Genomic DNA, 241,100 nt, shown 5'->3' on the forward strand with positions numbered 1-241,100 from the left:
CCAAAGCATTTTACAGTGCCATCGGTGGAACCAGTGTATGGGGCTCAAGTAGTTCTTAATGAAACATCTGCATTTGAAAAGAGTGGCGGGACAACTGAAAAAGCAAAAATGTAAGAAAATGAAGATGTGATCCACTGTGACTCACTCACACTTCATTTATAAAGTGCATTAATAGGGCACTTTAGTTAAAACATACACAGAGTGGTGGTGGTTTGGAGTGAGAGTTTTACAACAGGCTCTGGGTGTCGTCTCATTGTATGCACACAGTGTGCTCCTCTTCTGAAGCTGGACGTGATAAGAGATCCTTTCAATCAATAATGGAAATTTAACAAAAAGGCGATAGTGGTGCAAGCTGACCACAGCCAGTGAATTGCAAACAACACGTCCAAAATAAATCCACTTTTCCCTGATAAGAAAACTGATAGGGTCTGTGTTTATCAAGATAAAAATTAAGAACCAGTAGCAGCCCCCAGAGGCTAAAATGTTTATTACACCCCACAGTACAAACCCTCATCATGATGATGATGATGCTTTGCTCTTGTTGGAGCAAAATCAGTCAGTAGGTCAGTCTGTCCAATTAAGCTCTTTTGCTTTATTCACCCCTTAATAAAGAAGCACAGACTGTACAGATGGAAAATGTTAAATTCAGCTGAATATTTTTTGGAAGATGTGTGCATTATTTAAAGCAGCGTGTATTCTGTGGCAATGCCATGCATGTATTGCCCTCACCACTTATCTTTACTTCTAATGCTTTATACAAGCTGTAACATAACTATAGAGCAGGAGAAATAATAGACATCATAAGGCTGCATGATTGGCTTTCATGGGAGTATTTGGCTCTCCAGCCAATCAGGGCGTTATTCCCCCATATGGCCAGGTGTTCTATAGCCCATCTGAGGCATTTTATGTATCAGCACTTCTCTGTGACTTTCTCTACTTGTCTCCCTCCCATCATCTTCTGTATCGTTGTTTAAATAAAGTGAAAATTGCATGCTTGCAGTGCAGTGTCCTGGTGCATCACTGGGCTAGGACACACGCTGAATACAGTACAGAATAACACCCCCCTCTGTGTCTCAGTAGTGAGCTTCCTGCATATTGCTTGCCTTTTCTCATTGCCACTTCTGTCCTTCACTGCCTCTTTCTTTCCACAACCAAACATTCTTTTGTAAAGGGGACACAAGCCTCCATCAAATTCAGCTGGTTAGGAGCTTTAGTTTTGGGGGGATTGGCCTGTTTGTCAGTTATGAACACATATAATAAAATTATCTGTGCTCTCGGCAGATAAAAAAATCTTCAAGGATAGATATAGGTTGTTGGAAAAATTGCACCCATGGCAAACTAAAGAAAAGATGCAGCTCTTTATACATACGAACCTTCCAAAATTTTGCAAAATGGACTAACGTTCTTCTTTGGCTTTTTTTCAGGTAATATGTACAATCCTGTATACTTTCTTCAACCCACTGTCACTGAGTCATACTCCTTGTATATGTACACATACTTGGCCAAAGAATCTGCATTTTAACTTTAACATGAAATACTCCAAAATGAGGAAATGAAAGCTCATCTTTGGCTCTTGGAAAAAGTAGTTTGACAAAAATGTCCAGAGTCTTCAACCACATCTCATGACCTCAGCAACAACCCCATCTGCTTATGAGACAGTGACATGTGGCTGAATGCTTTGAAAAGGCAAATAAATGAATCTTGAAATAAGAATCTTCTGGTAAATAAATAATTTTGTTTTGAGCTACCAGGGGACCTCAGTATAGCGACACCAGCTACCCTCATGATCATGATATTTCATTGTTACAATGGAAACACCCAAACAGCTGTTGATTACTTAAATGAAAGTCTTAATAATTTGGATCATTGCTCTGTCAACAGAAATTTTGGTATGAAGCAATCAACCATCAAGACCAAAAGTATTTGATAAGTGTGCACCACATGCCATTTGACAACACGCCAATTTTGCAAGACTGGGTAGGCTCTTTTAAGACAAAGGTATTGCATGTGGGTAAAGAAGCACAGATTCGGGGCTGCTGAACTGCAACAATGGAGGTCGTCCCTGTTGGAATTCAGCCATGTGTGGAGCTTTGGGGATTTGATCTAAAGAGCTCTCCTGGTGGACTCTAATCAAACGTTTAGAGGCGCCTTCCCTCCCTGCTTTCCTCTCTGCTGCCTTCCTCCTCCTCCTCTCCCTCTTTCCAACATCTCTGCGTCCTTCCTCTATCCTGACACTGATTAGAAGCGAAGAGACAAATTAATCGGGGGAGCGCCAGGTTGCCAGCTCTCTCTGACGGAGGACATCCACAGAATTTTTAAGGGAAATGCGAAGTCAACTTCCATCAATGCTAAAGGGGCAGGGTGCGTGTATGTGTGTGTGAGTGTGTGTCCAAGCAGGCGGGAGCAGCACACGGCCCATGCATAATCACCTTATCATATCCCTGTGAATGGAATAGTGAATTGATCTGATTAGAGGCTGGATGAGAAGAGAAGGCGAGGGGAGAAGCCTGGCATGTAGAGCAGCTCCCTGTGAAAGAGGAGGAAAGAGAAGGGAGGAAGGAGAACAGGACAACAGAGGAGGAGGAGGAGGAGGGAGGAGAGGAAGGAAGAACAAGCTGAGCACAAGTAAGAGGGGATGACAGAGGACATGAGGAGAATGGAGGCTAAAAGAGGAGATGAGAAAGTGGGTGAGTATTAAAACAGATATTGGCTGAATGAGAAAAGAGAGGAAGGAGCAAGAAGGAGAAGAGGAGAGAAGACATTTTTATCTGTCTGTTTTGTAATTTTACCCATTGGTCGGTAATGTCAGTCTCCATCTTTTCATCTGTTTTTCTAACTGCGACAGCCAAACAGCAACCACCACAGCAAACTGCTGCAGCTGATAAGACAGCGGTGGATACACAGCAGTGAAGTCTGCCTGTCTGAGAGGAAAGGGCTGAAAGAATAAGAAGCCACCAGCTGCATGTGGTGGGGCTCCAGCACACAGACAGAGTCCCTCTAACTTGTATGGCACCCATTGGTGAACTAGTGAACTACACTGCATTTTCTCCACTGGACGGGCACCCCAGTCACGTATGTCATGTTCAAGAAGAAGAAGAAGAAGAAGAACTATATAGAAACAGCCAATCTTGGCTAATTTCTTAAGTAGGTCAAACATAAGCATCAGTATTAAAGTGACACTGTTCCAAAACCACCTTAATCCTCCTTGTAGCTGCTTTGAACTGAAATCATCAAGGAGTCCTCAAAGCGCTCAAAAAAAGGTTAGCATCTACACTTCCATGACAGCAAAGATCACGTGATATCCCTTTCAAGTCATATGCACAGCGCTTTGAATTCCACTGTAGCTGAAAGGTGCATACAAAAAATTTGCCTTGCATTGCCTTGATATGATCGTAAGCTCCAGAACGGCTGCTAAATGCAGCTTGAGGCGAGACTGATTTGTTAACTGCTGTTTCCAAGATGCCATCTTCCAACGGCTGCTGGACACAGGCACAAAAATAGATTCACAGAGAGAGCGGCGGTTTATCCTACCTGACGTATCTCTGGCTGTTTTGGTAGCCATGGTGGTTGCAACTTGTTCGCTCAGTGTGAGCCAAGATCCGAGGTCCCCCTTGTGGCCAGCGTGTGGATTTTCAAAACAGGCTTCGAAACCAACTTTATCCGTGACGACACAGACACAACGTCCATGTTTTTCTATACAGTCTATGGTTTCACACCATTTAACTTTTTTCATCGCACTCAAAGCCAGTGCAATAGGTGTTTCATTACTTAAATTCAGCACCTTGCCTCGTTATGTCTCCCCCTTTCCTCCATGATTGTATCTCTGACAGCGCACAGCTGCAGCCTGCAGCGTCACTGGAAAATGAGTGAGGGAGGGAAAAGAAGCAGTTCCACTTTAAAGTAGGAAAAAATATTATTCCACATTTTATTATACACATTTATATGTCATTTTTTGCATCATTCGATCAAGTGGTAATACTCACTATGTTCTCATTTGATAACATATACACACAATTCAGTCTGACAAATTTAGCGTCTTCACTAGGATTTAATATTAAGGTTTGTGAGTTTGAACAATGTTTAGCAGCGCAGCATGAGTTTGCAATGAGTAATCCATTCTCAGCTTCTGTTTCCAAGGTCAAGATTGACCTTGGAAACAGGTATTGGTCGAGTCATGTAAATGCATGAGCAGGAGGAATCAGATCTCCTTCTGTCTTCATTTACATCCCTGGAATTGTTCATCTTTTGACAATTGTGCATTTGTGAAAAGCATCTCATTCAAAGTGACGAAGTGCTGAAGTATGGAGCAGGAACTTTGCTGAGATGCTTCAGATAGTTGTGTTACCATATGGCCAGTCCTCACGTCAACACAAACTCCTGTTTACCAGCTTAACATCTTAGCTTGTCCTATTTTCCCTCTGAAAACTCTGGATCCGCCACAGACGAGTGTGTGCGCGCACACGTGCAACACACATCACCCAGTCAGCAATTCTCTGGGAGGCACGGCAGTAGATCATAATTAGAGCCAATCAAAAAGAAGCGTACAGCCTGTTACTTCCTGCCAGCCAGCCAGTTAGTCCATCTGGCCATACTTAGGCCTTCTGTGCTCGGCTAACTCTCTCACAACAGCTAATAGATGGCTTTCATTCACGGGGAATAACTTGAATGCATGTCCTGGCAGCAAATTTAACACACACACTTGAGCACAAATTGTGTTTGTGTGTTGGGGGGTCTTTTTTGCTACCAGTTCATCCCCATTCCTTTGGCATTGCTACCATCTGTATGTGTGTTTGTGTGTGTGTGTGTGTGTGTGTGTGTGAGGTGTTTATTGCAGATCAGAATTAAATACATATCTCATACTGTATGTGGATGTACTGTGACTTATGGCAGCGGCTGACGACATATTTCCTCTCACAACACCTCTTATTTCTGGTCTCTCCCTTCTTTCTCTGTATCTGTCCCTCCATTCATCCCTCTCTCTCTCTTTCTTTGTTTTCATCCTCTCTGCGTCTCCCTCTGTCTCTGTCTGTTGTCCTCTCCTTGCCCACTCTTTTCCATCCCATCTCTCCTCCCTTCAGTGTATTCCTCCCCCCAAATAATTGCCTTCCTCACTGAGTCATTGTCCACTCATTTATCTCCCGTCTGCCTATGTTTCTGATTACCGCTCTGCAAATCAGGTTTCTGCATCCTTTCGTGCCTCCCTACAACTTCTTGCTCCTTCCCTGTGCTGATATTGTGCATTTTGACCTCCGGCCATTTTGCCAGGTACATTGGTAATGTGTAACTGTATAAGGACAGCATATCATCTGATAATATATCACTGTGTTGGCCAGGCATGTGAGGGACTTAACACTTATAATATTTTGCTTTTTTAACTGTATGTTGGCATAACAGTGCAAATGGTATCACAAATGCAGTGCATGTACATGTAGCAGTAAAATATCTATCCCTCCTCAGAATAATATCTGTAGACATGCAGACAGCTGATGCCTCCCCCTACTTTAGGTTATCTTTTGACCCACTAATAGTTTTCAGTATAGGCCTAGAGTGTGTCGTTAATCTGTCTTTGTCAAAAGCTGAAACATGACTGTTTTTTCTGCTCATAAAGTAATTGTTGTAATCGTTCTTGAACACTAGTCACGCCTCCACTTACTCACGCAGGTGTTTACACTCCTGTTGCCTGATTTGACTTCTCTGGACTGTGTGGGCGTGTTCACACACACACACACACACACACACACACACACACACACACACACACACACACACACACACACACCGTGCTTGACTGACATCGTCCTCACTGATTTATTGCAGCAGGAAGGGCGGGAACATCGACACCTTCATTGTCTAAACCTTGATCAATCTCAGTCGTTCATGAAGTTTAGAGACCTCAGCACCACTCCTCCACCGCAGCTGAGGTTAAATTAGGCAGGGTAAGTGAGTACACCTGTGTGGATGTCCAAGTCCTTTAAAATGACCAGGTGCTCTCACTTTACTCCCATAGTAGTGGCTTAGCTAGCTCGGACAGAAAGCTTTCCACAATGTTTCTGCTTTTCAGGCGCTTTTATATGGTTCAGCCAATTATAGCGACACTGTGGTCATTAAGGTCTAAATGTACTCGGTGACATTTAGGGCTGCCTGTCTATCGCTCTGCCAACTTGTGAAAAATAAAGGCAATAAATAAGCTCTCTAGTGACCCATTGTTGCTTGATTTGATCAATAATGCGTGGGTTTGCCTTTTCTTGTCTGCTGACAGACACACAAAGTTTAACAGAGTTATGAGAGTCCCTTTGGAAGTTATCCCTCTTAATGGCCATAGTCACACCCTAAAAGTTTCATGACAAATTAGTAAAGACTATTCTCACCACTGCCCCATGACCAACCTTCTGGACAGAGTTTACGCCGTATCATTCGCAAGATAATGAATATGATAAGATACTTTTCTGCCAAACAAGCAGACAGAATGATGTCAAACAACACAAATTCTGTCCAGTTCTATTGGCAAAGTTTCTGAATAAATATAAAGTCTGAGTATGTGCGTGCCTACAGAAGAAGGCTTGGGTATAGAATGAGCGCACTAGGAAACACACAGCTACAGAATATGCCAGAAACAGAGAAACCACATAGCTAACAAAAACAACTGCAGACAATGTGGAGGGCCTCATTTGCATGATGTGACGTGCGTTTTCCCCCCCTGGGCTTGAAAGCTCAGATGTGTGGCTGAAAGTGTAAATGAACATTAATGTACTTGTAGAAAATCCATATCTGTAATTATCAGTCCCAGGTAAATGCCAGACTGCAGTGCCAGCTGTGGTGCTAATGAAGATCTCTTACCATGGACACCATGAGTGCTGCTTACAGCAATGTACTCCCAAAATCCCCAAAAAGCTTCACTTTAAGCAAATGACGCTGATGTAGAAAATGGTGGAAGTAATGGTCTCTTATCTCATTCAGACAAAAGTAAGAGTGAAATGATCTCATATTCAGTCCAGAAGTCTTGAGCGAGCACTTTGAGAGCCTCTGCCTTATCCTGCCTTGACATAACAAAGGTTTTTGTAAGGCCGTTTGTATCTGAATCATACAGGCATGAGCTGTGTCCGTTCCACAGTTCAGCAGCCTGGAGAAGGACAGTGAGGAGCGAAAGTTGGACACTGACAAGATGAAGGCTGAGCAGCAAAATACCAGACGGTCTCTGGAGAGACGCATCCAGACTCTGATGAAAAAGGTCCCTGAGGCAGTTGAGACCTTTTATCACAAAGTGCACGTAAAGTTTCAAAATTCTTTATAATTACACCAACACCTGCAGAAATTGCTCCTGAAGCATGAACCACAGGTTCGCCTCTAAAGTGCTGCAGCACTGTCGGTGCGAGACCACGATGTCTAAAGGACAGAGAGGGAGTTGGAGGCTGACGAGTGTTTGACAATGATTTGCTTTATGTCTCCTTTTCGTGACAGAGAATAGTAATCAAAAATATGCTAATCATGGTGGCTTTAGCCCCACTCTTTTCTCTCAGATGAAGTTGCTTGGGATGCAAGTCATCAGTTTTTCTAAAAGAAAAAAAAATGACTGGAAAGAACGATCTCATCTCATCGGATCATCTCATCATCAATCATATTTGCACAAGCCTTTCTAAATTCTCCATAAAGTCTTCTCCTTGTTTGTGCCCAATGAGCCACAGTCTCATACATCACAGCAGGCAAGGTGACTGAGCTGCAGTCTGGGTCATGAATGATCACACTGAATCAGCAGCACACAAAGACAGACAGAGGCGGAAGCAAATGCATGCACAACATGCCCTATATTCTGTGCACCCTACCACGTTCACTATGGATGTGTAGTAAATGAATTTGTATTCCTTATTTCCTTACTTACTTCTTTATTGGTAAAGCACTGCAAGCAAAAACTTAAGAGAAATAGTATAAAGACTGAAGTGTAGGTTGCCAAATATATTCAAAAACTGTATGCAAAGTGAAAGGATATCTGACTCGAGGGGGAAAAAATGAGGTAAAAAGAGAGAAAGAAAAAAACACTGAAAAGGTTAAAATTGATTCTGGCATCAAGAAGTCTATTTAATCAAACTCTTTCAGCAATGCAACCGTGTTGTTCAGACTCCCTGCTCGATACAGCTCATTAATATTGTCCCAAAACTTCACCCATTCATCACAAGCTTCGTAGAAGTCAGATCCTCTGTAACAAAGCTCACTGCTGTCTGTCTTAGCAGTGTGTGTGACAGTCTGGCATTTGCCCTCCTTGGAAAGAGCAAGTCCATATTTCATCACCGCCACGCGACCGTCCAGCAGACGGACAGAAATTTACATCCCATCTGTGGTCCCTGTGTGTCTGCGGTTTCCTTTGTGCCAGTAAAGGAGGGTAGGTGGAGGCAGGAGGTTGTGAGTGTGTGTGTGTGTGGTGGGGGGGTCATTGATAAGTTGTTTTTTAGTGTAAATGTCACAGATCCTGAGTATATGAAAAGATTAGAGCAACAGTGAGGCTCTGTATCAGAAAATTAATTGGATGAAAAAATAAATTTGACTTTCTGATCTGAATATGAAGAGCAAGAATGTTGGTGTGTGTGTGTGCATGTGAGAGAGAGAGACAGACACACAGAGAGAGTGTTTGTACACTCACCGCCCATTCATGAATAAAGATTTGCTTGGAGTGCAGCAGCTGCTGTTCACATGCTCCGTTGTCAGATTGGTTTGTGGCTGTCTCTAATTATAATCCATTTGAACACCACTGCTTACATTTCAATTGAGCTGCATTTGATCACATCGCTGGATTTGGACCTGCCGAGGGCTGCGTTGGTTAAAATGGAAGAGATATTCATTCTCTTTCATGGCATATCAAAGCCTTGTCTTTGTGGAAGGGGAACCGAAAACACAACTGAACTTTGAAAGGATAGATACACAAAATAGTATGTGGCGTGACTGTTTACATGAAGATGAGCTCATTTTCAGTTGTCGTGCTCTTGATTTGATGCATGTTTCCTCAACTTTTCAGATGTAACACAATGTAGCACAAAACAGAGGACTATATGCATGCACGTTTGCTTTTCTTATTTCAGAACCTCACTTCTCCTGACTGCACAGGACGGAGATGATGTGGCTGATTCCTACGTACAGGAGAGGTGTGATTCTGATTCATTATTAAAGAAACGGGAGCTGGAGTGTTTCGAGGTTGGACTGGTGTACAAGAAGAAGAAAACACAGAGAAAAAAGAAAGAGAAAAAAATATGTTCTGCCCCGAGAGAATTAAATCAAAGAGATAAAACACACACACACACACAGATTTTAAAAAAGCCTTTCAGGTGCATCAATCCCCTCTTTGTGATGGTGAAAGTGAGTTTTGGTGGACATTAAGAGGTTTTTATCAAGTGAAACAAGGCTATCTGCAATGCAGTTTATTGGCCTGCTGACTTTATGAACTCCCAAAATCTTTATTTATTTTTACCCGAAAGCTGAGTTGAGCCTGAAAGCTATTGATTTATGGCCGACCTACGTTCCACTCATCACCACCTCCTGAGACTGGAGACTGTGAATAGGAGCAACTGATATAAGTTTTGTTCGCAGGCTGGCTGGACTCACCTTTAGGCCAGGTTCAGATCAAACCCAACCTCTCTCTTTATGGCTTTGAATGGGACCAGTCCAGCAACACAGCAGACATGCCAACACAGACGACTCCTGCAAAGAACATAGGACCACCTGGCAAAAAAGTTGAACCTGGCTCAACTGTTCCCGACTACAACTGGACATCAGTCGCAGTGACCAGTCAAACATATTAAAGCACACAAAGGAAGAGTTTGAGTCCATAGCTAGGAACAAGGGAGTACAGTACGGGTTGTGAACGTGACCCAGATAACTGGCAAAAAATGGATGGATGGAATATTCAATGTCAAGCTTCCATTTAATTTGCATTCTTTCAGGATATGGCAGTGTTAACTAGATAAAATGCACTAAATGCAGTAATATAACCAAACACTAGCACTGATAAAGTATCCAGCTTCCAGCTCACATCTGTGCCACAGGTTGCACTGCATTGAGGCAAAGTTTTTTGCTGTGTCATCGTCTTCACATACACTATAAGCTACTCGGAATGAGTGTTTTCTTAAAACTCTTAAACGGATAATTATCCAGATTCATAGTGAAAGAATCTTTCTCTCCCACTGCTGAAAAGGGTGCTTATAGATTCTTGGCAAACATCTGTGTGATCGTTGGGTAGAACAAAAACTAACTATTATTGATCAAAAGAGCTCATTTTGCAGCTCTTATTGGGCAAAATCAAGTTTGTGCTCCACTCATCATTGGTGATAGTTTGTATTGTCCTGCCAACTTGGGTACCTTTAATTTAAATGGAAATGAGACACTGGTCTGTATAGATCGAAGATCAGGTGCCCGATCGGTGCTTGATCAGCCTGTGTGTGTGTGTGTGTGTGTGTGTGTGTGTGTGTGTGTGTGTGTGTGCATGCGCTTGTACTTGTCTGGGTTTTGGACCTTTAAAGTAGGGACTGTCCTGGAGGACATTTTGGTGACTTCTCTCTTCAAAGAGTTGTTTGAGGGTTAAATCTTGTTTTTACGGTTAAGAGGAGTGAAGGTCAGGGTTATGGTTGGGGGTCGTACATACAGTGGTGTAGTTTAGTGGATACACTGTATGGTTTTTAGGGCAAGGCCGAATGACATGCCATCTATTGCAGGAAAAATTCAGCTGGGACAGATCAATATAAAAGTCTGCAGCCAATACAGAAAAAAACAACATCAAGAAGGTGCATTTTCAACACACGTCTCTTACCAAATGTGAGTTTAATTTGCGAACAGGGGGTGGAGGTGTGTGTGCAGGTGCGTGGGTGTGGATCTGGGTGTCTGTGCGTTCATGTGTGTGAAAGGAAGAGTAATTGAAGTGACTGTATTTATTCCTGCGTGCATCACTAAGCGCTTTCATACATCAGTGGCAATGTCCCAGGTCATCTCCCATCTTCTGCTCTCTTCTCTCCTTTTAATCACCTGAACAAAGTTAACAGAAACCAAATCACCCTCCAGCGCAGGAATTTCCTTCAGCTGTCTTAAAGTTCAATACCACCATCCACAGCTGCTGCTTGACCATTTTTTGGGGGTGAGAACACATTTTTTCCTAGCATTTCAGGGAGAAAATGTGATGTTTTCATACAGCAGTGTCACCACTATTAACAGATTGCAGTACATCTGTTCAGGACAACACTCCCCTTTTCTCTCAGGTAGCCACATAATAAACACAGATGGAGTTCTGCTGCCACGGGGAGCACCTGGAGAGAAACATGGTGGCTCTGAAGAGGAACATGATGAAAAACAAGTTGACACTCAGAAAATGTCAACCTCTTGGCACTTCTGCACCATGCGGGCGACAGTGAGAAGCTCTACTTGATATACATATGAGTCAGTTTTAATCGTTGCAAAACCTGCCTGCCGTTTCAGTGAATTAACAAGGTTCTACTGAAGGAAGTCCTGATCACATTTGAGTGAAGGGCTTGGAGAGTTGAGGCAGGTTTTCTGTTAATTATAGAGCAAATGAACTTGACTTGTAGTGAGCGAGTGAGCTGACGCTGACAGCTTTGCAGTGCTGGAGGAAACAAGTGTGTGTCGTCTGCAGTCTAACCACTGATCTGTTTGAGAAGCATTTTAAAGAAAACATGACCTTTTTGCAACTTAATGTTACTTTGACTAAAACGCAGCATACTGCTGTGAGAATACATCAGCCTCCCTCTTTGGGGCCATTTGATGGCAGCCACTTTAAATTCATTCATTGTTGATATTTGGTTTAGTTCAGTAGGGGGCCACATAATGTAACTGGAACAATTTCATTTTAATCCAAAAATAAACAAATAAGTCAGATGCTAATGTAGCCAAATGACAGACTGCTTTTGTCAGTCACACCCCACTACAGCCCCCTTTACCTCCCCGAGTGAGTTTGCCGGTTGGATCAACAGAAGCTGCTGCTGTGCTGTGCCCCAGCGAGGTCGAAAGGGGGTGAGCGCATCATCCCGCACCAGCAACTGGAGATGCAATAACATTAACAGTGACATTAACCGATGTTTTGCTGCTAGATCAGAGCAGGAAGCTGCTCTTCAGAGCCTCCTAAAAATCAGACATGCAATCACAACATGCAGCACAAGAGGCAGCGGGCCGTCTGGGACACAGACTGAAACTGAAGGCTGGGGTGTACTCAAGAAGGATTAGTTCGTACAATGTGTTTCTGAGGCCACTTCAGAAGGTAGAAGTGTTTATAGCTGTTCCAAACGGCCACACTCAAAGTCAGAATGAAGAGCCTGCCATCATAGAGAGGGAGAGATGTGACAATCATTTGAGTATGAGGATAATGGTGGACATTTTCAGGCAGTCTCCCCCAGAAATTCATCGCGTTGCACTCGTTAAACACACCGTGCTGTTTGCGGACTACCGTTTTGAAGCCTTGAGTTTGGTGTTATAAGTTATCCTGTATTCATCCTTGTTAGTTAGCCCCTCCTGCGTATCAGCAGCAGTTAGCCTGGGACACTGGCACTGGTATTAGAATTAAGCTAACATACATGTTTTTGATGGCGGGGGGAAACCCGAGCACCTGGAGGCAAACACGGAGAGAACATGCAGACTCCACACAGCAAGGCCCTGCCCTGGCCGCGACTCCAGCCCAGGACCTTCTTGCCGCGAAATGACGCTGCTAACCACTGGGACACTGTGCCAACACGTTCATCTCCATCTTGGTGTTTTGGAGCCAGAAGTGAACCATACTTGGATGAGAGAGTGGAGCTGCCATGGATACACATTCCTGCACCTCTATCCTGATTGGATCTGACTTAGAACCAGGGGATACGTTGTGGTAGCGACTAGCCCTAAACCTGCTGTACAGTGCTTTGTCGTCTATTTTACTCGAGATGGGACCGTAATTCACAAATGAACATCATGCTGTATTATAAAAGACTTGAAACTAGCAACTGAGATCATGAACGCAATGGTAAAGTGTTTACTGAGGTAATAAATTGAGTGAGAAGTAGGGTCATATTCTCATAATCTTTCTTCTTTTTTGCCATAAGTAGAGTCGCCCCCTGCTGGCCATTAGAAAGAATGCAGCTTTAAGGCTCTTCCGCATTGGCTCCACTGACTAGAGGGGGAGGCTCTGTCCACTATTTTCTGTATACGGTCCAGTCTATGGTTTCTACATGCAAAAAATGATGTTTAAAGAATGAAAAAACCCTGCTTACTTTCTTGGCTTCACTTTAAAGCCCTCACCAGGACTGAGAGGATTTGTGCACAGTGCACTGTCAGACAGAATAGACAATGTGTGTGAACGGCTGTTCTTTCAAACATTCATTTTACAGCTATATTTACATATCAAACATTGTGACCTGCATCAAAGACAGACATTATAAAAGGAATATAAAAGTAGGGGATGAGCTGAGGATGGTATAGGGCTAAACTAGAATACTTTCCTCGTATAGCAGATCTAAATACATCCGACAAGTCCATATTCTGAGCATAAGAGGGAGTGATACCCTTCAGCCTGTTAACATTGGAGCTTTGTCCATTTTTAAAATAAAACATATTTAAATATACTCGACAGGTTGATACACTAAAGGTATAAAATGCGACTTTAACATTAGCCCAATATGGTGCCTCTCTAGGCGACAGAGGAGGTAATTGAATGTGAGGTAGTCTTGGCACAGCCAACCCAAATCAATCAGTAACAGCCATTGTGTCACAGATGCCATGTTTGATGTGTTATTCCACATTGAGACTATTTATTAGAAGAAACAATTAACTGTGAAGGCATTTTTTCTCTGAGATGTTGAAATGGTTTCCCTGCTGTGTGTCAGCTACACAGATTGGTCTACAATGTAGGACTAAAACCATATAGAGCTCTGTCAACCAGCTGCAGCTCAGACACGTTCATGCTCTCACATTCTCCCTCACATACACAATATTAAATCCAACACAGCTACACTGATTAGCTTTTGTTCTTTGGTCTATAAATAAGACTTCTCTGTCTGCATTTGCCATTCTGTGGTAGCACCACAATGTGCAAGTGACTAACTGTGAATCAAGCACTTGATCTAATTTTGGATCACGGCCATGGTGAGAATGAAAATATCAAACCTGAAGAAGTGGTGGAGGAGGAAGCAACTCTGAGTACAATCCAGATTCTCAGGAATCAACAGATGACGAGGCACGTGCCAACACAATGGCTCAACAAATCATAAAGCATTTTCCAAACAGCTTCTCAGCTCTGAAGATTTGCTGCTTTTCTTTGTCTCTTATGATGGTAAACAACACATGTCTGGGTCAGTCAGACAAAGCAAGACATTTGATGGCTTCACTTAGGGCTTAAAGGACCAGTGAGTAGGATTTAGTGGCATCTAGTGGTGAGGTTTCAGATTGAAACCAAGTGATTACCCCTCACCATTCCCTTCCAAGTGGTGGCTGCGAAACCCGCAAAAGGCGCCCTTTAGAGCCAGCGTTTGGTTTGTCCATTCTGGGCTACTGTAGAAACATGCTGACGCAACATGGCGGACTCTGTGGAAGAGGACCTGCTCACATACTGACCAGTCAGGTGATTATACACTAATGAAAACATGCTTATAAATATTATATTTCAGTGTTGCCATATTCTTCCAATAGACGTCCCTATATCTTACACACTGGACCTTTAACAAAATCATGAAATGTAAAATAATTGGACTTTTTCATATGAGAAAATTAATTGGTCATGAAAATACTCATTAGTTGTTGCCCTAATCGCATTCTGCAGCTCATGTCCACGAACACCCCACCAGCATCACCATGCATGCATACAAACATCTTTATTCTCCCCATGTCCTCTAAGGATGAAGAATTGTGCTTTCAACAAAATCTCCACTTTGACAACTGGGTAAACTCCATCTGAAGCTGAAGAAGATCAGGATAGAGTGAAAAGCTCCGGCACAGCCACTAAATGGACCTTGTGCTGAGACTGATCCGTCAGCTTCTGCGTTCAAGGTCAAGAATGAACTTTGAGTTTTCTATTCACAAATAAAGTTCACATGACTGTGGAGGGACTAATAGCAGAAAAAACAATAAGGTCACCGCACGTCATGACCTTATCGGTAATCAGTGATGATTCTAGTAATATTACATCACTCAGTCGGTAATGGCTGCAGGCGTTATTGATGAGCTTTGCGCGGAGACAAATTGCGCTTTTCGCTCGGAGACAGGATGGGTTAAACGACTTCTGCTCTGTAGAACAGATGAGCATTCAGCCCCGTCGGCGGATATCATCATCACAGGGTGGCTTTTATTTATTACAGCTGTCATACCCCGTGTCATGCGCTGCGGTTCCCCACGGGGACCCACGGCGGTGCGAAGGTCGATCCACCGTCTCTCTGTCCCCTCCCATCGGCGTCCCCTGCCGCCGTGCGCGGCCACACCTGCATTAAACGGGGGAAGTCCGTCCGGTGGAGAGCGAGAGAGACTGAAGGCAGCGGAGAGCGGAGGCAGGAAGCGGAGCACCTCCAGCGGCCCCCGTCGCCTCAGTGTGGACCCCGGATCCGAGAGGGAGAAGGGGTGAAGGCATGAAGGCGATGACCGGCGGCACCGAGACTTTGCAAGCGTGGACGCAGGCTGGGAGCGGGATTAAAGGCGAAACAGTCCGGCACAGTTCGGAACAGAAGAGACCGAGTCTGAGCAGCTGAGCGCACAGGTAAGATCTGCTGCTGATAAACTAGATACAGAAAGAAAGAAGCCCCGATCCAACTTTTTTATTCATCAAACAGCTTTTCCTCTCATTTCTCTGATTTCTTTATAGTCATTTTAAACTTGTTTGTGAGTGATAAATTATCCCCCTTTCTCTAATTGAAAGCAACAATAATAAACTATCATTTAATAAAACAATTATTACTGAATTATAAGAAATAATTCCTCTACGAATGCATGCAGCCTACATTTGGTAAGCCATAATCTATTGAGTTTACAGTGAATTTATATCACTTGCTGATTTACAAACAGAGCTTCTATATTGCTGATATACATTATTCAAATAACTGTCGCTAAAAACATAATTACCTACAGCTCAATATGCATGGGTGTCTTTGCTTTATTTAAATTTAGTTTTGTTCATGCAGCTTTTATCTATTTTTTATAGCAGACAGATGGTTTGGTTGTATGCATTTGTTCCTGTTTTCAGGTCTTATTATCAGTGTTCTCCCCACTTTTTTGTTTGACCCACATCTACGCCCAACACGATCTTCAAAGTCACCCGAGGTTTCCAGATGAAAAGCAACCTCTGTTATTTGTAAGGACTTGCTGGAAGGCCCAGCTATGACAAATACCGCCAAAAAATTTCAAACACAAAAGCCAGGTTTTGTTCAATAATCATTGTGCCATGTTCTTGCTGCTCTTTCTTACCTGCATCTGAATATTAAATCATTATTAAGCAATACATAAACAGAACAGGCTGCAGATTCATAGGCATGAAGCTTTAAACACATCTATTCTCCAGGAATTTAAATGTGACCCCTGCGAATATCTATGAATGACAGGAATCTGGTTTGTGCTGACACTTTTTCTGCAGCGGTGTAATGCAATGTGTGCTCTGGACCAGTATGAATTGCCTGTTTTACTTTCAATGAAAACACGGAAGTAAAACATGTTGAGCTTGTGTCGCACTCTAACCTTTGCACTGGCAAGTTGGTAAGAGCTCATAATATGAGCTGTAGATCATCAAGACATACTGTCATATACTCTGCGGTCATTGTGGAAAATTCATAAACCACAGAGAGGGGAAATGTTGTGTCGATGCCGATTTCAACAGATCAATACACTGACCAGGCACAACCCCCAGTGCCACTTCCCTGGTCTAGATCTGTTAGCTAATCTAAAGACCATAGATGAATCATGACAGGCCGTCTGAAGTAGGTGACATGCTGCTCCTTTCACTATACCAAATATACTTTTGTTTTAAGATGAGGTCTAACTCTTGAAAACAAGTCAGGGTGAAAACATGTGACAGACCTCGTTAGAAAAGAGCCCGAAGTCAACGCAGCGCTGGATGAAAGAACAGGAGGAGGAAAACCAAGTGAGTCAGTGATTGTGTCTGTGGATGACCGTGCAGCAAAGTGAAGGAGTTATATGAGAGCTCTGAATAAGTGAGGTTTTTGTCTGTGTGTGTGTGTGTGTGTGTGTGACATGGATCCCAGACAAAGAGTGGAGCAGAGAGTAGGCCAGAATCTTAAATATCCCAAAGAGGCCTTTTGTTTCACAGTCAGCAGATACACAGTCAGGTAGCCTATGTAGTGTGTCATCAATAGCAGCTGTGCTGACTGCGTCCACCGCTGTCGCTGGCCATAAAACGTGTCCACCTATCAGCCCCATCAGTCCGCTTCAACCGATCCAGTGTAGCAGCTTTGGAGGCTGCACTGTTTACATTGTCAGGCTAACATTTACAATGCTATGCTGATATTTAGCTGCTATAATGTTTGCCATGTTAGTTTAGCTTGTGAGAAAGCTAACATTTACTAAGTAAGTAGAGTGAAGGCTGATTGGAAAGTCATTAGTTTTGCAGGTATTTGGCTGGTCTATTTCTTGGCCAGAACCAGTTGCTAGGCAACCAGGAAGTTACAGATCTATAGGCCAAGTAATAGTGTGGCACATGACCTCTTGCTAAATGGCGAATGGCTGTTTCTAAACCTCAGGTTTTGTGTTAATTCTGTACCAAATTTCATTTAATCGTTGGCGTAAGAGAAAGGAGCAGGAGACCGCCAAAGTCAACAGGCTTCAATCTCTCAGGAACACGAATGCACAAAGTTTCACGAGTCCTTGTGGCTAGAAATATCAAAGCGCCAGTCTCTCAACCTAAATCACAAGGTGCTGCTGCAGTATAGAGACGTCATATCTGGTAGTCAACAAAATAAGACAGACAGCCAGACATCGAGACAGCCATCTCATTCATTAAAATAATTATCACCAGACAGCCAATATCAAATTAGAATATGCTGAATATCACTTCTGGACCCACAAGAGGAGAAAAAAAAAAAAAGACTGAAGAAAAAAAGAAAAGGTAGCCTCTTTCCCATCGTCAGCAGGAGTGAAGCAGAAGGGGACCAGCATGTTAATTGGTGATTTGATTAGCGCTTTAATATTGCAGCTGTGCACGACAGAGGAAAGCAGCCGGCTGTCCAGAGGTTTTTCTTTCTGAATCAACAGTCACTCCTCCAATGCAGGGACCGACGCAGCTTAGTCATTATGCACGTCATTCAGTTAATTTCCTCTAACTCCCCCCTAAAAAACCCCCTAAACTTAGCTCTTGTTTGGTAATAGAGACTATTTGACGGAAGCACAAATATTCAAGACATTCTGAGTTGGGCCCAGCATTTACGAGCCCCATTTGGCTCCTGCCATAGTAAGGGGGCTGAATGGGGCCCAAAGCTCATGCTAAACTGAACTCGATTGGGCTGGGCTTCGTTTTTGCCAACAGCAGTGTGAGAGGAGGAAGCTCTATTCAAATGCGCTAAATGCCCAATGCCAACAGATGGAAAATGTTTTTTTTGTGCATTTTCATCAATCATATTTTGATTATCTGGGTCTATATTGTGAATGTGTGCTTGTGTCGGTTAACAATACCGAGGAATTTCGCTGAGGATGTTGAATAGGTGGATTTCTGATGCTGGGAATGATGTGGAGTAGATACAAGAGGAAAATGAGGGGGTAATGACACCACCATCTCTCTGAGAACACAGTGTAAACACCACAGCATGAGAACAGGTGCAGCACGCTGTGTATATGTGTGCGCTTGCATGCATTATGCCACACAGGCTTTTGAGTCAGGCAGCATTACCTGGAGCCAGAGGGGAATCTGTGACAAAGACAAGTAATCCCCCCCCCTCCACCCTATACGCACATCTCTCTCTCCGACACCAAAACGCCAGAGCAGACAGCAGACGGGGGAGATAAGAAGTTAGCCAGATAAAGGAGCACTGGTGGTGAGACAGATGAGGAGGGGAGTGAGGTAGAACAAAGTAAGGAAGGTGTGGAAGGCTGGGGAGATAAGGAGGGAAAACAAATGGGGATGAGTGTGTGCGTTTGGATGTGGATAAGGAGTCAGGGGGGCAGGTCTTGGCTGGCCGTGCCAGTTGGGGTGATGCTTTGCCATAAGTGGAGAAATGAGCTCGCTCAGAATGAACCAGGAGCCAGAGAGTAGGAGGGACAACTAAAACAGAAGGGGTTTGTTAAAAACCTCCAGAAATGTCACTGACCGTTCAGAGAGCCAACACGCTCGCATTGACAACAACGATGCAGGTTTAATGTTTACCTTGTTAACTATTTTAGCATCTCCGAGTTGGCACCACGAAAAAAAAGGGGGGCTGATGGGAACATTTAGATTGAGCCATAAACCAAAGTGGGTGCAACCTGATGATGGCGCTCAATGAAGAGCCAGAGGATCATGTCTTTACCAAATTTACATGCAATCATCCCATAGTTGTCCAGGCATTTTACTTAAAACCACCAATGTGAACCTCATGGTGGCACTAAAGGAAACGTCAGGGAATGGCCAAGGTCATTAGGCTACATCCTCTGGGGACCACGAATGCCTCAACAAAATTTCATGGCAATCCATCCAATAGCTGTAGAGAGATTTAGACTAAAGTGGTGTATCAACCAACTGGCCAGCCAGCATTGCCATTTGCAGGGTCATGCTGCTAACATGGCTAAAAACAAATGACTGGCTTGTGACAAAAATGGCAACGGCTGCAACATTTAAATGATTCCAGCTGAGGGCCACATCTGTGCACCCCCTCCCTTCTTAGAATTTAAATGGCTCTCATTTTGATCGGGCTTGAATTCTGACGTTACGATGAAAGACAATAATCGGATATCAGTTTCTGGAGACGAAGCATCTTGGAGATGTGAACAAAGTTGCTGTTGAAGCTGTAATTCACTGGCAGAACAGAGGGAGGACTAAATACATGTATGTAAAGGTCTTTCTTTCTCTCTTTCTGTCTTAGGTTTTCCCTCGTGATCCCTGACAGAGAGGACAGTGCCACTGACTCGGCCATTGTCTCCTCAATGTTTCCGGACAGAGTGAGGCTCCCTCGGTGCCTCTGGTGTCCATTGTGACCGTACAGACGAAAGAAAGATCCAGCTTGTCTACATAAAGACCAATTCAGCATCATTTCTCTTTGCCAGCCACATTTACAACCACAAGAACAGCAATGAAGTCTCAGCACTATCCCTAGCCCGAGCCTGTCCCTCCATCCTCAGCCCCCCTCTCCTCTAACCTCCTTACCCCTATCCCACTCTCTCAGCCCACTCCCTATCCCCAGCCCCAGCTTCAGCCTCAGCCCTCTGCCCCAGTCGGAGTCCCAGATGACAGCTCAGAAACATCCGTTACCCTCCCACTCCACACAAGCCTTCTTTCCTCTCCCTCCAGCCCCCGTGGCGCTTGGCACCAATGCCCATCACATAGACAGATGGAGCCAACCCTGACCCCTCTCCTCGCCCGTGGGGACGCCAAGAGATTCAACGCCTGACTAGAGGAGGGGGTGTGTGTGCGCGAGTGTGTGTTGTGGGGAGACAGGAAGGAGAGCGGAGGAGAGTATTGCTTTGTCACCACGGCAACACATCGCCTACTCTCCCGTGGAGTCCCCTTCAGCCTAACCCAAAGCCCGCGGATGAAAACGCACGCAGCGGGAAATTCAGCAGCAGGACCAGAAGGACCTCGTTTCTTCCCCCCACTAAGTTGCGCCTGACATATTTTTGCTTTGACGCTTTGGCAGAGATATCTTTTTCCGTCTTTGTGTGGAGAGAAGATGTGAACATTGACAAAATCCTAAATACCAGAAACATAATTTGGAAGAAAAAGGAAACCACCAGAAGACTGATCCAAAAAAAAAAAAAAATCGTAAGGAAAGCCTGCTCCTCAGTGTCAAGTGTTGGCTAAGTTTTTCTGAACGGCAACAAAGTTTCACTCTGAGCCTCCCACTTCCTCTTCCCTCTGGCCTCTGTGATCTAAATGAATTACAGTAAGAAGAACTGCAATCGCCTGGCAAAAATATTGCCATTTTTGCTTGCAAATCAACATGTGGGAGGAATTATTTTACAGTAAGAAAGCCATTTTTTTCACTGTGCTCTCCAAACCTGAATAAAGCGGGGAAAACTTTTCCCTGACAGCAGAAAGGAAATACAGGTGGGACTCCAGTCAGAGCCTCCTTGGGTGTGCATGCATGCCTTTATCTAAGCTTTGACATCCAACATTACACCTCTGCTAAATGGTCCAACATCCACTTCATGTGAAGGCATTTGCAGTTTCGTTCTCCTGACTAAAAATCCCACCATAAACCCTGCAATTTTTTACAGGAAGCAAGATATTGGCTGCTCCATTTTCACTGGATGTTGTTGCAGTCTTCTATCCTACTCTGCTGACCGGCATTCTGATTAGCATATAATGCGAGACAACCAATTTTAAAAGAACCCACGAATCAACAATAAAATGAGACACTAATGGCCGGTGAAATGAGTTCAGCGGGCTGACATAACAGAGGGGGGAATACTGGAGTCCCAAAGCTTCCCAGGTAATTGGAGTGCAGTATAGTGTTTTTTACTCCAAAGCACCAGCTCCTCTGGTGACCTTGCGGGCTGAAAACCTAGATGAGGCAGACAAGGGGAGAGGAAGAGAGAGAATGATACTCTATGTGCAAGGTTTCTGATTATCTTTGGGATTTTCATCATTACTCTCCGTGCATTTGCACAACACAGAATGTTTGGACTGTTAGCGTCAAACCAGTCCTTTTAGTTTTCGACTACAGGGCTGTTTGCACAGGACACACTTATTATTCCTGTCACTTAAAAGCAACCCATTTAGGCTTTTCCTCAGGTATACTACCTGTTTCAAATAAATTGTGATAATGACCACTGGTGCATCTTTCTGTAGCCTCTGTGAGATACTTCAGACAGTGAAATATGCTGATCGTACCATCGGTTTTTGATGGGTACTTTACTGTCAGATTCAATTGTGAATCCAAAACGCCCTAATTGAAGGCATGAAAGTGGATCATCAATAATGCTGTTTTTCAGTCAGATACAGAGGCACATCAGTGGATCCATACTTTATGAATATGCAAAGAACACTGAGGGAGTTGTGTGAAAATTCACAGCTGAGGTGTTATGATGCATCGTTAGACATAACGTACAGGAGGTTTTCAGTGCTCAGGTATAGAGGACTGAGATGTTTCATCCGTGACTTTAGATGGTGCGACAACAGCCATCGTACCAGTTTATCGCCTCAGCTCCTAATCAGTCTCACAGTGCAAAGCAGGACCACCATTTCTGATTCACAACCAGGTTTCTCTCACAGCTGCCAATCCAAAATCTAAAGATGCCTTTTAGCGACTTTAATTCCAGATGACCAGAGCGCCGTGAGTCATGGGGAGAAGTGTAAATTGTTCGTCTCTGTACCTGTTTTCTATGACTTAAACGGAAGCAGGTGGAGAGTGAAGCAGTGAGTCAGTAAAGATATTTACGAGGCCAATGTGACACGGATGATATGACGGAGTCTAGAGGTCAAGCAAGCGCTGAAAGAGGAAAGGCAGACACAGTCCGGCGGGTGTGTGTGTGTATGTGTCCGTATGGATCAGAGTGTGAGGTAAACAACATGGATTAAGACATGTGCGTGTTGTTGAGGGTTCAATTTCATCTTCTGGTCTTTGTTGCGTGCCGCCGCCTTTCACTCGATTGCCTGTTTGCGTCCCTGCTTCACTTTGCTGTGAGCTGCCTAATGAAACAGAAAATAATGTTTCGTGAAGTTGTACTGTATGAAGGGAGGTGATATTTCCAAAACCTTAATAAGACAGAGAGGCGGATAGCGGTGGAGTATCGCGTATATTGTTATTGTCGCCTTAACACCTTTTGGCTCAATTTCAGACACCAAAAAAAAACATACAAACACACACCTCAATTACTGTGCTATTTCTGTGGTGCTACCTGTCAGTGACACTGAGCTCAAACCAGCTGGGATTAATTAGTGACTCAACAAGCATAGACACACACACACACAGTCATACGAATGCACCTTCATCTCTGTCTTTCTGTGTGAAACATACACAATCATATCGCAAGTGAATAAACACACATGCCAACACATGCAATTTTCATATCTTCACCTTTTACAACTCATTTACAACTGTTCACTCGTGCAAAACACACACACACACACACACACACGATCTCCCATCAGATACAGGATGTGAAAAGCTTCCAAAACAGCATGTTGCCAATAAACACCCCTCCTGCTCGGCTGTAATTACCTCAGTCTTCATTTCACACCTTGTGTATGCGCCTCATATCTCCCTGTGTCAGTGTTACTGCTCTGCTTCAGCACAAGGCAGCACCAGTCCACACTAATAGGAAATGTGATCTTGCATTTAGCTTGTAGTCTTTTCAGGCGGGAAAACGCCGATAGAAATTTGTGTCTGGTTTCTAGAGGTGCCACAAGTTTAAAAAAAAAACCCCAAGATTTTCTATTCTGAATGTGAGATCATGTTCTGCTTGTTCAGATTGACACTTTTATTTATTTTTTTTCTTTTGCAAAGCAGTGTTTGTGTTAGCAAAATCCACGACCAGCGAGGACAAGCTGTAACTCCTGTCAGCGAGCGTTGGGACGCGTGGGCCTGCGCCGCGCACTGCTGACTTTGATAGAAATAAAGCCGCTGACAGGTTTTAAAAGACAAGCTGTCGACAGCCATAACCTTGAGGATTGTTGTTTGTGTGTGTGCGTGTGCATCTGCTGTATATGTTTACATGAATGCGTTATGGGGATGTGACGTGGTTACAAACAACAGCAGAGAGATTAAATATGCTGAGGTAAGGTAAAGACTGGAGGAGGAGAGGACGGGGAATACAACAGAATAAACTTGAAAAGAGAGAAATTGGCAGGTATAATGAGAGTTTTTAATAGTTATGTGGCAAAACATGTACTGGTACAACAGTGCAGCGTGGACAAAGCACGTATTTGAGAGAAAAGAAAATTAAATGGACTTAAAGCCCGGGAGAGTTCAAATAGGAGAATTCATTGAGAGAGCTAGTGTGGGTGTGTGTTTGGGAGGATGAGAGAAAGAAAATTTACATTTGTGCATTAGCTGTTTGATTGTGTGTGTGTGTGCGTGTGTGTGTCTGCGTGTGGATGAGTATTGTTTATTCTATCGGCAGCTGATGCTTGTTTTACCCTGCCACCTCGGCAGTGGCAACTCATTAGCATAGTGATAATGAGAGATAGAAAAGGTTGCCAGTGTCAGCACACCAAGTTTTTTACACAGTCAAAGCAGCAAGTTTGGATGTTCAGAAAACTGTGTGTGTGTGTGTGTGTGTGTGTGTGTGTGTGTGTGTGTGTGTGTATGTGCGTGCGCCCATCTTTGATTTGATTTTTATCTACAATGTAACTTTAGTGCAAGGATGCACCAACACCAAGCTGAGTAGTACTGTTCCACTGACCTCTGGTGGATGTCTCACCACACCCAGCATCGCTGTAGGGTGTGGTCTGCTGCACCTGTCACCACACCTTGAGGGTCCGGTCACGCATGCACGAACTTAGTTCAACTTTGGTGAACTCTGATTTGAATTTCACCCCGGCGGGCGATGGTCTTTTGCCTGCTCTCATGCATGTGTGACCGTACCCCGATGCCAGGGTGCGCTGAGCGAACCCTCCAGGTGTCACTTCTAACTTCAGCTGAGAAGTTCAAACTCTGGAAATTAGCACAACAGGATTTGTAGCTGGCGTGAAGTTACCCTTTAACTCGTCTTGCACAGAGCAGACCTTTCAAGGTATGCAAAACAAACAGACACTAAAGCTGCACTCTTTGTTCAGAGGGCCTTGAATGGTCAAAACAAAGAGGGTTTAAAGTCCAGATTTTAGAGCTCTTGTGTAAAACCTGTCTCTCTGTAACTTCCTGCTCAGCTAGACAGCAGAGAGCCTGGCTCGTGAAGCAGCGGCGGACTCTGCGTCACAGTTAGCTCAGCCACAGCACATTATAAAAGATCAAGTTATTTTAGCATCATAATATGCATTACGTTCTTTTATTACATTCTTAGCAGCATTTCAAAAAGGCACAAAAACAGCATGTTCATAGCTGGGACATAATAGTATGGATTTGTTAAATTTGTGCAACCCACCTTGGGCATATCTCTTGAGAACTAGTGAAGTTTCACAGCTACCAGTGGCACAAAGGCAAATGAGCAAATAAACCTGCACTACTTTATGTATATGGCAGGAATCACGCACTGTGCGAACCCTGTTACAGCTGCATCTGTCTTCTCTTCCAGACGACCGCTGCCGTCCTGCAAAACCAGACTGGAAATTCTGTGGATGTTTGGATGCTTTGCTTTGGATGTTGAAGCTGTACGGGAGGCCAGGACAGATAAAACTTCAATACACTGAGCTCAGTCAAGTGTTTTAGCACATTTTGTGTATTAGATTCCTTTCCTCTATATATTCGCCACCAACTCCAGCCACCTTTGAGTTTTTCAGGATAATATACGGAGCAACCCCGTAAAACTTTCTGCTGGTTCTGACACACTTGTAATTGTTGATCAATTAAATTTGGACTGAAAGGATTATCACGTGGATTCTGCCTTCTCTGTCGTGATTGCGACCTTATTCAGAAGGGTGGGACTCGAATCAGGATGCCTGAACTGGACAACTTTGCCCCCCTGAGGGCTCCCAGAGACGACGAGCTGGGCCTAAATGGTCCCGCAGACCCACTTCGGATTCAGCACAGCATCCTGGAGGAGCAGGTGGAGCTGTGGTGGTTTAGAGATCCTGGGAAGTCTCTGCTGTGCTACTGCGTGGCCGTACTTCTGATCCTGGGATGCGGGCTGGGAGGCGTCGGCCTTCTGTCCACCACCACCAGCGTCTCGAGCGAATGGCGGCTGGGGGCTGGCACGGCCCTCTGCCTGCTAGCCCTGGGAGTCCTGCTCAAACAGCTGCTCAGCTCGGCTGTGCAGGACATGAATTGCATTCGAAGCCGACGGCGGATCGACATGCTAAAAAGTGGCGGTTTATCAGACCTCCTCGTGGTTCTGATTACTGGGCTGTCACTGCTGATTTGTGGAGGGGTTCTACTTCGTCTGGCCCTGGCTAACCACATGCCGAAGCCTGGCCAAGCCCTTAATGACATGTACATCTCTGGAGTGGTTTTGCTTGCTGGAGGGGGGGCGGCGGTTGCGGGCGTCGGGATTTACTCTGTTGTGGTGGTCCTGCTTGAACGGACAAGGCACGGACGAAGGTTGGTGGACCGGGTTTTGAATATCTTCACCGTTTCTGGACACATGGACCGTCAGGCTCGCAGAGAGACCACCTCCAGTCTGGCTAATCTCATATGAGATGTAACCACACTAGGACTGGGTATTTTGGCCCCTTGCTCTTCATGTCAGAACATTTAGCCTCAACTAAATTAGAGCAGGCTTTGCACCCAAATATGACAAGAAATCGTCCCTTACAAGCCTCAGCTTTGTCACTAGCTGATAAGACTGTGTGTGAGGCACAATGAGTTTGTGATATGTGCTCGGGGAAGATGTCAGCAATAAGCAATCAAATCTAAGGTTGAAAGGACTGATGAGTAACACACTGATGAAGAATTACTGCATGGCTATGCTAACAATACAGAAAATGTTCCGATGCAGATTTTTTCTCAACATGTCACCAGGTGCAAATTCAGATGCTGTGGCATAAAATTAACACGTGAGAGGTATTCGAAAGCTTAAATCAGCATTTCGTGAATGTTCTGTAAATCTTACTCGATTCATGTAGTGCAAATGCCAAAATGCTGGCAGGCAGAGGCAGTGCTACTGTGCAGGACACCAATGCAAAAGCACGGAAAGAAGTAAAAACAAAGGTGTGCTCAAGTGGTATTTAGGGACATTCATTGGGATTAAAAGCACACATAGCAGCTGAAATGCATCTGAAACTCAAGGGATGTGTGTTGGTTCACAAACAGAAATCTTTTGATGTTATTGTCACTGCAAAGGTGCTGCAATCTGGAATCGAATGCAAAGGCCTGTGGTGTGAGCATAGCCTGCAGTGAAATGGATACTTTTATTTGTATACAGCTCTTCTCCACATGTTTAAACTCAAAGTTGTAAGAGGATTATGTCTACACACATACTGTCGAGAGACAGAAACCTGTTTTATCGAAGGTGACACAAGGCAGTCGTTAAAGGGGTCATACAGAAATTGGACTGTCGCACATTCAAGATAATGTATTTGTCAAAGTGTCCTTGGGCCACACATCTGACCACTACCTGCTCAATTACTGTAAGATTTACGGATAAGAGCACCAGCAAAAAGCCTAAAATGTAAATGGAGGATACGAATGACAACATAAATATGACAAGAAAATCATCTTTTTAAATTTTCTTTGCGATTTATGCACCGCCCTCACTCCGCCCACGCTTGAGGGTGTGAAAATATTCAGCTGACAAACAGGAGGATTCTTTGACTGTGGGTCAGACGGAGAGGCTGAACTCCTGCTCACTGGAATGACTCCCTGCGATCTCATGTCCTCATTTTAATAATCTTTTGACATGATACATGAAGTTGGGCTGTGGCGCTTGTGACAGACCCGGTCAAAGCTTCACTAACATTTGTCGACGTGCACTTGAGACAAGACAACATGATTGTCGGAAAATTATATCACAGCACTTTAGAATGTATGAACAATTTGTGTTTTTGTGCGTCAACACGTTTTCGAGCTAAACTGTTAATCTTACAGCGCATCGTTTTCTTTAAATCTGCTTCAATCTATATTTTTGATATTAATACTGAATCAAATCACTCTGTAATGTAAAATGGTCATTCAGTTTTTTAGCCTTTCAGCACATTGTTTTTGTTATACAGAACGTTTGAGTGTCATTGTTCTCATCAAACCTGCTTAGCAAACATTGTCAGCCATAACGCTCTGATAAACGCCACTGTACACCACCTACCCACCAACCACGGGCAAACAAAGCGGCTGATGAACTTGCTAGCATCCTGCTGGCCAATGATCCAAATATTTTCCTCAGGCGTCGGTGGGTGCCACATCAGAGCTGAAGAGACGATTCACCAGAAACAGAACTCTATATAAATGCCAGCGTGTCTGCTAATGGCAGAGGCCCATCAAGGCACTTTATGCCGTCCAGTTTGCTCCCCAGAGCAGCGGATGTCATCGTCAGCTCTTGTTATTTCAGAAAGAGGTGTTTCCTTCCGATGAGTAGCAGATGCACAGGGCTGCACTGGGCTGCGAGACAGTCATAAATTAATGAAAACAAATAAATGTTTCCCAAAGCGTTCAACTATTTCCTTAAAGCTGTGTCATTTTTGAAAGGCAAAAAGTGTTACTCCGAACCAGAACTTGCCTGACGGTAAGTGCAAGCTAGCCGGGGAGCTAATGGCACCCTCTGAAACCGTTAGTGTGCGGCTGTCTTTCTTTTCATGTGTGTTTGGTGTGATTCAAGATTTGGGTCAGAGGGTCCTTTCTCGATGGACACTGTAATTCAGGCATTGTTGGACAGGTTTGGAGGGCCTTAATGAACCTCTGCAAGTGCTGTGTTTGCAAACAAAGTTGCCATAAATAAGATGATATGTTGGTACTGTAGCAATAACTCAGCTGCTCAGTGGCTAAAATGTATCAGTGCAGCTTTAAGATAGCAAGCAAGAGTGAAATGAAGGTTGCAAAGTAGCCATGACAAAGTTTGGACAGTATTTTACCACCAGTTTTGGGAACATGCGACAGAGGCTTACATAAAGAAACTGGAATCCTTCTACTTGATGTTTTTGGGGAAACCTGAAACCAGGGCCAAATTTATAGAAAGCGTAAGATGATGAATCAGCAGCACAATTTCTTTGACTTGGTTATATTGGCATGTTTTTAATGAGAGAAGCTTCAATTTATCTGAATCCCTGAGGCACTTCTTGAAAGAAGGAAGGGTGCTCGTTATTTGATTTCCATAAATCTGATTTATTTCAGGATCAAGTTGAATAATCTCAGTGCGCTTCTCTGAATATGACTCACCGTTCACAAACAATTTGTCTTCAGTTTAAGCATGAGGCTGTAGTTGGGGGTGACAACTGTAGTCCTAGCAGCACTTCTGATTTATTAGATGCATTGCTGGCTCAGATTACAGGTCATTATCATTCCTCACAAAGCAGAAAAGGAGAAATAACTGTTGGAGGAAAAAAACTCAGTGAAATTAAATCCATCACATTAACATGGCCAGTCATAGAATTTCAATGCACTTGCAAAAGTTGGAACTGGGCTGTCAATATGCTTAATCATCTTTCACTCATTTAGGTGACTGTACAGTATTGTGATATTGCTGCATTGATATTACTGAGTCTCATTTGGTTTCAGAAGTGTTAAAACATTCACTTTCAAAGCAAAAAGGTCATTTTTTAAGCATTTCTTCCCTCAGAAAAGGACAAGTTAATGTAATTTGTGTTTGCAAAATACTTCAAAAGCCTCAGAGTCATTCTTCACATTGCCTTACAGAAGGACCTCAGAAAAGGTCCTGCATTGTGTCTCATTTGTGTGTGAGCGTGAGTCAGTCACGCCTCTTTATCTGCCTGCACATACGCCGCAGCCTATTGCCTGGAGACAAAAGGGGTCACACAGTTAAACATTGTTGGAGTGATGACGGACAGCAAACTGAAGGCACAATGCACAAGGCAGCGGTCTGTAGGGGCTGGTATAGACTAGCACCACTCTCTAGCACACACACACACACACACACACGCACACAGAAAACAGCAAGCCTCACACTGTGTTTTTACAACACGTGAAGCAATCCTGTAATCCTTACTTACATTAATCTTTTTTTTTTCTACCTACAGTATTAAAGTAGCAATAGCGGGTTGTGTATTCATGCATGACAGCAAGAGGTGTGCAGGGAGGCAGGTCTGATACTGAGGAGAGAGGAGTGTGTGGGAGGAGACGATTCTGTCAGGCCAAGACTGGGAAAATATTTGAACACAAACAATTTGAACCATACTCATATAATTTACTGTCAGTCCAAATGAAAATGGATATAATTTTAGCAAGTGAAAGAATATTTTTTAGCATCTGGAGTGTGTTTGGAATGTGTACAAATTTTATGTCTACTTGTATCACAGTGTACTTGTGATGGACTTTGACAGCACATGAAAGCACATTAGAAATGCCAAAGTTCAGTTTCAGTTGGGCTGTCCTTAATCTGCTGTCTTAGTAAATGCATGTTCTTAAAGTTATCTGATCTTCTGCTATGACCCTGTCTGACTTGACTACAGTATATCTCTCACAATCGTGGGTGTGAAAGGATTTTGCACAAATTAATTCTGCTCACATTTTAAGGTGTAGTACAGTGTGGAAGAATTGGCCACCTGCTGAAGGTCACTCCAAACTAATGGGGGGCAGCACATCACCAGAGTGTCCACTAACCGCTGCTCACTGTACTCGTTGATGTTGCTATCTTTGGTTTTAGCTATTACCTGCTGTTAGCTAGTTAGCTCAGGTAGCCGTGCAGCTAGTGGCCCTATTGGCTGGCTGGAGGCTGCCTGACTGAGAGCTCGGAGCGCCGATGGTTGGTGTTAACACAAAGGGGGACAGAACCAGTTTCAGCAGCCTCCCAGTGGAAACTGCCACATTGACCGAACACAAACTCTGGAACTGAATATTTCTGACTATGTAAGATTAATTTAATTTAGGTGACTCTCTTTCAGATCCTGCAGTTCCCTCCATCTATTCAGTGACGACCAAGGCTGAATTGTGTTTTTGTGCAGGTTCTATCACTGTCCCTTTTAGTTTTGTAGTTATTTAGTTTTCCCAAACTTTCCTTTAAAGTATTGCACTCATCATACATCTCATAGCTTTCGTTTTTAATTAAACTGTTCCTGTGTGTTCATCTAGGGTTAAATGAGTTCAAAGCAGATCTGTGCACCAAGTAGTCAAAAGGTTGATGTGCTTCATTTCAGAGCTTCAGTTGATATTACTCATCTGTCATAATTTGCTGAAGCAGTCAAGTTGGAAACTATATACAAAAAAATCCTCGTACAAACACAAAGACGATGGTATTCTAAAACAAGGTACAAAACATTGTTTATTTCCAAATATATCCCTTTGCTTCCTATTGACAAACAGTATTTGATAAATTAATGACAACACATGATAACGCACACTTATTAACAATCCTCATTGGTGCCTGAAAAATGTCCCCACACAAGACAATGGAATGATTGTAATCGGAGGTTTTGTACTTAACAGCAGAGATGCAATAAATCGACAGAGGGCTCTTTTTTGCTGGTGGCAGTGCAGCTGAACTGATGTGCTGCAGTGCATGCACAACAGAGGGACTGAATTACACCACAGACTGCTTTGAAGACATATAGGGGCCTGCAGAGGTCGACAAAAAGAGCCACGGAGAAACAATTACCTCAACATATTGTCAATATTCTCAGATTCTGCAAAGAAATCCATTCAGGTTATTTTACCTCTCTCCCCCCAAACCCCCGTTTTGTCCTTCAGACATTTTCCACAGGGGACTAACTAGTACAGTATAAACAACAGATAAAAATATGACAAAAAATTCTGCACCGTGCTCATTCCTTCAGTCTGTGCCTCATAGCTGCAAGCTGATTTCCAGCACAAGGACAAGGTTACAGGCCCCACGGGAATGCGTCGATGGTATTATGTTTCACTGCCAACGCCTCCGACAATATTGTGCCTTATTAATCATTGATCTGGTCGCTGGTGTTAGTTTCAGTGCACTGGGGATTATATTCACAGTGCAAAAGGTGGTGATACACAGGCATTTCTTTAAGGCAATGAACACATAGTATAGAGGTTCAAGCAAATCATGCATGCCTTTGAGAGGGACAAAGATTAACAACTTGTACTGTAAAGTGGAAATTAGGGACAGAACATGAGGAATAAAAACCTGTACAGTAACAGATGCTGACAATGCCAGGATGTGGTGTAGCAGTTAAAATCCTGCAGGGAGCAACATGTAGCCTTCTCTACAGAAAACAAACAACTCTGATGGTTTAGATTGTAAACTGTGTGTGTGCAACGTTATGGCCCTTTGAGAAATAAAAATTAGCAATGAACAATCACAGTTATTGTATATTGGCACTACATAATCTGTTAAATGACATAGAAGAAAGCTACATGTCCAGGAGGACAAGCCAAGCACCCAAAAAAGATAATGCTTCAAATTCATAATAGTTTTAAGTTTCCTCTTTCTGCAGAAAACCTGTTTAAAACTGATGTGTCGTTCCCCAAATTCTGCTCTAAATTAACCTCGAGGGATATGACATTAAAAGCGAGGGAAATGAGAGCTTGCCAGAACCAGACGGTGTCACAAAGTCATCAGTTCATTTTTTCGCATATTATAACGTATTAGTGGAGTCCTGAGGAATCCTTAAAAAAGAAGAAAAAAAAAAATCACAGGTTAGAGGTGATGCAACAGCCTTTCCCATCTGAGTTGAGAGTGTCTTAGAGGAAGAGATGATGTCTTATTTCCGTTCAGACTGAGGAAAAATTTCATGTCCTCCTGCACTTGTCCTCTGCTGTCCATTGCAGACAGGGAGCAAGACATGAACAGAGAGGAAATATCCATTCGTCTAGCAGCATCTGTGCCCTTTAGTTTGTCCGGAGCTGGTAATCTGCCAAGAAATGTAACAGCAGAGTATTAACACAGCTTTCTTCCCCTCATCACCTCTGCACATCACATCACTGCCAATTTAAACCCTATGAAATCCCTAAACAAGAAGAAATACTGGCTGTGGAGGCATTGTACGAAATCACACTACCAACATTTAACACTTTCCTTCCTTAGATCCTTCAATCTTGTTCAGACTTTGAAGAGTCTTGTCAAAAGAAGAAAATGTGAGGCACATTCATTGATATTAATATTAGCAGTATCTCAATCTTCAATGGGCAACATCTGATTTAATGAGTTATTTTGTTGCATGTGCATATTCAGGACTGGCTAATAAGAAGATAACACTACATGGCCAGAGGTATGCGGTCACCCCTGTCCAAATAGTTTTGTGTACTTTTGGTGTGGGTCTTTTTCAACTAAGAGAAATGTTACAGTGCACAATGATATTCAGACAATGGTGGGTTTTCAACTTTATGGTTCTAGGAGAGAACGTTCAGTTCTGGGTTCTGTTCCAGAGGTGAGAAAACCTCATTTGAACTCACTTTGACGTCTCTAATAAAACAAATAGCTAAAAATCCTTAGAACATAACTTTAATCGACAGTGTGTTGTGTATTAACATTTATTCAATGTTTAAATCACAAAGTTTTCAGTTTCTAATAAGAAGTGCTGCAGTGGATGCCAACTTGATTTAGAATATGAACAGTAAACCCCAGGAACACATTTATTTTTTTCAGAAAGACCAATTAAAGTAAGGCTCAGTGGAATATTGGATTGAGTTACAGAGGCTGGTGGAACAGAGGTCAGCCCAGAGATGACGTCAGGACCTCGACTCTCGGTGGAGAAATGGTTTTTGCAGCTTGTGTTGGAAGAACTTGACAAGCCTGCACAGAGCCCTGAACTCAACCCCGTTCAACAGCACACGGATGAACTGGAAGTCCAACTGCAAAGATTTCACCTTCAAAGACTTGTGGTCACTGACTGTGCAGTTTGTTCCCTTTTTTCCTAAGATAAGCGGTCACATCATACGTGATCACATCACCATTCAAATGCACTCGGTGAGTTCGGTCTGTTGCTAGTTCAAGCTACATTCAGTCCGGTGCAAAACTAGCCTATACAAGCACAGCACATAAGGTTTATAGCTCAGCAGCCTCTTATTAACGACTGACTTATCAGTTTATGATGGTTTCGGTGGCTTTCGCAGTCTTAAAATAGGTTTAACAAGGAAGTAACATACTCTGAATCACAGATGAGCTGACAGTAAGAGAGGAGCCTCACTGCTAAAAGCTACTGACTCGTACGTCAGTGATAACGATGATTCAGTATGGTCGGTTCACTTTGAACATTCCTTGATAAGGACTGATTTGAGGGGTGCTGAACACCTCTACAGCCACCCTTTATCACGCAACATCGGCGGCCAACCTCACTGATGCTCTTGTGGATTAATGGGATCAAATACCTGCGGCCAGGGTCCAAAATGTTAGAGAAAGCCTTTCCAGAGGAGAGGAGGCCCCTATAGCAGAGTATCAGTGTCCATGGTTTTAAAATAGTTGTGTAATGTTTGGCTGTTCACATACTTCTGGCCATATACTGGACTGAACAGTTACTTCACTGCAGTACAATACAATGCATAACTTCAAGTTATGTAACACTGATCCAAAATCGCATTTCATACACATTTATGATAAAACTGCAGTGTGACGCTGCCTGGTCACTGACAGTCTGATGTTCTTACTGCCGTACAGTACGGCTGCTAATTGCCTGTTCATCACACATTAATAAGTCAGCACAGTCAGTGGACAGTATCGGGGTATTGTTTAATCAGTGTGAGTGTGTCTGCATGTAGTGCAGAGTGAAATGTGATCGTCACCGTCTTCTCTCCCCCACCCTCCCCGTGTTGCTGATGGTAACGGAGAGAGAAAGGTGATAGCATTCTCTCCAGTGCCCCGAACTTCATCACTCTCCTTTTTCTCACTCTTAACCCATGTCCGGTCCTCGTCCTCCTCTTTCTATCCGCCTCTCTCCTTTGCTTCCTTGCTAATATTACAGCAAGGCAACAGTAACCTTGGCATCCGGTGAGTGCCACCCTGGGAGCTTCCTGGCACTCTGTAGCATCATTCAACCTCTGCAGCTCCTGATTCCTACCTGACACATCCAGGTAATGGATATGATGGATGTTATGAGGCCAGGTTCATTCTTAGGGCGGATGGCAGGTATGAAACTTAAGGATTTCTGGCTGTGGTCCAGTGGAGGTAGTGGGCTTCCATCCCCATGTCATTGAAACTACTGAGCGAGCACAGAGCGTTTTGCTGCAGTCTCATCAACATACTGTGGCTTTAATGATGTAGTGATTTGCGATCTGTCCAAAATCAAGTATATGTTAATGGTAGAGATGTAGCTTCTTATACTTCTCAGCATTATTCCGGGTAAAATCTCTAGTTAGCGGGTTGATAAAAGTTCAAAGCTCAGAACAACTGAAACATCTCTTGAGGCTTGTATTCCTCGAGTGTGACAGATGTGATGCAGAAGGGTTCATTCCCAGGGCAGCGATTGAATCTACAGATCCCAGGTGTCAGCTTTGCAAATCAAGTTTCACTGCATTCTCTCGACTTTACAGTAGCCCCGTTCAAATTTGGACAACCGAGACACAAAGAATTTTACGCCACAAGCTAGCGGGCTTGTAAAGTTTCTATCACTGGCATCCTGTGTGTCAGTCTGAGCCCCTGAGGCCATGGCTCATGGTGATGGAGCCTGGTAATGGATATGATGGATGTTTTACTGCTAGGTTCACTCCTAGGGCACACACTGAATAGTGTTGCAGAGAGACTGATCCTGACACTGCTCTCGCAAGGAAAACATCATATTTAACCTCATGGTAACCTCCGGTTTGCTAATGGGTTTGGACTTTGGACAGAAAAAAGGAACAGCTAAAGTGGAGTTCATAGGTCCTGCACAGTGTGGATCCTGGTTATTCCTCATTAAAAAATCAAATCTTTTATTATGTGCTTCTTTTAAATCAAGGATGAGTTTTTGAGTGTGAATTTTTTTTTCTGAACTCTGACTGTTGCTTTGGAGAGATATTTCTATTTGGAGGCAGGTTTTCAGGGGATTTAAAAGAGTCACAAAAGGCAGCCAACAGTTCTTTAGCACCACAGTCTCTGACCTCATGTTACCTTACATCAAAAACATCTTCTTAAGGAGGTCAACGCGATCAGCTACGCAGAATTTAACTTTGGGAAGAAGAGAGTTGAGCTATCAGAATTGATTGTGTGTGTGTGGTGCGTCTGAGTGTTTGTGTGGATGCATGAGTACATTTCAGTGTGTTTGCTCTTACCTCCACTTTGCGTGATGTAGCGCACCCATGGCAACGCCTGGTAACCACTCTTCTCTATGATCTTAAGGTAACGAACCTAGGGAACACAGACAGGTTAAATATACACACAGTGATATAATGTTAGCTATTTTCAAGATAAGAATTGATAAAGCTAACTCCCCTGATATAGTGATTTTAAAGCTTGATCCATCATAAAATGGAAATAAAACAGACGGTAGGTACTCCTGTCTGTTATGTTTGCTTTTAAATTAACCTGTAATCATGTGTTAGTCAAAAAGGACACAAATTTGAGATGGCAGATTAAGCTAACATACAATAAGACGAGTAATACGTTTTTTTTTTAAATGCTGGAAGCAATATATATAAGTGTTTTTTTTTTTTTCTCCAAGCAATAATAAACAGAATAATCAATTATCGAAGCAGTCGTTAGTTGCAGCCCAACAGGTAAACTGAATCACTTTAAGCTTGTTATACTCAAGTGGAGAAAGGATATATTTCATTGTGTTTGTCAGTATCATTTTATGGCAGATTTGTAAGTGTGATTCCAAACTACAGGAACTTCCCAGATTGAAAGGATTTACAGGTTATTTATTCGGTCTGGCATGACTGACAGTCATTTGCAATGACACTGCAGTACGACCATGTGTGAACGCCAACCAGAGCATTGTTGAAACAGTGAAAAAACAAGGAAGTAGGAAAGAAAGGACCGTGTACTGGATGTTAATAACGGGTCTGACCTGAATCCCAGACACGGTGAAATAGGGGATCTCAAAGTTAACTGTGATTGGTCTCTTCGCATCCAGCTCTTCACTCTCCACACTGGGTAGGCCAAAGTGCGCCCGCATCATGTACTCCTTCCCACCCTACACGAGCAAAAGCATCCAAGAGAAAAGGCCACAAAGCTGTAAAACACTCGTTCAGAGTGGTGTTGTTCAGATAAGACAGGTTAGACTGTTTGATGGGTTCTGCTCATAGCTCTCTGACTCTAATTAATACAAGGTTGTTTTGTCCAAAAACAAATTAAACTTTATATGCGCTGCAACGTGAGACAACTCCCATGTCATATCAAGGAGAATCAGATACCAGTTTATGGGACTTTGCATCCGGCAAACATCGAGGCTATAAACACAAAAACAACTGGTTAATCATTCTTCATTCTGTTTTTACTTTGGCTTTGCTTGCTGAAAATCAAGTCAACATTTTGACTGTAAACCCCTGAAACTTTGGCTATTTCTATATAGCACTGGAGATTTATTAGTAAATAAACAGTTAAACATTTTTTGACATTTTTCTCAAAAACGTCTTTGTTTAGGACTGCGTGCGTGTGGCCTTATCAGTTTTGACTGGCAACAAAAGCAAACAGCAAAGCAGGAGACACCAGCCGAGCCGTGCCCACTTCACACCAGCAACAACAGCTCAGACAGAAGCACAAATATGGAGACTCTCTCCTTGGGAAAAAACTGGCAGATAATTGTGTGTTCAAGCAGGACCCCATGTGTCATAATAAGAAGCTGATTGGGAAAATACGTTTTCAGAACATCCCATACACTGCACACAATCTAAAAAATATTTTTTTCCCTAGGCATTATGCAGTTGCCGTGGGAAACCTTATTAACTCCATACTCGGCTATAGCTGATAAGAAAGCTTTTTTTTCATACCCATACCCAATAAAAAAAAATAGCTGATGGCACATGGACTTCTTTCCCTGACACAGGAGGCTGCTGTTTGTCAATCAGGGTTGTCAATAACTGTACAAAGCTGAAGGCTGTTGGATTGTGGATGAGGGCGTTTATCAGTCTCCTATCACGACAAGCCACTGCTCCATCTTTGTTTCCTTGAACCTCCATCAAACATTACAACATAAGTGCAGTTTCCTCTGAGAATATGCAGTTTTATAGTGTCCAAAGGTCGACAGAGAAAAATGTACTGCGGAGTCACACATGAGCTGGATAACAAGACATCACCAGTGATGGGAATTTTTAACCCTCCTTGACAGGCTGAAGGTGTAATGAATTAGTGAGGGGATGTGAGAGCGTGACAGATAAAAGTAACCTCAACTGAATGAATGCTCTACAAGCTTTTTAAATTTCCTTTTGAAGAGTTTATAGTTTGGTGACAGCAGAGACTGGCGACTGGTGAAATGGAGAGATAAGATGTGATCCTGTGTGGTTTTAGTGTGTGTGTGTATGTGTGTGTGTGTGGGGAGGCTGAACCTAATGTGATAAATAGCTGCTGTCTAATACTTGTCAGTGTCAAAAAACAACTTCATTTTTTAACACTGGGGCTGGTTCAAGCTTATGTGCATATCAGTAAAAAGTAGTCAATGATGACATGAGAGAATGTTCATAATAATGTAAATAATATTACTGGATTACACTTTGCATTAATGTGTAAATCACTTCAATGTTCAATGACGCTATGTACTTGTGGGTAGCTAGTAGGTGTGTTATTAATCTGTATCTGCACATGTATCAAATAAACATGAAAAGTACAATATTTGCCTCTGAACTGTAGTGGGGCAATAAAAATAGAAAAAACTCAAGTAGGGTAGTCCCTCAAAATTGTACAGTACTTGAGTACACGTACTCAAGTACTGTACAAATTACTTTCCACCACTGTGCGATATGCTGATACTGCTGTGTCTTTAAAACCTGATCATGGTGGAACAAGATACAAGCCCAACTGTGATGCTGTGAAAACGAAATAAAAACAGAACGCGATCATTTGCAAATGAACTGCATTTCTGGAGCGTTCCACAACTTTCCCAGTCTTTTCTTGCTCCTGTCCCAACTTGTTTAAAATGTTTTGCTGCATCAAATTCAGGAGAAGCAAAACTCAATGAAGATGATGAGGTCAAACATGAAATATTTTTGTCTTTGTACTTTTTTTTTAAATGAGTGCATGTCAAAAAGGATTAGCAAGTTATCACATACTGTCTTGTTTATCTTTTGCACAGCGTCTCAACTCTGTTGGAGTCGGGGTTGTAGTACTGTTCTGCAGCATCTACTAAATGTATCTTAGGTTGCAAACTGTGATATTCTGTTGATTTGCCGCACTAACAGGGAAAGACTTGATGTTCCACTGCACCGCGCTCTTCTCGGGCACCCACTTGGTGCTGCCTGTGCTGGTCTTGAACTTGGGTGAGTCAGCATCACTGGGCACTGGCACCAGAATGGACACATTGTTGGCGGTGGACCGACTCTTAAACTGACTCCGAGCCTGCGGAAGGTGACAGAGGACAGAGTTTAAATGTCACCTGAGAAAGCATGCACATCCAAATCAAGCAGGTCTTTATGATTATGCACAGCTCAGCTTGTTTCTTTGAGTACGTGAGGCCATCACTGCCTCAAACAGATGGTAAGCGGTAATCCACCCGAGAAGCATGTGTCATAAATACTAAATAAGTTTCAGTGAAGGGACTAGATGAGCGGATAAGGACATGGTGCATGTGTGTGTGTGTGTTTATGTTTTCGTGCCACTCATCATTACCTTCACCTTGATCTCCACACGGCTGTGAGAGAACTTCTCAATCACGCTCTCGATCCATATGAGAGGCTTCACCTGTCAGGCGGGGAGAGGGAGCGGACAAGGTCAGAGGGGCGAGCACAGAGCTGGACTGCATCACTACGACACACATCAGCGGAGTGACACAGTGGAAAGGACAGAGAGAGATTGTGTTTGTACAAGGGAGACAATAACTGTTAAGAGGGCTCACAGCTCACATATATTTCAGACACAGCGGCCCCACTCAAGTATACTTGAGGTCACTGGACAGCGTGTGTACGAGTGTATCAGCATGAGTGGCAACATGGGCCGGTATTAGGCTCACTGAACCGCTATTTATCTTCAGACATATTCGCTATCATTGTAACTGTCCACTTTATTCTCTTTTGAGACAGATCATATCTGATGTTGTATTGACACCCCGTGGACAAAGTTCTACAGTGTGCATTGTGTTATATTATAGTTCATTATTGTGATATTTATGTGTTTCTCTCCTAGAAACCACACAGCAAGTGTAAACCTGCACATTCCTATAGTAAAGATGACTGACATTATGATCAACAGGACTACTTATAGTTTGCAACAACTCCTTATGTAATCACTGCGAAAACAATGCATTTAGTAATACTATTATTACTATTAATACTTCAGCTTTTACAGCTACTTACATGGTCGCTACCAATGTATGAACACAGTACAACTAGAAGAGCTCTACTGAAGCTGATATTAATTCAGTTTTGGTGGTGTAAAGTTTCTTTGCAGTTGAAAAATATCAATATTAACAGTAACAGTAAGACTACGATATATATTGAACCGTAAACTCCTCTGGAACTTTATTATAAATAATAACACAGATGAATTAAGAAAAATATGGCAAAAAAAATCATCATATTGCGACTTATATTTACATATTTACTAACATACACCTCAGTACCATATACCTAAAAGCCAATATCGGCCAGTATCTACAAAGTTATCGTTTAGGCTCTCACAGTTTCTTGTGTTGAATGTGTGTGCGCTGTGTAGGGACATGACAACAAGAACGACTGTATTTGTGTGCACACCGTACTGCGAGACAAATAAGAAGCGTGTTCCCGGTGTTGTTGGTATGCAGGTGGTTTGCGTGTGTGTGTGTTGAAGAGACACGCTGGTCGGTACGTCCTACTCACTGTAGTGTTGAGGCGGTACGACATGAGCTCGCTCTCGCCGTCGGGGGGGATGAAAGAGATGGTGCGGTCGTTCTCGAAGCGTGACAGGCGGACACACTGATGGAACTTCACATCCTCCAGCTCCACCGTCTTACTCTTCTCTCCTGACATAAACACACAAGCAGCACACACACACACAGACTGAGAGCCTTCCGCAGCCTTGGGGGAAATCAAGGTCAAGGTAATGATGACTGACAAACATTCACTCAGTCGCTCTAACACACACACACACAAACACACACACACACACACACACATACACACACTGTGCTACGAAGTCCATCTGCCCTCTTTTTGTCCCCCAATGAACAGTTATTTAGCTGCCACATATAAACATGTACACACACACACACACACACACACACAGGCACACACACGCTGTCAGTCTTCAAAACCTGCTGCCATCATCTCGTCCCCACTGAAGCCCATTCAGCTGCCTCACAAGTACGTCCACGCCTGCACGGACACAACAAACTACATAAATATTGTACCATCAGCCAGAGAAAACTCACATCTGTTACTGAAACTAAGAAGTGCTGCTTCATCACTCTGCCAATAAATAAACATTTGCTTCTGATTTATTTTTTGTGAAACTAATCCACTTATTACACTATTACATGTATGCTGTTATTGTCTCATTTCATGACATACACCCACAAGGAGGCGCTAATGCCACTGGAGGATGTCACACTGTTCATCCCACTATTTCACTGGTAATTTGAATCATAAAGTACACAACCATTTATGTCAGCTGAGGTGCTTCAAACGTGCAATCTCCGGAGGAAATATAAATCCTTAGACTACAAAGTGGAAAGAAAATTGGGAAAAATGGGCATCATAATTTCCCAGGGCACAAGCTAACATCTTCAATAAAATAACTATAAATCTGTTGCTGATTAATATCTTAATTTATTGATTAATATAGAATCAGAGTATAGTTACCAAAATGACAACCAGAGTAAGGTACAGTATCTAACTTGACTTAATGACAAAAATCAGTAGATTGTGTCAAGTAGATCCTTTTCTTCGTGAACAAAATTAGACTTTTCCAGACAATTCCTCTCAAGGGTGGAGCAAGAGTGCAGCGCTGTTGCGATGGGCAGTTTAAAGCGTGACCTCTTTAATGGTGGCATCTGTAGTCTGCTGGAGAATGGGCGATGTTCTCCTCCTCTGTGGTTAATGGAGGGTGCTGAGTGGTGGAAAACTGCGGTAATGACTGTGGGCCTGTGGGCCTTCAACTAAATCCCCCATTCAACCGTCAGCTAAAGCTTGCATCACCTGCTCTGAATGCAACCCTGGACCGAAGGCCTGTCGGAGAGAATGTGTGTATGTGTGTGTGTGTGTGTGTGTGTGTGTGCGTGTGTTTGTGTATGCAGCTTTCTTGTTCATTGTTCTCTCTCTTGACTGTGTCTACATTACGTGGTTAGGTTTATGTATGTTTGCCTGCTACTTGCACGTTTCTCTATTGATTTTGCTTTTGTGTGTGTCTGTATGTGTGTGCGCTTGTGTGTGTGGGAGAAATTTCCTCATGCGTGAGGGGGTTCTGGCCAAGGTGAGGTCTAAGAACACAACACTCCTGGGCAAGCAAACTAGGGAAGCCCTTCGGAACGTCTTCTCTTTCTCTAGTTCTGTTTGTTCTTATGCCAGTAACACACACACACGCACACACACAATTACCCACACACACAATTACCCACACACACACACACACGCACATACACATACACATACACGTGCATGCTGCGTTATCAAGACAAGAAAGAAAGGTCATATGGGACACTCTCTGTCATTGCTAGGACCTCAGGGGCTGGAGGAAGAGACAGGAGTGTGTGTGTGTGTGTGTGTGTGTATTGCTCACGTTGCGGGCACATAAATCTGTTTACACGGTCACATTGTGGGAGCCCGTCTTCCTTGTGGGGAAAAAAGGCAAGTCCCCGTAACATAAATCATTACATTTTAAGGTGAAGACTTGGGTTAAGGTTGGGGTAAGTCTCCAGGAAATGAATGCAAGTCTATGTAATGTCTCCTAAAGTGATGGAAACACGATGTGTGTGTGTGTGTGTGTGGGCGGGTGTGTACATGTCAGGTGAGGATTGAAGATACAGCAGCCTCCCCTGTGATTCACCTTTACAGCTGCTCTCACCTGCTTCTGTGCTTTTAATACACAACAGGAGGAAGCTCATCTGTTTTCTGTCTGCTGTGGCACAGGGAAACGTTTTATAACGACATTTTGTAAATGTTTCTGTCCAGACCATCTTACAGTGCTGTGATATCACTGAGATGAGCGGCCAAAGAGACAATTTAACAAAGGCTTCTTAACATGTAAACATAACTTATTTTAACTCTTAATGGTCGAACAGTCATTCAATTTAATTTGGCGATTTCTCTTTGGCCCTTTTTCTAATTAGGATAGGACAATTGATTAGAAAATAATCATCAGAGTAATCAGTGCTAATAAGTATTGTTAATAGTCCTTAAATGTCCTCATACAGGCTTAGAACCTATTGAAAAGCATCCTACTGAAAAGTCAAATAGTCCCAAAACCAAACACTGACATCCACAATATTCAAATAAACAGACAATGACTCTGATACTCTGAGACTCTGCTTAATATTTGTAGTCACTCAGGTGCTACAAATGACCAGATATGTTAGAGAAAAGGCCCTTTGTCTTGGCTGAATAATGTCTAAAATAGCTGGGTTTTTGTAGGCTCAGTGTTCATGCACCAGTTGTTAATTAGAAAATATTACGAACTTAATATTTCTCTCAGTTCCCTGTAGTGACCATTCTGGACTACTGCCAGCAGAGGGCAGTATTAAATGATTTATCAGCTCTCTCACATTTTAGCTGCATCCAGCTGTGATAAAATGTGCAGATCAGGCAAATATGATAAACACCAAATGACTGCAAAATGATAAACTGCTGAGGATGAGAGTGCAAAACCCATTTTGAAATTTGGATACACATTCAGTGTGTGTGTGAATGTGTGTGTGTGTGTGTTGTTGTATCTGTCAGCGTGTTTGTTTGATCATTATTTCTGATTATTTTTTTGAGGTTATGTTATTTCCCAGACTGCAACACGCAGCAGGGGGATTGTGAGCTTCATATATAGGATATCTACAGACCCTCACCTTTCATCTGCAGGGCTGTAGCCTGGGGTGAGGATTAACTCAGAGGCAAAAAGGCTAGACAGTGATGGAGCCTCTCCTCCTTGGTAAGGAGCGGCAGGGGGGAAGAGATGTGGGCAAAAGAGAGGAAGGAAAAATGAGAGGAGAGGGTGCAGGAATAGACTGGGGGAGATGGAGCAGTAGGAGACATTAATGGGAAAATTGGGAAAGTAGGAGGAGAAGAAAAGGAAGATGAGGAAGGATGAAAGCTAAGCAGAGTGTGGGATTTGTAGAGGTGAGGAGTTTAGACAGAAAGAGGAGGAGAAGGTGGATGTGTGAGGGGGTGTGAGAGTTCAAGGAGTAGAGAGTGAACAGGCAAGTTCTCACCCATCAACCAGTAGCAAATTTACAAATCATTTTTGCTATTCAATCATTATTCTAGCAAATTCTAGACGCGAATATATAGGATGAATTTTTCCACTGCAAGCTCAGCGCGTGGAATAAAGAGCACCAACTGAAAGGGAAGACAGATAATGAGATGAACTTATGAACCCAACCTGAAGCCGTACAAGCATACCACTGTACTTTAGCTACAAAAGACTGCAATGTTCAAGAAGCAGCAGAATCATACTGTAAAACTAAACAGTTGTGTTTAGTCACTTGGCGTTACCCAAGTCAGTGATTCCACATGAGGAGCACATGTACCCCAGGCGGTACATCTACAGCTACCAGGGAGTACACAGACTGCAGCTCAGCCAAAAATAGAAATTAGAATTTGATTAAAAATAGTTGTGCAACTCCATGAGGTAAAATACTATACATGCAAACCTGACCAAAATGACGTAAATAAAGAGACAAAATCTAAACATCAACAATTCCAGCATCTCATTGTGTATAAGCAAAGTCAACCTTTGCATAATTAACAGATCTCAGTAACATCCATTCCAAAAGAAGACATTTGGAACATGACAGGTGGTGTAGAAGAACAGATTCTGGAGCTCATCTGACAGAACTGTGGGGGTACGTTCAATAAAGAAAGTCTGGGAACCACTGGCCTACATAAAGACCAAGTTACACCAGCAACATTTTAAAACCAGTTCCACTGAAGGTGTTTTATAATATAACTGTCACGCTACTGAAATTATCCAAGCTGACTTTGGCAGTTTCCTTTAAGACATGTATAACTAGAGACAATGAGACTGACTCACTGTTACTTACTGCCTGTGATTTCAAACAGCACTTTGTCATTGAGGCCCAATCTGAGTTCAGGCATCCCCGACAGGACCACTTTGAGCTTGATGGTGCCCACTATCTCACTCCGCAGGACGCTGCCATTGGCACTCACCTATAAACAGAGGAGCAAAGCATTACATTAAACATGAGAAGTATTAAGTTGTGCTTGGAAAACAGCAGCGTAATCACTCCTAAAAAATTCTAACAGCTATGATTATCAGTGTTACAGTCAAATCCACTGAAAGTTCAGGGCTGCAACTAACCATTATTTTCACTGTTGATTATTCTGTTGATTATTTTCTTGAATAATCAATTAGTTGTTTGCTCTATAAAATGTTGGAAAATGGTTAAAAAAAATTCCCAAAGCCCAAGATGATGTTCTCAAATGTCTTGTTGTGTCCACAACCCAAAGACATTCGGTTCACTGTCACAGATGAGTGAAGAACAAGAAAATATTCACATTTAAGAAGCTGGAATCAGAGAATTTGGACTCTTTTTTTCTTTAAAAAATTACTCAAATTGGTTGATCAATTATAAAAAAATAGTTGCAGATTAATTTAATAGTTGACAACTAATGATTAATCATTGCAGCTCTACCTGAAAGTACACAAGCTTTGCTGTCAGGAAATATAAAATGTGCAATCTAAGTTGCTTGACTAAAAAGAAAAATTAATAAAAAAATCTCTTCACATCAGCAGCAGCAAGACTCCTGCTCATAAACTGGTAGAAGTAAGCAGACCAGCAGATACTCAGATCAGCCTTTCAGCAGATACAAACAGACAGAGGGACTAGACTGAAAAGCTCTCAGCATGCAGTGCGAGAGATGTAAGCAGGGCATTGATGTGAAAGAGGATGAAGAATCTCTGAGAACATAAAAAAAACACTCCCTGGTCACAGAAAAGGAGCAGGAACGGCAGCTCTCCAGCAGCGTTTCATTTCCCTTTGACTCCTAAAATCCTGCACACTGTTGTCCTTGAGGTGTTGCTTGAATGACATAAAATTTTAGAGAAAAGCCATTTTTCTTCCTTTCAGTTTTAAAGACACACGATTTTCATGTATACAAATCTGTTCTGTTTCATTGCCTTTGTCTGTATTCCTCTAAACAGGTTCATCCTGTAGCCTCATAACATCAGAGTATTACTTTGTGTGTAGTAAAGCTGACAATGTAAGGTTAGACGGAGGTGACTACAACAGCTAAAAATTAGAAGAATATTATGATATAATGAGAAGAAGTCAATTTATTACTTCCTGAGTCAATATTATTACTGTATCAGTTAAAAATTCTACTCCCTGTATTTAATATAATAATGTAATGTTTTCATTTTTACAAAGTCAGAACATGTTACTGCAGTTACAACATGATAAGGTCCAGAGTTTTTGTATAGTCACAGCACCTGATGAAACTTGATGTGTCTTCATGTATTGCCTGCTTAAGCAGCTTTGAATCAGAACTGTACACAGTAAGTCACTGCACACAATGAAGAAACATCAACACCACAAAACATTCTGCTGAGAAAGAAGAGAGGACTGTTGATATTAGAGACCTTTTCCTTCACAATTCAGTTTAAGGAAAGAGGAAAACTGTTTGGAGGAGTCAAACATGAGTTTTGAACAATCCACTGAACACGAGTTTTGAAAGAGTTTTAGCGGTGAGGCACCCGCTTATATCATATCTTGATCAGAACTCTTTTTACGTAAATCAAACATCCAGCATCAGTCAGAGTATATATCAGACAAACAGATCCCCGCAGCCTATCCATCCTGGTCACTCAATCAATGATGGCCATCATGGTTAAAGAAATGACTGAAGCCACCCATGCTGCAGAAATGATCTAGTAGCATGGAGTACCTTTGCATTAAGTCTACGACATGCTGCTGTGTGCAAAATCTACTTGACTGGATGACATTATTAAATCTGATTGTAAATGAAATGATTTATTTTTAAGATGAGATAAATCTTCACACATACTGCATTTGTAGCAAGATGTGCTTGATTCCCACTGGCAGGGTGACCAGGAAGGCACCACTGGTGACCATAGAAACCTCATTCTGATGATGGGGGCAGCAAGTGCTCTGCTAACATCACCTGTAAATGATGATTCCTGTAACACTTTCTGTCTCTTTGTTCAGTCAATTTTTACTACATATAATAGAATATTCTTTGTAAGATGTTGACAAAGCAAATACAGTCCTCACCAGCAGATTTACTGACTCAACAACATCCATGAAAACTTCGTTCTTCCTGTACTTGATGCCCTCTGACCGCCAAGACACAGCGTTGGTGACGGTGGCAGGAGGTCGAGGAGCCCCAGCCTCTAATTTATGACCCTGCTGGGTGATGTACCTGAAAGAGACAGAGGAAGAAAGAAGTCATGACACGCGTCAAACTGTTTCCAAATTCAGTTTTTTAACCCTACATAAAAATCCATCAGCATAGTTTTAAAAGAAAAGGTCACAGTCCTCATTATGATGTTTAAATTTTGGAGAAATAGCATTCTTAATTCCAAGAAAGCTAAAATAGTACAACAGTATATGTTTCTATTTTGCAAAATGAACCCAAAATCTCTTGAGGAATGTTTTCATATTTTGCACTAATCAGCCCTCACACGGGACTGTGTTTCCAGTGTGAATAAATTAAAGAAGCTTGGTTTTCATGTTGTATGAAGATTATTCATGGATGTAATTGGAAAACAGAGATTTACATAAACCCACTGTTACTGCAGCCACAGATAACAAAGTGACTAATGCATTTGTTTACATGATTCTAAACTGTTAAGCACTGCTTGGGTAAATAAAACCCCATCACTGAGTGTCTAAAAGGGCTTGAGCCACCAGAAGATGCCAGAACAGTCTGTCAGTGTTTAGGTGGGTGAAGATGCGGTGGCAGACATGTGAGAGGGTTTCAGTGTTTTAATGCTCATCAAGCCATTTAGTGACTGGGCAGACAGACGTACTGCTGCCTGTCGCTTCAGGTGTGACATTTGAATCTAACATATATGCAGTAGTTGAAAATGTAGGTGCCTCTTGTAACATGACAGACACAGCACAATTTAGGAAAATTGGGATGCTGCACGAATAACAGCTGGTAAACACAACTTCTTTGTGGTGCATTCAGACTGAAGGTGAAGCAGAACTCAGAGGTAGCACAAATTCTTTCATAATCAGTCCTTACACCTTGATTCTTTTTGGGGGGGTTGTATTTGATCTATTGTTATCATAGAAATATTGATCTGTGCAGCTTTAAAAAGTGTTATTCGTATGGTAATCAATGAATTTAAGTGCCTATTCTCCAATTAATTAGGCCGAGCCGTGACTGTTGCACAAACAAATCAGTCAGCTCTATTTATACATTATATTCATCAGTTAGAGTGTACTTTGTCTATCTGTTGATCCATCTATCTACTTCCCCATTCACTGCACAGTACAATAGGTTGGTTCTTGGAGTGCAAACTGGAGCCAGTTTGTTTTAACAGTCCAGGGAGACAAAATGCCTTGTCATGAGAATAGGAGGGAGCTGTACTCAGAAAAACAACATGTGACCAGGCCTGTTTTTACCCAAACACCTGCCCCCCGCCACTGTTTACTTCTCACTGGCCTCGTTTCCACTGCAGAGCTGTCCGCTAATTTATGCCACCCAGTGTGAGGCAGTTATTCCAGGTTTGGGGTATTAATTCTTTTCATGTTTTTATAATTTGATGACATTATTCATATATAAAAAACTAAATATCTAAAATAAATGAAATACATGTTTACATGTCAGTTTGTTTGTGTTGTGTTGTTTTGGTAGGAATCTGATTGTACGTTGGCAACATGGATTGTGTAATACAAACAATAAATCAGATGTGTTTACAGTGCATGATTTTTTTCTTTGACACTTGCTAAAAATTATTGCCATACAAATGACTGCCAGATGATTTACACAGTAACCTGGGCAGGCAATTCAAGGAAACAAATGGTGCTTTAGACACTTGTTAGAAACATTCTCTCTGAAATAGTGCTGTGGACCTGCACTTGGACCTACTGAGGAGAAGTGGCTAAAATTCACAAAAGGACAGGATACAGATGTTTTGCAGCGACATGCCTTAGATCTGCTTCAATTCAACTCCGTCAATTGTGCAAACCAAAATGTGTGCCAATATTTTGTACAGCAAACACAAATAAATAGACAAAGATAGACAATGATCCAAACTGAGCTGCCTCTGAAGCAACCTCTTGTCTCCTCTCTCTGTGGGCTTTCTGCTGACCTCTTCCCCCTGTCGCCTCTCTTTTTTTTATCAGTTGTCCCTCACCTTTTCCTCTCCCCCACAGGCTTGAGCATTACCCCCAGAGTCAGTGCTTACTGACCCAGTGTTCCACATGAATCTGATCTACTCACGCTCCTCTGTAAAGCCAGTGATAGAGCAAACATAGCAACAATGGCCCTTTCCTAACTTACAATTAAATTACATTGCTGCTCTGTCTGTATTCTACAACTACCCAAAATTTGCCTGCAACTAGGAGGCAAGTAGAAGTGGCACCACAGCTAAAACTGTGTTAATACAGACAAGCTGGCACAGTTCAATTTTGGAATCTCAACACCAACAGCATGTACGATGTCACATGTGTATGCATGCATTTCATTTCAACAGACTAAATACAGCAGCAGGAATGGTATGTGTTCCATATACAGACTCTATTTTGAGAGATGGGCTGCATGCAGTTACACACAAGTCAAACAGCGTGGCATTAATAATGTGCCTGTCTTGCTCCAGACTTGCTCCCAGATGTCACTGATTCTGGTAATCAAAACTGCAAAGATCACTTTGTCACACCAACATGAGCTGTTACCACGAGGGGGGAAAACATAAGTCTAAGGTTAGAGGGTGTACTGACTGGAAAAACCCAGAGGTGCATTTGTGATGTTGGGCTGTATGACTCAAATTGAGTTGACTGGAAACCTTGCACTTTTAAGGAAAATTGAGCCATTTGGTCTTAAATTTCATCAGTTACAATAGTGGTATATCTGTGTCATTGATTCAACCATTCAGAGTATGCAGTTTGAATCCAAAATACTGACTAAACCAGATTTTTGTTTTTTAAATAACTAATTGTTGAGTTTTTGCTTCCGTCCTTTTCTTTTTATTTCAACTCATTTCAATTACCTTTTTTTTTTTGGCCACAACATTGACAAATCACCACCTTGTCAGCTGATATGGTGAGTTTGTCAGCAAGCAGTTGCTCATTTACACATGCAGAAGTTGTGGTGACCAACATCACCATTCACTCGCAGTCATGGTTGTGGCCATCTGGCGAATGCAAGTCCAATGTTCCCTCTCTTTTAGTTCTGTTTTTGTTCTCTGTAGAGCAAACATACTAACAGCTGCTACATACACCACTAGTATGCCACTCACCAGTTAGTTGCTAGAACAATGATTTTAGATGTGTAGCATCTACATCAATAGCAATGAAATGACGTGAATGTATTATGGTACATTTGGTAGGGAACTGATGATGCTTTCAACACTGTATTACACTTTATTCTGAAGCACCTTGAAAATCATACGGCTAATGCTAGAATTATGTTTGTAGACTTTAGCTGAGCATACTCCCCACCTCAGACCCCGTCTGACCTTAAACAGATGGAGGTGAAGCCCTACACAGTAATCAGATGGAATGGTGCCTTTTCTTTACATAAAGGTCACAAGTATTGGAGTTCCTCAAGGTTTTGTTAGCTCCCCCCTTCTTTTAACATTATATACAAATGACTGAAAAAAAAATTACAACAACTGTACAATCACATTTTCTGTTGACACAGATTCAGACTAGGGGTAGGCGGTACACTGGTTTCGTCACCGTCACCAGTGTGACTTCATGCCACAACATGGATTTTGCAATACCGTCATTACCGTGATGGAGTTTTATCATACAAAAAATAATGTGCTCTACTGTGAATGTGCTTTACTGTGGCTGCCATAACATGCAGGTAGCGGGCTACACGCATACTCGTAGAACTGGAGTTCCATCCACTAACAACTACTATCCTCACTATAACACCGACACCGTAGATGTGATGGTAACACTATGAGTGATGTACGCTAATTTTTCAGCTGATGGCGGCAAGAACCAAGACAGACGTCCACAACTCCCACCATTCGAGGAAGTGAAGACCCAGTGGATTAACTTGATGGAAGTGTCCCGACAACAGCTGGAAAACTCTTGTCATGTTATAGCATAACGTGAGTGCTAATCATTTTTATGTTACTTTACAGTTTATTTTGCGGGTTAGCCTGTTGAATTTGGCGTTAGCATGGTCTGCAGCTTATGTGGCTTGCAGCATCAATTGCAGACCCACATGTTGGAGCAATGCTTTAATAATGAGGGACAGTCAAGAGAAACTGTGAGAACGTTAAGCCTTATTTGAAGCCAATTAAATAACCAGAGTAGGTAGGCTGGATGTTGGAAACTGTTTTTTCACGTTGCTCTCTGTGTCATCTCGCACAGCCAGAGTTAACGTTATCTCCACACTTCATACTGCAACGCAAGCTCAGCTGGCTTTGTTGTTCCAGGGAAGCCTCCTCTGCTGCCTGCCACATCAGTGTCTGTCGCTGCTGCATGTAAATGTACTTGATAGACATGCTCCATGGTACACTGACTACTGTACTTATGTGATATACTTTGGGTTTTCTGCCAAAGTATGTGACGGCATGTGTGTCTGTTAGTGTTGAGCATTAGCAACACTAAAAGCTGCAGCGTTACTAGTTTAACCACATTTCTCAGTAGTGTGGTGTTACTTGCTGTTTTCTCAGTCAAATAGCTTTTCAGTAGCTCAGCCCTTTTATTGATCAAGTAGTGCAGTAGCTTTTACACAAGCTACATTTTCCCAAGTCTTTCTGAAGGTCAAACGCAGCAGAGCTTTCTGCTGTGAAATGAAATAGAACTGTTAACGATTAGTGAGTTGCGCCACCGCCATACATTTTGAGCTTACAGTTGTAAAATTAGTCAGTGTCCATTTTTCTGTGAAGGCTCAGTATTCAAAGAGTGGATAAAAGCAGTAGCACATGTGTGCTACTGTGTCAACTATGTTCTCTCGAATTCCAAAGACAAATTTCTCCTAAGGGAGACAATTAAGGCAAATTCAATCCAATCTATCGTCTGTCTGTTGCTTGGTGCTGACCGGGTAGTGTACAGAGGATTCTTAGAGCTTTTTCTCAGAAAACAGCTGCCTCTGCGGCCAAAAATGACACTGTGAGAGCGATGGCAGTGAACCAAAACAGTAAACTTGCGGGCTGGACAGCTAAACAATGAGCTGAAACTCACTGTAAAGCTCTTCAATGCCACGGAGAGCTGCAATCAATAACTCCGTCTAGGTTCATCCCTTTTCACATTGTCATTTGATGCATCATTGTAAAAATATTGATTATAGTTGCTCTAAATTGAGTTAACTGTTTGGGCCAAGGGTCATGAGTGGAGCCAAACAAAGCCTATTGAACAAATACGAACCACAAACACTAAATCCTGCTTTCAGTTCGACTGTACATTCTCTGTGTAATGTCAAGAACAAAAAGTGCTAAATAAACAAGTTTTAGATTGACTGATGGATTGAGGCAACACTTTCTCTCTACTTTTCTGTCCCACTTCCTCCCACCTAGAGGTTCCTGGATGCATGTTGACACATAGCAAAATCTGAAAGTGCTGAGAGATGAGAGGCGGTGACAAGTTGGTTTGGGGTCGACGTTGGGTTTTGTTGTTGCTTTGCCGTTTGTTCTGTTTTGCCCCGATTCTCCTCAGAAATGCTAATGAAAGACTCTGGAAGCGGGGGTTGGCAGCAAACTGACAGATTAGCATAACAATGGCAATCATAACAAACACACACACACACACATGCATGAAGGTTCATACGAAGTCACACACATTAATGCGTTACCATGCATATGCATCCTGCAGTCTCACTCGTTCAGTCTTGGGCATCCACCCCCCACACACAGACATTGACACATCAACACACACACACACACTTTACCAGGTAGTTAGTGTTATAATATAAGAGTAAAGTGTGCTTTTTCAGTGCTCGGGACATGAAAAGGTCAGAGAACGGGAATAGCTCACAGAGAGGCACAGTGAATGTGTGTTTGTGTGTGTACTGTCTGTGTGTACTGTGTGTGTGCGTGTGTGTGTGTGCGTATGCACAAGAGAGAAACAACACTTTTGTGTGTCTCCTTGGAGAAGAGAAGAGCAGGGATTTTCTGTCTGAGAGTCTCGAGTGTGTCCAGCTGACGGTGTCATTGTGTTTGAGCACCAATAGGAGCCTGGCAATTATCAGCCCGATTCAGACACCAAACACACACATTGTACAAATGCATGTCCAAGCCTTGGTGCACAAACCGCACACAAAATTAAACATCAATCACTTATCACCATAAACAATGCAGCATGCAAAATTGAATGGTTCACATATAAATTACTACATTAATTAGAAGCAAAGGTGATCACATACATACAGAATGCCTGCTACCATGATACTGTAAAGCAAACATTGAGCTTTTCTCTGGGAACAAATGCCTCTCCGATGAGCAATGAGCAGAGAACAAGCCAAACAATGCTGTGTACACTGTGAAGAAAAAGCACTTGCTTCAGTTGATTTCACTCACTGAATTAAGTCATTAACGTTTTACTCGCCAGCTCTACTTTGTTGACTGAAAAACAACAAATAAGCCAATGTACACAACAGAATCATCATGCTGTCTGACTCCCATCCCCGCAGGTCATTTACAACATAACATGCAAAGCTATTATCTCACTGAAAAACTTTCCTGTTTTGCTCTGCTGGATGATACAGGTACCACTTGAGCTAATGTGGTTACATTAAAATCAGACTGGAGTGCAGCAATTATGGCCTTTGAGAGTTTGAAACTTTAACCTTCTCAGCCTGATTGACGTTAAACAGAACACAGAGCTAACACTTTTCATCTAAGTTTTGTCAAATGTAACTAGAATTACTGCCTCGTGGTTGGCTGCCTCTGCCCACTGGTCATGTTGAGTTTACATCCATGTCTGTCCAGACTCATACATGTAGTGAAGACTGGATGGAAGGAATTTAATTAAAGCCATTAAGTGTATTTTTTGGTGAAATGGAAGCTATCACTATGTATGATTGCAGTGAATAACGTCCAGATAGAAACCTGCTGTCTTCACTTAGAGACTGTTTTCACAGAGGACTGATAGAGAGCTTCATCACATGGTGCAGCGACAATCACCTGAAGCTCAATATCAGCAGAACCAATGAGCCTGTGCCGGACCTTAATGCTTCAAATATGGATGTTGCTGCAAAGAAGCTACAAACTGTAAAACGTTGATGCTTCACACACATCTTCAACTCAGCAGCACAGTTTCAAGATGGATGCCCAAAATTAGTGTCACCAATTCGGTACCTGGCCAAATATGAAATATGGTCACAATCACCACTTCTGCTACTGAGTTATGGTGTAGGGTGTTGAATAATGGCCAGAAAAGTGTTTTTGCAGAACATTATGACGTCACAGTGAAGTTGACCTTTGACTTCTGGATATAAAACTTCAACATTTTATCCTGTGAGACTTTTGTGTGAAATATTGTCATAATTAGCGTTTTAATTCTTATGTTATGGTCAAATATGTGTTCTGTGTGGTCACAGTGACCTTTGACCACCAAAATCTAATCAGTTCATTCTTGAGCGGACATTTGTGCCAAATTTGAAAAAACTCCTCAAGACGTTCCTGAGATATCATGTTCACGAGGATAGGTGGGACAGACTGATCGACAGCCAAAAAACATAAGCGTGAAGACATAAAAACTGTGACTTTTGTTACAGTGGCATCACTCATTTTATCAGGTCTTACACGTTACAGACACAGCAATCCTTATTTCATGGAGGTCCTTCAGACAGGTTGTGTGACTGTTTTCTTACTCTTGTAGGATCTTGCTGTCAGTTGTCTGAGGGAAACCGAAGTCCATCACTTCGTCCATCAGCTCGTACACAGTCACAAAGTTGTCACGGATACTCTCCTCCTCAAGCTCCTTGAAGTACTCCTTAAACACCTACAGACACAAACAGGCAGACACAGTTAGACACAAGTTATATGCAACCAGTTTCATGTTTTCTGCATTGTGTATGTGTGAGAACGGTTAATTCATGTCACCTACTGGCTGTATTCAACAAGCAAAAGCTGATTTCATTTCAAAGGCGCAGCTACACCTCTTATTAGCATCTGTTCGATGCTGCGCCTTTGAAATGAAATTAGCTTTTGCTTGTTGAATCATCATGAAAACTCATGGTGCCTGGTTGGCTGTTCGTTTGATAATCACACTGCAATCACAGAAAAAGCACAACATGATCACTGAAAATAATAATTTCTGATTAATTCTGAACAAGGTTTAAAGTTTAAACTTCATGTAATCACTTAACAATAATTCAACCAGGCTGTGGGGGTGGATAATGATGTTGATGTTTGGAACACAAAAAGCAAGAACAAGTTACAGATTTGGACTAAATTGTCAGGAAACAGACGTACCTGGACGATTTTATAAAGAAAAGAGTATACCAGAGCAGCGTTGGCATTCTTCTTAGTCATCGCCACCACTGGAGAAGAGACTGTTAAGAAATAACTACACATCTACAAGTGACAGGCTCAGTATCTGAGCTGAAAAAGTGTTAGGAGCCACAAATGGACAAGATGGAGACATGCAGTGCAAATCTTTTAGACACTGTGACTGGTTATGAGATGAATGCAATGGCATACAAAGTTAGCAGAATGCATCACACTCGCAAGCAATTGAGAACATGGCCACAGGGAGGTAAAACGGCTCAGTTGTCTAATGCAGTGCACCGGGAATAGAACTTACTCACAACTGCAATATCATGCTGAATTAATAATGTGTAAGGAAGTCTGACTGGCCGATCTCGCGTTGGGAAAGCAGGATATGCAGCGCATAACACATCACAGTGGATCTGTGTTCAATTTTTCAACTGGCTGTGAAACAAGCAGTGATGAAACAGAAGTTGAGAAGCTGCCTACTTCATATGGAGCAGGAGACAGCTAATGGGAGAGGCCATTCAGGTCTCTGCTGCACATTTACTGTGCTATAAAAAACTATACTATTATAAACTGGTGAATCAACTTGGATCTTCAGACTCAAGTTGAGTTTACTACAGTAAAGGCTCATTTTCAACAGACGCGACAAAGCACATTATTCAGACGTGTACTCAAAGGGATACAGTAAAGGTTGCTGTGCTTGATCCACAGGAAGTGTGAGGACCCGTGGCTGACCATCGGTGTCATCTCAGCCTCCTCTTCTCTCTTCATCAGGATGGGCATAAAGTGGTCAATCTCATTCATGTCCATGTTCCCCATGTAGTTACGGCAGATAAGCACCTGGTTCCATAATGTAAAGAGCAAAATATAGAGACAGCAGACATTATTATGGAGGCACTACCCAGTCATTTAATATTTATAGCTTTTGGCTGAGATAGCAAAGCTGAGCAGTCAAGCTTGAAGATGCTTCAAGAACTACTGGCTGACTTAAAACCCTAACCTCATGGAGGGGTGTGACATCATTTTTGCAGGGTCATCTCACAAGGAAATGTGTTCCCATCCTGAATACCTGAGAATGAACGATGAATGACCACCTCCTCAAAATCAAACAGGAGCTTATGCAGACTTAAACAAGGCCTACGCGATTCTCAGGTTTGAAATGACGGCAAACAAGGGAGCGCAAACTTCATTATACTGGTCAAGAGTTAGAGGACATGCAGGCTCCCTGATCCCTCATGGTCTAAGGAACATACAATGTAATCCCAACATGCCTGGTTCAATGCTGCTGTTGCATTTCTCCTTTCTTACTTACTCTTACAGTGTTAAAAACATTCATTTGTGATGTTCAACCCATCCCAGCAGTTATTTTGTTTGGTGTCTCAGAGGAAACAAAACAAATGCTGTTATTTTGAGCCATACTACTGTATATTCTGTTAATTGTTCCACCACTTTGGTTCAGACTGAATGTAATTTAACAACTATTAGATCAATTGCCATGAAATACATTCACATCCCTCTCAGAGGTAAAAACTGGTGATCTACTGACCTATTTTCAAGCACCGGCATCAGGTGTAAGACCGAATACCTGCAAAACCAATGACATTCCCCTCAGCCTCAGCTGTTCTTTGTCTTCCGTGCTAATTAGTTCAAATGTTAGCAAGCTAACACACTAAACTAAAATGCCACGAGCATGGCTGCATAGAGACTGCATATTCTCAGTCTCATTTCCGTAAAACCACTTCCCTTATGTGTAACTGTATGTGCATCTTTGCTTCCTACATTTTCCAGAATGGCTTTCAACAAACTTCATAAAAGAGACCTGAACCTCTCTATAACAAAAGGTGGGCGTGGGCCTATAAATATATCTAGCTAGGTGTGACTGGTTGAATGTCAGTGTGAATTGTCCGTAAAAGATGTCCTCTTTCTTTGAACGTAAGAGACATATTCTGACATTAACTAAAAGTCCAGTTGAATCACATTTCGCAAACAAACTCCATTGTGGATGCACTGAAAGTAATACACACACAAGAAAAAGATGACCTTGAAACTCAAGTTCCACTGCAAGCTGGACTTTTTGTGTTGAGTCGTGGATTTGAAGGGATGACAAATAACATTCACCAAAACTGACAGATATGTTTATGTTTATATGACAGAATTGCAGAATTTTCATATATCTTTAAATTATTTTCAACATATTTCAGCTCTGATTGGTATCAGGTATAACAAGAAACAGAAACAGAAATAGTAATAGAAGCAAACACATAGACACACACCCACAAACACAAATGCGCACACACAAGATGACTCAGCAGTCTTGCTAGAGTCCGGGCACACAGAGCAAAGTAAAGAAAGAGATCAAAGCTTCAACGCTTGAGGGATCTTGATGACATACACACACAAAGCTTCCCTCTTTCTTTAATAGAGGAGTCTGCTGGACGGGGGTCACACGGGGGCAGATACAACAAAGGCGGGAGGAAACAAGAAATTAAAAAAGGGAAATGCCAGGAAGGTAAAGTAATCTGGGCGAGAAAAAGGGATATGAACAGGCCACTGCTCAGCTTCTGTGAGGGGGGACTGAAACCACAGAGCGAAGAGTTCAGAGGTCACCGGAGAGAGAGAATGAGGTGTAGACGAATCTTTGTCGCAATACTGAGGGCCCCGGAGAAAGGATCCACAGGATTCACTTTGTAGCTTTGGAAGCAAACTTTCATAGAAAAACATGGAGGCAAAAACATCGTGAACCGCATCGTCACACACACACACACATACACTGCACTAAGATTGCAGTGGGTTAAAGCAGAACAGTAACACTGCCTATTAGTGCCACCACCATATCAGTTAAGAGGATCAGGGCCCGGACGTTACTAGCAGTACACAGTCATGTCCACACACTTGACACTTGGCAGAAATTAGATGTAAAGAGCAAGGTTAATTTCTGATTGAGACGATACATAAATCAATCATCATTATCACGGTGTTCCAGTAATTTCCTGAGATTAAATCTGAGATGAACCTTCTTCTGCCAAACAGCCACATGTTTGTCAAGAGCCATTTCAGTCTGACAACTGGATGTGAGGATGAAAGCACAGCGAGACGTGAGGGGATTCATCCTTTCACCGTACGCGCCGTATGAGGCTGGAAGCTCTGACAATTATTTCCCAGCGACAATCACAACGAGGATTTAGAAAATCTTATATTTCACCTTTAAGATATTTAAGAGTCAACATATGACGGTTGGAATGTGTGTCAGTTGAACTCTTTTCAGCAGAGGCAGAGCACATCAAACAGAACACCTCACACAAACAGTTAGCATATTTCATGCCCCAAAGCAGAGCGCAGCTACTTAATAATCCAGGTCTCATTAAATTCAACTGTGAATGCGTTATTTCCAAGTTAAGACACTGTACTGTCTGACAAAACAACATATTTAGGTAAGCTGTATTGGCATTTATGAATACTTGTAAATATCATTACATCCACATCCCTCCATTGCATTAACTCAAATCTTTAAATCATAGGAGACATTCGTTTATTACAAGTAGCTGAAAGGGGTTTCTCGAAAGAAAGGGGTTAGAGTAAAAGATTAAAGATTCAAAAGAAAAGATCAGAATCAAATTAAAAATAAAACATTTTAAAATATTTTAGCTGCAAAAAGCAACAGAAAAAAGGCAGGAGGGAATGTAAAAACAATGAACAGCAGTATAAAACAGAGTTTCTTGCTGTGGTGATCCATTAGTGCCTGTAAAGTCTAGAAGAATCACAACCTTTGTTGTTTTATTTGAATTTCATAAGAAACAACGACAGAATCTTTTCTGTTTAAACCACTTGTGGCCCAAAAAATCATCAAGGAAAACTCAACCTCAAAGTATCGCTCTGAGGAAAATATCCCAGAATAATAATGATAATTTAGAGTGGGCTGTTGGGAGTTAACAGTAGCTGACTTGTAGATGAAATAATGGCACATTGAAGACATTGCCAGAACGCAAAAAGACGCCACTGACTTGGTCTGTCAATTGCAACCATTTAACATTGTGCATGCTCACAGTGCCTCTTTTTCTCGACAGCAGCTCTGTCAGGCTGTGCTACAGCAGAGCATGGACTAACCACGTTACCATGTTCACTATCTTAGTTTAGTGTGTCCTTCCTCCATCCCTTCATCCCTCCTTTCCTTCATCCTAATATATCCTCTCAAAAAAAATAAATGTATAATCGATCATTATCTTATTGGTGTGGTTGTTGTTAGTGAATCTAAATAAAGTTAACACTGGATGAAATATTTCATTCTGGACCACAGACCATACCAAAGTAAGAGTTTTATCTCGTTTGGACCCACCGCTCTGAATGAAATGTGCTGCTACTGATGACAAACCAAATCCTCTGCCTGAACAAGTTCCCTTATTAAAAGATTCTTCTGGGAAGCACAGGGAACAAATGATGCCATGCTGATTTCCATAGTCTGACATTTCAGTCTACATAGCTGGTCCCAGCAGTCGGCAGTGTGCTGTGTAGTGGCCAGGAGCTCCAACTTAGAAGGGTGGGGTGGGGGTAAAGAGCTGACCGGTCAACCTATACATGACTGGTTTTAGTTATGTCTGCAAAGTTACCTGTACAATTATTTTTACCAATGGCGTTACCTTAAATATTTTCACCCTGTTCCGCAGTCTAGCATAGTGGATTTTTAATAAAGCCGCTGATTTCTCTGCTGTAAGAGAGGACGGAGGACCCCGCCTGCTCAGGACAGAGGGAAGGAGAGGACTTAAGGTGAAGAGCTACAGACTTGCCCCAGGGCAGAGATAGACAGATAGGGAAAGGGAGAAAAGAGAAAACCTTTAATCTGTTCAATCAGACATGCAGGCTATGTGGGACTGACCCTGTTCCCTGATGGGTACTGTCAAGCATATGATACAAGGCTTCTTCAGCATCAGCAATTCCTTTTCTTTTCTTCAAAATAAATTAACCCTGTGAGGTTTGTACATAAAGCCTGATAAAGTGAGAAATAGTGAAAATTCGATGTCATCATTTAATTAACCCCATCAAGTGCATTTAAGATACTGTTTTTAAAAAATTACAGTCGGGCTGCAACTGATTATTTTTATCAACAATTAAACTGGCAATTAGTTCCTCAGTTAATCGTATAAAGTCGAAGTTAGAAAATTGTGAAAATGTGCTCTTAAGACTTTTGCAGATCTTCAAATTGTCTTTTCTGTCAACACAATAGTCCAAAACCCAGACATTCAATTTACTATGCTATTAAAGAAGAAACCATTTGTCAAAAATTAATCCACAACTATTTTGAGAGTCTTTTCTAAACAGAAATGCAAAAGCAATCACTGGTTCCCCCCTCTCAGATGTAACACTTGCTGGTTTTCTTTGGCTTCTGATAAAATGAATGTCTTTGGGTTTGGGGCTGTTGGCTACTTGAAGACATCCTTTGTGCACTGGGGGAACTGTGCCCAACTTTTTTCACTATTTTCTGGCATTTTAAAGGCTGAATTATTAATCAAGAAAACAATCCGCAGACTAGTTGAGTATTTAAAAAAGCAATCAGTCACTGCAGCCCTAAATGATAGAGAGAGGGGGAGCACAGGCTGGTACCAGATAATGTCTGGCATTTCAGCTTAATGGAAAAACGACAGGAAACATTTATCAAAACTGTTGCTGGTTAATCGTCTAGTAGTTTCAGCTCTTGATACTGTGGCCTCCAAGTGTCCTAAAAAGTACAGTAACATTTTAAAACACAGTAAGCAGGACCTCTGTGGTTTTTGATGACCTTATAGGGCTGCAAAAAGCAAAGTTTGAGACTTTGATGCAGGACACATGACACACAATGAAGGCTGCATCGCTGCACAGGAACAAGCCCTCAGTGTAGACTGAACATCAGTGGAACCAGTTTGGCAAGTTGCGCCTCTTCCTGGCCGCTCTCTCTCTCTCTCTCTCTTTCTCTCTCTCTCTCTCTCTCTCTCTCTCTCTCTCTCTCTCTCTCTCTCTCTCTCTCTCACTGTCTGTCTATCTCTCTCTCTCTCTCTCCTGAGGCTCACCGCGCACATTCAGCCGTAAGTTCGCTCTCTCTCCGTCAGGAAATGTTAGCATGCTGCCGCATGATGTACAGCGGCTACAAAGCACCGATAAAAAGAACACTGTCGTTTAATTTTCTGACATTTCTGCACTTTCTATGAGCGAACGTACTCTGTTCCTGTAGCAGGTGCTTCGCTGATAATGTCAACTTCCCTCCTCAACAACAAGTCGCCACAAACTTACCTTTCCCTTCAGGTCGAGGATAAATATCGCCGACGCCGACATCTTGATGGAGAAAAATCCTCGATAGCGACAGCTAGCCTGGATAATGTCTGGTTGTAGCGTCAGATATGGGTCACTTACAGGGGGAACCAGTCGCTCCCATCATCCTCCTTCCTCCTCTCCTCCACTCTGCTCAGTCGTTGCGTCTCACTGGAAGTCGCTGCTTTTCCGGACCCAGAATCAAGCTCGCTGCAGTAAAACTCACACGACTTCCGGTGAGCAGGAGCTGGGATTTGTTTGGCTTTAAGTCACACACACACCTTATGTTGTAAATTCCGTGATATTTAAATAAACCAGGGTGTTATCAATGGTGTAAAGAAATTAAGTGTATTTGAGTTATTTTTAAGGTGCGTGACCTTTACTTGAATAATAAAAGACTGCATTGCTATAGATTAAAATACACAGTATATAAATCAGATAAAATTAATTAAGGAGCCTACTGCTTATATGTTAACATGGGAAAGGTGATGTCAACATATCAAGCATATGTTATTGCAAATACCTCTGTACTTTTAATTACACTGCAGAGTAGTTTTATTTGTAGAATAGCAGTTTTCTGTTATCTTTTATGTCAAAATGTTAAACTAAATCTTATGATAATAACTCATAATAAAATAATATGATAATAACTACAACAGTATGTAACGTAGTTTTAAAAAAATAATGTATTTTTCTTTTTTAGTAATAATAATGAAATATATATATATTATCTGAAAGGGGCGAATCTACATAAGTACTTCCATTTTTGACTACAGAACAATACATTTTGCGGATACTTCTATACTTTTATTTGAATGCAGAACTAGTACTTGAAATTGAGTATTTTAATATTGTTGTATTGGTACTTTTACTTAAATGGTCTAAGTACTTCTCCCATCACTGATTAATACATTATTAGTCTAATACATTTAATTTGTTAAGTCCAGCAGTTGAGTCCCTTCAGTATTTTGATACTGACGTGGTGAGATACACTAATAAAGTAATCCAACCTGATGTTGAGCGGGATGGGGGTATTCGTTTGTTTTAATTTCCATCATACAATTACAGAATAGCTAACGCGTTGACATTCTGTATTTTTATTTTGAAAGGCTGTTCCGGTTTCGCTCCAGCTCGCCTGTGGAGGTTTGACGCGCTGTTTTCCGGATGGGAGCCTCGCCTGACAGCCTCACACAGCGCTGTCAGAGCGCTCCCATCAGCTGGACGGTCACACAGGCTTCAGGCCTCTTGCCGAGACACAGTGTCAAGCTTAATTACTGTTGTTGATACCCGCGTTGTTAAGTTTAAAGAGAAAGGTGAGTGTGATGATTCCAGTTTGTGACCAGTGAGGCAGAGGACAGTCAGGACCAAATGGTAGAGAAGCCAGTCCTCAGAAGTTACAGTACATCCATTGTTTGGAATTAAAAATAATCTTGACCCATTGAAAAAGTCCAGGTGATACTGTTTCGTCTACAAGTGGATTTTTATTGAGGTCACTCTGTTTACAATTTCACAGTAGAGGAGTGCTGAATTTCTGCACAGCTCCAGTCTATTGTTAACCTTCTAAGAATAGCAGTCAAGTGGACAGTAACTCATTACAAGTAGGCTAATGCTTTTGCTTTAAATGAGGCAGCCTACATTTTTTATGTAGCAGCAGTCACACCTTCTCTGAGATCATTCAGAAATCAGTAAAAGGCATACTGTACTTATAGCTTTTGAAAAATTAAACATCACAGTGTGCAGTGATGCTGTAACAAGACAGTTGTAAAGATATACATTTAAATTTCCTTTGAGGCTCTTTTCCCTTGTATTGATCTGTCTGAGAGTGCTCTTCGAAAGGAAACATGGTCGCCACTCTGCAGAGCATCACTTTGCAGATTCCTTAGTTGCTCTGTTGCTATACTCACTGCTCTCTGTAAAGGCCAAATAGATCTTCAATCATATTATGCACCCATGCATACTGTACCTGCACCTTTGCTTACTGACACTGACAAAACATGACAGCGCAAAGTGAAATGTTCCCATTTACATTCAGCACAACTGTGCTTATCTGTCCAAACCACACAGAGATAAACGTGCATAACCCGTGCTGTCGAATCAATTAATCAGTCAACCAATCAGCTCAGCCAAAAGCTGTCCACAGATACAAACGTGATTGGTTAATGTTCATATTTACAGAAGACCCTTTGATCTCTTTTTCACTCTTGTGAAAGGAGAGAAATGTTTGCTGCTTCAGGACAAAATTTGATTCTTTATCACTAACTGAGAAACACATTGTGACCATCACTGTTACTGCTGTCAGTACACTGACAAATAATGCACGACAAAAGTGGCTATTCATTGTCTTAATATATTCTGAAATTCACTTTTATGGATCCTGAGACTGCACATTGAGAACTATTGCCATAATAATGCAACTTGCATGAAGTCATTCTGTGCTGCCTTAAAAATAAGATGTTCTCGGCCACTGGTATTTACGTTATTATGCTGAACTTAACCAATGTTTCCCAAGTACCCCTTTTGAGATCAGCAATATGGATCTTTCTCAAAAACACAGAACAGTAAAGAAAAGTTGGGAGTGGCATTGGTGGTTCAGGGTTTACACAGCCAAGCAGGTGTAGAGAGACCGTCCTGTTAAGCGATGGTGAATTCAATTTCATCCATCTCTTCCTCTGTGTCCTCCATGATCTCCGCTGCTCTTTCAGCCCTCGCTCTCTCACTGGCTGGGATGTAGTTGTCCTCAATGAAGCCGTCATCATCCTCCTCGCTCACAGGAGGCAAAGAGTGAGGGTTTACTGCATGACCCCCACGCATGGCAAATCCCACCTCCAGGCCTAGAAACACAAGAGGGCCAACGATCATTTAACTTTAAGTCCAATATGTCATTTTCACGGACGGCAGGGTCGGTAGTTGAAAAACTCCACCCCATAGGAGACTGAAAGCTGTTGTCTGTGATGTTAAACTCATGTACAGCCTGACGCTGCTTTACAGTAACTGATAAACTGGATTTGTGTGGTCAGATGGAGAAATTAAAGATTATTGTTTAATCAGCTCACAAGCAGAAAGTCTGTCTTTAAGAAATTCAGCATTGAGGCTGTCACATTTTCTATATTTTTTTTAAATTTTCTGAGTTGTAGTTATGGAGATTGTAGTTTTAGCATGAAATACCATGCCATAAACCATAAAGAATTATTGTTCTTGATGTTAGTCACACCCTTGCTTTGTCTGGCTGCCATGTGGTGCTCTGCAGCTGCTGCATATTCAGTTTATCAGCAGCAAATAGCAGCAAAAACAACAAGCTGAAAGACACTAAAATGCTCCATAAGCCTACGGGGAACTGACAAGAGTCAGACAAACATTTTCTGCTCATCACAACAGTCATTTGATTGTTAATATAAAATGCCATTTAGCATAACTAACTAGCATAACTTTTCTGGATATTTTAATTTTTTTCTGCATTCTAATACTGATTCCAGGTGTAATCCTGGTCATATCTCTGTAAAACATCAAATGCATCACCTCTAGTGAAACCAAGGGAAAGGGGTTTAGAAAAATACAGTGTGCCACACATAGCAGCATGTTTACGTACTGCACAAAGAAAATAAAAGTTTGCAATATTAAGGAATGTTTCATTGGGAAAACAACAAACCTGACGGGTCGCAGTGGCTAACTGTGTCTGTCTCGCTCAGCCGTGTGTGCCTGTAGCTGGCCAGGTAACGCCGAATCACCTGGCATTTGGCCAGAAGGGCGATGAGAATGGAGATAGAGATGGTTGTGGCCAGAACGGCCACCAGGAACTCCCAGTTGTGAGAGGTGTATTTGGCTCCCTGGTTTGTCAAAGTGTCTGCAAGAGAGGAAAATGAATGACATCCTACATAGTCTGTTGCGAGTGTGACACTCTCCTGGTTTCATATCATAGACTTGTGTTTTCATCCATGTCATTGTAGAACATACCTAACTACCCAAACCTTTAATCCTCTATCACTCATTTTAAATTTGGACTAAATGTGATCTATTCTGATGATAAAAGAATTGTTTCTGGGGATTTTTACTTTAAATCTTACCGTTTTGTGTTGCTGTTGGTGTCGCTGTAATGAGTGAGCCATTTGATGTTAGTTCCATCTGGCTTTGCTCTTGATCGATTATGCAGTCTCTTATGGGGTGTGATTTCTCCTGTGTGCCTCAATTTGCCTCTTGTTGGATGAGACCATTAACTCTAGCATGAAGCCATGGGTCATGGGTGTGTATCACACATAGGTCGGTCAAAGAACAGTTTTTGTGTGAGTGTCCAGCAGACACTTGAAGTCCTGTAACTGAAGCTGGAGGGGAGGGTTTGATTCCTTCGCCAGCCGGTGTTCAGCAAAGTGCAAAGCTGGTTAGTCTTGTATTGTCCTCGGCAGGCAGAATAGAAATGGGATCTGTGGGAAATGTTGCAGGGCGAGCATCTCCCCAGATGAGGGAGGTAGTTGTCTGGAAGTTCTCTGTTGACCAGGAGGGAGTTAAACCTTCAGAGCTCCACTAGGTGGCAAGGTTGAGTGACAGGGACTCCTCGGCTCAGTGACTAGTGGAAGGTAGCAGCAGTGTTATCATCATGCCTTTGAGGTGAAATGTGAGCCAGCAACCTCTTGATGCAGTCAAATGAGGCTTTAAGAGAGAGACAATGTGAAAGTAATAGAGAATTAAATTAGTATTCTACACACTTGCCTTCAAAAGCATCGTACAGAAAGAAAAAAACAATGAGCTTTTTCAGTTATGTAGAAAATCAGGAAACTACACTGCCCCAATATCCCACAAGCATAATGGCTTTGAATTCTTTTGGACTCTTTGTGCCAGCAAATGCATATTTAATAACTGAGTCAAAAAAGAAAAAGAAAAAGAACATGAACGATCTAATGACCTAAATATTTCACTTAGTATGTATGAAGAGTGAGAGTCTCATCATAAAAGTGAGACGCTGCCTGGATCCCTTCAATCCACAAGTCATAATTGAGTACAAGCTGTCAGGAGCTCAGGGGGATATCATCCACAACAGGAAAAGTGTGTCGCAAACAGGAAGTCCCACGCACTGTAGGACCTTCCTCTGTATGTCTAGCCGACACAAACCACTGGTAAAATCACTAGTGTGTGTGTGTGTGTGTGTGTGTGTGTGTGTGTGTGTGTCTACATATGCGTCATAGCTTCCCACAATACAGGCTCTACATACCTAACGATTCTCAAAGGACAATGAAATTTGTATCTTTTCAACATTATAGGAAATACACTCACTCACTGAACTCGCATTAGATGAGAAGATCATTGTAAGCTGGAGCCAGTAGCTGGTTAGCTTAGCTTAGCACAAAGATACAGGGCTCTGAAAGATAAAACTCCCCTACCAGCACCTGTACAGCTAAGCCTGTGCTAAGCTAAGCTAACTTTAGCTAACTGCTAGCTCTAAATTTATATTTACCGTACAGACATGAGAGTGGTGTTGATCTTCTCATGTAACTCTCCAATACAAAGCAAATATTAATATAAAGTGTATTTCCCATAATATGGACTCATCCTTTAATTATAATAATAAATAAAACAATATCAGATTCAAGCGTTGGCTTGCTGTGCTCTGTGTGAGCTGACCACAGACACATGCTCTGAACACTAATAAAAGCCTGCCATGCACAGAAACGTGTGTTCCCGAGAGAGAGGACCTTTGTGTACAGCTATTTGCAAATTTGCCAGATATTTGCATGCACGAGTCTGCAGGTTGGCTGTCTGTGTTTACAGCAGAGCTGCGAAGACAAGGTCACTGTGCACTAACTGCAGTTTATATTTAACATGCCTTGCTAGCACCTGTATTTTGTGATGTTTTTGTTTGATGTATTGTTTATTGTAAGATGTTCAAGGTCATGGTTTTGAAGGACATATTATTTTCAGCTTTTTTCATGCCTCCCCTTTCACTGATCATTTTCGCTGAACACCATCTAAATGCTACACCCAATAGAAAAGGCTGTTCGTTAGCTGCGCTAATGTAAAATCCAGTAAACGTAACTGCAGAACTTATTAAAAGAGTGTGTTGGGTCCACAAATCTGAGTTAAAGGAACAGGCTTTTAGAAAGATGCTTTTTTGCGGCAATTTAGATGAAAAGATTGACACCACTGTTGTTGTTATTGTTGTTGTTGTTGTTGTTGTTGTGTAAATGCCACAACCAGGAAACGGTTAGCGTAGCTTAGCACAAAGTCTGGAAAGGGGTAAATGGCCACCGTGGCTCCATGCAAAGGCAAGAATTCTGTCAAACTCAAAATCAAATGGTAAAAACACTTCTCTGCTAGTTGCCTGGCAACAAGACAGGAAGTTACTGGGCCAAGCCAAGAAATAGTTCAACACATAACAGTCCATAAAACCACAGCTTGTCATTTTTACACTTTATTTACTGTTTGTATTAAGCGAACAACATGTAACATAATTAGTGAGCTTTAGAAGTGGTGGTAAGCTTATCGTTAGACAGAGCCATGCTAGCTGTTTCCCCCTGCTTCCAGCCATTGTGCTAAGCTAGCTGCTTTCTGTAACTTTGTATTTACAGTACAGACATGAGTGTGGTATGACCTCCTCATTTAACTCTCAGCAAACAAACACAGCAAACACAATAGCAAACAACAATATTTAACTGTATAACCATATATAACCTAAAATGTTAAACTATTCTTTGAATATGAAACAGTGAACTGGTGAATTAGTTCAAAATATTGCAGTTTATAACCTGATGTCATTCTAATGTATCTTTGTAAATCACAAATGTGATTGTTCACACTGAATTACTTTTACCTACTTAATTTGGAGTGGGAACGAGAAGGGATTAGCCTGATCTTTCTGTTAAAATATGCCTACATGTTTTGACAATTTGACATTTTGTTTGTCATTGATTTAAATCTAGCAGTTGGATAAATTGAGATATAAACTGAAACCACTGGGCTGCAATTCTGTTTGATCCATAGGTACAAGTCATTTAAAATCTCATCCACATTATCTTCCATTTTCCAGAATGTGGTTGTAGCATTCTGCTGCAGTCCACATCAAGATTTGTGTGTCTCTCTCCCTCTCATTCTCAGCTCTGAGGTGATTTTTCACAAGGAGAGAGGTCCGGCTGCTTAGCACCGGCCATTAGGCCTCTTCCTTTTCGTACTCTACGGCTATTCTCTTCAGCAGTGTTGGCTGTAAACACACCGGCAGGGCTGCCTTTATCTCTTCCTGTTCTGTCCTCACACAGGCGAAGCACAACAAAATATACACACCAAGCAGCGCAGGACCAGCAGTTAGAGGAGAGAAGCCTAGGAGCGAGAAATCTATGTGTGTCAGATGTAATAGTGCTTTTTGAGCTCTGCTGTTTGTGTTTGTGTGTGATCGTGCATGTGTAAGAGGCCACATTTGCATCTTTGTCTGCAATAATCTGTGTTTGAATATTATTTTCATAGAGAAGAGTCAGTTTTTCTTAGTCATTCTTTGTTTCCGTGCCCCAAATCGTGAGTCGAGTGTCAGTTTATAGACACTAATGATGGCCAGAGGGTGTAAAGTGCTCTGTCATCAAACTGAATTAAACATCAAAATTATGTTCTGCTCATGGAGTGCAATCACATTCGTTTGAACAGACAAATTAACTGTGAACCACTTTATGCTTTAAAATTTGATTAAACTAGTTGAGGTGTCAATTTATGCAGCAGTGGAAAAATAAGTACATTTACTCAAGTCCTGTGCTGAGGTGTTTGAGTACTCCACTTTATGCAAGTTACATGTCATTTATTCATTCATTCACATTTACTTCGCTACATTGACAGCTACAGTTACTAGTTACTTTTAAACCACCAACAACAGTTTTTTTCTTCATAACATCTCAGATGGTTTGAGGGCCAAAAGGTCCGATATTTCACCAATACAATTTTATGTAGCAGAACCTTCCTTCCTTCTTCCTGTCTACGGTGGCCAACAAGGACAAACAAAACAAAAAGCCCAAAACATTTCCATTGGGAGAAACATGCTTCCACTGCGTTTTCTGGAAATACAGCACTTCTCTGTAGTATTTATTTTTAGAGTTTGTGTGTTTTACGCTTTGAATCGTTTGTGTATTTGCATCGCCATTGCTTTTAACGTATGTATGCTGCAGCACTCTTTTCATTTGCAGCATGCTTCGTTGTCGTTGTTGTATTTGTTTTGGGTTTTCGTGTGTGTTTTTGAGCTGGCATCGTTTCTGACGCTGCAGTGCATTTCCCCTAATGGTGTTGTCTTGGGCTTTTGCAGCGTGTTTGCCCTTGTCGGCCACCGTACCTGCCCCATCAGTCATCTTACAACCCCTTAGATTTCTTGTGGCCCATTTGAGGATGCTGGAAGCCACACAACTAAACTATCAAACTCTGTGTAATGTACTTAAAGCTCCACCTTCACCAACTACAACAAAGGCTATGTTCACATTGATGCATAAGTATTAACAATCTAATAATGTAATTAATAATACTATATTTGTACAATTTATCAAGTACTTTCACTTGAATAGAAGTTTGAATGGCAAGGTATTTTCACTTATTGTTATATTCACACTTTTACATAAATCAAATCACATGAATCATACTTGACTGAGCAAACATCTCTCTCTCTCTCTCTTTAACTAAGACAGCCATGGTTATTCATAGATCACAGAAAATCAAAGAGCCGTCCTTCAGTTGACCCTTGGACCCCAACAATCCACAGAGCAACATGCAGCAAGCCTCCCTCTTTCCGTCTTATCCCGCTGCCAAGATCTGTATTTTTGCCTTGCTTTGAAAATGTGTGGAGGAGTCAGGCTGAGCCATTGTTTGTCAAGAATAATGGCATAAGGTCTGATAATGCAGTGAGTTTTAAAAAGCAGCTGGCTGAGGTATTGTTTATGAGCATGATTATTTAACTCACACACTGTAAACCAAGCTGACAGAGCCTGTGTAAAATGTGAAATTCACATCTGTGAATAATGATTAACCTGTCATTGCTTTTTTCCTCCCGTGCTCTTAATTGTTGAAGGTCATAATAGCTCAAGCGAATGTTTGGTTTTTGCCTTCTGTATTAATGGCAGTGTCAACAGAGAAACCACAGGGACACATGAGTAAAATCTCACCTTAGTAACACTAGGCTAATAAAACAATCTGCACCATAACCACAAAATGTGATATTTGATATTTAAAGACTAGCTTTAACACCGGTTTCCTTTATTAAGTCAATGCTGTGGATCCGAACATGCGCTTCTTAGAACGTGAAAGGACAATAAACAAGTGAGCTGCTAATGGTGTGTTACTGTTTGGGGTGAAAACAGCAAGTGGCCAACATGCAGCAGGTGCAGGAAATGGTTTGACCACCAGCTCATTGAAATCACTTTGGCTTTTCTGTATTGAAACGAATACAGCACTGAATAACACTGATGTAGAGCAATTTCTATGGTGATTTCTGTTGATTTTCTGGCAATGCCTTCCTCTGTGTGTCCTCCTTTCTGGTCAAAACCAGAAGTAAACTAATGACTATATCAGAATTTGTTTTTAACCCATTTTCAACACACATTTTTAAGCACATTCTGATGACTACATGATTTGGCAATTATTGCAGTATCACTTTACAAGATAAGCTACAGCCCAACCAACAGGCAAGCCAAGGCAGTCATACGATCATTGCAACACAGTGTGGACGAGACTGTCAAAGCTCCCACTTTCTTCCATCTTACCTGGTCACCTGTCAGTGGAGTTTCCTCTGGCTTCACCTGCTGTCGTCCGCTCTCACGTTTCACATCAGCCTTAACTACATTTTCTTTTGGTCATCTGTAAAATGGAGAAATGTTGTGCAAAGGTTGACCGAGGTGTGCTCTGTAGGTGCTTCCCAGAAGGACAAGTTAATGGGTAACTTTGTAACTAAGGTGTGCTCCCTCCCTCCTACTGTTGCGTCTGTCTGTCCAATGGCACGGCAGACCTGGTCAGAGGCAATGCTGTCACTCAGCTGTGCCAAACCAGGAAGAGGTAAAACATGGCTTATGAACAGTGTGACACATTTCAAACTGTAACTACCAGTGTGCATTTGAGTAAAAAATGGAAGAAGCAAGTCAAACCTGCTTTTTTGCAAATATATGTTTCTGTTAGTGTGGCTGTGGTTCCAGCATTAATCAAGTAATCTTGTTTGATATCTGCTCTGTGTGTCATCTGCCTCTTCTTGTAGTGTGGGTAGGTGTAGTTTATTATTCCTGCCAGGCACCACGCCTTGCTTTGTTTATCTAAAATATAAACCCTTTTCTCAGCCTTTTTCAGATGAGGGAGGAAATCAGACAAGATACACTCTGTGGAGACGAGGAGTTTTGTTTATTTAAGACGTACAGCCTGAGGGGAGAGAACAGACTTCTGGTGGCTCTGAAAGGAAAAGCGAGGTGACCCTGAAAACAATAGGGCCACTTCCTGGCTGCTCGGCAGTGCACTCTGCATCTTTACACCTCCCTCCCTTACTCTTCCTCCTTTCCTCCCTCCCTCCCTCCGTCTGTTCCAGGATGCTTCAGCTGCATGTCTTGGGGCAGATGGCAGGGACGAGGATGGGCTGGGACGGTAAGTGATAACTCAGCATCAGCTGAAAGAAGCAGTAGGGGTTTCCCACCTTAGATAGAAGGGGCTGTTTGCTGTAGCGGAGTTGAATAAGAACAAGGCCAATGAGGGTAAATGTCTTTACATTAGATTTATAGATTTTTTTCAGCCACCTGGGAACAAGCTTTTAACACTGCTGACATATTATCACCTTTTAACTTGTTACAGAGTTACGCATTATGTAACATTCATTGAGAGTCGTGTTTGTGTCCACCTGATCAAAGTCCAATATTCACTCTCCTTTTAGTCCTATTTTGTTTTCCACCAACTCATGACACACCATATGTCCCTGTAGCTGCTAAATGCTCCACTGTGCTCCCCAGCTAGCTGCTAGCTTTGTCTGTACGCTGTTTGGTGCTGGCACAGTCAAGTACAGCAGGTTATCAGAGCTTTTTGATGAAAACAGCTGCCTGACCCAGCTGGAAACAACAATGATGAGAACAGAGAGAACCAAAAGATTGAATGTGCAGGCCATAAAACTGAAGCAATGAGCTAAGAGACACTAAAAACATCTGCAGGGCTAAAAGGAACTGCAGAACTGGGTGGTAAGTCTGTGTGTTTGCCACAAACACTGATACCCTTCATATTACACATAGTCATTTTTTTTATTGTTAATATGAAAATATCCATTGTAGCTGCTTCAAGTATTTACAGGAAACACAAGGAAAGCAATTCGACAGTCGAATAAGGAAATGTGCACAAAGTGAATGTGCAAGTGTTGACTGTAATAAGTGGTTGTGAAGAAATGTTGCATAGCTATTGAATTATTGTTTGATCTGACTGTTGTTGTACTTTTGCAGAAGCAGAGCTGTCGAGCTTTTTCATGTCTAGTATGCCAATATTTTTACCTCACAGCTACCATCCTGATTACAAAAGCAAAAGCCAAGTCTGTCAATTTCAAAATGAAGGAGCCTTTCAGCCGTTTGTGCAGGAGAAAAATTTGTGCGAAATTGGTAGAGATTTATTATGCAGATTGAAAGAACCAAAACAATCCTGATCTCCTGTCCGCAGTGTGTTCAACCCTATAATGCCTGACCCAAGAAATAATGGACAGAAAATTCTATTTTTTGAATTTGAAGACCTTATTTGGCCTTTTAACAATTAAAAAAAAAAACATATTTTTTTTTAAATTAGCAAATATGTTTTTTGTTTGTATCGTTTCGAGCAAAGTTTTTACCATGTGGTAATGCAAAACGTTTTAAAATTGCATGTATCAAATATTATACCCACGGCATTATAGGGTTAAAATACTTAAGTCCAAATGAAAGTCTGAGGGCCAAAATTATGTAACCCTCCCGATCAGCATTGTGGAGTCACAGTTTATGATCCAAGACTTTCTGGAGAAAGTGTGACCTTTTGCACAGAAAAATAAAATGACACTTAGGCAGCTGTGATAATTCTCTAATCAGAAGACTTTTCAGAATGATTAAGACAGCAGCTATGACCTCATATTTAATGTCATGTGTTTTGCTCGCAATGTCCAAGTCCATTTACAGCAAGCAAACATAAACAAGGTCAAGGTCATTAGCGGCGGTGGAGGAGGTGTAATCAGATTCTGGATAAGATTTCTGGAGGAGACCGGGGGCTTTCCCCGCTTCTTCTTCTGTGGGATGTTTACAGTTTGTCCTCTCAGTGAAGTGGTGGGGGTCTGAGGTCACGGCTTCTTGGGAAGATGACAAGGCGCAGCTAAATCCTTTAGGAGGAGGGAAATAACAACACGTGTCAAACTGTACATAACAATGGACAGTGGGGCTTGAGGAAGAGCTCCTTGACAAACAAGCCTGCAACTGGCCATCAAGTATCAAGACGAGACCATCCACAGCTCTCAGCAGGCTGGAGTGATGGTCACATTTTTTATTTCTTGCCTCTCGCAAAGTTCCATGCTGTAACCGATGTGACGTGCAACCACCTAAGTGTAAATTTTACAAGGTGATAGCTGCACATTGTTCATATTTTTGCTAAACTGTGAGCCCATATGTGGCCTCCATCTGGAAATGTGATCATGTGAGTGGGGCTCTCTGCACATCTGCTTAAAATCTGTAAATCTGTTAATGAAACAGCTGCGGTTTTTATTTAAATTCAGCATTATTCTCCGAGTGGTACTTTATTGTCAGGACTTAAATGTCTGGGTTCTAAATTTGTTACTTGAGGTGCTGTGTGAAATGCTCTTCTACACACAAATTCAACTTAGTCTTTTTCTCCTTCGTACCCTTCACTCTGCTGCTGTGATGACCCAGTTTCAGCACTGAGGTTGTCTATGTTTCATCTAATTTAATCTAATAGAGGAGTTTCCTGACTATATGTGTCACTGGTGTAACATTACATACTTCACTGGCTCTAACACGCAGATGGAAGAGTACGAGCCTGTATTTGTTTGGCTTGAGCTCCTGCCATCTTCTGCAGGTGTAATACTGTATATACAGAAAAACAAGAAGTGGATACTGCTAGTATCAGACTTCCAGCCTCTCTCTTTGATGGTGGGTGGTGTTTATTTTCTCTTCTTCTCTTTTTTTTTTTTTTTTTGCTCTTCAAGGTTAGTGTATACTACTTATTAAAACACATACTGTATATAAAACATAAAGCTTGATACCTTCCTGCCCTCAGAAGTCCATGTCTAATGACCCGCATGCATGCTCAGTGAGGAGAATGATTTATCCAAATGGCGTGTTAATCAGTAGTTTCTAATGCCATGCTGTTTGTTTTGGATGTCATGGTTGTGTTAACATGCCGTAACAATACGCTGACTGATAAACTCGCTGCAGAAAAATGCTCCCTCAAGCACAGAAACACCTCCTTTGTGGCTCACTGCGTTACACCTCGGCCTGGTTACTGTAGACCTGCTCATTTCAGAAGATTCATGTAAAAGTCAACATATTTAATACGATCCAACTGCGCATTTCTCGGATCCCTCTGTGAATGCTGTGAGAATATTTATGCGAGAAGTGAGAGTGCTGCAGGATTCAGAAATGGTTCAGCGAGGAATTTGTCTTTGAAATGTCTCACATGGTGGTAATACTGGCACAGTAGGAAAGACTTACTACTACTGCTTTTTTCAGGTTTGGCCTGCAGAAAAGATCTATCTGCATCTTCCTCTGCAGGTGTTCAGTCTGTGAATTTTTTTTTTTTTTTTACACACGTTTTGCTGTTGGTTACCAGTCAAATCACTAGATGCATCCATTCCCATGGGCTGTTGGATGGAAGCCACAAGAACGCTTTAGAAACAAGACATTTGTATCAAAAAATGCTGTGGTGGTCAATGCAGAAGCTGAACAATGCAGAGCCTGCTGTGTCCAACTGCTGTGAAGAACAAAGGCAAATATGTTTGTGCACACTGTAAAATATTCAGATTGCAGTTTAAAATAAGGTTTTTTTTGCAAGATAACTCCATGTAAAGAAAGCATTCAAAAAGCTTTATGAATATATTGCTTTTATTTTAGCTTCTTGGAGATTAAAATCCAGTTTGTCTTTCTAAAGCAGAGGTGCAGTAAAAAGTGGATTTCCGACTGACTTCCACTTGGCAGAACTAGTGTATGCAGAGCAGCACTGTTGCATGGAAGAAAATGTTTTAAACTAACTTCCCCAGTGGGGGTGCATGCATGCTTTGGCACCAGCTCTCTCTTGTCGGTGTTCCTCCTGCTCGCTGGCTGGTGGGAACGAGAGCCTATGGACTGCAAATCTGCGCGAGCGTGCGTTTGAGTCTGTGTGTGCGTTGAGCAAACAAGCTATGAGACAGGAGCCGAGACCCTCCACCTCCGCCCCCGCCATCACCTCCACAGGCCTTTTCCTGCCTGTAGGGTGATTCCTGCCCCTGCGCTCCCTCCACTTCCTTCACACACATATCAGCCTCCAGCAGCAGTACCCCTTCCTGAATCTGGATCAAGTTCTCTGGACACTGTGGACAAGCAACAACAGCTCATCCATCTCTCTGTCTCTCTCCTTTTTCTAACGTTCTCTGCTCTGCTCATTCCAAGTATTCCCTGACTCACTATCATTTTCGCCTATCATCTCGCATCTTTTCCCCAGGTAACGCCTTGTTGAACCGTACTTCCATGGCCTCTGCGACTACAGTCTCAAGACACATTTGCACAAAATCTCTGGTCTTGCATTTTTCTGCCTTTCAGCACAGCACTCCCAGGGTGTTATTCAACTTCCTTAAAACGCCTATAATATTCCAGAGACATGTTGGCGAGATTCAGCACCACTCCCTTTCCACAATTTCCTTGATACCCATGTTCCGATGGGACAGATATTCTATTTCTGTAATTGGGATTTGCAGCGCTAGCTTGAATGATAATAAAAACAGCTGTTCCATGTTTACTTTCTGACCATGACTAACAAAATAAAAATATTGTGCCAATATTTCCTTTCTTTTAACTGACAGTTTGGCCACTTTTACAAATAATGTGCAACATTTGTTTTCATTCTGAAAATATAAAATACAAATCAGCGCTGTAACCTAAACTACAGACAAAACTGTGACCAAACAACACAGATGGAAATGTCGGCCCTCAAAACCTCTTATTACATATGTGACATCCACATTTATAAACAAGGACGCAATTGGAAAACTGTGTCTGCTGATTGTCTGATATCATGTGATCCTACATCTGCGCTAGAGGTCGACTATGCTGTTATGATTAGAGCTTCCTTAGTCTGATCCAGAGGCTTTCCATAACACCGTTAATGAGGTGTGTGCCTCTGTGTGTGCACTATATCTACCTGTGCGAGGTCAGTAGTGGGTATAACATCAACATCCATCAATATCCCTGACTACATGGACGGTTTGTTTCAGACTGGAGGGTCAGCCTGCACTGCATCTGGTGATGGACCCAGATCACCCCATCCCCATTCCCAGTGCCCTCGCCTCACCCCAGGAGGCAGACTGGGAGACTGGCATTGGTCGGGGGTCACTCTGCCTCAATTCAGGGCCATATTTTGCTTTGTTTTTTTCCAGCGTGGAACTGATTAATGGACAGGAAGAGAAAGTTTAGGAACATGTTGCTTCATTCCAGTTACACTTCTGTGAGTGTGTGTGCATGTGTCTGCAAGTGTGTGTGTAGAGTGTACAAAGACGCACTTCTTCCAAAATCTTTAGAAAAAAGAAAAAAAAAACAAGCGGATAGATCTATATGGAAGAAAAGTGGGCCTTTCATAACAAAGATGGAGAATTACAGTCATTCAGAGTTGGATGCTAGCTTCCCTCCAACACCTTCATCACCCCCATCACCATAGCAGGCAGACGTACCCCTCGAACTGCAGGAGGTGGAGGGTCAGTTACAGTGTACACCGGCTGGAAAGCAGTATCTGTCAGCTGCTCAAGCAGTCTGCTGTAAAATGTCTTGTTTACAATGTGGATGTCACAGACACCACTTTCCTCAAAATGACTGAATTCTGATCTCTGTGCTGCTTAAGACTGCTTATTGGTTAAAACTGATAAACGGATAAAAACTGGTTCAAGCTCACGTAAGCACACTCCATGTTGTGTTTCACAGGATGAAAATGTGATTGGATTTTTTTAAGCATATATTGTTAAATAGGCGCACAATTTGACCAGGGATGTGATATAAAAGGGTTCAAAGGGCATTTTTCAGTTCATCTCGACTTTAAAAACTACTTGTTCATAGCACATGGAAATCACCAGAAACAGGCATGAAGATCAAAATCCAGACACAGTTTCCCATATTACTTGAAAATAGGCTCCTTGGTCTGAGACTGCAAGTCAACACATTGTAGTAACTCAGTCCCTAAAATAGTAATTCCTACACATTTCAGTTTTATTAGCCACAAACAGCAGTAACTGTTTTTGCATGTTTTCAAGGTCAAAGTTCACCACTTCATTGGTTGAATTTGTCTGTCAACATACTTTTGAGTGAATGCATAAATCTCACAGAATGATCAACTACCCATTTGGGCACCAGCAGTAGTTTCATCAGGACAGGTAAGCAAACTTCAGCCATTTTTCTCAGCCTCATCACTTATGATGCTGGCTGCTCAGCACTCACTGGATATGCCTGTCAGAGAGGAAACTGCACAAAACATATCAAGCTTGTTTTCTCCAGCCAACAAAAACATTGTATCACTGCAGTTTTCCAGAGGTCTTGAAAGTAGGATATTAAATTTAACATTAAAACCTGTGGAGGCTTGTGGTCTTCCTGCCAAGTTAGATAGGAAGTTGTCATGGGAGCCATTAATACCAAAGATTACCTGACACACTAACTCCTACTGTATGTGAAAGTGTGACGATGGAATAACACGCATTATCAGTAAGTCACAGCAGGCAGCATGTTATAGTTTGAATTATAATGGTCACTGTCAGCTGCAGCTTTTGCGTTTTCTTCTGTTTTGTGTTGAAAATGTTATTGTTAAATCAGCAGCGGTCAGATTGGTAGTATTTACCAGGAATCTCCAGCAGGGGGAGCAGAGATCTGTTGAGCTACTTTACAGACACCTGCTTCCTCCCTTCAGTCATTACACACCTGATCAGAGGAAACTTAGTGTCCGCGCATAATGATAGCGGTCAAATGTTGACTTCCATGTTAGATTAATGAGTATTTGGCTTCAGGAAAGTATTTATAATACAGTATGTTCATGTGTTATGAAGTAATGACGAGTAAGCTAGCCACATTAACCTTTGCGATGCTAACAGCACTGTCTCTGTTAAAAAGTGCTCCTATGTAACCATGTAAAAACTCAGTTAGTGTGTTGACTGTTCTGTATTTAAGTTGCTGAAAAGTTGACATAACTGTGAAAGTGAACCGTTGTATTTTTTTTATTTCGGGTTACGTGTTATCAGTTCATTAGTAGTAAGCTAGGTGACAGCATGTCTTTTGTGCATTGCTGCATTTGCTAGCGCTAGCCAAAAAAGAATAGACATGTTCAGTTGTCATGTGATGTTCGGTGTTTATGGTAATGCTTCAGCGCAGTCGACTAACCAGTGTTATTTCTAAGCTGTATGGATGTTCACTGTAAGACACTGTACTGGCATTGGCACAAGACAAATCCTTTATACACGTGATCTGACCTGAGGAGTGTTTCAAATACTCCCCTTTTCAGGGCTTTTGCAAAAGCAGCTGAATAGCAGCTCAAACTCCACAGACTGATATGAAAAAGCTATAACATGTCAGAACACCAGATTGCTGTAAATGGGATTAATCACACATAAACGTAACAGTTGCACTGTGGGCCAGGAATGTTGGCAAGAGCCTATAGCCTTCAACAGTGCTGTCAGGTGTTCACATTAAGGCCCATTATCATCCCTAAGGCCATCTTAACATTAGTTTATGATAACATCTCAAAGAGCACCAACTAACTCAGAAAGCTGGGGGACTTGTGATTGCTAAAGCAGAGACATCCTTCCTTTCAGTCCCTTTATGCTTCTTTCCCTGAAAACCTCGGCTACATCAATACCCATGATGCAAATGAAGGCCATCTTTCATTCACACTTATACTAACATGCACAGGAAGCTGTAGGACCTGAGTTAAACATTTATTAAAAGGGTAGAAACATTGCCTATTCTGACAGTTGCTACTTTACACTTTCTTTCACTGTTTTAAACACTGTATGTGTATATTAGCGATCTGTTCACTGATCACATTATTGCAATATTTTGATGGTAATACTTTGTCTACTATTTGTATTTCAGTCAACAACTTAATTATTCCCACTAATGTAAACCATTCAATTGTAGGGTGAAGACTTGGGCTAAGGTTAAGTTAAGATGTGTGTGTGTGTGTGTGTGTGTGTGTGTGTGTGTGTGTTTCTGTGAAACATGCTGACAAACCTCTGAGCCACCTGCACCTCTCTGCCCCTAGTGTAGACTACAGCCATGCAGGCAGGAGCACATGTTTTATGATACCATGACTGACAGGCTGGTGTCCTGCACTGCTTTGTCCTTTAAGCGCTGCATGAGACGTGTCCATGTTTGAGACATCAGTGTGAATACAGGAAATACAGGAAATCATCCAGAAGCTGGGAGCCGCTGCTGCCTCCTACAATTCATTTTCCGTTTTCTGTCACCAGTTGGGATATGGCTGAAAATCTGATGCTCAACAGCCAGTTTAGTCATCTGACGCCAGGGGCTTGTTTACATATGTGAAGTGCCAAAAAACCCCAAACCTCATCTAAAAAGAACAGTTACCTTTAAGCCAGACCAACTGTGAGCTGTTTTTTATCATACGACGTTAACCGACGTGGTACACTGTGCTCAAATGAATGAGAATAACAACTGAGATTTCTCCAGCGTCAGGAGAAATAACTGATTTTTGTGAAGGCTCAAAAATGTTAGAAGCAAAATAATGGAGCAGTTTAAACAGAAGAGAACAAAAGACAAGTAGGACAATAAATTTTGGCAAAACAATGTTTGGCAAAAATACATATTAAATAAATAAATAAATAAATAAATATATATATATATATATATATATATATATATATATATATATATATATATATGTGTGTGTGTAATACACATGTATATGTGTATTTATTCATATAATATTGTTATAATTATTATGTTAATCTTTGTTATATATATATATGTATATGTATAAATATAACAAGAATAATAACAGCAATGTATATTCATATATAATATAATAAGGCTCTTATAATAATAACAATACAAATTTAAATACAATAGAATGACAATAATAATGAAATAAAGACAAGAGTGTGGCTCTTCAGTCTTTATCCATCTATCCAGGTTTCTTCTCCTCCTCTTCTTCACTGGGGAGGTTCTTTCCTCTCTGGAGCCTAAAGCCTCCACTTCAGCCATCTTCCTCTTCCTGAGGCTTTTGACTGGGGTTAAGCAGGACAAGGTCTCTTGGTTGTTGGGGAGTGGTTCTGAAAAAAAAAAAACTGATTGATTGTAGTGTTAGTTTTGCCAGTTATTTTTTATTTTGTGCTAGTCTTATTTCTGAGTCAAATGTTAAAAGTCTGGCCATTTTACGCTTATCGTACGCAAAGAAGATTACTTCAGTCTTCCTTTTCTTGGGTGGTGTGGTTTCTTGGCTTCTATGTTGATCAAAAAATGTTTTAATCTCTTGGTAATTTGATAGTTTGGGAAACTGACTAGTTTCATTTCTTCCTGAGAATTAGATGAGGTGATTGACACTATGTTCAACTATGGAGATAAATTAAATTACTGTAGGGCTTGGAGTTGAAAAAGACCTAAAGACAGGTAACAGTTCTCTAAAGATCAAAACATGACCAACCAGCACGTCTAAAACTCACCAATGAACATGCTGTATCTGATTTGCTTCACATAGAGTTACTATCGTGACTAGTATTGTCGTCATCATGTGATCGGCTCCAGCTCCATTGTTAATGCACTTTTGTGGGAGTGGTGTCATTCTTCTAGTAACAAAAAGTAACAAAAGCAAACGAAAGTATTTCCCAGAATGTCAGACTATTCATCAAAAATATCAAATAATCACTCCAGGGATGTTTTTCGAGCACCTACCTGCTGCCACACTCTGAATCCTTCACAACGCCTCTTTTCCTCTTCTCTGCTGGACCGATGACGGTCCTCTGGAGGAAGGGTTCCTCCCTGTTGCTCAGCCCTGCAGCGTCTGGCTGTGATGTGGCGGGCCGGCGGTGCTGGTGGTGCCGGTGGAGGCCTGAGCCACGTCCAGATGCTGTGTTGTTGTTCATCGTCTCCATGCTCAATTTCACACTGGAAGACAACCAATCACAGAGTCAGACTTCACCTATCTACATCAGCACAGAGATAATACACACAGCATCGAAGCACACACTTACCAGAAGCTGTTCTCAAATCTGCCTCTAAGGTGGCTCATTGTGATGAATGGATGCTGAAGAATTTGGCTCGGTGTGATCCTCTCAGCAGGATCCACCGTCAGCATCATGGACAATAAGTCCACAAAGCACAAGCCGTCACATGCATCGGCTCTGCCTTCAGCTCCTGCCAGACTCACGTACATCTTCTGCAGGATCAGAAATAAAATGGTAAGAAAACCTGAAGTTTTGTGTGTTAGTTTGTTTTTTTCCAAATTTAAAATGCTCTCGTAAAGAGACATCCTGCCTGCTTGCTCGGGCTAATTGTGCATCTGTTTTGCACATCAGATGTTGTCTGAAGAGAGGAAATGTTTGAGTGAACAGATTTGTTTGTGACCGATAAAAGCACAGAAACGAAAATGTGAATATAACAGCTTGATGAAGACCAAATAATGTTACCATAAATATCCAGTGGATTGGGCCTTGTGTTGGACGGAAGAACTGCCTTGTGTACCATCCAGCATTCAGAAGATGATTTGGAGGTTTTCCAATGGTGTGGAAGATCTGCCTCATCTGTGGGGAACACAATGATGTTTTATTCTTCAAGGTCCAATAGTTAGAAGCAGAGTGATCGTTGGTGATGAAGCAAAATGTGTGCATGTTCACTGTCGCTTTATGGATTGAGTGAAATGAGAGTCATTAAAAGATATTGTCCCTTCCACAAGACAATGTTGATAAGAAGTTGCAAAGCAGTAGAATATTATCTCTTGCTGTTCTTACACGTTGTGGGAATTTGATGTGTGAAACTGTTGAAGTGGAATACTTACCGAATCATTTTCTTCCTCGGCACAGAACAGCAGAATGTTCATCAACATTTCAGCGGCGATGCAGCCCAGAGACCACACATCGACCGCCTCAGTGATGGGACATCCCAGCAGGACCTCTGGAGCTCTGAGACAGGCGAGAGAAACACAAAGACATTACAAAGACAAGATTTCTTTACTGTCTACACCTTAAATTTCAGTTTTCTTAAATATAAAATGTTTTGGTCATGCAGTGTTTCTTTCATTTGATATTCTTTGTGACACAGCTGTCCCTGATATCCAGATGTGCAGTCAGTTACCCTCTCTATCATATCTACTTACCTGTACCAAGGTCTCTGAATAGTGAGTGAATGACTTTCACCCTCAGTGGCTGATGTAAACAGTCCACCATCATGATGTTGTCAGGCTTCAGGTCTGCGTGAGCGATCCCTGCGCTCTTCAGAAATGCCAGAGCTATAGCCAACTGGAATCATGAATTACAGTAAAAATCAGCTGCGCTACAGTGTTCATTTCATAAACAAAGCTATTTTTCAATGAGAATTCATCCACAACAAAAACAAAACTTTTCTAAATGATGATTTTGACAAAATGTATCACAGTTTATGTCAGTAATCACGAACATGCACAGCCAAATATATGAAGACTTGACCAGCAGTTTCCCTCAGACAGTTCTGAAAAGACCTGTAGCCACAACACTGAGGATGATGACTGCAGCAGCTTTGAAGGTCTTTGACTTTAATTTGAAAGAACTGCAGATCTCTACCCTTTGGTAGCATTGTTTGGCTTAACATGCTTAAAAAATGTATCCTAATTTGTCATCTTATTGTTTTATTATTTAAATATGCTGATCCACAATTGCAATTAAAAAAGCATGATGCATTTTGATGGAAGTTTTGACAAAACTGTGCCACATTCATTTAAGTACACACTTTGTCATTGCTTAAGTCCGTGCAATACGCTGTGTGATAAATTTTGTATTGCAACAGCAAACCTGTTGCAGGATGGGGCGGATCTCTTCCAGTATGAGACATTGAAGAACGCTCTGCTGCTGGAATTCATACAGGCTGATGTCGAGCTTCTCAAACTCCAGACAAAAACGGCCCCTGTTAAAGCGTTAAAGTTGTCCGAGTTGAGATCCTTCATCTTTTTAAGGATTACCTCCTGAATGTATGAGATATTAGAGAGAGATCTGGTGTGAATGCAATGTGTTTAATTGAATAATTATCCACGGGAAATAAACATCGTATGTGCTGCACCTCTTGTTTTGCCTCCACAATGCAGCGCTTGTTTTTCAGGATTTTTCGAGCCGTCGTTTTAATGGTGGCTAACTTCCTGCATTTGGTGACTTCTCCATAGGTTCCACTCCCCAGGAGCTCCTGCACCTTGTAGTCAGAGGAGGTGGAGGAGATCAGGCCTCCTGCGACCACCTGAAAGCCCTGGTTGTCAGTCATGGCTTGTCACGCCTGAGACTAGAAAAGAAGGCATTTGGACACACAAAGTCATGTTTCTCCTGTCAGGGCCTGGCAGCCAGTACCCATGCACTCAGCAACAAGTTTACAGGCAGGGATGTGGTTCATCAAGTTCTATCAGGATCAATCAATCATCTATCATTTTAGCCTTCAAACTGATGGGAAACCAAATAAAAGACCTAGAAATATTGCTTACTTCTACTACTACTAGTCCTTAAATAAATAAACATATTCATTGCAAAAACTATTCAAACATGATCCCATATTGTAGCTAAATGAACTTATGCCTATGTTGAATTAAAATCTTAAAAATACATTGAAATGAAAGTAATAATAACTCCCACTTATTTGATGTTTTCTTGCATTATTGCATTATTGTTCATGTTCAAATCCCTGCTCATCAGTAAGTACACTAACAAAGCTGCATTTAATTGTATATTAGCTTTCAGTATACTTAATAATACTTAATACAGTATTGTTTCAGCTGAAAACAGTGACCAGTGAGAGATGGGATTCATCTGCTCCTCATATCTCCTCCTCAGAGAGGAGACTTTGCTGGAACATGTAGCATTTGGTGAATTCAATCAACTTACCAGACCTCCAAAGGTGACTTGATGTTAGTGATGTTGCTTTTTGTCAATCTTCAATGTATAATTCAATGCATAATAAATGTGTTGCTATTTGCAAGTCAGCCAAAAAACAATGTTGATCAAACTGAAATGATGAAGTCTCACATGTAGAGATGACCTCTGACAGTCCATGGCTCTGTGACATCATTGTGACATGCAGGTACGGAATGGAACCCGGAACTTTGCCGCTGACATTCTTAAAGTATGTTCCTCTAAGCACATGCATGCGAACAAAAGTGCAAATTTCAGTTAAATGCATGTATTTCACTGTGCCAAAGGTTACATTACTATTTATGCATTTTTCATTTTTAATAAAAAGTCCAGTGAACGATTCCAGTGAGACCTCAGCTTCCTCGCCCTCCACTCCAGTTACTCCAGTTTGATGGCCACCGCCAACTCCTCCTCCAGTCACTGAGCCAGCCTTTCTAACTAGCTTGTTGAGCTTGCTAACATCTCTTGCTGTCACACACTTGTTGCAGACATTGAAGCCCCTGAGCCTCAGCGGGCCGTAGAGCCGGCTCTGGCCCTTCCTGTACAGGGCCCCTGTGTTCCCAGCCCACTTTAGCCTGTCGTCCAGTTGCACTCTAACGTATCTCCAGGGGGGAAGTGAATGCAGTTTAATACAACAGTCCTGTAATAAATCCTACCTTCATGAAGGTTGTAATGTTAAGTTGCTGTTTAAACAGTTTTAGAGAGGTGTTGATTCAGCTTTCAGATAATTTTAGAGGATGTAGCTTGCTGTGTTGTTGATCTGTGTTGCATTATACAGAGCAGTGTTTCAGTAGCCTGACTTCTTAAACATCACATGTAGGAGAACAATGGTTTCCTAAGTCATCATAAGGGATTACAGAAACACTTGGCCAGGTTTCTGTTGGGTGTTCATGCCCATCACAAAGACTCCAGATGGGGAAAGTGTATCTGTTAGAAGAAGAGTATCATAAAAGGAGAGCTCATTAGTCTCTGAAAAGAAAGCCAGAGCCTGTTTAATAGATGAAGACACCTCAAGCAGCTTTCTGCTCTGCTGCACTGAAACAAATAACGTGATTACATATTGACATGTTTAACACAAAATGAAGCGAAACACTGTGGTTTATGTTATTTAGTGCTGCTTTTGCCTTGGTTCATTGTCTCAAATTGAAGCTGTTTTCTTCTTCTTTATTCCCAGCAGACTAAACACTGCATCAGCGTATGGAGCCATCCACTGATAATTAGTCAGAGAAAAGACAAACCTTCTGAATACTTAGCTGTTGAATCAGTAGAGTTACAGTGTAGCCTGATTAGTCTTCATTGAGGCTGTGCACAGCGTTTTAAAGTTTCTTCTTCTTCAGTCAGGAGCTCACACAGTGAACAGATTTTTAAATAATAACAACATTAGTTATTATTATAGATTTATTTGTGCAAATTATTGACAAAATAACACAGACTTTAAAGTATCAATTTTGAGGAATTTTTTGAGGATTCTTTCGCACACTTTCACTTGCAGATCAGATTTATTAATACAAACAAAGAAGAAACTTTGAGAATTGTTGGTGGGATGAATTCAAACAAATAAGCACCAATAAATACAGATTTTCTTCACATTATTTGCTGTAACAGCTCTAGCACACCTTTCTGATACATTACAGTGTCTTTAACCTTAACCTGCAGTATTTCTATTACCTACATTTGACCAAATAAAGCAGAGATGAGCAGATGATTGCATGGTTTACATACTGCCGTTGTTCATGGGAAATCAGAGCAGCCTGTCCTCTCTGATGGTTTGATTCTCCTCAGGCCGACTCCTGAGAGCACGATGTGTCAAACTGCAAATCAAAGCATTTCAAACAAAATGGGCTAAACAAGCCAACCTACTACCTAGTTCTGGTACTAGGTTGGCACAGTGTGCATTCTGTAAATATGTATACAGCAAGCACATGTTCATATTTATATCATCTAAAGTTAGATCACCTTACAGAGATAAGAGGATACAGCTCAGCGTCCATAACTCCTCTGTGTATCTTATCAGCTGTATACACCCTGCTCACCCTGTGGCCATGCTGACTTTAGCTTTTCTTGCCCCCTGTCAAATCGTTTCCTATCGCTCCGTGCGTCAATCCGTTCTCCTTAAGGTTGCTTAAATGGCAGTTCGTCTGTGTGAGAAAGTATACAGTGGAAAGTGACAGGAAGTACGAAGAGAAGAGGAAGCTACAGAGGTTGGAACCAGCGTCCCATCTGTCGTGTCCAGTTACACTTGTGTGAGTGTGTGTCCGTGTGTCTGCAAGTGTGTGTGTATAATGTACAAAGACACACTTAAACAAAATCTTTAAAAAAGCAGCAACGGACAGACACTGATCTGTATGGAAGACATGATACGGTTTACATGTGTACAGCCGTTATTATATTGTATAGTGATAGTGTAAATGAAATGCAAGTATACAATGGAGAGTGACAGGAAGTATAAAGAGAAAAGGAAGTGACAGAGGTTGGTGTCCCATTTGTCGTGGACTGAACACACTCCTGTCTTCATGTCCTTTGGCCAAGGAAGTGGTTCAGTGTCCTCAATCGTTCCTTTTGTCCTTTATGTATCATGTATTATGTATGTATTTACCCTGCTAGTATTATTTGAATTGAAGTGTTCATTTGAAATCAGCAAAACTTCACATATAAGGAGACTAAAGGGTCTACTAGACTCTACAGTGGCGCTTTGAGCTAAATGCTTTTTTATTTTCTGTTATTTTAAGCACTGATTTTTCTTGCCTCAGTCCCAAAATGTTTCAATCCAGTTTCAACCATGTAAAGCACTTTGTAACTTTGTTTTGAAAAGTGCTGTATGAATAAAGTGCGTGATAATTATTTATTATTACATCGGGGCCACAGTCAGAAATGCAATTGTTGTGACACCCGCTGGCTCAGCTCCAGTGGAACATAATTGGCTGACTGCCTCAGTTCAGCAAACTGAGTGGGAAATGCAGGGTGACAGCGTGTCAACCTGTCAGTTTGTCACCATGCAGTGTTGGGAATATCCTTCCGCTGTAAAAACACACACATGAGAGTGTAAACACATTCAGAACCTCCATTGAAGTAATACTGGTGTTATCAAGGCGTAATAGCACTTTATCTTTAGGGAAATCCAACTTTATAAGAAGGGGGTAGTTAAATTCTACTAATAACTCTCACACACGCTTTATCTCAAAAATCTGTCTGTGTCTTTCATCATCTCATTCACTCTGTCGCTTCAAGACTTATCTCTCACACGCACAAACACTCGTGATGCGTGTCTCTGCAGTTTGCCATGATCCTTGAGAAGGGCTTTCTTTATCTTTCTTTATCTATCTATATGGGGTACACTGAGAGAGAGGGATTGCTACTGCAGAGGAGGAGGAATAAGGGGGGTAATTTAGGAGGCCAGTGAGGTGTGAGCGACACCCGTGTTTAGGCTCCCAGGGCCCATCAGGATCAGTGCGTGTGGAGCCAGGCCAGCTCGCCACACAATGAGAGGAAATGGGAATTTAATACAAACTTTCTCACAAAGTCTCAGAGACCTCCCGCCTCTGTAGCCGGTCTCACTTCCAGACACCCCCAGCGTCGCCATCACCACCCCCTCCACTGCAACCACAACAAGATGTCAGAGACAGCTAAAACATGCCTGGGAGTGTGCTGCTGTAAATTTACTGTTTTACACAATTTAGCTGCCATTTCCCCACAACCTCCCACCTTACCACAATGACTTTCCTCAGTGGCGTTTGTGCTAAGAGTGGCAATGTAAACAAAATAAAACAGCACAGACGGGGGAAGGTATCAGGACTATATAATACCTTACACAGAGAGCTGCACGACTCAACCCACTGTCACCTGAAACACCAAAATGTAAGCAAGCATTAATATGGCTTTTATATTAAGTCTTGCATTTGTTTCCACCCCTTCACTTGAATTAAAAGACGCATGCGGCTCTGTAACCCTGCACTGCAGCGTGCAGTGTTAAAGAAGACAGCTCAAGACTTGCATTGTTGCCATGTGTTATTACAGGGGAGGCACTATTTTGCTTTTCGAACTCGACCAGGAGACACACTGAGCCATATCTTTGTCTGGTAGTGTCATAAAGCGAGCGGCGGACACTCTAACAACAAACACAGTTCATAATTACTACAGAGTAACAAAGACTTTTGGACACAATGGCTAATGTCTGAGGAGCATAGAGGGTCCTCCACCCTGCAAGTTCACCACACCAGAATAATTTCCTACACACACACACACACACACACACACACACACACACACACACACACACACACACAGAGTCGTGTTTCCATCACTTTAGAGGACATTACACAGACTTACATTGATTTCTTGGAGACTTAGCCTAACCAGGACAATAACCACTACTTTCTTAACCTAACCCTCATCCTCTTAAACCTTAACCCAAGTCTTCAGCCTAAAACTGAATGATGTACTTTATGGAAACGTGCGTTTTGTCCCTTTTAAAGAAGGCAAGTCCTGACAATGTGTTTAAAGAGATTTACGTCCCCACAACATGAGTAACGCATGTGCGCACACACAAACACATAATAGTCTGCAATGAAAATTTCATTGACATGCTCAATGACAATAAAGGCTCTTGAATCTTGAATCTTGAATCTAGTCTATGTACACACATACTGTTACACTACACATGCGTTCTGACAGTCTGTTGCTTCCCTCTGACTCCAGTGCACCACGCACGCACATGTTCATGCACATACACAATACAAAAGCACCCACCCCTGGTTTCTGGCTCTTGACAGCCTTAATGCAGCCAGAGGCTGAAGCATCTGTGTTGACCCAGCCTTTAGTCTTTTCCCTTTTGGCTTCGTGCAGAGGCTCCGCCAAGCTGTGTCTGCAGCATGCATCAATTTTCTCTCTTTTTTCTCTTTGCACTTCTTCCTTTGCTCTCCTCATTTGTCTCTTTAAACTCTAATCACAGTGTAAAATTTTTTTGCAAAACCTGCAATAACTATTAAAAAGTGTCTCAATTATGCACAAAACTAACAGTTCAGTTTAATGCATATTACTTTATTGTTGACCTTTGGTTGTAGGCCAACTCTGCATACTGTGTGTGCTGCAACTAGAAGTGTGCAGTTAGCAGTCTGTTCTTGACTGTGCATCATCATCATCCTGTCCATGTGTGTTTTTGAAGAGTGTGCAGAGGAAATAGGAGGCTCTTTGAAAACTTGTTCTGGCTTCTGAGCTACACAGGTCATACTAACAGGTCAAATGGACAATACAGATCTTAGCTTAATGTGGGTGCCAAGACATCTTGTTTGCCAAGAGTCAAAATGGAGAGACCGTGATATGTAGACAAAACAATTCCAACCCGGGTATATTCATTTCAGTTTTCATTTTATTTCTTTTTTCTGACTGAACCGCCACTACATCTCCTTCTTCTGATTCAGGCTTTCAGTTTTCAGATGAGACACTAAAGTGCTGGCACTTTGCAAAAAGTTGTATTATTTTATTCTGCTTTTTTTGACCATCCAATCCAGAATACAATAGAATATTCCTTGCAGGCCAGAGAAAGCCACGTGAGCTCCTGAAATCGAAAACAGGAAATCTCAAACAATAAGAACTTGACTCAACTTCAAGTCGATTGTCTGAAGCTGCGAGGAAATGTAGAGAAAACATCAATTCAGCCCCAGATTTTTTGGAGTGAAAATGAGAAAAGGCGTGTGCAGTTTTTCCAATGGTTCAAAGTGGGACAGTGAAGCATTTTTAAAAGATTGGAGCAGAAATGGCAAAATAGACACAACAAGCATATTGTTCATCATTTCCTGGGGCTGATTGGTTCGAACAGTGAGGGAAGGGGGAGGCTGACCATGAAAGCTGCAACACACTGAAGTGAAAGAACAAAGCTGTTGCATTTGGCAAAACATGATGCCAGCTGCTGCTGCATTTGTCTCTACAAAGAAAATCAATAAAATGCGGCAATAAAATGCCATGTCAGAGAACACAAGTGCATGCAGGGCAGATGTATTGTACACAATCATCATTTGGGAGATTTGATTAAATATGGACTTAAATTCTACAAAAATGTATATTTCAAAATCTGTGACATGCGCAAAAATCCTGATGCTTAAAGTTTTGCCACAAGTGCACAGTGTGTTTCTAACAACATGAAGCATAATCATTATTGTCACAATTTCAGAAATAATACTACAACAAAACCTGAGACAATAAAGATTGAAAGTGATAACCAGACATCATTTTACTGCTCCACTCATTTAATCGTCATTTGTAGAAAATTACAGAAGCAACTTCATGCAAGTCCTGTCCAGTCACAGTGGTTGGCACCGTGTTGGAACAAAAAGTGACAAAGTTTAAACTCATAAATACATTAATCGGATCGGGGAGGTCTGGAGCGCCAGCAGTCCTCCGCTGTCTGGTGACGCTCTTCCTTCCTTTCCCACCCAGAGAGAGAAAGCGGGGCTTGCGCGCAGGTCCAACTCTGTGCTTAACGTGACGGGCCGTGACACCAGCTCTGAAAGCTGTGCTGGACCGCTGTATTCGTCACCGAAGAAATACCCGAGATATTTCACATCTGATCTGGAGTTGGGTGTTCCGCCAAGTTATGCGTAAAAAAGCGCACCACTCGTCGTGCGTCACCGTTTTGGATGTACAGCTCTCCTTGTAGATCTGATTTAATAACGTCAGCTTTCCCCCAGTGAGGATTATAAATATCATGAGGATCTTGTGGGTGTTTGTGTCGTGCCTCCTTCGCTTATCAGGTAAGGGGGAACTTATTTTGAGGCTTTTTGTGTGGCGCTTAAACGGAGCCAAACATTAAAGTCGGCATTTGTTTTCGAGAAATGTGATGTGTATGAAGAAAGAGAAATTTTCCACTTTTTGATTGTTACATCGTTTTTAATAAATGATGCTTTGTTAAAGTGTTACAAGCCCTTGGAGTGTGGATGTCTTTACCCTTTGGGAAAAAAAGGAGCTCATCCATGTTTCCTGCCATTGTTCTGTGGATCTGGGGCTTAAATACCAGGGAGAAGGAATGCAGAACAAACTGACATTATTGGGTTTGGCACATTTATTCAAATACCTACATTCTTGGAGGCTTATTTGTTTTTCAACTGTCTTTAATATTAGAGACAGGATAGAATCCTGCATCAGATGTGTGAATTGAGATGAATAGTGCTGCATGTCGACTGAGCAGTAAAATAACACATCGTAGAGATGCTTGGACAGACGTGATCATGATTTTTCAACCAGCTGAACAACATTGATTTCACTGAGCATTCCAAAATGAAAATGCTCAAGACCATACTGTGTGTACATTGTGTGTCGCTGTGTGAATCAGATAACTTGCGGCAGATTTCATCATGATATTTGTGAGCAACAGCCCAAACTAAACAAAGAGGTTTGCAGTTATAGGTCTTCTCCTGAAATGTTTTACTTGCCTAGAAAAGAGAAAGAAGTATTTTCTTTACCCTGGGGGAGGGTGATGTTAAATCTCCTGACTCAAAATGTTTCTATATCCCTGATAACCAAGTCATGTCCTTATGACTCTAATCACTTCCCCGTTTGTCGGAGAATGGCAGTCTGTTTCAAACACGATGCCCTGCCCCACAGATGCTGTGATCGACTTGACCATGGTCTCCACAGCAGAGGTCACCGATGTCAACCAGTTCACCATCTCTTGTATCAATGGAGAGCGCCGCCCTGCCCAGGTTGAGCTGGACATCAAGAGAGACAACAAAATCCTCATTTTCCCCAAGAAGCCAAATTTTAAAGTGCAGAAGACCAGGAACAAGGAGGTGGTGGCCAGAGACTTTCGAGACCTGGATCACATCGGTATCTTCTACTGCGAATCCACTCAGGAAGTTCCGCCACTTGAGACGGTCACAATGATCAACAACTTTGGCAGAGGTGGGTCCAGACCTCATGTAACCACTTTTATCAGTTTCTGCTTCCTGTTATGAGCAAGCCCAAACTGTGACCCGATTGTTGCTATGCTCGACAGTTTTCTGAAGCATCCCATTGGCTTGGGGTGTCATGTTTGGGAAATAACTGTGTATCTGTGTTCCTTCTAGCAAATTTTGTCCCAGCTCACCTCACACTGACTGCTAACAAAGGAGAGACAGTTGACCTCAGCATGCAGCTACTCAGCCCCCAGAAGAGAGATGTGACTTGGAAGTACAATGGTAAGCCAGCTTAAGACCGAGGCAGGAAATTTAATGATTAAGAGAGAACAATCAAGAGACTGTCCACTGATAATAACAACACACTTAACAGGTTTTTTTTTTTTTTTTAATTAAAGATCCTGTGCAAAAAGGGATAGAGGACTATATTTGACACATTGGAACCTGTGCCATAAATGCTTTTTTTTTGTCTTTCATGTAGGAAACTATTATTACATGACTCACTGGAACGATATGATCAATCGCACAGCTGTACTGACTGTGGAGAATGCAGCTTTTGCCAATCAAGGCATCTACAGTGCCAGCTATGTGGGGGACAGTCCCCTCCAGGGAGCCTGGATGAGGCTCATTGTTAGAGGTTTGTTGGATTCACACACAGAAACACAGCCATTTCTTGTATGCATGCAAAGTCAGATTGTATCAAGGCTTTTTAAAAAAAAAAAAAAAAAAAAGATTAGTATGAAATAATTCCTGAAGAGGTTCCTGTGGCCGGCCAAGACATTATTTAGCATGTAAACCCACAAAATGTTGTTATTACACTTCATTTTCCAAGAGATGCATGTGATTCAGTGAGCTTTAGAGGTGTTTAATAGGCAGATTTTTGAACAGAGCCAGGCTTGCTGTTTCCCCTTGTTTACAGTCTTTATGCTAAGCTAAGCCATCTATATAAATGTTGACATATACCTTTAAATTAACACATTTTTTTAATAACAGCATAAAACAGTGGAGAGCTGTTTTTTGAACGTGTTGAATTCAAGCTTTAACATGCCGTCTTTTAGTGAGACAGCAGGTGTTTGTTTCGTTTCCTGAACCTCAGTATTATAAAGACACATCAGCAGTATCAACACTTACTCCACCCTCCACCTGCGCTGCTTTACGATTCCCCTACACCCCCCTGTCTGTCACTCACTCCACCAGATGCAGTGTTTTCTCCTGTGCATTTTACTACATGAGTCCTGTCTTTTGAAGTTCATAAAATGAATTCTATAATATAAAGAGACTGTCTGTACTTGCAAATGCAAATGCAAAAAGCCAAAACATATCTAAATGACACATGTGTTTGAAGTCATTTCACTGCATGTCTGCATTCTAACATGGTCGATAGCAGAAAATAATTTATTTTATAAGTTTGCATCCTGCTCTTAGTAAAGAAAGCTGTTTTTCCCCGTAGACTGTCCCAGTAAGAAGTGGGGTCCTTACTGTGACGAGGACTGTCCGGAGTGTCTCAACGGCGGGGTGTGTCACGATGTCGACGGAGACTGTATGTGTCCTCCAGGATTCATGGGGACGCGCTGTGAGACAGGTTTGTACAGTACTCAAGGTCCTCACAGGTATAGTTGTACAGAGTTGTGTGTAAGTGAGAGAGTGTGTGAGAGCGAGAGAGGGAAAGAAAGGATGCGCATAAAGTCAGATTTCCATCACAGTTCTCAATAAGCAGGGTCTAAATATGTTATTTCAAACTGAAAGCTTGCATGGATCTATACACTCAAGTACCTGCAACTTGAGCACCTTAACAAAGCGCTGGAGTAAATGTTAACACTATGTATACAGTTGTTATTCTACTTCAAAATACCTGACTCCTGCACATGAACTGCACCATAAACTGTTCCATCAAGACTAAGAGTTTACAGTCATGCTAGACCACGTGCAGGACTCTGTGAGATGATCAGCAGGTATAATGTTTACCATGTTCACAATCTTACTTTAGCTTGTTAGCATGCTAACATTTGCTAATTAGTACTAAACACAAAGCTGTAGCTGATGAGAACGTCATTAGTTTTGCAGGTATTTGATCACAAACCAAAGATTGAAATGAACCAATATCATAAAACACAATACCGAGTGAAAACAACCCATTGTCTTGGGTTTGATTAGTTAGCCGATGGTTTTCTACCCATGGGTACTGTAAAAAGTTAACCCAGTATAGTGTCTGTGCTATGTTGACGCAAACTGGGTCCATTTTGAGTGTGCCTGTGGAGCTTTTAATACTTAAAGTATTGAGATCTTCACTGCATTTGTGTGACGACTGGGCCTGATCTGTTAGTCTTTGTCATTTTAGCAGTGAAGGTTTAGCTCTCTTTGCCATTTTAACAGCACATTGTATATTATGTTCTAGACTGTATGAAGATATTGCAATCAAATATAACTATGACATCAAAATCTATGGGATACACACACACAGCGTAGTTCCACTGAGTTACACTCTCCTCAGTGGTGTTTTGCAAGGCAGGTTGAGGCGTGATAAAGCAAAACTCAAGGAACTTATATAAACACGTTTGTGAATTTGTCTTTCTCTGATGGCTTGCAGCCTGCAGAGAAGGAATGTTTGGCCGAAACTGCCAGCAGTCATGTGGCTCCGAGCTAAACTGCAAGGGGCTTCGCTTCTGCCTACCAGACCCTTACGGCTGCTCCTGTGCCAGCGGCTGGTTTGGGAGGCGCTGTGAGGAGGGTGAGTACTACAGACATCACTTCAGTTTCTCCATGTATTTTTTTACTGAAGTAATGTGCATATGGTTTATATGACATGTTTTTACCCTTGTGTGCCACACTGTGCAGTATAGCTTTCTGCTTTCTGTTGTCAGCCTGCCCGAATGACATGTATGGACCAGACTGTAAGTTGAGCTGTAACTGCCAGAATGGTGGAGTTTGCAACCGTGTCAGTGGATGCCAGTGTCCCACAGGGTGGAGAGGACAGAACTGTGAGAAGTCTGGTAGGTGTCACGACACATCATATTCATTTGTTTGCTCTGTTTCTTCTTCTTTCTTCTTCTTTTTCTGTCCAGGGATTTTTCTCTCTAATCATTTTCTCTACTGCAGCATCCTCTGTCTCGATCCATGTTGTCTCTTCTTAAGCTCTGTTCCTTGCTTTTCTCCTTTTTCAGACTGGGTTCCCCAGATCCTGGATTTGGAGAGTCATTTGGAGTGGAATCTGAACTCCAGCCCCAAGATCTTTTGTTCAGCCACAGGAAACCCCCTGCCCAGCCACGACAGCATTGAGCTGCGAAAGTTGGACAGCACTGTGCTCAAGGTAGAAAGACCAACTGCATGCAGCAAGACAACTTACAGTAAGCCAGAGTAAAAGTAAAAATAATACACAGGTTGGATAAAACCGAAGTCAAATACAAGACCCCACATGGATAGTGACCTGCTATAGGGGCTTCCAAAGTGGGTGCACACTGGGATGCCTTGAGGACGGCGGATATGATATATTTATCACATCCTTGTTTATTTATTGTGCATTTAATAATTTTTCATACTTAGTGTTTAAAGAATCAGCAACATTTGCATCAACTAAGTTTTATGTTACGTTGGAGTTTTCAGGAAAATGTAATGACCATAAGAGTAAACGATGGACAGGTTTGACATGACACTGAATCTGAGCCAACTAACCAAACTAAAATCAGACTGAACATTACTTACTTAGCAGCTTAACGGACAGGTTTTGGCTGCTTGTCGGTTCAGGATATCCACCTCTGTCAGATGACGCATTCCCCCTGGTCGTCCGCATTCCCAACATCAATAGATGCGTGATCGGACTCTCTCATCCTTGGTATTCATGAAAGCAAGGCCAGAAACCGCCAGTGGAGTCAGACCTGAGGGTTATGCTCTCTTCCTTCCCACATCTGAGAGCATGCGCTACAGCAGGGTCACATGTTCCATTAAAATGCCTCCAGTGTGTTTGCTGTGTATCAGTGTATTTAATTGTATTCACTGTTTATTTTAGGATAAATACAGCCCCGATTCCAAAAAAGTTGGGACGCTGTGTAAAACAGAAATAAACCAGAATGGGATCATCTGCTAATCCTTGCTGATATATACTCTATTGAAAACAGCTGCAGTGCTTTTTGTAAATATCTGCTTATTCGGAATTTGATGCAGCAGCACATTTCAAACAAGTTGGGACAGGAGCAACAAAAGGCTGGAACGCTCCAAAAACACCTGTTTGGATCATTCCACAGGTAAACAGGTTGATTGGTAACAGGTGATTGTATCATGATTGGGTATGAAAGGAGCATCCTGGAAAGGTTCAGTCGTTCACAAAAGAGGATGGAGCGAGGTTCACCACTTTGTGAACACATGATTGCATAAAGGAGATTACTACATGGGCTTGGGAGCGCTTTGTCTGCACCGTTATGTTAACAGTTTCTTGGCCTTCAACAGCTCTGTTTGTGTACAGATGTCTTCAACCTCACAGTGATGCTGTTGCAAAAGGTTTTTTTTTTTTTTTTTTTTAAGTTGGAGAGAATCAGGCTAGCTGTTTCCTTGCCCCAAGCTAAGGTCCTGGTTTTAGCCACACAGCATACACACAGATATGAGGGGCAGCACTGATTTTCTTATCTTAGTCTCAGCCAGAGAGCAAATAAGAATATCTCTCAAAGTCTCTTTAAATGTCTAAAAGGTAATGAATTACCCTTAATTTGTTGCATAACATGAATAAAGCAGTCTGTGGACCTCTAGGAACACTATCATGTACTGTGACATGAGCTGAATTAACTTAAATCGCACTGTGCCTTTAAGATCTGGCTAAAGCTTGAGTCATGCTCTGAGGAAGTGAACAACACAATGGCCTGACCAGATAAGGCTGTATCACTCTACACAGCAGCAGTTACCGCGTGTTGCCTATAAGTGACATGTTCAGTTTCTCTGTTATTCTTTCTGTACTGTTTCCTTGATAATAGAAACAACCTGATAAAGAATTGTACCAGCACTTCTCACAGGGATTGAGGACACAAATCCAAGCAGTAGTGAAAATAGGCACAGGAAACAGAAATGTGGTTTTCATCGCGCTTTGCATTGCTATTGTGTGTTATGTATTTTTCTCTCAGGCCACTCGCACTGTCATGGACTCAAATAAAAGTACAGCCATGTTCGAGATCCCCCGTCTGACTGCTCAGCAAGGAGGGTTGTGGGAGTGCAGGGTGTCCACCAACGGAGGCCAGGACTCCCGCAAGTTCATCCTCACCATCAAAGGTCTCTGTGTGAATTATTCTCAGCAGAATTTAGAATAATAAACAAAGAGGAAAATACCTTACTTTGTAGCAATCTTTTTGCTGTCTCCACTCAGAGCCCCCTGTGCCCACTACTGCTCCCAGACTGCTGGAAAAAAGGAGTAAGCAGCTGCTGGTGATGCCGGTGGACTCCCATAGAGGAGATGGCCCCATTGTGTCCACGAGGCTCCTCTACAAGCCTGTGGAGAATGGAGACTCCTGGTCCTCCATCATCAGTAAGCAGGCAGAGATATGAATCAAAGATGTCATTTAGTCAGCCGTTATCACAGAAAGCAACATCAACTAGAGTGCATTCATAAATCCAATCTGACGCTCCACACTGAACAGAGGTTTAATGGTGGGATAGGTTAATGTTTAACAGTTAGCTGTGCTATCCAGTAGTGGCATATTTACTCAAGTTTTATTTGTTATTAATTAAGTAAATATGTCTAAAGATAAAATAATCCTTTATTAATCCCACAATGGGGAAAATGATCGAGCTCACATTATTGCACATAAGGAATATTGATATTGCAGTTTAGTGTACACTGATATTTCACATGAAATATCACTAAAGGAAGTGCCCAGTGCTGCCACTGTGTATTGCATGGCGTGGGACATGTTCTCCATCAGGGATGATAGCCATCATTCTCCTTTCTCCAACCGAAGAGCTGGCCTTCTTAACCAAGCCTCTTCCTGTCAGCAGTTGAGATGCCGCTGCCACCTCACTGAAGATGGCTGGTGACACCACAGAGTCAAAAAAGGTCCTCAAGAGGACCTGGCTGGCACCAATCCAATAATCCTTGGGTCAGTTGCAGAGTTGCCAGAGATCTTTTGCAGGTGGCAGTTAGCTGAATTGTGCCTGAAGTCAGAAATGTGGAGGGTGGAGAGGAAGGGAGCCAGCACTGTTCTGGGTGGCCCCCCATTGAACTCAAAGTACTATATCCTCACATAATGTGGTGGGTTGGTGAGGTGGTCCATGATCCATGCCATGAGGTGGTGGTCCACCCTTGTGTGTCACTGAGAAGCATTGGCCGTATTTGCAGGCGCAGCCCTAGTCATCACCATTATTTCAAAGCATAATAAATTGCTTTTTTTCCCCAAAAACAATTCATCACATAACGTAACAACAAATGTTTAACCTCTGAATAGGTGTATGTTTCAAGCAAAAAGTTTCTGTTGTAAAACCATCAATAAAATCATGTGTAATCAGCATTTGCTACGTCCCCTTTTTCTCAGTTTATAGTGACAAAGAGCCCATCACACTGATGAACCTGGAGCCTTCAACACGCTACCGAGTCCGTGTCCAGCTGAGTCGACCTGGGGAAGGCGGAGAGGGGGCCCCGGGGCCAGAGGCCATCATGGAGACTGATTGTCCTGGTAAAACCCACATATAACTGTGCTGTCCAGTTCAAAGCAAGTATATTTATCTGCCTGGGAACAAATGTCTGTGTTCTGGACCACAGCACTTAAGCAAGCATAATTATCTTGTGTCTGGTTAGCTTAATAGTAAATGCCCATCATTTCTGCTGAGCAGTGCTTTTCTCAGGCCTCAAGGAGCCGGTTGTCTATTCTCCAGTGAGCGTATCTGTCCCAATGACTCAAGTATGGGGCAAATATAGAAAGACGCCAGTGGACTGAAATGATCTGTGGACACTTTGTTACGATAAGACCCTATGGGATTCAAACCGAAGTAAAAAATAAAGTGTTGTCATCAGTCAGCTAGGAATCACAAAACTAGCAAAGAACAGCAAGAACCTCAATTCAAGTGGCAGAGTTTGGAATGTGACTCCTCATTGATTGTGGTGCAGAGAGAGAGAATATCTGAGCTTGTGAGTGCATAAAGGATTATGGGAAAAAAAGTAAAAGGGCAGGATGTGGTTAGGCCCATGTGTAAAATGCCTCTTGCCCAAGCACAACTATTTGTAATAGAGTGTTTAGTGACTCTTATTGACTTTGAGAAGGACCACACATCAGTTTAAGGCTATGGTCAGTGGAGTTATATTCAAAATGGCATGTGATGAAAATGACATTCTGCTTTTAAAAACACTGTATTTATGCTCGCTATTCATCCATTTTCTCTTGTTACTAAATAATAGATTTTGTGGGCTCCAGTTCCATACCATTTACTAACTGTATAGAATATGTACTTACCCTGTTTTACAGTTAGTATACACAAAATCAACATATTTCACTGTTTTATGCTGGAAGGAAATAATACAATATGTACGCAGTTGGACATCAATCGTACTGAGAAATCAAATGCTACTGCCAATTACACTTAATAAAGAGGCAGCATGTTCACAAAAAATGATAGTATTTCTCCTTTTGGGAGGCATTCCTGGAGCTGTCTGTCCGCCATCCACAGTTACTTTTTATTTTTTCCAGCTGTGAGTTCCTCCATTTCCTTTGTGCAATGCATTGTGAGAGAATAGCAGAGAACAGCACACTCAGAAATCAAGGGTTTTTAGTATGCATAATGACTGCTGTGAGTGTGCCTTTTGTTGTCACTTTTCGCATGTAAGCAGGCTACATACTCAAAGCCTGCTTAGAATTAGTATGTAGTTTGGATTTGGGCCACAGACATGCAAACACATTCAAGCCTGCAATCAAACTGCATGTTTTTGGACTGTGGGAGGAAACCAGAGCACCCTTACAGTTAAATTCACAAAGGACCAGGGCCAAGATTTAAAGCTAGCACTGTCTTGTTTTGACCTAACAGTCAGACAGTTGAAATATAAATTAAGGTCACCATCCAATTCACTTCAAAATACTTTATCCGTCCCTCAAGGGGCAATTCGATGAAACCGTAAAGCAAACGTTACTGACCTAATGAGAGAAATTCACAAGGAGCTGTCAGTCCCCTCAGCTCATCCTGTGTTCTCTGTCGCTGCAGAGCCCATAGTTCAACCTGAGATTGACATCAGCTCGGTGGAAGGCCGCAATGCCACTGTACGCTGGCGACTGCCCGCCAACAATGGCATTAACGCCGGCACAGCCACTGGCTTTTTAGTGCAGCTCTTTGGGCCACCACCCCACAGTGAGAAACTACAGGAGGAGACCACCCTGCCCAATGTGCTTTCCACAAAGTTCCACAACCTGGAGTACCAGCAAGACTACACCGTGGTGGTGCGCATCATCAACTGCGGCAGCCAGGGACCACCCTCCAAGCCCTACCAGTTCCGCATCCACAGCCAGGGTAACTAGAAGCTCTGCCGTTAATAAGCTGCAAGGAAGGCTCCTTCTAATTGTTGCTAGATTTTCAATGCACTTTATAACAGAACATGAACATGAGATGTAACACAATGTGCAACACGTTAAACACTCACATGCATTCAAGACTCACATAAATACACAGGATAATCTGAGCTTTGAACACTCAGGGAAAGACTAGGGCTGGTGCTTGCTGGTTGCCTGGTGACTCTCTCCCTGTCCACAAACTTTCAAAGGAAAAGTTTAGCAGCTGATTTTGTGTCCAGGAATGATCCAGTTTAGTCATCAGTGGAGGTTAACAAGTTCTGGAAAGATCCATCCAAAAGAGCAGCAGTGAATGGTGTTAAACTGTTGTCTTTGGCATTAAAGCTTTCCCAGAGATCCTCAGCATAAAAACCTGCAACTGGAGCAGTAGATTTATAATAGAATCACTGTCGATTGCCCTAACTGTGATCATTTCTCTGTGTCTCAGGTCCGTCATCCCCACGCAACGTGCACGCCCTGCCTCTGTCCGTGTCAGCCATCCAGGTGAGGTGGCAGCCCCCTGAAGATCCCAATGGAGGCATCATTAAATACATCATAGAGTACCAGCCAGTTGGCCAGGGGAGCCCTCACCCTTGGGTGGACACAGACGACGGAAACAAGACCACCAAAGACGTGACAGCGCTCAACGGCAGCACGCTCTACCAGTTCAGAGTGAGGGCTTTCTCCAAGGTGCCGGGAGAGTGGAGCAAGTTTGTTCAGGCGATGACACAAGGGGATGGTGAGTCTAAGTTACTGTCTGCTCACCCACCTTCAGCCAGCATCAGTATGGCAGCATCTGATATGCTCCAAAGAGATCACAGGAAACCTCTCAGACTGACGATGTTGAATTCTCACAATGAATTTCAGACCTAAATATGGGATGTGAGACCAGAGGGTTGAGAAAACCTTGTTGCCCAGTCTTTCCTCTCTGGGTTGGCACACCGTAGTACAGAAAAGTAAAACTTCTGGACTACTGGAATGGGTAATCCTTTCAAAAGGAATGATGAAATAGTCCACTGTACTGATATACTGTATCGTAAGCACTTAAATAGTTTCTTGGCAATACATTTATTCCCCCTTCAAGCTAAAAGTAGCTCCCTGTGGAACATTTCTACACTGTGCTTTTCCCAGGTGGCATTGAAAAAGACCACCCACACAGGGACGGGGATTTACTCCGGATAATAATACATAGATGGCCTATTTATCTCCACTATCTAAAAATCGTCTCCATCTGCCTTCTTGTTTTTTCTCTAAATCTCCCATCCTGCCTCTCCGTCTTCCCTTTCCATCTCTTCCTCGCTGCCAACAAAGGCCTTCAGAGTTTAACCCCGACCACCCAGGGTGTGGCTGGGAGGTCTGCTGGGGATGGGTACCAGCTGCTGGTGGCAGTTGTGGGCTCGGTAACTGTCACCTGTGTGACTATCCTGCTGGCACTGTTGGCCCTCTTCTTCATTCGCAAGACGCTCCTCAACCGTCGGCGCACGTTCACCTACCAGTCGGGATCGGTAAGGACGCGCCAGGATTTGCTTACGATATTTTTAATAAGGATTTTGGAAAGCTGAGGGTTTTACTGAGTCCAGGAGGACATCATGACTAATCTGACAAAGCTCAAATGTGTTTTAGAAAATTGTACTTTAGAGAACTTTAATATATTTGTATTTATTGCTGAGCTTAAGACTGTTTATACCCCCAGGGTGAGGAGACTATTCTGCAGTTTAACTCAGGAACTCTGACCCTGACACGGAGGCCCAAACCAACGCCAGAGCCCCTCACCTATCCAATCCTGGAGTGGGAGGACATAAAGTTTGAAGACGTCATTGGAGAAGGCAACTTTGGCCAGGTGTTTAGGCTCTTCTGAATGTTTTAAATATTTTCTCCTTTGGTTGCTGATCTTTATTCATTGGGTTAAGCGTTTATGCAAACAACTGTTTCAAAACTAGGTCATCAAAGCCATGATCAAGAAGGATGGCAATAAAATGAGCGCAGCCATCAAAATGCTGAAAGGTAACTTTGGCACACGTTCATGCAAGCACTTTCAAACATACACAGACACTATGCATGTTTCACACACAGCAAATATAACCCCAGCGCGGCGCATTCTTTGACTGATGGGAAAATTACATTTCAAAGATGCCAGCTGAAGCTGCTTTGCTTGCACTTTGTTTAATGATGCTGTGTGCGCTGATCTTCCTGCAGAGTTTGCCTCAGAGAATGACCACAGAGACTTTGCAGGGGAGCTGGAGGTGCTGTGCAAACTAGGCCAGCATCCCAACATCATCAACCTGATCGGAGCCTGTGAGAACAGAGGTGGGTGAGCGTCACCTAGTGGCTATTGTGGATATTGATGTGCTGTTGAAAACGGATGGTGAGGATGTATAATGCTTTGGCAGGCCTAGGGATTCCCAAGTCATCCATTTGGTGCAACACTAAGAAGGCAGTATGTATTTTACCTTATTTAACTCATCTGGTGTCCAGGCCTTAAATCATGTGGTGTACTGCATATTTCATGTGACAATTGGTGGACCCTGGCCAAATTTTAGATTTAGCAGGACACCACATGAAAGACAGAAAGGTATGTTTAGAGGGGTGTATGTAGAGATCTAATATATATCTACTGAATGTACAGTAATTGTACAGTGAAACCAATTATACTGTTACCTTATTATTTATGATATACAGCATCTATTTGAAAGTAAAACTCTAGATGTTTCACAAAACAATCACAGTTCAAGACCCACATACTAGCTTTCTCTGGAGAGTTCAGCCAAAATTCACTTTTTTATGGCATTTTTGTTCACGATATGTCCGTGTTGACTTTGTAGAGTATTGCCTTCGTGCTGGTAGACTATTCAGCTCCCTGTAGACAACATCCTGACCAGATCCTGCTTCTGTCTCTCCTGACTGAACTGACTCGTACCCCTGTGTGCAGTTCTGTAAAGGAACAGGTTAAATTCTTCCAGTTGGAGATCCAAACAGATACTCCCATCTGATCCTCTGTCATCTGCACCTGGAAAGCACCAGAATGTGGCCAGTCTAAATAATCCTTGCCTGCCAGAAGCATTTTGCACGATCACATTTGTTTGATTTGTCCAAAGCCTCACAAGCATACCGCTGTGTCATGTATTTATGTATTTGTATAAGGTTTCTGTGGCCCAGTTCTTACCACAGAGTATCAGTTTCCCACAGCTACATGCAATGGCTTCTACATTGAATAATTGAATTGCTTTTGTTTGATCAAAGCTTGATAACGTATGGGAGAGGAAGTCTAGTATGGAAAGTACATCAGTGAGGACATTACCAAACCAAATCAGCCTTCAAAAATAAACATCTGACTAGTTGAGTGTGTCTCCTCCACCAGTTTCACTCTCAGTAGCACTTGATTGTGGAGACTTTCACTCTGCTGTGTTGACATCTGCTGTTTCACTCACTTGTTCACTGTTTTTATTTATTGATAAGAGTAAAAAAAATACAAATGGACTGTACAGCCCCGACCTTAACTAACAAACATTATAATATGTAGTCAAAATGTTTTCTTTTTTACTAAGTCCTTATCCTCCCATCATACCCCCGATTTTCTTATCTGATAGTACAGTTTATTACAAAAACAATATAATCATATCAACTGTAGAAGCAGTGGGATAATCCCTGCTTTCCTGTTTAGTAGGGACATTTTGGTCTTTGGTCTGATTTAGCTATTAACTTTAACCAACATTTAAAAAAAACTGCTATGCATAACGTGTGCAACAACTTTGCAATTTGTTAATTGTTATCACTTCTTGTAAAAACTATTTTAAAGATTAACACTTCCATTTAAAGTACCAAAAGACTGGCCTGGTGCTCAGCTCACAAATTGATTGCAAAATGGAAGAAAAAAAGGTTCAAAGAAAGAGGGCAAGGAGGGAGGGAAGGAAGGATTGTTGTGGGGAGGATTGGAGGGAGGAAAGCAGGCTGGAAGGTAAAGATGGGAAAATAAGGAAGGAAAGAGATCAAGGAGAAAGACAAACTATTTCGTTGACGTACAGTTTGCGTGTGCTCTTTCTCTCACTTTGCCCAGAGGAAAGCTTTTTAACGTCTTTTATTGCAACAGGGAAAGTCACTGGCTTGCAGCGGTAACACAAGATGTTGCTCAATTGCTGTTCTTTTGGCATTTTGGGAGATCTCTGCTTCATCTTTTCCTGGTTTCATGCTTCCATTCATTTGATCCATTCAGCATCTGTCTACAATTTAGAAAAAGGGGGGAGATATATGGTGTTGTTTTCAGCTCATACACTTTCTCATCTTACAGAGATCTGGAATAAATTCACTCTTCAGATATCAACATTGTGAAAGAATTTGGTGTGTGCAGGAGGAATTCAGCATTGAACCACTGAACGGCACAGCAGGAGGGGGACATGAACACAGACGATACCTGACAAAAGGTCAAACATCAAGGGGAAGATAAAGATCGAAAACCAAAATAGTCAGCTGTGGATCAGCTTTTAATGAACTTTTTTCTCGATCTCTCTGGTGACTATATGCTTATATACTTCCACAGGTACACATATTGAGCATGTTTTAGTGAAGTTGGTCCCAGGCCAAGAGCTAATTCGTTGTTTGATTCTCCTCTTATTTTGCGGAGAGGAGAGGAGGAGGAGAAAGCGCAATAATCCATCAACAGTATTTCACTTTGTTGATATTCTGGGTTTGAGGGAAAGATCTTTTGCTGTTTCATTTTGGGCAAAGAAATCGTCTTGTAGCTGAGAAGCGAAATTGCATTAGGTTCCAGTTCTTTGACCAGTCGGTCACCCTGTTCTTCTTTCCTTCCACATATGGTATTAACAAATTGTGTTGGCACTCTTTCTGGTCCTGGTGAAATCAACATGAAACCCTTCCAACAAGCACAAATGCCTCATGACCTGTAGGAACTCGGGCTTTGGCTGGAAGCCGTCATCTATTAACAAAGCCTCAACCATCTGGTTGAGCTCTGTGAGGATTTCATGAAAGGCCTGGTTTTCCTCTGTCAGTGTCAAGACAGAACTGTTGAAGGCCAAGCCCCTTACCATCTGTAGCTGCATCTCTCTCCGGCCTGTTGCAGGCAGGCCAGCCAAGGACATAGTCACAGTTTTTGGGAAGAATAGGAAGAAGACATTCTCATTGTAAAGAGTCTGGCTGAGCTGCTAACATTTACAGATAGAAGGTGAAATGTTAATTGGCAGCCGCCTTAAAGTTGCTATTGTAGTTATTATACCATGAGACTTTCCTGTCATGTTAAATACATTTTGTTTTGTCCCAAAGTGGGTTTAAATTATATATTAAGACATCAGATAACATGAGAAAAGGGGACATTAATGGAACACACATTTACTTCCATACCCTATTGTATATAAATGTATATAGTATATAAACTGCATAATCTGACCTCTTCCTAATGCAGTGGTGGACAGTAAAGTATACAGTAAAGTATATTTAGTACTATACTTAAGTGGAGCATTTAGTTAGTTTAGTACTTGAGTATTTCCATTTTCTGTTACTTTATGCTTTACTTGATAGGCTGCATAACTTTTACTTGTAACAAAGTATTTCTGCTCTGTGGTATGGCTGCCTTTACCTGAGCAGAAAATCTGAGTGCTTCTTCCCTCACCGTCCTAATGTTACTCCCTCTCTGTCGTCTCCAGGCTACCTGTACATAGCCATCGAATACGCTCCCTATGGTAACCTTCTCGACTTCCTGAGGAAGAGTAGAGTGTTGGAAACCGATCCTGCCTTTGCCAAGGAGCATGGCACTGCTTCCACCCTCACCTCCCAGCAGCTGCTGCAGTTCGCTGTAGACGTGGCGACAGGGATGCACTACCTTAGCGACAAACAGGTAGCAGGAGTGTGTGTTTAAGTAATAAAAGCTTATAAGTGTAATAATGTGACTGTTTTACACCGAGCCATATAATTAAATTGCAAGCTTCTTTATGTCTTTGGTCCATTTTATAATGTTTGAGATTTTTCTGTAAAGAAGCTGATGTGCTGAAATATCATGGTTACACACTACATGTTTGACTCGTGTAATCACTCGTAATACAGCCTCTCCTCTCCTCCACTCTCTCGGTACAAGTTCATCCACAGGGATTTGGCAGCCAGGAATGTCCTTGTAGGTGACAACCTTGTGGCAAAGATAGCCGACTTTGGCCTGTCCCGCGGGGAGGAAGTTTACGTGAAGAAGACCATGGTGAGTGCTGGGGGTTGCACACAGTTTTTCAGAAAATGTTGATTTTGTTCCAGTTTCAGCCAAAAGAGGGCACTAGTTGTTTGAGGGACATGGATTTTTGTACTCCATGTTTTTCCCCTTTAATAAGATTAATGCTGTTACCATCAGCTGCTTTTGCATTGGCTGTTGTAATGCACTCATTTCCGAAACAATAGATAAAAGAAAGTAACTGAAGGTTTTTCTGTTAAATAGCAAAAGACGACTCAGTTGTACCTACAGGCCTCGGCACATGACATTCGTGACACATCTTTGGCAGTGTCACATCTTTGGTCAGTTTATTCAAAAGTCTGTCAAGTTATAGTCTGCCACACAATGACTACATCGTTTTAACTGACAACTTATTCTGAAGTTTAAGTAGAAAATCCCTTAATCCCTCTTTTTCACTCTGTTTTACACACACAGGCTTAAAACACAAAATAAACACGTGCACAAACAGGTCCTATACACATGCATTAATGTAGAGAGAGATCTCAGAGTGAGAGGGCGGCCACACAGTCAGGCGTACTACACTCTACTCTACATGAGCTCCATCATACACTTGTGGCACCACAGTCAGAACCTGCCATTTTATAAAACCAATTCAAGCCTGTTTTATTTTTTGATATTCACTGTCAGACTCTTCACATGCTGATATGTCAAATGGTTTGACAACCATCTCTTGGCTTTCAGGGGAGGCTGCCTGTGCGCTGGATGGCCATTGAGTCCCTGAACTACAGCGTGTATACGACCAAGAGTGATGTGTGAGTCACAGCGTCAGCTCATCTGTTCAGCTTCTGTAACTTTAACTCTCACTGCAACAGGCAGAGTTTTTCAGGGCAGGCCAAGCTCACAGCGCTTGTCACACAGGAGCATTATGTCTGTTTTTGGAATTTCAATACCAAAATGTAAAAATATTTCTGAGAACTTCAGGTTTGCAAGCTTCTGATGCTGCAAACCTGAAACCATTGGCTTAGTGGTTCATGCACACTTCCTGAAGTACAATCTGTAATCGACAACTTTTCACAATCACGATTCTTCCTCCTCATTTCTTCTTTGGCGTCACAGGAACCTTATTAGAATAATTTCAGCCTCTGGGGAAGTTTTGATTATGAACAGCACGAAACGCCTGCCCACAGAAAACAACAAATCATCCCTCTGTCACTGGTGGAGTGATAGTAGCGTGCTGTGTAACTGATAAGCGCAACCAGGAAATTTCGGGTCCAACTTAGAAGACAGACCGAGACGTTGGTCTGTCAACTGGTGCCTATTTATACACTGCGCAGAACAAGTTAGAAGAGCGTAGGACAGCTAACGGAAGAAGTGGGAAGGCTGCCTGCATGGTCAGACAGTTGTAAACATTAGTAAGAGTGCGAGGGAGAGAGAGAGTGAGAGCAACATGTGAGACAGAGTGAAACATGGTGCACGCAAGAGAGAGGAGATAAACAAAGACAAAGGGACAGGCAGACAGCATAAACAACACTTGTCTGTTCATGTGATCTACCACATTTCGTTATCGCATGTGAAACTAGCGGTTTTTCTCGTGAATTCATTTGCTAATCAGATTGCAGGAAAGACGGTGGTTTCATGCTGCTGAGACACTCAGTGGTTCCTTATCAGTTTTCATGCATTTTTATTTAGTTATTTACATTTTTAGTGTCGTGCATTTTTTCTATGCAGTGAATGGCAGAAACATGAAAATCAGGAGGTTTTACATGCAACAGCAGCATATGCATTCATTTTAACATGACTAAATACTGGATTCATATATTTTGTCATTTACTGTACATGTAGATTAGCAGATGCTGCTTTCTTTGCACATTTAATCTTAACTCACATATGATCAACAAAGGATGGAGACACTGAATACAGGATTATTGTCAGGTGTTAACTAATAAAACTTTCTCTATTTTCTGTCTTTGTATTTTTATCTAGGTGGTCTTTCGGTGTTCTCCTCTGGGAAATTGTAAGCTTAGGTAAGTAAGCGTACAGCCTGAAAGAAGATTTACCATTTATTTCTATTTACAATAATCAGTAAGTACATATTTACACTTGCCAAGATGTCCAAGCCTCAGATATTCAGAAAATCTAGTAAACGGATGGACAGCAATTAAGATTTCAGGAAATTTTGCTTGTTTTTGTTATCATATCTACGTGGGGTTGTGTGTGTTCCTGTGGTCGATGATGGTGATGATGTGTACCGTTGCTTGACTCACCATCACAACCATAAACACATTTTCTCCTGGGTTCGTCAGGTGGCACACCATATTGCGGGATGACGTGTGCTGAGCTTTATGAAAAACTGCCACAAGGCTACAGGATGGAGAAACCCAAAAACTGTGACGATGAGGTGTAAGTGTTGAGCATTTTGAAGCTAATGAGCAACTTATTCTGCCAAGTCCTTTCTGTCCTGCATTTCACTGTATTCACCCATGTGTCTGTGCCTGTCCAGCTATGAGCTGATGAAGCAGTGCTGGAGGGACCGGCCCTACGAGAGACCCCCCTTCTCCCAAATCTCTGTCCAGCTCAACAGGATGCAGGAGGCCAGGAAGGTAATGCTGCCTTCACACCATGTCGGCAGAAAGAGAAGAATAGGAAAATGTCCTGTTTTTACCATTCCTGAGTATTCAAACCCCTTTTTTAAAACCATATTTACAGTCATCAGATGATTAGAAATGTAAAATGAGTAACGTAAAAAAATGTAAAATGTAAATGAAAACGTAAAAATGGCTGTTTTGTTGATGAAGTTGCATTTAGGGTGTTATCATTGGCCTTAATTCACACTATAACCATGAGGCTGTAACCATCATGAGTTCGATCCAGTCCTCATGACAAGGTGTGCTTGTATTTCTCCAGTTCCTTACTATAATCCTGGCTGCATTAAGGCAGCTGCATGGGCTGAGCCAACCACTGCTCAATTGTCCCAACCACTGGAGCCCAAAATGCACAACCAGCAGACAGTCTCACGTGAGGTGTAGAAAAGAGCTCTTACATTTCCGGCAGTCATTGTCCAGAATTAGACCAATCTCTACCAGTCTAACTGGAGTGCAATAATACTTACTTAGAATATTGTCCACGTTATGAACAATTTTCTGCCAGACATCTTGTTCAAGCTCAGTGTCCAGGTGCCTTTGCCATAGTATCCTCATAAGGCTTCAGCATTAACAACCATGTGAATGGCAAATACCTTGAAATTTTAATTATTTAAAAGAAATATCATATTGAAAGCTTCTCTCCATCTTCCAGGCTTATGTGAACATGGCTCTCTTTGAGAACTTCACCTACGCTGGGATAGACGCCACAGCCGAGGAGGCCTGACTACCAGCCCCCCCAGACCCTAGCATGCCACGTAGCCCCCAGAGGAAGTCCCGAGGATGGTCACCCCGTTACTGCCACCTCCCCGCCGCTCAACGTCGAGACGGGAGGACCAGGCGCTCAACCAAGACCACCCAGCTATAGATGGAGGACTGTGAAAGGACACTGTGTGGAGGTATCAGAGGCACTAGGAGATGAGGAGTATCGCTGGGCCTTGGATGGAGGGATGCAAACCTTTTGGGAAATACTGACCCCCCCTGTCAAAACAAATCAGTCCCAGAAGAAAGACACAACATTGTACCTCTTGTTGTGACAAAAGTTACAATGCTGGACCCTTCTGTCTGAGTGATGAGGGGAAGCGGCAAATAAGGAGCTACGTGACTTGCTGAAACACCACAGGGTCTGTGGGGTGTCGACGCTGGACTTTTCTGGTTTCTCTCCAATGACTTAAACGGAGAGGGACGTCTTTTCATGAAAATGAAATTACAAGGACACAGTGTGGATCACAAACCTTCAAGTTCTCAGACTGTTAGAAAAGGGTTAAAGACATGTACAATGTAGCACTTAAAACCAGCCTCATTCATGCCATCTGTGTCTTTTGCTGTTTGCCTATCACTGCCATGTGAATGTAATTACTACTGTATGTATTTTGTCTCTTTTTAAAGGACACATAGACGTATTGAAGCCTCCTATTCGAATGTAGTTACAGACTGATATACTGTAAATGCACCCACGGTCGATGCTCGATGTATTGCAGGCAAAGCTCCACCAAAAAAGTAGCTGTTTGGAAAATGCAACTAATGCCAGGCAGATGCACAGCCAGTCTTCCAGCTATCACCATTATAGTTTACCTTTAACACTATGCAACCTAACGCAATGTATGGTAATATACCCATTGTATGAGAATGTACAGTATTTTTTCATTAAGTGGTTCCTTGAATAAAGGTTTGGCGTGGTGACGGGAATCACCACAAGTATTGTACAACCTTGATTCAAAAAAGTAGGGGCGCTATGCAAAACAGAAATAAAACAGAATGTGATCACCTGCTAATCCTCTTTCCACATAAACTCAATTGCAAGCAGTACAAAGACAATATATTTAATGTTTCACTGATTTCTGTAAATATCTGCTTACTTTGAATTTGATGCAGCAGCATGTTTCAAACAAGTTGGGACAGGAGCAACTACAGACTGGGAAACTTGTGGAACGCTCCAAAAACACCTGTTTGGATCATTCCACAGGTAAACAGGTTGATTGGTAACAGGTGATAGTATCATGATTGGGTATGAAAGGAGATTAATACATGGACTCAGTAAACACAGTCTGTTTTAATTTATGATTTAAAAGCTTTTCTTGGAATCAGGGTTGTAGTTATTTCATCTGCTTAAGTCCACTTTCAGTTAAAATTGCAGTTTCGGTGACACAGGTGATGCTAACCTTAGCAAAGATTTTTGTGTTGTGTTTTTGTTGTTTCTGGCCTGCTTACTAGTGAGCATGGTTGGAAGCCACAGGCCAGGCTACTGGGGGCCAAAGAGTCCTTGAAGAGTTCAGGAACACGGATCCTCACTGCTGCACAGAGCTGATCTGTCACTGGGTTTCCTCCACAAACCAACCGCAGGCACAAAACTGTCTGTCAAACATGGTGTCAGTGGGCCAGCTTCCTGTCGGCTCCCACATAGACACTGCCTGTACAACAACTCAAGTGTTTAATAAAGGAACAATGAAATTTATTTTATATGTGAGATCACAATAATCCCCTAAAAGATGCAGACTGTTGCTGAATAACAGGTAAAAGCTTAAAGATTTTTTTTCTTCTAGCTACTGACTATATGTGGATTTGCCGTGGCACTGAGTCATGTTGGAATCGTCTTGGCCTCATTCCTTCTTTTTCCCCATTTTCAAGCCTACAGGAGTTAAATGAACTGAAATGTGGATTTTCCTTGGAGAAAAAACAAATGTCGCACATGAAAATTTAAAACAGAACATCACGAAATTTGTAGGTTTATAACTTAGTTGTCTGGTTCATGGCGGAATCACGTAAAGTCATGTTTTAACTGGTCAGGGAGGAAAAATGATGAGTTTGGCTCAACTCAAAAACAACCCCTGCTAATATTGTGAAGCAGGAAACATAATACAATTACATTACATATTTAGTTGCTCAATTTGAGCAGTAAACAAAACAAAAGTAAGCAAGTCAACAACCCAGTTTCCCTGTTGGGATTAAAAAAGGTTTATCTATGCTTAAACTGTTAACCTACTTGTTTATTTCCTTCCCCTGTCGGTCAGTTATCACATTACAAATTGTGTCCTTGTGTGAATCATCAGCACTGGCATCCAGTGATATTCCCCGAGCTATGAGAACGATTCCACCAAGGACATTCAAGATTGCCTTTATTGTCATTAAGCATAACATGTCAGAGAAATTTGCACCATATGAACATTTCTGCAATTTGTCACATAAATTGGCTGAACAGTCTTCCATGTAACTTCACAGACTGAAGACCAAATTCACAGATTCAGTCCAGACTCATCAAAAACAAATCATTAAAATCTCTTTTTCTTATTCTCCTCTGAAAGTTAAAATAAAAAATAACAGTGTTTCAATGTTTTAGTTTGACAGATTGTTTTAGGAATTACTTAGCTGTCCAATTTAGAAACTCATAGAAACATCTAGTTCTTGAGTATAGTTTCAGAACAGCATCATCAAGTGTAGGGCACCATTTAAGCCCCACTATGTTGGTAGAGATTATATCACACTTCTGTGGTCAGAATGCATCTCCAGAGAACAATGTTTTCCTGGTAGTAACGTCTCATTCTCACTGGTTTCAATTTCGGTGTAGAGTCAGATATTAGTTTTTGAGCATGAGAACATTCCAAATGACAGAAAACCAACCTTTTCATGACCCACTTTTCTCTGGTTTACAGGCAAAAGGTGCACAGTTTTCTGACATTTCTAAGGCTAAATATCCTGCACAAAACATCAAGAACAAAAGATTGCATTTTACATAGTAAGGGCACATAGCTGATCATTATATAGTCGTGTAAATAGGACACAGAGTAAATTTTGAATACTCAAGACAAACTAATTGGGACCACGATCTTGAATACATTTACTGAAAATAGGCCATTTTTAACCTGCAATTAGCTTTCTAGCGGATCAATGTTGGATTAAACGTAACAAGCAACCCATTCAGTGCGCATTTTATACATTCACTTTATACATACACGTTTTCTTTATATGATGTCATGCATACATGGAGCCGCTAACCGGCGGACAGCAGCTCCTGTGGAATCATTTGTGCCTGCGTTACAAAGACATATAGTACGGATCTGTGGCCAAGGAGAGTGTCCATTGTATCGTGCCATTTGCTTTTTATTCAATCAGATGTGATGTGGTTGCTGTGGTCATTTATTTTCTTGTGGTCCTGTTTTAGCCTCTTGATTTTTTATCAAAATCTCTTCGCTGTGTGGTGGGTGCTTGTAGGGTAGAGAGTTGAGAGGAAATGCTAGCGAAGGTTTTTATATTTTGCTTTGAAGAGTCAAAATTGTGTTATTCTTCCTCATATATGCACTCAATAAAGCCTAGACTTCACGGTTGGCCCATTTGTCTGTGTTTTGGCCCATTTCTAAAGCTACTCTTTTGCGCTGTTGTTTACACAGCTAACATTTTACACAGGTTTTTAACAACACTTTCTAGCTCCAAACTCGTCGCATACGGATGCTTGGTCAAGACCCCTTGGCATCACTTTTTAAGGCACTGCGTACTCCTTTAGCACAATTTTTCAATGTTGTGTGTGTGCGGTTAGGTTAGCAATAAATATACGCCTGGTTAGACAAGGAAAAGTAAAGCTTGCTGAGAACAATAATAAAAACATGGTGATAAAATTGTGAAGCAGTCACACTTTTGGTTTGGGTTCGGCACCAACACTACTTGGTTAGGTTACCTTATTATACTTCACTCCTCATTTCACAGAGGACACAATAGGGCTGCAACTAACAGTTATTGTTATTAGCGGTTAATCTGCCAGTCATTTGTTTGTTGAATTGTTTGTCTATAAAACGTCAGAAAAGAGTCAAAAATCACCATTTTTCAGACCCTGGAGGGGCAAACACAAATTCCTTGTGCATCTGTTCAATTTTCTGTTGATCAACTAATCAATTTAAAGGGTTTCAGCTGAATTAAAAAGATTTGAACTTTGTACCACATTTTGCATTAAATTGTATAAGATTACACAACAAAGAGGAGGCTGATGTAACACACTGATGTGCAAAAGCAGAGGTGGGGAGAGAGCTCCGCACTTCAGGTATCAGGAGTGCTGAATTCTTAAAAAAAGATTGCATCGAGTGTAAACTGCACTGGGAAGTCTGGTGTAAGAGGGGAAGGTGCTTGGTTTCTTTGTTTGGAGCTGGAGGAAACGCACTAGCGTCAGGAGAGTCGCAGGTACAGCTGTGTTCAGGGTGTGGTGCGTTGGCAGGGGGTGTCGAGGTATTGTTGAGCAGTAGTGTTTGGCTGGGTAACAGCTCTGGGTGGAGGCAGTGCTCAGCTGAGAGAACGCACTTGGGAAGAAGGTGTTTTTTTTTTCAAATAGCTGAGTGGGCTTTTAATGTCCTGCAGTGTTTGCTGAGTGGAAGGGGAAGTGGCTGAGGTTGGTAACGTTGAGGTAAACCTAAACCTTGTTTGTCTTTGTTTGATAGGCAGTGCACTGGCCTTCTCAGCAGACCAGGCCCCTGTTCTTGGTATGTGGATCACTGCATTAGCTTCATTTTATTGTTAGTGATTTTCCTGCTTTTGACAGTTCTTCAGAGTTGGCTTAAGAAGAGCAACAAGTCCTAAACATACACAAGTGCAGGTGTATGCACTTAATATGGATCATGACTAAGACTTTTCTGTATGTTCATCAGTCATTCTGAGATGCAAATCACGTTTCCATAGAGAAATGATGATGTAGTCATCATTTTAGATGAGAAAAGTTATTGTAAATCTGCTGGTGTGATCATTACACTAAATTCATTTTCACAAGAGTTAAATACCCATGCAAAATAAATTAGGCTGTTCAATGAAATAAAATCATTCAATCAGACATTTTGATGGGAATTTGTCATTTAAGCACTAAACTGCATGCACTTTCAGAAGTATACATTGGAAACAGCCGCGAAAGAAACAATTAATGAGTGTTTGTTCAGTTGGGGTCAGTTGATTCAGACAGGCATCTATGGTAGGAGTGATTCTGTCAGATTTTTTTTAAATCTCATATAACATATTGAAGGTCAGACGGGGAAGAAGGAGTTGTCTGTAGCAGCCAATCAGTGCATTCATATTGGAGATTCAGATATTTTCCAGTCATACTCAAGTTGCCCTTACTTCTAAAAAAAAAGAGTGAGCATTCAACCAATCCTGATCAACTTAGATTAAAGGTCCAAGTTAGTTGCAGGATGAGGATCATCTCAGTTGACTTTCATCACGAACAGCCGGGTTAGTTGAGCTATGTTTGAATAACAGGACCTGGTGAACCTTGTTGTTTTGCCGTACGTCAGGATGTGGTGAATCATCAGAGAAAATCAAGAGAGGCTGGCGGGGCAAGTCAACTTTTTCAGCCTCCTCAGATGACATAAACTCTCTTGTGTGTTCTTCATCAGAGAGGAGGCATCGAGACACTGAGAAAAGGTCTAATGTATGTGGACGCCTCGCAATTTGCAGCTTGCGAAGCTCTCCACATCTTCTCTAAGTTAGTGATTAGTCTCTCTCCATACATCATTTGATTAATTGCTCTTCTTTTCAATTGCAAAATTGTATTTAAAGTAAAGAAAAAAGTGCAAACCTTGGAAGATGATGGACTGAAAAAAGACTCAAATTGTTCACTGAAAGCAATGAAATATATAATTTCTGTTTACTGTCAATCATTCCTCCCAAACTGCCTTGTTTTGGTGCTTTCTTCCACTGTAAAGCACGCTTCCTGCTCTGAGCACAACACATCACACCGGGCCAACCCTCAGCTCTGCTAAACCCTACCCACCCATGCCCACTCAACACACACAACGCACACACACAAGCACATGTTGTGTTAGTTTAAGTGCCATGGCTGTTTTGGATACATAACTCCTATCCATGCCTCGGTCTACAATGAATTTACCCTGCAGGTTGGAGATCCTCCTTATTAGCTTGTGCATACAGGTGGGCTTTGTGTCCGGGATGCATTGCAAGGATGGGACAGCTGATCATCTGTCAAGGGAAGGTATGCCTCGAGGATGGTTTGTTTTTGTACAGTTCAAGTATAATTTGAACGTTTTTTTTTCTGTCAGATTAACAGATGGCTGCAGTGTCCCAATATATGTTTTTTTCTAACTTGTGAGAACAAGATAATGAGTTGTAGGTAGAAGTTATAATCTGCTATCAACCTCCTGCTTTAACATGAGGGAAATGTAAGTTTGTGCTTGTGTTGTGGGAACAAAATGCTACATTATGCAAAGCTGTAATCTTGTGCCACAAAGACCTTTGCCACTTGTCCCAGAAATGAATGGATCTTTTTCCCACAAGCCGACATTCCTGGTATTTCTGGACATTTTCTGCACCACCCAAGGATTTTACTCTTAGATGCTAACTTGTTGCCACAATAAAATATCTTCTTCCTACAAATTTACATCTTGCTTTCCTGAGTTTAAAAAAATCTGATGTCCTTTGACTTTAGGGCACATGTTTTATCCCAGGAGTGCTCATGTGTTATATCTGTCCTTTCTGGAGCAGACGCTTTGCTGTTAAAGGATGAGCAGAATCCTAAATGTTTCACCCGGACGGGAGAGGATTTCACCTGCTTCTTTGAGACTGCAGACGACAGGACTTATGATTTGCTGTGCAGGTTTGGCAGATATGTCATACGCAGTAAATTCATTGTGTTTTGTATATAAAGAGAGCTTAGACAGTCTCAGATCATGTAAACAGTGCTTCCCTTCACACGCATGCTAGTTATTTAATGTTTTACCTTGTTGTGAGTTAGCGTGAACTTTAAGTAGCTTATATTCACTGGCTTCTCCACCCTTTATTCCACAGGACTACAGAGCATATCAACCATACTTTATATTATTTTTTTAATGTTTTTTCACTTTAAATAATCTAACTAATTATTTCTCTTTTTTTAAAAACCTTACACATTTTTTTTTACTTCCTCCATTAGTCTCATTGGTCACCTGTACAGCACTCTGAACTGCACTTACCTGTGTGTAGCATAAAGTCTGCTGTGTTTGTCTCTGCCTAGAGGGACGAGGTGTGAAATGTCTGTTCAGAAAACAGAAGAGGGAGCTTTCCTCCACATCTGCTCATTTCCTGACTTCCTGGTTCCCTTGTTTGTGGAAACACACATTGAAGTGGTGGAGCGCAACACCAACACCAGCCTCTACAAACGGACGGTGTGTGTGGAGGACCACTGTAAGACATTTGTTTTAACAGCATTTACTCACACAGCAGTTACAGGAATGAAAAAAAGATTGATCCTTGCTGGGGGAAAAAAAGAAAATACACATATGACTGGTACTTGTCACCAAAAAAGCATTCTACAATCTAATTTGTATGTATAGAAAGTTCATTTTATTCTGTATTATTATTATTATTTAACTTTATGAAAATCAGACTAATTCCCTTCTAACTTAATCTCATGTTTGGTTTTAGCAATATTCGAACACTTAAATGCAAATCTCTTTTAATCAACAATCTCATCTGTGAACACAAGTTCATGTGATTAAGGTTCTGTGAAACCTGCCTCAGATCTGAGGATTGTATACCTCTCAATGTGGCTGACCCTCTCAGTAAATGAATAAACTGTTTGATTTTGTTAATTTTCCACTTGGTGAATATTGTCCTTGCACTCTCTCTTGCATCCTGGTTGGAGATGCAACGGAGGAGGCATGCTCGCTAAATGGAGAGCAGCCAGCATAACAAGCAGGCTGTCTGATCCTGAGACCTCAGGTGAACCCAGGCAGGATGGAGGACTGAGTCCTCCAGTGTGTCCTGGGTCTTCACTGAGGCCTCCTCCCCTGCTGCCTAAACACCAGTGAATCATTTTCAACAGCTGATTCTGAAACGTGTTCTCATCTTGCCACCGTCTTTTTGTCTCTAGTTCTCCTGGATCCTCCCTTCAATGTGTCTTTACATCAAAATGGCCAACCAGGACAGCTGCAGGTTTTATGGGCGTTAAATGTCTCAAAATACATTTCAAATGATGTGATTTATAGGATTCGCTACTCCTCCGAGCTGGGATGGAAGACGAAAGAGGTACACACACACACACACACACACACACACACACACACACACACACACACACACACACACACACACACCTCATTCAAAATGACTTCAAAAACAAACGCAGACATACTGTGTGTGAGCTCAAGACCGTTTTTCATTATTATTTAAGATTTGCATGATTTGCATCAGCATGCAAGTCACTAACCGTCCTTCGTCTCTCTCGAGCATCTACATGTTAATTACTGTATGGAGTCTGACAAAATGTACTATAATGTTATCAGACATAGTCAACATATAACTGAATACATCAGGAAAACAGAGGTGCACTCAGGGAGCACAGACCTGCAGCAGTGCTAACTGTCCAGCACGGCCACGGTGTGTCCGGATATATTTCCAAAAAGGATGTGACTAAGAGATTAAATAGTTGATATGATGATATTTGTGTATTCACGTTCCCACACCTTAGATTGTGATAAAAGCTTTGTTGCAGTTGTGGTCATGTTACAGTTGTACCGGTTCTCTTGTAAAACCAAACGGCTGTCCCTGAATGCACCATGACGACTGCTCACTGTATGAAACCTGAGAAACTACATGTGTCAGCATCCTCAGAGGATTACTGGTACCTGTGGTTGTAGATGGTGATATGGAGTCATTTATTTTTACACTAGGCTATGTACTGTCACTACTGAACTTTACTACCATCTACTGGATTTTAACACGTATGGCATTTATCTTGCAATGTTAACAGTGTGAAAAATGATTTGTTCTGTCTGCTCCGTGATTCAGATCCTCTCTAAAATGTAATGGCTTCTTTCTTGGCTCAAGCTACACTCTTCCACCGAGTTTCATGGAAACTGGGCTGGTAGTTCTTCCATAATCCTGCTGACAAACAGACAAACCGGACTGAAAACATAACAAATGGACTTTATTAAGAAATAAGTTTTAAGTTACAAGTTTTATACATTTTCTTAAACCTCCAATCAGTTGGTGAAAAGGAGTTGTTTGGTTCTTTTGATAAAGTTAAACGAATACATTATTAATTGAATTCTAATTACATTTACATGCATGTCTAAGTAGCATTGGCCAAAAACCAGCATAGTGTTTGTTGCTATGGCAGTGGCCGGGGAGCTGACCTGTGGAATGTATAAGGAGGGACTGGCTTTTGGGTTTTTGCCATTTTATTATAATATAATAAGGTCAAATAAATAGGAAACCAAAAGAGAAAGTTAAGAAGAAAGATAAAAGGAGAATAAATTTACTACTATTTGCTGACCAGTGGTAATTAGATCTACTGATTGCAGGTCAATGGTAAAGCTTAATATTTGTTTCAGATTGTAAGTATTTAAGTATGAGTTTTATTTCTTGATGTAATCAGTTATGTCTATGACTCATCTGATCATTCGTTCTGCCTGCTGTGCATCATTCATTTATTGTCTTCTGTTCAAACATGCAAATTGCACGAAACATTCATGACCCTCCCTCTCCTGCAGGCCTGTGGCTGTAATTATACTACAGCGGGCGAGAATAGTAAAATCTGTGATATTTGTGATTTCTCCAGGGAAAGGAGGGCAACATACTAGACTCTCTGGTGCCAGGGGAGGAGGTTGAAGTCCAGGTCACTGTCAAATATGCCTTTAATTCAGACTCAGGACACTGGAGCAGCTGGTCGCAGCCCGTACGAGCTGTGGCTCCCCAACGCGCAGGTGTGTCCACGTGAGAGGAGTGTGAGTGTCCGAATGGACGACTGTGATGGAGTTTAGGGCGGAGAGAGCGAAGCGTCTCATCCAGTGAGCTCTTCTGCCACAGATGCATTGTTTGAAGGAGATTTTTTTTTTCTCTCTTTCAGATGATATTTCTCTCATGTGCTTCACCTCTGACCTGCAAAACATAGTCTGTCAGTGGAATGGGAGCAGATACGGTGTAGAGAAAGAGTACAAACTGTTCTACAAGATGGGTCCCAGGTACATGACTTCTCAAACTTTTTCTGGCATGCCCCCCACCCCAAAACCTTTATCAATCATTATCCAGAACAGGGAAAGCAACTAATAACAAGAAAATAAAGGTCAGCGCAACAACATCAACAAAACTGTTGCCTGTTTGGACATTAATCATATTCATTCAGTTGTGCTTCACCCGACCCCAGCGCCTCTATGCCCCTTCCAGTTTCAGAACCACTGACTATTTACTATTAAAGACTTAACCCTAAGACACAACTGACGTTCACCTTGGCTGTGATTTGACATGATGGTATCACAACCCTTACAGCGAAGCATTAGCCAGGACAGGATGGACCGAGTGTCTCGCTGAGAGGAACTTTACTGACCTGTGTCGTTTCCATGGAGATGAGTCCAGAAAAGTCAGGGTCAAGCTCAGCAGCACTCCAGCTCCTCTCAGCAGAACCTTCTATACTCAAGAGTTCACCCTCTACACGAGCAGTGAGTGTTTTGGATGTTTAGCTATCTGTGTTTTCTTTCATTCTTCATTCGATTTGCCGTTTTAGCCAAATATCCTTCACAGATACTTCTGAGGCAGCCCTCCAGAGAGCTCATACATGGATTAAGTCCAGAATTCAAAATCAGATTTGCTCAAGCATGTATTTAACAGTAATGTTTACAGTAACAGACCTTTTATCGGTGTCTCACGAGTCACAACCATGGAAGACTTATCAGGTTACAGAAACTCCCAGAAACAGCTACAGATGATCGAGTAGCTCAGATTTCTAGATTACTCACATTATTCAGGCAGGCTGCATTTTTCCATTACTGTAGCATTACAGATGCAATGATTACGATTGATTAGTCGTCAGCTATTAATATCCAACTTTTGTGATAATTGATTAACAGGTTTGAGTAATCTTTTAACAAAAAAGTCAAAACTCTCTGATTCCAGATGTGGATATTTTCCAGTTTCTTCACTTCTCTATGACAGGAAACTGAGTATCTTTGGGCTGTGGACAGAACAAAAACTTTGAGGATGTCATCTCCTGCTTTGGGAAACATTCATTTTCTGACATTTTATAGACTAAACAACTAATCGATCATCCGACAATGAAAATAATTGTTAGTTGCAGCCCTGCTCAAGTTGTAGTAAGAGCCCAAGTGGCCTGGTTGCGACCTCTCGCTTGACCTCTTATTATTTCCCATCAGGCCTCAGAGGAAGTGCTTCCATGGCTTTGTGTATTGAAACCTTGTGTGCACTTTTTGTTTTTAGTCAAAACTCCCCCACCAAGTCATCTGAGAGGAGCGCTGGAGAAAGATAAGTTGTGCTTGAAATGGGTGGCTCCACTCCCGTCTCTGTCGGCTCACCTGCAGTATGAAGTCCGCTACCGGATCAGAGAGGGGGGGATGTGGGTGGTAAGATGTCATTTACGGCCTCAATTTTATATTTCTCTTTGTTTTTTTAATGGCTGAGATACTCTAGGATTCTTTGTGTTCCTTAATGTCCTCTGTGTAGGATTATAATTCAGTTTGTAGACACCTGTTGACTGTGGGCTGTTTTGCCAAAGTGTCGTTTTTGATGTTACCACCAGGTGGCACCAAAGAATGTAATTCTCAATTCTTCATAAGATTCAAAACCTCAGCAAGATGATCCATTATGTTGTTTTAACGCCGGATGTTGCAAGAGAATTTAATGTGCAAAAACATATTTTGAGCAAATAACTTTCCAAATTCCTCAACACTGAATTTCGAATCAACCTTTCTGTACCCAGAAGATGCCGCTAAAGGGTCCTGAGACTGCCACTTGTCTAGATGTGCCAACAGGTAGCCAGTACAGTGTTAATGTCAGAGCTAAACCCATTGGGACCATTTACTCGGGCAACTGGAGTGACTGGTCAGATGTGCTTACTGGTGACACCCCCACTGACAGAGGTAAGCTCATGCTGAGTCAAAAGTCAGTGTAAAACACATTTACCTCTTCAGTACTCCCCACTTGTTTGTATAAAAACTACAACCAAACCCTTGTTAAATGGCACCAAATGCAGCCGTCTTAGTTTCTCAGTCTGTTATTTTGTAAGAACTTCAACAAGTAGTTTATTCAAATTTAGAAGTGTAAGTAGTGATATATTAAAATATAAACCTAGACTTGTTAAATGCAGTTCTAGCTTTATTTGATTAGAGCAACACTTGGACCCTTCAGATCTTAATGTAATATAAATAACCTTTGCAGATGCATTGCTCTTGCTGTGTGTCCCCGTCTCCCTGCTGATAACTGCCATCATCTTCATCTCCTTGTTTCCCACATACCTCAGGTAAGACCATCCACCACAGTGGAGTCGGCCACTGCTTAGAATTAATGTTTTTTGTAGTAGTTTTCAGACATTTCATAGCCTAAAACTCATTTCAAACAACTAACTACTTTGTGTCCAGGAAGTTTAAGTAATTTTTTTGCACGTCTGTTATTCTGTCTACTTTTACAGCAAGCTCAAGCTGTTTTTGTGGCCGCCGGTGCCAAACCTTGACAAAGTCCTACAAGGCTTTCTGACAGAGATCAATGGGCAGAAATGGGTAAATTATTTTACCATGGAATTTTGTACAATGCATGATACATGCAGTATTACAGGTAATCACCACAGTGTAAGTTTTGTCTAATGGGATGGGGTGTATCTATCTATCTATATATTCAGATATCAAGTGAGAAATAGATAAGAGTCGTAATAAAATGTATCATTTACAATTTATACTTAATTTCCAGCACTTTTAAAGTCCTCGGGTGTTAACAAATGAATTACGTTGTGTTGACACTACAGAATCCTCCATTAACAGCAAAGCAGTGCTTGGAGGAAACCACTTCATCTGTGGTGGAGATCATGTCTGAAGATGAGGTCTTAGGATTGGGGAAGCCATCAGAGGAGTCCACCCAGCTCCTGTCAGCAGAGGGAAACTTGTCCAGCAGAGAACCAGTAGATGGAAGTCCTGGTTCTGAAAGCTTTCCGGACTATGTGACTCTGAACAAAGACAATGTTATTCAACGCCCAAAAGGAAACGCACATGTTGGAGAGAAAGAAGGCCCGGCGGTGAAGGACGAGCTGTTCCAAACAAGTCCCTCTCCCTGCGCCGGCGGCTCAGTCTGCACCCCGCCCTGTTTGGGCACCGATATTCTCAACCACTCCTACCTGCCTCTGGCTGAGCCTGCACACAGATTCAACTGCAAGGTCACTCCTGCTCGGGGGCCAGGCAACCTCTATACTAACTTCCCCTGTGGCTAAACGTATGGTATAACAAGCGTGCTTTGTTTCCACTGATGCATATTTGCTGTATACTATGCATGCATGTCTTACTGACATAATATTGATACAGACTTACACATCCAAGTTTACTGCACCAGTAGCTCCGGCTGTTGGAAAAGTCTTTAATAGGAATGAAATCACACAATGATTTATTTGAGGATTGATGCAGCCTCTGGCTTTACAAGGGTGTGTTAAACGTATTGACAGAGTAATGGGGGTTGTTTTGATCACGATATCTTCATTTCTGCTACTTATGATGCAGTATTGTAGCTGAAATGCCATGAATGCTCCACAGATTTGAAGATAAAATACCGAGGAGGACAAATCAGCATTTGAAAAGAACAAAAAAAAAAAAAAAAAATCAGACTTATATAACAGTTTAAGCTTTTGGCTCAAGTGCTGTTGAAAATATTTAGGCCTACTACATTATATATGACTTTTACATTTGTAACCGTGTATAAGGTTTCCTTTACATCAGGGCTGGCACTTTATCTGCTGCTTTGTCTTCATATGTTCACCAGAGGGAACAGTAGCTCACAAGATTCTTCGTAAGAAAGGACCCCAACTCAGTGGCTTTTGGTGGTCTACAGGATTGTGTAGTACCTGTTTACAATAACTGGTGCTGTTCACGGAACTGTTCTACACTCAGAGTACCTCAGAAAAAAATGTACAAAAATAAGAGAAACATTTTAAAAGGAGGTGCCATGAGGGATATTACATAAGGTTCGACTTTGTACATTTTTATATTGAGCATTTGAGTGTAACTTACTCTCATTTCCTCTGTATGTTTCCTTACTATTCTAAAGGATATGCATCTGAAAAACCACCAGAATTTGCTTTGCTTTTCCAGATCTTTTCCATTGCCTTGCCATTCTTGTCATTAATATTGTACATATTTCTTGTGGGTTTTTCAAAGAGCCTAAAAGTTTCCTGAGATTCCCACTTGAGGTTGAGGAGGATGTACAACCAAGACTCCTTTCCTCTTTGTCGCCTCCTTGCACGTAACAGCCGACACAGGCTTTTAGTTCACTGTGTATTATATTATAATGCGAGGGTTTGTATTTTTGGCAGTAAACACTGGAAAGCTGTTTCTCTTCCACTTTCTTACGAAGTCAACCATAATATACGAGACACTCAAGTGTTTTTAACAAACTGAAGCAGCTTGCCGAACAGCAGCTTTTCTTGCCTCCAATCAAACAGCCACTGACTGTGCTGTTCCTGCACACTAACCTGTTTTTGCCTGTCTTGACTGTTTTGGCGTCACTAGGTGGAAGCAGAGATCAACGGGCACAGATGTGTTGTCGCAGCAGATCCTCACTGAGATAACACTCGTTATTCCACACCACTGAAAATGAGAGTTAGATATTGGCCCTGGTTCAGGTTTGTGTTTAATCTCTCCTGATGATGCCTGATGGTCCACATACCAACCTTCTCCTTGAGGGTTAGGCCTGTAAACATGATGCTGCTAAACAAAATCTGAATTAAAATGAATTTCATAATCACAAAATGACAGTTAAAAAAAAAGTACAACACAGCTGAATGCTAATGTTAATTTATTACACAAAGTAGATGAAAGGCTCAATTTAAGATGACTTACTCACAATTTGTATGAAAACCAAGAGACCTGAGTTGGAACAAGGGCAAACACAACATCAGTGACTACTGGGATGAGTGCAGGGATTAGTAAGAGTGAAAAATAAGTCAGCACACTTCTTCTGGAGCAGTTACTCACATTCAGGCCTGCCAGCCAAGAGCCAAAAATGTATTAAATGTTCTTCTGATTTTAAATCAGCAGTAGGAAAAGGTTATGGTGCCCTGGAGCTGTACAACCAAGAGGCCATTTGGAGCAATGTGAGAGTGGATGGTAATTTTAGACGAAATGACTTTACTTGCATAAAATCCAATAGTTGACGTTGCACTCATCATTCGGTGTCTGACTGGTCCTGCCTGGCTCAGTCTTCAGGAGTAACTGCGTGAGAATCAGAACTGGATGCTCTACAACTATGCTATCACCCCGCACCCAGCCAGCCGCCCTCTGTTAAATATACTACTAGTGTCACACTTTTAACGGCAGGCCATCACATCTACAGCGTTCGCCAGACTGTATGATATCATGGCCATAAATTAGCCCAGCTCGTCTATGAGGCAATAGCAGAGGGTGGGAGAAAGTGAGTGCCGAGAGTGAGACAGTCGAGAGAAAGACGGAGAGAGTTTAAGAGAGTCAGTGTTTACTGGTGTACAAGCCTCTCCTCCCAGCAGGAATTCTTTCCATGTTTCATCATCACTGCCCGCTTGCCCATACACAAACGTCTGTGGAGGAAGGTTGAATCACCTCCTGATGTCATTTCCTCAACTTTCACTTACAATCACATTGAGAAACAACACGGTTGCAGATCTGATGGGCTTTCACGCATACAGTACAGAGTGTATGCAGAGTGGGGATGTTTACATATGCCATGGCGACGGGCCTCAAACATGAATTCAGCAACAACAGCGGCAAAGCCACCGAAGCAGAGCTCACCGACATCCTCGCAACTCTGCCATTGTGAACACACATGGAAACGAATGAATGAAACTGCATCCCCACACAAATCTAAACAACGGCTCAGCAGGAGGGACGCAAAATTGCTTTAAGGCATACTATGCAGGTTTTTGTCTGAAAAACAATCTCTAGATTTAGACTCATACAAAAGTAATCCCTCTCAAACATCACTTCTGATTCAATAGAAGTGTGTGGCAGTGTCTCTATCTGCAGAGGTCCTGGCCTCTACCTGGGTCTTATTTTGCTGTGGTTGGGACATTTCTGGGCTGCAGCTGTTTTCTGTGGGACAGGTTTGGTATGTCTTGTTTACAAAGAGAAACCGGCCATTCCTTCAGAGTGCACCTTAAAACGAAATGGCCATGGTCTTATAGAATCAATGAAAATCCTTCTGTTAGCTTCTCTAGCTGGTGGCAATTATTCAGATGAGTCAAACACAGTTTCCAGTACTGTACGATCGATAGCAACGGTTAATAAGCAACAGTTGTTAAAAGTAAGAGCACCTCAGGTCTCAATGGCAATACATCACATATAAGTCTCAGAAAAAAAAAAAACCCAACAACAAATAATCACGACAATCATACCAAAATCTCACATCTCTACAGTATTTTCAAAATGAGGAATCAAAACAACTTCACAATCAGATAAATGGCCATGCATTTTTCTTAATTACACAATAGTCCGTCAGTGGTTTTGGATGATGTACAGTCATGAAATTTACTCAGCACCAGCTGTAAAGAATCAGCAGGAATTTAACAGACACGTCTGAGTACTGCTAAATAGCAACCGTGACACAGAGGCTTTCATATTACAGCAGTAGAAGGATTTTTTCCTTTATCTTACTCCCAAATGCAGTTCTTGAAAAGAGAACCACAAGCTGTGTCCCGACTGCATTACATAACCGAGCACGCACACAATTAAATCACAGTTAACGTGGTGAATGTAAACAGCACAGATCAACTGTTTACATTGTTTACTCTAGATGTCTGAGTTAGTTGGCCTGGCGCTCTGTTCAGTGTGGCTCCATTCAAGGGTTGTAAAAATCGAACAGGAAGCGAGGATTAGTCTACACACGGAGCGTAGGGCTCTGCAGGTTGAAGAGGGGGGGGCACATGGCACATATTCTATTCCTCCTTTGATCTCAAGTCACATTTTCCTTCATTAGATTTGTTATAAGTAGAATTTAAATGTTGATAGATGAATGTTCAGAAGAAAATACTGTCAAAACACACATGGCTTGACACGGGGTGAATTTATGACCCGTTATCTCACCTGCAAGCCTCATCTGATCTTTTTATTGAAGCTTTTCATTGAAAATGTTAGAATGTACCCAAATCAAGAGCGAGATTAATTGTGATGCTATATCCTCATTCAGATAGAGACGACAATAATCAAGCTAATGTATTTATGTCAACTAAACTATTCATTAACACTTGAAGATCTTTTCATGTAATTTGAGTGTTTATGCAGGAGAGGGGAGAGCGGATGACTCCCTTTGATTCAGATTTTCTTTGTCCCTCTGCAGCAACTAACTTGCCTATCCCTCCTCTAAGCACAGAGGTTTCGCTAAACCTCGGGATCCTTGGTGATCGGATACAGCCTGCGCTTGGTTACAATGCACTGAGAGACAACCCCCCCCCTCCCGGTGAGCGCGCTCAGATGTCGGCCTTCTTGTTGAAGAGCACAGAGCAGCATGTGAGGGCTCCGTCCACTTTGACTTTCTCCATGTTGCACACGGGGATCAGCATGTAGTCCTTCAACTTCTCGAACACCTGCGGGACACACAGGCGAGGCTGCGGTTGGAAAAACTGACATCCTGCTGTTTTCGATTATTCTGGTTAGAATTCTTCTCGGTGAAATTCAACGGATCATCACAGTGTTCGGCCACATATCACTGGAAAAACAAGTTCAATGCTGGGATACGTTTGGGAATTAGAACGATGGCATTCTGAAAAAATGAAAGAAATAATCACATACATAATAGATAGCGTCATGGGAACAGCTATGTATCTCCTGGCTCTTGAGCACCAGACCTGCGAGCCAGTGTTCCAGGTGTCGACTAGCCAGCACTAAAACAAGCCCTTTAAAAAAAGGCTGAAGTACAGCTCAACTGGCAGTAGTTCAACTGAAAGGGAGAACTTATGCAACACAACAACACAACAAGTTTGTACACTTGTTAACTTGTAATGTGACTGATATGATATAAAAGCCCTGCAGAGAGACATAAAATGTGAAGGAGGAGAACAAGCATTCAGGAAGGTTTCCTGGTCTCCCGGTTAAATAGAGAAGAAAAAGATGGGAGTGAGAACTATTACGACATTCTCAAAAGACCCTCGTAAAGTAGTGTGTCACCCTGTGGACATTTTCCAGAAGAAAACCAGTGTTTTCCTACCAGACTTCCAAACCAGGATATTTTTCTCTTTAAACTCTCACTTCAACCCCGCTGTGATCCTGAGCGAGACCTTGCGGCACATAAACCCGACGGCTCAGCCAGAAGGACCAACGAAACAGATTCTTATCTCATGATGCAATACGACTGATGAAGCCTCATGTGAACCGGTCGCCATGTTTAAAGCCACCACAATCATGTGCCTTATAACTCCTGATTCTTCTCCATGACTGAGACATTTTGTGTAGTGGGGGCACTGCACCATCCTACTCTTGTGTTACACCAGCACGCCACTTAAAAATATTGTGTTCATGCAAATTTCTACACAATTTACACATCATTAATCTTGTTTTTGCAGGTATTTGGCTACAAACTAAAGTACTGGATATATTTCAGTCCGAACCAAAGTTTTAGACCACGGAGCGTCGCCATCCACAAAAAAAAGTTGTGTCGAGACCATGATCAGAGGGTCAACTCAGGGAAGGTTGTACAACTCCCCCAAAACAACATCAGTAAACCTCCTGCTGTTTATAGCATCTCCACCTCCACAGTGTCTCTTTTTCTGAACACTTCCAGCCGAGTTCTCATTACTGTGGTTGAGATTTATATGTTGGGTCGGAGGGTGGCATGGTCCCACACAGTAGGGGCTTCTATTTTTCACTGGGCCTTTTGTGCGCTCAGTTTCTTTATCTCCAACCTGAGCCCTGTAGAGCCGTCGCCACTGCTAACCATTAAAGATGTCCTGTCTCCACCCCCTCCGACCCCACCAATCCTCTCTCATGACCCCCCGCCTTTGTTAATGTGGGACTCTTATGTAACTTCACGAGCGAACTAAAAATAGCCCGGAGATTAGGACAGACAATGTTTGGAGTTAGAAAGCTGCAGAAGTCTTGCAGAACGTCTCTGTGATTGTGCTGAGAAATCTCTTCATCTCATTGGAGGAAACAGCAACAAGTTCCCTTGGGAAACTTGTACTGACTGCAGACTTACTGTACAACACGGCATGATAAAACTATCCCTGCTGTCTTACTGCTTACGTTATGTCTTGTGCTATTTATATTTTTCCACTTTCTTTAAGCTACCACTTTTTAAACGGGGGTTTGGCCAGTTTCTGGTGGGTTTGAACATTATAAAAGGAAACTGGATCATGGAACAAACGTACATTTCTCAAATATTGCTCCAAATGATCCGTTGAAAGGTGCTACCAAAGCAGGAAGCATGAGTTACACAAATATGCTCCAGTTGAATTCCCTCAGTTAATCTTCCTGGAAAACTGAGCCCTCACCATAGATCTATGTCCAAAGACGCATAATTTTGCGAATTCTTCCTTCTAAAAATAGCTGGCGGAGGTTGGGGTTTTAACCACAGAGTACATTTTGAGGTCTGAGCACTGTCTCTGCAGATTGTAGGGTGCTGAGTTCGATCCTGTGAGAATCCTTTTGGCTTGTTGTGATGTGGAGTGACCCCAAAGCATCTAAATAACACGGCTACGGCTCAGCCTTTCCAAACCCCAACAGACAAAGTGAGATAATAACACGTCATTCACGGTGAGTTACCGTGGAAAACAAGATGCGAGTGTCCTCAGCGAACGGCACATCTTGACGGGGTTTGCAAGTAGGTCACTGTATGTCTGAAAGACATTGAAGAATGTTTGCGGTCGTACGTGTTCATACAATGATAGCGTGAGTTCAGCCAGGTACGTCGAGCCAGCACTCAGCATATAACAGTTTAACAGGGAACACATGCTAAGGATAGCTGTTAAGAGGGCGCCCAAGGCAACTCCTCAATATTTCTTTAAAATTAGTCTCATCCTTATAGATTTCTTTTGGTATTTCCCTTGCTGAAATAGCACTAACTTGGCAGCCACAAGTACAAAAAGTTGAGATGTAACATCAAGCCATTTGACTTTCATCTGGACTGGAGTAGTCAGGGATCTGGCATCTTTAACAGATTTTTCTGGCATTATGCCTCCTGTTACAGACCCCAGGTAGACCAGCGACTACTTTGTGAAAGCTAATGGGGATCTAAACAAGGAATGAAGAAATATTCTTAAAATAAAATTATAAAATAATTGGTGTAGTCAGTTGTAGATGAAGAACTTTAAGATACTTCAACCTGCATTAATTGATTTTTGGTTTGGATTCTCTCTAATCAGTGATGAGAGACCAATGCTCTGGTTTGTAGCCATGCCAACATATTGATTATGCTGAGGTTTCAAGAGTGGAGCAAAGTAAAAACAAACTACGGTGTCAGCTGGAAAACAACCTTGATAGCAGATAGTCTATCTTATATATTGGTCGCCATTATTGTTATCACTCCTCTTTGGCTCTGGTGCACAGAGACAATAAACCTGTTTCACCTCATGACGCCAAACGAGCCAGTCAACTCTGTGGAGTGAGCCGATTCAAAGGTCTGGACCCAGGCGAGACTGAACCAAAACAGCGAAGCTGTAAAACCAAAACGATGAGCTGAAAAGACTCTACAAGGGGAACCGCAGGGTCAAGGGATAAGTGTCTGAGTTCAACACGACGAGTGACCGCTTTCACATGCACGTAGTCATTTGATCCACAGTTAATAGCAGCCTTAAGAAGCTTTATTTTGATGATAATGAGGCGAAAATGAACCCAAGTTTTTTTTCGTGGGACTCCAACCTCTCAGGCTCCTACTCTGTCGTCGTCGAGTCATGTCCACAAAAGGTCACTTCAAATAAAACTGCATGTTCCTTTGTCTAAAACCACAGTGTTGGTTGTGGTTGACCTGCGGTGGTCCGCGTAAAACAACCAAGCAGGTTCTTGCAGGGTTTCCCTCTCCAGCCAGTTGTTTGTCTCAGATGTCTGGGCAGGATGGAGAGCAACAAAGACGAGCGCTCTTTAAATTCAAGCCACTAAACCTGCCTGACTGTCCTGACGCTGTTTCTCTCTCCCAGGGGTGTAGCCTTAGGATTGTAAATGAATGTGTGTTTGCGTGTGCGAGACAAAATGACTGTCTGTGGATGTGAAATGAGCTGAGAATCACCTTTGCGCTCTCCGGAAACTGCTCTGCCGTGGGGTGTAGCAGCACATGTCCCTTATTAGGCAGATTCATGTAGATGCAGTTGGCACCGAAGTCATCAGGCACGGTCAGCTTGTCATAGCGATGGTCACTCATTTGCTGCATGATCTACACACACAAATAAGAGACAGACAGGAAATAGACATTTAGGTAAACAAAGAACAGGCTGTGGGAGTCCACATGACTTTCAGACAGAAAACAGTTATTCAGATTATCGGACGCTCTGAGTCAGAAGCAAGGCCACAATACCAAAGGCAGAGCCACATCTTTGTGCTGGCCAAACCGCTTTGTGCTGGCCGGGGGGGCCTTAATGGAGAACGCAGGAGTAGACAGACATTCTTTCTCAGCAGATGTCATGTTATTTATGTAATCTGAAGGAGTTGAAGGTGGGACAGGCGGCGGGGGGAAGAGAGGCGGAGAAGACGCCTATGTTGCCAAGTGGAAGTCGGGGGGTGAGGATGTTATGACCAGAGGAGAAGCAGGTGCCTCTTAATGTTTATGAGCAGAACATCTGCGGACGGATACCTCAGAGACGATGAGGGGAGGCGAGGTGGAAAGCCAGTTCAAAAAACCCTCACGCGTCAGCATTCAGAAAAGGTATTTTAAGAAGTGAGATTTTCACCAGACGCCTTGTGTCTCTTCTGTTTGGGTGCTTTCGTCTTTAATCGTGGGCAGGATGACTTCGTGCTGAGGTTAGCTAATGATCAGCAGTCAGAAAAGGTCATAATCAAAAGCTGAATTTATGAAAAAAGAAATGTAACGTCTATTGAGACTTTCTAAACTTTTCTCACAAAATCCGCTAAATATCCCCTCATGGGACTAGACTGCATCGAAATGTGTGACGCCTGCTTGACGCACATATAGGTTTGAAGGAGTGGCTGTGAATGGATGTGATGACACAACCACAGACGTGGGAGAAAAGCATGTGTTTTGTGAGCACAATGGGCTTTGTGGCTGACGATGTTGTCATTTCACTTCCCACTGACTTGCTCTCTGTGTGTGTTATATACAAATCTGCCTTACTTTGCATTATGTTACTTGCACAATACACTCACACACCGTGTACTTGAAAAAATTAGTTATCGTTATGTGAATAGAAGTCTATTGCCAACTGATCCAACCCAATAGCAAATGTGCTGCTCTCAGCACTCTGTTAGAGCTTCCCTGGGAAAATCTATTCTGCATACAGGAAGTGACACATTTTATGTTTTTATGTTTCTGGCAGCAGCAATAGTGCTTGGTTGGAATAAACAGAAGAACAATTGTGTGGTTAGCATGAGCAGCAAATCCCATCATTAAATAGAAAACCCGAGGAAAAAGTTGTCATAGGATTGGACTTGTTAAATGGGGCCGTGATCTCTGGGAAGTGCTGTGCAAAACCAACACTGGAATGAGCGTTCTGCACGAACAATGCTAAAAACAAAGAATAAAAAAGGAAATCATGCAATGCGCCAGTACAGCAAACTGATAGAGCCTGACTAATATCTTGACACATCTAATAAGCGTAACTCATTTTGATTTATGAACAGTAAATTAGCAGGCCAGGCAAATGACAATGTAAAATAAATCAGATTAACTTTATAGCAGCTGACACTGCAGGGCTGCAGGGTGGAGTACAAGCAGTGTGTGTGAGTGTGTGTGTGTGTGCATGTTATGACTGTATGTGTGCAACCAGACCAGACACATTCCCAGGTCACTTGTGGGTGTGTTAGCTGATTGCAGCAGCCCTAAATGAAAACACCGTACATGTGCGTGACCGCCAACACGGTCTCTCACACACAGGGGGATTAAGAGTGGTAGAGAGGAGAGTAAACGCTGACTCCACCAAAGATCACAGTTGTTCTGGCTTCGCTCTCTGTCTCGAAAACATGTCATTTTCTCACTAAAAACGATTCAAGATTTAAGGAAAAAATGTTATGAAATCCTTCGAAAGCTGACCCGACTAATGAACAGTTGGTTCTCTGTTCATCCAATCAATACAAAGCCAGTATATTAGCTTAAATACTGAATTAAAAGATTTTTCATCTATTCAAATCTTGTTAACATCAGTTCATCTGCCTGGTAGCTTTAATGTGTCTCAGATTTGTGACTTCTTCAATTGTTTGAGAGCAATAGCAAAAATGGAGAAGAAAGGCTTCTACATAGTCATCCTGGCCCTCGACCAGATGTACAGCTACAGCAAATCAGCAGCAGCTTACTTCTGGACAGTGGCTGACGTCCAGTTAATACACAGAGTGGTAACTGGGCAGCAGAATGCGCTCGGTCAGAGCTGCTAAAACAAAATATTTACTGGAAGGTAATAAAATCCTCGCTGGGCCATTCCAATCTTGACCAGTTAACAAAAACGCTGACAATTTGCTGGACCTCATGCCATCCTCCGTGGTCATCAGCACAATCTGTATGTTGGCTCCTGGTATGAATACTTATAATGCTCATTGTAGTAATCCTTCCAGGAAGCCTTTTAAAAGTTTTACAATACTTCTTTTCACTGATGAACAACAGCAGCATGTTCAAGACAAATCCTACTTGAGGCTGCTTCCAACTCCAGAGGGGAAATGAAGCTGAAATTGCTTCCTGTTGATGTACAATAAATGTTTGTTATGGCTCCCTGACACACATTTCACTCTGGAAATATTATTGGTCTACAGAGAATGTTTATTGCTGCACCCTTTTGCATCCAATAGAAGAAGACTTTGAGGGAAGGAAGGGGCGCGGATGATGCAGAACATCTCCAATACTGAGAAAAAACAGAATTCTTCTCTGTCTTATTATATATACAAGGCAACAATTCAGAGACCCTAGACTGTAATCCATGGTGCTGACTCTCTGACTCTGCAGCTGACTCATCACTGGCAAGGAAACCTAGTGCTCAAATGCCATATATGGCCCGCTTCCTGATATAATACATACTGCAATATCTCAGCAGCTATTTTTGGGTGTGTGTACTGTTTATAGATTGTGATGAAATTTTGTACATGCGTTCATGTCCCCCTCAGAAATTACTAAACACCTGCCAATCTAATGAACACCCTCTGCCTTGTACTTTGTTTGGTGCAAATATGCTAGCAACCATTATACCTGGTACCTTGTTAGCATTGTGATTATGAGCATGTTAGCATTCTGATGTTAGCATTTAGCTCCAGAGTGAAAGAGGTTACTGAGTTTGCCGGCCTGAGATCTCCAGGCAGGGTCTTGTTGGATTATTGTCTGAGGAAGAAACAAGGCGACAGGTCATAGCCTCAAATCTGAGATCTTAGATGTGTTATCAGCTGCTGCTCTGTGCTGCACTGCAGCTGAAGGACTCAATGAATGCATGCTTTCACAGCATAGGCAAGGACACATAAGGCTCAAAAGCCGCTCTTTTCCTGATATTAAACATAGTCCTAACCCATTGATTTATCTGTCAAACTTCTAAGTTAATCAAAAATGAAGAATACATTTCAGGATGCAGCTTGTGCATATGAGCATGTTTGTGACCAGGATTTGGTCATCAAACACAACTCATCCTGAATACGACCCACACCGTGTTGTCACCTCATTATCTATAAAACTCAAGTGTGCAAACATCCTTGAGGTGCAGATCAAACTCTGACCAGCAGAGAGTAATGACCTCATGAATCAAGCGGGGCAGAGTAAGGCAGCCTCTGACAGAGGCGGTATTTCGGGATGATGACTTCATGAGTGAAGCTTGGCAGTGACAGCGGCAAATGGATGACAAAATCCATCCGGTCAACATGTACTCTCATCCTTGGGAGAGCTAAACACAGACAGGAGACTACACCCGGCCTACACGTACACACATTATGAGCACTGAGAGTGAAATTACTATTATTGTTAAAGTAATCCAAGATAAAGATGGAGCCAAACTGCAAAGCAGAGTCAAAATTAACAGCCTTATTAACTATACATACATTTCCAAACCTCCAACCACATACTGCAAACAGGTCCTCTTTTGTCAGGGAATATTCTATAGCAGCACAATCTAGCTCCCTAAAGACAAAGCGAATTAGTCGGGCGCCAACTTTAACTTGTACAAAGCGTCTTTGTCCAAGGGTACACAGACAAGGAGCCTCGCTGCCATAAGAGCTGCATCCACATCCAAAACAAGCACTTTGAATTCATTAAAACAGCATTCATGAGATCTCGCTCCCCACACAAAGAGAACATTACCTAATTACAAATCCAGGCTCGTTAAAAGTCCTTTAAAACAGGAGCTAATTGCTGCAAGAGAGGGTGACGTAAGCCATAATTAGAGAGCGAGCAGTCTGTCATTAAGTCTCGCTAACGGCCACTCCTCGCTCCAGTAGCTAATTACTGGGGTGATCAAACAGGCAGGAATCTTAATGAGTCGATGCTGGGATATAAAATCAATTAGCATGTGTGTTTATGTTTATGCATAGATTCTTGACTTCTTTTGTACACTTCAGCGATGCAAACATGGTTACAAACCAACAAGTCTGACCTTGCTGCTCTCAAGTACTTTGCCTCATTAGGATGTGCTGTCAGATGGTCTGGTTTTAATTGCCCCTGAGATACACTGACTTTCACTTGACTTAAAGTAACCTTGTGTAGGGCTGGGCCAGTAGGGGGGGGTATCACACTAGGAGGTGCATGAAAAGCTTCCAGTGAGCATCCGTCAAGGCCAAGAGTGTATATGTGCTTGTGTGTAAGTCTTCATACTTATGTAATTAGACAAATAGCATGTGAGTCTATGCTGCGCAAATACGTATTTCACTGCATTTCAGTCATGCACGCCGTCCCAAAAGCTTACACACAGACTCATGTGACGGTGTCTGGGAATCTTAGGGATAATTCCATCACAGGGATGGGCTGAGATTTATTATTCCCTTTGTGAACGGCCAATCTGTCTCTGTCAGGGTGTAAACTGCCTCTTCTTCATGTCGAGTCCTTCAGCGTCCCCTGGGTTTAGCTTTTGAAGGCTGTTGTTGTGATGGAGCTCGATCGATTCAGAAGCCTTACGCGCAGTAATGAGCTCAAGCTGTTGCTGCTGGAGGGACAGCACCTTTGCGATTGAAGCTGAAGTGTGAGTGCCAGGGGCGATCCCCTCAGATCAGCCGAGAATATGAATTAAAAAGGAGAGATTAAGGTGATAGGTGGTTTCAATGCACTGGCAGTGGCAAGCAGCGATCAAGCTGTAAGGGAGTCTGCTCTGAATCAACACATGGGATGTCCTGTCTTGTTGTGTTATTCTTGCGGAATACTTTGCAGAACGGGAGAAAAAAGGACAGGGATGTTCATACCAACAAGCAAGAGCCAACCAAGAATTAAAAAAAAAAAAAAAGGAATCAGCTGCGTCAATGTGCGTCATAGTTATCCAAACAATGCCACTGCATTGATTCAGTGGTTTCCATGACTACAGCTGGGGGAAGCAAGCATGATGATGCAGGATGATGCTTTTGCTGCACGCGCATACACTAACTCCATACCTTGAGGGCCTTCTGTGCCGGTTCACTGGAGCCGATGACAATGAGTCCGGGTCCTCCCATACTGCAGAAACTTTTCAGGTGCAGCCCCTGCACGACAGGCACAGTCGACACGGCGTAGTCCTGCAAAACACAGGCCAGTTAGGTGAAGCAAATACCGGATATGATGAGCTTCATGAAGATGGAACGGGACCAGGCAGCAAAAAATAATTTAAATTCATGGCACCTCTTTAAGCAGGAATCAGGTTTGTGGTGTCAACATTAAGAGCCTGCTCTGCATCTGCCAACGCACTCTTCACTCACAATTATAATTCTATGAAGGTAGGTCTCCATCGAGTTTACAGAAAGAGACAAATGCTACTCACAGCAACAATGTCTAAATAATCCAATATAATATTGTCCCATACGTCTCTACAATGATCTCTATAGACGTACAATGATATGGTGAACAGATTTATATGTACTTTAATACTAATGTGACACTGTCATAAATGATTGGAACAAACAGGTGTGATAACTAGGTGGAAGTGTTCCTTCGTCATTGACAATAGATCACACTCCTTTCGAACCACAACACAGCGCCACAGCTTCAGTCAGCGCAAGTGAAATGATACAATGCTTTGGATTTATAAGAGAATTTAAAGAACACTATAGTGGCTTATGCAATGTCATTAAACTGGGCCAAAAGCAGCCTTTAAGATGAAGTGTTGGGCAGCTCTGGTGCGGAGCTATTATTACAGACCTGTAGGAGCCTGATTGGAGAATTTTTCTCTGGCTGCAGGAAGTTGAACACTAAATGTTGAGGTGTTTCTTTTAAATCTTTAAACCCCCTGAAAACTTTGTTTCAAGTCTGATGTTTTTCTCTATGATAGTAAATATTAATGGATAAATAGCAACAATCAAAGTTAAAGATTGTAAAAAACTTCCTCAGTTATCATTTATTGAGAGTAACACTTAAAATCTCAGCTAATTTACTTCATCAGGAATGCATGGGTGTGGTTTGATCACATTTAACTGACAGGTTAGCGACACGAGCCAACAACACGGCGCCTGTCATCACGTTTTGTTTGAAATGTCTAAATCTAAACTCTGATGGGTGCATATGTGCACATGACATCACATTTTTCCACCGTGCCCTCTTCAAACCAGTGAGACAACGCAGATACGAAAAAACCTCTTGTGAAATGGCAGAAAATGTGGTGTTCACGTTGGACCCCATTCCTCATAGTTAGAGGCTCCTTAAGAAAATCTTAGTTTTCAGGGCCTTTAAATCTCAAAACTTTTCAGATTGAGGATAAAAACAGCTTTCCTTAAGTAATAGCATCTATATTGATAGATAGATCATTTCTACAGTACTGTATAGGGGCCTATAGTGTTCTACTTATTTTTAGCCTCTGACAGCTGATTTTGGACTGATCCCTTCATTAAAATGCCAGTTGAAACCCTGGCAAGAATTAAAGCCTGGGCTCCATATTTGAAGAATTATTACATCGCATACTCTACTGAAAAAACATCATTTTACCACAGACTTTGTTTTGATTTTGATTTATTGGGCAGAAAGAATTTCCCTCTTTCAAGTTGACTGATTGAGCATTTGATACATGGACTCTCAGCGTGGGACAGTTAGACGTACTGTAAGTCTTTAAGAAGTGCAACAGCCAGAGTCGATACTGAGCTGTAATTTGAATTATGATAGGATGTGAGACTTTAAACTTATTTTCCAAGGCCTTTCCTCTCTGAATCTATGTGAGTACATTTATATGATAGTATAAAGTGTGATTTGCGCCTAAGAAAATAACTTCCAACTGACATCCGCATGTTTTTTTAATCACATAATATGTTTTGCATTGGTTTTTATAGCTCTTAGCTTCATAAAACCCTGTGAAGTATAGTGTACACTATCCACCGTTACACTCCATTGTGACATTTTCCATTCAAGTATATGTTAACACTTTTCAGGTCAATATTTGCACTGCATCATTAGCTCAATCACAGGGCTATGATTCACTGAAATAATTACTGTGACTGAAGAGAAGAATCGCACTCGGCAGTTCATCATGCAAAAAACCTAAATTACCCCATCCTTGATGTTTTCCTGAACTCTTTCTTTGGCACTTGTTTAGCAGATACTAAAGGACAACTGGGAATTATGTAATCTGAGCTTTCTTCATTCCTTATCCATGAACAAAAAGTTTTGTTGCAGTGTAAAATTAGAAATACGACTCATATTTTTCACCTCATGAAAATAAATCTATAAGGGAATGAAGGGAGAGACGGCTGCTTTTCATCTGATAGGCTGCCATGTTGTGACCCAAAAAGACCCTTCTGACTAACCCAGAAGCAGCGCAGACTGAGCTTCACTGCTGCGGTCTTTAGCAGCGTCCATGCTCGTGTCTCATTGGCACGAGTTAGAACTCAACACCTCGTAGCTGTGGGAGAAAAGATTTGGCCTCCTTGTGACTTCTTCCCAAACTAACTCATGCAATCGACAGCACCATCTATTCTGACCTCTGCAAGGACCATAAAGAAAAGAGCTTCAACATCTGCATGCAGTTGTTGAGTGCTAAACAAACCTGGCAACAAAATGATCCTTAATTTGATAATGAAAGGAAAAAACAACAGCGATAGGCGGAATCAATCTGATAAAAGATGGAAAAAACAATAATGGACGCTCAAGCGATTTTTCCTAGTGTCATTTCCCAGAGACGCATCATTAAGTCTGTTTTATCAAAGATAACAGAAAACAGAGAGGGATCCATGATGAGGAATTCAAATCAGATGCAGATGGGAAGATGGAAGCACAGTAATAAGGCCATTCATGTTACCGTAATGTGTTGAACTCTTCACGCCGTGACCCACCTCTGAACTTGCGAGTCAGTCGGCTTTTCTCTTTTGATACAGACTCAAAGAAAATCCAAAAGCAATACGCATAAGTCTGAGGTATGAACCTCCTTCACATTACAGTAAAGGTAAACAAGATAGATAGAATCAGTCTGTGTTTGTGGCCACACTGTTTGTAGGCTGCGTGCCTAAATCCGGTTTGCCCGAGTCTGTTGTTTCAGCGATGTTTGGGGAGTTTTGCGGAACATTTCCTCTGGATGTGTGTCTCATATGCGGGTGCGATTGTTGAGCTCAGCTGTGGCCATCAAGCCAGGCCACAGTGCACAGAAGTTAGTCAGACTCTCAAAATCACACGATGACATTAACAGGGGTTGAAAGGAGGCTAAATGATGAGAGAAAGCAGCCGACAGCCAAATCATTCAAAGGAAGACAGCGTTTACTTACAAGGTAAAGAATGGAAGACTGAGCTTTAAAGGCAATTTTAACAGGGAGCTATTGATTGATGAAAATATTGCTGCTGATAATGATGATGAGGAGGAGGAGGAAGTGCTGTGTTTAGCTTCGTGGTTTTAATTACATATATGACTCAATAGCAATGTGTAAGAAGTGTGAGGAATATATATAGAGACAACCTCAACAATCTGTGAGCACAGCAGTGATTTACAGACAGGTAATGAATTAATTAGTAATAGCACAGGACGAAGGTGTTCATAGAGTGATTCATGAGCGAGGTCTTTCCCTCCTACATCACCTTTTTAATCAGTGTCATCAACTGCCGGTGTAATCACTGTGTACAGAGGTGGCAGAAGTTTGCATCAATAGCTGATTAAAAAGGCCCCAAAGCCAGCTGAGGCCTGGACCCGGGCACTGACGACTAATAGCCACTGGGACTCTTTAAAGCTGCATCCATCAATCAATAGCCTCAGAGCGCTCTGCTTCAGTGGTGCTAAATAACAGAGTAGAAATACTTTTTTAATTGCACTCTGCATAAGTATTTACTTGGTGGTTACTCTCACTTTTAGGTCAATATAACTTTAACGTCCCAGACTATTTTTGTTGTTCCCTGCACAATTAACTGTAAACACATATAAACACAATGTATTCAAAGTGCTACCCAGTCTGTGCAGTTTGTTGCCTCTGTAGCCTGAAATGAACTCATGAGCAAATCAGCTTTTTGCTAACTAGCTTCCAAACACAAAAGGGTACTTAGTATTTCGCTGCTTGCACAGCCATCAGGCTGCGTCGAAGGCTTTCCACATCTCTTAGCAACAGTTCATGTTTGCATGTGCTCTACAGTATATAGTCCACACAGACAGCATGGCCTTGGCGCAGACTGGACATCCACAACCAGCACAGCTAAGTGAATGCAAGGATGGAACAAATGGAGGCAGAGATGAATGGACGGAGGAGAGATATAATGGATTGAGAGGAGCGGGTGGGGGTGAGGCAGAGATGGATGGAGGGAGGAATGGAATCAGAGAGGGGACGTAGAACCGAATGGAAAAAAGCAAGCTAAATGGAGTGATGATGCCGTTATCTTCGTTGTCTGAAGCTTTTATGATTGCTAACATATTTATCTCTTCATTTCTTGTTTGTGACGTCTGATCACTCACAGCAGGCTTGTGTTTAGGGACCATTTGAAAGACTTAAGAAGTGTGTGGTGGTTTTATATTAAAAATAGAGCATCTATTTTAAAATGGTCATTCGTTCTCATACAGTAATGTGCTCAGAACAGCACACAGATTCAATATCATTTCTTGTATTTTCAGAATGATAAATAAAGTTAGCATGCATCCTTTGAAACTTCAGTTATTTTACGTACATTTTTTGGACTGATCTAGTTGTATTTTGTCTTGAAACTGGCTTAAATTACACTATTTACTTTTATTTACTGATACTGAAAGCTGAAAATTACCGTGTAGTGACACGTCCACAGAGAATTATAACCCCACTCTGCAGTTCCTCACGTAACACTCTCATCATTTTAATCTTCAGCTGTCGCAAAAAGCTCTAAAAATCCACTGTACGCTGCCCGTCTACTGACAAATGCCAGACAGGCAAAATTAGTGACTAGCTGGTGAGCGCAGAGGAGCATTAAGCAGCTAAAGAGCCAGAAATTACCCTCAGGTTCATGTGGAAACCAAAACAAAGCTAATGCGAGAGTGAACATTGGACTTACATTTGCCAGGTGGCCAGAAACACAGTTGCAAATAAATGCTAATGTTACTCCATGTCTGAGTGTAACTGGGCCACCTTTGGCTTGAATGATTGCCATGTCAACTTTACGAGGTGATAATATGTCAGTGTTGGGTTTACAACTTGTTGCATTGCCCCAAAGTGGATTAAAATATGAATTAATGCACATTTAAGTACAGCTGGATTCAGACACTGACTCTGTTGGACTTGTGTATACATATTATGTAATGGGTTGCTTATACATCTCTGACAGAAAAGGGTCTTAACATTTACAGTTCTTAAGTATTAATTGTGATTTGGCCACTTTTTACACCACTGCACTACGGAAACTCACCTTAAAGACATCTGCCAGGATCTCTGCTCCTCTCTGATTGGTCCGTTTGGAAAGGCCCACAAAGAACTCTCGGCCTGAGGAAACAATCAGATGCAGTTGCACAAACAAATATCAAATTAAAATTCAATGCAAACACAGGGGTATTTTTGTCTGTAGGGGCAATCGTCCATATTCATATTCACACACGCCAGCAGCTCAAACACTGTTATCAGAAGGATAATGTCGCACTGCTGTGTTCCAGGTTGGAAGTCGTGTAAACGCAGGACATCTGACAAACTGTTGTCATTTCACCGCTTCCTAACTGATCAGCAACTGAAAAGGCAATGTAGAGTGAAAATCAGGAGGGAAACATTTCATGGTAAGCATGAAATATGGCCTGATTATCCACAATTAGACATTGAGCCATATGTCAAGGCAAAAAAACATATTTCATAACCCATTAGCTACCATTCGACAACAGCTAACATTAGCATTTTACCATGACATATGGCTCAATGTCTCTCCAGATTTTCACTATCAAATCGTCTTTTCTGTTGCTGATCAATCGGGAAGCAGTGAAATGATAACAATTTGCCAGATTCCCTGCTTTTGAACAACTTGCAACCTGGAACACAGCAGTACGACGTTATCTACTATCTATTACAGCATCTGAGCTTCCCACCCTGACTGAGATGCAGCAGCTCGCCTCCCAGATCAAATACATACACAACAGACAGGAAAAGACAGATCACAGTTTTGTGGATCACAAAACTAAACATGATCAGAGGCTATAAGCTTGAACAACTATACATGGAATGATTACTGAATCAGCACTTACATTAATACGTAACTACATATCTAAAAAGATACACAAGGTAATGAGGCCATGCAAAAGCAGCACAAATGACCTATGAGCAATTGTGAAGGCAGACAGCAGAGGGGATATGGGACGATTACGTATAATTTTTGCATTATGAATATACATATGACTCCTAAAAAGTTCATCTTCAAGCCTAAAAACCTTGATTACCAGCAACACAGCGAGCCTGTGGAGCCACAGCAGCTGAACACTGCAGTCACCACAGAGTGTACTTTATGCATGCCTGTGAGAAAGGCCAACTGTGGTCAGTATGGTGGGGCTAAAACAGACAGAGCTCTGAATGCCTGGCGAGGCTGCAGCAGCACACTGAGCTCAGGGATGGGCTCCTAAAGTAGCTGCCGAGGCTTTACAAAATGAGCCGTTCGTCAGGGCCCTGCCAACAGGAAATGTTTCTAGCCCTGCCATGTGAAACCGATTTCAGCTGGAAGGAACGAGCGCACAAAGCCAGTGTCTAGAAACCCAATTAAGTGTACTATGCTTTTTCCTAGTGGCCTGCGCAGTGTAGGAGACACTGACCCACATTTTAACTCACCACACGACTGCAACAGAATGTACAGAATATCTAATAAAGACCACCGCGCTCTCGACTCTCTGCCCTCATCACTTTTATGACCTGATGACAGAGGAGTAAGAGGCCCGTGGTGAGGGCTATGATTGGACCATGCGGTATGGTACACAATGTTTTAGCTATAGATTTTTTTTTGAGAATAATTCTGCCTTGTGCCCCGCAGCACCAGGTCATTGAGGTCACACAGAGGAATGACTGTGTGGAGGATCCGGAAACACAGAAACATACTCATAGACACAATATGGTCTTCACATTTCAAAATCTCTATGAACAGAGTGCGGAGGCTCATGCTCTGCTATCTCACTGCTCTCTAGAGTTTTTCCGAGACACATACTTCTTATATGAATGCAATGGCTTACAGTAAAACTCAAGTTGAAGTCAGTTATATAAGAAATCAAACATTATGGATAGCGCATAAGTGGCAAAGAAAAACACAACACAAAGCATCCTGTCATATGATTGTATCAGACTCCTGCAAGCCGACCAGAAACATGAACATTATGTAGCTCTTTTAAATATGTTTTGGAGAATTTCTGCGTTTCTTTATGGACGTAAGGGGGATAATCTAAAGCCGAAAACACGTCATTACTGACCTCAGGCATGGAAGCAAGGTGGAAAAACATGGACTCCTCCTGCAAAGTTTTTGTTCAGCTGCTCACGAGAACCAGATATTTATTGTACGGGTGCAACCCAAAAATGGACCTGGATCTGTGTGCTGATTGACGTAAAAAGCAGGCAATGCTGGAAATCAAACTAAATGCACTGACGCTTGTAAAAGTAATATGTTTTTCCAGTTTACTGTGTGCTAAGCAATGCTCATTTACTATCATACTGGGAACTTTTGTGCCGAGGGACACCAGCTTAAAACAGAATTTGCTAAAACCCAGTGCATTACATCTCTCCTTGTTTTATATAAGGTTGATGTTTTTGTGCTTTGTAGTAAAATACTTAGTAAAATAATGGGTTTTAAGTAACCTGTAATAGCAGCTGTAGGAAAGTACAACATCCTGACACACGTCTCCCTCCACGACCGCTACATATTTTAAACCAAACTGTATTTTAGGGTTTGACTTGCAGTTTAGGTCACTAATGTGCAGGAGATTAAACCTGAGGATTCATAACAACACCATAGCAACCCCACAGTACTACATTTGAGGCTGGCATGTGTCCACATTTGCTCCCAGTACAAGCGGACGCAGACGACATGGTGCCACCTCTTTAAAGCTATTTCATGCAACTATGTGACATAAATTGCACAAGTTCATAGAAACCCCAGACAGCCAATGGTAGCCCTCTAGGCCGAGTAGCAGATAAATGTGTTTTTGCACATTCTCCATATGTGGATGGCCTCTGGCTGTTGTTTAATTGGTGTAACAATGCAGAGGGTTTAGGGGACACAGTTTACCTGTAAAAAGCACATCTCCTCCATCCAGTGTGGCAGTCTCGTCAGTCATTTCCACAATCTTCAGGTTCAAATCCTTCAGAGTTTTTTTCATAAGCTCCGTCTGGAACAAACACAAGCACATGAACAGAGACAGTTAACATATCTGCTGTAATGATGTAACGACACAAATGACGTACAGTAGGCCCCCCAATCAAATGGGCCACACCATCAGCATTTCCTATCTTCACAAATACCATGGTTGGTCCAGTTCTAATCAGACATCTGAATGCAAGATGATGACAAGGATTTTCAGTGGATTTGTGTAAGGCACAGTAAGTGCCCAGATTCCTGAGACTGAGCGCAAAGAAACGAAACCTTTTCTCTTCAACAGGTTGCAATGACATCATCTTAATGAGCCATGAAATGATGTCATTTTGTAGGAAGTGTGTTAAAAGTTTTACAAGGCAGTGGCTGCGGAAAATAGGTACGCTGAAGCACCGACACAAACTCTAAAAAGGCCTCCTCCTGTCCCAATGTTCTGGGTCGTCTGTGTTTCATATATTTATAGGAAGGAAGTGAAAGGATGGCTGCCACCCGGACAACATTAGGGTATATTATGAAATGCACTCCTTGGATGGAAATCCACATTTCACCTGCATGTCCCCTCTGCTGAACTGGAAAGCTGAGGAAAGAGCAGGTTTGTTTCTGGCTGAACTTGGTCTGGTCTGCTCTCCGGTCTGACCGCCCAGTGTGATTTTACTGTCCTGTTTTTGGGGTTCCTGCGGGGGTAGTTTCCGAGGCCAGTCATGTTAGCGAGAGCATCAGTGTTTCCACAGGCCCTATCTCACTATGACCTCAGCCTGCTCACTGTGCTTTTTGGCCAACACGATGCCTCTGCTTCTCCTCATTTGTGGAGGGCCGAACCATGAGGTCATCCAGGTAGAGTGCCATGCACTTCCCAGATAACGCAATGAAGGCCTGCGTGTGGACATGAATACAAAAAAGTCTATTCCTTGCACCCACACACACACATTCAGTTTACATTCAGCTCACATTCAGCACAAATACATACACATAATTGCATTATACATTTCATTAGGCACAACTATCTAAATGTGGCACAGGGTTAGTAAATCTTCCTTAATGTAGGGCTGTTTTGGAGGCTGCAGCTGAATTGTATTGCATTAAACTGACAGGTGTTTCTACTATTTTGTCCACCCATTTATATCAATGTAGACTAAATATGAGAAACATCGCTCTGTAAAATGCAGAACAGTCCAACAGCAACACAAACTAGATCTTCCAAAATCATCATACAACTCTAAAACAGTTTGAACAAAAACTTTATAACATTATAACAGCATTAGTTTTAGCTAGGTGTACCTAATAAACTGGCAGCTGAGTGTATAACTCAATAACAGCATGCTACAATGCATTCACTTTTACAGCTGTTTGTTTGGATGACTGTCTCTTTAAATGGACTTGTGGCCCAGTTCTCTGAAGTATTCACTTTTCCCACAGAATAATCGAACTCTGCTCCTCCATGTTTCAACTTCACTGCAGGCATTTTGCTCGTCTTTCTGCTCCAGTTAATCAGGCAGAACACAGCGTCCTTCCAAAGAACCGGGGTTACAAATTTTTTTAGTGGTCTCTTAAAAGCTTCGACAGCGGCAGCAAGCAGCATATTAAGTATAGCTCACAGTTAATCCCTCTCATTTTAGTTCATGAAAAACAAAGGCACCGCCAAGGCACTCTCTGCTATTCATTTAGTTAGGTTTGTAGGTATGTTGGGTGGCGAATAAAAGGTTGACTCAGATTCTGAGGATGTAAATAATCCAGATGGTTGAAAGAGAACTTTTGATGTTAGTTATGTGTGATGATGTTTTTGTGTCCCATTGCTGCGCAGTCTCAGCTCGTTCCAGCTGAGTTATTCCTACTGATTCATCATCAGTGAGGAAACCTCAGTCAGCTCAAATATGTAATATATTAACAAAGACCTTGTCTGCATGTCTGAGTCCATCAGCCAGGTCAGATTTGCACAACAAAGCTGGAAAGCTGACACCTCATATTTTATACCCACATCAAACATTGAGTATATAATTAAAAAACACAACAAGGCCACACACGTCACACATGCTGTGCTGCGTCTCCACCATCACTATCAGCCACTGCTTTTTCCTTTCTTCTCCTGTCCGTAGCACACTAGAGCCTCCACTATCACAGTGATCGTCTGCCCAGGAATCTGCAGGACCGAATGAAGCAGCTCTTTACTTCATCTCTCCGGCATTTCCTCTGACATCACTGGAGGTGATGTGACCCAAAGGGTGTTGAAGCCCCCCTTCACTATGTGAAACTTAATGGCCCCTATACATAGACTCCAGCATGATATCTGCACTGTCTGCTGGGTGCGTGTGGTAGAGAACATCAATTAAAACCGTCTTTCCACAGGGACCCAAAAAATGGAGCTTGTGAGTTTGGACGGAGATTTAGTATGCACAGAAAATAAGGACAGAAAAAAAAAAATACAAGCACAAATGCTTGTGTTGAAAAAGAAAAATCTACATTAGTACCATGTCACCACATTTTAGTGGGGCTCCTCCCACTAAAATGTTAGTGCTCTCTGAGGAGAAGATTGATTGCGCACTGTGTGATGTCATGGTCTTGTGTATACAGTTTTGTGGTCCGATATACACTGACGACACAGATAAATTACAGACTTCATCGCTTGCTATAAATAAACAAAGGCTGGTGCTCAAACCCTGCAACAAAAACTGGAATAATAACAAGTAAAATGTTCACAAAGCAAAATCTTATGTACTATCAATCGGTGGCTTTAGAGCCAAGTGGCAGAATCATCCAGTCTCTTTAAATGTCAGTTTCCAATGAATTACACTCATTTTACATCAGCACTCGTGTATTAGTTCGGTTTGCCAACTGCGGCTGAGAGAGACACTCAGTTGTGTCCTTACACTGTGTGACCAGGTGTGATCCGGCTCTGGCCCATAAATGGCTTCCAGATTTGGCTATTTTGTGGATGCAGACTTGGAGCAGTTGCTGAGAATCAGCTTCACTTAGCAGGTGCCCGTTTGGGCCTGTGCCAACATCAAAAATTGGACAAGTAAGAATCGGCTATGCTGGATTTAAGGCACTTTTGGGCCAAATTATTCTATTTTCTGAGAGAAATCAGCAAAAGTACGGAACTGGTCCATCTTGTCTCCAGAATCCTGGATTCCACAGCATGCATTCAAAGTCCCAAACAATCCGTTAGGGATTCTGGGAGTTATTGGAGCAACTCTTGTTTGTGCTGAGCGTATTCGTTTGAAAAAGCTACAGCAGCCACAAGGCGATCTCCTCAGCTACACTGTTTCCATAGAGTGTGGTGTTTAAACACTTCTAGCCAAGAAAACCCTGCATCTTCATGTTGTTTACAGCACGTTTTGACGCTACCATCGGCATGTCACAGAAACAGGGATTCGCTAAAGCAGATAACCTAAATACTTGCGCTTTGTTAGCAGGATTTTCCCTGCTTTCACACAGCCGCTTCAAGGTTCAACGAGGTTTCTGCTCTGACATCAGCCGTCAGCAATCATTGATATCTAATGCTGTTACTGCCAAAGTTGGGTCACAACTCTTGTTTTAATCCAGTTTTCACTTGGATCACACGTGCGCACATTGCATCTTTACATCAAACAGTAACTGAACCTCTTCTCCCTGTCTGCTGTATGCACTGTTCTGGAGTCAGAGCCACGTTATTCATAGAAACGTATCAGGCAGCTGTCCTTCTACGATAAAGCAGCCAGTGAATGTTGACATCTTCGCCTCATCAGTCTAATAAAAATGAATGCTTGTTCATTGGTTTTGGTGTAAATCTTTGCAGAGCATTGCGTGCCGCAATCATGAATGAAAGCTAGCCACTGTATAGTAGGACTACAATTAGCATGCCGCTGCAAGTCCTAAACAGCACCCCACAGATACACTGCTAATTACAGCAGATTAAGCTTGAATCTAAGGTTCCGCAGTGTCCTCATGTGATTCAAAATCTATCTACAGAGACATAAATCTATCCACAGTGTGCTGTCACCAACCACAAGGGCCATTAATCAAAGTCAGGTATATCTTTGTCGGTGCTATTTGATCTTATTGCTTGTTGGTTGTTATAGTGCTCATTATCTTGGTGCACACAGTAGAGGTCATTATACTGTCAGACTGAAAGTAATTTTCTGTTGTAACACTCAGTTATCATCAACAATAAAGTGGTACTGTGGCCTTTAGAGGAATAGTTCAACGCTTTGGCAATAACTCGCTTTCTTGTCAGGAGAGACTGGTACTAATTTCATGTTTGTACAGTAAGCGAGGCTAGCGGTGTCCCCTTTTTCAGTCTTGGTGCTAAGTTAAGATAATGCTGCTGGCTGCAGACTCATGTTTATCATATAGGCATGAAAGTGGCATCAATATACTCGTCCAACTCGTCCAAGTAAGAAAGCAGGTAAGTGTATTTCCCAAAAACGCGAAATGACTCCTTTAACAGGAGCAGACATTTCAAGCTTCATATGATGACCTCTGACTAAACTAGAGGCTCTTTTTTAACAGATTATCCTGTCTTTAGTCTCCTCTCTGGCCCGAGTTCTCTTCCTCTTGTACTTCAGTGTCTTTGTCTCTCACATTCCCTCTATTCTCTTTCGACCCTCGTGGCAGGGTCAAGAATGCTCCTACAGTGGCTTCTCATGCAGAGTGGCCTATTATTTCTCACTGTGAGGGACATCCAATACCCCACCCAGCTTAGATGCCAACTCACTTTGCCAGCACCTCCTCTCCCTCCCACCCTGTTATGCTCCTCTCTTCTTCTCTCCTCTTTCCTCCACCCCCCCACCCCGAGTGCTTGGCCAGGCGACATGCTGTTAGCCAGCACCCTGCTTTGAATGAAAAAGGCCTTTTAAAATTCATTAGGGGCTGAAGGCTCTGAGATCCAGTCGGTCTGCCTGCCACATTCCTGCCGTTCCAGCTCAGGACAGGGGAGACGGAGCAGAGAGAACAGCCTTTTATTTGGGGCTTTTTATGGACCTCTTCTCCCTTCTCTCGCCCCTGGTACCCGTGGATATCGCATTCTGCTAAAAAGGACCATCAGTCTGATAGAGCACGGTGCATTTGGAAAGGGAATAGAGTACACAACAATAGCATTCCTGAAGGTCATCCTAGCCTCCATACACCAGGCAACAGTGTCCCACGCTACAACATAATGGGGATACAGCATTCCTCTGCACCTCACACGCAAGGAGGTCAACCTCTTTAAATGGAAGTTATCAGCTGCAGTTTGTGCATTTAATCAAGAACATGAAATTAATGGCATAATAATACGTTAACATTAAGACAACAAATAGGACTTTAAGAAGTAAATTTGTCAAAAATTATCATTATTTCTTATTTCTTGTCTTGGATGAATTTGGACTGTTTCAAAAGTTAATTTAAACTGTTAAAAACAAGCCAATGATATATTAATTATCACCTCACAATGATTATATGGCCAACATATCAACAGCAACGACAACATTTACATCAACTATGTCTTAGGCTTTCAAATATCAAAACATATAAAAAGAGCAATAAATATTGAAATCACGGTATTAAAAACTGTGTTGGCACAGCTAATGACATGAAAACTCAAGGCTACAGGCCGTCATAGTCACACAACATGCTATTCAGCTGGGGAGTTTTTCAGGAGAGTTGTTTGGGAACTGCTGGCCTCTTCAAACATCCAGCAGACACAGGAGCACCATTGGCATTCATCTGAAGTCATGTTTCTGGCGATCTGGCAAATGTAACTCCAACACTCACTCTCCTTTCAGCTGTTTTGTTCTCCAACATCTCCTGAAGGAAATATCTGGCTCAATAGCTGCCAATTGCTCCACTACGTTCACCAGCTAGTCACATTACTTTGTCTTGTCTGCTGTTTGGTGCAGAGCAGTTTGTGTACAGTAGGTTAATGAGTGCTTTTTTGTTATAAATAAAAATATGAACTGGTGCAGCTTCGAGGCTTCTTTGTACAACCAACTAAGGACCCCAAAACATACATAAACAATCGGGCAAAGGTTGCAGTGTACTGATTCAAAGAGCTGTGCGAAAACAAAGGAAAAAAGTGACTTGTTTGTATTGACATGTGGGCACAAGTTTGAGCAGTGAGTCTTGTGCGTCATAGCCAAGTTTTGGCTGGACATCCAGGACACAGATGATGATCGTAACAGATAGCAGACGTCCATTGCACAGGAAAGTTCAAGGAGCAGTGGAATACAGAATGGGAATAATTACTGCATTTCAGGCCAAACGACCGAATGGAATTTAAAATAAATGCACAAATCTCATTAGCTATGCAACAACTAGGTGGATAAAGCTATCTGAACCTTTCAAGTCAGTGCGATTAAATAGCTCAATTTTTAATTTGTCAAAGGGTTGCCACGGGCAGCGGTTTTACTGAGTGCTTATTCAGAGAGAGCCCCTGAAGGCTTGGATAAATGGCAGCCATGAGGGAGAAAATCTACAGAAGCTATCATGGGGTTCTGACAGGGCTATTCATACACCTCTTACACTGCATTGCACACACACACGCACATGCATGCATGCACGCACACTAAAAACTGCACAGGGAAAAAAATCTGGATTTTAAAGTGTGAAATTCCTTTATCGGAAATCAGTACTTAATGATTATTTTTCCAGTCCCTTTTGCGGGAGCAGTAATCACTGTGGACACACAAAGCACTCATACATGGATCACACAGGTGGGTGCAAAAAAGGGCCCAGTCTGATGCTGTCATGGTGGTCAAATGGTACATTCCTGAAGGGAAGTAACTGCGAGGGTTAGTGCTGTCACAGCTTGTAACCAAAGTACGAAATGACAGCAACTCATTTAGTAGCAGCCAAGAGAAAACAAACCCTCCATGGCCTGTCCTTGCGTTATCCAAACAAATCCTTAGTGTATGTTGGAACATACCTGTGGTTAACCAAGCCATGACATCCTCCCTCCTCTCTTGCAATCCACCCATCAGCTTTAGGATTACATAAATGTTGAGAATTAGGTCAATGTGAAGGCGTGCACAGTTAACAGTAGCAGATCTGGAGACCCTCGCACCACGTCCACCACAAGGATCTGGCAGTCTGCCTCCGTCAAAGAGCTGTTTCAGCCAAACCTACTGCACTGTTAGACTGCTTTCACTTGGGGCTCCCAGGATATCAGGGCTCCAAGGAGGAAAATGCTACACTTGGAAACATTTACAGGCATCTGAATGGTGGGAGGCTGCAGCGAGGGCAGGATAACACAAATCATTTGAAAAGAGAGCAAGAAACAAACTAAAAGTGCAGGCCATTATGCCTGTGATTGTAAAATGGGGTGTCTTCGGCTTTGTAAAAGCATATGGTGTGTGTGTGTGTGAGAGAGAGAGAGGTAATTGCATTTTGGAGAGCTGCGAAAGGCTGCTGTACCCCTCATTTAATTACACATAAAAGTGTGGATGACTGGCTGTGTGGAGACTCATTAAACAGAAATAAAGACTTCTCCGTAAATTAGTTTTCTATTAATGCTCTGGTGTCTGTTCATTATCCGCTCCTTCTATTATTTTTAGTTGGAAAACCAAAATTGAAAGATAATAACAAAATTACATCCCATCATGAATCTTTCAGTGAACACGGGTCTCAATTTGGGTCCTGTGCTGACAATACAAAGGACTCTATCAAGGAAACAGAAACAGTAATTTGTCATTTTTGTGGAAAGCGTTGACCAAGGGGTGTTATATGAAACAATGCCTCTACCTCCATGAGACTGAAGCTCCAAGCATCTACGTCCCATTTTTTTAAATGAATTTTAGATACTAGATTTGTGGCATGTTACTGATGAGCACTGTAACAACAGAGGTTCTTAGAAACGATTACAGATTAAGGAGCTCCTCTGTTGAATAAGGCTTGCAGAATCATTCTTAACCTTTGAGATCAGACGTTATCAGGGTCATTTATAAGCACGACAACAAATACATGAGGAATTAGAAGTGACTGTCCAATATGGAGTAAAGGTAGTAGAGGAGGAAAATGCTGAGAGACTCCATTAATAAAAGGCAGAGAGGCAAAAGTAACATCTTGTACTGTAACACCTTGCTGGTCACACACTCACATACTGCAGAGACACCCAAGCAGAGGCGAGCACTGCAAAAATAAACCGAAATATGAGTCTGTTTGACAAGTCCAAAGTCTGTCCCAGAGCAAATAAAGTGCTTGCTCCAATCAGCAGGGCTGTAAAGAATGTGCCTGCTGCCTACCTCTCACTGTGACGGCTCCACAAATACAGGAGAGCTGCAGGCTAGGGACTGTCGGAAAGCAGAAGGTTGGAGGATATTGGTTAGGAATGGATGTGAGCCCCCACCTTGGGGAAAAACAGGGGGGCTTCAGTAAATACATGTCCACTTGGCACCGACTCCTCTGTGTTTATTGGGTTTGACCCCCACAGACTGGACCTCTATACCCAAACAAGGGGGGAAAGCCAATAAACTCACCTACCTCATGGAGAATTACAGCTCTCCCTCCCCAATAGCTAAAAACACTAACACTAGATTAAAATATAGCTGGACTTAGTACACATTTCATTCACAACCAAGAATCCATGCTGAAGTGCTGTTTTTTCAGGAAAACTAAATATTTGGCAACCTCTACAAGCACTGCGCCAATGCAGGCTGGTTGTACGTCAACAACAGTTGTTTGTTCTCAAGATGAGCAGCTTGCATGCCCTCCAGGTCGCTTCGGTCCAGCGCTAATAAAACGCTTTTATGACCAAGATTGCAGAAGTGAAATATTGTGAAACTTGGAGGCCTAGCGTGTGCACTGCAAATGCTAGCTTGATTAAAGGTCGCCCCGCTGTCCTCCAATATGGAGGGGCTATAAAGCTCCAAAGCTCTTCTCTGATAAACTGACGATTACACACGAGTTGTTTACCTGATGTCATCATCCAAAGCAATAAAACACTAATAGTCAAAGTCATATTTCATATTTAAGTGTTGTCCATGCTGAGAATAGAAGCCTCACAGCTTTTCTGCTTCCTTTCATTTTTTTTTTTTTTCCTAGAAGGTAACCCGAGTGGGAAACCCCATTCGCCACCTCTGGCCTACCTGGGCTGACAGACACAGGACCACCCACACCTCCGGTAAAGGGTGACGAGGCTGGGAGTTCAAACTGAGCCCACTGTGTATGCTAATCACTCCATGTGCTATAGTGTAACTATAAAGTCTGTGTGTGCAGAGGGCCATACAGCACTGTTTTAGTCCATTTCCTACAATTCGCATATATTTCACATCACAACTAAGCACTTTGCAACCTTTGCATGCCAAACCATTCAAGCCATCAACTGGCTTCTATTGATTTCTATGAAAATCTCTTAGTAGAAACTGATTAAGACTTACTTGGGTTGTGTAATCCATCATGCTAAACATCAAGTATGCCTTTGTTTTTGTTCACTCAAATAACAACCATAATGAGTTTTAGGCTTTTGCAATCACCAGTCTGTTAATTGATTTTCATGCTGCACAGTAATGAATAGAAGACAAAGTATGTGCGGCAAGATGGCAAAACACATTAAAAAATCCAATGGTCAGCACAAATGTACAGTATACATGGCTACCACATATAATACACCAAACAAAACTCACTGTTTTCATTGGAACTACGTCCAACCAGAGAAGTACTCGAATGAAAACGTGTTGAGCAGACTGTGCTGAACAGCGGGGACACTGTCGCTGGAAAAACAAACCAAAGTTACATTTTTCAAATGTGATCTTTTAAGGCCGTGAGCCCCACAAACAAAATTCCATTCATCTGTATTGTATTAGGGTTGTGATGGACACATCAGACGGAGAAACCTGACCTGGACAAACACATACAAAAATATTGCTTCATACAGTTTAACAATTTGTACAACAAATGGTATCCACTTTAGCTCCACAAGTAAAACTGAGAAAACATGTAGAGTAATCTGGGTGAAACAACCCTTTGAAGGAGTTTGGGAAACATAGCGGTATGGCCCTTTAACATGCTGGAAAGAAAAAGTGGGCTGCCTGAAATTTCTAGAAGCTGTCGCTAAACAATTAAATTAGACTGTAGTGAAAGACATTCGGAAACAGACGAACCGATGTAAGATGGCAATATGCTTTAGTAGACATCTGCCAGGGAGATTTTGTGGAAGTACATATGGTTTAGGATTGAAAAGGGATGGAAAGTGGAACGCCTGACAACTGTCACCAGAAGTCATTTCCCATAACCTGTCAGGATTTCCGAGCGTGCGGTTAACCGACTCTCATTACCCCTACAGAATCAAAACTTGGTACCCGTCTCGTGTATATACAGATGATTCAATCGAGATGATTTGAGTCGGAATTCCCATTGTGTTTGTTTTTGTTCCGCGGGTTGAGGCCCCTGGAAAGCCAAAGAAAAAATACCCAGAGCTCCCACATATTTAAGCTGTTTCAACATTTATGAGGCCCAAGGTGTGCCACAGAAGGGAACGTCCAACCAAACACGCTCTGCAAAGGCTTGTCTGTATCCATGTGGCCCGGAGCCTGACCTACGATGGCCTTTTGCGGGGGGAGGAGACAGATATGCTTGGCGCTTTGAGGGCAGTGCAAAACAGGGAGTAAAGAGCAACAAGTACGGTCGAGAAAGGAGGCGGAGAGCTTCGGGTGAGTCACGTTAAGATGAAGCTCGTGTTGAAGGCTTCCCCCTCGCTCTCCTCCCTCCCACGCTGGGAGTCCTCTTAGTGTATGGGGCTGGCTTGCTCAGAGAAAGGGGAACCCCCGGCTAAAAGGTCAGGAAAGCTACACGAGTGAGGGAGGCAGTCAGAGTCAGATATTTACCCTCACTGGATATGAGGAAAATTCCTCTCACCATGTCCTTGGACATTGTTAAGTTTCTGTTCATGCTACTGACACTCTGGATATCTGCGCAAAAAGCCAACCCAAGTTTGTCTGCGAGCTCGTACAAAAATCTGTTTATGTCTTTTCATATGTGCATTCTTTTCATTGTTGAGGTGTTCCAGTGGTTGTTCCACTTTGCTCTGTCCAGAAGACTAAAAACAGCAGCTAGAAAACACCATCATACCACAAAGTTAACCTACCATTTCCAAAGAATGCAATGGATGTGTTCCCAAATGGGAAAAAGGCAGAGTTTGCCAGGCAAAGTACAGACTAACTGCCCATTATGAGGGATTTCCCAAAACAGCCATGTGAAGTTAGATGTATGGGAGGGGCTGCTATGGAAAAATGAGGAAAAGGACTGTTTTAATGTTGAAAGGGGAAAAAAAAACAAGATGGGGTAAAAGGTTTCCCATAAATGTTAATGAAGGGCTTTCCCAGAAAGACTTTTTTTCCTTCTTTCAGCATGAAACAAGAGGTCAGGTGCTAATGTTAACCAGCAGGGCTGGATCCAGCAATCTGGCATTTAAGTATAACAGAAGAAAACCATGTGGAATTAACCATACTGCAGGGATTTAGTAGTGAGGTAGCTAACTTGATGATGTGTGAGAAGAACTGAGCAGGCCTCGTGCACAGAGAAGCACACAGTTCTGAGAAAAGCCAAAATGACTGAGTCATTTTTTACTTTTAGAAATAACATCATTTGCAGACAGGTAAACCTCTAATGTGTCTGGTCTGTGTGCACGTAGCCAATGCTGTGGTCACACTGCAGCTGTTACTCTGAATATAACAATTAACAGTCTCATGCACACTGGCTGATACACAGTATTCACTGCATGGTTGCTTGGGATTGCTGGTATCTTTATTCTTCAGGGTCTTCGCTGGCTTGTGGATACAATTTGGTTTCCGATTTTCACAGTAGCCTGTCTAAAGCTAGCAAGATCACCTTTCAGAATCAATACCTACCTTCAGGAGTTAATTTAGGAGCAATTAAGCAAAACACATGTGCAGATTGTGGTATCAACTTCAGCTGTCTCTGCTGTTGAGAGGGAGGGCTATTACACCATAGACTACTATTTTGTCTTCTGGAGGTGCTGCAGGCCAAATTCAACAAGTTATCTGGGTTGCGAGAGACCCATTAAACAACCTCACTGACTGCATTTACAGAGCTAATCACATTGCATTTAGTGAATGGCTGCACCAGTCTATTGGTCCTGTAAACTGGTGATAACCTAATGTCTGAGAGACAATATAAATGTTTGCAAAATTTAACGGTAAGGTACACAAACCTTACCACCCTCCACGCCCAGCAGTGGGTATGGGAATGAATGCATGAATGAGATAATGACCAAACTGGCTGGAGCATCAAATCCTTTGTGTTCTTCAATTTCACATGTTAAAACTGAAGAGGCTAACTGCATTCCTGGTGACCCACATGCAGAATGGACAAGGGCGATGGGAAACCAGCAGAAACCAGGGCAAAGCCCCCATCAACAGGCAAACAATAAAAAGCTTTTGGCTTTTGCTGAAATTGAAGCACCGTGGAACTAATGCACCACTTCTCTGCCACCATCCGTTCTGTTGCACAACACATAACATTGCAAGTTCATCTGAAAATGACAATCCCTCCTATAGCGTTGGCCAGAATGAACGCACCTCTGCCAACAGCAGCATCAGGTGCAGTCCAGCTGAACCCAAGAAGGACCTTCTGGACTTCATGAGTATTTCAGCACTTATCATGGGCTTTTGTGCACACCTTTTATTTTCTTTAAAAGTGTGACAGTACACAGGGTTTTTACTAGTGTCATTGGGGCGAAGTTAGCTTTATCATTATGTAACTGAAATGGAGGATGTATTTCCCAACTAAGTGTCCTGACAGTGAAAAACGACAGACACAACTGAACTCATAAAATATTGAATATTTATTCAGATAGGCCATTAGGACAGAACCATTTGACAGCTCTACTCTGAGTCAGTGAAGCAGCAGGTGGTTCCATTGTGTCAGTGTGTAACGATGTTCGTTCAGTGGGAGGATCGCAGTTAGTTGCCTGTAGCTTTTACTACAGTTGATATTCTACACTCTTAATGACTTTGCATCACTCAAAAGTTGCCTTGACTGCATCATTATGCTTTTATGCCACGCTGGGCTGTTGGCCGTGTGTCAGTCTACACTTGTCCAATAGATGTATTAAGATTTACTACATCATTGTAGGCTACAGCTGCTTGAGGATGACTAAGATGATGCATACTACACTTGATGGCTGATTGTTCACTTAAAGCAGCTATAAAGGACTCATAGAGATGAAACTATAGAGTTAAATTATCACTCTGCTTTACAGAGCTCTATATTGAGTTGCAGCTCATTGTTTAGCTGTCTGGCTACGACTTTACTGTTCTGATTCACTCTCATGGTTCTCATGTTTTCAGCAGGCAGCTGTTTTTGGTGAAGAAGCTCTAAAAACCCACTGCAGACTTCCTGCTAAGCACCAAAAGACCGACAGACTAATTTAGTGACTAGCTGGTGAGTCCTTTAGGGGTCGGTGAAGACCAAAACAGAACTGTAAGGAGGGTGAATATTGGATTTACATTCATTGGGGGAACAAAAACATGGCTGTATATGAATTATAATGTTGCTCTATGGTTGTTAGATGTGGACATCGGTAGCTCAGCGTTTGCTCTATCACCTTAAAAGTTATTGCAGGTTTAAAGAAAAACTGTATAAAAAGGAAACATTCGTGCATGCCGTGTAGCATGCTGGCCTGGTAGCATGTCGGTCAGTCTACCAACTAGCAAGACAGTAAGCATATTCGCCGATCATCTAGCTTACTGGTCTGACACCAGTCCCTTGTGCTTTCCTGTCAGTGATAACAGGCTGCCAGCAGTCTAGCTATGGCTTTGAAGCTGCACGTGTAACCCATGTGTGTGTCTAGGAGGGCCACAGCCGCTCCCTCCCCTGAACTCGCGCCGCCGACGCCTGGACTCACAAGGCCACAGAGCTCGCCCCTTACCCTCGGGCCTCCATGCAAAAACACTGCCACTGCTGGAGCGAAACGAGACAGACTGTAATGGAAACGGAACACTTTACAGACACATGAGGGAATACCAAGCATCTCGGCCGGAGCCCTGTCAAAAAAACATACAGACTACCAACCCTGGACCCCACCCACCTTCTCTGCTCATCTGGACAATGAGACATCTCGTCTTTCAGGAAATCACTAATGATTAGAACGTAGACATTATAGATAACAAGCCCTCAGGTCAGAGGATTTTTCAAAGAAAACAAAGAATGAAAAGTCCAATTCATCAGAGATTCAGTATTCAGTATGTACCTGCTAATTTTTACTGATGCAAGGTTGCACACTTTACTTTGGAGACAGACATTCCTTAGACTCATATGTCAGCGTATTGTGATGCATACAGATCATCCTATGACTCAACTGATGGATCACAAACCGAAAGTCTAGACCTCCAAAAGAGTCACAAGATAGTTTAAACAATGTGAAAAATATGAATTATGATAATAATCTTGGCACTGAGTGTCTCCTGTGGAATTTGCAGCCTCAGCCGTGTACCTGCCAGGTATGGGAAGGGTCGATTTACTTACTTTAGCGAGAAATTATGAGGATTTGGTGCTTTTCTTCTCTATTGAGAAGAAAAGCTGGCTCTTACAGAGCATATTTTGTTGTCACAGTCCAGTGTAGCTTTTATGATTTTTATTGAATGTCCATCTTGTTCAATGAAATCAGCACTTCCTATGCAATAGAGGCTAAAGACGAAGTCTCAAAAGGAAATGAGGTCGAGTAACTTTTTGAGTAACAGTTTAATCGATAATGAAAATATTCGCAGGACCCCCGAGCTGAGACTGGACCTGAACTGAAACTTTACTCAAATGCTCAGTTTACCAAGGTGCTTTTGTACACAATTAGTCAAAATCACCTATTTCACCTCAGAAAAAAAAACAAAAAAACAGGTATGTGGTTTTGTTACAAACTAGTTCACTTGGGCTGCACCTTCAAACAGTGTTTGAGCTAATAAATATACAATCTAATCTACAATTTTGGGGTTAAATTAGGACAAACCCTATGATTAATTTGGGTCCAACACATTCAGAGTGCAGTTTTGAATCCTGCTTTTGGCACCAGGTTAATGTGATAATCTGAAGTCAGATTTAAAACAAGAATGTAAATGAAGCAGTGTTGAAGTGAAGTCCTGGCATCCGATATAGGTGGATCAAAGATTAGAGAAGAAGCCATAAGGTGAAGAAGTGTGTCACTCCCTCCCCCCTTTCTTCATTTCACTGTTATAGAAGTGGATCACATTTCGACCTCGCCTCTCAACCAGCCCCCTTCCATCTGATAACATGGAAGCTCTTAAACCTTGCCATTCTTGACATTCTCGGGATTCTGGATGGTGTGACCTCATTGGGTGAGCGAAGCTGGTAGGAAAATAGCCCCCGGCCGAGCCTTTGCTTCAACATGGAAAGTTAAGCTAGCAAAGAATGCATGACTATGTGCAAACTTGACTGTGGCTGCACTTGTGAGTGAAAACAACATGTTTTCCTATGTGAGCTTGATTTCCCTCCAATGTGCAGACCATTCTGTAGGTGCAAACGCTGAACGTAAGTGTGAGCATCTGCATGGTTCAGTCTCATCTGAGCGACATGCTTACATGGACTACGTGCACGCCCACACACATACACAACACCCACAAACACACACGGACACTGCATCCATCTGCACCTTTTAAAAACTCCATCAGACTTATGAGACAACTGCGCCTGCTTAAACCTGATAATCTTCCAAATGTAAGCACCGTCTGACTGCTCGAGGAATGTTCGTAATATTTAAAGAAAAATTAAATACATTTATTCAATGTGCCCGCCACATGTGAAACAGCGTACACCGAGTGATGCAAGACAAATTTCAGAAAGATTTACGTGAAATTGAATCAAATCCAAATCACGCTGCTTCATGTGTCCTGCCTGCACACAGGGACAAGCACTTGTTTATTACATCTGTGCAGTAGAACAAAACGTATCATCTTCTGCTCCCACCTTGCTACCTGTCAGTACGCACCAAGCCACTATATAACTGCCTGACTGCACCACTGCCAAACAGACAACAACAACTCTTGCAATTCAGGGACAAAAAATATTTTGTATTAATATTTTGGGATAAGATTATGCTAGAATACTAATGTATATAGGTTATTTGTCTTAGTGAGTGAACGTGTTTCACAGTTTGATAATTCAGACTGTGAAATCTAAAATTCCCATTAGAGCTCAATTCAACATATGCTGCATTTGTTGAGAACCTTGAGTTGAAATACTCTCTGTAAAGCTGAGGGGCGCTGCAGATGGAGGTAATGGTTATCTGCAGGTTCATCACTACAAGTGACCCCTTTTAACTGTATCATAAAAATACTGAGCGCTCACCCCGTAAGTGATTTTTGACTGCTGGGCGGCTGCAAGACAACAAAAGAAACTCAGCTGCCTGAGCTGTTTGAAAATTGCATACGTACATATCTAACATGCATTTTAATTCTGCGATTCAATACTAAAAACAATCATTTTTACAATACAGATAATCACTTGATTCAGTGGCCGCATTCAGAAAAAGGACTAAATTAAAAAATAACATCCAGCAGATTTACGTGGTATCTGAGAATGATTTCATTTATAAATCCAAAAATGAAAATGAGGGGAAGTATGAGAAGAAGCAGGCTGAGGTAGGAGGTGCAGGTAGAGGTGGCTGCAGAGGAGGAGCAGATGGGGGGGGGGGTTCAGTTCTGATGGTAGAAAGCAATTATATGGCCCTCTGCTTTATGGAATGTTCTTGGAATATAGAGCAAGGCGATCCATTAGGTTTGCTAATCAAGGTGAGCGTGTGTCCCTCTGTGTGTGTGTGTGTGAGTGAGTCGCATGCCTCTCACTGGAGCACATAATTACTAGCTGGTGATAAAAAGAGGAGAAGGGGGCATTGTGGGATAGCTGTTGCGTGAGTCGCCATTTCTACCTGGGTTTATTGAATGACTGTAGGTGGACATGATTAACTACATAGCTGGGAGCTCAGGTATGCACTGACACACACACACACACACACGCACGCACACACACACAGAAGGCCATATGCATGTTAATCAATATTTTATCAAATAAATACCAGAATCTGCAAATGGCAGATGGCACATGTATGCAGAAAATGTCACGTCGCCTGAAATGTGCAGCGTATACACACAGACAAACCACAAATTTGGAACGATCAGCGCGTCAGGCCAAAAAAAATGGAAAGCTGTTTATACTCATAACCAGGCTCTGAAAACATTCATTTAGTCGGGCTCTGCTGAATCATTTACCAAAACTGAGGTGGAAAAAAATATATAAGCACGGAGTCTGGCTTTTACGTAATGCCAGCAGCCAGTCAGTCAGAACCACAGGATGCATACAGGGAAGCAGAGAAAACAAACAGTGAAGGATGTCCTTTCTGCATACTTGATGCTTTTCCCAGCCACAAATACCAAAGTTCGCCCGGGACGCTGCAAAACAGATTCACTCTAGACCGACCTGCGATTTTACCTTATAAGGGTTTGAATACTTTGGGCCTCAGGTTGTGTGTGTATACGTGTCTGTCTGTGTGTAGACCTGCCGGAGGAGCAATGCTTGGTTTAGGGGAGAATACTGTATTTCGCACAGCTGGTTAGTCTTTGTTATCATCTAGAGATGGTGTCTCTGGCAGCATCAGCTGTGGTTTAGGAAAGCTTAAAGCAGATGAAGAGAAAATTCCACTGTTACCACTCGGTCTAACATCGTTCCATTCCAGTGGCCCATGCCAGCAACACACACACACACACACACACACACACACACACACACACACACACACACACACACACACACACACACAATCACAAACACAGAAAACCTCCTGGTGGTAGGTCTGAGCTGGAACATTGTTGGAATTCTAGTAGCCTCGATCCAAAAACTCCCTTCCTCTGCGCTTCTTGAAGATTCTGCACCATTAAGGCTAATATATACTGCAGTCTGCTCCACGGCTGCTGGATGAAAACTGTTTAGCATTCCACACATCACAGCCTCTGATCATTGTTGTTTTTCTGCCAACACTTTGGTCTTTTTGCAGGTGGATTTGTGAAAAAAGTCTCTCCTGCTAATAAACAGTCAAACACCTTGGAAGTTTTTACCCAGGTGACATTTATTACAAATGGTGGTACAAGCTTGTGGGTTTTGACAAAATGCTCAAAGCACTAATTAAAAGTTCTTGCTACATCTGTCAATGTCTATGCAGCCTCTCCCAGGTGATTAGAGTGAAATGGTGCAAAGAGGTCTCTACAAATAGAGGTGTTTGCTGGCTTGGAGGTTAAGACACATACCAGGTACTGTGTAGAAGGATAACCAAAAAAAAAAGGTTTAGGCTCAGAATGACGAGTGCCCGCCGACCCAGGGAATCACCTGAGATTGGTCCTGTGCAGTATGAATGCATGTAGTTCTACAAACTCTAAACCAATGCAAAGATGCCAAGTAGGATCAATGAAATCAAATCATCAAAAATAATAATTAAGTCTAATTACATGTAAGAGCCTAATTTGCAGTGTAATTAAAAAGTTACAATCCTCAAAGGTTACAGTCTACACTCCATGCCCAAAAGTCTTCTGATGTGTGTGATCATATTATTTATAACACAGTGGAGAAACTGGCCATGAACTAGTGATGAAATGACATACATACATAACTCTTCTATAAATGTAGTCTTGAGTGACTTGCCGCTGCTAAGCTTTGTGTACAGTGACTTTGCAGAGGAACACAGTGTTGCCTCTTCTTTAAGGAAACTGAGGTGCCACATCAGTACTGCTGCAAAAGGAAGTTCACCAAAGTGAACCTATAAAGCGTGTCAGATCTAATCATGGCAGTTCAGACACAGCTGCACATCTGAAACAGAGCACTGATTAAGACACCCAGACCCTTGAATAAACGTGACACATGAACAAGCCACCTAAAGTGCGCTCATTATGGCAAGCATGAAGGGGCAAAGCATGCCCAGAGCTCTGCCTTACAGGGGCAAGGCCACAAAGTTCAACCTTGAGGTCAACAGGACACATGTAGCAGCTCACAGAGACGGCTCACGCTCCCACAGCCATGCATGCATGTAATCAGACAAGCATGCACGTGCACACACTCAGCCTGAGTCAGACCCTCAACTGTCAAATCAACAGCTGCTGAGCCACACATACAAGAGTGCTGACTTCATGCCAACGATAAGAGTAATAGCTCACTTTGGAGTCGCAGTTCAGGGGCGTACATGATGGCAAATACCTTTGTGATTGCTGAACAAAGGCTGTTCATTTAGGGTCCCGGCTATGTTTAGCCCCGTGCACTCATTGCTCTAAACAGCATCTCCATGCATGGTGTAAAACACTTGACACACTTTCTGTGCTCTTCACACCAGCAATGACACCATGAGACAAAGTGACCGGCAGTTATTCATTTCAAACGACTGGAGTGACAAAGAGAGGAGCAACAGCTGGCACAGAAATCTTAGAAACATCATGCAAATGAGCCAACTGAAGGGCAAACGTACTTTGTTTTGTTTCCCCACATAACTTTTTTTTGACTTTCTATCTGTTTGATCTAATCAACTCTAAAATGCACCTGTAGCTGTGTCGCATACAATATATCCTCATCTTCAGGACTGCCAAGAGTAAAAATGAGCACTTGCAGACATGGAGCCACATTTTGGAGTAGTGTAGCGATCACAGGAGCAAACTACAGGAAAACACAGAGGCAAAGCTTATGAAAAGCCAAAAACTCTTTTGGACACACTGATTAAAGCTCTCTGGACAGTGGGTGCATGAAATATCTATCTCAAAGGATTCATTTGACATATTCTTGCCCTATCCTCTCCATCTTTAATTTACCATTTCTTTGCAGCTCAGTTCTAATGGCTGAAAGTGGGATAAGCGAGGCTCTACTCAATGAGTTCAGACCGTGGCTTATTTCTGTGACAAATCATGACCCTGCTGGTTCTGTTCCATTTATTCCATCAGTGTCTCCACAGACACCAAAAACCCCTGCTGGATGGTTTGAGGAATCTGCTCAACAGTTGCATAATAGAGTGGATTACAAAATGAAAAAAGTGAAAGTGAATCGCATGATGTAAACTCACAATTTAACCATTTGCGGTGGAAAAGCTTAAATTCAAAACAAATGAAACTTCAAAGTTGACTGACGTGACGGCAAATGAAGGAGAAACAGACGCAGCAGGAAAGTTTCCGCTGTGATGAAGACCCTAAGGGTGACTTGGGTGACTATCCATTCACAAAGGACCCTAGATAAACTTCTGCTCTGAGTTAATGGGCCGAGCATGATCCTTTTGCTATAAGCATCGGAAAACAGGAACAAATGTTGTCATGCACAATAAAGGAAAAAGATCTGACAGACACAATCTTTTCGTACATCACTGCAAAACCTTCCCAAATCCCTTAAACTCTGTTATGATTTCTGGCCCAATCTATTGAAGAGTTTTCCCGAAGAAGCCGGCGGCTCTCATGTTGTTATCACCCGGTGATGTCATGGACCCAATCTGAGAGGATTACGCAGATGGTGGGAGAGATGAACAGAGTGTTAGGCGAAGGAAAATGTGGATTCCTCTGACAAACTATGGGAAGAATGACGAGGAATTTGGCTTCACATTAATCTCTTCCTTCTTACGAAGGAGGCTTGGCTCGACACCAAATTGTTCCATTGTAAATGCTCAGCCTTGTGGTTGTATTTCCACCAACGAAAGTCAATTCCTCCTCAAGACGGCAGGAAACAAACAAAAAGAAGGAGTGTGAGACAATGGCACGGGAGGCCCATTCTATGTCAGAACAATCAATTCGAGCCGCTCGCTTTCTTGTGTTCCATTAGTCATTGTCCTTGAATGGAAATCACAATTGAGGTGGAAGAACGTAGCAGTATCATTACTGCAATTCCACTTCCATGACATATCAACTTCAATAAACAAGAAACGAAAAGCACAAATGATTTCCCAAGGACAAAAGTACAGCCGATGAGTAAGCGAGCGATCAAATGTTACTGTATGACAAACAACAAAGATTGCATCCTTTGCTCCGTTGGAAGGCACACATATTTTACATTCCTGATGTTTTATTTCAGTGCATTGACGCCGTCACGGAATAGCTGTTAAATAAGTCATTCTATTCTCTTCCTCTGCTGATGCTTTACTCACTATGCTGGGCTCCATAAATGGCCAAACCGTTTGTTCTTCCTCTATATTTAGGGTTAATCCTCACTGCTCGACATCTGACTTACCAGAGAGCTTCTTAAGAGAGCTGACAGTCCTCGTTCGGCCATTAGGATGCGACCCTCAGGGACGCAGCCACCTTAACTTAGTTGTTTTTTTTAATCACAGGGTAGAGTTGACTGTCAGTAAAATGTTAACAAAAAGGGGAAATTTCATACATAATAGGTTAAAGGATGAGCCATATTCTATACAATCTAAAGACCAAAACCAACTATGACAACTGACAAATATCACCTATGCCTGATATAGCTTATTCCTTAGTTTCATTGTTTTGCATGTTCCCACATTATCATGAGCGTGGACTTCGTGGTTCATTTGATTCAATCCCACATTCATCATCTTGCTCCTGTAAAGCTCACTAGTAATGACTGCTAAAAACTACAGTTCCCATCTGTGAACTACTGAGCTGTTTTTAAGTACACATTTGTGATCCATTACATCTAAAGCAGGAACCAGCAGGCTCGAGGAAGTCAGTGAGTACTGAGAGGCTCATTTGCTTTGCTCACTTTTAGTGCTGATCAAAAGTAGTACTGGCGGCCCTTTTCATTAAAACTGACTGTTTCATTCTTCTTCATACAAAAAATGGTGGTCGTCTTTCAGCCTTTCTACTCACGATAACCTTGAGAGATGATTCACAGGAAGGAAAGCAGTATCTGCTTTGTGAATTGCTGCAGAATTTTACCTATTCAGGCCTTTAATGAAGCAATCTGAGAAGGAGTACTCACTCTTCAGACATACGTGAAGCTATGACCACCTGTCACCAGGGGGCTCAAGTGGACAAGGCGAAAAGGTTGAGAACCACTCACCTAAATGACCCAGGAAACAGGTGTCCTCTCTACTCATTCTTAATCTATGAGGCTGTTTGAAGCCACACTGAGTCATGATCCACACTGGCACCACGGCCTTGCATCTGCCCATTTAGACGTCTACCAGTCATGCTGACTAGTGGCGGGCAGGCGACGGCCGAGAGCTCTGTGACATTCCTGAGGAGACCTTGACGCCGCGCTGCCATGACAAGAACATTCCTGTGAGCCGGACGCATGACTTTCCATCTGTTTGCAGGTTTATCTGTAATGTGGCCGGCGTGATGACAAGCATAATATAACTGCTTAAGCCCGCTGAAGACTCACGCCATCCAGGCACGAATGCTGATTCGAAATGAATGAAACCTGAGCACGGACATTTCATGTGTCTGCGATGTTAAGTTAATCTTTTCAGATTCGTCATATTTGAAAGCATCGCACAGTCTGTGTTACTCTTAAATGTCTCCGACAGGCCAGTGTAGCCACTGCGTTTAAGTGATATTATGCACTATTTTCAGTGTCCGTCCAACAAATTAGCAGGACTGACAAACACTGATGGGGGGAGCGGTACAGTACAGCTTGACTTTAGTAGAACTTTCTCATCATAGAAGTTCACTGAACTCCTGAAAATTTAATGAGTCACGGAGGGGCGAAGAGTTTTGTTCAAAAAGAGCGAGTTTTGAAAGCCTGAAATCTCATCTTACAACAAAAATTCTTTTCTTTAAATCATTCAGTCTGTATCAATCCCTTGCAGATATATCACGGCCACTTTCTTCTATGTGACACAGCATGTTGTTTTGCCCACACTGTGTCATTATGTAATGTAATTCTAACTTGCACTACGCACTGCAAGAGTCAAAAGCGATTGAGCTTGAGTCCATAATGTGAAATTGTGCATTTAATTGCAGTTTACGATTGCTGCACTCTTTCCAGTGTTCCCATCAGTCTGCATATGATTTCTATGTGCATGCCCTAATGAAAAGCCACATTTCACAGATGAGATAAAATATAATCTTAAAATAAATCAATAATAAAGGGGATCAATAGAGCGGCAGTGATGGAGCCACAGATCTGCCTGGAGGGCTGTGAAGCAGCAACGACCATCAACCATCTGAAAAATAATCATTTTCTTTTACCTAAACGGTGGACAGAGTCAAACAAAAACAAACAAGTCCTTCAAACTAAAGGTGTCATTTATTTTTTTGTAAACCTTGAATATGATCATATAAAAGCAGACATGCTGTCAGAAGATTGGAATGTGAAATGGAGCACAGTGGGAATGTCTCACGGGCGCTGCGTGTGTGTGTGTGTGTGTAACTCGTCAGCTCTGGCATGGGACAGGTGTGCTTCTTGGGATAGAACAATCCCTGTTATTGCCCAGCCAGCCTTTTATTAGCGCCTCATACCCAGCCAATCACACTGGTAAACAGGTAGAGGAGAACAACCATCAATCACTCTGTGCGCTGAGACCTGACTTGTGCCAATTACACACACACACAAACACACACACACAAAAATGGACCAGCAACACAAAGAGCAGAGTGTATTTTTGGAGGACAATCCTATTTTTCCAGGCATGTTTCTGTCATTATCATTCCTGGAGTAGCTCATGTTTGAAGTCAGCGGGCTGTAGAACAGCACAGCGCTCGCTCTGCACAGAGTGGGATGTGCTACGCAGAGATGATGGGGAAAGCAGGTGCTGTGATTGGGGCCAAGCTAGTGCCAGAGAGGTAGAAAAAGAGACGGAGAGGAATAGAGAGGAGGGGGCAGCGACGATGACAGAGAGAGCTTTCTGACCTTATTTCCCTCACTAGACCCCAACTCCCGTCTGATTAGTTTTCATTGCCGCTTCCCGTCACTGTCTGTCGGTTTAGTCTATCACGCCCCTGGTCTGCTTGTCCGTTGGGCTGTGTTTATGTCTAATAGAGAGCAGGAGTGACAAAAGCAGGGAAGTTGAGCTGTTTTCCTGCAGAGAGCAACGCTGCTGAAACCTCATGGTAGCCTCGGATTTTAGATTCTGCGCGCTGAAAGTTCATATTATTTTGAACTTTGACCTTATTCGGCACAGACTAGCAAAAAGCGTGTTCAAATAGATTATATCTTACCAAGAACTGCAAAGCGATACTCCGGTTTATTAGAATTTGGGTCTTATTTTTGTACTTCTGGCCATCATTCATCATTAAAGTTTTCATGAGATCCGGGAACATGGCAACATCAGAGGAGCGTCTGACAGGCAGAAACACATGCGGCTTCACATACTCAACAGTTTAGCCAAATTATCTACACCACTAATTTGGATGTCTTAAACCATCCTTCATTGCACAAGCAAACTGCTTGCTTGCAACTATGTTAAGTACAAGAGGTCGCTTGGAACTAGAAAGTCTGTAAACGGTGATAGATGATAACAAAAGGAAGTTGGGGTCATATTTTTACAGTTTGCCTTTGTTTTATCTTTCAAACAAGTGTGGCTAACCTGAGGGTTTATCTATAACCTGCATGAACGTCTGTGTTTCTCGCCTTGTTTGACTTCTTTTTAGCAATGTCAGACTTGTCAGATTTCCTGATCTGAGCAATGAACTTGATGAGTAATTATTCGCCATGAAAAGGTAAATAGTGCGGAGATCCAAAAGCAGCATCCGAAGGAAACAGAGATACATAAACAGCCAAAACGTTGAGCCGAGCTGTCGGCGACTCAGCTCAGACATGTGTAGGCGGCGGATGAGGAGACTAAGTGGAGGATGGGGATATTTGGTCTGCGCAGAGCAAGTGTCTTCCAGCAGATCTGGGGCTGATGTCATCTTTCTCATGGACGATTGGCTGGAGAGCCAAAGGCGGTCGGGTCATTACAGAGGTCAGAGGTGAGAGACTGATGTTACTTGATGGTTTGATGCATAAGGCTGCCATGACCTCTACTACACATGCACAGTGGGATAAGCACTATTTAAAGAGGATGACAGCATGCACAAAAAATGTGCTCGTAGAAGGTGAGTGAATGAGCCAGCGGCTGACGTAATGCCTGCCCCCATGTTTAAAGCTCAGATAAGCATTTTAAAGGGGGACCTTTAATCTGTAGGGCATCACGTAGACACACACACACACACACATACACACACACACACACACACACACACACACACACACACACACTTATCATTATTTCATTAGACCAAATTGTACTAACAAAAAAAGAGCAGGCATAGCCAACTTAATTCAACTAAGCCCAGATGGTCTAAAGACACATCACCTTATGAGAAAACCAGACTGAGCAGGTTCACATCTATTATCATCTCAGTAAATAAGATGATCATTTATAGTCCCTGAGTGCCACAACCTCAATCACAGAAAATGTCAGAACAAGCTGCGAAACATTGCTGCTTCTCATTTGGTATTCATGAAAACAATGTCTTTAGTGGCACCAAAGCTATTCTGTTAAACATTTCCCTCTCCTTGCTATTCATAGTGGATTCGCAAAGTGAATACTGAATGACGAGGCAAAGTCACATTAGGAGTTTTAATCATGTTGTGATGAAAGGAAACCTGGCACATGACAAACTCCAAAAGAATGGCGAGAGAAGAGTGGAGCTGCAGTGGACACTTGGTGCCTGGCCTAGATTAATAGCATACACTAGGGAGCAAAATCCTTCAGGATTCTACTGAAAATACACAAGAATTCATTGCAAAACAGTGGCACGAAACAGCCAGTGTGCATGACAACACCAAAGAAAAAGTATATAGCACTTAACAGTGTCAGTGCTAAATATGTGTGTGGACCGTGCAGCCGGTGAGTCATCCTGCAATAAAAAAGTGGAAACTTCGACTAATTGTGGCAGTAAATGAGAAGTTAGAGATTACCAGAGTTATTAGGATTCATCCTCTCAGGACCATGGATGTCTGCTAAATTTCATGGCAATCCATCCCATAGTTACATATCCATCCCAAGATGCTGTTTTCCTCTTCAGGACAGGACACAATCTGGGAGCAGTGCACTAACAAACCAACCTGAGGGACACACTGTTTGTCACCACTGAACTGTTTAGATCCAGAGTTTGTTCAATGCAGCTTCACTGAAATGTTTGTAACAGAGAGTGAAATTAAGTGAAATCATGGCACTCTGGAAATATAAGAGGCTGAAAGTCCAGTGTGGCTCAGAAAGATATGCACAAATGTACAAGACACATAAACATCTCTGAAGCTGAAGGTGTTCTGGGTGTTGTGGTCAAGCAAGCTTTCAGGTTTACTTTGAAACCATCATCAGAGGATGGAAAGGTGTCGGGAGCAGCTAAAGATGGATGGACCTGTACTATCTTAATAGTCTTGTATGTTTCATTAACTCACACCGAGCCAGTTTTGTCTATTGACTATTCCCATCAAGTTTTTCTTTAAATTTAACCAAGATGATCACATTCTCAACAACCTGCAGCTGCCAGTGGCCGAAGATGCAGACAATATGTTGAAACAAAGCTCAGTTCTATGTCACAGCATGACAAATACTTCTCCCTGATATCAAAACAAGCTCAGAACAGTTTCTAACAGATCTTTTGACAGCAGCTAGGCGGACAAACGGCAGCATGGAACGACAAAAAATTGCAAGGCAGCCAATCACAACTTGCTTTTTTGGATACAAAACAACATTTATTACTCAAATAATTATTTTAACAGCCTGACAGGTTCTTCAGAAACATTCAGACCACTATTTAGGGACTCAGTATTTAACGTCACCATATGTACTTTGATCTATCGATCTGATCCTGTTGTATATTGTCTACAAATGAGCCTATTTTACTGCATAGTTCTCTGACCACTGCATTCGAACATAAAGCCTAACACAGTAGCTGCTGTTGTTACATACCCAGAGTTAATGAGGCAGATAAGACAAGCAGCACAGCTATGGAAACAGGAAAATATAGGAAAGCATTGATCAGATAAACTGCCATTCACATTTACATTGCAGCACCATGTGAAACACAAATACACAAAACACACTACATATATTGCTTTATAAACACTGCAAAGCACAGCAGCAGCAGCAGCCAAAGCTGACCTGACATGCCCGGTTAAAAAAGGTCAATCAATAACATCCCAGAGCCTCCCGGAGCAGAGCAGTGACGGGGGACTGTGTGGTCTGTTATGGCTGGAAAGCGAGTGCAGCTCTCAGCCAACAGGAAACAGACGACCAGTTCTGTTCACTGCTGCATGCTGGGACACACTGACTGCGTGTCTGGAAGGGATGTCTGTGTGTACAAGCTTGTATTTTGAGTGTATGGGATAAGCATTTTGAGGGTGTGTGCTGTCCTTGGACTTCTTGTTTTTCAGACTGTTTTGTTTTCTAATGGTGTGTATGTATGAATCTGCCCGGCTCTGGATGCGTTTGCGTATTTATCTGTCGGGCTTCTTCGTGTGCGTCTGTGTGTGTCTGGGTGGGTTGGAGGGTGGGATCTGAGGACTAAGACACGTGAAGAAGAGGGATCGCGGACTCAAGATCGGCACGTTCTCAAGGCTTCCTTCCAGACTGCTCACGTTGGGATTGTGTGTGTGTGTGTGTGTGTGTGTGTGTGTGTGTGTGTGTGTGTGTGTGTGTGTGTGTGTGTGTAGTTTATGACAGAGGTATTCAAAGTCTGACAGTGTGTATCCCCCTTAAGACCAACTGACAACCCTCCACACCGCCCCCCCTCACCACAACAATCACAGCTTGATTGTTTTGTTTATTTGTCCGTTGGTTTTTAACACAGAATAAATATCTGAACAGAGGAAAGTGTCAGATTTCATGGCTAAAAGAACCATGTTTAAGAAAAAGGTTTCTTTTTCCATTTACAGTATGTGTCAAAATGGATTAGCAAGCTATCACATTCTGTTCATGTTTTACACAGCATTAAACTTTCCTGGAATCTGGGTTGCATAAGGAGCATCTTTTTTTCTGCGATTTCTGAGTGAACTTATTTGCAACGGACATGCGGCTGTCTGAGGCTGAGTCATGACCCGGAGAAAAGGTGTAATTATTGACATGCAAAGGGTTTGTGTGTCACAGCCACCGCCACAGCTCCAACTGCTGATGAGGTTGGAAAGGCCAAATCAGTGGCCCAAACAATAATAAATTACTTTTGGTTGATTTCAGAACGCTGGCGTACACCTGTTCCTTTCAATTCACGCTTCTTTGCCTCACACCTCTCCCTCTGCGCCTATACTGTGCACGCAGTTCTGTACTTTTGAAGTGTTTGCATGTGTAAATTTCGGGCTGCGCTGCAGACTCCTCAGCTAAGACTGGTAAAAGGAATGAGAGCTGAAATAGATTCAGCCCGGCGCTATCGAGTTTTTGTTCTATTTTTGCAGCTGCTACTGCTGAGTGAACCCTTTGACTGTGGTTTGTCCATATTATCTCTGGCAAACAAGACCCATAACATGACCTGCACACTTCTCTCCATCACATGTTGCTCTCCCTGGAGACACGTTTCACTGCGTAACGTGATGAATAGCTTGAGACAAGCATTTGTGAGCCGATTTCTCAATGTTCCATCTTAAATAAATGGATTTTATAGCAGAGCCGAATTTTCATACTGAGAGGCGACGGCAACAGATGCAACCAGCAAGAAAATGTCTGCTCTTTAACAGCGTCTGACATTTCAGTTTATGGGCAATTATTGCCATGCATCCCAATATTATGTAATTATCTTGGAGCTGTCAAGCAAACTTTGCTTGAGGATCCAGACTATTTCCACAAAGTGACAACAGTGTAATTTCAAATATATTTGAGCCAATGGTTCCCATGTGCATCAACCTTTATAGCAGAGTGTCTGCTAAAAGGGAAATGAAGCCATTATGGCGAAGGTGGAGGGAGGAGAGGGTGGCAGATCCTTCCTAACAGCTCTGCTGTAATGACCCTGGCATCTGCAAGACACTGTACCGTTTCCAAAACACTACTGGAGCTACTTGGCTATCATTCAGCCTCGTCGGGCCTCTGAGAATTGCGAGCCCTCTGATAAGTCGACCCTCGGGCTCAAAAGATCATAACAAGCTTAATTTAGTCCTTTCAGAGCTGATTTGGCTTCAGCCTATCTGAGTCATCACCACCTTTCAAGTCATTAACAAACCCCCGAGTCATGCAAGGTGTTTTACCTCTGACAGTGACTGAGAGTGATATAACTCCATATCTCTCTAAGCACAGTGTGTCATTAGGGAAACAGATGAAGGCACAACACATTAAAGGACTCTGAGTCCACTGACAAAGATTAATCAAGAACGATTTAGATAATCATCATCATGCAAAAACGTCAAAACATGTATTTTAGTCCAGCTTCTCACATTCTGCTACAAATCACTACAAAGGCAGACATCTGCTGTGGGGGATACAGGGCCAGTCAGTTGCTGATGATGATATAACTGTGACCTGTAAAGCTGATACTGGCAATCAGGCTTCCTGGAGCGCTAATTTGCTGATCCAGTCTGCTAATCAACTGATAGGAACACATCCTCTACTCGCCAACGGGATTCCAGTTCATCAGTCTGCCTGCTGACCCTGCAGCCCCTGACCTGTGATCACCTGCCAAGACTGTTTCCAGTGAAGCCGGGCAACAAGTGAGAGACTGGCCAAGTGTGATGTGCCCCCTGCAGCGTTTTTATTATTAACCTGATCTTATGACAAAGATACGACAGCGCGTGTACATACACACACGTGCACGTACACAGACACACGCTCCTTTGCTCTGGGCTATCAAACATCTGTTAATTGGAAGTCGTGTGCAGAATTAGCCGATAGCAACTGTGGGTGTATCTGTGCACATCAGGAGGTGAAGGGGAAAGTTACAAGCTTGCTGTGTGTGTGTTCGTGTGTGTGTGTGTGTGTGTGTGTGTGTGTGTGTGTGTGCGCACATGTGAGCCTTTTCTACTCTTTCCAATTTTCCGGAAGTCTGATGGAGCCTCCCACTGCTCCGGGCCCCAGTGGATGAGTTCTTATTGTGGGTTTGGAGCCCCGGAGCAATTAGATGAGTTTATGGTAAGCGCTAAGAAGCGGAGAAGCTTGTCATTCTGTCAGAGCTGATTTCCCCCTCGCTCTAAAAGCCGACCTCTCTGGGCTGCCAAGGGTGGACGCGGCCCACAGCCGTGTATTTAAGAAAGAGTTGAGGGAAGTGGAATGTTTTTGAACCCTGCAGTGATTCAGTTTTTAACTTCCTGTAACTACATTCTGTTGCCAAGCAATCTGAGCCAAAGCATGCTTGCTTTATTTGATGCCTGGCAACATAAATAACTTTTATCCAGCAAAGGGAGACTTGAGATACTTTTGTACGGATAGATGGACCCATGGCGGCTTATTGGAGCACACAGGCCTCTTCAAGGCTTCCACTCTAAAGGATTTTTAAGATTTTATTGGTTACAGTACTACGCATGCATTTTGAATATTAATAAAAGTTTAGAGTGGTTGTAGGTATTCAAAGGCTGCAGAGGGAATCTGTATGAACACACAACGGCTTTAAAAGATACCTACAATGTAGAGGTACCCTGCCATGGCATGGCACAGAAGAGAAAAACATTCTTTCCACAAGGAGAGTAAAAACATATTATAAACAGTGAAAGCACGAGCATAGTGTTCCCTACACATGAATGAAAAAAAAAATCTATGTTGCACCTCCCCGTGCAGTCCCAAGAGCGTTTCCCAACACTGTTGATGTCTTTTTTCCAAGTGCAGTGCCAACAAAATACTTCATCCGCTCCACCTCTGAGGCCTGTGTATCCTCCTGAGTCCTTCTACGAGATTCACCTCTTTACTGAAGTATTTGCTGGAAAACTAAATAAACACAGTTACACAATGAAAACGGGGGTCTTACGTAACTGACACCAGCCATGCAGTGGCCCAAATGCAACAATTTTCACCGGCCTGAACAGCCCCCACATGCATGCATACACACACTGAAATGTACATACATCGACCTGCTATGTAACATGCCTCTTCACATCTGCAGGGATTACAGGGCAACTCCTGAAAGAAATACATGGAGGTGAGGCAGACCTCTCTCACACTACACTCACACATGAAGGTCACTAGCATGCAACATGATCAGTGTCATTCTCACGTACATATTTATCTTTCAGTATCCAATAACGTGTTTCCTCTGTCACACTTTACCACCACAGAGTTATGAGTTAGGTGTTAATGACAACATCAAAAGTTTATTAACTCATCTAATAAAAGCTGCATTGGTTAGACATCAAAAGCCCAATAGCCCTTTATTAAATTAAATTAACCTAAATATGAAGACAGTCACGGGCTGAATTCCTGGCCTACAACTTGTCAAGCTTTCTTGTAAGCAACAACGACTGCTGCATGATGGGATCAAAAGCTTCTGTGTTTTTGACAGAAATTTCTCCCAAAAATCTGAAAAAAGAGAAAAGCCATATCTCATCTGTCAGAAATTTAAGTCAGACAAATGTTAAACCAATGATTCAAATGTCTAGTATGTCTAATCTAACAGTGGAAGTCTATATTGTTAATTAAGATGAATGCAAGTTAGAAATAAATGTTTGGTCCTTTAGCTGCTGGCAATAAAAATTTAGTATCCCAACGCTGCATGGTTTCGTACAAGTGATTGCATGTGAGTCAGTGAAGGTCCAAGAATACACAGAGCTGCTGACCTGAGAGACAATAAATGCCAGTTTACAAAAGTGTGCATGTGTTTGTGTGTTTTGCATCGCGTATCTATACTTCACTCTTTTTCACGTGTTTTCTTGCGTCCAACACAAGCTTTCTCTCCGTATACATGTTTGACTGTGTACCTGCATCTAAAGCTTTTTTAATTAGCAAATTAATATCAATTTTTTTCAATCGACCATTTAATCTGTGTCCAAAATGATGATGATGATGTAAACTGATGTGATGTAAACTGTGACCATCACAATTGTGTTAGTGTCTTTAAATGCCTTGTTTGGTCCAACCAGCTGACCAAAACCCAAAAAGATTCCATTTACAGTGACATGAAATGTATAAATGCAGCAGACTCTCACAACTGAGGAGCAAATGTTTGGTATAAAATACTAACCCGGCTCGTTATTTTCACATTTTCTAACCATTGTATGAATCAACTGATGTTTTCGGCACTGACACATTTCAGTGCCGGCTGTGCTCTGCTCTGTGCGTGACTGAGGAGACTGGCTGGCGGAGAAGAAGTGTGTGTTTTCAGTATGATCCTTGGCGTGAGAACAGACTGAGAGCGGACATCACACCACACTGTGACAGCCGAGGGCAGACAGGGGAGGCAACACACACCTCCCTGACCAGCCCTGATACCTGCCATGCCCCTCTGGACCTCTCTCTCTCTCTCACACACACACACACACACACACACACACGCACACAAGCACACATACAGTGTGTACATATGTGAATGCATACATGCCATCACATACAGCACTTTTTAAAACCACTGCCAATTTACACAAGATACAAATCATTACACGTTTCTGGTGGTTTAAAAGTTTTGTGAAGGACAAAAACAACAAAACTGTGGTCAGCTGACTGTAGGAACTTCTTTTGCATAACTTGCGTCTAATATTCTGTTTGTGAACATGTCCGAAGCTGCCACATACACAGACCATCAAAGATCTCTGGAAATTCGCAGGTAATGACTGATGCTTGATTGTTTTGGCTGAGATGGCTTCTTCAAGTCTGAGCACTTGTCCCTGCTTGCCAATTAGATACTAAATACGGCATCAGAGGTGCTGGGAATATCTGCAGATGCATCTCAAATGACTTTAGCTCTGGTACTGAACATGAATATCAATGCAGACATGCATATAAATCACCACAGATCGTGGTAATTGCTAAATGTAGCCCGGAGCTGCAGGCCACTGCTGCTGGCTGCATGCTGGGATGTGTGAAAGAGAGTTAGTTTTATTAGCTGCTGATAATATATTGGTGAACAGACGTAAAATACTACACATTTTAAATCCTGGCAGTGAAAGTTTCATCCAGCGCGACAGCTCTATTCCCTTTGGATCATTTCTTCTGTGACAATTGATTCCAATTTAAACGTTTGACTGAGTGGCCTGTGGATTATCCAGAGGAACAGTGTCATTGTGTCTCAAAAGACACAGTTTGTTTAATGTCTCGAGAAGCACAAAAAAAAAAAAAATCACTGTCATTGTATTATGAGAAATCTAAAAATCTAGGCAAATAAAAATAACATTATCTCAGTGGCTGCAGGTAAATTTAAAAATATGTTTCTTGTGAATTGTGCTAACATGGCCCATTAAAGGTTGTTTGATGTCAGCTGCTGAGAACAGATGTAACTGAGACACGCTACTGTACACATGCACAAATTACAAGTAGGTGCAAGAGATGCAACAGACGAGCGCTCTCCCCGGGGCCTGCAGCCTCGTCCTGACACTCTGAGAACATTGTAGCACCCAGTCGACACATACTGCCTCCTGACTCACCCTCATGTGGAAAGTAGACACCTGAATCTCACCTCCTGCGTCTGAGAATGAATGCACTCACATGCGCAGACAGTGAGCATGTCTGTGTGAATGAAGACAGGCTGAATTCTTAATACACACATGCAAATAGACACACTCTGCGGATGGATTCATGCAGGCCAACTATAAAAAGTTCTGCTTCAGTGTTAAAAGGATAAAATTAAAGGGTAAGTTCACAGCTCTTACTCCTGTTTACAGGTCAGAAAACACTGTGTGAAGTGTTTGAAAAAAGTAAAAAGCTTGAAAATGTAAAAAAAAAAAAAAAAGTGAGAATAGCAGGTCTGTGTAGGCCAGTTTACATCCATGTGTGTCCAGACTCACATAATACATGTAGTGAATACTTGAAAGAATTTAATAACATGTATCAAGTGTATTTTTTGGTAAAATGGAAGTTATCACTATATTGAAATGTATGATTCCAGTGAATCATTTCCAGGTAGAAACCTGCTGTCCTCACTTAGTGACTGTTTTTCCAGAGGACTGATGGAGAGCTTCATCACATGGAGCAACAACAATCACCTGAAGCTCTACATCAGCAGAACCAATGAGCTTGTGCTGGACTGCAATGTTTCAAATATTGATGTTGCTGCAAAGAAGCTACAAACAGTAAAACGTTGATGCTTCACACACATCTTCAACATAGCAGCACAGAAGATCTCTACAATCAGCACAGTTTTAAGGTGGGCGCCCAAGATTAGTGTCACCAATTCAGCATCTGAGCAAATGTGAAATATGGTCACAATCTGTCTTCTGTTCCTGAGTTATGGTGCTGAATAATGACCAGAAATGTGTTTCTGTAAAAATTATGATGTCACGGTGAAGTTGACCTTTGAACTTTGGCATATAAAAGGTCATCACTTCATCATTTTTCCATGTGAGACATTTGTGTGAAGTTTTTGTCATAATTAGCGTTTGAATTCTAGAGTGACCTTTGACCACAAAATTCTAATCATTTGTGCCAAATTTGATGAAATTCGATCAAGGCGTTCCAGACATATCGTGTTCACGAGAATGGGATGAACGCAGGCATACGGCGGGACAGAAAAAAGGAAAACATAATGCCTCCAGCTACAGCTGTCCCCAGCACAAAGGCATAATAAAAGTAATTAATGCAGCCTTAACTAAAACTTCAGTGGAGATATTTTAATTGTCTGTAATAGGCTTTTAAATCTATGCACATTCTCAAAGACATGCTGATACCAACGTAATCCAGAGAAAGTTAGAGGGGACAGACTCTCTATCACAACAGTTGTAATACAATTTAAAACTCAAACAGCTTCAGAATCAGAATATTAATATCAGCTCATGTCTCATTCCTTCTAAGGCCTCATAAAAAGAAATGAACTGAATCCTGCTCAGTCCGGCTATGAGCATGTCTTTGCAGAGAACAGTCAGTGCATAATGAATCCTGAATCCTCTAAATCACTGGATCATTAGCCTGGACTCTGTTAATCCCCTACATCAAATGGCTCACTGACTGAGGAGTCTGACAGAAATCTCTCCTGAGGGAATGAGAATCACAGCAGCATACAGCAGAAACCGCTCAGCATCCTGCTCAGAAACATGAAAATAAAGCACATGGGTACAACAAGACCACATATTGCTCAACGGCTGAGATTCCCTCATTCTGTTGGCCGAGGTTCACTCACTCACTGGTAAATTCAATTTGAGAGCGCTCCGTTCTTTGGCATGATTAAAAACTACTCTATAAACGGCATTAGTGGGACTGAATGATGGAACAGAGAAAAATGCTAACTCAGATAGGGCGGTTCTGGAGCGAAAACAGCGTTGGAGATATATCACTGTCATCAAAGACAAATGAGTGGGCCTTTCCAATGAGGCGGAGTGCAGAAGAAGTTCATACAGTGACACGGCGCTGTGATGGATGGGCCAAAAATTAAGAGAAGACGTGCGACGCATGCATCAAGGATAAAGTATTCACATGTTTGAGGAGTTGTCATCAGTTTGCGGTTAGTGAATCAGTCGACAAAAAACAGACCGGTGCATTCCTGGTCAGTTTCAGGTTAAATCTCTATAAATCTGCGGCACTACAACAGGTTTGTTGGGGAGAGACGAAAGAAAAAAAGATAATTGTGCTGGCAAGAAACAAGACCACAACGAGGGAGCTGTGATGACGGGGATAAAGTGTATACTGAAGCGTGCTGCGGAGACAAATCGCTTCATGTTCCCGTCAGAAAGATAATTCTGAAACAATATTGGCTGTGTGTTCTGGGGGTCGAGCAGATGTGAAAACAGTGTTTCTGCCTGGGCAGTGATCTGGAGGCTTCGCATTTTCAACACACAGCGCTACAGCGAAGTGCAAAGTATGACTGAGCCGTGCTTTAGCTTGTCCTCCCAGGACGCCATCCAAAAATGAGACATGACATTGACATGATTGAGTGTGTGCCTGCTGTCTATATCAAGGAGGAAAGATAGATGGGGAGTGAAATGCAGGTACAGTACGTCTGCAGGTGAAAGCTTTTTTATGTGTGGAATTTAGTACACGTTCATATGCATACCGCTATGGGTTAGCGCTATTGGTGTGTCTCTTTTTTTGTTTCCACAGTTTAAACAAAGACTAGTTATATTGTGAATGACCAACAGGGTGTGAAAGGGCAGTTTATTTTAACGTGTGTGCTGAAGCGGATGTGGGCACCGTAGCAGTGTGTCGCTGTGAGTCAGGGGTCTGGTTCACGCTGGCTTAATCTTGACACGTAAATACAAAACCCAGCCCCTCCGAGTAATGTGAGGCGAAGGGGTGAAGAGTTTATAATTTGCTCAGTGTCTCCGAGGCAGTTCGCTCTGAAACAACCCGACTGGAATTGACATGGAGGGCCTAAAGTTACAGTAGCACTTGCAGGAATTTCACAAGGAAAAAGCGCAACAGATAACCTCTTTAAACCTAATTTGAAAGTTCATTTTCAGCTGGTGACTTATTTCCCTTGTTTGCGCCATTACGATAAAATTGGTCTTGTCCAATATTTCATCGCTTACTTCACTCTTGATGTAGCTCCAAGTCACCAGACGCTCGGCTCTGTTTCACAAAGACACACGGTGCCAAAACCAAAACAGTTTCGACCATGTGCTCTCAACACTGCACTGAGCCCGGCCTACGATACATGTCTGAATCGTGCGCAGAATTAGATTATTTCCGCTAGCGTGAGATCATTGGAAAGCAGACCATTTAAGTGAGCAGTCTGACGGTGGGTTACTTTGATGTTCGGTTCATTTAGACTGCCAACTGGGGAAAAACGCAATCACGTCAGCCTCCTGGTGATAATTACTCGTAGGATGTGACGAGTTATTTTGACAGCTGCACACCTGTAATCACACACTGTGGAGGTAGGACACATTTTCAGTCACACATGTAGGTTACATCTTCGTCTGCATTTTACATCCTGTTTAAAGCGTGCAGATAGACTCAGTTACTGCTGCAACTAATGATTACCTTCAATTATTGAGTGATCTATTGTATTTAAAGTGTCAGAAAGCAGTGAAAAATTGCCCTCACAGTTCTGAACACCATTCTGTGACATCTCAGAAGCACCTGGACCACCGGGGGTTTCTGCTCACATGCACCCAGAGCGATGCGATACACGAACACTGTTTGATTGTCAAGTAATGTCTGTGGGGTGTATCACTGATAAATACTGTACATTACAGCAGTATATTGTGAACAATTTACAGTCTGTTCATGCAGAATAAGGGCAGCAGGTGCAGCACTTCCTCAAACACGGGTATATCTCATTTTTAGCACCAGAGGTGGGAGCCAAATACCATCAGCAGGCCTTGAGATAAAATGAAGGCTGCTGAGACGGTTGTTGTTCGGTGGAAGCAGTGTAAACTCGGCGTTTAGCCATAACTGTCGACTGGACTGACAGGAAAGACTGATGGTTATAGCCCGCATGATGCAAGAGATTCTTTTTGGCTCTGCGTCTCCTGCAATCAATGAAGCTGATGTTGACAGTTTGTATCTCTAAGGGAGGGTGCTGTCTTTTTAAGAGTGCGAACAAAAGGGAGGGAGTCAAACGGTGACAGAGAGAGAAGAGCGACAGAGAGCAGAGAGATAGATTATAAGAGCTTTATAAGAGATTTATCTCAATTAGTCTTGATTGATTTCTGCTATGTTTACAGAGGGCAGCAAAATGTGGCAGAAGCAATCATGGTATTACCGGTAAAATATTTGTTTAAGTGAGGGCCAATGCTAAGCAAACAAACGCAGTCGTTCTGCATCCAAAGAGCCCTCGGTATTAGAGGTGTTGCATAATCTGCCTTCAAACAACATCTGTCAGCACGGTTTTAACTCAATAAATATGGCCAACATGCCCAAAGCATGCAACCAATTACAAATTAATGACAACTTGGTATTCGAGAGCTCATCACTCTTTTGATATGTGCTTTAGAAATCCAAAGGCATCAGGATTTCTTTTGAGAGGGATGGTGTGTCTTGAAGTACTCAGGGGGTTGAGGGTTTGCTCTCATCAACGCTCTTGAAATCAAAGGTTAATGATGGCGCCCGTCAGACTTGATGAAACAACAAAGCCTGAGATGTAAAGCTCTAGTTTCTGCTCAAGACTCAAAGCAATCATTTCCAATCACAAGTTGAACATTACTAAAGCACCCACTACATAAGGGCAAGGGTGCCCATTCTTTGCACAGAAAACAGCCTCAGACATTTCTCAAGTTATATGACGTTTAATGTTTTCATCTTCACATCTGAGAAGAACAAAATCCCATTAATACAAACGCAATGTGCCTTTTGGAGCCACATCTCCCAAAAATCACAAAAGTCGCCTCTCAGGTTACTTTGTATTTTCACAATGGATGTGATTCGGACAGCAGATAGAAGGGAGAAAAGAAGAAGTTATTAGAAATTAACGTCTAACCCAAAACCGTAAAGTGAGAAAAGGGGTTTTGTCTTGGCTTATGCGGCGCCCTCTCTGACCTTAGAGCCACTCAACACCACTGCGCCTGGCCCACTTCCTGTGTCTTCCACTGCTCTGTCTCACATACCAAACCAGACATTCACACACCCACGGTGACGGCTGAGCATGACCCGGTCATTCTGTGAGGCTGAGAGGAGTTCCTGTTCACGAGTGTGCCCCAGCTGTCCCGCAGGCTGCTGGCTTGGTGGGGCTGCGGTGGGTGAACCCGTGGCCAAAAGGGGGCAGGGTCCAGGGTGACGGCAGGGCGGGGGGGAGAGCAGTCTGGTCCATTCATGGTCTTTACGCAAGACTTCCTGGTACACATGAGGGGCAAAATCCTGGCACGTGTTGACCAACCCACACTGAACACACTGTGATGATGCTGAAACAAGAAGCAACTGACCTGAAATGGGTCCTTCCTAAGCTAGCTTCTTTCAAATTTACCTGGTTACACCATTAAAATATAAGAAATGTCTTTTAAAACTTTAGTAATGTGTAAATCAGTAGCTTGGACACATCTGTAGCTCCATCCAATAAAAAACAATCTATGTAAAAGGAGAGTTTCTGGAGCATCAATATCATATATGATACTATCAGCTCAACTTAAAAGCTTACCCTTTTTTTTAAAAGATATAAATTTCTTATCTATATATGCATATATGGAGAAATATGTGTTTCAGAGTTAAAGTTTAGAATTATGCTAACCTTACATCTACTTACATCCTTTGTATATCCCTCCGTTAACCCTGTTGTTTAGTCTGGTCTAGTTAAAGTTCGAATGACACAGTTCCTACTCAAAGTATGAGAAGCGAAGTTACGACGTCTGGTTTACAGCAAAACTGTTTATGTGGAATGCAAAGACCTCATTTCTATTTCACTGCTGCTTCTCAATGTGTTTTCAATGCGAGTGCATTTTCATGCCAAACAAAGACATCTCAGCACAGGAATTTACTGCTGCCATTATCGTATTACTGGAAATATAAGTTATGTTTTCTGTATTGAAAGCAGGCTAACTTATATTGATCAATCAGAAATTCTAGCTTTTTCACTGACAGGCCATCTACACTGTTGAGTGGTTGATTCATGGGAACAATAATTTCAGGTAAACGTAAAAATTGAATCAGCTTAACCTCAGAAGACAATCAGATTTGTAAGAAACAGAATCAGAGCGAGAGGACGGGAAAGGCAGCAGCACTGCGGCGTTATGAATGAACACGCCAGACGAGGAGTCAGACAGACAAACAGTGAGAGGAAGGGCAGGTTAAACGTGGTAGGAATGTGACAGACAGTTGGGGAAGGCACACTGACCCCAGCCCACATGCTACTTGGCAGGTTACAGGTGGCTCACCCTCCTCCCACGTTCACACGCGGATGTCAGGCCTCCCTGAAGGAAACCAGGTCGGTTCCGTTGGGGAAGTCATATAAGAGCAGGGAGGACGGCGAGGAATCCGCATCTGCAGGCAGTCTAGTCAAAACAAGGCTTCCGCGCTGTCTGCCGTTAGTGTGGGGGCAGCCACACGAGGCATGACCAGAGAGGGGCCTGCGTGGACATAAACTGCGAGGACTGAACCTAAATATTACGTCTAAAAAAAAACATGACCTAAATACTGTGTCTGTGGAGCAGAATTTTCCATCCTGTCTCCAGACTTGAATTGACACCTAGGCCTTTAACACTTGTTATGACAGATTTTAGCACTTTTTAATGACCATTATTTTCCAGGCTCCTTAAGCTTAACTTACAGTAACTGCTTACGGCAGTATACCATTTCAAGATACAGTAAGTATCAACTGCTACTTGCAAAACTGATAATAGCTACACTTTAAGTCATCACTGTGTCTGAGCTGTAGTGGTAAAAGTTGGCAGGTTTAGTGATCATTTCATGGTGGATTTAAACCAAAGTTCATTCAATTGAACAGATCACAAGTTCTGAACTCAGGTCTTTCAGCTACAATGAAAAGAGCATACAGTGAAAGTACTGGAATTGAAATAGATTGTCTTTGGCAATTTAAAAAAAATACATTTGTCTTCACTTTCATACTGAGACAGCAAGCACAACCTGAAGTTCAAGATATGAACACAGAAGAAAAAGTCACCCAACTGCAGCTACTGGGAGACAGCTAAAATTATATGAATCAGTTTATCAAGGTTGAGCAAAATCACTACTTGCTGCTGGATTGAGAGTTTATTCTGTTTCTGACCAGCAATACTGCAAAAGTGCTGTAATTCTTAAACCACAAAACCAGTTTCAACAGCGCTTACAGAAACTCCTTCCAGCTTTTCTAAATCTCATCAGTGCTATTCTTCTGGGCTGACAAAACCACCAGCTTCATCAGAATTTATTGAGAGTGTCTTCAGCCAGGGTAAAGGCACATCTATTCTGAGACGCCTGAATTATACCCGCTCTCTTCTTGAAGCAACAACCAGCAATCACCTATAATGTAACAGAAGAAAAAAGTTACTTGTCTTTGGGCTTTTTCAGCATGTAATTGTAATGATAATGTTGTCACTTACAAGTCCAATGTGCTTGTCTGGTGATGTGAAGGCAACCTGCTTGTACCAAGGTGATGAAGTGGCACAGTGAAGGTTGTGTTTATGCAGATTAGGCAGAGCAGTGCAATATTTTGGAGCTAGTTTTGTCCTGAAAATGGGCTTATGCTTTTCCCTGCTTCTGTGGCTTTAGCTGGTGACGGCACAAATACCGACCTTTCATCCATTTCGTGCCTGCATGTACGCTTTGGTATTCTCAATTTAATATCCATGTTGGTAGACAGCAGAGATAGAGTTACAGGTGAACTGGCCCGGTCACTGCCTGGACTGAATGTGGAGGAGCAGCAGATTGACTGTGATTGCTCAGCTCTTCACTCCGTCACAGTGAGTGAACCCTGAAATCCTGTGGAGAAAGCTCATTTTGGCCACTTGTGTCCAACACCTCTCTGTTTCAGTCAGAAGCTTGTCACCACAGCGAGACTGAAGACGGTAAGCTTCGATTGTTTTTCTGTGGCTCTCAAAAAAAATGTACACCATATCTGCAGCCAACCTTTTGACACACACACACACACACACAATAAGCAATATTGAGAAAATAATTGTGCTCCCTTGACCAGACAGAAACAGGGACAAGACTTGGACATGATCCCTCACCGACTTGGCACCTTCATTTCTGTGCTACTAAATCCAGTAACTGTCCCTTTAGTTCAGGCTGAGCTGCAAAAACATTCCCACCTTAAACTCCCCTGATCTTTGAGTCTTGCGATACCCTTTTACCCTCACACATACAAAAGGTGTAGAGACACCTGAACTCCTTTACCTGAGTTGGTGCTGAAAAACTATCAATAAAGTATGTAAGCAAGCGAAAACATGTGAGTTTTGATTGGCACAAGGAGCGCCAGCAGCTCAAAACTTGCATCAGAGCATCTATAGAGAGCAGTGACGAGACGATGCAAAACAGTCATCAACAAGTGCACCAATAAAACTGACTTTGAACTCATCCACATCTGCAGCACGCTCATTTCCTTCCTGCCAGACATAAATACTTGATGACATTTTTAATTACAACATTAACAGGCGGCTTGATTCACTCTTCTTTAAATTTATAGAGAAGGTATTTAAACAGTGAAGGTTACAGGAAGGGAGGTTTGGCAACCACTTCAAGTCTGCAACCAATGATTAAGGTCAGGAGGGTTGACAGAAAAACTCAGACGTTGTCAGCAGGCCAGGGAAGTATTCATTATGTGCATGCCGAATACTTTCTTTTGTGGCTGTCGGATCATCTAGTGAGAGTCTTCAAGGCACAAGGATTCAATAACTACCACAAACATTCAAAACCTTAAGATCTTTGTTGGTACACACTACATGCCCGCCTCAAAAGAATGGGTGGCGTATGACAACACATGCGACGTTTGTGAGCACTACATCAGTGAAGTGGCGAGGGGCTTGAACAAGAGAGTCGATGCGCACCGTGAGCAGACATCATCTGTCTGCCAGACCGAATGTTTCCAGACATTTAGAGAGTCAACTTCAATACAAAGCTAGGCTAACATTTATCAACAACACCAAGTGTGTATCAAATACAAGTGACTGTTGGTCAGTCCCTCAGCCTGGTAATCACACTGTGTTCAATAAGAAAACAAGCATACTATTGTATGCCGTCTAATTAATAACATAACTGCTTATGTTTATGACCCAATGGGCCATGAGAGGCATTCAAAGCTGATAACGGTGTTTAAGAACTGTGTTCCTGTTGGCCTTGAGACAAGATCCTTTTTTTCTCAATTCTGAAAAGGCTTGACATTGAGGAAATAATTGGGTATCTCATCTCATCACAAAGTAACTAATGCAAAAAAACAACAGCTGGTTAACTTTCAAGGCATTTTTTTATTACGATCCCTGGGTTCGCAAATAATGAAACATGAAGGTCATCTGACAATCTGCAGCTCTGCATTCATCTCACCCAACGGTTTCAGTTTATCAGGCTAATGTTTAATATTATGGAATGATTAACTATGGCTCCTTGTAGGAGGTTGCCTTGAACAATCATGCGGTCCATTTAGACAAGCATTTCCCTTAACAGTAAAGCTTTTAAGCCACAGCCTAATGGATGAGATTCCTGCAACCTTCAAGAAATGTTTAAAAGCTTATTCCATTCCATATTGACTCACAGAGTCAAACAATAATGATCTCCACAATGCAAACAGTCAATTACAAGAAGTAATGACTTCATCCTTCAAAGGCAGAGGGGAGAATCATCAAATTTTGCAAAACAAGTATTTATTCTCCCCTGCAGTGTCTCTACAAGACGATTAGAGGAACGGAAGAGAGGGCAACTCAAAGCAGACCTGATGGATGAGGCCACCAGAACAAAAACAAAATCCAACAGTGTTTCATACAGACTGAAGTGATAAACACCACCAAGTGATTCCTCTCAACTTAGTTAAGATCACCTCTGAACTCCCACATCAGTTCTCCTGCTGCATTGCACACCTGCACTGCACAGTATATGATCCAAAGGTTTTAAGGACTTGTCCTTTTGTTTTCCCCCTGACAGCCTCGAATGACCTGGCAGCTCAGCAATCCTGGTTATAGATAAAATAATCTATTAATCATTCACTCGCCCCTACAGTACATTAATGTCTGCATGACTCCAAACCGACTTCCAAAAATGACAAGCAGTGACAAGGCTTTTCTTCGAATTGCAGCTGAAACCAGTCTTTCCTCATACATCTTGGCAGTTAGCTGGCAGCAACAAATGGAAGACTGAGAGGGCTGAAAATATGTTGATGGAGGCAGAGAAGATAGACAGGGCCTTGGTCGCCCATGCAGCAGGTAGAAAAGCTATTCCCTAAAAGTCACTCGTCAGTCTTCTCGGTCAGAAAACAGACTCAGCCACTGAAAGTCACCCAGGATGTTTGTTGACTCTAAAGAATAAAGCTTGATTCTGTTGACTCAGTCGACTACGTCTTAATGCTGTGTAATCAGTAGCATTACACAATAGCAATAAGATGTAGTGTGGCAGTTAAACTGGTTTTTACTAGATGAATATCAACCCTCTTCATTCACTCACCAGTGAATGGGAGACAGCAATTGTTCAAACACAGCTTGTCTAAAGACATACAGGAAGAGCCTTCAAACGTATTGATAAAATTGTTACTGGATGAGCAAACACAGGCAGGAAAAGCACATGTTGTGACTACAGGAAGTGATTGATCGCATAACTGTCGTCCACTTCCACTCTATTTGCAAGAGAGCTGAGAAAAAGAGGAAAAACGGCTGTTTGCCGTTTTCAAGAATGTCTCCTGTCAAAAAAGATGTGCTTAATAATTGCAGTACCATATGTTCGTGGGTGAATAATGAGGCACACGCTGTTTTTAAACTTAGAATAACATCATCATATGCATTATAATTATCTTATGACATGTCACACACCGGGGAGTTTCAGTCAAACAGTTTGACAGGTGAGAGGTGCGCTCATGCATTACTAATAGCTGCACCTTATCATGGCAGCTGTTGTAAACAGCAGGCTGGATACGAGTTTGAAGAAAACTTCTCACACAGTCTATACTCTAAGAAGTGTTGGAAAAGCTAGAACACATCCCTAACCCTATGTTGCACCTGTGGCATGACCAGGAAAAAGGAACAACATCTCAAGTATTATCGCCATTATGACTACAAAAAATATAAAGTGCTTAAGATGCATTGTACTGTGTTCAATTTGTGCTATGAGCAACAAATTGAGTGTGGTGACAGCCTTTATTCTTAATTTACATAGAAAGAAAGGCATAAATGAAACAGAACTACGGATGACAGTGCTGATGACAGCATTACTGTCTCTTCTCAATCACCGCAAAACTGCCAAATAACCTCAACTGTGGAACAAAATATGTCTTCTTAATGTGAAAACATAATTTTGTTGATTTTTTTTAGTGCATCCAGCAGGACAGCACTTTGGACTCAGATAATAATAATAATAATGCAGGCACTTGCAATTGTGCCAGAGACAATAAATGGTCATGCATTCATTGTGATCCATCTGTGCTTTCCACAGAACTGTTTTTGCAAACATATTATTTATGCTCTTGCACCTCAGAAGTTGCCAATTTCTCATTCATCACAGCTGACATCTCCCATGAGCAGAACACGGGCGAGAGACCAAACCACTGCTATCGCTGCATGAAATATGAAAAATTTCACAATGTACATGTGAGAAAGGGTTTTGGCAGGGCGCTGATGACGTGCGCACATGTGCATGCAAACGTTACTTGCACTGCGTTCGGCATAAATGAAATGCGGTGGCTGGAGGCAGCAGCTCCGAGCATTTCAATCAATATCCCTGCTGCCAGTGAGGCTGGGGACCATTAGCACCACTGAGCCAAGTAAAGTGACTCTGATGTGAAATGACAGGGGCTTTCACAGAAGCCGTCCTACCGTTTCCCTCATTGTCATTCTCTCTCTCACACACACACCCCCACCCCACATTGCAGCTACCCTCACTAGGCAACAGAGTGCACTCATACTGTTGTTTTCTTTCCAAAAAGTGGCTTGATTCATACATTTCTGCAGTCACAAAGCCTCTTGGTGCCTAAAGTCTACGTCTTTATTCTTTAGGTTGTGATCCTAATCAGCCAATTGCTGTGTAAGTTATGAAGTAAGACCTCCCAACATATCCCAGGCTTATACTGAAACCTATACAGCACATTACAAAGTGACAAGTGACAATTTAGTCCACAGGTTGTGCAGGGTATGTGCTACAAACATGCACAAAGCAAATCTTTTTTTAAACTGTAGTGCAGCACAAACATATTGTACAAAAAAAGCACTGTGGTCTTTCAGATGGGCGTTGCCTTATAACTAATCACCATGTCTTTGTATAGGCTGATGCACAGTGGTTATAATGTGATCTCGATATGACACAGTGATCTGGTGATGTTTCCTGCTTTCAGAGATGCAGACCTCCCGCAGATTAAACCCTCGAAAAAGTGAAGTTTCACACATGTTTTTGCATGAGGTTCAATTTGGTATTGCGCAGCTGGGGTGAGCGTTAATTGAGTTCATTATAAACCCACATAGACTTGGAGGGTAAAATGCTGCTTTTACAAGAAACATTTGTTTTTGTTTGAATCTCTCCTGAGAATCACCCACAGCCTGTCACATGGATCGGCCACCTTTATTTAGCACGACAGCACGCGAACCTGCAGACTACTAATTGCACGCTGAGTGAGCCCAAAGGGAAACGAGGGGGTGTGGGGGGCGCGCCTTCCTCTGCACTTTCACATCAAACTTTTTATTTTCGGCGTATCGTACATATGCCGACACTTCCCTACCTCTCTCCTCCTGCTCTCTGCCCCGGGTCTGGTGATGAGCGCAGTGTCACCGCACACCACGGCCGCGTCCTCCACGAACACGCAGTCCGGGAGCGACTCGTCCGCGGGGAGCTCGACCACCTCCAGCCCGAGCCTCGTCTTCAGCACCTCGACGTACGCCTCGTGCTCCCTCTGCGCCTTGACCACGTCGATGTCCGCCTGGACGATCCGGAGCGCGTCTTTGGCCAGGGACGCGGGGACTCCCCGAACGATGGCATGGGTGTAATGACCAAAATCTGCCATTAAACCAGCCATGTTTTGCTTTCCCTTCACTTGGCACGTTCAAATCTGCACAAAAAGAAAAAAAAGAGGAAGAAAAAAAAAGAGGCAACTCAGCAAATGAATGAGAGGAACTGCTATCAGTTAACCCGACGGTGCCTGGCTTGCTTACTTGTTTCCTGTTAGTTTGTTGGGGCTGTATTCTTTATTTACAGTAGCCTGCTACATGCAGTGTCAGTCAGCCCTGCCCAGGCGTGCGACGACGCTCCGGTGACGCGCACCGACCATCACGTGTAACCTGCGAGTGTGTCAGCCGCCGGCGGAGCGCTCAGCCCAACAAGTGACAGTCCGACACACTCTGAGCCTAATGGCTCCATCAGTTTCATCGCAGAGCCTGCAAGTCCAACTTAGTCATAGCTTCAAAGTCTCTTTAAGGGAGAAAACAACACAGGATATTCAATGATCTCTCTGTGTATTGTGGCATATTCCAATATTATTTCTCCATATTTCCGTGGCTGTTAACAGAAAATTAATCTGCAACTATATTTTTTTATTATCATTGATTAAGAATTTATGGCACTTTTTCAAAGAAAAATGCAAAATAGCACCTCCCTCCAGCATTTCAGGTTTGATGCTTGGCTGCTCTTCTTTGTGTTATGTGATACTAAACTGGACATCTTTAGTTTTGGGGTCCTGGTTGGATAAAACAAACAATTCGAAAATTCCAGGTTGGGCTGCAGGAAACAGTTTTTGCCATTTTCTGTCAGTTAGTCGAATAATCTAACTGTTAGTTGCAGTCCTAGAGAATCCAGTGACTGTGATGTCTGCATTTGGACCGCTGTAATATTCCTCCAGACAATTTGACTGCATAACAGTGAGATTTATATGATGCTTTCCATAATTAGGTTACTTTAAGTTGCCGAAATCTGTAATGCATTAGGATGAGTGATATCAAGAGCAAAAAACAAAATCACGTTAGGAATATGAGAAGACAAAATCATTTAGAGAATAAACTGTTTCATACTCAAAGCAGAGTTAGGGGGTGTGTTGTTATATAATCATTCCCACATCATCTGGTGAGGTGAAAAGATTGTGCAAGTGCATTTTGGGAAAATACTGGAAATTTTTAGTTATATTTCAGGTTGTATCTCGGTATGATTAAAGAAGAAGTAGTATTAAGAAGTGACCTGTATCTATATCAATGTTTGCCTGCAAAAAGGCAAAAACTAAAAACTGCTGGAAGCCTTGTAGACAATGAGTGGGCAGAGTAAATGATACGAATGTTTCCCAGAGTACAAAGAGGGAGACCCTTCCCTAAAAATGCATGACATCTCTACCTCTGCTGCTATTTTTTTCTTCCCACTGCTTTCAATGCTGCTGTAATGCTCAAATTTCCTCCGACTGGGGATAAATAAAGTTTTATCTTATTTTATTATCTTATCTCATTCATTGCAAACAACACAGATGTAATCATTTGTGCATGAAGCTGAGGACAGACAGACAGTAGAGTACAGTAGAGTAAGAAATTTATACCCCACTTGATTGCAATGCTTTTGTTAAAATATGTTTCAACTGTTAGGAATACATTAGCGAGAAAGACAGACCATAAGAGCACGTCTGTTGAACCTGAGAATTTGGAGACATGTGTAACTGCTTCACTCTTGGCAGACTTTATGAAATAATGTACACGAACGTCAAGGGCGAGGAATATACAATAAATCAAGGAGGAGCTCTGCTTGTCCTGCAGTGTGAGAAGCGTACGGCAAGAAGAGTGTGAAAGGAAGAGCGCCGTGTATGGGGGGAGGAAGGGAGGGTGGGGCGGGGGTTATATTCCCTATGGTGCCATCTAAGGAAGGTTCTGGGCCCGGTGAAGCTGTCTGAATGGATGGAATGTTTCTTCAGACGTCCCAGAAGCACATTCTTCCACCGCGGGACCTCGGTTTGTCTTTTCTTGTTCCAAATTCATTCAATTATCCCCGACTGCTCTAAACATTCCAGGACATTCCAGGAGCCCCACATTCCTTTTTCCACTCCAGCCAGGATCACCAACCACCACCACCCTCCTCCCGACGCTAACACCTGCCCCCACCCAGATTTCTTCTTTTTTTTTTCCATCATTCCTCATCATGGATGGATGTGGCCCAAGAAAAGACCCTCTCTTTCTCTTTTCTCTCCCTGCTGAGGAATTTGGGTTACTTTAGATGAAGGAAAGCCCTCATATTTTAGGCACACCTGGCGGGTACATTGTGCAGCTATAAAAGAAATGAGTGAAAGCAGACACGATCCTCCAGCTGCAGTTGAAGCGGCACCGAAAGCTGCACCTCTCATTTGTCTGGTATGATTGGACTCATGATGAGATCCTCAACGTCTAAAGTGTCACAGACATGGCTGATTACACAGGTGCACAGAGCATATTTAACTCTAAGCAGCCTTGCACATTTATGAATCTAATTACCACAGAAAATAAAGTGATGAAATGGCGTGAGATGAAATGATGAAAGTGGCGTTTCGAGATGGAAGTATTTTGTGGAATTTCGATAGCAGCTACAATTCAGTACAATCCAATACAAGATGAACAAGACATGTTTCATTTAGAGGAAAGGGTGCAAGGATTTATCTTCAGGTGCTACTGTTCAATAGCAGTTATGCTATTTACATGCACTTATAAGATAAGGTAAGATAAGATAGAACTTTATTGATCCCACTCCGGGGAAATTAACTGAGTGACAGCAACATCTTCAAAGGACCTAAGCTGTCAAAAGGCCTTCTGGGAAATGCTTTAAAATGAAATCACAAAGAAATCACGAAAAAATGCTTGTAGAGAGATTCTGTTTAACATCAAATCCAACATGCACCACTCTGCTGTTGTAAATACTTGCTGGTGTACCAAATGTAAACAGCCCCCCCCCCCCCCCCCCCCCCATTTTCTAAACAAATGAATGCACTTTAGCGCACAGTCTCAAAATCAAGCACCGGCAGACAAACACATTGCTGGTTTTGATCTTTTCATTTGCTGACAATAAGAAAATATAAGCTATCTGCATGTTTATCTTTAATGTGCCGTATTTGTACAGGACGTATCTGAAACTAGACAAGCAGGTTGAGGGAAAAATTAAGGATATCAACACATCTAACAGCAACTTTATCAGTGAATTACTCGTGGAATGCCCTGAGCTCCACAGACTGGTAATATTGTGTCAGAGGACTAGAGAGAGAATTTTCCCTTGACATGTTTCCACACAAGCTGGGAATTGTATTTTTATGACAAAGACGAGTTTCCTGTATTATCATTTTTTGACAGAGCCGTAGTTTACTCTGATTTTTAAGGTAAAGAGTTGGTGCGTGTATTTTAACTGAACCTATTTCATGAGGATTACTGGGTTGTCCCACTTTGCTGCATTGCATCACATTTCAGAAACTTTGGCCGAGCTACATCGTGTCTAAAAACAGGTTCTGTTTGATATAAACATGTGACAATCTGATCTATCTTTACAGCCTGTCAGGCTCACACCACAACAGCTGATTGGAGTCCATCTCAAAAAACATTTCAAGTTGGAAAGTTAGAAGAGACTAAAGCCTTGTTGTCCTTTATTTCCTCCACTACTGAAGCTCTTCACATATTCAGTACAAGATGTGCTTGAGAAGTGTGGGGGCTACTCAACCTCTAACTTACACGGCATGTGTGGCGTTCAAAGTAGTCGAGACTGCAGAATGAGGAATACGACTTCTTCCTTTTGCCAACAGACACACACACACACACACACACACACACACACACACACACACTTGCACTTGATGTTACTCCTCCATTGGCAGAGGCATGTTCATTGCACCTTCCTGAAATGTGACATTGGCTTACAAATGTTTGGACAACACACCTTTGAGTTCACTAAAAATACCTTAGCTTCATCTTGACAATATTCCTGCTCAGGTCTATAACCCAACTGAACACAGTGACAGTGTATGTCAAAAATATCCTGAACATCACTAAAGACCCTAGCAGGAGATGTGCTATCGCCATGTACTGGCTGTATGCCAGATGTGGCCTGCTGGCAGAATCATTTGGAACTAAATAAAAGTTTAGGAAAATGCACAGACTGCCCCAAAATAACACTGGGGGGGAAATTACACAATACAGCATATGAAGAAACAACAAGATTATGAAATAACGATCTTCCCTCAGGCTTTTTAATTTAATGATGTCAAAACAACAAAGACAAACTGGCACAAAAAACACATCAATCAAGCCTGGGTTGCACCTTTTTCACTTTTAAAGAATGAGCAAGACTTACTGAGACAAGTTACATAAACAGATGCAATGCCATACAGGGTTCTGTTTCCCACAAACTTTTCAGATCCATTTTTCTTCAGAAGTTAACTCAGTACTTTAATCGCTGGCCTCATCTCTGTCCCTGTTCACACGAGGACGACCCATAACTCAGCAGACTTCCTGCTGCTCCGCGAACTGACAGAGAAAGGAAGTGTTGCTAGTACACACTGCATACCGGTGATGACATTTATCTTGAATATACTACAATGGAATCTGTTATTTAAACATGCCAGGCAGTCCTGTTCTGTTCCATCTATCACATAGACATAAAAGGGGAGGCTGAGCACCGCTTGCCGCAGACTTCCTGAGAAACAAATCTGAGGGCCGCTGTCGCTTCAGCTGTAAATGCTCCCAGTGGGGCCTGACAGTGGGCTTCCATTACACTGAGCAACAACACAACACAGCGCAACACAGAATCTCTCAAACTTTGGTGAACAGTTCAGCATCCCAGTTGGAGGCTGCGGAGCTGCTCAGATAACGACAGAGCGACAGAGCTGTGAGCATAATCCAGTGATCACTTCTGTGGAGGAGAGAGAGCCCCTTCTCATTCTGTGGCTAAAGGAGTGTGTATACTGTGTGTGTGTGTGTGTGTGTGTGTGATGGGGTTCTCAGTGGAAACTATTACGCCTGGGCAATTTGAACACGGAGACACATGTCCAGCTTTTGGAATATTTCCTGAACCGAATGGGTAATTAAGGAATGAAGATTACTGTTATGTTATTCTCCGCTGACGTACAATGACAACATTGTTTCCTATCGCCGGGACACATGGGCGGATGCACACATGTCGCCATACACCAAATGTAGACGCACATACACATTTGAGAGACATAAGGTCAACATAGCAGTCAAACAAAACATGACATCAGACCACAGATGTCAGAGACATTGCAGGGATATCCAGAAATTTAGCATCGCACTCCCACAAATTCAGGAGGCTTTTGAGAGAGAGAATGATTCAAACTGATAGCATGGATACCCTGACTTTTAGTACCTTGTATGGGCCAAGCTCCTAAAATACTGTGTCCCACATTTCCCATAATGCAACCTATATATATATATATATATATATATATATATATATATATATATATATATATATATATATATATATATATATATATATATATATATATATATATAATATTTAGTGTCCAAACCCAGATGATGACATTATCACTGTTTTTTTCAAGCTCCCTCCAGATCATAGCGGTTTTCACAGGCTGAGTTGAACTCTCCATGATGAATAAACTGATGCTGATTCTGAATATCAATGACGTGCTGCTTTAAAATCTTACATTTAATATGTCCATAGGCAAATGGACAAACACATCAGCATAACACTCAGAAGACAGCATCACACATGTGTTCGCACAGACACACCCCCTATCCAAACAGGCTGCACACACCTCCCGTCCGAATCCTCCCACAGGTATGTTCCCAGTGTAATCAGATGAGTAGTATAATTGAAGGAAGCGGTGGTTACTGACAGGGATATCACCAACCAGCGGAACCCGGACAGTCCGCGTGGAGACGCCTACAGCCTGGGCTTTGTTAAGCTGAAAAGAGCTTCAGAGCTCAGAGTCATCCTGAACGCATCGCGTCTGCAGCGACGCGCAAACCATCACTATCAGGACTTACTTGGGTTTTCTGAATGAAAGGGCTCCTTTAAGAGCGCATTGAAACAGCTTTAACTCATATTCACGTAACGAGAGCATGATGCTGATGATTCAGGGTTTTGCAGGTCGATGAAAAGCGGATTGGGAACTCCTCAAACTTAAGTCCGCAGAAAACAAAAAGAAGCGCAAACTCACCGGAGAGGTTCTCCAGCCGCCTCGTTCAGTGCTGCTCTCTCAGGTTATCGTCATGTTAAGACTACACGAGCTTACAGGGGACAGAGACGTGATGTGTCTGACCCTCACAAACACAAATAAACACCCTGCCCTCATGCAAAATGTCTTCTTTGGATTCTGCCAGCCGTTCGTGGCGATCATAGTGGTTTTCATTGCGCGTCTTTACGCATACGTTTCCGTCTGGTGAAAGTTTTCATCAATCGGAATAACTCGAAAACTTCGGTGGAAGGGACTTATTGAGACCTTTTTTGAAAAAAAAAAAAAAGTACAGACAAAGAGCAAGTATTTGTCTCCCCCCACTAACACCACAACATATCTTGTGGAAAATTGGACCACTTCACCTACACCGGGACCCGCTCGCCCCCTGAAACGTGATGGACACATTGCGTGAAAAGTCAAATTGCCTCAAGGAATGAATGCAAAAGGAATTTCCCTGCATGAAGAACATATTTAACAAGCCTTTAAGCTGTCAGGAATGCTTTGTGGTCTGCTGGCCAAAGCGAGAGAAATATGTTAATAATGTAGGCTACTGCCATACCAAATATGGCAATATTGTTACGTCTGAGCTCTGGTGCGCATCTGGGAACGCTTAGCTCCTCTGGATAAAGGCACTGGAAAGCCAGAAATAGACGCTGTTAAACGTATTTCTGCCCACACCTTTAGACTCGCAGAGAAAAACCTACAGCTATTTTAAACGTGGCCACTGCATCATGCTATAAAAGTGTGTTCAACAAATTGCTTTCATCAGCAAAAGCATTACTGACACAATGATGACTGGTGCTCTAATAATAGGGCCACTGTATAGCTGATTTAAGGTATAATACCTCTTCTACACCCTGGGACATTACTTTAAGATGCATCACAGGATAAACGCTGCTGGTGCGCTGAAACAATAAGTTACAAAATAACAGATGATCTCTTTCGCTCATGTGTGTATAAACAGGAAGGGCAGGACAAAACACCCCGAATGATCTAATCACAGAAAAGAAAAATGTTAGAATAAAGCACCTCAAAACTCGAGTCCCTCTCCAGAAAAGTCCACTGAACCTGAGTTGATAGATGTGAGAAGCGGACAGAGGAAGAAAATGAAAGGGGGGGATAAACAAGGAGGGGGGAAAAATGTGAGACGGAAAAGTGTGTTCAGATGGGATCCAGGGGGGAAAAATCCATTTGAGAAAGAAAAAAGAGAAAGGTTTAGACAGGGTGGAGCTTAGGATCTTGGATGGAAAATGCACCGAGAAACATTCCTGGCATAGTTTGGGAACAGTTCAGCAGGCAGCCCAGGAACGACGTCAGCTTCCCACTACGCTATAAAAGTTCGGAGGTGGCCGGACCTCAGCAGACTGCAACCGCTTTACCGAGAGCTTCAGCCACTCTAAAGGAGCCTCTGACACTAGAGACTACCAGCGAACACATCAAGACAGACGACTGAGTGAGGGAATATCTAAGGACTCCTCCGAAGACAGATCACTTTTCACAAAACTGGGAACAGGATTCCTCTTGAACGCGCAGAAGAAATCCAAGATGCTGATGCTTACTGTTGTCGTTGCCTTCCTCGGAAGCCTCAACTTGGTGAGTAATTTCTCAATTTCATTCTGACAGAGAAACGTTTCAGCAAGTATAATCTTCTGTATTTGGCCTATGAGAAGAAATAAGCGCAGGGAATGCTGAGACATTTGCTATAGTTTTTGGGGTATTCTGTGTGGCATGACTTCAGAGGTCTTTAATGGAGGATTTTGTTGTTGGCTGCGCAGGTCCTCTCCTCCTCCTCCTGCCCCTCCGTGTGTGAGTGTCCGCTGGAGATGCCAAAGTGCGCACCCGGCGTCAGCGTCGTCCTGGACGGCTGCGGCTGCTGCAAAGTTTGCGCCAGGCAGCTGAACGAGGACTGCAGCCTGACCGAGCCTTGTGACCACACTAAAGGGCTGGAGTGTAACTTTGGAGCTAGCTTTGCTGCTGCTACTACTCGTGGCATCTGCCGAGGTATGTATAAAGACCGTCCAGCTCCAGATGTGCATGATTTTGGATTAGTCTCAAGTAGTTTCTTTCTTTTGAGTAAAGGGCTTTAATTTAGGAGTATGGGAACCTGTGTGATTTCAGCACTGTGGAATGCAGATAGAAGGAAACTTAGACTAAACCTCAAAGTACGGACAGCCCACTGTGGAGGGAAAAAGACTCCTCAGGCAGCCTGAAGAATTTCACAGTTTAAGTGATCCTTACCTGGCAGCCATGTGATGTGTTCAGCAGACGTCTCAGAGCAGAGCAGGAAAGAATAACATTCCTTTCCTCCTGTTTTTTCTCCTGCTGCAGCCAAGTCAGAGGGCAGACCCTGCGAGTACAACAGCAGGATCTACCAGAACGGAGAGAGCTTCCAGCCCAACTGTAAACACCAGTGCACATGCATCGATGGCGCGGTGGGATGTGTCCCGCTGTGCCCGCAGGAGCTCTCCCTGCCCAACCTGGGCTGTGCCAACCCCAGACTGGTCAAGGTAGCAGGCCAGTGTTGCGAGGAGTGGGTGTGTGACGATGGCAAGCAGACAGACATCCTGGAGAGGATCTTTGGCAAAGACATGTTGACTGATGAGCTAGAAAGAGACCTCACCAATAGGAACGAGCTCATTTCTATTGTCAAGGGAGGACTCAAGTCTCTACCTGGTAAGAAAGCCTTTCATCCTGGAAGTGCTTAGTTTTTTCTGGATATATACAGAGAGATTCTTGAAATATGTAGGATTCTAAGATGCTTATGTTTTTTTTTCTTTCTTTCTTTTAATCACAGCATTCAGACCGCAGCCTGAAGTCCACATGTTTGACAGCCAGAAGTGCATCGTCCAAACCACACCCTGGTCCCAGTGCTCCAAGAGCTGTGGAACAGGCATCTCCACCAGGGTCACCAACAACAACAGCGAGTGCAAGCTGGTCAAAGAGACAAGGATCTGTGAAGTGCGGCCATGCACCCAGTCACCTTACTCCAGTCTGAAGGTAAGCTAGAGCCACCATGACTGCACATGATGGAAGCATGCATGATAGTGAAAATGCATCACCTCTGGGTCGGACTTCTGACTAATCTCCAACACCTTCTTGTCCGTTCCTCTGCAGAAAGGAAAGAAGTGCAGCAGAACCAAGAAGTCAAGCCAGCCAGTGAAGTTCACCTACGCCGGCTGCTCCAGCCTGAAGAAGTACAGGCCCAAGTACTGCGGAGCCTGCGTGGACGGCCGCTGCTGCAGCCCCCACGACACCAGAACCATCCGCGTCAAGTTCCGCTGCGAGGACGGCGAGACCTTCAACAAGAACATCATGATGATCGAGTCCTGCAAGTGCACCTACAACTGCCCCCATGCCAACGAAGCCTCCTACCCCTTCTACCGCCTCTCCAACGACATCCACAAGTTCAGAGACTGATTGGTGAAGAGCGTCCAAACCCCTCAGCAAGAGAAAGACATGATCCGCAGCACTGGCAGCCAATGGCAGTCCAGATGAACGCAGGGGTGTAAATAGACCACCAATCAACTACCAGCTTCTTGTTGTAACTAGATTCCCAAGGAATTGTTGGCTTACATCATGAGGACTTAATGAAGTGCACTGTTTGCTGTGACTATATCAGCATTCTTAACTAAGAACCGCTTCATATTAATGGAGCATCCGAGGTAGCTTCGTTATGGAGCAAGATGTAATTAATATTTGTACATTTATGTTAGTCGCTGATATCAATTCACTGTGTATATTTTGATCCTTTACATCAGACATGACACAGACTGTAGACTTGTGTGTGTATATGTAGATATGCACATGCGCAACTTCAATTAGCATACCATCCTGTATCTTTAGAGCAAGACACCGAAATGTGGCCTCTGGACTTGTTTAACAAGTGTGTGGTTGCATTCCTTCCTGACGTGGGCATTACTGTTCATGTTTTGTGGCAGCTATTGAACTCCCTTCATGAAAAAGACAAAGCGAAACATGTCAAAGGATGAATGAATGTTTTTATTATTATTAATATTATTTATCTAATAAATGTAGCTACTTTATGTGGATATTATGTGTCATACTGGAATAAATTGTAAAATGATTTAATTTTATATGCTACAAATAAAACTGATTTATTTATGAAATATGACACTGTCTGAGTTCAGTCTGTTCAAACTGCTCTGCAGGACAGTACAATGCACAGGGCTCACATGCACAGGGCTGGGGTGGATATTCAAAGTCACTATTTCCAGAGAAAATCCCCCTGTTATATCATTCTGTAGACCCAACAGATTCTCAGACAGACACTGAGCAGGGTCAGTCTGTTCTTATATAACACAACCTTGGAGGCTCTCTCTCCTGACTTTCTGTGCTTTGGAATGCCATTCTGCAGAAAGCTAGCCTTCTTTCATTTGATCTGGCTAAGCCATACACTTGACTGATTCTGGGGGGGGGGGGGTTAAGTCCACGAGTAGCAATGAGTATGGGAGTATGCCAAGAATCTTAAGTGCTGCTCTGAATGGGCTGGGATTAGACACCATGCAGGAAGGACAATGACTATTATTGTATACAATGGGCTGTATACAAAGAATGCATTCCGGGGGAAGCTTTTTTTTTTTTTTTTTTCATGCAGCGGAATAGCACCAGCAAATTGACCTAATTCATTAGCAGTTGCCTTTAAAAGTGAATTAGTTGCATTGGCCTCTTTTGGCTCTTAAACTGCAGGGGTCTGCTAAACAGTTGTAAACAGCCCTGCAAAGTAGGGAGGGCTTAAGTCTCCCTTCCAGGTTTCAGTTTAACAGGCATTAAGAAATACTATTATGAGGTAAAAACAGGCAAAGGACAGGAAACAGGGGCAACATAGTTGCTTCTGTGGAAACTTCAAATTCAGTTTTACAGCTACCGAAACAGTGTGCTGCTACTGTCACAAACAGTTGACTCCTGCTCTCCTGTTTTTCATCATTTATGTTTACCTGAGCTCCGATTGGTGCTGTAAGTTTCATGACCCAAATGTGCATGAAACTCATGCAATATGAAATGTATAATTAAAGAAGACAACAAGTATCAGCATGGAGAGGACACGTGTTATTTTTTTTTCTGAGACACAGTGTCAGATGGCAGATGCTCCCACCTGGTACAAATACCTACAGTACAGTTTAAACTGGGGAAGGGAGAGCAGAGCTCAGGGGCAACGACAGGGAAGGGTTTCTTTTTTGATCCAGGTAGAGGGAGCGGCTCAGGAATGCAGCAGTGGCTCAGAGAGCAGACATCCTGATGGGCGGCAGATGTTGGAAAATATTTCAGAGCAACATGTTCACTTTAGCTAGGAAGATTTTCCAAATATACACAAACACTCCCAAGTCCTCACCCGTGTCCACAAAAGGCATTTTATCTCCTCACAAACAACTTTAAAAACGTGTCTGTCTGAAGCTGCATGGCATTCTTGCACAACTTTCCTGCATAGCTGCTGGAAATAAGTCTTAATCGAGTGTATTTAATGAGAGGTTGAGCAGGACACATTGCCTTTGATTGAGCTGCATACCGCACAGGATGTGCCCACTGAGGTTTTACAGATTGCTCACATGAAAGGCTTCTGAGGTTTTCCTAATCACAAAGATGTGTGGCTGCCCCTTGGAGCCTGGATTTACAGTCCAAACACTTTCAGGGAGCCCTGTTTTTGCTCTTTCCCTTTCTGTTGCTTCCTAAAGAAGAAAATTTCCATCTTGATCCTTCAGAGTTTGGAAAGTGCCGTGCAATCAGACTGTCATTTGTCTTGTTAACACAATGCAGCTAACTTGGTTATGTAATGGCACCTGTATGTTATGTGAGCAGTCCTTTCGGTCATCCGTAGCATTCCTTGTAATGCACAGTGGCGACGTTCACAATCCCCCAGCCTTCACTATCTCAGAGAACTCAAAGATCATACTTGTGGGAAATAAATCGTGGTGTCCCAGCCAACACAGCACAGACCTGTAAAAGCTATTGCTCTCTCTCTCTCACACACACACACACAGGCAAAGAAGGCTCTCACACACATGTGCCCCTGCAATTAAATCACTCACTGACTACCTCATTCCCTGAACCCAAAATGTGTTTATACGACAAAGACATTAGCATTAAAGCTTCATCAAGCACTACGTAATGCTGCGCAACCAGAAGCTAACAGGATCGAGAGTGGCCATTACAACATGCTGGAAGCTGCTGAGCACTGATGTCAGCTATTTTACAGCCCCCTTGTCTATAACCTCAGGTTAATATCCACTGTTAGTAGGAACCCAGGGGCAAGCAGCAAGGAGGGTTAGAGGCTGGCCACCAAGTACAAATACAGAGGCAGCCTCTCTTAACAAGCACCATCTGCTGGACAAAATAGGAAAAAGCATTCTGTGTTTGAAATGTATCTAGACTCACCTGATAACACCTGCACATTTTAAAGACTCATCGCTAAAACTGCCAAAACATCTTAATTATTATACCGTTATGTATTACATAAGTTCAGTTGAATTCCTCAGTGAAACAAAGTGATGTAAAAGACATCCATTTGCCAAATCCTGACAGGGTGTGGGACCCTGTCGTTGCAATCAGCATGAACACACACACACACACACTAGTGACAGTGATGCAACTCTTCTGACACACCCATCAGATCCCCATCTGCAATTACATAGGAATAACTGATGAGCAGACTTCGGGGAAAATCAGAGTCAATTCCCTCCCAGGCTGTTGGATTGTTCGGTCTGTCGCCGGAGCTCTGCTGGCTACTGGAGTGCTTATTTGCTCAAACAAGCCAAGCATTGATGGGAGAGGCAGCACCAAGACTTTGGGCGTCTTGACTCTCGGCCCAATGGAGACAATGTTGGCCTGAATAACCTCCAAGGGGGCACATACCGTCAACAGCTGAGCTAATGTTGGCATATGTTGCTCTCGCTATTGTTTAACATGGGCAGACCAATGAGATCACATCGTCAGAGGCTGTAATTTTGCCCTCAGTTCCCTTAAAATGTGAAAGGGATTTAACACTATGGCTCCTTTCTTTTAACAATCACGATCGCCTCCCACAACGGCTAACGTGAAACAATATTTTGCTGTGTCTCCATCTTCAAACCAATGTAAAATTCTATAATACAGCATCTTTTAAATTTTTAAATATCTACAGTCTTATTGTCACCTGTAGATATTTAAATGATACAATTACTCAACATTAGTCTACAAAGGGTGACATTGCGTGACCACATCTTTCCCAAAGAGAGAGTTACAGCGTTCTGTGTTCCACGAAGATACGCTCACATTCAACAATTAAACTTTTAGTGTTGCTGGTCTCATAAATGCAGAGAAGCTATATTAATTTCTTTCACAGATCATTTCAAACTTCACCACAATGATTGATGTCATAAAACACAATTTTCTTGGTTAGCATTTAAAAATGTGATTTGAGCAGTGGTTGGCCTCGAGATCAAGACTTTGCTGATGCTCCTATGGAAAATTAAGTGACAAGAGTGTATTTTCCTACTCCTTTGTCTCCCCCATGCTGGGTAATTGCAGCCTGGTTTCCACTATTGTGAAGGGATAAGGGCTAGTAAGGCCTTAGTCATTATATCGCCACCCACTTTTCCCTGTACCACAATTTCTGATCTCTTGTGCGTCTTTTGATCTTCGGAGCTGACAATGGTTGTGCCATGGAAATGTAGCTAATGAATGGCAACTATGACTCTAGACTTTGTGCAGTAAAAAAAGCGCCTGCTGGCCTCCCCTTGTCACAAACTGCAATTACATTAATACACACAGAAACATATAAATTTAAGGAAAGAAGCACATACACATGCACTAAACTGCAACTAGAGAAAAAATGAGATCAAACATGGCAGATCACGTGATATGACTTCAAAAGGTGAACATCACTGGCCATCAATCATCTTGGCCTAAGGTGCTTGCTTTGGACAGTTCATGACAAGAATATCCCAGCAGGAACTATAGCATCCATAGTCCCCGTCCTCTCTGGGACCCCCTCCAAGAGGCGCTGTTAATTTTGAACTGTTCAATGGCAGTTTCTACTCTGTGACGCACAATCGGAAGGATGCAGCAGCGTCGTCCACTGATGAAAACTCTAAGACAGCAGTCATCAGTCAGGGGCTCATGAGCATCCCCTGAACAGGAGACAGTCCAGAACCAATCCAGGAGATGGGTTGCCTAGGCGGCCTTGGGATTTAAGATGCCGAACATGAACACCACAACATCCCTGGTGTAAATCCAGCTAGGAACCTTTATTGCATGTCATTCCTCTTCTCTCTCTCTCTCTCACCCCATTTCCTAAAGCAGTAGAGAGAAATATGTCCAGAAAGTCTTGTGAGGCAACAGCAGGTGACCTAAAAATGGCTTCACTGCGATAACTCAAGGCTGATAATAAAAGAATAACAGACAACAAGCAGGCTCTGTTGGTTTGGACTGTCAGATTGACAAAAGACAGACAAAAGGGAAGAAGTGAATCACTTCCTACAAACAACTTAGTGGGGATCAGCCTTCAAGGTGACTGCGATGACAACATTTCTGGACTGTTTGTGTGACAGTGAAGTTTGTTTATCCTTGGCGCAGGATGAGGCCAATCTGCCAAAGGCTCTGGAACATTTATGCATTTAATAAGCTACCAATACTCACGTGCAAACTTAACTAAAGTCCTCCCAGAAATTCAGGCTTTATTTCACATGTGAGCTACATGTCCTGAGTTTGGGTTTATTAAGGGAAACATTTGTAAAAATCACAAAGACTGGACCTATGGATCCTGAAAAGGTGATGTTTTCGTTGGCCAAAGACACATTGTCATGGTACAAACTAACTGTCTTCACATTTCATAACAGCACTTTGAGCTCGACAATGAACAGGTCATAGAAAAAAAAAAAAAAAACTATGGCACAGCATTTATTTTTAGGGAAAACATATGGCCTCATTTACTTCTCTGTTTGGAAAAGTGAGATAAGCAGCAGTTCAACGTCAATTCAAAATGTGAAATATGCATACAAAATCATAGACTTGATTGAAGATGAAAATTGCTTGACTTTAAACACTGAAAATGTTTCCCAGGCATTTTGGAGGTTCTGCTTGATAAATGATTCTTCGTGTGCCTCATGACAACCGATCCATGTGCATGTGAAAATGGGTGACATCAGGCTCTGGAAACATGATTTTGTGCTTCAATACCTGCTTTTCCTGGTGGAGAGCTCTGCCAACATTCAAGCTCTGTCCCGAAGCTGGTCTCATTAAAAAAAACAGACAGCTCTGCACGGGGCAAAGTTGAGCCCTGCCCACCAAATCAAGACTAATTAAGTGCAAACCAACTTCAGAAATTTCAAAGGGCAATTTTCTTAAATTGGAGGAATTATTTCCAATGCCTGTGTTCTCCAAAGACTAAAAACAGCTCAAATTTACTTTTAACAGCAGACAGAAACAAAAGCAGAGCTTTTGTGTGGTCACACTGAGTTACTTTATTGAGATACAAAATTAAGAGAACTGCTAAAATAAAATGGGTGGTAATTCAACACAGGCAATGACAAAAGAGGGAACAGATGTGTAGGCACCAGAGGTTGCCACTTTGTACTTTCATCCACTTGGTGATATGTTACATTAGTTTCTCACCAAAACAAAAAGTTGATTAATCTGCTCAAATGAGGGTGGTATTGATCTTCTCACCTTATTCTCTGCAAAGAGAAGAAGTATATTTCCTAAATCAAGCTATTTTATTAAACCTTTGTTTGGTTCAAACTTGTCAGCCCATTTCGTATATCTTTTCCAAATACTGTATATATATATATAAGGTCCAAGAATAAGCCACAAGACACAACATCTCTGCAGGATAAAACAAGCGATGTTTTGGGCTGATGTTTATTCAGCAAAATATATAAAGACCCAGTTGGATATTGTGCGAGCACACGGCCCAAAATGTATGGCAAAACCTCAACATGGACATTAAAATAGCACTAATGACTAAATAGTAAATGAGCGAGGGGTCTCTGCATCCTCCCTCGCCGGGGGATGCGCAGTCAGATGTGAGATCATTGCTTCTGACTGCGAAAGGGTGGAAAATGCGTCATCGGAGGCCAGACATCAAAGAGCGCCCATCCACAGGGGTTAACATCCAAAAGGGGTTAGCAGAGGTTATAAAAACACATATATAAACACAGGCCCCACCAATGAGCCGTGCTGTCAGTTATTACTGGCACTCTGTTGTCGTAATAAACTAACATTAGGTAAGAATACAGTCTGTAGAGGCACCACATGCGTAAGAACACTGACACAGGGAGACACCCCAGAGGTGTGAGAAAAACGAGCGTGTCAACATTAACTTTTATTACCTGATGGAAAAATGAGACTAATGGTCTCACTGAAGCTCGACAGAAAGGGGTGATGGAGTCACAGTGTGAGGCTGGTTTCCCTTAGTTTTTAATTAAAATAAATAGTGAAAAGAGACACATTGCCTAATGAGTGTTGAACACAAAGTTATCGACTTTGAGTACTTTCCTTTTTTGTTTTTTTTAACGGAGCATTTTTCAACATACTCAAAGAACCCTTTGTTAAGTTTAAGGGATGTTAAATCAAACATTTAAGAGCATTTGTTCAAGCATTTGTTTATTAGCTATACACGAGCTTTCAATCATATCACATGATCATCATCAGCAGATGGAGTTGGTCCAGTTGTTCCTTTTCCTGAACACTTTAAGGGTTTTTCATCCATGTTATTTAAAAAAAAATGAGTTTCAAAGTGCACACTATTGACTTTGGCACCTCTAAGTCTATTTATTAGGTAATGATGATCAAAAACTCCAGAACAGTTCATAAATGGACCTCAAAATGAGTAAACCACTAAATTTAAGGTAAAGATCTTTGAGAGTTACTGATACTGCTGAGGTGACCTAAAAATGACATGCTGTATATATATTGTTGCATTTAGTGTGATACAAGCGTCAGCGTCCACCACAGATTTGCACCAGTATAACACAAAGACGAAGGTGTTTCCAAAAAATGTCTTTATTTAAGAAAGCTTTCAGACAGATCAGCTAAACCAAAATTATAAACATTAAAACTGATATGATTCCATGTATATACAATGATACAACGATAGACATACAAGACAACCATTGCTCTTTCTTAAAACAACTGAAAACACTGTTGGGCTGCATTGGTTCACTGTACGCTGACATAAGATTGATGACTTCCTGTCAGATATGTCTGCCTCCATATTCATTTTATCCTGAACATCTGGCCATTATCATTCCAATCCACAGCTGTCAGCAGCATTAGCTGACTCATTCTCATCATGACAGTGACGGGTGTGAACAGGCCCCAGCTCTTTCGCAGCGTCCTCCTTAGTCATGCTGACCTCAGCTCTCTCTGGCAGCTGAACTGTCATCAGTGAACCCAGTGATGTCCTAATTTAAACACTGATCCCTGCTGCTGCCGCTGTGTGTATCAATACCGGCTTCAACATTAACTGTCTGCTGGCTCATCTTTAATCACCCCCATGTCATTAGCAGGGCTTTTGGCACCGTCACAACTCTTAACACATGACGTATTCTCTTCAGTATTTCCTTTGTCCTCCTCCTCTTCATCACTACTATCTACAATCTCTCCGTCCTCTGGCTCTTCCTCCCCTGCTTCTCTCTTGGCCCTTTTCTCTTGTGGGGGTTCATTTTCAGGGCTGGTCTCTGGGGTTGCTGTCCAGATGTAGGCTCCCCCTGGGGTGCAAGATTCTTGTACTGATGGTGAAGCTTGGGCCACATCCTCCTTCTTTTGGTTGACCCCTTTGTTCTTTGTTGCAAAACTACTGCAGGCGGGGTCAGCTGAAACGATATGACCCCATTTGTATATAAAAAGGCATGCGTAAACATGGCCCTTGTGACAGTTCATTTTTGCACGTCCAAACATCTACACAAGTGATCAGAGTGGTCACTTGCACAGTTAGCTGGTTAGAGCATAGCTGAGGTCATGCTGAAACAGACATGGTGAGAAAGAGAAGGACAGTACAGACAGTTTGGGAATGATGTCGCTGTGGTTTGGTTCCATGCTGGTTTCTAGAATGAGGCGGCGTGCCAAGCAATTAGTTATGCAATAAAGAAGGGTGAACGTGTGAAAGAATGGCTGCAGAATAAATGACTATAAAAACAATAATTGTAAATTATAAGCAATTACATCCCAACACGATCTCCCCACAGTTCACTTGTGGAAAATTCACTTAAAACCTCAAACACTTTTGCCGACGCATTTTCGCCTGTATCCTAAAAATTGGATATCCAGCTGAGCCCATGGTATGAAAGATTAATGTGATTCAGCTTTTCTTCTTTGTGCTGTAAAATGAGACATAATTAAAAAGCTACGCCCGTCCCATTAACCACGTATCTTTGGCACAGACCATTACTTAGACTTTAAAGGCTCCATTACTATTTGACCATATAAATTTGAGGCAACTTAACATATCGTATTTATCTTAAGGGTTATGCTTTGAGTGCATTCTCAGCTGACCATAAATTACGATACAGATATGCTTTAGTTCAATACTGGCAAAAACTGATGTAAACAAACACTTTACAGCATCAGAACATTTCAGTTGTTGTCTAGTGTTAAACCTTTCATTGCATGAGTCGGTTTGGATACATCTAGCAAGCTAGCATTGAGAGAAGGCTGCGGTCACCTCTCTGCTAACACACTGAGGGGCGTGAAAGAATGCTGTGAAAGAGAACTCAGTAATTGTTGTCTGATTTTGTGGTTAATGGTCATGAAAGAGATGCTGGCTCAAGGTCTATGAGAACACAAAAACGAGTCAGCCCTGACTGGCCGAATAGTTTAAACCAGAATACTGATCTGCTGCATGCTGCATGAGTTGGAGCCTGCTAGACACTCAACGTTACTTTATCCTGACTGGATGTGCCGCTGCCACAGTGTCCAATTGCTCTTTATCACTTCCTGCCCAGCTTCCCAGGCCATGGCATGTGGAATTATCAGGATGTTTTTATGACTAACGTTATAGCAAAACAGCATGGCACCAAGGCCTTATCGCTGAAAACACACTCTGTGTGTGTTTTCAGACTAAAATGACCTCATTCGTCATTCAGCCCGTCTGGCCGCCTGACAGTATAATGATACTAGGTTAGTGTGGTCTTTTGTGACCATACTGACCTTACTGACATATACACAATTTGACCAAACTGTGAGCAAATCGCTTTTTCCATGATACGCAGTCCCACTTTGTCATGACTCTTCTTGGCTCTAAACATCCGGCACTGAAAGAGCCCGACAAACAGGTGAGAAAAGCCACAGGCTGATCTCCTGTTTTCTCATCTTCTGTCACTTCACAACTCATGAGGTCACTGTTCAACAGTAAGCCATGTTTGATCCTCTTTTTGGACACGGTCACAGTTGAGGTGAAGTTGGTGTGTGTGATGCTGTGCAGAACACCCTCATTTCCGTTGGGGTAGCATGTTGCCATAGTGAAAAATAAGGGAACAGGGAGTCTTAAAGTCTCAGCTGAAGAAACCAGGACATGATACAACGCTGCTGGAATTGGGGAAGTGGACAGGGGTTGGTGTTTGGGGGCTACATGGGGTTTTGGCTCACATCATATATCAACCTTTTAGTTTAATTACAGAAAACATAAATGAAAAAGGAGCATTAAGCTGCATTAAGCTGCATTAAGCTTGCTAATGAAGATTCAGTAGGTTAGTGTTGTTGCAGAAATTAGCTTCAGGGAAGGAAATTTGTGACATTTAAAGCTACACAAGGGTGTTTTTTACCTGGTCCTTTCTGTGGATAGTCCTTCCAATGATCTCTTAGCACGACATGCAGCACAGGATATTCTATCAGTGTTTTGTAGCTCAGGTTGTCCCTAAGGCTCTTGTGAATGCCCAACTCATGGTACCTGTTTGAGATCAAATTGAGGCACAAAACAAAAAGAGGTGATTAGAGACAAGACAACTCAGTTGCAGTATGCTGGGTAAATTATGGGATATTGGCCTCATGTTGACAAGTTCAAGTTAGGTGATAGGTAGGAACACTGACAGAGCAGAGTTGGTTGTTGAAACTCTTTAACTGGCAACTGTAGCTCTTTATTTCCAGCCGCCTGTGTCACGCTGATGGCTGAGAATCTTTTGAGGATTGATAGAGATTTGAGTCATGGCTTGGCACACTGAAAATCCTGCTTGGTGTTCATCTCAAGAGATGGAAACTTTACCAAGAATCAACAAAATCTCTCACAAGCACACGAAGCAGCTCTCTTGCCCCTCCTTTAGCTCTTTGTATGAGATGACATCAGTCTAGTCTTGTCTCTAAGTAGTCCTGTCATGCATTAGGGATGGTCATAAATCACCAGACTAAATGGTTAACTGGATTCTTGTGAGACATGGCTTGCCTCTACACTCAACTGATTCAGAACCATCCAGCTTAGGCTGTCATCACCAAAAGGCAAGGCATTATATATTTTGGATATATACAGTAACTGGCACCATCCCCACCAACTGTCAAAACCCGTGCCAGACCGAAGATTATTGAGCCATTGTTTGCTTTGCTAAAAGCACAAGCAGACTGAGAACCGCCCAGGTAGACACCCACTCCCAAAGCCAATCAAAGCACTCTGCCATAATGTGACATTTACAGGTCTTCACTGCTGGCGGGCCAGCTTCCAAGAACCCTCCCTCTTGGAAGAGCTTCTCTTAGGTGGGCTAAAGATCGTTTCACATGGTCGTACAAATAAACAGCAATATGTGCTGGCACTTCCTGCAGGACAGGATGAAGGAAAGAGTGATAGCCTGTGGGTCTCAAAACACACAGGAAATTTCTTGCCACAGTACAACAATTGGTTGCAGAGTATTTCTGGCACATCTCCACATCAGAGGAGTACAAATAGCCTATGTCAAGATGGACACGATATTTGGAACATCGATTCTAGGGTAGAGGTACCATTGAAAGACTAAGCAGTGAAACCAGATTTTAAAGGTAGAATGGGCAAAGTCATTAAAGAAAATATTATGGCAAGCAAAAGCAGGATATCTACAAGGACTGCATCCATTTGCAATGTGCATGGCAGACAAACACGGTTTCCATTTCATTTGTTTTTATGTCTAACTTGTAATAAATTAATGTTCACGGATGTTTTTTATTATTGTAAATATACAAGCTAAACTAAAACAGAAGTGTTTGTGAACAACACTGAAAGAGGGGTGGATGGCAAAGCAGAATGCAGCTCCCTGTGGTGTCGATGGGACTGTTAAAAGCTCTGACCATTTCGAGAAACACGGCTGGATGACTCAGCCAAGAACACGCACACATCTGGTCTCTATATAGTGTTCTAGTGAATGAACAGAACACAGGGGATGACTGATGTTCTCTTCAGGGAGGTTCCTATTGTTTTCCCATCCACTGCTGAGACCCATCAGCAAGGATACAGCAGCGGTAAGGTGTAAGGACAAAGACACGCTGCAAATATTTTGAAACCGAATAGGCTGTATTGTGATAACAAATAACGTTGAAAAGAAAAAAAATTAATTGGATGTGTCCTTGGCTGTCTACTTGTTGGTAGCAGCATTATTTTGTGAACTGACTCAGTGTAACATATTGTAAGAAAAATGTTCTTGTCTCAGTTCATGTTGAATTTGGACCTTTTTGTATGCTGCTGGCTGCAAAAAGGCCTCCAGGATGGCTTTGTAATGTTTTATGTCATTTTGTCAACTGCTGTTGTCGCCAATACTGTGTCCCCAGTGTTCTGTGTCCTTGTGTGCTGTCAGACACATTTCATTTATAAATGTTGTGAATACACAAATAAGACCTTCAAATATGCATATGCTGCTTAAATGCCAAAGTTGAAATGTACAAAATCCAAAGTTGATTGGAGAATATGCAGAACTCTGAAATCTGTGCAACAAACATTAAGCATGCACATCATGGACAACAGAAACTACAAACTTTAAAGGTCCCATGACAATGGAATTCATTATTGAAAATATGATGACTGATAATCCTGGTCTTGTTCATTTGATTGTTGATTTGATGTAAAAGCCATCCATAGCATCAACCTTCTGGAATATAAAGTAGTCTTAGACTTAGACCATTGAATCTGCTAGCCATCGGATCATGGATACTTTGGATTTCTCCAAAGTCTGTGTTTAAATCAGACTGTCACTTCAACCAGAGGTGGTTGTTAAGAGCCCAGTCGAAAACAAAATATTTTAGCGTCACTTAATGCTAACTTTCCACAGCTGAAAGTTTAATTATGGTTTATACTTTAATGATTATGTAACAAGCCTTTCAACCCTTTCCTTCCAAAATGGGGACTTCGTTGCTACAATCAGGTGCAAGATTCATCTGTTGGATACGCTGGGATGTATCAGCAGAGATGTTTCCTTGGGTTTCAGGTCTTTCAACATCAGAACCCTTTGGCCTGGTGAACCGGCCAGGGTTGGCACACAAAGCATCACATTTTGGTCAGGATATCTGTTCTAGTGTTAGGCTGTCCTTTCTGTTGTTTTGGCAGTGCACTCCAATTTCATCATGCAAAGAGCCTGCTGCGCTGTCCCAGAGGCAGGGATTATGTCAATCAGTCTGCCAAAATATGGCATGTCCAAATTGATTTGCTTTAACATAATTCAACTGCCACTAGGTTGTAAAATGACAATGGTGGTGGATACATTATGGATGCTTTTGTAGTGCATGGAGGTGCACTTGTGGCAAAAATATTCTGGGGCTGGGGCTGGAACCATGCTCTTTAGCTACCTCTGTACCACTGGACACATCCACTGTGTGAAAACATGTTAGCATCCCTACATTTAGCAAAGTATTTATCAGATTTGATCGGAAAGTGTGAGAATTCGTAACACACATAAGACTCTTGCCTTTAGACTCAGAGTGATGTTCAATGTTTGGACTAGTCAATTTCAGAAATCCTGGCCTATAATCTCAGAGTACATCTGAGGCTGACAGCAAATTCAATAAATAAGGACGACCGCAAATTTATAAGGTAGAAATATTACCACAATCCAACTGTGACACTGAACTATTACACAATAAAATCTGCAGCTATTAATATTTGCTATTTTAGTAAAAATACCAAAAACCAGTCCAGCATTGTAGGAGACCTGAGGAAGCATCTGCTGCACAGAAACAAACGTCAGCATAGCTTTAGGGCAAGCTGAGGGAGAGCAGATCGACAGGCTCAGGACGGCTAAGGAGAGGGTTTGCCACAAATATGTGAGAGAAAGCACTGCTTGGACAGGACAGAAACATCGCTGTGCGATGGGTCCACAACACTGGTTAAAAAGAGTGCATACACACAGGTTTCCTTTTTTGGCTGAAGAGTAAAAACAGCATCTCTACTTCTGGCAAGTCAGCAGGCATAGATGATCTGTGGGACTCGGCTGGGTGAGAGGAAAAGAAGATGTAAGGGAAAGGAGGAAATGCATCCAGTGGAATGAATAAAAAAAACATTAAAAACTAACACATACAAACATCCAGAGGGGTTGAATGGATCTATTGATGCACAGTCTGTCTCCTTTCCAGTAAGAGAATGTTGACTGGTTACACAGCTATGTTTAGTTTAGCACAAGAGCTGCTTTATTAGAGTGGCTTAATATTCCAGGAGACATTCGACAACAAAAACATGCAGTCATGCCCTTTGTGTTAGACTTGGCAAACAGCCTCCAAGTAGCCATGACTATTGCTGTCCATGACTTCATAACATTAATAATAGCTCTCAAAATTAGGGGCTTTCTTCTAAGACTGTATTATTCAAAAATGGGGAGGCCCCTTTTGTGATTGTAATGATTTGACCTTGTTTGGGACCCCTAAAATGGGATGTGGCCTCAGTTGTGGGAGGCCTCTCTTCTTATCAGAGCTATATTCTGTGGCCTTGTTCCTGTTATGTAACTGCACCTGGTTAATGTAAAATAATTCCCCCTTGGACAAGCATCCTAATTTTGCTCTACTTCCATTCATCCATCTCAATGTAATGTTGACAATAAACAGTTGAATTATGGACTGAACAGTCCTTCATTATGCACCCAGTGCTCAGAGCTATTAAGGTATGACAGGAAAAGGTTACTGAGAGAGAGAAAGTGGGATAGAGAGGGGGAGATTTATGCCAGAGTTAGTCAGTATTGCAGACTTGACAAGTCAAAGTCAAAACATTCTTTATTCAAAGTCTGATTTGCAGTGACTGTATCAGGATAATAGCTGTCATTTAGAAAATCTCTCTCAAAACTGGGAACACCGTTTTATGGAAAATAACAACTGCCATGACTGAAACATTCTAAGGAAATGCCTGCGCCTACGTTCCTCTCCACTTTGACGTGACTATTTGATGTGATACCACTCCCTCACTAACACTTCGTGGCTAAAAGAACAAACAAGTGGCTCCTATAAATTGGGAGTGCTGGTAGAAAATAGTAGTGGTAACATACAGTCTTTATGTATTATTGTACTTCAACACAGAGGAAATAACATTACATTAATGGTGGAGTTTGGTAGAGAGTAGAGTAAATAAGGGCACCCCTGTCAAAATGTATGTTATTGTGAATAGTTAAGCAAGTGGAAGATGAACTGAATCTCCAAAAATCATTTTAAGCAAGATTAGTGCATTGTTTTTGTTTTGTACAATTTTAGAGGGAAAAAAGGAAAAGAGCGCCATTCAGGTGTTTGAGCATCCCAAGAGATTTGGGCTCTACAAAGGTCTCTTAACTTAACTTAATAGTGCTGAGTTTGTTCATAATCATCGTTAGGAAAGGCCAGGTGATGCAAATTACAAAGCTTTATAAATACTGTGACTCCTGAAACCTTGTCCCAACAATCAGCAGTCAAGAACTCCTCCACAGTTATTAATGTCCAAAAAGCAGGAAAAGGTTATAAGAAGATAGCAAAGCACATTTTCAGGTAGCTGTTTCCTCAGTTCGTAATGTAATGAAGAAATGTCAGTTAACAGGAATCGTGGAGGTCAAGCTGACGTCTGGAAAACCAGAAAGACTTTCTGAGAGAACTGGTCATAGGATTGCTAGAAAGGCAAATCAAACCCTCTGAGTTGACTGCAAAAGACCTTCAGGAAGATTTTACTACTGCTGTGACCTTATGACCTTCATAGAGGATGATCAGAAGAAAACCTTTCCTGCGTCCTCACCACAAAATTCAGCGTCAGATGTTTGCAAAGAAACATCTGAACAAGCCTGATGCATTTTGGAAACCTGTGGATACATGTGGCTTTGCAGTAGTATAAACAATTGCAAAGTTCACTGTCTTTCTATTTTGATGGTATTTTGAAGCATGTTATCAAAAGGTCAACAATCATTTAATCATCTCTTATTTCATTATTATTAGTTTCCAATGAAAAAAATGCTTCAGAGAGGCTTTGGGTTGAAAGATCCCATGTATGTGGATAATCCAAAAGTTTCAGTTCAGTGAACTCTTAGTGAAGGCGCAAAGAAAGGTTAAACTAAGCTTTCTTTCATTACACTATATTACACAATGCACAAGTTATTTAGCACTGTGTTGCTCCCGTGAGCACTGAGGCATGTGCTAAAATCATAAAACATTTGCACAGTTGTGTCCTGTTAACTCGTACTGGGACACATCACTGCCGCGGATGGAGGGAAATCCACACACAGCAGCATTACTTTTCATGAGTGTGAAAATGTGGAGAAACCCCTGGGCTTATCAGGCTTTGATAATCCCTGCTCTCTGGCTCAGATTTATGCAACATTATGGAAGGGCATAGTTGTTGCAAGTTTGTGCGTGCAGGTAATAAAGTCTGCTGTAAATGCATATAACCATTTAATACACACTTACACTTCCTGTGTTTGTTTTTGTCTTTGTTTGGGATTGTCTTAATCTGGAACATAACTCAGCAAACATATTGCATTTTTTCCCTTCGCGTTATATTAACAGAAGCAAACTGTGAACTGGCTTCACCACCAAGTTATCGTGAGTTGTGGTGAACAGTGTCAAACAGCAGGAAACTTTTTGACACACCTGGGGACGTAAAATCTGAGTGAACATCTGTTTAAACCAATCTAGTCATTTTAAGAAATTTGGGATTTGGGTGTAAATCTGCAGAAACTTTTGGACTCAATGCGCCTCATGTATTATTAAATTGTGATTATGCAGTGTTACAAACCACCTGAATGACTGTGATTATAAAGGTGACAGTTTAAAGGGTGTGCGGCATCAGAGATAATGACTAAAAGCATTCAAACTTTCATTCAATTCATGTAAAGGTAACGGTGATAGCTCTTGGCTCGCATGTCACATCTCTACACTCATCTCTTGGTAATTCCTCTCCATATGGTGCCATAAAATCTAATTTATCCACTTAGAAATTGTGTGCAGCCCAGCCCACCAGGCAAAACAAAAGGAGCATGTGTGCACTACAAACATGAAGGATGGGACAGGAGGTTTCATGACGTTTCACGCTGGCCAGGGGGGTAATTATTATGAGCACCGAGGATCATCATTAACTCCATGACTAAGTGGAAATGGAGGACAGCCAAAGAAAACCGAAAGTGGGCGAGGCAAATGGGTGCTATCAACACCACCCCCTGACCCCCAGGCGGGAAATAAGCAAGACAGGACAGAAGCTATTGAAACACAGTGTGAGTGAGTGGAAGATATACATAGATAAAAGTTGCAGAGAATTATCTTGGTCAATGGCATTTCTCAATGTTGGAATCAGAGTCAAAAGAGGAGGAAAAAAACCCTTAAGGCCTCCCTGCCAAAAGTCTGTGTAGCCTCGCAGGAATTTACAAGTCAGTGATGTCATGTTCATAAACAAATTATGTCGATTTCATACATGCTGAATAAATCAGTCATGACTGGCAACTCCAATCAAATGGTCAGAACAGTCACACAGACAGGATGCCTGAGCAATGACGGGAGTCTAAAGCACGTTTTAAGAATAAAAAAAGTGCCCTGCATATTTTATCCTAAAAGCTCAGTCACACACCATGAAACTAATAGAAACCCTGTATCTTTAACTAATATATTTGTAATGAGTGTTTGTTTTACTACCTTGTTTTATTGCGCAGGGAGACATTTGCATCCCCACTGCTAGCTTCTGCATTAGCTAAACTTGTTTTGGCTGTATCAACTACACTGCAACTTTAAATAGATAGGACCAGTATTAGCTTATCGCAGATATGTCTGTGTCTGTGTGTATGTCAGCTTCGCCTGCCACATGCTCGAGGTAGTTTAGAAAACATTATCTGATCAAGTCAATTGTACTAAAATAGCTTAATATCACAAATGTGCCTCAAAGGTTTAAACATGTGATGCAAGGCATGTGTACAGGATAAAGATAAATAGAAAATTTACAATATGGAAAATCAAGACGAAGAAATCTACAGTATTTCTTTTTTTCTAAATGTTCAGCATCACAATCAGTACAAATCTAGATCACAATTATTTAAAAAAACTAATGTAAGAGATTTTTAGCAAAAAAATGTTGGGTGATCTGACATTGGGCAACAAATATTGGGCCATATATAATTAGCAGATTTGTTTAAATTCTCAAATATCAATATTGGTCTCAGAAATCCAATATCAGTTGAGCTGCAGTGTGAGTAACCACAACAGGTGACGAATAACTGCTTTCAGCACATAAAACGCAACAAGGAGCCCAGGGGCTGGGGAAGCCTTTCTTCAATGGGGTCTGAAAACATCCAACCTGCTGAGATCCAGGTCTGTATTGACACTGCACCCACAATTCCAGGAATTCCCTATGTGAATCAATCACATATATTGATAACAGGAACTGAGATGGGGGACAAAGTAAAAATTCACTCACCTCACAGAGTTAGCCTTTCTCCCCTCTGCTTTCATGAAGACTTTTACATGATCAAACGGAGTGTGCACATACATCTTCAACCTGAAACAGTAATTCACATGAACACAGGAAGTTAGAGAATGCATTCCAACCTAATCTCAAAAAAAGTGTGGCAAAAAACAACAAACAAAAAAAAAAACACACACACAATGAGGCTACAATTCGCACAGGCTCACCAAAATTGGACAAGAGAAGATTAGAAAAACGTTGCCTGGTCTGATGAGTCTCGATTTCTGCTGCGATATTCAGATGGTAGGGTCAGAATTTGGCGTCAACAACATCAAAGCATGGATCCATCCTGCCTTGTGTCAACGGTTCAGGCTGGTGGTGGTGGTGTAATGGTGTGGGGGATATTTCCTTGGCTTACTTTGGGCCCCTTAGTACCAATTGAGCATTTTTCAATGCCACAGCCTACCTGAGTATTGTTGCTGACCATGTCCAACCCTTTATGACCACAGTGTACCCTTCTTCTGATGGCTACTTCCAGCAGGATAACGCACCATGTCATAAAGCTCGAATCATCTCAGATTGGTTTCCTGAACATGACAATGAGTTCACTGAACTCAAATGGCCTCCACAGTCACCAGATATCAATCCAATAGAGCACCTTTGGGATGTGGTGGAACGGGAGATCCGCATCATGGATGTGCAGCTGACAAATCTGCAGCAACTGTGTGATGCTCTCATGTCAATATGGACCAAACTCTCTGAGGAATGTTTCCAGTACCTTGTTTAATCTATGCCACAAAGGATTAAGGCAGTTCTGAAGGCAAAAGGGGGTCCAACCCGGTACTAGCAAGGTGTACCTAATAAAGTGGGCGGTGAGTGTAGACTGTGCAGAATTTCCTAAGGTGGTTACCATAAAGGTCAAAACACAAAGAGCTGAATGAGTGTAGCACAGGAGAGACCCAAATGTACACTTGTCTGGAATGCTGATATAATGCATTGCTTCTTGTGTAAGAGACAATCCTCCATGTTACTACGACCATGGCACCTGATCCCGCCATAAACAGCCAACCAATGGGCCGTGGAGAGTTAAACCCCACTCGTTTGAATCTAGACTGAGCAGTTGTTGTGTCTAAATGGTTGGCACTGAACCAAGTTGGGTGTCTATTCTAAACAGGTGCACCAGTCTATAATATGCTCTCGCTGTAGGTTTTACAGTCGACTGCTTACTGCTGACTGTTATCAGTACAGAGGCTAGGTCAGAGGAGTCAGATCGCTGTTCTGTTTGGATTTGAAATACTGAGTGTTCTGCAGTCAAAGAGCCTGCCTTGTTCAAAGACTGCAGTTCATGTTGGGAGAAACATGAGTCTGGGAAATTGAAAAGAAAGTGAAGCAAGAGCAAAATTACAAAGATAAATGCAGGAAACTAAGATTGTGGGAATTAGACAGAACACGGTGCGGCACCAACCAAATCCTGTGTGAATAAATTGAGTTGGCTGATATTAAAGATAGAAAATGACCTTTGAGTAACAGCTTTTATAAATTCCCCCACTGAATTTTCTCCATAGTTACACTGAGATAAACTGAACCTATTAAAAGAGGCCACTCCACCTATTCATCTTCTCTACGAGAAAAACTCACATTCAAGTTGAGCACAATTCTGTGTAATCTGTGTGATGGAACAGATCAGTAGACTGTTAAATTCATTCATATTCTACAGTTAATTTTCATTAGAAATAGATATATATTTTAACATTGTTGTAGTGAGGAGAAGAAGACTTAAAAATAAAATACTTGGTGAACATGAATCTCTTAAGAGCTGTATTTGCATCTTGACATTTTCCTTCTTATACAGGGCTCCTGTACAAGCAGACGGATTTGTGCTTAGTCCCGAAACACACTGCTGCCAAACTCAATTACAGGGGCTCTGGTCTGGCAGGAGACACTGGACCTGATACATCAAAACCAAAGCTACAGTCATGGCTACAAATATTTTTAGATAAAGATTGGTGTGGACATGAGGTAAATCTGAAATACAACAGGCCATTGTATTTCAGTGTTTTAACAACAGATTAACATGTGCAGCAGTGATGCTCAGGCTGCATCCTGACGACACAGCTTTAGGCAAGGCAAACAGTTCTCATGCCATGTCATGTTCTCAGGACAATATAACACAACAGCAGGTAAGTGTAACTGCATCACACTGTTGTTGGTCTTAGGGTGAGTGCATTATATCATATTATGTTGTGGAAGTGCAAATATTACTGCGGCATGTCAACAGCGAGCAATTCAGTTAGCTTTGCCTTCCCCTGTCTCACGACAAAGAGAATCCACTAACTAAACACATTGTCACAGTTGTTGCCATGAACAGAACTGCTCATTTGAGCTTTTTCAAAGAAAACAGTGGGCTGAGCATCAGTCATCATTTTTAAACTTAGTGGTCTTCCATGCACCAAAAACAGGTGTTGATTTCTGGGTCTATTATCACTTTAATTTTGGCTTTCCATTAATGCGACCAGTGACTGAACCAAGTATGTAGTTGAATTTCTACCACTGAATGCAACATATTAAGGAGAAGTATCTAAGTTTCCAGCTTTGCAGCAGGATTCAGCGGGAACTGTAGTCAAAGGAAATGATGGTGACAAAACTACATACATTATAAATAAAGCCCTTGGACTTATTGCTAATAATATGGACACAGCTTTCAATCTTGTCCAAGGCCTGTAGCAAAGCCACCAGCAGGCCTCCACCTAGCACTATTCATTAAATAAATCAATGTGAACTGACTGCTTATTCTGCTTTACACATGGACACAGCTGGAAAAGGAAGCAGTTTCTAAACTGGGTTGGTAACCCTACAGCTTGAACAGTGTGTGTTACATGTATTAGACAAGAACATGATGGTGAGCAAGACATGGTCGAGCCACATCTTCCTGTGTCACAATAGCGTGGCTTCCCAATGTTTGTGGAATTGAGGTGGTAGTTAAGAAATGATCTGTAGTTTCAGACTCCCATTAGCTTACATATCTCTAATCAGTGCCAGAGAGGTTTACAGTTTTTACATTTTAGGAAAAAAAACAGCACTGGTGTTGGATTGGTACTATGCCTGTTACTTTGGGTATCCGTATGAGGGGAGAAAAAGTTGGATCGGTGCGTCCCCACAAACAATCAAAACAAAAAAATGACATGGAACTTTGGTGTCAATGCAGCAAAACTCACTTTTGACGTGTCACTGGGTCTGACTCTACAGGGTGGATATAAGGGGTCAAGACCTGCTCCAAGGTTTGCTTGTCGGACACCCTAAATCAAGAAAGAGATTGTGACAGAAAAACCAACTGTGAGAGAAAATATGTGAATGTCAACATCCAAATAAAATGGATCACATCTCTGTATAGCTTTTATAATCCTGGACAAGCATATATAGATCTGAATGCAGCAACGAGCACTCCTTGTGACTACTGACACAGCACTGATGATTTGCTTTCAGTCAATAAAACCCTGCTGCTTCAGCCTAAAGTTTGATGAGTGCATTATTCCAGAAATTGAATATTGTTGTGTAACTCACCTCCTCTGGCTGAACTCTGTGCTGCTCTGAGGGAAGATGAGCTTCAGATGCCACAGGAATAGTTTTTCTCTAAATGAGACAGAGAAAAACTAATTTTAAGTTTCAGTTAACAACAACAGTAGTGCTTGATGCCTGTTTTTCAATACAGACACATGAGGTCACCGGTGCTCTCACATTATTCCCTTCACAGTCAAACACAAATGCCTTTGTTAGAATTCAGAGCATGAAATGGATTCGGCATTAATCTGTCCAAGACAATACGCCTGGCCACTTGCAAAATCTTGTCCATCTGTGTGACTGTGTGTGTATATGTGTGTGTGTGTGTGTGTGTGTAAATGAATAAACCAGAGTCACCATGGAAACCATGACATATACACTTAATACTAAGACACCAGCTGGTGGATATCAAATAATGATGACTTCTTCTGGGGTAATGCTTTGGGCAGTAACTATTAAACATGGTTGGGTTTTTTGGGGGGGTTGCTGGGCGTGCTCTACAACCAAACATTTATCCGCTAACAGCTGCTGTGTTCAAATCTAGTAATGTCATCATGATGCAGAAATAGCCAACAAAATGCATCATAGCAAACAGTTTGGGAGATATGAATAACAAGATGTAATTCCTCATTTGTTTTTCTACAGTAATGGATTAAAAACAAGCAAATTTGCTGTCTGGTGGGTTATTTGAATTTTGCCAGCCTACGAACCAGCTTGACACATTAAAATAAACTTGATATTACAGAGAAAGATTTCAGGAACGTAGATAAAACCAAAACAAACATAGAAAGTATATTTTTTGCTGCCCCTCGGGAATAGAATAGAGACTGCTGGCACAGACATCAGTAAGTCCTGCTCTCTTGAGTCTTATACCCCACATACTGAGTTGAACCTAACTACAAGGACTTGCATTGACCAAGACCACAGAATGTGCCGTATATAGGGTGGAGCTGATTCATCAACCCACTCTCCATCAGAGCAGAAGGACGGAGGCCTTGATGGAGCTGAGGGATGAAGATAAAACATATGAGGCAAAGCATAATTGTAAGGCAGATACAGGAGACCTTCTTATTAGGGCTTGGTACTCCCCAAGAGAGATTCAGAGCACAACTTGGAGGTTTCTTTTGATATCTGTAATAGACAGATTGTTGTATCTTTTTTGACATATCTAAAAACAAAGCTCTGCACAGCTCTCTGCACTGTTAACTTGGACTGATTCTCATCCCATTCTGAGAATAGAGCAGAACAATTTGTGGTTTCATGCAAGAATAAAAATCTATATCCATCATACAAATACGTAAACGTGCTGTAATTTAGATATGTTTACTATGGTTACATGGCAAGGTTTGGCATGGTAACATTTTAGGTAAACAAAAATCTTCAAATGTAGCTGAGGCCGACGGGAATTCTCAGTTTGAGACTCAACACAGCAGTTGGCCAATGAAAATAAACCCAAGTTGAATTAGATGAATCTCTCAGATTCATGATGATTCTGAGAGAAATCATCACATGACTTTGGGGTTGTTCCCAAAAAATCATGTCATGACAAAGGTCGTCTTCATAAGCTGCACATATCGCGTTAACAAGATATGGTTAGGTAATTCAAGAGCATGTAACACATGGGAGAAGTTTTCCCTCAGGGTGCTCAGAAAGCGTCGTTTGTGTGTTTAATGAGCAGTCACAGGTGAGCAGGCATGCTCCAGCTGCAGGCAAGGGAAGGGTGGTGGAGATAGAGCAGGGGGTATTTGCATATTCATAGATCACCACATACTAAATGAAGGCAAAGATGTACAGTTACATCTAAGTCATTTAAGGAATGAAGGGACTTTTCCATGGAAAAAGCTCATAAATATGTAATTTTGATGAACAGATTAGTTACTAGGGGTTTAATCAATACCCGTAGAGGAACTCTAAGTGTTTTCTGGAGGTGGTGCTTCAAAGTAAGTCAAAAGGTCACCAAAGTCATCCTCTGAGGACCATTTATGTCAGAATCAAATTTCATTTCGATCTATGCAACAGTTGATGCCTCTGGATCAAAGTGTTAGACAGCCAGACGGATGGACAAACCATAATGACATGCAGTTACTTTGAGGCTCAGATTGAGACACATCAAAGGAGTCTGAGGTGAGAATAACAGTACACGTTTGGACCAATGTATTTTACATATGTTGAATATGTAAATTGCATATATTACATATTAAATGTACATGTTATATTTCATAGATATTTGCAGAATAACCACAGCAAGCATTTAACAATTTATGATTTCATTCTCTTTGAGACACTGGTTCAACATTTGAAAATATACCTGAATTTTATTTGGGGTCAATTCTGTGCTATCGTTGTCAACAGGTATTAGCATGGCATGAACTAATCCAGCAAAAAACTGTTGAAATAAATAATAACAATAAAAAGATATCAGTGCAATGTTCTGCACAACTCTTTCCCATGTGTCTTTTGACAGCTGGCATGGCTCAGGTGCTTATGAGGTTGTTTTTCAGATCCAGATGGTACCATTATACAAGGACCGGGTGGTTGGTCATGTTCTTTTTTCCTTCAAAACAGAAACAGGATGGGTAGGAGGAATTCAAAAGTGAAGAATTATGTGCAGAACTGGCAGAACACCCAATGAAAGGTGGTTATGAGTTTCCACTTGGCTGTAAGGGGAGGGTGAAGGAGGTAAAGCTGTGGGCTGTGAAGGCAGCAGCAGGCATGTTGCAAGTGAAGACAAGGGGCTGGGAAAGGATTCCCTACGCAACTGTGGGAGGTACCTAACACCTCTAACCCCTTAGTCAGAGGAATTTGTGTTCGCTCAGTTTTGGCTGAGTTTCTTCTTTGGCGCATCAGCGTGTGCATGTGTATACGTGTGCAGGTGTGTATGTGTTTGTATGTGCAAGCAAATGCGGGTGGAGCACCAGGTGTGATGCCATTATTCTGTCATTACAGCGGATGGAAACTATGTGTATGTCCTTTTCAATGGAAAAGGGGCTTGCCCAAAGATGCATGCAGTTATTTCAGGCAAGGCCACAGTGCATACCTGGGATAAGTGCCCTTATTCATTGTCAGGAAAAAAAGAGCAAAGAGTAGCTGAAAAAAAAGTCAAAACAGAAGCACCAACAATAGAGGACAACTGCTTTGAATACCAGAAAATATCAGGATACACTGCCTAGTCCTTCAACAGTTATTGCTGAAGGGCCTTGAGCAAGGCAGTATGCAGTGGTTAATTCAGAGCAGTGTCAAACAGTGAAAAGCTAATTGTGCAAGGCAGTTCCTATGTGTAACTGTGCATACAAGAGGTACAATTCCTTTTGAAAACAAGTTTGTTGACAAAGATTAAGTGCTTAACCACACAAAGATTGTGTTGAAAGGTTCATAACCTCATTAGAATTCCATGCAATAAGCTATCTGCTACCTTATGTGGCCTGCATTAAAAAGGTATTTTCTCCCTCAAGAGGGATTATTCATCAAATAGCTTGTTAGACCTCAAGAACTAAGACTAACCAAATAAAATTGGTTTGATACATGTAGAGTGGGAAAAGTGTACAAGTGATTAACTGCTTCTTTCTAGGAACAAAACTCTTCAAATCTCTCAGTCTTGCTGCTTCCCAAGTGGTTGCAGTTTTGTCTTTCTTAAATTGGTGGCACAACAATAGTATTTTTCCCCCTCACCAGAGTGCACAGTGCACAATACTTACAAATCAAAAACTGTTAAAACTTCTTATGAAAACATATGAAAACCGATGCAACTTTAAACTGACACAGCGTCTGAGCAATTGTCCGCATTCATGACAGAGAGTGAGACTGAGTCTGCAATAAAGCAGATTTAGAGGAGGATGGATGGATTCATTAACAAGAACACACTCGTACTAACACACTGTTGATTAAGCAAGTGACTGGAGTTTCTTGTGCCATCAACACTAGAGAGCAGAACGCGTGACTGGTGGTCTGGCACTCAGAGCAGATCCATCTGGCTGGATTAAGGATTGGACAGATCCAACAAAAATGGCCCAACATATGAAACCATGTGTCCTGTGTATCTGCACATCAGAGGTACATGCCAGGATTTGGGTGGCATGTGGGTGCTGGTGGAATGAAATGACAGGACTGTGGGGCCTCTATACTGACATACAATAAATAAATCCAACATCCAAAGCCATGGCTGGATCCACAACCTCAGAGGGTGGAGCGGCAAAGAGGGTGATGGACGAAAGGGAGAGGAGACAGAGATTACAGACAGCTGTATCTTAAGACTCCTTTAAATTCTGGCTTGAGCCTCAGTCGCTGGACAAATACCGCAATTTTAAGTCATGGGTCTGCTTTACCCAAAAAGCTCAGAACACACTGCTCCTCAATTTTAGATTAAAAAAACAGCATATATATGCCTGTGTACATACAAGGAACAAGACTAGTCAACAGCCATGCAAGCAGTTCCATGAGACTGTGATGTTCATTAGCTGAGGGAAATTAAGATAGCTGAAAGGAGGAAAAAGAGAGATTTTTGTTACTCTTCATTTCTTACCACAAATGGGGCAAAAATATATATATTAGGGTCTGATGTGCATAGGCGTTAGCTTAAGATATCCTGTCATGAAACAACATGTTGACCAGTGGAAGGCTTGACCTGCTGGTCTCGCTAGATGTAAAGTAAACGTAATGTAAAGGATAACACAGGTCATTCGGACTAATCCACTGGAGACCATGACTGTTTGCACCGAATTTCAGCACAACCCATCCAACAGTTGTCAATATATTTTGCCAATTTTGCCGCCTCTAGAGCCAAAGTATAAGTGTGGATTCAAAAACATGAGGGGCTTCATGGCCAAAAGACATGAACACCAAAGTTCTTCTGTGGAATAATAAAACTATGTAATTAATTTTGAACAATACGTGGGAACCAAATTATTAAAATTCAGTGAACTAAGCATGACAGATGGCAAGTATATTCTCTCTAGCTCATGCAGCACACTCACATTTCTGCTTAATTTACAGTTTGGAATTTCCCTCAGAGCCAGAAAGCAGCATGTAGCCCATAGTTATGTGGCCAATTGTGATGACAGCGTTTGCAACACTGATGAAACTGCTGCTTGCCATTCTAATGTGAGGTTTGCCTCGGATGCCAGCCAGCATAGACTCTGCTCTGCATCAGCAGTGGTTAATCAAGCCAATGACAGCCAGAGGGTTGTCTGCTGGAGTCTCAAAAACATCTGAATAAAGCTGCTGCTGATTGTTTCATTCGAATTTAATTTCTGGAAAGTAGGAATTGTGATGAGCGTGAGCATGCAAAGTGACGAACAGTCATCCTCCACCATGAAATCTGGGGTGAAATACGGCCGTCTGCTTTAATCCATTTGTGCATTCATTCATCGCATGCAATATTTCATACACCACTAAGATGTCTACAAACGTGCGATGAATGTCACTGCTACATTACAGCAATTTCAAAATTGCATTAATTGACCTAATTGAGGTTCTAAAATTATATCTCTTTTTTATAGTTACAGTATTGCAAGCTTTAGCTGTGGGATGTTTTTCTACAGCAGGGTGACCAGCAATGTTTTGATTCTGCTTGGGAACAAGACTAAGCCATCATTTCTTGGCAAATCAGGTCTGCTATGTACAGCCTTTAGTAGTTTCAGAGACGTGGGACCTATCACACAACTCAAGCATGGTAAATGTGCTTCAACAGCACACCTACCATCTCCTTTGCTATTGCAGCTGTAATGAAATCAAGTGACGGCTGTTGTACTAATGTCAGTACAAATCAAATTCTTTGACAGGACTTGGTTTGCATCTAGATATTAACAGATCAGAAGCAGCATTATGGACATAAGGGGCCACATGTTTGTTGTTTCACTGTTGGAATCCACCGACTTATCGTCTAACAGCGATTTAGCCTCTGGGGGCAACAGCCGATTTTTCAGGCCTTCCCACAACTTCCTCTTCTGTATGCTGGTCACTGTTTATAGTCTGATTAGCAACTTGAGAAACGAGCTTGGAGTCAAACAATACGGTCGAACTAATCTCGATAAACACATATCTGCATATGGATGCGGATAAATTATTATCAACCCTCAATCATCATCAGATGGCAGCCGTTTGCTATGAAATTGCATTTCAGCCAATGTCTTCCACCTCTTTTGCTCTCCACGCGGACTGTTTACTTGCATGCAACCAAAGCCCTCTCAGACATGACTGGTCAATGCCACTCAGACTACAAATGGAAATCAGAACACCTCTGATACCAAAATCTTGTCCCTTGCCTACAAATTGTGCGTTTATATGAAGGTATCTGTTTATAAAGATTAGTGCTGTTCTGGCTTGAAATGCATGTGTCAAATACATTCACAGTTAATAATCATCACTGAGTAAAGGCTTCTATACTGCTCAAAGGAACTACATCATTTGATGCCACACTCGAAGGCAGAGTGAAAAAACTACTGTTACAAAGAGTGGAGTGTTTGTTAACATCAAGTAGTTGTTGCTGGACAAAATCATTAGGTGGTAATAACATGCCATTTAGCAATGTGCCACCAGCCAATAAAGAATGAGAACATATCCACTTCCTCCCACACAATAACATGGATGTGTGCAGCAAGCAAAAAATATGTTTATGGATTAAGCAGATGCAGCAAGAACAAGTGGATAGTATCAAGCATAGCACTTGATGTCTGAGTTCACAGTTCTCTATCTGGGAACAAAATTAGGTCTCCTCTAACCCAGAGAGCTGACCGACGCTGATTCCCAATACATGGCGAACTGACATGGCACAAATCCTCAGCTGCTCATATTACTAATCATCTTAAGTTATTATGGAAATATGTTCAGTTAATATCCACAGTGACTGTCATTGCAATGTGTTGTCCAGTCCACCCGAGCTGTCTATGGGGAAAATGCCCTGCCATGCCAGGCTGAGGCTGTAGAAATTCCACCCCAACACAGCTACTCCCAATGTTCTGCCAAATGCCAGCTATTATATACTCACCCTCCAAGGGCTGAACTGAGAGGCAGCCTGTAATTTTTCATCAGTCCTTTTACTGGTTGTGCCTTGTTTTTGAAATTAGTCACCGGCAAGAAGTGGAAAGAAAGTAGTTGCACGGCCATTATGTTGCATACAAACATTTAATCAAAGAGACACACAAACTCTTTCACACACATACGCTCGCACACACGATCAGCAGACATGAAAGCCCTCTAGTCAGCTGTCTGCCAGTAATGATCCTTCTCTGGCAGCGCAAGTGCGTAGCATGAATATGTCGCTAACCAGCTGCAGTCACACTGCTCACACATCTGCTTTTTATATTATGTACTTGGTACATTCTGAAGCACATTCTCTCTAGATCCCTGGCAATTCATTGTATACCTTTCATCATATCCCCTGTGTCCATTTGCTGCTCTGTGAATGGGTCACTTTTGCTGTTAGTTGAAAAATCTTGCAGTGAAACTAACCAGATTAAACAAAAAAAAAAATAAGGCTGTGCAGCTGGCCAAATAATACTCTACAGATAGTGCAGCAGCAAAAGCAAAAACATTCTTCTTGTGTCTTTTGCTTGAGCAATTGTGGGAATTAAGCACATTCCCCAGGTGCTGAACCTAAAGAACAAAAACTTAACAGACATTCTGGTCTCATCCAACATAAACTTTGGGTCACCATCAGGCTCAAGCTGAGTTGGGAGTGGGGAGTATGGGGTTGGAGGGTGGGCAGAGTGTGCTACTACAACCTGACATAATGTTGCCTCATTCTGAGATGTGACGTGCACATTTAACTCACCGCCTGCAAAACACCAGAGACAGACATGACAGAGTGGGAGACTTTAAGGATGGAAAAGAGGGTGGTGAAAGGGAAAGTAACAACATGAAACCAGCTGGAGGGACTGACAAAGGATTCTTTTAGTGGCAATCCTGATTGGCACCCAGTGTTGTCCCTGGGTATTTCAGACCCGTAACACTTTAATATGCAGTTCAATAACCATTTCCCCCTCTTTCCCTCCTCTATTGTTCCACAGAGGGATTAGAGTGGCAGGACTCAGTCTCAAAAGAAATGGGAAAATGAGTGGTAGAAGGTTGTCCGTGGAGGGAGAAAAGATGTTAGACATGACAAGACCACCAGAAGAACTGAGCATTTTGGAAAAGTGCCCGTGCGAAAGTATTAACACTACTCGAGGCACTGAAATAATTTCTTCCAAAATCATTAAAACTACCAGCAGGGAAAGGTTAAATAACAACACAAGCATTGTTGGTGGCGTTGTATGGCACTATGTGTGTTACGTGTAATTTAAATGCCCTTTTATCCTGTTCTACAGTTTCTTCATTTGGGCACAAGTTGTCTTTTTCTATTATTATTCTATTCTTAGTAAAGCTTAAAAGGCAATGCTTATTTGAAGATCTTTCACATTCTGTGCTCAATTATGACACAAGGGCGATTCAGCTACAAAACGGGTAACACATTAGTAGACCATTTACAAAAATATCAATCATTTTAATAATAATGAAACTAGCTTCTGACAAATTGTAGATGAGGTAAACTGCTCAGGAACTGCTGGGTACTGATCTTCTCACAACAGAGTGGTGAGGAGTTCCTGCCCGCCTTCTCTGAAACTTAATCCTCAATTCATCCACAACTAGTCTAGCTGCATATTTTGTACAGAGAGTATTATTATTAGCTATTATTAATGTAATATCATAATGGAGGAGATGCTCTGCTGCTGCACCAGTTATGGTTTGCCTGCAGCATGAAACACGCTGCCATTGATGCAGTAAGAGAGGGTCTGTGTGAAGAATGGAAGTTTCAAATGTACTGAAACCAAACACATCTAGCAAGGGTCAACAGAATGGCTATAACCTACCAGTCTGACATGGTCTCGTCCCGGAACAGGATTGAACTGGAAACTCTGTCATGCACCAACTCAAGAACATCATCATGGATGAATCTCTCTCGAGAAAATGGTAAAGCTCAACTCATCTCAGAGACTGAGGATGAAAAATATTGACCAGACACTGGGCACGCATAGATAGATGCCTTTCACTGTCTCGCAGCAGACTGCCATAAGATAACCTGAAGAGAGCCAGCACTCGACACACTGCTGTTAGGGCTTAACAAGAGTGCCATCCTGTGGTAAAGTAAAACATCACTAATCAGAAGCTCATTTTACACCGGACCGAGGGCTGAACTTCAACGGAAACCAGCTGCTGTCTTTGACTGTGACTGAACGTGTCCAAACAGTCTCAAAATGTTTGGGTAAGGCTTCAACCGGCAGTGATATGATGGAAATCCAAACACCTGTGGTGTAGCATGACTATTACTTGTGTTTCTGCAGCACCATGTTTGTGTCCTGTCTTTTCTATGATACTGTAGCAAATGTGCAGGTTATTAAAGAAATGAAGAATTATTTACATATATCAAATTTTCTCAAGACAATGTCAGATTAAAAAGACTGTTTTGGTGATTTAAAAGGATATTCATATTACTTTTAATTGTGTCACTCCCTGCTTCAGAGCCTCCATGTGTTGAGCCTGAGTCACTGAACTACAGCTGCAGTCTGGGCTGTATTGAAATAATCTGTTGCTTTTGTGCTGCAACAGCAGTGTTGTCAAACTACAGCTTAGGACAAGACAACAATATGCTCTATAAGTCTAAACACACTGTCTGTAAATGAGTTACTTCATTCTTACTTTGTCAGGAAGAAGGTGGAGTTTTCTCTGCTCTTAGTGAAGGTGATGGGGAGGAACCTCAATGTGATATTCATCTTTCTGGCATTAGCTGCCAGCCTCTTTGCCTGGAAAACAGAAAAGTAAGGATAGTACAGCACAGTATGGTAGTACAGTACAGTGTAATGCAGTTCGATTCACTTTACTAATTGACACAAATCAATCTGCAACAGTTTTGACACTCGATTAATTCGAGGTATTATAGAGTCACAGAAACATACTGGGAGAGGTGCAGCACAGTTAAGTATGGTACAGTAGGCACAAAACACATGAAGCCAAAAGCCATCAGACCTTTAATAGAGATCTCACACCAGCAATACCTCAGACAAAACAACTGTTTAATGAAACAGGATGTAACAGACAGCCTCTATTTCTACTTGAACAGATTTGTTGGGACCACAGACATGCTGGCATTTCAGTTCAGTGGAAAAGTCAGGAGGGGATATCTTCTCCAAAAGCAAATAGGTTTAAATACAAAACATCTGTTCTGCATCAATAAATCCGACTGTGCAAGTTTCATTAAGAATTACACCAAAGATGAACCGGACTTCTCTGCACCGGCCTCATCTGGATTTGAAAGGACAAGCCTTTCCGTTCTGGCACTCATGTAGCTCCTTCATGACTTCAGACTGGCGGGTAGTGAGAGACAGTATAAGATTTATTAAAAGGTAGGGCTATACATGGCTAAGAACAGATCACTGCACTTGCAATGTTCTGGTGGAAACCCAAATCCCAAAGCTCATCATGTGCCAAGCCTTTATCTCTCGCTGAGAACAAGCCTCATTATTTTGATAGATTTGACCGCTGCAGCAGTCACAGCCTCTAAAAAACCCATAAAAGAACATGCATTACCCAACCTATCAAAGATCACTTGTGTTGTCTTGTAGTAACAGTATAGGTGAGGGCTGGCAGAGATACGGAATCTTACATAACTGAATGACTGTGGTTTGGAGAAACAGCAGTACCTATTGCATAACTACAGCCACAAATTATATACAAGTGAAACAATAAAAGCACAGAAACATTTAGATGATGCTGGTTTCTACTATGGCCGAACGAGCTATTGTTTCCACCTTTGGATTTTTAAGTACATCAATGGGCAAGACACTGAACGTCAAATTGCTCCCAATGCCGTGCCATCGTTGTGGGAGTGTGTGTGAATGGTTACTGTTGCTGATGAGCAGGTGGCACCTTGCACGGTAGCCTCTGCCACCAGTGTATGAAAGGGTGAATGCTGACTTGCGTTGTACAGCGCTTTGAGTGACTTGAAAATCACTATGATAAATGAAATTATAAATTCTAATCCAATGTAACAATGGGCCACTGACTTGTATTTATTTTTGCTACAAATGCAACTGAAATGATTGTAAATCCCACCACATGCATCTCTTATTACATTTTCAGGTTGTTTCTAAAAAGAACTGAAAGCAATCTCACAAATTACTAGCCTCAATGAAGATGTCAGCTTGGCATTCAAGGTCAGTATGTATCACACTGCCTCAAGAGAAATTTTGGACTCATGTAAAAGATAAAGAGTAAAACTCCTTCACTTTTATTTCTACTCACTGAGAAGCTAACTATGACGTTTATTATGACTAAGGAATGCTCTTCAATGTAAGAGATGACTGCAGACAGTGGCTAGCACACACCCTCTGACACCTATGAAGGAGGATGTATGAGTCAGAATAGGGTCATGTTGGCCTACTATTTGCATTTGATTTGAACATTTGAGTTACACCACTTTTTCTTCTTCTGACTTTGCTGGACATCACTTTCACTGTGTGCACTCATCAATGTGGTACATAAGTCTTCTTATTGTATGATTTATCTGATGTACCACATCCACCAGCAGCCGAATGTCTTTCCCGCTTCAGTTTTGGCCCTCTTAATGTTTGCATTTGCAACTTCCTTTTATTTTATTATCTCTGAATATTCAATATGTTGCAGGGCTTTATTATCTCATTCTTGACATTTTTTCTGTTAAGCTCTTTATAACCTTGTTAAAAACTACTATAGGAATAAAGTTTATTATCATTTTATTATTATACTATTATTATTATTATTAACGTTTATTGAAAAGCTCACAAGTTGGCAGCCTTCTCAGTGGTTTGATCAATACAGGCCCTGGTGTTTAGATGGTGTGGTCAGTGTTGGGTCAGCCTGTTCTTGTTCTGGGTGAAAGTGTCTCAGTGTGTATAAATCTCTAAGCTTTTAAATCTTACCCGCATTAACTGTCACTTTAGCTGTGATTTGGTGGTAAGATTGACTTTTCAGCACTCAGGAGAACAGTTTCGGCTGAAACTGAGCTGTTGATTTTTTCAAAGCTCACACATGAGCAGTAGTGACAACTGTGAAGAGAGGACCATCTGTTTTTGGTTCTGCAACACCAAAACAATTCACACTGAATTTCAGACACATACAGGTGTTAATATTTGAATAATATAAAGCAGATAAGATAAGGTTGGGCGATAAGACAGTATGAATGTGTCCACTGGTAGAGATTTGGCAATACTGTTTCCACCACAGGAGCTATCCCATAAGCCGTATTTACACACTGTTATTCACAGTGTATGCACTGCTACCCTAGTGGACACACTGATGACATTTCACAGAGTGAGGCTGCTTCATACTCTTTTCTGCTTGCCAGCATATTGTCATGCACTCTTTCGTTGTCATTGTGGATACATACGTCCAAATGTAAAACATGTAGTGTTCATACGAAAGATCATTTTACTGTTTTGAAGAAACAAATGTGATGAAGTATGGTACAGTTATTTTAGATCACTTCTAAACTTAATTTACATATGAATTACTATAACAGGGTATGAATAAAATAATAAAATAAGAACAGAAAAAAAGACAAACAAAATGTTGGCTCAGTTAAGTAGTATTCGTAAGTTGCCTGGCCAAAAGAGTTACTCAGGCAAAAATTTCACGCTGGTAGGCTGGCACTGAAGTGTCTGCTGGGAACACTGAATAAAACAACAATAGGAGAGGGCTCAGAAGGGCTTGCAACAAACTGAGAGAGCGTTGCAAATACTGATTTCCAGAAAGGGGAAAGAGGAGGATGGGACCAGAGCAGTGACTGGCAGGAGCTTGGTGACAACAAGTTTATGTGGGTCTATGTTTGGGTCAAATCTTGCCAGACTGCATCTGGTGTAGTGAGTCCTATGAATTATTTTGCATTGAATCGCCACACGTCACTGACAGAAACAGTATGGCACCAACGAAAGCACTGTGTATTGCATCACTCAGGTGTGGACGTGCAGGAGATAAACAGAAAGGAAAAACAGGCCCATACTGCTACTAGAGGTCAGAACCTTCACCAGGAACCTTCAAAGTTCAGTGTCCAACATTAAGCATAGATCATTTGTAAAATAAGGACGTACTTTTAAACTGGCACGAGGAGTCCGGATGAGGTTGTCTCTGGCGGCACCATCAGCAAATCGTCCTGTATCCTCCAGAAACCTGTAGTCTGCATTAGGGGTAAAGGACAAATAGCAAAACACACGTAAAAATACAAGCATTTACTTTTATTATACCATTCCTTAATAAAATACCCTAAAATAAAAACACATATGCAGCCAACCTTGACTATTAATAAATATAATATTCTTAAAACTTAACAGTGTCTGCCAAACATGTTTTAGAATAAATACTTGTACGCAACTGTCATTCAGTTTTTCAATCATGTGAAGGAGTAAAGATGCTCACCATTGAGAAGCATCATTTCATCAAACTGTGAGAGGGTCACAAAGGCAGTTTTATTTCTAACTCCACTGCATCCCGAATCTTCCTTGTGTTTCTTCACACACTGCAAGCTGGAAAATACAAACAAACAGAATTTGTTAGGTAACGTTTCAATTATTCAGAAGAATTTGGCTTGGCAGCTTTTCAGCTTGTCCAGACAGTGAAAAGAAAACTGGACAAAGAGGCATAGAAGACAAAATGTTATCCAAGCACTGCTGGTCTGCTGAATTGAGCAAATACGAAACAATAGCACACCCCTGACTAAATGAAACAAACTAGTGCTGCAGGTGGGCAAACACTCAGTCTTTCCCATTAGCAAAAGAGGTTATCAACCTTCCAGGAAGCTTTCAATACCCATGTGCTGTGAGAAAGATCCAGAGACAACAAGCAAGTGCTTCCCTGATTCAGATTTCAGTGGACAACATCCATCAACTACTAGCCCGGACATAAACACAGCACCAAAAGAAGCTGAGAGTATTTTTTGCCCCACTTCCACCCCACATGTAGTAGAAAGAAACAGCTGAGAGAAACAAAGTATCACATGTTAAGAGTAACATAGAATATCCAACACAACTATTAATCTTGAAAGCATACACATTTAGAGTCCATCATAGTAAAAGTAAAAACTGTAAAATACATAACAGTTAGCCAGTAATTTCACAGTTAACCTAACACCACTGCGAGCTTAGCAATGCATTAGCCTCAGACAGCCTAGTATAATGGCTAGCTTGGTTAGCAGTAATGGGAGAAAAACTTGACTGATTACAGATCAACAATCACAAAACAGCAATAGTTTAAAAAGCACCTACAGATAACACACCAACAATACTACAATAATACTTTACTTCAAATCAAATTAGATTTTGAATGCAGGGCTCTATAAGTTGACTGAGCTGACTGAGATGTCTTTCATTATAACACTACTGAAGCTAATGTTATTCAAAAGCACCTGCAGTTGGCTTTCTGAGAGAGCTTACTAAAAAACACACACAAAAAAGCCTGGGAATTAATGGAAGCATGGAAAGAGCCATTTTCAGACACTTGCTGAGAGACAGGTATTTGGTCAGGGTCAGACGAAGACTGTAACCCAAGAAACTATGTAAAAGGAATGTTGAATGATGCCCAGAAACAACAGGCGACCATGAGAGAAAGGGGAAGGACATCCCCAAGTGCCGTTTGATAAATCTTTATGAAATTTTCAGGTGTGACCTTCAATATGCCATTTAGTACTTGAAGGTCAAGTTGTAAATGATTCAGCATCCATGGAATCTGAGGAACAGGCCATGGACCATTGCCACTGCCGGTGGCAGGTTTTTGCTGGCCGTGACTTAAAGCTAAGTTCAGTCAGTAAAAACAAAAACATGACCAACAGTCGATCATAAATATTACATTACTGCATGCAAAGGTACAACAGATTTTACTAAAATAACTCCTCTGTCATTTTTTCATCATACAAAGCAGAACTATTTCTTTGTTTTTATTAGTGATATCAGACAAAGATGGAATATAGCTTTTATGCTGCATGAAATATGATTTTATTATAGAGAACATTAAAAAAATCAACTCACTAACGGAACACATCTTATTCAAGTGATCTCACTGTATTTTATTACACTTTGACTAAATAAAAAAAAAAAAATGTCTGTGACCTCACCGTCTGCTTATAACACTGTGCTTTTTGCTCAGAAAGAATGAAACACAGGGCTGCAACTAATGACTATTTTGGTGACTAATCTTTCAGTCTTTTTTTTGAGTAATTGATTAGTTGTTTGGTCTATAAAATGTCAAATAATGTCTCGTTTTGATGACAATCCAGAGATATTCAGTTTACTCTCATAGAGGAGTAAAACAACTGAAAACATTCACATGTAAGAGGCTGAGATCAGAGAATACTGACTTTTTTCTCAAAAAAAATATACAAACCAATTAATCGATTATCAAAACAGTTGCCAATTAATTTAACTGTTGGTGACTAATCCATCATTGCAGCTCTAATCAAAAGCAACAGTGCAAAGGCTCATGGAACACCTGACACTGCTAATATTTAACATCAGGGCTTCAAGTAAATTATAGAAAGGATATGGTTGACCGTAGCCTCAGTCCACATGCTGAAATAGACTTGCTCTATTTTAATTGCTGCAAAAGCTACAATTATGAGCAAAAGATGGCTTTCCAGAGTTCATACATTAATTATTTCATCATATACACTGTGGACAAAGTTATGTCAAAAGTATTAAGTGGCATAATAAACAAATTCTGTAGTGCAGAAGCTGTCACCCAGGCTTCTGCAATGTCTACTGCAAAGGCTTGTTGCAGTTATACACCAAGTGTGAACATGAGTTGTGACCAGGTCAAATCAGCCAGTATTTCACAAGAAAGGTTTGTGCGACAGATCAATTAATCATGTTGTGTTTAGGGGCCGACTGGGCCTGGTCATTAGCCGGTAAAGTAAGTGCATTACTTGAACAATAATCTCACCTGCACGAATGGGCCAGACAGGCAGGACATCTGTACTTCGCCTCCTCTGATCCACACACACCACAGCTGCAGGACAGACAACATGTCAGCATGGTGCTCTACAGTTCAATTCAAACTCTGTGACAGGATGAATAACAGGGACAAGAAGTGTCATGAGCAACCCACATGAAAAGTTCACACACGGAGACATTCAGCAGCTCTAACGGTCTGGTACTTTACATAAGTCTCAGGAACACGAGACATGAGGATAAAGAAAAGGACAGATTTTAAAATATGAGAGTTTGGGGGTGTTCTCTGATGTAGCTAGCTGACTTGGCTCGCTAACTCTGTAGCTAACGTAAGCATATAACGTTAGCTGGAGTTTTTTGTTTTCTATTGGTAATATATGCACGACTCTTTATATCTTTATAACCTCTACTTTGGTCAAAACCGGGCTCGTGAAACGCTACGCCAACACGAACCTGTTAGCAGCTAGCTAAGTTAGCAGTTTGCTCCCGATTCGCTGTCTGTTAAAACACTTACGTGGACAGAGAAATCTTTCTCTTGGTCCCTTTCAGCTCTGTTTCCGGACTGCTGGTTTCCACTTGGCTCTCCACAGTTGACATTATGTCTGTTGTTTGAACTATTACGGAGCACATCACAGAAGAGCAGCAGCCAGACGTTGGACACAACCGACGGCACCAAAACAAACCCTCTTCCGCCGGTGGCCTCTTACAGCACGTGGAGATGAGTTCCGGTTGGAAACCCGCTCGTTGGCGCCTCCCGGTGTTGATGGACCGGAACTACACCGTCCCCCAGCAGTGTCGACGTAAACATGGTGACAGGACAAATAACACTGAGCAGATAAGGATGGGGACAATATATGTCCATTAAATGTCCATATAATGCATGTGTTTGACGCTCGTGAGGAGGAAACACACATCATAGAAAATGCAGAGTAAAATCATCATACATGAGTGGTCCTGCAGGACAGTAACTACAAATTCTCAATCTGTGCCCAGCTGCAGATTGCTTTTATGGCCGTAAGTGTAGAAAGCCATGATCCATAATGCACTTGATTTG

The 241,100-nt window shown here is 42.1% G+C and overlaps 8 protein-coding genes across 12 annotated transcripts; 4 read left to right on the forward strand and 4 right to left on the reverse strand.

Annotated features, from left to right (window-relative positions):
• The first annotated feature begins 25,668 nt into the window (after nt 1-25,668).
• Nucleotides 25,669-26,367, forward strand: LOC121605971 (transmembrane protein 125). The gene has a single exon (XM_041936121.1). It carries the CDS (start codon nt 25,669-25,671, stop codon nt 26,365-26,367), a length of 699 nt encoding a protein of 232 aa, XP_041792055.1.
• Nucleotides 26,368-31,077: 4,710 nt separating this feature from the next.
• ap1m3 (adaptor related protein complex 1 subunit mu 3) lies at nt 31,078-62,043 on the reverse strand. Its single transcript, XM_041935781.1, has 12 exons — nt 61,849-62,043; nt 56,274-56,430; nt 55,570-55,637; nt 54,966-55,096; nt 47,240-47,387; nt 45,029-45,155; nt 40,665-40,807; nt 39,481-39,552; nt 39,052-39,210; nt 36,728-36,853; nt 35,991-36,066; nt 31,078-32,659 (listed from the first exon to the last, which is right to left on the reverse strand). Exons 1-12 carry the CDS (start codon nt 61,888-61,890, stop codon nt 32,637-32,639), a joined length of 1,272 nt encoding a protein of 423 aa, XP_041791715.1. The 5' UTR covers nt 61,891-62,043; the 3' UTR covers nt 31,078-32,636.
• Nucleotides 62,044-63,342: 1,299 nt separating this feature from the next.
• c4h1orf210 (chromosome 4 C1orf210 homolog) lies at nt 63,343-71,735 on the reverse strand. The gene is made up of 4 exons (XM_041935939.1): nt 71,574-71,735; nt 65,928-66,507; nt 65,513-65,707; nt 63,343-64,697 (listed from the first exon to the last, which is right to left on the reverse strand). The coding sequence occupies exons 2-4, from the start codon at nt 65,983-65,985 to the stop codon at nt 64,498-64,500; spliced, it is 453 nt and encodes a 150-aa protein (XP_041791873.1). The 5' UTR covers nt 65,986-66,507; nt 71,574-71,735; the 3' UTR covers nt 63,343-64,497.
• Nucleotides 71,736-91,607: 19,872 nt separating this feature from the next.
• Nucleotides 91,608-112,209, forward strand: tie1 (tyrosine kinase with immunoglobulin-like and EGF-like domains 1). 2 transcript variants are annotated; one of them, XM_041934756.1, is made up of 24 exons: nt 91,608-91,866; nt 92,717-93,013; nt 93,178-93,288; nt 93,488-93,643; nt 94,457-94,588; nt 95,594-95,734; nt 95,868-95,996; nt 96,168-96,313; nt 98,112-98,256; nt 98,351-98,509; nt 99,513-99,653; nt 101,170-101,472; nt 101,959-102,249; nt 102,822-103,015; nt 103,204-103,350; nt 103,451-103,514; nt 103,707-103,817; nt 107,165-107,355; nt 107,593-107,706; nt 108,415-108,485; nt 109,657-109,697; nt 109,977-110,073; nt 110,174-110,273; nt 110,968-112,209. In XM_041934756.1, the coding sequence occupies exons 1-24, from the start codon at nt 91,821-91,823 to the stop codon at nt 111,037-111,039; spliced, it is 3,399 nt and encodes a 1,132-aa protein (XP_041790690.1). In that variant the 5' UTR covers nt 91,608-91,820; the 3' UTR covers nt 111,040-112,209. The 2 variants fall into 2 exon arrangements, with proteins under 2 accessions (XP_041790690.1, XP_041790691.1); XM_041934757.1 differs by lacking the exon at nt 101,170-101,472 and having other exon boundaries at nt 110,968-112,208.
• A 4,646-nt stretch (nt 112,210-116,855) lies between these two features.
• Nucleotides 116,856-125,591, forward strand: mpl (MPL proto-oncogene, thrombopoietin receptor). 2 transcript variants are annotated; one of them, XM_041934590.1, is made up of 12 exons: nt 116,856-117,270; nt 117,780-117,891; nt 118,288-118,457; nt 119,146-119,300; nt 120,835-120,979; nt 121,123-121,237; nt 121,542-121,711; nt 122,487-122,629; nt 122,989-123,145; nt 123,444-123,525; nt 123,694-123,781; nt 124,024-125,591. In XM_041934590.1, exons 1-12 carry the CDS (start codon nt 117,144-117,146, stop codon nt 124,480-124,482), a joined length of 1,923 nt encoding a protein of 640 aa, XP_041790524.1. In that variant the 5' UTR covers nt 116,856-117,143; the 3' UTR covers nt 124,483-125,591. The 2 variants fall into 2 exon arrangements, with proteins under 2 accessions (XP_041790524.1, XP_041790523.1); XM_041934589.1 differs by having other exon boundaries at nt 116,858-117,270; nt 122,986-123,145.
• A 430-nt stretch (nt 125,592-126,021) lies between these two features.
• Nucleotides 126,022-199,861, reverse strand: ddah1 (dimethylarginine dimethylaminohydrolase 1). Of its 3 annotated transcripts, none has more exons than XM_041934594.1 (7): nt 199,814-199,861; nt 192,365-192,691; nt 146,130-146,229; nt 143,298-143,371; nt 137,930-138,049; nt 132,447-132,590; nt 126,022-128,814 (listed from the first exon to the last, which is right to left on the reverse strand). In XM_041934594.1, the coding sequence occupies exons 2-7, from the start codon at nt 192,656-192,658 to the stop codon at nt 128,698-128,700; spliced, it is 849 nt and encodes a 282-aa protein (XP_041790528.1). In that variant the 5' UTR covers nt 192,659-192,691; nt 199,814-199,861; the 3' UTR covers nt 126,022-128,697. The 3 variants fall into 3 exon arrangements, with proteins under 3 accessions (XP_041790528.1, XP_041790526.1, XP_041790525.1); XM_041934592.1 differs by lacking the exon at nt 199,814-199,861 and adding an exon at nt 198,767-198,895; XM_041934591.1 differs by lacking the exon at nt 199,814-199,861 and adding an exon at nt 192,795-192,879.
• Nucleotides 199,862-200,159: 298 nt separating this feature from the next.
• Nucleotides 200,160-202,909, forward strand: LOC121605225 (CCN family member 1-like). The gene is made up of 5 exons (XM_041935052.1): nt 200,160-200,377; nt 200,560-200,785; nt 201,113-201,457; nt 201,579-201,781; nt 201,899-202,909. Exons 1-5 carry the CDS (start codon nt 200,330-200,332, stop codon nt 202,199-202,201), a joined length of 1,125 nt encoding a protein of 374 aa, XP_041790986.1. The 5' UTR covers nt 200,160-200,329; the 3' UTR covers nt 202,202-202,909.
• A 6,890-nt stretch (nt 202,910-209,799) lies between these two features.
• znhit6 (zinc finger HIT-type containing 6) lies at nt 209,800-240,723 on the reverse strand. The gene is made up of 10 exons (XM_041935975.1): nt 240,561-240,723; nt 240,039-240,104; nt 237,525-237,631; nt 237,200-237,285; nt 233,775-233,878; nt 224,109-224,177; nt 223,763-223,843; nt 220,560-220,640; nt 212,539-212,663; nt 209,800-210,591 (listed from the first exon to the last, which is right to left on the reverse strand). The coding sequence occupies exons 1-10, from the start codon at nt 240,674-240,676 to the stop codon at nt 210,239-210,241; spliced, it is 1,188 nt and encodes a 395-aa protein (XP_041791909.1). The 5' UTR covers nt 240,677-240,723; the 3' UTR covers nt 209,800-210,238.
• Between the last annotated feature and the right edge of the window lie 377 nt (nt 240,724-241,100).

Source organism: Chelmon rostratus, chromosome 4 (genome assembly GCF_017976325.1).
Source record: "Chelmon rostratus isolate fCheRos1 chromosome 4, fCheRos1.pri, whole genome shotgun sequence".
Taxonomy (NCBI): domain Eukaryota; kingdom Metazoa; phylum Chordata; class Actinopteri; order Chaetodontiformes; family Chaetodontidae; genus Chelmon; species Chelmon rostratus.

What these genes read in the sequence shown, in the direction of transcription:
- LOC121605971 (XM_041936121.1), top strand. Translation starts at nt 25,669, where the DNA reads ATGCCTGAACTGGACAACTTTGCCCCCCTGAGGGCTCCCAGAGACGAC.
- ap1m3 (XM_041935781.1), bottom strand. Translation starts at nt 61,890, where the DNA reads ATGTCGGCGTCGGCGATATTTATCCTCGACCTGAAGGGAAAG. An exon ending in TCCTCGACCTGAAGGGAAAG is followed by an intron (nt 56,431 to 61,848) that starts GTAAGTTTGTGG and finishes TTATGGAACCAG; the next exon opens with GTGCTTATCTGCCGTAACTA. An exon ending in CTACATCACGCAAAGTGGAG is followed by an intron (nt 32,660 to 35,990) that starts GTAAGAGCAAAC and finishes ATTTCTTGGCAG; the next exon opens with ATTACCAGCTCCGGACAAAC.
- c4h1orf210 (XM_041935939.1), bottom strand. Translation starts at nt 65,985, where the DNA reads ATGGAACTAACATCAAATGGCTCACTCATTACAGCGACACCAACAGCA. An exon ending in ACCAACAGCAACACAAAACG is followed by an intron (nt 65,708 to 65,927) that starts GTAAGATTTAAA and finishes CCTCTCTTGCAG; the next exon opens with ACACTTTGACAAACCAGGGA. An exon ending in TAGCCACTGCGACCCGTCAG is followed by an intron (nt 64,698 to 65,512) that starts GTTTGTTGTTTT and finishes TTGTGTTTCTAG; the next exon opens with GCCTGGAGGTGGGATTTGCC.
- tie1 (XM_041934756.1), top strand. Translation starts at nt 91,821, where the DNA reads ATGAGGATCTTGTGGGTGTTTGTGTCGTGCCTCCTTCGCTTATCAG. An exon ending in GATCAACAACTTTGGCAGAG is followed by an intron (nt 93,014 to 93,177) that starts GTGGGTCCAGAC and finishes TGTTCCTTCTAG; the next exon opens with CAAATTTTGTCCCAGCTCAC. An exon ending in GGATGCAGGAGGCCAGGAAG is followed by an intron (nt 110,274 to 110,967) that starts GTAATGCTGCCT and finishes TCCATCTTCCAG; the next exon opens with GCTTATGTGAACATGGCTCT.
- mpl (XM_041934589.1), top strand. Translation starts at nt 117,144, where the DNA reads ATGCCTCGGTCTACAATGAATTTACCCTGCAGGTTGGAGATCCTCCTT. An exon ending in ACTTATGATTTGCTGTGCAG is followed by an intron (nt 117,892 to 118,287) that starts GTTTGGCAGATA and finishes GTCTCTGCCTAG; the next exon opens with AGGGACGAGGTGTGAAATGT. An exon ending in GGTGTGTGTGGAGGACCACT is followed by an intron (nt 118,458 to 119,145) that starts GTAAGACATTTG and finishes TTTTGTCTCTAG; the next exon opens with TTCTCCTGGATCCTCCCTTC.
- ddah1 (XM_041934594.1), bottom strand. Translation starts at nt 192,658, where the DNA reads ATGGCTGGTTTAATGGCAGATTTTGGTCATTACACCCATGCCATCGTT. An exon ending in CAGAGAGCAGGAGGAGAGAG is followed by an intron (nt 146,230 to 192,364) that starts GTAGGGAAGTGT and finishes TGTTTGTTCCAG; the next exon opens with ACGGAGCTTATGAAAAAAAC. An exon ending in AGGAGATGTGCTTTTTACAG is followed by an intron (nt 143,372 to 146,129) that starts GTAAACTGTGTC and finishes TTGTTTCCTCAG; the next exon opens with GCCGAGAGTTCTTTGTGGGC.
- LOC121605225 (XM_041935052.1), top strand. Translation starts at nt 200,330, where the DNA reads ATGCTGATGCTTACTGTTGTCGTTGCCTTCCTCGGAAGCCTCAACTTG. An exon ending in TCCTCGGAAGCCTCAACTTG is followed by an intron (nt 200,378 to 200,559) that starts GTGAGTAATTTC and finishes TTGGCTGCGCAG; the next exon opens with GTCCTCTCCTCCTCCTCCTG. An exon ending in AGGACTCAAGTCTCTACCTG is followed by an intron (nt 201,458 to 201,578) that starts GTAAGAAAGCCT and finishes TTTTAATCACAG; the next exon opens with CATTCAGACCGCAGCCTGAA.
- znhit6 (XM_041935975.1), bottom strand. Translation starts at nt 240,676, where the DNA reads ATGTGCTCCGTAATAGTTCAAACAACAGACATAATGTCAACTGTGGAG. An exon ending in TGTCTGGCCCATTCGTGCAG is followed by an intron (nt 237,632 to 240,038) that starts GTGAGATTATTG and finishes TGTATTTTCCAG; the next exon opens with CTTGCAGTGTGTGAAGAAAC. An exon ending in AGAAAGGCTAACTCTGTGAG is followed by an intron (nt 212,664 to 220,559) that starts GTGAGTGAATTT and finishes GATCTCAAACAG; the next exon opens with GTACCATGAGTTGGGCATTC.